The 288,358-nt window shown below is 43.1% G+C and overlaps 2 protein-coding genes across 4 annotated transcripts; one reads left to right on the forward strand and one right to left on the reverse strand.

The window, feature by feature from the left end:
* Window positions 1–1,813: 1,813 nt before the first annotated feature.
* On the reverse strand, window positions 1,814–36,327 carry TMX3 (thioredoxin related transmembrane protein 3). 2 transcript variants are annotated; one of them, XM_045850167.1, is made up of 16 exons: window positions 36,111–36,326; window positions 35,176–35,230; window positions 32,493–32,532; window positions 31,166–31,289; window positions 23,931–23,976; window positions 22,572–22,652; window positions 20,459–20,558; window positions 19,736–19,813; window positions 15,927–15,993; window positions 14,877–14,975; window positions 13,262–13,319; window positions 13,024–13,077; window positions 12,164–12,220; window positions 8,266–8,395; window positions 6,887–6,955; window positions 1,814–5,492 (listed from the first exon to the last, which is right to left on the reverse strand). In XM_045850167.1, exons 1-16 carry the CDS (start codon window positions 36,154–36,156, stop codon window positions 5,217–5,219), a joined length of 1,380 nt encoding a protein of 459 aa, XP_045706123.1. In that variant the 5' UTR covers window positions 36,157–36,326; the 3' UTR covers window positions 1,814–5,216. The 2 variants fall into 2 exon arrangements, with proteins under 2 accessions (XP_045706123.1, XP_045706124.1); XM_045850168.1 differs by lacking the exon at window positions 14,877–14,975 and having other exon boundaries at window positions 36,111–36,327.
* A 40,645-nt stretch (window positions 36,328–76,972) lies between these two features.
* On the forward strand, window positions 76,973–224,367 carry CCDC102B (coiled-coil domain containing 102B). 2 transcript variants are annotated; one of them, XM_045850181.1, is made up of 9 exons: window positions 76,973–77,216; window positions 92,433–92,541; window positions 108,300–108,912; window positions 111,779–111,987; window positions 117,267–117,375; window positions 131,540–131,656; window positions 179,160–179,330; window positions 198,576–198,679; window positions 224,037–224,367. In XM_045850181.1, exons 2-9 carry the CDS (start codon window positions 92,459–92,461, stop codon window positions 224,038–224,040), a joined length of 1,410 nt encoding a protein of 469 aa, XP_045706137.1. In that variant the 5' UTR covers window positions 76,973–77,216; window positions 92,433–92,458; the 3' UTR covers window positions 224,041–224,367. The 2 variants fall into 2 exon arrangements, with proteins under 2 accessions (XP_045706137.1, XP_045706138.1); XM_045850182.1 differs by lacking the exons at window positions 92,433–92,541; window positions 224,037–224,367 and having other exon boundaries at window positions 198,576–198,903.
* Window positions 224,368–288,358: the final 63,991 nt, after the last annotated feature.

Here is a 288,358-nt window from a genome sequence, read left to right on the forward strand (position 1 = left end):
ATTTCCGGGGTGGGGCCTCTGGGCCTCCCGGGGCTCCTTTTGCTGAGCCAGCTCTCCCCTAACCCGGCGCACGCCCCGTCACCCACCGACACGTGGTCCCAGCGGCAGCCGTGCTGAGTGAGTCGGACCCTCCGTACGTCTGAAGAAAGCTGACATGCTCTGTGTTGTCCTGGCCTCTTACCCTCTGAGCCCCGCAGATCCCAAAGATCTAACAGCAACAATGCTATGTCCAAGAACATTCTAGAAGGGAAACTATGACAAACAGAGAAGCAGAAGGCCTGCGACTGAGCGTTTTCAGAAAAAAACTTAGCACCAGGGACGGGGGCCGAGGACCCACACGAGGACCCGGACTAGCACTGCCTCTCACTGCCGTGCCCTCCGCCGCAGCAGCAGCACAGGGGAGACCCCCAGACACACGCTGGGAAGGTAAATCCAAGAAAATAATTCCCACTTTCTCATCCGTTGCTAAAGACGCCCTTCAGTTTATAGGAGATGGGTGCAGGGAAAAGTTGAGGGCTTCTCATTGGTGTCAGAAAGACAGGCAAGACAATCAAACAGTTTTCCTGTCTTCACTCAATATCCACTAATATTCCGAATCTGTCTAAACCACACCTATAACTAACTCAACTGTTCACACACACCAAGCACCTCACTGGATACTTGTATCTGCTTAAGCTTATTCATTTTCATGAAAAGCTCCAAATTCAAAGGACTTTCAGAAATGTTTGCGAACCTAAATATTTGCCATTAAGTGTAATTTCAATGTTAAATAACGTTTTCATTTCCATCCAAAATGTTAAGAACTTTACATTATAGAGCAGCCGAGCAAATTATAACATACTAGGGTTTTACCTTCTTTCTACTCTCGCTTTGGTATAAATTCAAACGGAGAAGAGAAATACATTAACCTGGGTAAACGGATGCCAGAGCGGATTCTGGAGCTGTTCCCATGTGCCACTCACGTTCTGAACATGCCTCGTGTGCTCCTCCCCCAACCTTCATCACCCAGCGAGACAGGGCATCTCCCCGCGTCACAAACAGGGGAGCAGAGAGGCTGTCACCAGCCTCACGCAGGTGGCGCGAGGAAGCAAGGCCTGGGATCCAGGCACAGGGACCTGGCCAGGCGCAGGGACAGGACCGTGGCACTCCCGGGGAATTCCTGCACCGCTGAACAGGCTCCGCCCCCTCGCCGCCGGCGGCCCGTCCTGACCCGCCCCTCGGTGCACCTTCACCAGTTGCGTGGGCACTTTGCGGTCGTTATTCCTGAGCCAGAGCAATTCTCGTTGCGAGACATGCCCACAGTATAACACGCGAAATAGAAAGTTAACACTTAACATCTGTGTGAAGTTTTGTGGGTTTTTTGTTTGTTTGTTTATCACAGGCTCACCCCATTTGAAGCTCATTTATAGAAAACCTTCAGGTGTCAGCCTCGCATTCCTCCATGGCAAGGGGAAAGGGGGGCGTGGCTGAGTCGTGTCCAAAATCGCTACGTGGCAATTGATCAAGGAGTCAAAGCTAATTATTCTAACTTTACATGCTGTAATATTTAAAAGTAATCAGGTTTTAAAAATGCAAAAGGTACCAAACCTACGAATCTCAGGTTCTTGACCATGTGAGGGGACTAGATTAGAATGTTATGTCTCTCCAGTCTGTTCACACTCTAAAACTGTCTCTATAATTACAGACAACTTACAACTTAATAAAAGAGAAAAAGAACGCTTTGTGGAAGATCAGTCTCAGCTGTCCTCTTTGCAGAGAGAATTATTCCTGTCGCAAAAGCACAAAAGATAAACAGCGAAAATAAACAATCACATGTTTTCAATTAATTTATTTTAGAAAAAAACGAAGGTTCACAACGGGTGCCCTAAGGCAGGGTATCAAGATTCAGCTATTAACACAGCTTTCCAAAACCCTTTATAGATTAGTCCACAGTAGAAAATTGTTTGCCCGCTCTCGGACTCACACACATTCAGAAAAAAAAAAATAGGTATTTATAAAAATAAAATGGCAAACTTAACCCCACCAATTAATTGATAGTCTTGAACATTCCGCACTGGTTTACTTGAACAGTGCTGCATCAGAACAGTTGAGTGATTTTCCCCCGTCCTACCTCCGTGTCATAGTGAAGCAATGATGAAAATATTTAAATCACACTTGCACCATCAAAACAAACAAACCCCCCAAACCCTGGAACAAAACACAGCCCCCCAAACAGAACCTCTGCTGTTCAACCCACTCTGTTCAACCTCCACTGAACAGAAACGATAGAGCTAATTGTTTACTCGGACAGACTTCCTTCAACCTGCAGGCATTTGGCTCCTAATGTGACCACTAAATCCAATGCCAGGAAGCAGATTTGTGAAGACAAGGAAAACTCCAGATCTAACCCACCTCTAAGAAGTTTCAGAAGGCAGCAATATTGGCGAAATACTAAAGTGCGCAATACAACAAAGAAGGAGGGTGGCAAAATGCAGTGGGGTGCATAGGCCGAGGTGATGAAAAACACGGACTCTCTCCCTCTGAAACATCTCTGAACATTGTCTGAGCACCAGGCTCAGCAAGAGCGGGCGTGGAGGGTTCTGAGTTTTAGAGATGAGCAGGAGAACTTCATTGCAACTACGAGAGAAGGCGAAGGAGTACAACCTGACCAAGGGTACTCCTTCTCGTGGTACGTGATCACGGTCAGATCCACCTCCGAACTAGGATGAAATCTGTTCTTCCACAAGACTCCTTCACAGATCTACCTTGACTTTGAAGTACTTTTTTCCAGGAATGAAAAGGCATTCCTACTAAGCTCTGACAGCACACTGAAGGGTAAACATAGCAGTGAGTGAAAATTTAAGTGTTTTGTGAGGAGTCTGACAATACCCTGAAGACATGTAACAAGCAAAATATAAATACAAAAAACAAGAAATCAAATTGTTCACTTGCAAACCATCCGCCCACTTTGTTTTCCTAAAAGACACCCGGGTGTGAAGGAGGTGACAGAGACTGAGGCGTCACAACCCTGCACAGACGAGAACACTCAGAAGGCGAGGACCGCTGGACTCGTGTTTGCTGACACACACTGAGTTTCGTTCGGCCTGTTCACCTTGTTTCCTACTGGGCTCCTTCCTCTGATGCCCGAGAAAAGACGAAACGTGCACATGATGGGCATCTGAGAGTGACAGGCAGGGAGCAGAAGCAATGCCCTGCTCCGCCACTTCCTGGGGTTTGACTTCCTTACCAGACTGCGACTCGAGTGGGGCGCCTCGTGCTCACCTCGGCGTCTCAGTGCTGCCCAGCAGGGCCTGACCCCTGGGAGCGTTCGCGTGGACCCCCGAAAGCACCCCTCCTTGCTCAGTGGAGCGGAATCTACTGCAGCAGGATTAACAGCATTTATCTCCCACTTCCATTCAAGAGCATTTCGCTCTAGAACTCCCTGTGACTGCAGATGTGACTCGTTAAAGACAGTCAGGGGTGCTGAACCTAAGAATGAGCCGTTGCCCCATGCTGATTAAGCACAGGACTCAGCGGCAGAGTCGCCAGCAACCCCGCAGGACCGGAGACGCGGTTTCAGTTCAGCTGTGCCCAGCACGGCGTCAGGAATGGCCGGCGGCTGCCCGAGACGACTTCAGTGTCAGGACCACGAATTACTTACTGTTAAAGTGAATGAACATTTTTACTTTTATTTTTTGTTTAAAGATTTTATTTGTTTACTTTTAGAGAGGGGGAGGGAGGGAGAAAGAGAGAGAGAGAGAAGCATCAATGTGTCGTTGCCTCTTGTGCACTCCCCTTACTGGGGACCTGGCCTGCAACCCAGGCCTGTGCCCTGACTGGGAATCGAACCAAGGACCCTTTGGTTTGCAGGCCAGCACTCAATCCACTAAAGCCACACCAGCCAGGGCTGAATGAACATTTTTCAGTGTTTACTAAAATTCTTCATATTGGGTAACTCAACTACTCAATCAATGACTAGTCACCTAAATAAAAGCCACCTAATAAAAATCCCACACTTAGGTAAAACAAAGGCCTTGAAGAGAAGCTCATCTACAATAGGCATATCAAACTATTACTTACAAAGTACCAAGGTTTTGCCTGACTGGGGAGCGAACCCCTGTGTTATTCCACGGACAGAGAAGACGACCGGCCGGAAGGGCAGACGGGGCTGGGGGGGTGCGGGGGCCTGGCTGACCCCTTCCGGCAGCGACCAGGACTCTGCAGGCGGGCTGCCCGTGCCCCTCACCACGCACCAAGAACCCAGCCGTGCCCGTAACCCCACGTGACAGACGCATGACCACACACTGTCCACGTGTCCGTGCGCGTGCACACGCACAGAGGCACGTCAGACAAGTCACCACGAAGCTGTCGTTCCAGAAACATAAGAGACTACGACATACATTACTTTTCACAAAGCAGCAGGGCTGCTGATCAAAGGGTATTTTTAGAAGAGACCGCATGTTAGGAAACAGGGAAATCGAGCGGGCGGCCCCGCCCCAGGGGGCAGGGGTGACAAGGCCCCTCCCCTCCTCAGGTGGCTGCGGGGACGCCGGCCTCTGTGGGCCGGCGTGTGCTCTGAGAGCCGGCTCCAGGTGGGTCTGGTTATGCTGCAGAGATGAAACATCAGACTCTCTTTTGCCACTATATAGGAAAATTCTATAATGCAACTAAGTACAAAATTAAAAAGTAACATTTCCTCTCCTTTAAAAAATAAGAAAATAAGATGGCTATGCTCTATAAAACCAAATGCTTAAAATTTCATAATCTTAATTTGAGCTGTGGAAAAAGGTATTAGTTCTCCTTAAAGTGACTACATTGTAAAGACATAACTTTGTCCATATAAATCTTATCCAAAATATACGAGGATGGTGGTGGGAGGTGGCAGTCTTGCTTTTCTCTGTCAAACACGTAGCTCTCCCTGCCTGAGGGCTCACACGTGCGCCCAGGGACCCCACCGCCGCCGCCGCCCGGCGTTCAGACACGGAGACAGAGCGTGCGCGCGGCCCGCTCCGGGGTGACGTCCCACGTCCCATGGGTGGGCCTCGGCGGGGCGCTCTCCGTGTCCGACAGGCCACTGCTCCCGGCGCCGGCCACCCCCACGTTTACGAAGAACTACTTTACTCCATGCGGCTGATGTTAGCAAAATACAAATACCTCGTCGTCCGCTGTAAAGACCATGATTAAACGTCTGAATTCAATAAATAGACTCTTTACTAATTTGAAACCCTAGCGCGGTCTCAGTCCGTCTTCTTTTCCAGCACGTCCTTGGGCCCCCGCCCGGCGGGCCCCGGCGAGAGCCCGCTCCCCGGCTCCGGCGGCCCCCGGCTCTCCACCGCAGCCGCCTCCCGGCCCTCCGGGCCCCCGAGCTCGCTCTGGGGCGCCTCGTACCGCTCCTCCTCGATGTAATTGCCCTCCGGGTCGGCTATGTAGATGCCGTAGCACATGATGCTGATGACACCCAGAGGCAGGCCGAAGAGGAAGCAGCCCATGAAGGGGGAGCTCTTGAATATCGACTGCGGAGAGAGAACGACAGTCAGTTCCCGCGGGCAGCGTGAGGGGCTGCGACCCCACCGGCCCTGGTCCCCTGCTGCCGCCCGACCACCCCAGGTCCCTGCTTCCACAGTGACCGCCACGTCAAAGACACAGTGCGAGAGAGAAGCTGTGTGTGTGTGTGTGTGTGTGTGTGTGTGTGTGTGTCCATGTGTGTGCACGTGCACCAGCCACTGGCAGGAGACACAGGCACCAAGTGCTGTACGGCCGCGCTAACGATGATTCCCATCCCCACGGGAACCACACAGGGCGCTGCCTGACGGCTCCCCTGGCTGGGGGAGCCTGCTCACCCCACCAGAGGGCTGCCGTTTGCACAGTGAAGGGGCACACACGCTCTCTTCGCGTGCATTTAACGCTTGTTCACGTGTCTGGTCAGCAGTGAGGCCGCCACATCAACTTAGCCACGCCCCTCGATCTGCACACCACCTCAGCCCCCAGGAAAGGAGGGGCCATCTGCCCGGCTAGGCTTTCCCACGGCGGCCCGTGCTGTGGGCTGCGACTCTGACTCTCCAGGGCCATGGGGACAAGCGCAGAGGGCGCACGTCCCCGTGGACTGAGCGGACAGGAGAAAGCTTCCTAAAACCTGGTGTTTGAGGCAGGAACTTAAGAGTGAGGAGGAGCTGGCCGCCCCCGCACGGCGTGAACGCAGGGAGAAGCCCTCGGAGGCTGGAGGCTCGAGGCGGCACCGAAGCCCAAGGGGGACCCGTCGTGGAGGGGCGCGGCGTGGGCCGGAGGCAGGGAAGGGGAGACGGGCAGCCAGCAGAAGGCCGGGCAGCAGCTGGTGAGGTGCCGAGGGCCCGCCCGTGCTGGTGCCCACGGGGAGGGAAGGGGGGTCGCTCACAAGCCGAAGGATGCAAGGAGGAGTGCCACGGGAACCAGTTCTCACCAGCAGTTAGCTGTGGTTCTGAGCACTGCCTCTGGGTGCGATGCCCGGCAACACCCAGGAGGCAGCGAGAGAGGCAGCCAGGAGTTTAAGGAAGGCTCGGGCCCACTCAGGCCGGCCTCTGCTGTCACAGTAGAGAGGCTGCTGAGCACGCTCAGCAAGGAGGGCTCAGGTGCAAGGGCCCGACAGGGGCAGAGTGGTCAGGGGACTGACAGACACCCGAAGTGAGGCTGTGACGTTATGGACCCTGGATTCCACTCACTCATTCACCGTAAGGAAAGGCAGTACCAGAGGAAAAGTTTCCACCTGATGAACATGACTTCTTACCGTAAATACAGACTTCTTGCTACCTTGCAAATCAAGATATTTACCCAACCCTTTCAAATCGCAGATCTTACCTTAGTGAGACACAAAGAACCTGTATACCAACACATCGTCAATTACCAAGAAGTCACACAAACTGTCACGACTTACCACGACAGTCGATTTGGCATCGAACACCATTCTTTTCAATCTCTGCAGAATGCTGTCACCTCCTTGGGCCTTAAATTTGACAGGAAGAGACAATTACATTGTTAATTTAAGTACCATTATTTCATTTTTCTGTCCCATAACCTAAAACTGCTGGCCCAGGGCGGAGGGCGGACTGCACGACGCACCTGAAGAGCCAGCCGGTTTCGCCCTGGCCCACCTTCCGCCGCTCCCTGTGCGAACGCACACTCTCCCCCAGGAGCACGCCTCCCCTGGCTCTCCGCCCCCCGCCGACCACCCCCCACCGCAGTCCAGGCCTGCTCGGTTTCTGAGCTGAACGACACAGCTCAGCGCTGGGCGCTGCAGGGCTACTTGCTGCTGTGCATGGAACGTTCCCCTAAGGACGAAGCTCAAAAAAACCAAAACCAAACAAACAAACAAACAAAAAAAAAAACGCTGAAGGGCGGGCAGAGACAGAAAACTCCCGGGACCACCCATCAGAGCCCTGGCCTCCAGCCCGCCCTGAAGCCTGCCCCGTCCCTGGGTTCCGTAGCGACGCGAGCCAGCGAGACCGCTCTGCTGCTCGACAGTCCGCGCTGGGTGTCACTAGCCTACGAAGAGAAGGGCTCTCGGGCACACACACGTTCCTTTCGCAAACACAGAGTCCCTACTGTGTGATTTCCAAAGCAGAAATCCTTGTTACTCGGGGAGCCAGCTTTCAGAGACAGTCAGTGTAAAGCGGAAGGAAGTGTCACAAAACAACCGACTTCCACGGAGGCACAGACACCCGTGCTTTCTTCCCCACTCCAGCCTGCCGGTGTGCCGCTTCATGAGCCTCTGACATGAGCGGCAACAACATGAAAACGCCACAGTGAGATTTACAGAAAAAAACAGGAAGGTAAAAACTATCGTTCGTTATTTCTGAGAAATATTCCACAGGATCCAGAAGTCTCCACTGTGGCTCCGAATCTCAGTACAAAACTGGGGTCTCGTTCACCGGTTTCCTTGGAAAACCGATCTGAATCCCATCACCCAGCCGTGCCCGGGCCCGAGGACGGTCCGAGAGCCGGGGAAGGCCACTCCCGGACAGCTCTGCGGACCTGAGCACCCTGCACCCGACTCTGATGCCGGCAGCACCTCCCAATCCCTGTGACGACCACACATGCCCCCAAATAACCCATGAGCAGCCTCTGCCGCAGAAGAACCGTCCGGGTGTCAGAGAATGTGGCGCTGTCCGCAAGGTGCGCAAGGCGAGGCACGGAGCCGACGCCCACACCCCTCCCCAGGTGGGGGCCGAGGCTCCCTTCTGGAACCACAGGCAAGAACTGCCTTCCCCTCCCCCGCCGCCTCCCAGCGTCCTCTGAAGTGCACGGACAACTCACCTGCACTGCGCCGTCCAGAACGCTGCGGATGAACTGGACCATGTCCTCGGTGCTCGTCACCTGCCTGTCCAGCAGGAAGTACTGCTGGTTTGAAGTGTTCAGTACAACTACAGTTGGGACTTTCACGTCACTGGAAACGGAGACCAAAGAAATCAAGATGCATGTTAAACACACAGATAACAAGCATTCTGATATTTATATTTTGTGTAACTGTAATTACAAAAAGAGGGAGCTATATTAATAGCTTTGCCTCCTTTTGCCTGCATGAAGAAAATTTCAAGTTTTGCATCAGTTTTAAAAAATAGCTAAACTGAGATTTCGTGAAGAACATTCTAACACATACTACGAGACAGCTGAGCTTTCACATTTACACCGAGGGATAAAAACTGTGATGTGCACAGTGTGAGTCTCCGGGTCGCATCGCTCCTGGCCACAGGCGTGCTCTCGCCCCCGTCACTGCTGGGCATCCACAGCCCCACCCACAGCCCACCGCACAGCCCACGACCGAGTAACGGCACTCGGGGGCCGGGGATCTGAGTGGGAGAGTGTGGTCTCTGCATTCACGCTGCCTGTGTTCACATCGAGGGCTTTCCTGGAATTTGGTGTTCAAGCTTAATGCTTTTTGTTTGCACACTAATAAAAGTGTGGGGACAGCTATCTTGCTATAGAATTAAATGAAAAAAGTCAAGTTTAAGCATGCAGCGCAGTGCCTTGCACGTAACACACGCGTGTACAGTAAGCACCGCTCCAAATTCCGCAAACTCCCACGACCCCACAGGGCAGGGCGGGGCAGGACAGGCGTGGGTTCACAGCTGACCACACAGAAAATAACACAGTAAGTGGTGAATAACAGTAAAATAAAGCCCCGCACATTCACAACCACAAGCCCGCTTCTGCCCACCCCTGTACGTCACCCCCGCCCTCCAGCCACCACGGTAACTATAATGCCACCAACGCGTCACTCCACTGGGACAGTTCACTCTTTCCTCTGGAAGGCAGGCTTTGCACAGTCGTGAAAGGTGTGTAACGCCGTATGTCACCTACACGCCGGTTCACAGTTAGCTGTATGTCTACTGAGAGTGTTACCCAAAAGGAGGAAACTCCACAGTGGACACAGTTGACGGCGCTGGTGACTACCCATCGGTGCCTCTGTCCCCACGCCGCGCCCTTTCCCCAGGGAGGGAAATGCGCCTATCGGACCCTGACCCTGACCCTGGGGCTCGCTCCGGGGAAGGCAGGAGGGGCCAAGCAGCTGTGCCTGCAGAGCCGGGCTCACCTTCCCGTGCTGTGACTGTGCAAGGACAACACGGCCAAGAAACTATCCTCCCAAGGTCAAGGACAATACAGCCGTGTGGAGCAGCCCAGAACCTAAACGGCGTTTGGAGGCACGTCCAGCTGTGCCCGGCCGCTCAGCCGAGCCCGACCAGGGAGAGAGAACACGGGACCCCACTGGAAGCCGCTGGGTGTCCGGGCCCACTGCCCACAGTCACTCACCAGGCAGCGGTAACCTAGCGGGTCAGTGACGTCCACTCACGTGGGAATGGAAGATGACACCTCATTCTGTTTCCTCTTAATTGTAGGCACAGAAACCATTTGCAACATAATTTAATAGACCCAAAATTTGGTAATATACTAGTTTTGAGAAAAATTTAAAAAATATGGTCAATGTTGCAATGTAATGATTTCTATAATATGTATTTGCCATAAGTTAAAAATATTTTAGGCATCAATACCCCTAAAATTCCACTTATCTGCCAATATTAATGTTGCTGAGTTAATAGCTTAGGGAGCAGGAAAGAACTGAAATTGAGAACTGAAGCTCTAACGTACTTGCTGGCATCCGTCGGCACATTATTTAACTCCTCCGAGTTTCTTCTAAGAAATTTGAATTTCCTCACGTACATGAAACGGAGACAGCCCCAGCACTGGGACACCTTACTGAGCTGCTACACAAGTTAGAAAATACACACTGACTGCTCTGTGCAGTGTGGCGCAGCGAAGTGCTCAGTAAGGACTTCTCATTATTATTACATAACCATCACTCCACGCCTTCTCTCTCTTGGAAAAAAGTCAAACCCAAAAATATGAATAAGAAAAAACCCAACCACCGCAAACTAAAAGGGATTGGTGGTAGAAATTGTTCTTGTTCTTTGACCGTAACTGTTGCTCAAAAGTTCGACTATCTCACCACGCACGTTAGAAACAATGTGAAGGAATGTCCATCCACCTCTACATATTCTGAGTATGATCTTGGGTCAAACGGTTGTTCATTGGACCCAACCTGCTTTGGGCTTTTGCAAACACTGTTTAACGGAATCAATATACTGGCTTGCCGAGAAGCTGTTATAATGGTCGTACCAAAGTCCCTGGTGTGTGTGTGTGTGTGTGTAAAATAGCCTATTCCAAATATATTTCTATCACAGAATATCACCCTTTATGAGATTATACAGCACAGCAATTTCTCTCAGGCTTCTACAGTGTCAACCATACTCCTATAGGAGTGATTTTATAGGCAGAGACATGTAAATATTGTTTTTCTCCTTTGTATTGAATATTAAAAACTCATGGCCCAACTTTTCAAGTACCTTTAATAACTGTATAGATTCTTTATTTTATTTTCCTTTGTCTTGTCTTGATTTCTTAATTATATATTATCCTGTACTTTGCATCTCTGGTAAACCCTCTTAAACTGGAGTTAAGAGGGATAATAAGTTGAATGTAAATGAAAATAAAAGGTAAAACTACTTTATGGTTTTAGGCTTGTAACTGAAAATTAACAAATGACCCTTGGAGTTTGTAAGTTCAGTTTTTTATTTCCCCCGTGTTACCTGGAAATCGAAAGACTCTAACTTAGCCCAAGGCACTGCATCGACGAACAAAGGCGTTTGCTACACCCGTGCTCCCGAGCAAAGCCAGAGAGACCCACACACGGCACCGTGCCCCGAGTGGGCCTGGCAGGGCGCCTGTCTGTGGGAGCTTGCCCCCTTCACGCCCGGGGCTACTGTGGCATTCCACCCCGCTCCTAGGCAACCACTCTGCTGCCACCTCTTGGGTTTGCTTTCGAGCTCTGCTGGAAACAGCCCCTCTGCATCCATCCTTCTGCTAACTTCTCCTTCTTTAGAACTTCTCTTAATTAGTGCCTCCTCTGGCGAGCGCTTCCTGAGCCCTTCCACCTTAGTGTGCAACAGGGTGGGGGTGGGAAGCGCTCTGATGTCAGGACCCTCTGACACACAGACCTTCATAGTAATAACCTGCAGTCTTACCCAGTGTACCACAGGCATCTGAAGACAGACTCTAACCTACCAATTTTCTGCATCAACAGTGCCGAACACAGTATATGACATATAGTAAATACTCATTAATTTCCACTGAATTGAGTAGGTTCTTATTTGGAATGTGTTAATTCAGTATAGGTATGGCAAATGATTCCTAATATAAACTTTATGAAGTGACAAATCTGAACTTTACATCATAAATATAATTGATGAAGTTTCCATATTTTGCCTCTGAAGTTATTTTAGTCTGTTAAATTCTTCTAGGATGGCAATTAATTCTTGAATACTAAAAATTTTCTACTTAAAATTCTTCATTAAAACTGAACTCCAGGTAAGGTGTGTATGAAACAAAAACTACAAAATTTATAAGTTTCTGAATATCCTCTTTCAAAATAATATAAATTATTAACTGACTTTGGACACACGTTTTTAGTCGATCAATGTGAAAGCTGTAAAGACAGCTCTAAACACTACAGGGAAACATTTGGTGGGAGAACGGCTGCACCAGCATCCAGCCCATGTCTGCTCTGCTCGGCTCCCGTCCTCCTGTCCGTCCGTCAGACACACAAACTTAAAAAATGGATAGAATTCATCGTGAAATCATTTAACCAGCTAGTACTTACTCCATCAGCAAGGAATTTATATAGTCATTCCCATCCATATGTCCAAACTGAAAATCTCTAGCCAACAACAACCATAGGGAAAAAAAGAGAAAGAGAGCAATATTTAACACAAAAAAGAACTGAGCTTAGTAAGCATGTAAACACTAAACATTTAACATACAAATCACATACAATAATGTAGGAAAGTGCATATTCCTACAGGTTTTTCAGATACAAATACACGTAAGTAAAATTAAATAAATTCTAAGATACTGTTCATATGTATTTAAAAAGGCAGTACGAGCTTTTCTATCTGAAACATGTTTAAGGACAGTACACTCTCTAAAATAGGACCACTCAGAAGATGCTCATTCTGTGTAACAGAAGAAACACAAATACATATCCCTGATACATCATTAGATGATTCAATAAAAAGGGAATAGTAATTAAATAATGTAACATTTGTACTGACCGTCTCTTATGTCAGCAACAAACAGAATGCTCAATTAAGCACATGGCAAAATATCACTTATTTCTGTGTTCCCGGGTCATTCTCTGAGTTCCTGTCCGAGCATCCCGGCCCACCCGGCTTGTGACTGCTCACGCCACCCCATCTCAGTGCAGGAGCAGCACGCGTGCATGCCTTCTCACCGCCAGCCTCCTCCCAAACCCCGTCAAGAGGCAGGCGTGACGCACATTTGCTGATGGGCCACGTCAGCAAACTGCAAGTCCAGACAATTCACACAGAAGTGCAACATGCTGTCGTTCACTTCAGCTGCGGACGCACCTTGGAAAGCAGGAAGCACTGCTACGCTGGCTCACTGCATTACCAAACACAGTTGAACAAAAACAAAGGAACTGTCCAGAGTGCCAGTACCTACCTGTGGAACTGATCTCTGTAATCTCTAGCAACTTCTTGAATGACTGACTTCAATCTGTAGAAGTAACAACACAAGAATATTTCGTTTTTTTTCACCTGACTCACGAGTCATAATTACTCAATTCTAAAATCTATTGCCTACCGCCGCAGGAAAAGACACCATGGTAAGTCTACCTGAAGCCATGCAAAGTCTGAAGTAGGTGATATTTGAAGCTTACAACGATTTCAAGGCACTGTACCTGGTATGTTCCACTGATGCGTTTTTCTCATCAATAACTGCAATAGCCACAAGCTTTCCTGAAATTAAGAATGACATACGTAAATTCAATAACCCTCGTTACACAAACTTGTCAATTATTACCATAGCTGTGAATTGGGAATTAGTAAACATTGCTTCTAGAAGTTAATTTCAACAATCTTACATGTCATTCTCAGGAAAGTAAATCAGTGAGTCAACTCTAAGTAGTAAGTTCCCGCCCAACTGCCATCCTCAAGATGTAAACAATAGTGAATATTTAATTATGTGTATACAAAAACTGTACTTTTTCACACAACCCACAAAACAATTCAGTGGTTTGTCAGAAGCATAAAACATAAGAAATAAGCTGATAAAAGACATTTACCATTAATTACTGTAGCTCTATGATATGTAACGAGAGTGATTTTTATACTGCTATTCCCTTTGGTACCATGAGTCACTACCTGCCAGTAATCACACACAAAATAAGACGGACTGGAAGTCCCTCAGCCCTCCACAGCACACAAGTCACAGTCATCTCCGATGTCCCCTGGGAGGCCAGTGGACCCTCGGTGCGTGTCACGGTCTAGGCCTGGGGGGACGGCGGTGAAGCTCCGGCGCCTGTCGCTGTGTGACTCAACCTCGGTAAATTAGCTTACTTTGGAAACGAGCGCCCATTTCGAAGTGACTGGGAGAGCTGAGTGCAAGTACAGGCACGGAAACGTGGGGACGGTTTCTGGCTCAGAGCAGGTACAGCAATGCAGGATTCGACGGGCCACCTCACAACACCATCCCCACCCCTTGGTGCTCCTCCCCCCCAGCGCCAGGCTGCTCCATGCGTCTCCCATTCTCCACAATCGGGGCCCACTCCTTCACCCCTCGGCTGAAAACGTCAGTTCACGATGAGTTCCTCTCTTGAAACATCATTTCTCCTAAAAAACACTGAGCGTTTAGTTTCCCCATTCTCTAAATTGAAACTGTACTTCCATCCTGTTCACTGTAAAGTTATGAACGGGAACAAATGTGACAATGATAAGCAGGACCTATTTCCCATTTGTAATTCATTATAAATCTACAAAAGGCTCCTTACAACGTCCACGGTTAGCTCCCCAAGCTTTGTGCAGTTTGCGTCTATGAGACCACAAAGTGAGCTCCGCACAGCGTTCACTTCTGCGTCTGCGTACACGGCTGTGCCTGCCGCTTTGGACCACGGGACCGGGAGAATCCAGGCCCGTCTGGGGCCCGTGTTCCCTCACAGGCTGAAGCGGGCTCTGAAGGTGGGTGAGTCCCCCTCGGCCCCTGTTACAAACATCGGCCTCCTGAGGGCGCCTTCCCGGAGGGCTGCTCCTCTCTCTGACCCAGGCTCCCTCCTCTGGGGCCCTCAGCCCCGCCAGCGAGCAGCGGGGCCCCCCTAGCTCAGCGCTGACCCACAGACAAAGGTGTGCGCTCTGGTAACATTCGTGTAAATTCTCACGAGTGAGCACTGGCACGCAGGCCTACAGAGGGAATGAAACTGTTGCATCGAGCCTAAACCTCATGTGCTACAGAATCGGACTTAAGCGACCCATCAAGGAGGAGTCCTGCCGCGCGGCGGAGAGCCGTGTGCATGTTTGTACCCGTGTCTCCCAGTTCATACAGGAGGAAGCCGTCCACAGTCAGGTAGTTCTGAAACCTCTCCCTGTTGATCCAAGCTGACAGGTCGCCATCCTCATACTCTGAAAAACCAAAGCAAGTTGATAATTGTAGTGTAAATGTCTTCGAAATGTTTGTGTGTTCCACTCTAGTAATTATGTATAAAATGCCAGGATCGTAACCTTAACTTCATCAATTCCATTTGCAGGGGCGTGTTTTACACAAACACAGCATATACGAGAGGCCTAAGGCACAGAATGATTCTTCCGAGTTTGCTGCCCTGCCCTGCCTGCCGAGTACCTTTCAGAACTGCGGGAGCAGGTGCTGGATAATGTCAAGGAATTACTGTTCATTTTGTTAGGTGCTATAACAGCATATGGTTGCTTAAACAAAAAAAGTCCACCTTTTAAAGAGCTGGGTATGAAGCACACAATAACGAAATGCAATTGGGTTTTGCTTTTGACACTTCAACAAGGAACGGAGCTCGTTGAAGCAAATGCGGGTAAGAGCTACCTGGGTGACGGGCAGGTACGCGGGGACGTATTACTCTAGGACTATGCTTGCTATCAGTTATGTTGAATACAATAAACACATTTTTAGAACAGACTGACGTTTGCTTCAGGGAGGAGGTGCTGAGGAGCGGCCCTCCCGTCGAGGGGGGAGAGCGGAAGGTGGAAAAGAAAATGCCAGGCGTCACCACTACTAATCATTTATCATTTCTTCACATTTTTGTGTGTCTGAAATGCACTTTTTTAAAACTTAACTTTGGAATATTTTAAAGTAACACATAGAAATTGCATAGGATCCCTCTCTCAAAAAGGAAGATAACCTAACCAAGAAACCCCCCAAAAACCCAAAACAAAGAACACTAACAGGGAAAACTACAGCTGTAGGGTAAGGAAAAGGTGCCAGTCACTGAACCAACTGGCGGGAGCTGCTGCGGCAGTGACGTTTACTCCCCAGTCCGCCAACACGGAGTCCCGGGACAGGCCTGTGCGCTGGAAACTCCCACCCGAGCTGAGCGCGGGACTCACCGTCGTAAACGAAGTGCGTCCCGTCTTTGAAAACGAGCACGGCCGGCAGCTCCTTCAGCGTCACGTACTGCAAAGATCAGGCGTGTCAGCGGTCTTATCACTGAGGACTGTTCAACTGGCAGCTATGATTTCAAAATTATTAAAGGATACCAGAAACACAGAAGAACCTAACAGTGACAAGATTGTCACGAACAGTTACAAAGAGAACACTGGTCCCCCCAGCTCATCCAAGCGCTGCGCGTGGTCTCTCTTTGCACACCCATCTCGCACGTGCCTGCTCCCCGAGTAAGGACTATGGAATAGAATAGGCTCAGAGTTGACAACAGCCCGAGCCGTCCATGGTGAGAAGTAAAGGATAAGAGCACGTGAAGAGGCTGAAAGGCAGGGCCTAGGGTGTCACTGGGCCCCGGTAGGTTCAAGCCCTCCCCTACCACTCCCTGCCGTGCGGGGAGGCCACCCCCTGGCCCAGGGAGTCAGCTCCCTCCGCTGAAGACCGAGCACGCGGACCCCCACCTCCAGGGAGCTAGGGGGTGGATCGGCTAACATACGTGAGAGCAGGCTGAAACTGCCAAGTGCTGTACAAATGGGAACTTATAATGGTAATTAGCAATAAGGGATTCATTCAGAAGGTAGCTGCTTCCTACACGTGTGTTGTAATTATTTCAAAACAGTAAAATTACAGAAGGGAAATCAGTATTAGAGCAAGAGAGATGTAATTTGGGTATTACGTGAGTGTGGTAATACTGAAAGTATCAACAAACAAATAAAGGAATCAGCAGATAACTAATAAAATAACAATAAAAATAAAAACGCCATCCTGCAAAGACTGCAGAGGGGAGAGGGCCTCTATCTCAGGGAGCACTGAAGGGTCCGGCCACGTTACTACCGCAGAGCGAGCGGCAGGGCACCAGGAACACAGCTATTTTAGGGGCGGGGCAGGTGAGGCTCCGCCTCCGAGCTCACCGACGTCCCCGGCTCTGAGTAAGGAAGCCCCCACGGGACCCTGAGCCTCCTCTCCTCTTCCCCCGCGTTCCTGTAAACTCCACTCTTCTGTGACAGTCAACTGTCTGCACGACAATCTTCGCCTTCCATCTGCAAATGTCCCTCAGTCAGAAACTGTCCTAATTCATCTCTGTATCTCTTTACTACACCTGTTGAGGTTTTCATAAATGCCAGTCGTAAAGCCAAGGAAGCCTTGCGTGACCACACATGAAAATTCAAAATTTGGCAAGAACACATAAAATCAGGGGCTTTGTCCTTAGTTGAGAGTCCCTTATGAAAATGAAAACCCTCCTATTATTCTGAAATGACTATTACTCTAGCAGTCTTTTGCAGCCACATACTCAGAAGTAAAAGGGAGATGACAAATACTGATATTTGCAGGAATAATTAAAGAAAGCTAAAAAATAACTGGCTGAGAAGGCTAGTAATAAAAATGACACCTAACAACCAAGAAGTCTGCCCCGAGCAAGCAAGCGCTGCCCGTGTCCACCCCGACCCCGACTCTGGGTCCCGGGGTGTCGGTCTGACTTGAGTGTCACCTGAGGACCAACAGGGAGCGTGTCCCGTGGTGCTGGTCCTGGGAGGCAGCCGGCCCGCCGGCACACCCCCAGGGAAGCTGCTGGAAAGCTCTGCAGGTGCGGGAGCCATGTTGAGTTCCCCTTTCCAATACTAAAAGGTGATCGATCACCCACTGCACTTAGCAGGCAAAAGTCTACTACAAGTTCTAGTTCTAGTCCATTCTAGGCCTTCGTATCGAGTGAAGAGACCCTGAATAGTGGTTCGTAACCTTCTGAGGCATCCGTTTCAGAATGTGATGGCAGTGTGGCCGATCTCCCACCCCGTCCTCCCTCCCCATTGAAAGCAAGCGCACATGCCGCACAGGCTCTGCCGACTGCCCCCGAGACCAGACCAAGTAAACCCCAGGGCGCCTGAGCTAACCAGGGCGTCGGAGCTCCCCAAGGAGCGCAAAACCATTTCAGAGCAGTTATAAGATAAGCCTCCATACACATGTTAGAGGAAGCATGAAACCCATACTCTAGGTAACTCTGTAACCTTCTTCAGACAAAATATTTAAACATTAAACTATGTTAAACAAAACGTACCTGTGTGCAGTATGACATACCTTTGTGAAAAAGCTGTTTAGATTCTCGTAACTTGCACTGATTACAAAGAGAAGCTCCCTCGATCATTTCCCACTCCCCCCTGCAGCTACGGCCGAAGTGCTCGGGGCCCCTTCTCAGCAAACCCGACTGACGAGAAGTCTGCAGTTGAGGCTTCGGGCCCTCACCGGAATCTCTCTCAAACGACACCAGTGAGGCCCTTCCCACGACTCTGAAACCGTTTCTCCTGAACCACCCACCTCCACGTGGACAGACGTGACTGCTTTCCTCTGCACACCCCGATCGCTCTGCGAGATTCTCGCGTGCCGGCCACTCCTACTGACGGGCGGTGACTTCTCACTGTCCTTTGCTGCCTTCCGCCCTGGGCCCTCTCACTGTCTTACAACTTGATGCCAGTGCCTGAGGAGTTTCTTCAGAGAGCCGTAACTCTAGACCCCTGCACCCAGCCGTGCATTCGGTGGCCGTACTTGGGTGTTGAATATGCTGAATCAAATTAGAATAGACAATTCAAAACTGCTGATCACACCCCTCACTCCCTGACTTGTTCCTTCTGCAGTCGCCTCAAGCTCACAAAAACACCACCATCTTTCAGGTTTTGGGTTTGAAACCCAGGTGTTCAAACCAAAAACCTATGAGTCACCCTTGAGTTTTCCTTTTTCCTCCAGATCGGCAAGCTCGAACGCTTCTATTTCCAAAGCACAACAATTCTCCCACTTCGCCCCAATTCTCTTACTCCCCTCCACGCCCAAACTCCCTCGACCACTTCAAGAGTCCAACTGACCTCTGGGTCTGCTCTCACCCGGGGCCAACTCACTCTGCGCTAGCGCAGCCGTGTTCCTCAAGTGAGCCCGAGGCCAGGCCCTGCAGCTGCTCCCGCCGACCCCACGCCTGCCCGGGGCCTGGGGGCCTCCCGGGCCTCTGCCTGCCCGCCTGCCGTTCCTCCCCCTCGCGTTACAACTGCAGCGGCCGACTGCTCTGTTCCTCCAACGCGCAGGGAGTGCCCTCATGCTGGGCACATCCGCCCCCTCTGTTCCCTGTTCCCGGTTCACTCGGGCCACAGGCCTGGCCGTGGCCTCTTCATGTCACCTAAGTCCCCGCTCAAACAAACGTCTTCTTCTCAGACAGACAGACAGTTCTCGACCAACGTATCTGCATGTCCCTGCGATGACCTTGCTCCTCTATTTTTCAGGGCCGTTTCGATGTCCTGTTTACAGCTTTGTTTCCCCAGGACCGCCCTCTCGGTCTGAAGACCTCACCGGCCACACTCAAGTGGAGCCCAGGCCTCCAGCCCGGAGACTGGGGGCCGCCCCAGAGGGTCTGATGACGGGCAGCTGCCCCCAGCTGGGACTTGCACAGTGCCAGGCGCACGGTTGGAGGACAGGAAGTGGCTGGTTCGCTACGGGGACCCGTAAGTAAATCCACTACTTAAAAATCTATTAGGGGTATGAATATCACCTCTCACTACTGCTATGATTTTAAAGAGGAAAAAAAGCACTAATGTAATAATAATAATCCCTAAAAGCTTTCAATCTAGTGATATTTGCTTATTAACAAGAAGCAATCTGGTATCAGTAGAACAGAGTAAATATGTTTACTGCTTCCACACATATCACAATTAATAAACCTTATAGATAAAATCTAGTAATTTGAAAATTAAAGTTATCAAAATCTAATTTTAAATATTACCTCGGGAACCACATCCTCTGAGGCAGAAAAGAAGTATGTATACACAATTAATTCGGAAGCAGCATCTATGTATTTCTCCTGTGAAAACACAAACAAAAAGTGGTACCTTTAAAATCAAAGTTAATTCCTCATTAAACAATCAGGGCAAGGTCAAAGCATTCGCTATGTAGTATCGATACAACTTGCTACCTTAAGTCCCTTTATGTGAAAAGATGAAATAAACTGTTTGTATGGCAAAAGACCACTGTAACTAAGTGCTTTCATACTCCTCCAAATACAGTTCACTACATATAACACAGGTTCGATTCATATTTATCAACGTAACTTCATGACTACAGGAAGAGAAGTGTGTGCATACACATAGATACACACACACATAAATCAATTTAAGACTATCGTCTTTTTGCCTTTAAAACATTTATACTCAAAATGCGGTTTGCAGTCTCAAAGGTTCCAAACGCTAAGACATTTAACCAGATCAGTGGCAGGAGGAACACCAGGGCCGGCGACAGCCGCCCGCTCTCCACTCACCCTTGGTTCAGGGAGGCGCACACACTGGGGAGGACCTGCGAGGCCGCGCCTGCACCATAAAACACTCAGATCGAACTGCAGTGTTTCCAACAAGAGTGAAGTGAGTTTCAGGTCCTGGTGAAGTTTTGCCCATACAGAACGTGAAATTGTCATACATGTGTCTTTTTGGATTAAAAAAAAATCATTTGATACCTTCAGAGGTGACTCTCCGCCTACGTAAACAAAAAACACACGATGTCTTTTCTGCACGTGTTCAAACATTTGCTGACTCGGAAGTGGCCGAACTAGAGCTCTGTTCGAAAAAGACACAAACGAAAAAAAGAACTTGTATTTGAACTAAAGACAGACGACATCAATCCTATTAATATGATAGCCCATTATGTCTCAAGTTACAAAGTTTAAACACTGTATTAACTGCATCTAAGTGTATCACCCAACCCACATAAATAAAACTATACCACACGGCCACTCCTGCTCCCACATACAGCACCCACGTGCAATCCATCAGCCTAACAACTGGGTTGAAAATACATCCCTTCAGAGTGCCAACTTAGCCAATATTTTGAGAGGTGAGAACATTCATTTAGCGTTCTCAGCCAAAACAAAACAATACACATGAGAATTGTCTTTTTTCCCCAAAAGATCATTCACACAAACACACTGTGAAATACTATCCCAGGAGTTTATGATACTATATTAAGAATATTTACAACTTTTGCTGCCCATTTAAATGCTATGTAGTTTTAAAATACCTTATTGAAGTTAAAACCTAAACCTTTCATAAGTATGTTATTTTTTCTCAGGAAAAATAGAATGGAAAATGGCAGTCAGAACAGTGAAAAAGGAGCTCAGAAAGAGAAAACAAAATAGTACAAAGATTTTATTATATAAGCATATTTCAAACCAGCAAGACTGAGAAATAAATTACATCAAAGATTATTAGAAAACATACCACTTACAGATTATTAAAAAATTAAACAAAGAGGCAGTCTTCTTTTAAATGTGACCTACATTATCAGATTTTTGACTCCACCAAATTTGCAAAAAGAAGGAAACCCATTCTGCAAAGGCAAACGTATCTCAGAACGCGCACAACTCCGCAGCGACACTGCGTCACTCCGCTCCGGTTCCTGCTTGACTTGAGTAACTGGGGAGTGACGCAACTCCAGGGCTGACTCCTGCAATTTCACTTGCGGCAGAGTCGCCTCCGGTTACATCAGGAGAAGCCCTTCTTAAGCGTAAGCTAAAGCTCATTAAAAATGGCCAAAGCATAGAGACCAACCTCAATCACGGGGGAATACAGTACCTACTAGCAATCCCCTTACAGAATATAAAATTATCTCAAAATGTATTTATTTGCAAAGCAAACGGAGACAATGGAACATGCTGGGATATGCCATCCAAGTGAAAATACAGAGGCTTTGTAAACTTTAATACATGAAGATCATTCCTAATTCTGTGCCTCGCCCTCAAATAGCTTAAGCCAGATAGCATCAAGCCACCCAACAAATCCACCCCGCTATTTCGATCTCCCTTAAAGCCATTTCAAACCATCGCTGTATCCTGTCAAGCTCAGGAGGAAGTGCCTGTACTTGCAAACTCAATACAGGTTAAGCTAGCTTGATTTTTGTTCTCTGCAAAAACTTGCACAAAATCACTTTAATAATTATGAACACCAACTTTCTTTATACCCCAGCAAGATGTAGACTAAAAAGCAAAATCCCTGCACTCCAACCAACAGAAAATGCTTATGGAAGCACGTGGGTTCCGACAGGCAAAATGTGCAATGACGGAGCACAGCTGGCACACAGCAGTGGGCGGGAGATCGGGGTAAGTGTTCGGCTCCATCTAAAAAGCACTTTCCTTTAGCACAGGCCAAGGCTTCAAAGCCCAGGTCTGTTCACAACAATAATGTTGAGGGGTTTCTCTTAAAACTCTAAAATTAGGTAACAGTAAAAACAAACTGATGCAAACCAGGTAGTGCAACAGCAAAATTACAACAAAATAAAAATTAAGATTCACAAAGTTGTTAGAAGCAATCAAATTTTGAAATGGTGTTAGAAATTGGGGACACGGTCTCCCACGTAGTGCCAAGATTTGACCGTGAGGATGACAAGTCTAAAATCAAGCCACAAACCCCCCGCCCCCTCACAGGATCCCCTTACACATGCCGCACAGCGCTGTATCTTCTCTCATAAATACAGAACAGATTTTATTCAGGCTAAAGCCTTTAATAAGGATCTATAAAAATTTAATTTTCAAATGTCAGTATCACACGGTACGGCCTTTCCCAGTACCAACTTACCCGGACACTCTGTGAGCAAACTCAATGATGTCGTCTTTGGTCCGCGGCCCTCTGTAATTGTATGCCAAGTCCCCCTTTAATCTTAAAGAGAAAGAACAAAGAAAAAGCTCGGATTATTTCAACGGTTTCACTATTTAATGCTAATCACTACTGTTAGATAAAATTGCTGTATATAAGTGCTAAATGCAGAGATTTAGAGGAAACAGTACAACCACATAATACAGAGCAGACGACTGGTGTCAGGGGGTCAGCAACTCAAAATATTAAGAAAAAGACTATATTTTATTAAAATTACATGAAATAATTTGCTCAGTATTTGGTAGTTGCATTGTATCTATGACTTATAAATAACGAATAATCTATACATTCGTGGTCAAGGACCAGTCAAAGCATTATAGTTCTCACTCTTCTCTTTTAAAAGGCAAGTAAAAGGTCAGAAAATTAAACTATTTGGTAATGGCAAAAAAAATTTTAAGCGCTACAACATCATAGTAACTTGATAGATGCTCCAATAATACAGAGTAAAACACATAAAAACACTCTTCTAGAAAGTTAGATAATTTTCTAAAGGTTTACTAATGAATATGTGTCCAACTGAGATTTTTTTTAAAAATTGTGAAAGCAAAGCAGAACATCTGTACGTAAGTAAAGAATGGAAAGGATGGTTGACTCAACACGAGGAAGTAAAGGAGGGTCAGTAAACATTCAAAAAGTGGGGGAAGGTAGGAGGTCAGCACAAAACCCAAGAAATAAAAAATGACTTGATTATAAAAATAAGTGTCAAAATAATTGACCTCCCCACATTATCAAATAAGGATATGGACCAAACTCCCAAGAAAATTCAGTAAAATGATGACTATAAATAATAAGCCCTTGAGAATTATCACACCATTTCTTCCAACTTGCACACTTGACATTAGACTCGATTGACGCCTACAGACCAGAGTGAACACCCGTAAACGGGGTCCTCTGCTTCTTTCACCTCTGAAGACACGCCCATCACTACGATGGCAGAGGGGCACACGCGCCAGGAGGCGGGACGCCCACGACCCGGAGAACAGACGCGGGAGCTCCCCGGGCAGAGGAGGCCGGGACTGGTGACCGGCCGCGGGCACACCTCGCCCTGCACGGAGCCCGCCACAGCCCCACGCGTGCCGCACTCGCCGTCGAGGGCACGTTCATGCCAACTCGGAAAAGCAGGGAGAGGCCGCCCCTCCTCGGGCCGCACACCGCGCCCAGAGAGAGCGGCTGAGCCCACGTCTTCAGTCCTGCCGGGCAGCTACCGGAGCTCAAGGCAATGAAAAGTGAGTAGAGCGAAGTAATGAAAACACACATGTAAACATGTAACACTCAACTTACAGCTTAATTGTTGGATAACCTCGAACTCCAAACTCTGAAGCAATGCCTTGATAAGAAAAAGAATAAATAATTCTAAATTTTTTTTAAAAATGAGGAACTAGGTAATAAATGAACCTTTTTTACTTAAAAATATAGATATATTTATACAAACTTATACAGATATACTGTTTTAAGTCTAAAAGGAATATAGACACACAAAAAGAAATGACATTCTTGTACAAAATACTTAACAAATCTAATTTATAGCCTGCACAAAATATTATGACAACATAAGAAATAAGTGCCAAAGTTTAAAATTTTGCCTCTAAAGTATTTATTTTTAAAAATAATTTTGTTTAAAGAAATATGTATGTATAAACACACGTACAAATAAAGTCTCACTTCTCATTTGACTTCATTTCCAACACAAATATTTCCTTTAAAAAATAAAAAGGCGAGGGGCCCACCCTTCCCTTAATGTTTTCTGAGTCTTAAAAGAACTGCATTTTAATTTCAAAACCATAAGTCACATCTGTAAGATTATTAAATTTCTACAATCAATATATGAACTAAAAGCAACTTCATCCATGGGTTTTAGAAGTTTCTGCTTCTGTAATGACCTAGACTCAGTCCAACTGACAAAAAGATTATTCTGCAATCTTCACATTAAAATGAGATAGTTGCTACAGGGGCATCTTTTTAAGGAAATGAAGAAAGAGTAACAAAAACAAGCAAACAAGAATCAGGACTTCAAGAATTCCAGAAATCACAACAGCAAATGAATGCTATATTACTTTACAGACCCAAGGCAACTGGGACAGTCAAGGAAAAAAAATAAAATATTCTCGCTTTCTAGACTATGTACAACACACTCACACAACTACCCTGGCACACGTCAAGTGCGCCGTCTTTACTGGCACGACCTCCCCACATGTTCTGTTTCCTCCAGCCCTGCAGTGTTTTCTCCGCGCAGCTGGGCGGGGAACCTGACGCTCCGCCCAGGTTCTGGTCCCCAGTCCCTTGGTGATGATGTCAAGCTTTGATTTCAACTCAACCCCACCAACACACAAGAATGACGACAACGCAAATCCCTTCGCCTTCCTCTGTCAGCCCGAGCTTCTCCCTCAAACGTGGGGCAGGGGCATCGGAAAGTGGGTTCCGGGAGAGGCAACACAGACAGCCGGGGGAGCACGGGGGGAACCCGGGTCCTGAACACGCAGGTCCCGCCTCTCGACCGCCATGTGACCTTAGCCCCACCGCCCTCACAACGTCCCTGTGCCCATCTCCCATGCAGGACTCTCTGCCGTCCGTCGAGTATGTTCTAACTGAGGACTGCTGTTCTGGAAACAGCCTTCTTCCAAGTAAACACAGAAATGATTCGGGGGAAATTATGCGGCTCAAGTTCGTTCTTAATGCCCCCCACCCCAGGCTCAGGAGGCAGGCCCTCGTCTCCTCAACCAGAACCCACTAAAAACTGCCTCGGGTGAAGACTAATGTAACCGCTGGGCAGAGGGCACAGCCCACCGGGAACTCCTTATACACGCTGGCGTGAACCTTACTTATACACAAATCCAATTAGAAAGTGACACACGCAATCCCTGAGAAAACGCAGCGGTGGTGTTTCACGGCTGGGTGTGGTCTCCCAGAACAGGCTTCAGAGAGGCGTCCAACCCCTCACCTCATCTCCACGGCCCCGGGTGTGGAGATCCGGAGGACAGTGACGGGTGTCGCCACCCACTCTGCAGCCCCTGGCTCCCTGAACGGACATCAGCCTCCATTCCTGATAGAAGTTCAAGTGCAGCGACTCCTAAAACTGCATACTTAGGTTTCCCAAGAGGAAAATGGGCGGGTAATAAAAAGTGCACAAGCAAAGCACGGGTTACAGGCATGAGAGGACCCAGGTTAGGGTGGCGGCTTCTCCATGTACCCTCCGTGCAGCTCTGCAGAATTCTTCGCTTCTCTGACCGTTGCCCCTCCGAGGACAGTCCTCCCCCCCCACCCCCCATCAGGCTGTGGGTGGGACTCGAGCGTGAGCCCCTGGAGAAAGAGCCCCACGGAGAAGCTGGCACACAGAGACCCGCAGACACCAGTGTGTTTCCTGTCTCTTCTGGACCCTGATCGCAGTGCTGAGTATTTATCTCCGGGTGATTCCATGTACCGATGGCATTCGTAAGAATAAGCACGTGCAGAGTGTCTTATAACTGGCTTTAAGAGACATTTGACTACTTGTTAAGACAATTTTGTGGGGGAAGAAAAAATGTTAATGTTTTTCAAATACTACTACTAATACTTAGGTAGAGTCGGTAACCTTTTCAAGAGCAAGTGTTGGTTAGGTAGCAGGGCTGAGACTGCAACTCAAGTCTGAATTTACATTTTCTTGTTCTTTCTGTTTTCGTTAGAGAATAGTGTGCAATGAAACCGAAGATCGATTCCTTTATAAACTGAAGAACCCATTTGTAACGTGCATCACTTCCCCTCAAGTCTTGTCATTTAAAATGGTCATAAACGGAGGTGAAACATGGTGCCCCTATCTCGCTGCTTTCTCCGTGAAATAACTTGAAGAGACCGAGGTGGGTCATGGTGACCTTGGACTCAGGCCTAATTCTGCCCCCAACTTTGCGGTCTGAAACCACTCACAGTCATTTCACGGCTAACGACCTTCTGCTGCTTCACCTACACAACGGGAGGGAGGAGAAGGAAGGAGCCGAACTCCATCCAAAGTCCCCTTCCGCCTAAGACACGACTCCTCTCGGTACTTGGCATCACCAGGTGTCAGATATCAAAAGGGAACACCACAGTGGCGGTTCTCCGCTGCAGGGAGGGGGTGAGGTCTGGCGACACACTGGGCTGCCACCACGTGGGGGAGCCCCGGTGCTACTGGTGTCGAGTGGGGAGAGGCCGGGGATGCTGCTAAATGTCCCACAATGCACAGGAACACCTTCTGCCCTCAAGGAAAAGATCATCTGGCCCAGAATGTCCACAGTGCCAGGTGTGAGCAGCCCTGAGGTACAGTCACTGCCCAAAGGGGCTTACAATCTGTGAGAAAGGATGCTATTGGCCCAATGGCGCTGCAAGTTCATGCATCGAAGGGAGGTAAAATGCGATTTTTACCTATGTCAGGCTTAAGCTGAGGAACACACAGAATTTCAGTGGATTCATAATAAAAATCAACACATCATTACAGCTAACATCATAGCCACTTTAAACTCTGATCAAGGCACAATTTTAGCACTCAGTTTTGAAGGGATGCACAAAGAGAGAGGCTAAGATATGTATGTGAGTTTACACCGGACACTATTCAACTTTTAAGTGTTACCTGCTTATAGGATTACTAGTTACAACCAGGCACCCGACTGCGAACACACGGGGCAGAGGGAATCGTGGCAGCTCCCGCTTCTCTGGCTCAAGGTCTAGCAGGGGTCCGCGCGCAACTGCAGACGCTCCCACGCACCGCAGCGCCCCCCTCCCCCAACACTGCGGGACTTCCTGCCCTCTATCACTGACCCACCATCCCACCCCGAGCCGCGGTCCTCTAAGGAACTAGTCAGCGAAATGATACCTTACTCTACTTTGTGGTTCTCCAACGTAAGCGTGCAGCCGAATCCCCCAAGTCCACGGACAAACACAGATTCTCAGCACCCCGCCTCGGGGATTTTCGTCCGGTAGCGCTGGCGCGGGCCTCCGGAACCCAAGTCTACGCGAGCGCCCCAAGTGACCCGAATGCGGGTGGCATGCTGACGCAGACGTGGACGGCACCCTGGGAAGCACGGACTCTGAGACCCGAGCAGCAGCCCCGGGCTGGGGGAGGTGCCAGTACCCAGCCGCTCCTTGGTGCCTCGCAGTCAGACACAGGCCGCACCGGCAGCTGGCTCGAAAAGAAAAATTCAATTTCTTCACCTCTGTGACCCCAAGTTTTCCTGAACTGCCTGCACTGCAGCTGCCATGAAGTATTTCCGGAGACTTTAAAAATTGTACGCCAAAAATCTATTTGTGATCTCTAAACAATCATTCTTGAATACCTCAACCTTTTTTAGGTACTAACAAGATAAATTTCTTTTTCTCCATAGCACATAAAACATCTCCTTGATGCTATAATGAAATGAAAAATGCACCCATCACTGACATCAAACACCGAGTAATACCAGACAATTTACTTAGGTTTATTGGTGATCGTCTGTCTCTCCCCACTAGAATGTAAATCCACGGGAGTGGAGACCTCCGTCTGTTTTGCCCACTAACGTATGTACCGCCCATGCCTAGACCACACCTGGGGCACGTCCGGGAACGCGCTGAGCGCTCACCGCCTACCTGCTGAGGGAATGCCGGCTCTACCACGTCCAACACAAGACCGACTTTTCACCACGCTCTGTTCGTGCGCCTGCAGCCGTCCCAGGATGTGGGGGGGGGCAAGCCTCGCCGTGCGGGCTGGGGTGCCGGCTGGGGTGCCGGCCCGGAGGGGGCGGAGGTTTACTAGTCCGCATCGAGGACCACAGGACAGAGGGTGAACAGTTCCAGGCACAGGGCAGTCCTCGGCACACACCAGTCCCCTCCCTCCTCCTAAAGCTGGGCATGTGCTTCAGGTAACGTGGTGGATTTCTGTTTCATGCAATGCAACCGCTGTAGAGGCTGTTTTCTCCCATTAATTCAGCGTAACGTATAACACAATGGTAAGTGTACCAAAAAATAAAGTCTCTAACAGTTATAATATCAGAGGCAAAATGTAAACCTCTTAGTGGGTCATAAATATGAAATGAGTAAATGTCCCACCATAAAGCTACAAACTGTACATGAATTCTTAAGAACTATAAACATATTGTTTTTAGTCACAGCATTCAAAATACTTTCTTCTCCAAGCTACTCAGAAAAGTCTCCGCTATTTTTCTCCAATCATAGTGTGACTTAATAAATACTGAAAACACTAAGGAATTAGATAGTATAAATTTTTGACAGATGTATACTGTTAATTATCACTGTAGCATCACATGAGTAGTTCACCATTGTGATTTTACTGATTTATAGGAACTACGTTTCTTACTGTCTTTATACCCCATGTTCCTCTGCACATTACTTTATCACTCCACTGAGTGACTCCAGGGGCCACAAGAGTGTGGAGTGTTTAAGGTTTTACTGCACTTGTTGGTTTGTCCCTTTCTCCTCTATTAGACTACCAGGGTTTGCTTTGGTCCTTACTCGGTTTCTACAGACCAGAGCAAGGCTCGACGAGCAGCAGCGACTACATGCTGACTGACCGACTGAATGACTATATGCATGAATGTATGAATACGCATGTGCAATCGACATAAAAGCAAAGACACAGTTCATTTACTTTGGGGAACAGCAGGTGAAAGGAGTCATTTCTCAAACTGTGCTTAAAGCTTCTCTCAGGAAACACCAACTCCAGCATGTTATTCCGTCTCTCTCTGCAGCAACCCCTGCCGTGGACCTCCTCCCCTCCCCGAGTTTCAGCAGCTCACTTGTGGCGCTCAGTAATGCCAGCGCTAACACCGTGTCTGCCCTCCAGCTCCCACTCCCAGACATCAACACAGCAAAACATGCACCGCAAATTCAAACCGGCTGCTAACGTGAAAATCGGACAAAATTAAATTTCGTAGTCTTCTCTACATAACCGGCGGTGGTGGAGTTCAGTGACTATGCTAAGAATCCGACACTCTTATTCCCAACTGTTCTTCTTTCTGTCACAGTGCTAACCGATCACGTCTGTGCTCTCCCCCTTGACCGTGTCTGAGACCTCCCACTTCCTCCTCCCGCTTCCTCCTTCCGCCACTGCCGGCACCCAAGTCTGGGCCCCTGGCACCCTCCTCCCAGGTGCATCCACAGTCACCCCGAATCTCCTGCCTCTCGTCTCCACTCTTCTTTCCATCGGGAATGCAACAAATCATTGGCCTTCTCGAAAACGTGTAATGCCTCTTAGTTGACAACCTATAAAATCCAGAACACTCTGTCCCACCGGAGGGGCCCTGAAAACCTGTCATTACCCCTTGGCACCTCCTAACGCACTGGCCATCGCGGTTAGGGTTTTGAATACGAGACAGCAATACAATCCTCCCAATCGAGGGGATCGTCACTCTTCCATGTTCAGGCAAGAAAACTAAAATTAAGCGATTGAGCACTCCCTGACGCCACAAAAAAAACAGGACATCGCAGAGTTGGGATTAAAACGTAGGTCTGTCTTGTTCCAAAACTGCACCTAGAGCACAATGCTGATTTTCTACAACGACTTCCCCTTTCTTCATTAATTGAAGGAAAAGGAAACACGCATTTATTGAACACTATAAGGGGCTTTGCAGATGCTACGTCGTTGAAATCTCCAAGGAGCCCGTGAGAGAGGCGCGACAGTAAAGACCCCCGGTGTGGGCGTGGAGCTGGGTGCCCTGCAGCACCTCCCGGGGCTGCGCGGTGAGGCGGCAGGCCGGGCCAGCGTCGGATTCCGACTCCCTGAAGCCACGCTCTTTCCAAATTTCTGTGATAACTTGTCTTTCTCCCCACCTGACTCCACCTTTTTTGAAATCTTTAAGACAGGCATGGGCAACCTTTTCCTGTAAAGGGTCACGAATGTGGGAGTCTTTGCCGGGGGTGCAGTCTCTGTGACAACTACGCCCTGCGCCACCGGGACGGGAAAGCAGCCACAGGCAGGCCGGCGGGCTCAGTCCCAACGGGGCTCCACTTGCTGGGCCAGGCGGCGGCCAGACTCCGTCCACGGGCTGCGGCTGGCCAACCCCTTCTTGAAGTCTGTTCTCTCGCACGTTCTCCATGAGCTCACCTGCAAGTCTCCGGCTTTGCTCTGACATTCCCTCTCCTGCCAGCACCCTCCCGACCCTCCCCTGCACTCACCCTGACTGAACGCACCCTTCACCTTCCCACCTACGCCCCGGCCACGCCACCGCCGCCGACTCAAACAAGGACTCTCCCGGTTTGCTCCCACCGCAGCACCGGTGGTTGTCAGTGCTCTAACCCCTACGGTTGCCCCGGCCCCTGATTACCTCCAGGGCACTCCAAGCAGAAACAATGGCTTATGCATCCATCGCTAGCAGGCAGTGGGTGCCGTGGTCTGCGTATTACACATGCAATGGTTAATTCATTTAACTCATAAAGCACAGTCTTACATTAAGATACCTTTCATTTTACGTGACCGAAAATACATACGCATTTCTCCCTCCTACCTTGAACACTGGTTTGCATAACTTAAACATTTTCATGAGGAGAACAGTCAAGAAATGAACTGAGCAGATGCTTACCGGAATAGGAAGTAGCATCCATCTTCCCAACTTTAACTGGCGAACCGATGCTTTTCATCTCAACACCAACTTCATTCCAAATCGGTTCCAGCTTTTTACAATGACCACACCATGGCGCATAAAACTTGTTGAAACAAAAACAAAAACAACCACTAATATGCTGTGCTACCATGAATACCAATGTTAATTCTTAAAAAATCTATTTGACAAAGTGATCTGATAATAAACTGTTCTAGACAAAAAAAAATACACAAAACTCTCAATGTAATTTTCAAATTGGTTAACATAGTAACAAACACACACAAAAGCCTAGATAGGTTAACTCCCAACATACACCTCAATGTTGACACTACTTTAGGGTATTTTAAATGACTACTGATACATCTTTAAACTAGATATACAATTTACAGTAAAAGCACCTTAGTTTCCAAGTGGTGTGTCCATGTTATACATAAGATGAGACCACCAAATGCAGAACACATGCTCTGTTTCTACCTAGCTAGTTCTATTGCAAACATTCCAACGCAGCAGGTGCCTTTGCTACTTCAGACGGGACCCCCGGGAAGGACCGGAGACCAGTAAGACACCACTGGCTGGGCAGGGGGGCGGGGCAGGCTGGTTCCACCGAAAACACAGGTCTTCCTTCTCTGCAGTCACAGCCGCCAGGGCGGCACCTGGTGTGAGGGTGAATGGTGTAGCAGACTGCGTGCTGCACTGCCACGAAACAGGATTTATCTTCTCATTAATGCTACACTGTGGACGTGTTCAAGCACAAGAGACAGAGTGTTCCACAGTGGGCCTCGTGCCCACAGCCTGGCCTCGCCAAGTGTCAACTCTGTGCCACCGGTACGCTGTCTCTCCTGCTGCCACTCTACTTTGGGACGGAGGCATGCGAAAACACTCCCAAACACCGCAAGGGCTAATATAGTCCAAACTTGAAGGTGAGGAAAGGAAGGTGACAATGTGACTCTGTTCCCTACTGAGATGAAACATGATGTCGAGTGTCAGATGACTGATCACGGACACCGGCTCCGGGACGACATGACGAAACTGAGAGTGAGAGCTGCAGTCAAGTCACGCCACCCCCCCGAGACAGAGCCCACAGGCTGACCTCACTGAACTTCCCCCAAATCGGGCTCCCTCCCAGGAACATGAAGGCCCTGGGGTTCGCTTTAATATAAAACGCCAACAGCACTCACTACCTAAGAAAACAGAATTGAGCAGTGTACCTAAGAACTAGACATAGGTATGTGGGTGGAGGAGGACAGGAAAATACCACCTGAAATGGCAGGGGTGGTTCCTTCGTACAAAAGAACGACATACTCACATCCACAAGCCAGATGTCATCTTTTCGGCTGTCTTTAAACCTAGAAAACAAAAAACAGGAAGACAAACCTTGGTATGCTTGCACTTCACCACTGAACGGTAGAGGTGGGGTAACCCATGGACGAGTGGAGGAGCGTGGAACGAAGGCTTTCGGTAGGTGTCTAGGCGCAAGTTCCACTCGGCGGCCTCTCTGCCTGCCCACGAAGCACCGAACGGAGCGGCGGAGAGCTGACACCGCGGCGCAGCGGCACCTGGCGGAGCCGGAGGCAGGCCTCAGCGCCTGCCTCTCGGCTGCACTGCCGCCCGCGTTACCGTGGGCACGGCGGGGCGGAGGCTGCCATCCTCGGGCAGCTCCCTGGTCTTCGGCTGCCCGTGGCTGGCATGCAGGAACTTGGATTTCAGCTGACAAACGGTGACTCGCTGGTGTCACGACGAGCAAACAGGGCGGTTTGATAAGAACGGCCGCTTTCCCTGTGGCCCTTTCTGACCCCGCCTGAACAGAAAAGAGGGGCGGGGACCACGGGCCTACTCAGCCCCTGACAGAAGTCCCCACGAGCACAGCCACCCATCGCGCTGGCAGGCAGGGACAGCTCTGGCACCCACAGTGCGGCAGGAGTGGCGAGGCGCCCCGCGGGGGTCTCCCAGCTCCATGAAAGGCCTGGTGAGTGCCCCTCCATCTCTGGGGAACAGCACGGAGGAGCCGCCTCCGGCCCAGTGGGGTCCCGGACGTAGAGACCTCCTGGACGCCCCCACCACCAGGCCTGGCTCAGCGATGGCTCCTCCTGCTCCACTTGAGCGCAGTGGAACTGGGTGTGGCCTCCACCAACAGGAAAGGGACTGTCCTTCACGAAGCACGGAGGAGGACCTTCGCACATGGGCGGCTGGACGCCGTGCGGAAGGCCGTGTGATCATCTGCCCCCCTGTGCTCCCACCCCCGTCTCCTGGCTCCAGCCCCAGCACATAAGCGCCATCCCGTTGTCACTGACTCGTGGGGCCGTGGCTAACGGCTTGGCCACTTGCTGGTGTGGCATGTGAATGGGACCCCTGTGAAGATGAGACACTGGCATGGAGACATGATGCGCATTTCCGTGCCGACACGGACGCTCACCGGAAAGGCCCCTATGCCGACAAAGGGAAATGCAACCAAGGAGCAAACAAGGTTTGTCAGCTCAACGCAGAAACCAACTGTGCTTTGCCCTGGAGCAGGCAGGGGCATGAGTGACAGCCTGCTGGGTGCGCTCAAGGACGGAGAGGCAGACACACCCTGGACCGGGCTGGCATGCACGGACCAGCCCGAACACGCCGTCCTGCCTGTCGGAGCCTGAGGTCGGCAGGCCGGGGCCTTCACAGCGGAGAGGACCGGTCGCACCCCTCGTGATGCGGGGCCAGCCCTGCCAGAGTCAGGGTCCACAGAGCACCCGACTGAGGAAGGCACTAGTTTGGGGTGTCTGTGCCTGCTCATCCCCTTCCTCCTGCCCAGGCAAAGTCACAGCTGTCAGGCCGTTCGAAAGCAGGTCTACAGTGACATTTAACGCGATGACCGCCCTGTGAACAACGGCTCCCCCCAGAATCAGTTTCTGTAAACAATCGACAAGTGTACCCCAGTACCCACTGGCCTGGGTGGTAAAGTGCCCCACGGGGCCCTGTGCCCAAATGACCGGCCGCTGCACCAATGTCACCGTGTGGGGGTCAAACCCATCAAACTGAATGTAGCAACGAAGGCTTGATTCACTTACTGCTATGATGTCAACCAAGAGGCAAAACAAAAACCAAATCAAACCAAAACACAAAAAGAGCACCAGCTCCCCGAGTTCCATTTCCCCAGGTGGAGTGGCATCAGGCAGGGGTCAGGGGGGCCAGCACAGACCGAGGGGTCCCTCTCACTGCTGAGGAGTACTGACCCCAAGGCTTCCGCCTCTGCCTCTCATGGCCGCAAGGGCAGAGGGTGGGCAGGAGTGGGAAGGCACTGAGTCCACGCTGCGGAAAGTGCCTCAGCCAAGCCCCCCGTGAGTAGGTCTCTGCAGAGGTGCCCAGCAAATGCCTGAGGTGCAGCCCCGCAAACCCATAAAGGCAAGTGCGCTGGGTGTGCAGGTGAGCATCCAACTAGGGCTGGCGGGCGTGGGGAGGGCTAGTTTATGACTACAACTCCCGCCAGAGACCGCAGGGCGCTGGCTGCACCAAGTCTGGTGTGGGGAGGGCAGCTGCCCCCTGGAGGCCTGCGGGGGAGGGGGGGATGGCTTGGAATTGCCTGCAAGATCACACATCGGTTTCTGGTTTCCGTCTGGAGCAGGAATCCTCACCTACTACAAGCAAAGCCTTGTGATTAACACTGTGGTGCTACAAAGAACAAAACAACAACAAACACACACACACAAAAACGCATGAACACACACAGTATGTTCCCAAACCCCAGCACTGCTTACAAGAGATTACAGAAGGAAAAACATAACAAATACAGGTAAAATGATAAAATGGAACATAAGTTGAGTTTGCCACAGTTTTTTTTTTTTAAATCTTGTAACAGTGTCTGTCTTTTGAGTACAACCCCATTTTGTACATACATAGCACTGGCAACTAGCCCTAGAATCAGATTAGTTCTATGTAAGTTACATCTCTACTGTTAAAAGATTAAATTCACACAAATACCCAAAAGAAGATACCATTTAAAAAATATGTATACTCACGATTCATCTAAATCTTCTACAAATCCTTTACAGAAAGCCACATCAAGCAAAACAACTGAAAAAAAAAAGACAAAATATAAAATAAGTGCTGATCTATCATTTGACTTGTACTATTTATTGCTCAGTCACCTATCGTGTTTTTGATTTTTTACAACCCACCAAAAACTTCATCATTGAGCCATCCCAGGGCACAAGTGATGCAAAGCATAAATAGTTCATTTGGTTAGTAAATATGTACTCTGCATGCAACCATACTATTACAAACAAGGTAATGCTAGTGAATCAGAGGTTCTTTTCAAATATGCTTTAATTCCCTGCTATTTTTTTCCCCTTTTGAACATTCCATCTTTGGGGAATAGAGACAGGAATCGCGCGCTATGTTTCTTGAAAGCCAATGATCTCCTGGGTATACACTCCAAATGCCATTCCAGATTCTATTAGTTTCCATCCCAAATTTATGGATAGAAAGAACGCTGAGCTCCACCGCTAATCCATACTCGGGAACAGTGTCCGGCATGTCTTGGCAACTCAGTAAAGGCAGCCCAGAAAGAACCAGGGGTGCCGGGGCTCAGAACAGGCCCACGTGGTCCCCGGGACCTGAGCCTGCCCTGCCCCGCCCTGCCCAGCCCAGCCCCGGGCCACCCCTCTCTTCGGCCCCTTCTTGGGAAAGCACAGGGCTCGGAACCTAAAGCCAAAGCACGGGGTGGCTGTGAGCTGGGAAGGTCGCATCCTTCCTGCCTATCATCAGTGCAGCCAGCGCCGCTGGAAAACTTCCTGCCACCGAGCATCAGAACCAAACGGAAGGCAGCCGCGCCCTTCGCGCGAGTGGCACTGGTCTCGGGCAGCCCGCAAGGGGCGCATGGGGCAGCAGCCGCGGTCGGTCGCGGGCATCTATCTCAGCGGCCCGCCTCGCATCGCTACCACCAGGCCTGTACCTAAGGCGCAGAGCCGCAGGACGACCCCACGTGTCCCAGCTGCCATGGTCGCCGCAGGAGAGCTGAAAGCCCAGAGAGAGAGAGAGAGAGAGAGACACCCGAGCAGCCGCCGCCAGCGCTCCCGGAAAAGGAACAGAGCGCGGAAGGGAAGCTTGGCGCGGAGGCCAGGGGCGGGGCAGGCCGGCCTCCGGTAGGCTCCCAGGACCCTGCCGGCCGCCCCCTCCGAGCATGCGCGGAAGTAGGGCGCATGCGCTGGATGGGGGCGCAAGCGCAGTTGTGGCCTCAAAGCGTTTGCGTTCTGGGGGCCCCGGGGAGCGTGGGAATGGAGTGTCCGGTCTCTGCGGGCGGGGCAGAACTGAGTGTGTGGCTTGGGGGCGTTTCCGGGAAGTTCAATTCCCGCTAAATTTGAAAAAAAGGGGTAGATTCCAACGAGGTAGCTTGAGGCTGGACTCGGCCAGGGCATTCCTTCCCTGCGTAGATGCAGTGGGTGATCAAATTCTTAGAGAGGTAGGAGTTGGCAGTGGTTAGGCTCAGAAAGGTTAGGTGGCTGCGGGACCCTCCACATACTATTTCAACGGTGGTTTAGGAATCGTCTTGGAACCATTTTGCAAAATGGGAGAGCTGTCTTTCAGTAAACAGCTGCATTTTTTTGCCCATTAAAGGAGTCCCTGTTAATTTATTTTTGTCTTGAAAACTGAAAAAATGAAATGGATCATTGAATATATTTTTCGATGATTTGTTCCTTTATGTTTTCTTGTAGAAATAAGTAAAGTACTAATGCAAAATATTTAAATGGGTGTTTTTCTACATAACAAAAACGATTTATAAAGCAATAAAGTTTTATATGATGGTTACAGCCCCAAACACTACGTCTAATTCAGATGAGATCAGTTACTGAATGTGTGTTGTGAGAACAGAAATGGATTGCTTATGTCAGCTGATTCACCTTAGGTTCAAAGTAGCAGCAGGCAGAAATCTCATAAACATCGCTATTCCCAGTGACTGGAAGGTTAAATTATAATCTGATTGAAAGTAAGCCCTAGGTTCCCTCCCTTTTGTACACATCGCATGGTATCCAATGCAGACCTTCAGATTCCAATATATTTTTAAGTGAGCATCTGGTTTATTCTACAAACTAAAAATGCATAAATATTTAATCCTCTTCAAAGTTCTCAAATTAGGAAATATAGTTGAGGATCCAGGGGCTCAGGAGGTAATTTACTGAATAGCGAAAAAGGATGGAGTTACTATTGAAACGAAGCCTCAGATTCCAAAGCTGGCTTTCTGTCTGTCCTTCCTTCTTTCCATTCTTATTTTTTGAACATCACTTTTATTTCTGACTTAGGTGAAAGATGAAACACAACAGGTCAGATTGTTCTCAAGCTAAGAACATGGCTTTTTCTTGAAAAATTAACAAATACAGAAAACAACTATAAACTTATATACTAAACCAAGTGAAACACAAGGGTAAACTATATGTCAAAAATGAATGAACGGCCTGAACCTTGCCCTTTCAATAATGATATAATTCAAGTCCCAAACCATCCTAACTCTCCTTCCCATCTCTGAATTTCTATAGCGTCCTTTGTGTGATTCATGGCACACCTCGTTGTACTGTTTATATTGCTTTTATAAAGATAGGCACTGATTAGATCTCAAGCTAGAGAGTGAATCCCCTGAGGAGAGAGACTTCACAGTATCCATTACTACTGTGTAACAGGCACCCAGCACGGTCTAGTTGGCAATTACACTTTGGCCAGCATTTCTCCAATCCAGTTGGAGTGAAAAGCATGATGTATACTGGTGGCAGGATTCAGAGTCGAGGAGAGTAAGATGCAAATTACAAAACAGAGCCAACATGTAATAGGCTGCTGCCCAGAGAAAAGGGCTAATACAGCTTTGATTTGCTAAAAGTAAAACTACAGTATTATTCTCAACAGCACAATAATTAAATGAAAGAAAAAATCCTAAATACACATGCACACACACTTTATTGCAAGCTAAGTTTATATATATTCCAATTGTTAACTGCTATTCTATTTCATGTCATCAAAATTTGTAGATGATAGATGACCCAAACCAGCATGCTGAAGGTGTGATCATTCAGTCAAAAGCAATCTTGACGTTGTGTTCTTGCTCCTTGTGAGGACAATCCTGGAAAACCTGTGCTACCCCTTCCCCCTTCCCGCGCATCATGCCCGAGTTCTGGCCACCCACTGCGGAGAGTCCCTACGAGCCTTCCGAATTCTGCAGGCCGGCAGCAGGTCGGCTGTATCAGCAAGTCTTTCAGACACATTGAAGTGCTCAGTAATGTCACTGAGGTCCTGGGCTCTCGGTTTCAGCTGAGCATCCATGTTTTCTGCTACTTTGGAAGTCCTCTCACACTTCTCATCTACATCGGATAAACAGACCCATTCCGGTTCTTCACAGACTCCTCAAAAGCGGTCAAGAGATCTTCTAGTTCCTTCTGCTGCGCCAGGACAAAATCCAATTCTTCTTCCAGCCGTCTCTGACCCAGTTTCATTTTCTCCACTTCTCCATGTGAAACAGTAGTCTTCTCACCCTTCTCCATTAGTAGGCAGTCCCAGGCATTGGCTTGGGTGGCTTGGTGAAGAAAGTGCATTTCTTGATCCTCTTACTCGAGGTTCCACTTGTTTATCAGACCCTCCAGCTAATGAGAGGTCATCACGGGAGTTATGATCGAATTAACAGTCAAAGTAAAAGGTGTAGAAGCAAACGTCCCAGAACAGCATTATAAATTCCAGGCCATATCAGTGGTTTTCAATGGAAGATAAAGGCACTAGTGGTTGTGTTGGTGGTGGTGCTGGTGGTAGTAAACACTGACAGGGTGGTAATTCACCTGCCCCACGGGATTCTAATCCAAACCCAAAGTTATACCTCCAAGAAGTGCGGCTGAAGTTATTGGGTTGCAAAATGAGAACCGGTAGCAGCAGTGGAGGTGGAAATATTTGATATTGATGTTCACAACCTGGTGTTTGAACTAGTAGTCGTGGCAATAGTAGATAATGGCAACAAATGGTGGTGGCTACTGCTGCTCGCTGGTGAGCTTTCTGTAACTCCACACTGCCTCCCAGGATTTCTTTCTGCCCTAGAATTATTCCCTTTTCCCTGTCTTCTTCAGCCGTCTTCTTCTGGCTAATGGTTCCAATGTTTGCCCAGTCACTTTCCCTGGGAGTTATGCAAGGTACTTTCCAGCTTAATATTTTCCATATCCAACTGGGTACCCCATCTTGCTGCATTTGTCACCTAAGTATCTCTTGTGTCTCAATTATTTTTCCCATCTCCATTTTCCCCAGGTCAGATTCCACTCTTTTTTTGTTGTTTGGATCATTGAAATAATCTCCCAGGTGGGCTCTGAGCCTCTAACTTCACCCTCCTCCAAGTCATCCTGTGCATCAATTGCTAGATTGATGTTTCAGAAATACCAATCAAAACAGGTTTCTTTAGGCATGAATAGAGCTCCCCGGAACACAGAATAAAACCACAGATCTATATGATGCACAGGTTCTCCCTTCACCCATTTTCTCCAACTCCTCCCCCGCAGCTCTGGCCATGAGGGGACAGTTCCCTGCTGGACCCACCGTGCAGTTTTCATCCCCTCTGTACCTTTCACACAAAACAATATTTATCCTAAATTAGACAGAATGTAATTAGCAAAAACATCTATGTTGCCTTTTCTTTTAAAATGGCTTTACTTTTTAAAGAGCTGTTTTAGGTTCACAGCAAAATTGAGAGAAAAGTAAAGATATATACCCCCCCAAAGAAGAAAACTAAACATTTTTTCATTCTCATTCCAGAATTCTCTGTCTTCCACAGCATGTAAAAGAAAATATTTGTTGTAGCATTTACATCACAGCTTCAATTAGCATGTGGAGGACAACAAAATCTACTCTTAATCTAGATATGTGCTTCCCTTTAGCAAAATCACTCAACCACTCGTGGGTATTAAGCTCTTGAGATGTGACTACTGTGATGGAATAACTGAGTATCTACATTTAGTGTCTAGCTTTAATAAACTTCAATGTAAACCTGAAATTTGATTCAGTTATTGGAAAACTTTTAAGTATGGCTGGAAAATCTGGTTATGTTTTAATTTCCAAGATGGTCAATATTGTTAGAGAACACCCATCTTTGAAGAAAAGTCTCTGGCATTCTCAATATATGTTTAGGAATGTACAGAGTTCCTGAGACCAAAGGTTTGTAAACAAATTGGACATGTATCAACCTCTATGTTCAACAAGCAGGGAATGCATATTCTAACTCATGTGGGAAAGGTAAAAGAAAATCATATAGCTAGTATATCATAACATAAATCTCAATAGATTGAAAAAAGTGTGGTATTATCAATATGTTATCTGATCAACAGATAGATAATGGTTAGGTTATCTATAACAAAAGATAAAACTATGCCCAAATTGGGAACTTTAAAAATGCACTTATTAGTAATATCTTTGTAAATAATAATAATTGAAACTAAAATATTCATAGAAGTAAATAAGGAAGAAAATGTGTCTATTAAAATTGCAGGAACAGCAAAATCTGCATTGGAGAAATTGACAGCATTCAGAGAAATTTATAGACATAAGGGCTTTTTTAACTTTAGGACCAAAAAGAATGTTAGCGATCTAAAATTTCTCCTTAAGAAGAGAAATAACAAAGAAAAAAAGGAAGGCATGAAAGATAAACAGGGCCATTCATTTTCTCGTGCCAGAAACTGTGCTCTGTGCTGGGAACATAGCATTGAACACCATAGACCCAGTGCAGTTCCCTTCCCAGAGGGAAAGAAGAGTTCTCACTCATGTGGCATATGTATGCTCAGGCAGCGTTCTAAATGTTTTACACGCACTGACTCATTTAGAGAAAGAGAAGAACAAGATACAAGAGAGAGATTGAAAGATGTCCCAAAGTGTGTCTCTTCATCCAACCGATAATATGGACAAATTTGTGTTAGAGTGAATTCAGAAGTAGAGTGAGAACACGTGAGGGAGGATGAAGGAGTGAGAAAACATCGGAAACATCCAGAAATCAGGACGCTTTCCGAGAGGCAGGCTGAGTCATCCGTCAGGCCCAGAGAGGTGGAAGCCAGTTTCATGTGGGACCAGCTCCAGCACGTCACTCCTGCGCCCACTCCATTCTCCCTCTCTGCACACCTACCCCAGAAGGGTAAAGCCCCAATTGGCTCACTGGGGAAGGCAGAAAGAGAGAAGGTAAATCAGAACCCCCTATCTGAATGCAAGTTTCCAGCCAAAAATAGACTCCAGGAGGGGAACAGGAAAATTTTTCTCTGGGAAAATCTACTTCAGAATTTTGATTAAGGCTAGAACTCTCTGTGCCTATTATCAGATGTGTTTGCAACTTAAAGTTAGTGGGCTTGTCAGAGTTGTCATACAGGGGTGGGGGGAAATCCCACTCTGAAAAACATGTAATAAATCAAGGGAGGACAATCAGTTATATTTTATATTGACACTCTTGCTTATTCAGTATATTAATTGCATTAATAATATTAGGACCAAAAGAAGGGCATAAATATAGACAACAGAGGTTAAAAAGATAACATTATCAGGGCATATGTGAAAAATTAAACAAAATAAAAATGTTCTAAAAGTATAACTTACCAAGATGGGCTCAAGAGCTAGAAAAGCAATATTTGGATAGCCTTTAAAGAAATTGAATCAGAAGTTTGAAATTGTCTCATAAAGAAAATGTGCTATCCAGCTTTTTTCTGAAATAAAAATTGGTTCTAAACTCTTCCAGTGAATAGAAAAATATGAAACACCACCCTGTTTGCTCAATAAGGCTAGTATAAACTTATTAACAAAACCAGAGAAGGCATGCGTGAGAAAGGAATTTTACAGGTTAATACATTCATGAACAAAAGTGGAAAAAATTCCAAATGAAACATTATCAAACCAGATACAGTAATGCATTAAAAAAGACAAAGCTTTTTTTCCAGAAAAGTAGGCATGATTTAACATTAGGGGGGAGATTGATGTAAATTTTCCACAGTAACAGATAAGAGATGAAAGATATGTGATCATTTACATAAATGTGATAAAAGTAGTTGAGATTCAGACTTCCTGCCAAGATGGAAGCATAGGTAGATGCACTGTGCCTCCTTACGCAACCAACAGAAGGACAACAACAAATTTAAAAAAGAAAAACAATCCAGAACTAACAGAAAATTGAATTGTTTGAAGTCAAACAACCAAGGAGTTAAAGAAGAAACACTCACCCAGACTGGTGGGAGGGACAGGAATGGGCAATTGGGCAGAGAGGACAAGGCAGCTGTTGTGGATGGGGCGGTCCCACACTCTCCTGTGGATAAACCGGGAGGAATAACTGGGGAGCGAGATAGACCTGAAACCCAGGGTTCCAGGTGGGGAAATAAGGCCTCAAACCTCTGACTGCCAACACCTGTGAGGGTTGAGGCGGCAGCGGGAGAAACTCCAGCCTCATAGGAGAGTTTGTTGGAGAGACCCACAGGGTTCTAGAACATACACAAACCACTGACCCGGGAGTCAGCACCAGAAGGGCCCAATTTGCTTGTGGGTAGTGGGGGAAGTGACTAAAATCCACCAGAGAAAAGAGCAAGTGGCACTGTTCCCTCTCAGACCCTCCCCCACCTACAGTGTCACAATGCAGCCACATGAGTTGCCCCACTCTGGTGAACACCTAGGACTCTACCTCCTACTCTGTAACCAGTGTGCCGAGACAAAAAAAAATAACCCAAATGAAGGAACAGATGAAAGCTCCAGAACAAATACAACTAAGCAACAAAGAGATAGCCAACCTATCAGATGCACAGTTCAAAACACTGGTAATCAGGATGCTCACAGAAATAGCTGACTATTGTCGAAAAATAGAGGGGAAAATAAAGGCTACCCAAAGTGAAATAAAGCAAAATATACAGGGAACTAGCAGTAATGGGAAGGAAACTGGGACTCAAATAAATGGTTTGGAGCAGAAGGAAGAGAGAAACATTCAACTGGAACAGAATGAAGAAACAAGAATTCAAAAAATGAGGAGAGGCTTAGGAATGTCCAGAACATCTTTAAACATTCCCACATCTGAATCATAGGGGTGCCAGAAGGAGAAGAGAAAGAGCAAGAAACTGAAAACTTATTTGAAAAAATAATGAAGAACTTTCCCAATCTGGCCAAGGAAATAGACTTCCAGGAAGTCCAGGAAGCTCAGAGAATCCCAAAGAAATTGGACCCAAGGAGGAACACAATAAGGCACATCATCATTACATTACCCAAGATTAAAGAGAAGGAGAGAATCTTAAAAGCAGCAAGAGAAAAGGAGACAGTTACCACAAAAGAGTTCCCATAAGACTATCAGCTGATTTCTCAAAAGAAACCTTACAGGCAAGAAGGGGCTGGAAAAAAGTATTCAAACTCATGAAAGGCATGGACCTACAGCCAAGATTGCTCTATGCAGCAAAGCTTTCATTTAGAATGGAAGGGCCGATCAAGTACTTCCTAGATAAGGTCAAGTTAAAGGAGTTCATCATCACCAAACCCTTATTATATGAAACGTTAAAGGGACTTACCTAAGAAAAAGAAGATAGAAAATATGAACAGTAAAATGACAACAAACTTATAGTTATTAACAATTGAACCTAAAAAAAACAAAAACAAAAATGAACTAAACAAACAACTAGAACAGGAACAGAATCACTGAAATGGCGATCACAGGGAGGGTTATCAGCAGAGAAGTGGGAGGGGGAGAGAGGGGGAAAAGGTAGGGTGTTGGGAACTGCCCTGCTTGGTCCCATTAGCTGTAATCCCCCACAAGGCCAAGGCTGAGGGAGGGACCTTCAGACTAAGGAGACAAAGCTTATCTCCCTGGCAGGGGCGCCACTTCTGCTCCTTTTACTTCATCCATTACTGACCCCCGATGCTTGGTTGGTTAGCCAATGACGGATAAGATTCCCCAAGGGGGGAATCAATCTAAGACAGGCATGATCACATGGGAGGCCCCCAAGGAAGGACTTGAGGGGCTACAGCAAAAGGGGGTGATGAACCCTCACCCCTCGGCTATGACAAGGCCTGAGTCCTCATTCTGCCTGCAAGAAGTCTCCTAATCTCTTGGCTGCCTTACTTCCCCTGCCTGACTTAAGCCTGAAACAATGCGGGTGGTGGGTACCGCCCTGTCCTGGAGAGGGCGGGTTCCCAGGGTGATCAGGCCTAAGAAAGAATATGTAAAATCCTGTGAAACCTGCTTTGTTTAGAATGCTCTCAATTAAATAAGGGTCCAAGCAAGAAGTGAGTTTGTTCCTCAAAGTTTTGTCATTCTTTAGCTATCTGACCCTGACTCAAAATAGGTCCTCAGAGTTCTTTGTTATCTATTGTTTGATCCTTACTGCCTGACAATGATTAATGAGCTTTATCTGTATTCTTGGGCAAACGAACCTAATAAAAGCCCATTGAGGAAAAGACTCTTGGCCCTTCTCCTTTGAGAGATTGGCCACCTTTCCTCCCCAAGCAGGTCACGTCTTGGTAGACTTATTCTCATCCGTGGTGGCCGGGGGGTGGGGGGGGGCAGACAGTGGGCAGAGCCCCACCACAGTACAGAGAATAAGCAGCATAGATGGTAGAGAGAAAATCAACAGGAGGAGGTTAAGAATAGTATAGGAAATGTAGGAGCCAAAGAACTTATATGTATGACCCATGGACAGGAACTAAAGGGGGGGAATGTGAGTGGGAGCAGGCATGCAGGGTGGAGGGGAATAAAGGGGGGGAAATGGGACAACTGTAATAGCATAATCAGTAAATGATATTTTTTAAAAAGAAATTGATGCATGTCCACTCCCAATCATAACAGTAAACCAGCAGGAGTAGGACAATTCTTCATCACGGTGTATGAGCAGGTTCATCTCCAGCAGCCCTGGAATTAGCCTGAGCTGTTTTGCTAAACTTCCTACATTTCCCTAAGCTCTGGTCCCAACGCCTGAAATGTGCTGGTTAATAACATTTCCTCTGTAACCGTGGATCCGAGGAGTTTTAGGATGGGTTATAAACGAGCTCATCAGCATTGTTCGTTGGTAAGAGTGAAGCTGATCATTTGAATCTGGCCTTAGTGAGATCTCAGAGAGCCTGCCTGTTCAGGCTGCTCTGTAACAGGGGCAAGACTATGTGACCAGAAAAATATTAAGTCCCAGCCAGATGCTTGGACTCCATAGTTCTGGGGTGTTCTGCGCACATGTAGGTGGTTCCCGATACGAAAGAGTGACTACAGCCACGATCCGCATGGAATACACAGGTAGGAGCTTACACGGGGCCTCCCCAGGCGCCTGCTGCAAGACAGCCTTGGACATGATCCAAATCCCACTTCAATACTGTTGTTACACGGTTTCCTTCTTCTCTAACAAACTGGAGGTTTATATTGCTATTTGGGGCCCTGACAGTCTTCCTCAGCAACTGAACCTTGTTTTAGCGCAATTGGCATTAGAGGGGAGCTTGCTTAGAAGACCTTTGACTTGTGCTTTAATAAAAATATGACTTAGGCATTATTTAGAGAGAAAAGGAATTCTGATAAAGGCGATGAACATGAACTATTACTGATGCAGAGGTGGCGCCTGGGCACCACTTGGTTTGAAGTAGTACAGACCTCGAAATCCATGACCGTTGGGACTTCCCCCTGCAGCATGGACATGACAGAACCTGAATGCAGAAGCCGGTAAGACTGGAAGACAAAAGCGACCTGATGGCAGGTGGGTAAGCCAGTTTCTCCTTGCTACTTTCAACAAAAGAAAAAGTGAGCATTCATAATCTGGTTCCAGTTAAACTTCATCCTCGCTGGCTGGCACATGGGGGTCCCAAGCCAAGGAAATTGCACTAGAACCCTGGGTGGGGTCCACCAAACCCGCGAACCAGACACACTGCGGCTAGTGATTCGAGTGAGACACCATGATGACAGAGCACAGGGGTCGCTGAGGGACTGCCCAGCGACCACGCGGAGGCCCTTGGCAGGCTGTCTCCAGCGTCTCCCCAGGACCCTAGTGAAAACGGCTCATGAGGATTTTGGGCCCAGCGGCAGTGTCTCTGGTTTTGATTGCAAAGGGCGGTTAGTGCGTGCGCTCAGCTCCGAAGCTCCTCCTTCGGCTGCTCTCTCTGCGGGGACACTTCAAGGAGGAGGAGTCCTTGCTGACGGGATGGGAGGAAGGTGGGCGGCATTCTTACTAGGGTGGGGTGACGGCTCTGCCCTTCCCTTGTGACTTATTGTGAATGTCAGTATCTACGGAGGCTGCGGAAGTGCTGCGGCGCCCCGGGGGTCCTGGATGGGCCGGGTGACAATGAACCAGCTCCCTGCGCCCCCCACGCCCACCACCGTGGACACCACCTGCGATTCTGCTCTCAGGCCCTCAAAAGATGTAAACGCGGCTGTTTCGGATCTTTTATCCCAGCTTCCTCCTATGAGACTGCAGGATGATAGAAAGATTAGGGTTGTACAGAAGAAAGGAAATCGAAACAAGGAAAGGGCAAGAATCCGGGACCCAGTGGTGTGGACGGCTTTAGACGGTTAATGCAAAATGGCATTTCCACGGAGGAAATTGGCAGAGTGCCCGACAAAACCTTGGGAGGATGTTGTGAGCAGCCAAGGAGACACGCTGTCTCTTCTGGAACGTCCCAGCACATAAAAACACCAAAGCAGATGTGCTTTGTCCGAGATCAGAGGAGTTTCAGACAGAAAAAAAGCTCTCCTGAGCCTCCAGCGTTGCGTCCCAGCATCCCTACGTTTAACACGAAGGCAACTTACCAAATTTCTACTCTTGGAGCTCAAAACAACAGAAATCTGTTATCTTCTATCCTGAGAATTGAGCCGACCACCGGCAGTCATCGAGGAAAAGCCAGGGTGTAGAAGACGGGGTCTCCCGCACTGGCCCCTGTGGGAGAACCCACCCCCTGCCGGTGCGGGTGAGGGGGGGAGGGGCGGGTAAGAAATGCAGATTTTAGGTGCGCTCCCTGCGCTAGCGCTGCTTGGGCCTGCCAAGGAGCACTTTGGGGGTGATAGCGTTAGTTTGGGGGGAACCAGGAGGTGCTACTCTGAAAAGGAATAGAAACTGAAGTCTTCTTAAAAGTTGAAATACACGATTTTAAAAAGTGTACTTTGGGGATGTCTCCTTTACCTGAGTGCATAATTCGTATGGCTATCATGATTGGCTAAAAACTGCTTCCTCCACTGAGTGAAATGAGAAAAATAACTTGAGATCTGCCCTAAACCCAGTACTGATTAGACAGGAAAAAATGGGAGCTGCTGCAATGAGCGAAGCCACTGGAAATAGTTAACTATAAAATACTGCCAGCGGCCTACGGCAGCGAAAATTACGGCCCCAGTTAAGGACATGCCAGGTGCAGGAGCGCTCCACAATCACGTGACGCTGCCAGCCCCCCTGGGGCGGGGGGGTGCGGCTGATGCTCCCGGAGGCTGACCTTGGGGTTGCAGGGGACTCCACGAGCAGTCGCCCCAATTCTTGCCCAGACCGGTCCACCGCACGGTCTCAACAAGCTGAAGGGGACCGGATTTCTGTGGTTGACCTCACTGTTGCCTTCTTTTCAATATTAGTTGCGAGGGGAGAGTCCACAACAATGCGAGTTCGTGTGGGATGGTTTCCAAAATACGTCGGCCTCAGGGGTGTTTGAACTCCCCTGTGCGTTGTCGCAGTCCACTCAGGCAGGTCCTGGGTAGCAGTGACACAGCCACGCGGTGTTCCAGTGCACTACATCCAAGATACCAGGATTACTTCGGGAACCGAGAATCAGGCTAGAAGCCACTTTACCATGATCATAAATCATGTGGCTGACGGAGGATGGGTTATGATGGCTGAAAAAAATCCAGGACCTTGCACAGAGTATAAAGTTGGGGAGGATCACAGGGCCTGGAGTGTCTCAGGATGTCCTGCAGACCAGGAGCAATAAAATGTTCTTGCTCCCCTCGCTCCCACAGACTGAACAAGAGACCTATTGCCCACTAGGCTAATTTGGGTTTTGGAGAACTCATCCCCTCGTGTGAGGATGCTATTTGGCCCAATCCAAACAAATAACCTGCAAAAGCTTATGTGTCAGCGGAAGCCTGAACAACAAGCCCATATAGCACTACAGAGGCTGAACCCACACTACCCCATTTGCACTATGTTATGTCATGGTTATGGCCTGAATTGTGTCCCCTCAAATTCACCCGTCAAAGATCTGTGTCCTCATGTGATGATATTTGGAGGTGGGGCCTCTGAGCGGCCTCATTCATTTACATCAATGCACACGAAAGAATGACCACCTTCTATGGGGATTATCCTGTTCATAGGGTTGGGAAACACAAGGATACACAAAAAGGAGGAATAACATATAGACATGGTTGATAAGGGAAAACAAAATTGAAGAATTTTCTTTACTATCAGGAACTATGTAAGAAGTTTGTTATTACCATACCAATTAAATACTGCATTGAAAGTTCTGGCTTGAGTAGTAAAAAGAGAAGAAAAAGGAGGGTGTAAAGAGGGGAAGAAAGGAGAACTATCATTAATCACAGATGAGACTATCTATACAGAAAATTTCTTTAAAAGATTCATGCAAATCATTAGCACTAAAAAGTTTTACCAAAGTGGGTAAGCCTAGTAGGTATAAGGTCATTATGCAAAAATTAATTGTATTTTTAAAAAATAGCAATAAAGAGGAAACCTATTTAAAAACTTATGCTTTTAACAAAAATGTTGCCTTGTAATAAACTAAGGGTGTGTGACTCCATATGGATTATCAGCATTATTTAAACAAACTAAAAAAGACATGAAATAAATGGAGAGGTTAAACACGTTAGTGCACAGGAAGGTCAACACCACACAGGTATCTGTCATGTCCTAGCTCAGCCGTAAACTCAGTGACATGTCCCTGAACATCTTAAGTTTTATTGAGGACTTCGATACGGTGATTTAAAAAGTTGTCTAGAAGATCCAGCATCCAAGTACATCCAAGGCATTCATGCAGATAAAAATAAGGTACAAGAACGTATTCTGCTAGATGTGAGCACTCGGAGCCACCGAAATGAGGACGATACAGAGTCGGGATGGGGTAGATGAATCAACCGATGGGGCAGAGCAGGCGGCTGAGACTCGTGAATAAAACCCGGCACGTGACAGAGAAGACATTGGAGTAAAGGGTGTGTCGCAGTGAGACAATACCTATAAGGACAATTATTTGAATCCAAATCTCCATGCCAATGAGAAAAAAAGACAAATGAACAAGCAAATAGTAAAATCTTTAGAGGCCTATATAACGATACCTTTGATACTTTGGCGAAGAATTTCTTCAACATAAAAATGGCGGGTCAAAAGGAAAATACCACTACATTTGTTGACACACGCCACAGAGAAAGTACAGTCAAAAGACAAGCAGCAGAGTGGAGCTGTTGCATGCAACAGACACAGATAATACATACACGGTTCATACAACATACATAGTTAAACAAATCAGTAAGAAAGAGTACAAAGCATGTAACGTAACGATGAGCCAAGTATATGGGATGAACGGGCATTTTGCAGAAAAGGAAGGATTGGACAAAAAATAAAGATGCTGCACTTCATTTCAACGTGTTAAATTCAAAATAAGGCCTCATCAACTTACCATTTGAGTTTTATTGTGTATGAGAGTGTGGAACATTGGGAATACTCACAGTGTTGATGTAAGATTTATGTGTATAAATACAGTCCCCCTAAGTTTCTCTCAGATGTTTTAATACTAAATATAAAATGTAAGATTTAATCTAGATAAATTCCTTGAATATGTATTTTAGATGAGATTCAAGGCCATCATCACAACGGGCCAAATCCTCTTACCCATCATAAAGATACATATACAAAAATGTTAATGCCCTATTTTCTTTTGCATACAAATATCTATATTTACTTCTAAGTTTCCCTAGGGTTGACAGGGGCTCACCTGATGGTAGGAACAAGTAATATTCCTGTTAATTAAGTTATTCACTTCTAGAGAGTTAGACCAGAAGAATAGAATATAAAGAAACCTAGATTCTTGTCTGTGACCCCGATGAAACACTTTGGACCTCATTTTTGGTCATTATGCCAACTTTACATAATTTCAACAGAGGAGCGACTCACACAATAGATCTGTCTGCTTATTGCAATCGGCAGCTTCCCTGGGAAAGGAGGTGATTAGAACAGTTAGAACTGTAAATATCTTCTTCCCTGAACTTTAAAGACTTTTAAATATCTTGTACTCATTTATAATTCTTAACAGCGGACAAATCTTGTTGATTTTAATGACAGCAGACTGATTGTGGATATCACATATCTGATGGGATGTCACATGCGGGAGACCGTCCCTGAGACACAAGTCTTTTAAACGATGCATTAAATATTTACGGGATTCTGTGTCATTCATCGATATGATAAATGGGGCAACGATGCCAGGAGGATGAGCAATAACATCCAGTAGGAATCTAGTTTGCTCTCTTGACCTTCTTTGGTGTATTTAAGTTAATATTTATCTTTTTTGTGTGTCATGGACTCAGTGCAGTAGATTTCACGTATTTTAATGCCGCACAACCGTTATTCCATTTTTGATGCTCATGTTATCACAATCAAATCTTTATAATTAGGTACCTGGGTCCCTCAGATTTGATTTCACTGCACCTTGAATGAAACCTCGGCTTCAGATAAGGAATCTCTGCATTCTCTGATTCCTTCCTTTCACCTCATCCTTCCGAAAAACCCTGGTTCCTTTTCAGAAAATTGATTTCCGAAACTATTATTTGGGCTTTACATTTGCATGATTAGTCAGGTCCCACCTGAGATGCCACGCCTCCAGGCCATTTCAGCAGGCAGAAAGAAAAACAGTTAATTTAATTAAGGATTCTGTATCTATGTACGTACGTACTTGTTAGTTGGAGCACTGCACATCAACGTTAATTCAGGCATATATCATTTGCCAGATTCCTTTGGAGAGAAGCTCTTCGAACAGGCATTTGTACCTCAGACTGAAATGCTGAAATTTCTGAACACTGCTTCCCCTTTCATGAAAGTTAAGAAAATTATATGAGTCAGTGTAGTCCACGCTGATTTTGAAATAAACAAATTTTTTTTTCCAAATAAAATTGTGATTATATCTCATGTCAAAGTACAATAGTTTGTAATTTTCCAGATTTCAGGTTTAGAATCTACTACATATTTCCTGTTTGTCTTTCAGACAAGTATAATTTTTCAGTCCCGACTTTAGTGTTCTAAGGTTGCCCTGAGGAACTTCCTGCATGTTGATATGTGTTCAGGTATTCAGACGATGGAGCTCAGAGAGCGGATGGGTTGTCTGAGAAATAGTTCTGCTTCAGGGCAGGAGCCTTGAACCTCTTTCGTGTGGGCCAGAGTTCATTGGAGGGCAGGCTTTCATGCGAGTACCCTGGGTGTTTCAAGTATTTCTCGCACTTCTAGGGCACACCACACAGAGGGCTCGTGAAACAGTCATCACACCTTGAGGTCTTACTCCCCTAAGTGGGTGTTTGGCCGTTCTTGAGGGCTTTTCCCAGGAATGTCTCCTGGTTCTCTTTCTTCTGTGACTCTCGCCTGACCTCAGGCTCCATGATTTCGTCCACTCAGGGCTGAAGTGTCCCAGTTGTCTCTGAAATGTTTCAGGGCGTCATGGCTCACAGAGGATAGTTTGATGGTTTGGTGCAGGGAGAAATGTTCCTCTTCCCTTCTAGGTTCTTCTGGCTGGTTAATAATTACACAGACACGAGACACACTGGCAAGAGAAAATACCTGAATGTAATTGATAAATGCATGCGAGAATCCCACACACATGAGAGAGACAGAGGCAGGAGTTTCAAATGGGGCGTATGGGGCGTGCTGAGCTCAGGGTGCGGTCAGGCACCTCAGGGCCTCAGGGGAAGGAAGGCCATTTTCAGGCCGGTATGAGGAGCAGATGTTCAGTCATTGGATAATTGTCCTGCCATACAGATAGGCCATAAAAAGTTATTTCTGGCAATAACTCTTATTAGGAGTAAAGCCCCCAATTTAAATTCTTTCGGGGAGAGGTAAACGTGTCTCGTGCACCCACAGGGTTTCAATTGCCCTCAGCTCAAGTCACCCACAGAGCAGCAGATCTTGGGGAGGCCTGTTCTGACCCCCTCGATAAAAGACTGTGAGTTTTGAGTCATTCCTGCCATTCCAGTGACAAGTTACAGAGCAGGGACCATGGTAGTTTTCTGCAATTGGAATGAGGGCAGGACTTCCTTCCGGATCCTTGGACGGAGACGAAAGGAAGACCTAGCCTCGGGACAAAAGGAAGCTGTCCAACTCCTGAGAACGACAGGGAGGTATGAGAGCCAGGAAAAGGTTATGCAGAGGCTACACGGGCTTAGCTCGTGATCCTGGTGTGAACTCAAAGTCTTTCAGAGCTCACACAGCTCAGAACTGGGGTCAGACCTGCCGGGTCCGCTGCAGTCGGAGAAGGGGAGAGAACCAGGTGAGTGTGATGGTGGGACCCCAGGTACAGACCTCCCACGTGGTCTGCCTTTGTCCTGGAAGACAAGCCCACTGACTCAGAATTTAAAATGTCTTGTTACCCTGGCTGGCATAGCTCAGTGGATTGAGCGTGGGCTGCAAACCAAAGCGTCGGAGGTTCAATTCCCAGCCAGGGCACATGCCTGGGTTGCAGGCCATGACCCCCAGCAACCGCACATTGACGTTTCTCTCTCTCTCTATCTCCCTCCCTTTCCTCTCTAAAAATAAATAAATAAAATCTTAAAAAAATAAAAATAAAAATAAATAAATAAAATGCCTTGTTATTAGGAAACACGTGAAAAAAACAATAGAGGAGGGGAAATAAACACCTGTCACGTATGGGTCCCCTAACACAATTACAAACCCCGTTGGGTCCCGTTGAGAATGGTGTTTCCTGTGTGATGAACAGCAGAGCAGACAAAGAAGAGAAGACCTTTGAAGGAGACACTGTAAAAACAGATTACATTGGGGTCGTAATGCTTTTCTAATAAAATATGAAGGATTTGTCATTTTGTTGACTCTCTTGCTCACACTACTGACTACCTGGGGCTGAGTTCTTCTTTTTTCTTTTCTCAAAATTTTTTCATTGTATTTTTCCATTATCATTTAGTCCCCTTAAACCCTTGTCCACAACACCACACTGGTGTTTATGTGCATGAGTCCTTTTTTCCCCAACTCCTCCACTCCCTACCTTCTCCCACCCCACTTAGCTGTCATCCTGTTCTCTATCTCTGAATCTCTATTTTGTTGTTAGTTCAGTTTGTTCATTAGATTCCACACATGAGTGAAGTCATATAGTATTTGTCTTTCTCTGACTGGCTTATTTTATAAGGAACTTATAGAACTCAACATAAAAAAAAACCAAAAAACCCACCAACCCTATTAAAAAATGGGCAAAGGACCTGAACAGACTCTTCTCCAAAGAGGACATACAGATGGCTAATAGACACAAGAAAAGATGCTGAATGTCACTAATCATCAGAGAAATTCAGATTGAAACAATACTGAGATATCATCTCACACCTGTCAGAATGGCCATCACCAATAAATCAACCAACAACAAGTGTTGGCAAGGACGTGGAGAAAGGGGAACACTTTTGCGCTGTTGGTGGGAATGCAGATGGGTGCAGCCACTGGGGAAAGCAGTATGGAAATACCTAAAAACACTAAAAATGGATCTGCCTTTTGACCCAGTGATCCCACTTCTGGGAATATATCTGAAGGAACCCAAAACACTAATTCCAAAGAACATAAGCACCCCTGTGTTCACTGCAGCATTATTTACAATCACCGAGATATGGAAGCACCCAAGTGTCCATCAGTAGATGAGTGGATAAAACAACTACGGGACATTCACACAATGGAATTCTACTCTGCTGTAAAGAAGAAGAAAATTTTGCCCTTTGCAACAGTACGGATGGACCTGGAGAACATTATGCTAAGTGAAATAAGCCAGTCTGGGGCCAAGTTTTTCATAATTGGGTTTTGCCAAATATATTTTCATGCTCTTGAAGCAAAGCAAATTTGCACATGTTGAGCATACCACACCTAAGGCATTTGACATATGTTGCTATAAAACTCATTTATAACAACATCAACTGTTACGAATTGATAACCCGTGTCGATGAGAAAACTGGGGTCTTCTACCCAACCTCCTCTGTAAGTTCAGTTTTTGAAAAGAGACCTGACCCTTGAATGCATGGGTTTACTCCTCCCATTTGATGATGATACTTTCTTAGGAGCTAAGATGGTTTCTGTCTTCCTGGAAGGACTTCAGGCTTGCATTCTGCTGGTTCTAAGAATAGTGACATCTGCAGGAATCATGTGTTTTAGCATCAAAAAGCTAGGCCTGAGCAGCTAAGGAATTTGACCCAAGTCCCTCCTGCCTTTCCCAGGAGAGCTTACCAGTACACAGGCAAATGGAGAAATACCAAAGCTCGTGCTTTATTTATAATAGAGATTTATCACGGGGAGAACCCGGCTCTTTGAGGCAAGATTTTGAATGAGCCAAGAATCTTCTAGAATATCTTTGCAAAGAATCCAGTACTACAAAGAAGCTTAAAAAGTCAGAGAGAAGGCGGTTCACCGAGGTTGCTATAGTAGCGAAAGGAAACCTCTCCTCTGGGAACAGGAGAGAACAGTCACTTGCCCCAGGCTTCAGGGCTCATTAAGAGGCCCATCTGCAAAGACCAACCCTGGAGAAGTGTCTGTTGGTGCATTTGTTGCACGAAGCTGTCGCCTCAGAGGAGAGATTAGCAAACACACCCGGCACCGATGCATATTATTTAAAGTCCAAGCTGCATTTTAAGTCAGCGTGACATGGGATGGCCCCTGGGTGACAGTAACAAGAGATTACCCCCATCGCCTGGCTTAGGGAGAAATGTTGTGCATCACGTGTGTTTAGGCTACAAGTGGACGTCTGTGAATGCCATGGGTTTTAAGGATCACAACTTTAAAGTCTCTGGTTTAAAGTCATGCCTCCTAATTCAGTGTCTTGGAAAGGCGTTGCCCCCAGTGGTTGCCTCCCAGACTTTTATAATGGTCAGGGTTTCCGGACACGTTTTTCAAGCTAGAGATCACCACGGGTTAAGTGCGTGTCCTGGAGGAAACACGTGATCGAATGACGGCCGTTCTTCAGATGTTTTCCACCCCGTTTTCCACCGCGTGGCAGGAGGAAGACAGAGTGTGTGGCCGGCGCAGTGGCCACTCCCTCCTCAGCCTGCGCATGTTTCTGGAACTGAGTTTGCACGGCGTTCACTTCCGGGGACTGCCTCCGGGGTTTGGTGTTCGAGCCCACGCGGCGCTTTCCTGGCGGCAGGCGGCCGTCCTTCCCCGGCCTCTCGCGGCGACATGTGCTGGCGTCCCCTTCACGGGGGTGCGTGAGGGCTCCTCCGTGTAGAAACAGTTCTGAAGTTTGGTATTGCTGGCGTGTATTTTTATGTGTATTTTTACAATAACCATGTATTTTCATTATACCAACATATGTAAAAGGACATTTGCTTGGGTATATCACTTTATATCTCCAATTCTTGTCTTAAATACTTAAAAGCATACTGCTTTTTGTTATCTTGTGTCCATTTTTGTTGTCACGTCTGATGTCCCTCTGATCCTGGTTTCCTTGCCCGTGATCTGATCTAACCATAAGCTTTATAAATTTATACTCTCTGTTATGGATTAATTAAGATAATATCATCTGTATTTTATAGAGAGGTTGCAATAAATCAACATTATAATACAGCTTCATGTTATATGGAGACATTATAATTGATGAGCAATATTATAATATAATTTACTCGTTATGTATTCTACAGTGAGATTGTAATATCATAATCTATGCCTTTTATGATCTACATCTTTGATGTTCTAAAATTCCACTGTGTCATTTCCTGGTGTACAGGCTTTCGTGGGTCCTGTTTGGCATGAAGGCAGATGTGGTGGGGAAATTCAAAAACGCACAGACCCCCGGTCCCCCACTCACACTTCCTACCCCTTGTCCAGCTCAGGGTGCGCCTCACCCTGTAGGTCCGGAGCTTCCCAACGCGGAGACGTGAGATGAAGTATAAACGCACCCATAAGAAACACCTAATACTGTGAGATGTGCATTGCTCACAAAAGCTCTATCCAGACATTTTCATCTGCAAAATATTTTTTTACTTATTTATGTATTTACTTAAGTATAGCTGGCATACAATATTATATTAGTTTCAGGTGTACAATATAGTGATTCAACATTTACATACCTTATGATATGATGCCACAATAAATCTAGTAATCATCTGTCACCATGCAAAATTGTCACAATATTATCCACTAAATTTCGGTTGACAATTGGTTCTAAAGCTTTTACTCCATCCTTAGAACCTTACATTAGAGCGCCATCGTGTGGTACTCTGGGATTATGCAGGCCAGTTTAGGAACAACGTAAAAATCACTTTTCCTATGAGATCAATTCTTCAGTGACCAGATATACTTTTTCTAACAGCTCTTTTATGCCACATACTTACCTTTAATACCAAAAAAACACATTTTATCACTGTATAATAGAGTTAACATTGGGGAAGCATTTTAAGAATTTTAAAAGCACGTGCTTTTGAAATAAGCATCTGGATGAACTTTTCTAAAGGATGTCTTAGGACAAACACTGATCAAAACTGCAGGACTGCCAGTGAATGTCATTTGTGAGAAGGCCTGCAGTTCAAGGTCATTGAAAGTTTGAATCCCAATCACATCCTATGAGTTCCCACATTTTTAATGAAGTATGCATTTTTACTTGCTCATCAAAAGCAATGAAAATTACCTTAGATATTGGATCTAGGAATAGCATCTATAAAACACAAACATCATTCCCCACCTGGAGAGTGAATTAACATCGACTACGAGCTAGTGTAAGACCTGTATGATTTAAATTGTGTTTTTTCTAGCATTCTGATCAAAATCCTTATGTCATTGCACCAGGCATGTCACTTGTCATTGTGACCCAGTGGAATGCATTAAGCAGGCTGTTCTTATGCAGTATTTTCTTGATGCCATAGTTCTATTGTTAGAGATACACTATATTTTCTTCATGTATTTTAATGTGATGATTTACATCATATGTAGTTATTTATAGAGCACTGAAGTCCTACTATGCTGTGGACATTCTGAACCTTAGGATTAGTTTTCTTATGAAATAGGTTAGACAGCCTGGCCTCACCTGTCTCGGAGCTCCTGCCGTGAGTTCTCGGGGAGCCTAGATCCACTGCACGCATCTGGTGGCTTAATGCAGACAGCACACCAGCGTGCATGCCGCAGGTTCCCTGGGGCCAGCTCCTGGGTGTTCCCGAAGCCTAGAAGAGCTTGCCTTCCCTCCATCCTTTTTGTCTAAGGGCCCACACCCTTTGCCCCTAAAAAGAGCCTTGTATGTGTGGGCTCCTTGGAGCAGTGTCCTCCCAGCTATCTGGACTCCTAAGACCTTCGCAGAGGCAGACGGAAGGCTGAGATGGAAACAATGCAACTTCTGAGGCCTGTGGGAGAGCTCTCCTCTGTTCCGGAAGCAATTCCCTATTGTTCTGCAGCTGAAAGTAACTGCAGCCTGTCCAGTGCTTGAGAATCTTTTTTTTCTTTTTTTTTTTAGCAGGCCAAAGAAATTGGGGAGGAATTAATTTCTTTGAACTCTTAACTTACAAGAAATTTTCATTTGGAAATATTATTCCTTGGGAACTTGAAGTCTTCGAACTTGAAAACTTTTAGTATTGGCATTTACTCTTTTACTGGGAGTTTTATTTGTGAGAAACTGTACTCAACATAAGGAACCTTGCTGGGTTGTTGGGATTTTATTCATGGAGTATCTTTGGGCGGTTTATTTATTATGGGAGTGCCTTCCTGGTGTCATTGAGTTTGTTTGACGGGCTTCTGTTAGGCTCTGATGAATGATTTAACTGGACACACTTAGGGTGGGAAATAGAGCAGAGGCCACTTTCAGCCTTGGCGGCAGAGTTGTCTTGGAGATAACATTTTCTTCTTCTTAATTCAAGATCCTTGTGAGACAAAACCAACACTAACAAAAACTGGACCGTGGAGGTTTGACAACATTTCTAAAAGTATGTCGATACTGTTCTCATCACCACTGGGGGTTTAGGCCCGCTCCTCTTGCATCTGGGCCTTTTCGGTGACTTGCTTGTGAAGAATAGGATGCGTCGGAGGGAAGCACATGCACTCTGGGACCAGACCAGGAGAAATGGTACAGCGGGCTCTGTCGGGACACCCGTCTGGGAGCCTTGAGCTGCTGTGTGGGAAGTCTCGCCCCATCAAGGTCTCCAGGCCCCTTGGAAAGAGGGTGCGTAGTGCTCCAGCTGGTGGCACCCGCTGGGGCTCCCTCCAATAGCTTTAGCCACTTAGCGTCACTCACCAGCCGAGTGTTTAAAGAGGCCTGCAGATGATTCTCCACCCATCCAGTTACCCCTCCTCCCCCATGTCAGGTTGCCTCGGGCCGTGCTCCGAAGAAGATGGAGCAGAGAGAAGATGTTCGCACGGTGCCGTTCCGCGAGTATCAGAGATTGTTTGGAGAGACTAGTTACACAGCGACTGGGACCAGAGCCCGGACTCGGAAGTCTCTCCGAGGGAGTGGGAGGTGGCCCTGGGGACGCCTCCTGGCTCGGCTGAAGCAGATGTCCGGACTGACATTCGGTTTCATTCTTCTAGAAGACCAGCTGCGCCACAACAACCCTGTGGGCCGTGGAGCTGGCCCTGTGAGCCAGAGAGCGAGGAGCTGATCGGTGCTGGGGAAGCACCCCGCTCCCCCACTTTTGTTGTCGGGAGGAGAGACTTTCCTTCAACCTCCTGGCCTCTCTGCCTTCTCGGTCTCTCCCCAGGTCGTGGCCGTGGAGGGGCGTCCTTGTGGGAGATTTGGGAAGAAACGGGGTTTGCTCGGTTCAGCTCAGACCCGCCGCTGCTTCCTGGGGGCCGAGCCTGACCCCAGGGAACACACGTCCCAGCTCGGCTGACCTCGTCGCACCCTGCGGAGGCGGGGGGGGCCCAGCTGGTGGATGGAAAACGTGGTGTTCTAGCTGCTTCTGTGACTAGGACTGCAACCAATCTCACCTTCTACTGTGCGCTACCTCCTCCAGCTCACTTGGCTGAAAAATGAAGGTGCTGCGTTCTGCAGGCCGTACGCCTAACCTGGTTTCTGCTGTGTTCAAAACTGGGGGTGGGGGGGTGACAGGGGCCATTGGTTGGGCTCCCTCAAGATGTCAAAACAATTCCTCTGCGTTTCTGTACTTCCTGAAGTCCTGGTATTTCAAGTCACGTGTGTTGCCTCGGATGGGAGAGAGCAGGTCTTTAACGCTTTTACTGAGAGCAAATTAAAAATATATAGAATGTATGGCATCTTGTCCTAATCCTTAACAACAGACTCCGTATGTCTGCTTGCAAACCAGCCACGCAGCCTGTTCCTGCCCTGTTCAGAGCTTCTTTCCAAAGGACCGAACTTTGCATAATTTCTGGGTTCTCAGAGTTAACCTCGCTTCAACTGTTTCTGAACGCAATTCATCACCTACGGTGGAGATAAAACATTTGGAGATGGGTAAAAAAACACTTTAAGTGTTTTCAGCTGGGAATCCTATTCTCATAAAAAGGAAGTTCAAAGGGCTGTCGGGAGATTTATTAACTTTTTTATCAGAAGGCAATCTTGAACAGTGTGGTACCCAAGGTGGTTTTTTGCTGCTTTCCTAACCCAAAGCGCGCCAAGGCCGCGCGCGGGGATGGCTAAGCGCCTAGTCACAGCGGTCCTGGGGAACAGGGACAGCCCAGCATCTCCTCGGACCCGAAGAAAAATACTGTCTTGACACTCCGATCTCTATAGGCGAAATTTTACCTCTGAAACTCTCCAGCTGAGTGTGTGGTTTTATACTACAGTCCTCCAGACATTAGCCCTTGAATTAACTGCATATTTTTTTTCTTCTTGGTTGCACACAATATATATCCTTAGTTGGTTACGAGTATAAGTCAAGGGTAAATGTGCTGAAAAAAAGAATATGCCTCCTATTTGGGAGATTAAGTCATTCAGTGTGCTTAGAGCACAAAGAATTGGAAGAAGGTGGGGGAGGCTGCCATTACAATTACATGAAATGCCAATGACTTTTGCATGGTATTTGATAGATAATGGGGAAACACGTGAGGTTTTTAAGCAAGAAAACAACCTGTTAAGGCCTACGTTATAACTAGGTTACTGAGGAGTAGTAGGTAAATGAATTTGGGGCGGGGAAGTAATGCTTATATGAGAAAAAATGCAACTGGACGCCTACCTCACATCTTAAAAAAAAATCTGGGTAGGTTACAGGCAGGCACAGAAAAAGCCAAAGTGAAAAACTATTAGTAGGTAGATAACCTCTCTGCATGGCAGGGTAGGATTTCTTAAGTAAGACATAAAAATATCCAGCCACAAAAAACTATTGATACATATATTACCGTTAAAAGCCTACCGGATTTTCAGTAGTTAAACATTTGTCAGCACCTGTATTGTCCACTCCAGCAGCCGTAAAAAAACTACTGCGGACTGGGTGGCTTCACCAGGAACTCCCTCTTCATGGTTCTCGATGCTGGCAAGCCCAAGAGAAAGGGGCCGGCTGATCTGGGGTGCAGTGAGCCCCTCTTCCTGGCTGGGGATGGCGGCTGGCTTCTCACTGCCTGCACGTGGTGGAAGGCAGAGAGGGAGCGAGTTCCCTAGTGTCTGTCCTCACAAGAGCCCTAATGGCATCATAAGGCCTGCCCCCTGATGATCGCCACGTAAACGTGATACCTCCCAAGGACTCCGTCTCCAAAGGTTATCCCCTAGGGCGTCGGGGACACAATTTAGTCCACAGCGCACCTTGTTTTCTGTTTCACGGCTCTCTCCTCCTCCTCTGGGAGTCTTCCCCAGGCTACCCAACCGCGCCTGCACTTCTCTCTCAGGCTTCCTTTCCAACGCCCCCCACCGCGTGCGGAGCTGACCCTCCCTGGGGGGCCGGCTCTCAGGCCCGGGTTGCAGGGCGGCACACAGGCGGGTGGGCCAGAGGCCCGGGCTAGTGGGCAGTGAGGCCGTGAGACAGGCAAGTTCTGCTCCGGGAACTGGCAGAAATGGCTGTGGCTGGTCTGCAGGAGCTTGGTCCAGTCCAAGAACGGAGCTGCAGAGGAGGAATGGGCGGGATTATGCTGATCCTTGCAGTACGTCGTAGTAAGTGTTAAGCAGGTTTGTCTTTCTCTAAAGCAAGCGGGGAAACACTGGAAAAGTTTAGGCTGGGGAGCATCATGGTCAAATTTGCATTGTGCGTATTAGCCTGGGGAGCAGACTGGGAAGGGTAGGTAGGGACGGGAGAGGATGCTGGGAGATGGGTGGGTTTAGAGGCTCCGCCTTTGTCCAGGTGAGAAGCGGCGGTGGCTCAGGCTAGGAGGCCGAGAGCAGAGGTCATGGGACCCTAGCCTGGACTTTTAAAAAGAAAATGTTTAAGTCCTGGCTGGCGTAGTTCAGTGGACTGAGTGCAGGCTGGGAACCAAAGTGTCACAGGTTCGATTTCTAGTCAGGGCACATGCCTGGGTTGCAGGCCATGACCCCCAGCAACAGCACATGGATGTTTCTCTCTCTCTCTTTATCTCCCTCCCTTTCCTCTCTAAAAAATAAATAAATAAAATCTTTAAAAAGAAGAAAAAAGAAAATTTTATATTTAATGGAAGGTTTGGCCAGTCGACTACAGGGACACCTCTGAAGACCCATGGAGAGACTGATAATTTCACTAAAAGGCAAGAAATTGCTTATTAAAATTCACGATCTCCTTTTCTTTTGCTTTTCAATCTCTATTAGTTGATTCAGCACAAGGAAAATAATACCTATATTTCTCCATGCCAAGTAGTATCAGTCTGCTACTGTTGCTTAACAAACACAATGTCTCCTTAGCATACCTGTTTGTATCAGCAGGAGGTCAGCTGATCTTGGCTGGGCTCCACTTCGGTTTCTTTAAGAATACAATGCAGCTCTCCTCAGGGTTTGGGCTCAGTCGTAATCCATGGTCATGGTTCTGGGGCCCAAGCTGTGGGTACAGTAGCTAGCAAGGGAAAGCCCTTTTTACCCTAATGAGAGAAACACAAGAAGAAATGCTAGGTCTGTCCAGAAGGTATCCAGCCATGAAATATGAAAAATAGACACAGGTATTGAAGAAGATACAAGATGCAAGGAACACTGTACACAGGGCGACGATGCCTCAGTCTCTTTCAAAGCAGGCACCTTGGGACCTCACACCATTCTCCCAATCACCGTCAGCTGCTCTGTCACATTTTCCTGAATCTCACTGATGGTCTGAAATCTCTTCCCTTTCAAAGGTGATTTTTGTTTTGGGAAAAGCCAGAAGTCTGGGCAATAGGAGGGCTGAGTCACCTGGGTGATCTGATGTTTCACCAAAAAAATTGCGGATGAGACATGATGCATGAGTGGGTGCACATGGTGATGAAGCTGCCAATCACCAGCTGCCCATAGCTGTGGCCTTCTGAGTCATCCAAATAGTTTCCATGGAGGGATGTTCCAGCTTAACACAAAGTTTGAGACAGCTTCATTGCTCTACTCAGTCATCTTGAATGTGACAGCCACACAGTGCACATGCTCACTCAATGGTGTCCGTACCGCCCCCACTGACGAGTACAGTGGAGTCATCATTGCTCACACATGCACATTCCAGTGCACTCTCCTTGGCTGCCAGGTTACGTGAATGTCGTGCAAACCGTTCTCGTTATGTTAACAATGGCTGGACTTTTCCCGGACAGACCTTGGACTTCATCATCCTGAAGACTGAAGCTTAGAAATGACAAACTGTGACTCCTTTCCAAAGTTCAAGGCCAGGTTGAGATGCATCCAACTACTACAGCAGAATAGAGGACTGTGGCCGACAACTCATCCTGTCACAAAAACTAAGCTAGATCATAGCTTGCCCAACAAAATCTGGAAGGGTTTCGACAATTTGTTTTTACCCTAGTTCTCCCCTCACTATTCATTCAAAAGTGGTTCCTTTCTGTGTATGTTGTTCTTCAAGAGATGGTTGATAACATTTTTACAAAGAATTTTGTAAGGTTTTTCTCAAAGGCAAAGTTGTAATAACACTGGAAAGCCAAATATATTTTGATTTATAAGACCCAGACTTTGTAGAAAGTAGGAAGGATTATCTGTGATTTTCAAAAGCTGTTTGAAAAATTGAGGGCCAATCTCAGAGTACTGAGTGTAGAAGAAATAATACCAATGAAATATTTAATATTGTAAAATGCATATTGCTTTACCATGAAAGAAGGAAAAGTTTTAGTCTGTAGATTAGAAGAGGTGGTTTTGTGGGGGCCTAGGCTGGCATCAATGATGTAGATGAGGAAAGTGTCTGAATAGAGAGGTGATAAATTGGGGCAATTAACATAAAGTCTGTTTAAATAACCAATGGCTGAGGAACAGTGTTTAGGCAAGTAGATGGGAAGGCAGCTTTTTAGAATCTGATATTCTCCAGGGTTGGTGTGGTCCCAGCAACCCAGAGTTTCCAAGCCTGTGACAGGGAGAGGAAGTCCTTAGAAGGGACCCGTGTCAGCATGAGAAACCGTAGAAAGTGTGACAAAGTCAGCATAAGCAGCCATGAGGGACGAGTGGCGCCGATAGCGGACACTGCTTCTCAACACCTGCCATTGCCAGGATGTAATATGTCACAGGATGGCAATGCCTGCAGGTAGCTCAGGAATTAGGTGCTCTCCCCTGCACCTCAGGGTGAATGACAACCACACGCCTCCCTGACCTTTTGTTTCCGTGACCTCCGTAATTCCTGTGAAAAGGAAACGGAGAGCGGGGTTTAGAGAGATCTTGAATACATTCTTGAATGCCCGTGTCACACGGGCAAGCTTATAAAGCGGGGTGAGGCACCACTTGCTCGACAGAATGAGGAGGGGCGGGCCCAGGGCAGCAGGAGCTTTGGAGTGACGCAGGTGTGAGGCCCTGAGGACGGTCGGACATCTACCAAGATGATCTCGATTTGCAGCCTGGAAGTGACTGAGTTACCTTGATTTGGGGAAAAATAGAACTTTCTGCCATCAGTGGAAGTAGGGGCCAAAATTGAGGTGGAGTTTAAAAAAGAGGGACATTTACCTTTCTGTACATGTGAATTGTTACTATGAAATATGAATACAAAACACACTTGGAAGTGGGAATTCTCAAGACGCTTAGTTTTAAATGTCTGGTCAGAGTCTCTCAAGGTAAATAGGTCTCTCCTGTTCTGAAACACTTTAGAATTATTGTTTTACCATGTGGTTGCTTGGATTTTTTTTGTCTCGGTTCTGCACATTTCCAAGGTTAGAGATTAATGTAATAAGGGACACAATCAAATGTAACGAGGAGCAGAATCAAATTCTTCCCCCATGATCTCAGCCAAAGACCCGAGAGTTCTCAACCCCAAATCTGAAGGCCTTGGCCCAGCCATCAAAGTCACCGCCCGCCAGAGCCTTCTGTACAATCGAGTAGCATTCAAGGGAAGGAAGACTTATTCCCTCCAGCGGGTTTATTTACTGGAGTCGATTGTGTTTCCAGCACAAGGTGAAATGGAAAGTTGGAAATCAGCCTAAATAGCGGGTCAGCAGCGGCAGCCAAACCAGATAATTAGGACAAAGCTATACTCAGCACCATAGTCTTAGAACTTGTAGAGTACAAATTATCTGCAGCTGTGAATAACGTCTAATATTTAAGCATTGGGTAAAAATGTTACTTTTTGCCCCAAACTGTCTGGTTTGGCTCTCTATACGGTCATTATGGCCAACTTTCCATTTGCTTTGTATTTTACAGGCTCGGGCAAAATTTGGACAGTTAAGTAACTGGATAATTTGTTCTTAATTTTGTAAAATGAAGCTGAACTATTTAATAAGCTGCTTATTATTCATGAAGATACACCATCTCTTGGTACATGATTTAAATAACTAAAACACTAATTTAATGTTTATTTAGAAACTGAGATTTAGAAGTAACTTGTCTAGTCCAAGGAAAGAAGGAACATTCATGCTGGAGTGTAGCCAGATTGGCCTTGATCAGTCTAAACAAACTAATTAAAAGAATAGGTTTAACATTTACTTCATGAGACCTCAGTAGTACACGTTCCCAGAGAGCTCTGTAGTTGAACAGAAATCTTTCTAGAAGAGGGACTGTAAAGGAGATAAAAAGTATATCAAAAGAGAGAGAGAGAGAGGAGGAGAATACCGGGATGAATCTGGAGAAGGGAGTTGAAGCTCTCTGATAAGGGGAAAATGGGCAAAGACACGTTACCGAGTTTTGACTTCTGGGACACGGACTATGAACCGTGGACTCGAAAAAGAATTCCAAAGTGAAGAAAAGGATGGAATCGATGTCAACAAGTACTCAAAAATGTGTCATCATCAGCTGGGAGAACTTCTTCCAAAGTCATGTAACAGATTTTCATTCTTGGACATAATCTGTTTATAACTAAAAAAAAAATGTTGCCAAGATAAAGGAACTGGATTGCGTTTCTCCCTGAAATCCTGAACCTGCCCATTGTGTTCGGTGTGAGCAGATGCCTTCAGCTGTGAATAATTTGCGCTCCAGAGTTACGAGAAGAAGGCAGCACACGTGGTGCTGGCCACGCTGGACGGGAGCCAGGGGGAGAGCGAAGGTTAATTTGATACGCCCCTCTGTTTCCAAGGAGTGACTTGACTTCCCATGTGGGAGGGAGCAGATAAAGTTTACCCCAAATGAATGCTTTTAAAGTTAATCTATATCATCATTTTCCCACGGAGTTTTAATATAAAGGTATCGCCGGGAATTTATAAAAATTTAAATGACTGGAAAACCCTTACTGCGTAGCATCCTGGTAGACATGTATCTTAATGGTCAGTTGATATTCAAGGAGGACTGTTCTCCAGCAGCTTGCCTTAAAATAATGTCCTGTCTTAAAGTTGAATGCAATTTTCACTAATAAAACTCTGTTTTTCATGCATGTAAAAATAAAGCATGTTTACTGGCTGGTAGTAAGGGTGGAGATTTTGAGAGCTGTAAAAACATTATTTTATTTTAAAGATGGTTGTTTGAAAAATAAGCTTGTTGGGTGTTGCCTGGTATTAAATTATCTGAGGAAAAAACTCTAAGGTGGTATAGCTGATTTTCACATCATCGTCATCTTTGTTTTCACGAAATACTCTCTCCTTCAAACATCCATTCTCTTTTTTGAACAACAACAATAAGCCATAGTTATTCTAGTCAAATACCATATTTATGAATTCAGTTGTGATTTTGTTCCTGAGTGAAATTTTGCTTGTGATTAAAGAGGAAAATATGTTTTCAGAAATGTACACAGTTTTAGTTTAAAAAAGGAAACATTAAAACACAACAAAATTCATTTATTTTTTTTAAAGATTTCATTTATTTATTTTTAGAGAGAGGGGAGGGGAGGGAGAAAGAGAGGGAGAAAAACATCAATGGGTGGTTGCCTCTTTCATGCCCCCCCACTGGGGACCTGGCCCACAACCCAGGCCTGTGCCCTGACCGGTAATCAAACCAGTGACCCTTTGGTTCACAGGCTGGCACTCAATCCACTGAGCCACACCAGCCAGGGTAAAAAAACAACAAAATTTAAAATGAGGCAGATGTTTCACTGGCATCTGCCCATTGAAGTTATTATTTTTATTCATGCTTAACTTGTTCCTTTTTAAATTCTGGTTTCTTTGCAAAGGAAATTGCCTTTTAAGACCACTGTTCTGTTTGTCAGGGGTCCTCTTCACTGACAGAGCTCCCGTTCTTCTTAGGCCCCTTTATTTAACAAGGCCAGGATAGGTATCTTTTATGAACGATGCAGTTTTATAACTACTTTCATGTAATCATTTGATATTTATATAAGATATAGGATAAATTGTCCCCAACGCTTCCGCTAACGGTCAGGACTTCCATTTCTGCTGGCGACTCCCATCTGTGCGTCTTGTTGCCCGAACCACAGACCCGGGTTCCTGAAGACGCCGGCAGTGGCCGCATTCGCACCCAGCTGCAGCGCACACAGCCTGCCCAGAATAAATAACATGTCAGCTCGACCAGCAGGAACACGATCACTGATGGTAGTTTCACATGTCTTTAGTTTTCCTGTCTGATGAGGATTCAAATAACTTAGAATCATTCCTCATTGTGCAGTTACACCACTACCTGGATATACATGCAAGTTCAATGGTTTTATTTTATTTTGGAGTTGCACAGATTGATTGCTATTTTTTGATTTAATTTCACATGGTCCCAAGGATGGGTCCACTAGGCAAGGTACACTCGAAGAAGTTCAGCTTCTGTCCTCTTCTCTCCAGCCAATCATTCAAAGATTTGTCACTTAACAAAGTCTTATACGTTATTCTAAACATGTTAATATATACTGATTAGATCACCAATACCACTCATAATCATCACTTATATATTATAGTTTATCCATTTATTTTAATATAGCATTTATAAAATATTTTCTATTTTATGTGTATTATATGTATTGAAATATATGTCTATCTCCATGGGTTGCATGGCAGTATTCATTAAGCCACTGACCAGTAAGTCTCATAATCAAGGTAGCACTTTCTGGCAAGGCAGTGAGAGACAGAGGTCAAGACACCTGCACCTGTGACCTGAAGGAGATAAACACCTTTATGATAATCTGATGTCCTTTGGGCTCTTGAAATAATCGATATTTGCCCTCCACTTAGGTCCCTCCTAGCACATGCCTTGTAATTCCTGACAAATGGTATATATACAATATATACCATTTTTATATCAACTTGATTGCCAAGAACACTTGTTTTTGCCTCTGACTACCTTGGGTTTATAACGGAGAAGCTGCCGCCATCTGGTGAGAGTGGAACCCAGCTTTCATTTGGTAACTCACGATGCGTGGCCATGTTAGAGATGAACAGGGTTATGGGTGTCACTAGCCAGATCTTTTTTTTAGGTAAATAAAAACCAAAAAAAAAAAGATCAAGTTATTGTGATTTGAGAAACTTTTACCAAGTCACTTAACTAATTGCAATATGTTTGATGACTTGTTTTTTTTTTTGCTTTTCATAGGTCTGTGTGATTTTCTGTTGCTTCCCGAGTCAATTTTGATAGCTCGTGCATTTCTAGGAATCCATCCGTTTCATCTAGGTAATCTAATTTTAGGTGTACAGTTATTCATAGTTGTCTTCTATAATCTTCTAAAAATTCTGTAAGGGTTTCAGAATGTCCCTCCTTTCATTTGTATTCTATCAACACTATTCTTGCTTCTTACCCTTCCCGCTCCAATCTAACTCATTGTGTTTATCTTCCAAAGAAGAACTTCCAGTTTTGTTGTTGATGCTGGTATTGTTTTTATATTCTCCCTACTGTTTATCTCTCCTCCAATTTTTCTTGTTTTCGTTCTGCTAGCTTTAAGTTTAGTTTTCTTTATACAGTTCATTGAGGACTAGAATTAGTTCACTGGTTTGAGCCACAAGGATCTACTCTGTTTCAGTGGACGGTTAAGGATTTGTTTGATTGCTGCAAACCTCTGCCTATTTTCCAGATTTCCAGTAGGTGGGTTCTGAGAGTTTTAACACGTTTTCACTGATTCTGAGCTCCAGAGTGGCCCGCTCCACCGTTTTTGCTTCTGCTGTTTGGATCAGAAGCGTTTCACAATCAGTTGGAATGGACGGGCCTGCTGACCGGTACCAACCCTCCCTTTCCCTGTTATAACACGGTCTGAAGAGACCTGGACCAATGGCAGAACAATGGCACCTGCTAACCACACCAGGTGAGGACGAAGTGGCTAGTACGCTGATGGCCTTGCTAAGACACATGCCCTACTAAGGGTGAAGGAAAAACTCTGCCACACCAGTAAAAGTTTCAGGTGTGCAGGATAACACATTCAGAGTAGTGTCTCCATCCTCCCCCGCCATGGTAAAGGAGGCAAACTTTACCTGTTTGTCATCTGCAGTAATTAGCTACCAACGTGATGAACAGCACATAACAAGTTGTCTTCATTACGTATTGTTCACGGGGATTATGCGTCCTTGTGTTTTTAGTCACTCTAAAATACACAGCTACTACTTACATAATACGTATTTTGAAACCAAAACATATTGAAATAGCCAGGAAATTAATAAAGAAGAATGAGTGGGTAGACAGAAAAAAAATGTGGACTTACAGTGTTTTTTGCTGAGCGAAAGATTCTTATCTGTAAAATAATAGTTTTATTGTCTTAGTTGTTTTCCAAAGTGCTCCTTGGGGTCTGGGAGTCCATGGTGACCTCCAAGGGCTGTTAGGAGGAAATGAGGCGTGAGGACCATTTCCAAGCGGGCAGGCGTCCAGCCCCTACCCGAGCCTCATTGGGAGACGTTCCACCATGGATGTACGTGACTTCTGCTAACATTCTTACAAGAGAAGACTCTATTACTTTAAAAACATTTTGAAAGCCAGTGCAACAAATATTTTCCTAGGACAATTCTAACAATATGCTGTCAAAATATTAAAATATAATTATTATTCTGTTATTTTTCAAGTTGCCAAGAATGTTATCTGATCTTGGCCTGGGTAATCACTTGAAAGTAAAGTCCAACATATTCGGTTGTGGGTACTTTAAAAGTTTTAGTAATAACTTGTATTGCCGAGCCCTTGTAGATTATTTTAATTAAAGTAATAATATATGTTAATTTCAAGTTTTAAGATCTCAGAGATATTATAAACAGAATAATAGTCATCGGGGTATTTTTGAGTGTATGTAGAAATCAACAGATATAGAAGATTGTAGCTACAGAAGCTACACTTATTAAAACTATCTCGTGTTAATTTCTATCATTTAAACAGAAAAGGCAAATTTTCATTAGTTTGAATCAACAAGTATAAGACTTCTATTTGAGGAAAAAATTGTGGTTCTGTTCTTAACTAATCTACACAACTATCATCATTGAATTCTTTTGGAAAGATATTTACTAATATTTATAGGCATACCTTTAACATATTTTTAGTTTTGCATTTCTAGCATTTAGATGAAATTATATACATGTATACATATATATACACGCATCAGCAAAATTTCTATTTTTATTGATTTGAGACATTTAAAAATTAATTGTAAAGATCAACATAGTCATCTTTATGACATTTTTTATGTAGAAATAACCAAAATAAAATCTCCTTTCAGGAATATGCATTTAAAAATATGAACCTTGATTTCTTTTTTTTTTTCCTCTTATGCCATATTTTTTCAAAGTCAGTGGAAATTATGCCTAGGTCATGGAAAGTATGCAGAGGTGGGCAAAAGTAGGCTTACAGTTATAATACAAATAAACAACATAATAATTAATAAATACCAATATAAGAATAGACTGTTGCATACTCAACAACTATAAATCTATTTTTGTCAACCCCTGTATAATAAAAATGTCAGTGTCTTCATTTACTTAGCAACGGTACTACTCATTTTATTTTTATTTAAATTAAATGGATTTTTAAATGTCTTTTGCTTTTGCATTAGAGTTTGATATTCTCAGTCATGCTCAGTCTGGACAAGACATGTATGCCTCTCCCACAGTGCAGAGATGCCATTGAACTTCTCATTTCCAGCAGCTTAAAATAAAAGAGAGTTGACTTCATCAATATCATGATTATTTTCTACTGTCTCTAGGAATTTTTTTAATTATTGAACTTCATTGGTTTACTTCAAATTTACTCTGATTTTTAAATATTTATTAAGAGATTTCAAGTCTGGTTAATACTGTGATAATAATACATGTAACTAAACAATTTAAAGGCCAATAGACTACAATGCTTTAAGAATTTATTTTTGATAATTATGATAGATTTGATAGTATTTTAATTAAAGAGTATGTTTCATCATTTATAGAGATCTGATCCTTATCACAGAAGAAACATAATAATTTTCTGTATGCATACATTTTTATTTCCAAACTTTTTCATCAGTGAAGTATATGTTCTAACATGGGTGCCTGGTTAGGGTTAAGAGCAAACCCAGAACTCCTAGAACTTGATTCAGGTTTTCTTTAAAAGGGTAGATTGCGCTATGAAGCATTGCTGTTTTGGTTATTTTTATTTCACTGGGTTCATAGCTGGGGTTTGTTCCCAAAATACAGCAACCCCTCCCAATGTAAGGAAGTGGCATCCTTTTCCTCCACGGTGGTGTAGGCAGTTCTTTTTACCAGAATTCCAAAGGATGGATTCACAAAGATAACAAATTTTGTAAATGGTGCAACTCATGTTATGTGGAAAAATACATTTATAGTCTTAGCAAGTAGTATGTCACTATTGCTGCCCAAAATACTTATTAACATTAATTGGAACAGGATTTCATTGAGGAGGATCCGTTCTGCCTTGAATGGGATTATTTAGCAAGGCTGTCCAGCAAGTTCAGTTTACGGATTCAAGAGATGGGAGATGTTTTCCAAGTCCTGCGAGTGAATTTCATTTTTCTCTATGTGGGCTGTTTTTCCCTTGTTCAGTCAACAAGTGAAATTGTACTTTAATGTAGTTCCTGAGTGGAAAAGTACTTTTCATAGTGAATGTTGAGTTTTGTGTGTGTGTGTGTGTGTGTGTGTGTGTGTGTGTGTGGCCTTGTCTGTTTAGACACATGCGGGGGGAGCTTTTTTGTTCCTGTGTACGCGGTAATCCTGGAGATGAAGTTACTAAGAAAAAATAATTACAACATCCCCAAAACTGAATTAGAAATACGTCCTGTGTTAGGATGGGTTCTCTAATAGTTTTGTTTTTATTCCCTATGCATTTGATGCCTAATGATACAGACTACGTGGGTGATTATTATGTTTGAAATGTGTGAATAGAATGAGTGTGTGTGTGTGTGTGTGTGAGAGAGAGAGAGAGAGAGAGAAAGAAAGAGAGAGAGAGAGACAGAGCACAATATTAAGGAACTTCACGTTCTAGTAAGATAAGCCTTTGAGATGATCTAGTCTAATTTCCTGACTGTATACACAGCGTATGGGGAAATCAGGCTCAGACAGATGCGGTCACTTTTTCCAAGGCCACAGCTGGATGACCGAGCTCATGATGGTTACTGGCAGAGCCAAGCTACGTCTTAGTCACATCTTTCCACTACTCCGTCACTTTAAACAATGGATCTCCACTGATAGCAGTTGTGCCTCTCGGGGGACATTTGGCGATGTCTGGAAACATTCCTGATGCGCACAGCTTGGGTGAGCTACCGGTAACGAGTGGGGCGAGGGCGGGGAGAGGCCGGGGAGGCTGCTGAGCCCCTGACAATGCACAGGACAGAGTTATTCGGTCACAGTGTCAGCAGCGTTGAGTTTGAGAATCCTTCCGAAACATGGATTACATCACACTGTTGCTAACCGAGGAAAGAACAGCGAACCACTGTTCGTTTTGGATCGAAATCCAAAGGCTCAGTCCTTAACCCTAATTATGTAAAATATATCTGGTTATTTAAACAGGTAATATTTGTCTCCAGGCCATTTTCTCCTAAGTAGGTCTTGCCAAGGAAAGTTCCTGAAACATGCAAAGTCTCAGAAAGATAAATTAATTATAATTTCACAAAACCTCACAAGAATATTACCATACACTTACTAAAACATAAGTAATGTGTCCAGTTATTTCTCGCAGGGCTCAGGTGCCGGGTGCAGAACAAGAACACAGCTATGAAGTGACCACTTTGAGAAGTAGCAAAATAAATTACATCATTGCATTCGGTCATGCCTACATTTGCTTAATATTCTTATTTCAAATACAAAAATTTGCTTTCAAATTATTTTGTAGACATTGTAATTAGGTCAACATAGCTACTTTTTAAAATCATTACTACTCATGATAGCTTTCATTTATTTAATGTTAGGGATTATGTTAAGCACTTCATATGCATTTCGTCTTAACCCTTAGAATCTATCTATAGGTTATAACATCATTTTATAAACTAAGGAGGTGAGTTATCTGTGAGAACTCACAACTGATACTTGAACTCCCCTCTGTCTGAAACAAAGATCTCCTCTAAGAGTGCTATATTGTAGATCAGATTTACCTTTCTTAATTTGTCCCTCAACTGACATAATATTAAAAAAACATCGGGTCAGTCTTATGTTACAGCTTAGACATTTCCTTAGAAAATATACATTGTGAAGCCCTGACTAGTGTAGCTCAGTGGATTGAGCATGGGCTGCGAACCAAAGTGTCGCAGGTTCAATTCCCAGCCAGGGTACATGCTTGGGTTGCAGGCCATGACCCCCAGCAACCTCACACTGATGCTTCTCTGTCTCTTTCTATCTCCCTCCCTTCCCTTTCTAAAAATAAATAAATAAAATCTTTAAAAAAAAGAAAGAAAATATACATTGCGTTTGTAAAGGAATTCGGGACCGTGAAATAACAATCCCTGTTTCTAAGAGTGAGAAGGAAGAGGGTTTTTTTTTTTCCTATAGTGCTGCAGTGAGACTCGCATATTGATGTTCTGACTTATGGGGCTGATGCGTGTGGGTAGGCATAAGTTAGTGCAATGAAACATGGCAGCTTCCCAGCTGGACCCTCTTGATTAATGAAGGATGTGTTTGTGAAATCACAGTGTGCTGTGTGATTTTGTGCACACACGTTTCTAATCTGGGGTTGAAAATGACCTAGTGCCTTTGAATCAAAACCAAAATTGGCTTCCTTGCAAGACATATTCAGTTACTGAGACAGTTATATGTTGCTTTAGGATAACTCTACAAATATTTTCAAGCCATTAAAATTGTTTCAATTAATATTTAACAGTGCAACTGAGTCGAATGGTTATTAAGTCCACAGAAAATCTTTTCCATGTAGCTTACTTTGTCAGTATTTCTATTTTTCTTTGCCACTGAGAGGCACATATGTGAGCATGTGATGTTGGTGCTATTCTTTCAATTGATGAAAGTAGAAAAAATTGGGAGTAATTAAAAAATCACCGTACTCAACGTTCTAAAGGTATAACTTCCTAATTTGTTTTCTTCTCTACCCCTTGTCCAGTTCTGAGATACTCTCATAATTTTTGTTTCTTTTAATGCTTTTATAGAATGTCCATTTATACCTTATTCACGTATCCATTAATTTGTTGATTTGTAAAAGAGTCAAAGGCAAATGCAGTATTATGTCACTAAGAAATGCACGGTTTGTTGGGGAAACAGACAGGGAAACAGGTACACAAATCCAGCCTTTAGCTGCAGCCCTAACTCTCCGTGGAAATGGGGAGCAGAGGAGGCGAGCAGAACTTCTGCGGGGTTTTCAATTTCACGGTTCCTTCTGGACTCCCCATTGGGCGATAAGGATCTGGAGTAAAATCAGCTCTGATTACTATTTTTTCCCCATTGCTTCTGCACGTAGAGATGGTTACAAGATCCCAATTCTGTAAACCAGGCCACAGGTTAAACCTGGTGGCTCAACCAGGTCACGTCCCCTTTTCCTCACATCACCGCATGAGGCCGGTCACACCATTCTCAGGGTGGCGTCCCTCTGAACTGGGACCACGCCGTGAGTGGGAGAGTTGCTGTCCCTCTCCAGCTTCCAGCTCTGTCCGGGGAAGGAGGAAGCAGGCTGAAATGGACTGGTTTCTAGATCAGGGAGACGGACCTTGCCAAAACTGCTCATCGGGCTTCTTCCCACTCACGTGTCACCAGCCAAAGGGCACCATGTACCTGTGTGTGTCTGTAATGGAAATCTTGGAACCATAAGCTTTTTTTTTTTTTTAATTGACTGTCTAGTTGCTCCAAACAAAAATAAAAATGTATTGTGGGGAGGAGGGGGAGGAGGAATGATAATGAGTCCGCAAATTACAGAACTCCCAGGGAAGGCTTCATTTGTAGAATGCAACTGGAGCCCACACACACACAGATCAGCCCTGCTCAGTGTGCTTGGCAGCCTGAAGGCGTCCACGGGCCGGCAAAGGAGGAAAATGCCAAGGCTGAATTTCTCTTCCCTTTCCCTCCTGCCTCCATCAGCACTTGTTATGGGACAGGCAGTGGCAGTTGGGAGGGAGAGAACTGAGCATGTGATGGAAATGAAACCAAGAGGAAGTGATACTAGATTGGAAGGAGGCTCGAAAAGGAGTCCAGGATGACTCCCAGGATTTCTCTCTAGTAAACCACAGGACCGGCTGGCACTCTGCAGGCAAACCACAGAGCAAGTCCACAGACGGCTGATGGTTTCAGCTTTATGGATGTTGACGGCAGGCGTGTGGTGTTTTCTGGCGTGCTGATGTGACTCAGGGCGGAAGACGCAGAAGTGGACTGGACTCAAACGTCGATAAAGGGAGTCCTCTGAAAAGACAGAGGGTAACTGAAGCCCCAAGAATGGGCGACGTTGTCCAGAGAGGGAGCAGATTTCCACAAGAACATCCCTGACGTGCACGGAGGGACTGGAGGGAACAGAGACCACGCCAAGGTCGGGGTAGAGACCTGAGCCCGATGGAGGAAGAGCAGGACGGCGTTATGCTAAGAGAGGAGGAGACGAGAAGACTCGGTGTCAGTGGGCTCGTGAACAGCATCGAAGGCCGAGTCCACCACAGGGGAGTGAGGACTGAGAGCAGAGTCGACCAGCTGTAAAAACCCGCCATGTGTGGTCTCAGAGACGGTCACTCTGGTGCACACAAGGGAGGGGACGGCAGGTGAATGCCGCCCTGGGCTGCTGAGACCTCCCTCAGTCATGTGACCGTGAAGGGGAGGAGAGTGGGACCCACAAGGAAAATGACCGAATTGGAAGTGAACTTCACTGGCAGAAGTGAAATTTACTGAAGAACTAATGTGTTTAAAATATCAGGGGAAGCCCTGGCTGGCGTAGCTCAGTGGATTGAGCACAGGCTGCAAACCAAAGTGCTGCAGGTTCGATTCCCAGTCAGGCCACATGCCTGGGTTGCAGGTCATGACCCCCAGCAAACACACATTGTTGTTTCTCTCTCTCTCTCTCTCTCCCTCCCTTCCCTCTCTATTCCCTCTCTAAAAATAAATAAATAAAATCTTAAAAAATATATCAGGGGAACATCCAGACCACAGGCAGAGTTCAGAGAAAGAGGAGAGAGAGTGGTGGTTGAGCATGTTTCCTGGGAAGAGGGGGTGGGGTGTGGGGAGGTGGGGGGTGCAGGGAAGGAAGCCTCGGCAGGTGAGCTGGCCTTCCACAGAACTGTCACCCCCTCCGCCGCATCAGGCAGACAGGGCGCAAAGATGGTGTTAAGTAGAGTTGACAAACATGACTCCGCTGAGAATAGTCCTCCACATTGAGAAGGGAGGAAGACTATAAAATAATCTGAAGACACTAAGTCCCCACTTGGCACAGCGCTCCCATGCTCTTTGTTCATAGGGAACAGAGTGCCGCTGTGGGCTCAGCCCTCTCTTTTCCTTGGGCGTCCTGTGCTGTCCGTTCCCGTGGCCCCCCTTCACTCCACGAGAACGCTTTCTGACGGCTGTGTCATGTCCCCGGGAAGTCACTCTTTTTCTCCTCTGCCCCCCAGGGAAGGGGGCCCGAGAGCTCTCGCAGGGGACCCTGGGGACAGCCGCTCACCGTCCTGCCAACACGACTGAAGCAATAGCTTCTGTCAGACAGCGTGTGTGTCATGATTTGCATCCTCAAATATTTTATTAATTTTTTTTTCTTTTTGGCAGGGGGGCCCTCTAATAAAAATCAGATTAGACCAATGCTATTTCCTTTGGTTCTTGTAATCTTGGCAGACAGACACCTCCTGTTGCGATTATATTGTGTTCTTTCTATCGCCAGTGACCACGATCATTATTAAACATTAGACAAACTTGTGGACGAAGGGGCGGGCGTGTTATTCCTCCTTCATTCACAGAACTCAGTTTCAAGTGGGCTGTGGGGCAGGCGTGGGAGAACCGTCCTCAGTGAGGGAACCCTGGAATGACTTCATTTCGGTCAGCTCTCCGTGATCCACAGAGGGTGTTGTGGTATTGGTTTTGATAAAACTTCACAACCAATGGGGATCTTTTGCAAGTGAGTGTGGAGTGGTCTTAATGCTGAAAATACTCCTGTTGGCCAGCCCCCCAGAGCCATTCAGATGAGGAAGGGATGCAGGAAATTCTGTTGTTTACACGTGTCTGTAACACTGAGCCGCCACAGCAGCCCGCGAGCCCGGAGGGTAAGATGCTTAATAACCTTGTGGTTTTCTATTTAATTTTTATATTTTCCTGCTGGGGCAGAGCGTGCGTTGTTCTCTGAGCAAAAGGAAGGGCAGTTGCTTGTGAGATGCAGAACAAAACTACCGCAGGTCTGGGGAACGGAAGGACCAGGGGTTTCTTCTTAAAGTGGACTTGATTCCTCCCCCTCCCCCTACTTTTCCACTGTTGGTATGATTTATCCCGACAGCTTGTCATACATTTCCTGTATTTAAAAGATAACTGTATACTAAACAAAACTCAGGTAAGAACCTCAACTCTAAATTTAGACAGTAACAGAACATGTTGATATTAAAACCTCGTTGTGTAGTTCCCAGTGGATATGAGTTAATGAGTTTGAAGTAATCTATATTCTTAGAGTAAAAAAAAAATAAAATTGTTATGTAAACCTTCATATGTTATGCTTCATTCACTTCAAGTTATTTTCATTTTGCTAGTCTTCCTGATGAACTGAAGGGAGTATAACAGAAAAGTGTTGTTAACAGAAAAGTATACTTCAAACTTAGGATGAATATTGATTTCTTTATATAAGTTACTTGGGTACTATGGAGGAAACAGGGACATAGAATGCAAGAATGAAATCCTGCTCATACAAAAGGAAATGGATGCTTAACTACATACAAAGTAATTACAGAAATGAATCTCTGGAAACCACTGGGAGCCATTTGTCTATGTTTGCAAAGATAAATTATGAAATGATTATTGAGTTGGTAAGTCCATTATATAGAAATATAAGGAATACATTATTAAAAATATTATTAAAACATATAAGTAACATATGGCATTGAAATATACATGATATTTCTTGATATTCTCATTTATGTCAACACTTATTTTTTATTTTTTAAAATCCTGTGAATATACTTTTGCTAATATTTTTATTGGGAAGGGATATTGTTTTGACATTTGCTTAAATGTCTTGCTGTTAATCACTTTATTGTCAAATATCTTTACTTATACATTAAACAGTCTCAAATTCTGACTTTTATCCATGTTTTACATAAGCATTTGATTAAAAAAATTGAAAAGCTAGTGATACAATCTGTGTACAAGTTTGCGTGATTTTGAAATTCGATTTAAAATACCAGTACGTCTACTTGAATGATATCTCAATATGCTTTATATGAATTGTTTTTTGTCAAAACATTAAAAATAGTTTTCTTGTGAAATAACAGATCTTTTAATGGTCCCCCCCTTTGCATTCTTCCTTTGTTTTCATTGGATTCAGAAATTGCTGGGTCCCTGGAACATGGCTTCTTGGTGCCTCACTATGGGTGTGGCCTTGAAATTTATGAGGGTTTCATCTCACTATTAGATCCACAAGGATAATGACAATCATTCCTTAAAACTGAAAATCAGCTCAGGCCACTTCTAGTCGAAGACGTTTCTTATCTCCTCCACTGGCATTACAAGGTCAATTGGATTCTGCCAAAATGCCAAAACTCCCTTTTAAGCAAGATTTTCGAGGAGCCTTGAAATAAAGTCTGGTTTTCTGTGCTGAGTCACAAGAAATCCGTGGAACTTGGAGAGTTGCTGAGAAGCAAAAACATTCTTTTACCTCGTAGAAGTAGTTGGAGCGCAGGGTCTGCGGCATGAATTAATATAAAGCGGGGAAGGTGTAGGCAGTTCGCCTCATTAAAGCAGAAAAAACACACCTATGTCAGCAGCAGACACTGTGCTCAGTGGAGAGAGTGGGAGAAAGTTGTGGGACATCTAAAAATCCATGCAGAGTCACTTTGCCCCTTTATGTACAGTGGGGCAATTGCACATTTCTGAAGAGACAGAGTCGCTGTTCCCTTTTCTCCTCCTTCTCCTCCTCCATCATCATCCTCCTCCTCCTCCTCCTCCTCCTACCAACACATATGTTTCCTATATGCAAGATGATTTACATATGCATCTCTGATTTTGAAAGCCGTAGAGTAAGATGAGCTTCATTTTACATGTTATCTTCATTTCGCACACGAAGGGATCTGACATCCAGAAATGTCAGATGATTTGTGTGACGCTGCAGACAGAGCAAGGGCCGGGGCCGGGCTTCTGGGCCCTGTCTGTCTGGGTCCAGAGCTATTTCCACGGCGCTGCGCTGGTATCTGAGGAATGTCAGTCTGGCAGGAGTTAAGCGGGATGGTTTGGAATGGGCGTTGGCGTAAGACCGTGCAGGGAGGGGGGGCTGTGAAAACACAGGCCAGAGATCAACCCCAGCATCTGCAAACCCACGGGCATCACAAGTCTCTCAGGAGGTCCACGCTCCTTTGGGGGAAGAAAAAAGGAACTGATACTGAAAATAAGCAGCTTTACACTTACATTGGGGGTCCCATAATCGGCTCTCACGCTTTTTTATTTTCTCGAGTATTGTATTCAAAGAGGTATCTTCTGATTCCTCAGGGGACAGAGCATCACTGATTTCCACTGAGAATATCAGTCATTCACAAGTGAAATGTGGAGGTCACTGGACGTGATGCTGGGAGCACACTGGCTTTTCCCTGTTTCTTTACTTGATATGTGTGGTGTGATGGATGCCTGGTGACCACACCTCCTTACAGTTATGGGAAGACTCAATGTCATCAAGGAAAAGTACCATCCAAAATTTTATTTCCATAAGTGAAGAACATGTAAATTTATTTTTCTTTTTTTTAAAGATTTATTTATTTATTTATAGAGAGGGATGGGAGGGAGAAAGAGAGAGAGAGAGAGAGAGAGAGAGAGAGACATCAATGTGCAGTTGCTGGGGGCTGTGGCCTGCAACCCAGGCATGTGCCCTGGCTGGGAATCGAACCTGCGATACTTTGGTTCGCAGCCCGCACTCAATCCACTGAGCTCCACCAGCCAGGGCTTAAACTTATTTTTCTAATGGATAGTGTCTAGTAGAGTACATTCTTAGTAAAAAGGAATAGAACCTATTTATTAATGCTTTTCCCCCACATATCCAAACCTTAAACATATTAATTTGCTTTTTCTCTAAATAGCAAGAACCAGCATCTGGAATACTATCCAGCTTCTTTTTATATCTTTTTCAATTAAACCACCTCATGTTATAATCATTGGGTTTTGTGACTATTCACTACTTACATATTTATATGCTATCTAAAATGATGTCTTTGCTGTCATTTGAGAAATGTGCTCTCCACTGATGTAAAAGCTTACCGTCCTTTGACCAGGTTTTGCTGGAGTGATGCCTTTTTGCCAGGCCCCCAAATGCATGAAGGTGGTTGACGCGTAAAATCCACCTTTTGAAATTTATCATAACCAAATCGGCAAATGCATTTGTCATTGTAAATCCTTTGATGACTGGCCTCACGCCATTTTATGTTCATGAAACAGGTCTAGGTTGCATTCCAAGATCGTATTTCACAGAGAGCTTTTGTGTGCCCGGTGCTTGTCCCCGGTGTCCCCGGTGTGCTGGCCAGTTGCAGGCGCCCAGGGGTGCCTGACCATGAGCCAGAGACCTTGCCTATGAAAAGGAAAAGTGGATGTTTCACGGGAGGAAGTCAGCCCATCAGAGAGGAGAAGGGTGGTGTTCAAGGCCATTCTACTGAAGTCATAGCTTTGCAGAGGACTATTCATATTAGTACATATTTAAACGTTATCTGAGTGATTTATATTTAATGATGTTTGCTAACAAGTGTGATTATGTGTAGCAAAGATAAGAAGATATTTGATGTTAGACTTCTGAGAGAAGTATTTTCCTTTTTGGTAGCTGAAGTCAGAGATACCCTTAGTACTAAGTACAAAACGTATGACCATTGCAGAACCTACAACTGGTATCTTATCACAATGTCTGTTTTTAATTTGTAAAGTTAAAGTTTCAAAAAGTAGAAGCAAGCCTATCAGTCACTGTCCATTGAGGACATTTTTAGGCTGCCACAACTCTTTAGAAATGTCACAGAAGAAAATATTTCAATGAAGAGAAAAGTCTGAGACAAATTTAGACTAGTTTTCATGTGGAAATGGTTTCAAGAAGTTTTCCTACAACCTTTCATTTCCTCCTTTAGCGACTTTAAGATTATGAAGGCATATGTCAAAAGTTGAATTTACGATGGTCCTGAGAGACTAAATGGCGTTATTACTCAGTGTATATTCATGGATTCCTGTCTTTGCTTTGCTCATCTTCTGGATGAGATGAAAATATAACTTATAAATGAAGAGGGAGAATTAGAAGTTCACGGTGGAATAACGCTTGGTAGGAAAGAGAGGCACACAGGGAAATGTGGAGGGGCCGGGCAGTCAGTCCATGGAGTCTGATGTTGTTCCAGAATGTTCTATCTGTAAGCTGTTCCTGATTAGGAGTAGGGTAAATAGGTGTGTCTAAGGCTTCAGGCACACCTATTTCCATCTTTAGTTCAGAACCTTCTCGTGGGCCTCATCAATGGCGAGACTGATTGGGTCACAGACAGGCTCCGTAGGGTCCCTCTCATCACGTTCTCTGATGCTGTGCACACTTCTCTGGTCTTTTGTCCATGACCTACAAAACGTAGGACTGTGTGGGCTGGAGACACTGGTCGTGGCAACTACAGCATGTTATAATGGATTCTAAAGATGTTGATGCTATGCGGTCGAACGTACACGCTGTCTTCTAAACTTGATTTATGATTACAATAAATTTGACCTAGCAGTGCAGGTGGATGGGAGGGCATTCAGCATGCATGGAGCTAAGGCAGGCACGCTACCTTAGACATAGACTCTTCTTTCCAGACAGCCAGGGCCTACGCCAGCGACGGCCACATTCCGCTTCCGGCTCTTAGCTTTGTCCGCTCACTCGGGGTGGGTGTCAGGGTCCGCTCTGAGCTCTAAGTTGTATTATTTGGCAGCGTGTTCATCTACATAAGTTAACAGAAATGACACATTCCCAAAACCCAGATGTCTATCAGGAATGGTATCAAAAGTTTAAATAATGCCGAGGCCAGCTCCCTCTCCTAACTTCTCAAGTCTCGTGACACCCCTGATTCTCTGGGGGAAAGGATGCACATGGCTTTTTTTCTCTAGTCCCCATCCAGTTTTACACTGTTTCAAAAACATTTGTGGCCAAGCAAGTGTAAATATTTATCTTCTATAGATAGAGATTCACTGTGCATGCGTGTGTGTGTGTGTATAATGTAGGTATATGGAGGAATCCAGTGCCTCGAGTTTTAAAAGTCTACCTTCATCCACTTATGAAAAGCCACCTTCTTTAGAGGAGTCTGACTCATTTAGTAGAAGTTGTCATCCTTGCCCTTTTGGAGGAAAAGACAAGTTCAAAGTCACGGTTTCCTTGCAGGCTTATTCACTCAGCGGTAAATGCTGGCTGTGTCTCAGACACTGTTACAGCAATGGAAATAGAGACACACACACAAAACTAAAAGGCCCTGCTTCCATCAAGCAGAAATCCAGCCAGGGAAGCAACAGAACCCACAAGGTCTACAGGGTGATACCTTTAGTAACGATAAGTGCTTAGAGAAGGAAAAGGCAGGTTAAGAAGGAATGGAGAATGCGTGCCTTTGTCATATAATCAGACAAGTCCCCTCCGTCGAGTCTGAAGGAAGTAAGGAATCTACCACGGGGAGTGTTTGGGGAGACAGTGGTTGGCGGAGGGAATACCTAGTGGCTTACTTAGCATTTGCTACGTTCTCGAGTGAGGACCGCGGTGTCCCTCCGAGGCGGGGCCAGAGGCCGGTGGCTGCCAGGAGCGAGCAAGGCAGAGGCAGGTCTGCGGTGAAATTCCTCCAGCTTCAGTTTCAGGATAATTTTTACTTGAAAGATCCCCCACACCCCAGCTGTTGGAACCTCAGGTTCAGAAACCTTAGAACCTCGTAGGACACAGTCATTCCTTCCACTTTTATCCTGAGTCTGATAGAAAGTGATGCAGCTGTTTTGATCCTAGAAGTGGCATCCTAAGTTCAGTTTTACAAGGATCACTCTGGCCGTGTTATAAAGAATACACTGAAGCCGAAAAAGGCAGAAGCAGGAAGACCATTTCAAGTATAATGGTCCAGGCAAAAGAGGAGTGGTTTTAAAGAAGATACTGGAGATGAAGCTGGCGAGATTATAAATATAGTTCGCCGTCCCCTGCCAGAGCTGATGGAATTTTCCCACGACAGTGATGTGCCGTGTGAAAAAAAGGGAACTCGAGGATGACCTTCAGGCTTGATCCAAGCCACTGGAGAAATGAAACAGCTGTTCGCTGACATAGGGGAGACAGTGGGGGAGGCAGTACAGATGGAGGGGCACTGTTCGAGAATCTGTTTTTGGACATGTGGAATTGGGCTGCCAATGAAGAACTCACGTGGAAATGTTAAACTGGCGGCTGGATACCTGTGTCCGGAGCTGAAGGGAGATCTCCGACAGGAGAACTAGTCAGCAAGCGGGTGCCTTGGAGAGCAAAGGGCTGGGTATGCTCTGCAGTGTCACCTTGGGGAAGAGAGGAGGCGTTAGGGGGTCAGGGCCGGAGGCAGACCCCTAGGTGAGCACGGCAGGAGGAGGACCATGAGTGAGGGGTCTCTCGGGAGCCAGGCGAATGCTTGGTCCTAGGAAGGTGGAAGAGCCAATTACATGAAAGGCTGCTGAGTGGCCGAGAAAGACATTCGCCTTAGCAATGTAGAGGTCAGTGGTTGTCTCTGTAGGCTTGCTTGCATACTGACCGGCGGACTGAGGCCAGAGAGAATGGGATGAGTGAAAACGACTCAACAGTATTCATTATAAAAAGTGCCAGAGCAACGGCATGGCACTGGATGGGGATCCAGACGATTTCTTAAGGGTGAAGGAACTCCATGCAATGTGCCCACCTGCTGATGGGAACAGTGTAGGAGGCAAGCGTACAGTGATTCGGCGGGAGAGAGAGGACAGGCGCCTCCAGAGTCCTGACCGACGTCCGTGTCATTTCGGCGTGACCGCTGCTGCCTCACCTCTCGGATTCACGTGGCCCCGTGTGACAGAATGAACACGCCCTGCTCAGTTAAACTAGAATGGCAGGCATGACTACTTCGATGTGCATTTCCACTGTCAACAGAATGCACTTTTTCCAGCATATATTTGTAAATAATGTTGTTGGCAATCATCCTAATTAGAAGTACAGATAGGAAGTGTCTTTGTGGAGATGGGAATGTTGCCCAAGCACACTGAAAATACTTTTAAAAATCAAACCATGGTTTTATATTTCGGTAAAATATCCATGAAGAAGAAAACTGTTTTTATTTTGCTCTAGAATAGAGCTGTTCAATGGAAATATTATTCAAGCAATATTTATAATCTAAGTTACGTTAAGAAGTTTAAACGTAGATGTGAAATTAGTTTCGATAATAGATTTCACTTAACTCAATTGACTTAAAATGTTATCATTCCAAAATGAATGAGCTACTTACATTTCCCCTTCCTTATGGTGCCTAATTTACACCCACAGGGCCTCTCCTTTCAGGCCACTCTCCTTTCAAGCGCTTGACAGCCCCATCTGGCTAGAGACTAGCATTCCGTGCGGGGCAGGCTGTAACACTCGAGCATAGACAATTACAAAGCATTCTCACAGCAACCACAGATCGTCATTAAGGCTTAGATTCTCTTCTCGTAGTACATGAAGATATGTGTCTGAGTGACCTCCCAAGGAACACATTTACCCCAGGTTCTCCGAGTCTGACTCAGAGGTCCTGGGGCCCACCACACCATTCTGGCGTTACAATAATATATTTATGTTATATTGTCACTGAGAAGTCTGAAAAATGCGAGGACCTGTGGAAGTCACTGGTAGGTACCAGTACACTCTTTCCTTGGTGTAATTTGTGAAAACCTAATTGGTGTGAACCAGACAATGATGGAACCCAGGTCTAGGAATCCACAGGTTTCCTAGCATTTAAAAAAATAATTTAGATGAAAGATACAAAGCTGGGAGAGTGTAGAGAGGGAAAAAGTGAAAAAAAAATAGAGTTTGGAGGAAGATTTAAAACTGTGACATTGTAGGGATGCCTTGGGAAAGAGTTGAAAAGGAAATATTTATACAATCGGGAGGGGGAATAAAAACAAATCACGTTTTCAGAAACGGCCGAGTTCAATCCGGTCTTCCACACTGCAGCTTTCCCTCCACGTGTCTCCCATTATCTATTTTTAGGGACTGGAAAGCCAGATCTTTTGAGAAATATAAACACTGGCTATTCACTTCCTGTTATTTTGACATTTTTAATCCAATTCCTTTCCTTGTTTCTATGAAAGAAATACAACACTGTGCCTGCAAATAAAAACAAACAGATGAAAACTGATTCCAAATCAATTAGCCATTGTGTTAAGGTCTGTGCTTTCAGTTACACTGCTTTTCTCTTTAGTGTTATTTTCTCTTCTGCCAAAGGACCAAGCCCTGATGTAGCAACACTTGAAAAGATTCCTGGAGAAGTTGGGAGACTCTGTTTACACAAATCCCTGACACCTCTTGTCTAAAGCAAAGAGAGTGTGGACGGGGACACTGTCACTGGCGTGTACAATGACTGGTTGTCAGAGCGACATCTAACGTGTACATTCTTGGATGTGTCATGTCTTTTATTCCTTCAGAGTACAACACCTTACAAGTGAAAGTTTCCCAGTGAAATCGAGATTTTGGATATTATCATATGACATAGCTTACGAATTGCACGACCACCATATTCGTTTTTCTGGGGAAGGTATTTTTCTCCAAATGATGTATCTGAAAACTGATTGCTTGTTTTAATTTCATTAAGATTTAAAAAATTAGAAAGAAATCTATGGTTGATACTATTTTAATCTTAGAAGAGTCCATAGAATTATAATGGGCCTATAAATCTAATGCCAGTGACTGAGATGAGAAGTCATCATTTTATATAAACATCAACATAGTGTTTATGTGCTGTTGTTCTGATAATTTGTGGTGGCATATATTACTATTACTATTTCTCTTTATGTTACATAATCTAAGTACGTTCATTTTTGAACAATTCCATTGTTCTTCTTTTGCTTTTCCTATGTTGTTTTGTTTTTCTGAATATTAAAATGTTCCTTAACAAAACAATCGATTTACTATCCTTATAATATTTTAAATGAATATAGTACTATAAATGAATATACTTTTAATTATACTCAAAGTCCGGTTTACGTATTTCTTTCCTATCTTTCCACTGATGTCATGAGAGGTACAACACATTTTCTGAGAGCTATGCCGCTCCTGTTCAGAGGTTGCTAGCCTTGTGATTTCAAAATAAATTAATCACGTCTTTCTGAAAAAACACAATTATGAAACTTGGGTGTGTCCGTAGTCACTAATAATTGTATTTCCTCGACTTTCTCTGCAATTGCATTTTTGAAGACATATGAATTCAAGGACTAAGGCTGACCTGCAGTGCCTTGGAGTGTTCAAGGACTTCAGTGAACCCCGGTGGTTCTGTGCTTTGAACCTGTTGCCACAGCTGGGTGGAGGCAGCTGGTTTCCTGTTTAAAATATTTTGGGGAACTTTCAGAAAGCTTAGTTCGCTCTCAGCCCAGAGTTTCTTCATACACGAGGTAGAGTTGAACATGTGTAAATATTTATATTTGGGAGATTAATCAGGAATACGTGATTAAACTCCCAAAAGCTGGGTTAGTTTGTTTGTGTTATGGTTTTTGCAGTTCTAGTATTTCCAGTTCTTCCAGCTTGTTCAAAATAGTTTGTTTTCATTCTTTTACAACACAATTTTTGCTCCCTCTAACAATGTGAAGACATCTAGATAATCTGCTATGAGTGAACCTTTGGAGAAAAATAATTTAGTATACGTTGGAACGTCTGTGAATCGGATTTCATTTGTAATCAGTATATAAGCTCCATTTAAATCTGTTTATTCACGGATGCACCTTCAACCCCTGCAACTGTGTTCCGATAAATATAAACCTACATCCAAGTCTCAGAAGCTAAGGAGCATTTATCCTTATTGTACTGTAGCGACATGAAGAAATTAGCAGACCTTATGGTACATGCACGTGCATGCTTTTAATAAAATGATCCTCCAAACACATTGTTTTACATGCACTTGTGGGTTTGTGAGTCTCTTATTTTGCCTTTGTTCCACCGTGACTTGTTGCACTGATTTTAAAACTCTAAACTGGATGCAAATAGAAGACAAATGGAAATATATATAGTACTTTAATGATTTTTAAATTGCATGGTTAACCAAACAATGAGGCCACCAGAGTGAGGTGGCTCTAATGCTGCCAACTTATGTACCAGCCCCAAATCCAAGCCTGTACACGGCTCAAGGTCACAGAATCAGAAAGCTAAGGACAGCTAGTCACAGACAACCACCTAGGCTTTTCACCACAGCCAATCAATAACCTTGTTGTATTGCTTCTGCTTTTTCTCTGTGAAAGTCTCTTTTGAGTTCCTTTGAGTAGGGTATACAACCACTTCTGGTTTGGCCCTGTTGAACTTAAATCCGTTTTTTTCAAATAAACTCTTAAAAATTTTGATATGTCTCAGTTTATCTTCGAACACTAAATGTTTATTGCTGCTTGCTTTTGATTATGTGTATTTTGGTTTTTGTAATAATTCTCCAGCCAGTTTTGGAGCTAAAGGAGATATGCAAGAGAGTGTGTTCCTTTGAATAGGATGCATCGTGTACAGAGATGCTGGTTCAAAAAAAATGCAAAAATCTAAGAAACAGAAACCTACTAGGACCAAACATTTGGAAAGAGATGGTGAGCAGTGTTTCTCAGATGGATCTGATTCTTCTCTTAATCTCTGTTTTAAAAGGGAGGTCATTATTTGTAAACCTCAGTGAACTTCCGTAAGTAGATTACCACTGGCATGCATGTAGCCAGCACATGGGGAAGCCTCATTCAGAGGTAGCTGTGCATCACACAGACAACTTCTCTCTGGCTGAAATGCAAATGCAGCAATAAGAACACAAAGCAATTTGTCTTGCCATTGTACAGTGTCATTGGGAAAACCTTTTCCCCATCTTCTTTAGTCTGCGAAACAAAATCTCTATTGATAGTGTGTGTTAGTTTGTACGACTTTTTAACATTGAGCTGACTGGGGTGACGTCGGTTCACAAAGCCATAGGCGCTTCAAGTATGTGACTCAACAAAACATCATCCTCCCACTGCTCGGGGAGTGCCCATCGCCCCAGGCGAAGTCTCTTTCGGTTGCCATTTCCCCCCCATTGCCCACCTCCACCCTCCCCTCACCCCCCTCTCCCTCCGGTAATGCCACACTGTTGTCTGTGTCTATGTGTCGTGTGTACATACATTTTTTTTGCTTAATTCCTTCACCTTCTTTCATCCAGGCCCCCTAAACCCCAGCCCTCTGACTGCTGTCATTCTGTTCTTTATGAGTCTGTTTGGATTTTGTTCATCAGTTTATTTTGTTCATTAGATTCCACATATAAGTAAAATTGTATGGTACTTGTCTTTCTCTGACTGGCTTATGTCACCTAGCATAATACTCCTCAGGTCTATCTGTGCTGTCTTAAAAGGTAAGATTCTATCTTTTTTTGCAACCAAGCAGTATTCTATTGTGCACATGTACCACAGCTTTTTTATCTGCCCATCTACTGATGGGCATTTGGACTATTTCCAGATCTTGGCAATTGTAAATAATGCTGCAATGGATACAGGGGTGCCTGTGTTCTTTCAAAGTAGTGTTTCGGGTTCCTTTGGATGTATTCCCAGAAGTGGGATCCCTGGGTCAAAAGGCAGTTTCATATTAAAAATGCAACTGTTATTACTTTTGAATGCTTCCTGGATGGAAGATATTCTCTGGGTATTTCTAAATTTAGTGAATTTTTTTTAGAGAGGCACTATTTTGAATAATTTTCTTAATTAGGAAGACTAAATATAAAGCCATGTAGAGCTTCCTGGAAATGGTGGAGGAAGGCTTGTTGTGTTAACAGAAAGCAAACTTTAAATAAGGGAGTGATTTAGGTAGGCTGGAAGTGTTAAGAGAGAGGGAGTGTTGAAAGGGATGTCCAAGGGGATTAAGTGGTTGAAAGGAAGATTGAGGCATGATGAGGCTGCAGAGTTGACAGGTGAGGGTGAACTTGGGGTTTCACAAGTGTCAAGGCCAGCGATGTCACTGTCCCAGGCAGGGGAGAAGCTGAGTTAGGGCGTGAGTGGCTGGAGCTGGAGGAGATGCATATTAGACCGAGTGTGAGTTGACTGCATGGAGTGTGTTCGCTCACGTGGGACAATGCTTCAGTCACCAAAGGCAAGGACTTTTAGGTTATCCATATTGGAAATAAATGTAGGATTCTCCTATTGACACTGATGAGGTAATGCTTCCTTGGGGTATAAGGATAAATATACTTGCAGTGTTAGATTCTCATCATTACATGATCAGTGCTTAATCTGTACTTGTTAAACCCTCTACTATTGAAAAGAAGGAGATTGTAAAAGCTGGAGTTCATTGCTGGGTTTACAGAAGGGAAAATCAGCTTCTCATGTTTTCATTAGGACGTTTCAGTCTTTTAATGGGAGATATGTATTTTAATATTTTTTTATTTAAAAATATATTAAAAACCCAAATGATATTAGTATGTCAAGTGGCCTTTGTTCTACTTTAGGAAAAATGTTAAATTTAAAAAATGTATTTCGTGACAATAATTTAAATGTTAACCAAAGCATTTATTTGGGAAGAAATTTTTTTTAGGTCCTTTGAGGTTTATAATCATTTAGAAATCATGGTTCTTTGTGGTCACTGGATTATGGAAGTTATAAAGCAATAGAAAACAGCTTTCATGTGTGGTTCAGTTTAAACACTAGAAAAGTATTTTAAAGAACATAATGAATTTGAATATCCTCTCTATATGTTAGCATTAAATATGTTTAGAATATAAGTTATGTCTTTCAGATGTTGAGTATTAATTGAGTAGGTTGATGTTTTGACTAAGTTCAGAGGAAAAAAGAAATTGACCCTAATGAATATTCAAGAATTTTCTATTTTTAAAAGATGAAACATGCACATGGTGGTTCAAGCTGGTACTTCTGCATTTTCTTCATGGAAGAAGTATTCCTTCTGAAGAATGAACACACAGGAGGAATAGAGTATTATCACCCCAAAGAAGCTGAATTATTCTGATAATCCAGACTACAATCTCAGCCAGCATGAGAAGTGAGACAGTCAGATGTCCCAGCAGAGGGAGCTCGGAGGTGCTGAAAACAAAAAGGGAGGAAGGGACAAGAGGCCAGCGGGCAAGGCTAGGGGAGATGTAGTAAGGACTTTGGACTTAATCCTAAGAGTAATCGGGAAGCAATGGAAAGAGTTGCAGCAGAGACAGAATAACCGCATTAAAAACATAAACATATATCCCCCTAGCTGTTGAGAGGTAAACAACAACGGGAGGGAGGAAGGTGAGAAATCCATTTCTGTAACCTGAGGGTGCAGCGACCCTACTGGACAGAGGGGGCGGAGCCGGAGGAGAGCGAGCACAGCTGAACCCTGAGTAAGCCAGCAGGACGTGGTCGCTGTGTTGGGGGTGGGGGGTGGGGGTGATGCAGGGTGGTGAGCAAGGGGAGTCTAGATTTCTGCTGACACAGGCTGAAAGCACGGTGTTGATTCTTTTCAATGGTGTTGACTTTTAATAATAGGAAAAAATGCAGGAAGGCCCGAGTCGATCTCCTATAAGAGGAAAAATGTGAAGAGCTCTCCCAGAAATCCCCGCGGCAGCAAAACGCTCGCCTTCCGTTACCACATAAATGCGCACGCACACAAATACAGTTTTCATTTCCAACAAGCCTGAGGAGTTCAAATTAATGAAGTCAGAATAATTTGTTATGGCCCAATGGACACACATAAACATAATTGCATGCATATGCATTTTGGAAGTTGTCAACTTTATTTTAATTGGATGGCAACTTTACTTCCCTCTGGATTCATTAATTGAGTGCCTTATAGTCTAGTCACTGTGAGGACAAAGATAAATAAGATATAAGTTCTACCCCCAAGAAGCTCATAGACTGGTGGTGGTAGAAACAAATGTATTAAAACTCTGATGTTGTGCCATAAATCTAGAAAAAAGTAATTAGCCAGAGCACAGGGCCACGGATGAAGGACGAAAAGCCTGATCAGGAAGCACAGTGCCGATCAATCATTTGTCAGCATTATTCACCCCCCGTCCCCATTACACACGCACACACACCCAGGTGTGTGCAAGCACACACACACACACACATTAATACATGGACCTCCATTTTGGTTTCAAATAGTTTCAGCGCCAAACATAAAATCCACTGAACTTGGAAAAAAATAGTAAGTTAGGATTCCAGAAGGTTGTAAACTATAGTTTCTGCACCAACATCTTTTTATAGGTACAAAATCTCTGTCTTTTTGTCTAGACCATGTGCCTCATGCGCTCTCAGTATGGAGCTGATGGCAAGAATAAGTAGAGCAGGTGATGCAGTGAGTTGCCTCTATTTGTAGGGTCTTGGAAGTGTATGTCCTCTTTGGACCGGAACCCAGGAAAACTCTGTCTGAGTTGTTTACTTCAATTCATCATCTCATTCTCCTATAGCTTCAGACAATTAGGAAGTCGGATTATTTATAGTCCCACATCTTATTCTTTGTTTTAAGTGCTTTGCTTTCTAAATTGTATTGATCTCATTTTCCCTTGATTTCATTTGGGCAGATATTTCATTGCCTGATGGAGGGATAGAAAATAGAGTAAATTGTTCCAAGAGCTGATTCTCAGAATACCATTTTCTACCTTCACTGAAGATTTGGTACTAGTAATTAGCAATGTGTGAACACTGGTTTTAAAACATATATTTTAATTTCAGCCACAAGTTCACAATGTACAGAAAGGACATTTTATGTAGTGGAAAGAAATAATAGCTATCATTCATTGAATATCTACATTATGCCTGCATTTATATATATATATATATATATATATATATATATATATATATATATATATATATATATATATAATAGCATTGTGTTCTTAAAGCCAACCCATGAGGAAGGTATTATCACTCCAGGTTTATTGTTAAAACCGAGTCTGGGAAATGTTAACTTCTCCAAGGTCTCACACCTGGTCAGAAGGTAAATCAATCTACCCTCTTCCTATTCCCTTCTCACTTTCTGGAGTAACAAAAGAAATTGCAGAAATTTTCCTGGAAGAGCCATGAGCTATTTTAAGATCAGTAACAAAGACTAAAAAGCAGCAGGAAATAGAGAAAAACCAGTTTGTCTGATATTCATGTATAACAAAATGGAAAAGAAAAATGTTTCTGTATTTCAGTTCACTTCTGGTATGATTAAGAAGTCATGCTTGCCTGTCCTGTTGTTTTACCTTGCGAGAGAAAAAAAAAACCAACTGTGAGTTGTATTCAAGCCAGAACAGTCCCAAGGTAATCGGAGAACACTTATTCCTTTGCTGCTTAGGAAAAATAATCTGTTATTTTCAATTTCCTTTACTGCTAGATTCAATCTGCTGTTATAAAACATTACATGTGATTTTTAAATTTTTAATTCCAGTTTATTATTACTTTTATGAAATGCTTAATTGACATGAAACATCTGTCTGAGAATTTTTTGATTTGTAATGGTATAAATAATCTTTAGGCGTAAAAGAAATTTGAATATGGGCTTGTTTTCTGGATTTTATGCAACAGAACTCAGTGGGAGACTTGGGACTCTGAGGTCAGATCTTTCATACTGCCAAATATTGCTTGAAATTGAAAAGTAGATCTGGCTTTCATAAACATAATGAAGAAGCAGAAGGCAACATTTGAATTTAGCCTCCAAAATATTAGTTACTTTCTTTTGCACATTTTTTTCGTTTTAATTTTAGCATTTGAATAGCAAAATAATGATCTTGATTCCATTCTCATGTGTCCCAGTTCTTTTGAAAATGGAAAAATGTTGAAAGAAGGTGGAGGAAATGGTGGGATTTGGTGTGGCCCCCGCACCCCGTCCCCAAAGTCCAACTATCTTTGTGTTGCTAACGCTCCTTAACTGGAAGCGTTTGGAAGCGTGCTCAGAGAATTTTGTTGACTCTCTATTAAAATTAAACATATTTATAAACGCAAGGAAGACAGCTGCTTATGTTTTCAAGCGAATGACCGTGCGTCCAGGGGAAAACCGGACAACTGGCTACTTTTCAGAAGACTCGTTAGGGGTTCCACATGTCGTTTGTTCGCTGAGACCCATGACTTCATCCCCGTTGGGAGAGGTAGAGTTGACGAAGAAAATTCTGATAACATGAATTAATTGTTTTCATGAGAGTTAACTTTATAAGACCAGGACAGATCGGAAGAATGGGGTCTGAGCAGCCGGGTAACTGAAGTAGGAATCAGCCACAGGGCATCATGTTCCGTTCCCCTGAATCACAGAGACATGATCAGAGGGGAGAAAGGAAACTAAATTTTAAATTATGTATAATAGGTACAGATTTGATCAAAATTTTTACTGGAACTAAGCACAGTACATTTGCTGGGCATTTTGGTATTTTATTGCCCAATTGAAATAGACCAACTAGTAGAAGACCAACTGGTTCACTACCACTAAACAGAAGACACAGGTAACTCATCTTCCCAAGGAACACACCCCCTCCCAATCAGAGCAGACTGCCCTGCAGAGCGTGGAGGACTGTGAACCACAGAGACCGCGTTGTGTGACTCCAGCCCGTGTTACCGTGGTCTCCTCCCCCTCGAGGGACTGGAAGTGCTTACTCACGTATTAATGCTTTGTCCTCGGCCACCAAGCCCAGGCCAGCACCCCCCTCCTCTGCTGCCCCGTGCCCTGTATTTCCGAGACAACACGCGCTAATGTAGTGTGACAGCATCCTCTTTGTCACGCCTGCTGTCCTGCCCGATCTGAAAGCCCGTTGGCGGCCAGATGCCGTGTTTGTAAAGACAGCACCTGGCAGCTGACTGCTCCCTGCTTATCTAGACAACGGCGTCCCGCAGCCACGGCTTTCTGTAAAGGGAGCAAGCAGTGGTTAATCGTGGCTAATGCTTGCTCTTCTGTGTGGAAGTCTTTTCTAAGTGCAAGGTCATGAGACATTTTTCTATTGTTTTGTCTTACACTTTTAGGTCAGTGCTGTATTTGGAGTGACTTTTAAGGTGATGAGGTGTCACAGTTCGTTCCATGTGGAGATATGGTTGAGACAGCACCTTTGCTGAAAAAAGGGAAATATTTCCCCAGACTAACTGGTCACAAATCAGGTAGCGCAAAGGTGTACAGGTCTGTGTTAGGACTCTGTTCTCTGCCATTGGTCTATTGTCTTATGCCAGTAGATCATTGTCTTAATTATTATAGCTTTGTTGTTTTATAACCAATTGTATAATTCCTCTAACGTTGTTCTTCTTGAATGTTTTGTTGTCTAGTTTTGAATCTTGGCATTTCTAAACGAATGCTAAAATCAACCTGTCAATTTCCACAAAGTAAACAAACCTTCTGAGGTTTTGAGTAGAATGACACTGAATCTACAGGTTAAGTTGGGGAAATGTGTCATCTTCACAATTTTGAGTTTTCCAGTATATACACATTGTATATCCCTACATTTATTTAGTCTTTGTTTCAGTAACATTGTACTTTCTGCGACATAAATTTACCCATCTTCTATGACACCTTTAATTATTTTGATGTGTTTGATGCTACTATAAAATGATACTGGTTTTTAAAATTTGATATTTGTTAAGTATTTGTTTCTAGAAGGCAGAAATACACCTGATTGTATATATTGACTCTATATCAAATAAGCTTACTAACTTCACTGTTCGTTCTAATAGTTTGTTGAATGATTTGAAATTTTTACCTTACAAACCACATGATAGGGAAATGAGTACTTTACTTCTTCATTTCTGTTTCTATTTAATTTTCTCTCCACTGGCTAAGACCCCTTCTTTTGAATGATACTGAGCACTAGACGTATTAGCAGGTACTATTCTCATTTCTGATTTGGGGGGAAAAGCAGTCAACAACTCACCATCCAGGATTATTGCTTTCGGCTTTCTTGATGATAACTGTAATCATATCACTTAGTTTTCCTTCTATTCTTGGTTATATAGGTTTTTTTCATCATAAACTGGTGTTGAATTTTATCCATTCATTTTATTTATCTATTGAAACTTTTCTTCATTTTGTTCATAGGTTTATTAAGTGAATTGTGATGATTGATAATCAAATGCTACATCAATTTTGTACACCTAGAATAGACAAAACATTTTTTGTGATACGTTAACCTTTTTGATCACTGGATATTTCCTGGTGATGTTTCTATTCCAGTTTTTGTATCCAGGTTAGTTGAGGATATTTGTCACAAAGTTCTTGTGAGATCTTGATATTGAGATTGTTTTGAACTTATAAAGTGAGTTGGGAGTATGCTTATTCATTTTCTTTTATCTGGAAACGTTTATGAAAACTTTGTATCATTTTCTAGTATGAAACTATTTTCTTGATATATCCTTTTCAAATAATCTTTGGTGGATCTTAATGACTCTTTTGTCTTAAATATCTCTCACTCATCCATTTATTCACTCATTGAATGACCAGTATTTACTTGCTATTTATTACTCGATTGATGAACTTGAAGAACTTGAAGATTTTAATGCTTTTATCTGTTTAAAAATAAGCACTACTGAACCTAAATAAGCACCTGCATTCACAAACAAAAAAGAAAAGATCTAAATAATTAGGAAGCAATTTTCATTTTTCCAAAGGCAAAACACTACCTTGCACTGTAATTGTAAAAGATGGTTTTCAATAAATTAATTAGGATATCAAAAGGTGGAGATGAGCATGCCCTCTGTACTTATCACTGGAGAGGAGATTCATGCGCATTGACTGGCGTGTGGGAGGATATAGCAACTTCAGACCTGTCATTACAGGCAGACACACCCTCTCCTGATGCATCTTAGAAAATGAGCACGTGTGCTGCTCTCATTTCCGATTTTGAGTTGCTGCAGTTAAAGGCACTGGTGGCCTGCCATTTTCTATTTCCTGCTTCTGTTACTTTGCAAAGGGCCAAGCTGTAGGCACAGAAACCCAGGGTAGGTCTCCCCGGTTGGCTTTTGATTTTGCAAATACCAACAGAGACTAAAACATGGATTTTTTTCTGACAAGTCACATTTTTGTGAAGACGGCAGTCTTTGCACTATTAGGAAACTTGGTTGTCAAACTAATAGCAAATATGTGAGGAATAACGAACGAACCGAAGCTGTCCAGTCTCTAGATGCTCAGGCTGTGTGTGGATTTCAGTGAGTTTCAGTGAGTTTCAGGGCAACCAGCAGGACAGGTGGGTTTGCTCACTGGTGTCCGTCACTGTGGTCGCCCGTCTCGTTTGCCTGGTGTGTGCTCGCTTTCTTCCCTTTCCAGTGGGTTACATGATGTTCCTCCAGCCAACTGTTGTCGTGGGTAGCTATCCCTTATTGAGCAATGTTCAAAAAGACCAGCCCGTTTTGGCTATGTCAACATATATCTAATTTAAACAAGAACTATAATATGCCTAATGTTTATTCCCTTGAATACAATATATTTTTAGTACCGTGGGCCCTTTAAACCTTAACAGTATCTGAAGAAACACCATAAAATTGATTGACTCTTCACCCTATGGTTGGCATTTAGATTGAGATTTATTCTTTCCTATGCCCCACATTTTATATCACTTAACTTTCCCATCGGTCCTGATTTTAATTGGTAAATTCCAACGTTTCATTTCTTTTCTTTTTTTTAAAGATTTTATTTATTTTATTTTTAGAGAGGGAAGGGAGGGAGAAAGAAAGAGAAACATCAATGTGTGGTTGCTGGGGGTTATGGCCTGCAACCCAGGCATGTACCCTGACTGGGAATCGAACCTGCAACACTTTGGTTCACAGCCCACGCTCAATCCACTGAGCTATGCCAGCCAGGGCTTCATTTCTTAATTACTTACCTCTGTGTAAGGTTACACTAGATCATGATGGATGACAATGATAACTGATCATGTGAGCACGTGATATTAATAGCCATGCTATGACTTTCTGTCCTGCTGCAGAACCAATGACACCACAAATGTAGTGGCTTAAAGCAGCACTCCCTGTCTCCCCCGTTTCGGAAGGTTGGGGACCAGGTACGGCAGCTCCACGGGGTCCCCTGGCTCCAGGCCTCTCAAAGAGCTGCCTCTGAAGCGCCCCCCACAGGCCTGCAGTGGTCTCTAGGCTCCACTGGGGGGCGCACTCACTTCCAAGTGCCCTCAGCTGTCTAGGGAGCTGCAGTCCCCGCTCCTGGTTCCATCAGAGTGACCAAGTGCGGGGTGGCGAGAGTGCTAGCGAGATGGAAGTCCCATTCTTTCCTCATCTGCTTTTAGTCACTTTTGCAATGTAATCGCTTTGAGGATGATACCAAAAAAAAAAAAAAAAAGGAACCCATCATTGAGAAGGTAATGGATTTGAGCATAAAATTGCCTGATATTTGATGCATAATATTTCAATTTCCTCTGCTTCTAGGCACCCATATGCTATGAAGCACTTACCAGTCAAAAGCTTAATCATTTGGAAAAGATTGCCAAGGTTTAGGTGAGGAAGGATAAGCCAAAGTATGGGAGAATTACTATTTTTAAATATACACCTGATTTTGCATTTTCTCTTGATTTCCCAGGTGTCTTTAGCTTCAGAATTTTTTTTTGGGGGGGGGGAGAAGCCTCTCTACTATCTAATATACAGATTCATTATTATTTATTACAAAGATACATTGTAAAGATTGACATTTTAATTGTAGGGTACAGAGATTTCAAAATAGTAGGAGAGAAGGTTCCATTCACTCAATGTTAGAGTGAAAATCTCATTTGTCTTTGGGGTAGTTGAATTCCCTGTCAAATGTTTTGTGTTACGGAAACTGCAAATGTGTTTTGTTAAATTCTTTACCCTTAAGGTTTAGACTCCAGAGTAATTTAAAGGAAATTCCATCCATATGTTTATAATTTAATATGTTAGGCTGGTTTTTCCTTTTTTTTTTCATATTTGATGTTTAAGAGCTCTCTTGAGCTGCTTCTTTCGGGGATCTTTTGGCAAGGTTAGACTAAGTCTCAAACCAAAAATTTCAGATTGGAATTCAACATCCATCAGCGATTTATAGAGTCTGAACAATACTAATAATACTAATATGTTTTCCCATTTTGTATCTAAATGCCATAAATACAGGGTTGGAGGTTACTCAGTGGCATTGAAGGGCATTAAAAATAATTCTGGTTAGTGTTAACTCAGAGTCAATAAATTTTCTTCTTCTTAAATTGTACTCTATTTTTGGAAAATTGTTAGTGTTCTTAGCCATTCTATACAATTTCTTTATCTTCCTGTTTGCTATTTCCCAAGAGTCACTGTTCGCTGAACCAAGTCCATCAGACATCTTCATTTACTCCATGAGATCTTTCTAAACGTCTAGTCTTTTCCTTCCCAGGCCCCGCTCCTTTCTCTCACAGCGTCAACGGTGCTTAGCAAACACGCACAGCGTGCCTGTAAAAATGTAACCTTAATGTGCGCTTGTGATGACTAAGTTATGGCCTGCAAGGAAATAAACACGTTTTGAGAACTTGATAATCTGTGCACTTCTATTTTTCGAATTTGAAAAAGGCTTTGTAAGCGAGTGACACGAGCCTTGGAAACAATAACGACCCATAGAAATTCGTATCCAAAATACACTGAAAGTAACTTTCACTTCCCCTGAAGTCTTTGTTCGCCCTTGTATACTTGCAGTGCAAAATGGATCAAACAGCGAAGGGATGAGACATGGAGGAATTATTTTGTCCAACTCCGACTGGCCGTCCTGTATATACGCGAACATTTAGTTAGTTCTGTCTGCTAGATAATAATGTTAAAATCATACACACCCAGGCTACAAAACTCTGTGCACTGTGTGTGTGTGTATATGTCTACATATGCATGATGTGCATACGCATAGGTGTGTGTCGTATATATATTTTGAGGTGGCTTGGGAAGGCACTTTGAGGGGGCTGAGACCCAATTCCTTAACTTCCCTCTTTTGAACACATAAGCTAACGGCATGTTCACGGAGGCAGGCTGGGCGCCCGAGAAGACTATCGTGTTCTGAGAGCAGGAACGTGAGAACAGGGCACGGGGTGTGGCCGCCACTACCGCCTTCTTTGCCCAGTCACCCCGGCCTCTTGATTTCTCCTTTACACGGAACATAAGAAGGTAGTGTTGGTTGCTAAACGCCGTAGCCTTCTGGGTGGTTTTGGGGGTTGAAATGATATTCTTCCCCTCGGCCCCCACTCTCCCTACGTCGAAGGGCAGTGAGACCACATGCTTTGTTGTGGGCCTTGGGTCAGGATGCTGGCATTCTTCCCGGACGTTTGTGAAAGGGACAATTTGCTATAGTGGCAGTAGCTCTGACCTTGGAGATGAAAGACCTGAACTCTGCCCCGTTTCTGCCACTTAGCAGATTTTCTGACATTTGTCGAGGCCCCATACATACACACGAAGTAGAATTTCTGAAAGCATCATGCAAAATGTGCATTAAAAGTATCTTTAAGCTAGATACATTATGCAAATGTCAAAAATTATTACATCTGGAGGTTGATGCTTGAAACTGTAGTGTTTTATCCTAGCTTAATTTTTCAATGCCTCTTAAAATTTTAGAAGTCAGAGCAGGGGAACACACTGCAACCCAGGCACATGAGACAAGAAGGCTTCACCCACAAACTAGAATTGGCCTTCACCTAAGGCCAGAATGAGCGTGAACTCTCCAGGGAAGACGAAGGAGGTCAGCACGCCTCCAGCAAGAAGGAAAAGTAAAGGAGGCAGGGGTCCAGGTCAGGGAGGGAGGCTGGTGCCCCACCACGTGACACTGGGCCTTTTTATTCTAACTGCAACAGGGAAGCGTTGATACATTTTAATTAGAGAGTAGGGTAACTATTTAAAAAGGTGCCCTGGCTTGTGTCCCCATCGGTAGAGAAGTGTGTGTCGGCCTTTCAGTCGCAGCGACGCTGAGAGCAGCGCTGGGTGTGACGGGCAGTGACAGGCATAAGAGTTTGCGTGGGCCTCAGAAGGGGTGGGAAGCGCTCACGTCCCGGCCTTTCTGGATCCCGAGCCTCAGACGCTCGATAGCGTTTGACCAGCCAGCAATCTTGTGACCTGGGCCTCGCAAAGACTTGTTCTTCGATCTGGCTTTGTAATTCAAAGGGGTGGATTTTCATCTCTGCCATCGATATCTATGGTCATAGCACTCCACCCTGACGATTCAATTCCCGATCACTCACAGGAAATAAAGCTTAAGGAACGCTGCTGTACATGGATTTGCATGCATATTGCTTCGCTTCAGTAAGAAGGTGAGCGAGGGAAGCGGAGTCGTGGGCAATCGCACGCACGGGCGGAGCTCATGAAACCTGCGTGCACCGCAGCGTTGCCGCTCTCAGCGCTGTGACGTGGGGTACGTTTTAGCCAACTTGGATTATTAGTATAAAGGACATGCTATTGGTGAATGAAACAGACTTTAAGAATAAGGGTGTTTTTTTGTTAAGAAATTTCGTAACTACTTTTCAAAAGTAAACATGACAATCATTTGGGCCGAGTTCTGCAAACTTCATCATTAAGCCAGAGAGAACTTTCCCACCAGCCAGCCGAGCACAGCCCTGTGCAACCCATCACACGGGGGTGAGAAAAGACTCCTCAATCATCCTGACACAGAAGGACCTTCCCTTGCTCAGCACAAAGTGCAACCAGATCGGGGAAGAATTTCTGTCTTAGCCTCAACGCATTCTTCAAGAGCGAGTATGAGTGCGGTCCTTGGCTTCAGAATTTTGCTGAGGAGACACCCAGGGAAATTGGGAGAGTGTGTGGTTTTGTCCACGGAAACCTTGAACCGAAAGTAAATATTGGAAAACGTCGGTGAGTATCTGTCATATTGGAAATGTTGGTTAAGGAATTTCTGTAATTCTAACAAATGAATAGCTTTTACATTTAAAACAACACGGCAAGCAGAACCCTCCTCTCTCTGGTTTGTAGTGGGACCGACACAGGGATTCTGTCACAAGGTAATCTGCTTTCCCTGACAATAATGATAAGTTTTTTAAAGATTTTATTTATTCATTTTTAGAGAGGGGAGGGAAGGAGATAGAGAGAGAGAGAGAGAAACATCAATGTGCGGTTGCAGGGGGTTATGGCCTGCAACCCAGGCATGTACCCTGGCTGGGAATCGAACCTGCGACACTTTGGTTCGCAGCCTGCGCTCAATCCACTGAGCTACGCCAGCCAGGCAATAATGATAATTTTGAGGAGTTGCCTCTGTTCTCTCCTGGGTGTTCTTTTAATTTCTTTTCAAATATCATCTATGGGCAAAGTTACATTGTCCTCTCTATTACTGAAGCTCGATGAAATTGCACAAAATGATATTTACATAAACATGTAAGTTCCAGACTCAGGGTCACCTGTCCGACTCTGCAGGGTGGTGGGACCTTTACACGACCAGCTTTCGTGGTGTTCTTTCCCAAAAAATGTCCACTCTTGACTGTTAGCCACCTGGAAATAGTAGCAAGGTTATTTTATATGAAAACAAGATTTGGACTGTATAGTTCCACCAGAGTGAATACTAATTTTACTTTTGGCTTAAGGTTTCAATGAAAGTGCTGGCTTATTTATTTGGCATTATTAAGTTGGAATAAGATTGCATAAAAAAACTGAGGTAGCTTGTGGTTTTGTTCACTGAAACCTTGAAATAAACATAAAAATTAAGAAATCTGAAGGAATTCACCATGTGTCAGGAGTCCAAATATTGCTAGGTATTAAGTAGCAGAGATTGTATATATTTATATATGTAAATAAATATATATGTTTAGAAAAATGTACTTAAGTTGTGAATGGAAACCTTAGATTAAAATATCCTTATGGCTTAATATTTGTTCACTGGTGAGACATTTGAGGAATATTTTTAACAGGATTTTCTTAAACCTAATGGGCATCTCAAGAACTATGCAAGAGTCATTAAACTATGTTATAGCCTTCAAGAAATTCTTGATCATCTGAACCAAAATTTGTATTTGGCAGGTAAGGCATTATAAAAGCTTCAAGATGACCAGCCTGCCAGGAAACAGCCATTTTATTTTTCCAAGGCTCGTTACAAATTATATATTGGCACTTCATAAAATGGATTGTGGATTGTGGAATTTGGGTCTTTGTTCTTTTATTCATATTCCAGAGAAGTATGACTGATCACTTTCTACCTCTGAATTATAAGGTAGTTGGTCCCCCCCCCATAAAAGCACAGAAAACAATGCTATTGTCTGAGAATGGGATCAACAACATCAGGATATGATTTGGAGATGCTATTCTGAAACAGTTTATTTTAAAAGCAATAGAGTTCATTTTTATCATTGAGCATTGCCTAAGAAAAATGCTGTTTTTCTCAAATAATATTGTACTGAAAACCTAGACTAAAGACAAGACATCACAGTGATTTGAAACAGGGAGGCACAGCTTCGACAATCCAGGTAATAATAGCAAGCAGCAGAAGAAACAGGAAGCAACGGACAGTCAGCTAAAAGGAGGTAGGGCTTCCTTTCTGAACCCCATGCCAGTTCAGCAGACAGAGCCTCTGTATCTCTTCAGGTAACGCACTTTATCATGCAGTAATGACACAGACAGATTTGTTTCTAAACACTTGCCATTGCGCTTGTCTTATACGACAGTGCTTCAGGGAAGTGAAGTATCTGTGCTTTAAATAATTGGCAACATGGATCAACTTATTTTGTATTATGTAGTTGCCCTCCTTGTGCAAGTATTTCCTGCCTCTCTAGGATTCTAAAACCTCATGTGCTCAAGAAGCGCAGACTATAAATATTCATGCAGCTCACCGCGGTGTACGGATTTTTAAATGCAGTACGTGAGCGTGGGCAGAGCCGGAGCTGTATCAAGTGATGGGACAGAGCCACTCACTGGCACTGTTTTACTTAGTTGCTGTCATTGGTTCACCTGTCACCGCCACAACTGCATTGTTCACATTCACTATTTAGAATTTCCTTGTAAGGAAGTCTTAAAACTACATTTTTTTTTTTGCTTTAGATCCATACAGGCTGCATGTATATTTAAACCAATCCTTCGTGCATGCTTGGCAGGCCAGGTTTTCAAATGCAACATATTTAATTTCCCAAATATTGAAAACTGATCCCTCCTTTCTCCTTTTATTAGGGTACATGGTATCACATCTATAATACCCACTTTTCTCTAGTATTGTGATCGGAATCAGTATTAATCTACTTTCTTCTTGCTCGTGGCTTTGATCAATAACACCATTGTGTCTGTGCATAATGCTTCTTTTTTCCAGAGAAACATAGATACCTGTGCTTCTTTGGAAAAAAAATTCTAAACAGCACTTCATGTAGCGTTCATTTCCTGTAGGTGAATGAAAAGCAGTAAGTATACATGATAAAACAAAAATCCCTTTAGACCTTATTTTATTCTTCCCTGATACTGCAATTTTTGCCCAAAATGTTTGTATTTCTGGTCCACTGCACTCTTCGGATAATGCCCAAGACATGGCCTCGGAGAGACGTCTGTAAGTGTGCAGGCGTGTGTCGAATCACAACAGACTACAGCTTTCGAAGACAGTAGGAGTGCATGATTGTTAGATGGACGTATTGCTTTTGGTTGTCGGCGAGGTGCCAGGGTGGCAGAAGCCACGTGTGTTTTCTTCACCATCGCAGAGGAAGCCGAAGGCGGGTTTTCCGCTGAGATGTCGGCCCCTGAGAGATGGAGGGGACTCACGTGTCAGCCCCACCAGCTGCTGCCTGGAGGCAGAGGGGAGAGCGAAGTGGGGGCGTGAAGTGCAGAGAGGGGCATGGCTCCTGTAAGGCAACCAGTGTCACGCCAGGGGTACTGGAGGGGCGTGGTTGGGACCACGATCAGGCACGACAGGTGGCCGAGGCATGGGGCACGGAACAAGCAGAACCACAGAGGAGGCTGGAGGGGCGGACGTGCCTCAGACCCAGCGTCCCTTTAAGGTGCGATGAGGAGACTAGATCCACTCAGAGCACGACGTCAGCTCAGCCACAGAGAGGAAGGAAATCCGCCCCTTTGCAACAGCTGCATGGACCTAGAGAGGACGTCCTCAGCATAGTGAGTGGGCCAGGGAAAGACAAGTACCATGTGATTCCACTCACGTGTGGAGTCTCAAGAAGAAAATAAACAAACAAACGAAACAGAAACAGACTCATAGGTACAGAGAACAGGCTGATGGTTGCCAGAGGGGAGAGGAGTTGAAGCAGGGTGGAAAAGGTGAAGGGGTCGAGAAATACAGACTGGTCGCTGCAGAACAGTCACAGAGACATAAATCACAGCACAGGAAATACAGTCCACAGTAGTCTAATAACTGTATTTGGGGACAGATGGGTACCTGGAATATTGCAGGGACCTCTGTAAAGTACATGACTGTCTGACCACTAGGCTGTATACCTGAAACTAATACAGAACAATAGTGGATGCAAACTGTCATTGAAAAAAAGGGCACTATGATTTGCACTGTGATTTATTGGGAGATATATGAGCATAAAAATAGCCAGAATGGAACTCAGCCAAATATACGTCTGAAATAATCTAAAAGATAATCTCATTAGAGTGAAAATATTTTGAGGCTTTAGATTTTTGGATACAGTGAGGCAGTGGTTCCGGATTCAAGTTTCCTTAATCCCCAAACTTGTAATTGTATGACTGGGGCTGGTTACATTCGGACCCTAAGACCTAGCTTCTCGTTTCATAGGTTGTACTGAATATTTCACTGAATAATATCAGTATGATGTAAAATCGAGACGGTGCCTTTGTAAAAGACATTCAGAACTTTTTTTTGCAAATTTTATCTACTGCGATCATTTTTTTTAATTTTTAAATTTTTATTTAAATTGTTGTTGCAGTACAATTTTCTATCTTTTACTCCCATCCCAACCCACCCACGCAACAGTCCCCTCCTCCCTCCCATTTCCACCCGCCCCTAGTTTTTATCCATGTGTCCTTATACTCGTTCCTGTAAACCCTTCCCCTTTTCCCCTGAAATTCCCCTGAAATTCCCTCTCCTCTCCCCTCTGTACTGCAATCATTTTAAAGCACACTATTTCTCTTTCAAAGGAGAGAAATGGAAAAATTAATTAATACAATATTCCAAGGGGACATATGACGGACTTACATAGACAGCACTGGGGAGAACCAATGCTATCTCACTTTGCCTGACAGACAGACTGGGCAGCCAATTGGCAAGTGTTTCCCCATACTGGTCACAAACACTGAGACAGATGTGTCGTGTGCCTGTCTCCTCTTCCAAATGAGGGTACGAGTCAAAGGCAGGTCATGACATTTGTCCCAGGCCATCTGTTTAGGAAGTGACAGAATTAGAACTTGAACGGATAGAGTCTGGAGCCGGATCTCTTCATTAAGCTCCTCTTTAGTGAGAAATAATATGTTTAGTGATATTACCTTTATATTGTATGCTCATCAAATTTTATTTATTTGGCTATACATTCAAATATCCTTGGCAGAAATCATAGTAGCCTGATTATATGAACATTTTTAATAGCTTCCTTGGGAAAGCTATTCCTTGAGGAGTAATTGATAAAAAAAAATACTGCACATGCTTAATGTACACAATTGGATGAGTTTGGACATAGGCCTGCACCCATGAAAGCAGCACCATGGTCTTGGTAATAAATATGCCAATGACCTTCTAGAGTTTCCTTGCATGCCACTTCCACTTTTTGTGGTGAGAATAATGCAAAAAGCAGAGTAAGAGACCCAAAAGTCGATAGCATTAGAATATTTTTTCAGTCATCAAAGGCTTCATACTCTAATCGCTGACAAATACCTCGCCAGTCATGTGAAATAAACCATAAAGCATATGCCCAAATGTATAGAGAAAACAAATGATTTAATAAACACATGAGGATTAGATATCCCCATCTATGCTTGATAAGAAACACTTCAGAACAGGAAATACTATTCAAGTCCAAGGACTGGATGATTAAACCCAACTCAGTTTTGTTTATTCAGATGTGAAAAAATATATCGTTAATTGGTAGACAAGGTCTCGATGTACCAGAATCTAATTATAGTCTTCAAAACACTAGTGAAACAAAAGTTAATGAGAGATTTTTTAAAGATATTATGATTTCAAGGTACTGATTTATTTATAAAAATGGTGAGGATAAATTTAATTTTAATATGCTGAAATAAGTTTTCCATCTTCATTTTGGAATTTCAACTAAAAGAGGTAATTCATTACATAGTGAATAATGAATATATATGAATATATATGTACATGATATTTGGTGTGTTTTTAATTAAAAGTTCCTTTTGTTCTCTTCTAGTTTAATATTGATCTCGGTTTACTAATTGTCCAAAAAAAGGTGGTCAATTACATGCTCATGCCCTCTGAATCACAGTAAATGAAAGGAACAATTGCTCCACAGCAGCATTAATCAAAATATGCTTGGATATATACCAATCCTAACAAAATAATTGCAACCTTGAATCATACTATTGTAACAAGTATTATGTATTATACTTCCTTCGTAAGCAATCCATATGTAACACATCCATACATATGTAATATGCATTATAGCAAGGAAGGAATGGGTTTGGTGCCCCTACAGAACACTTGTTAAAATGTATTCTTCCCCCCTACAAGTGAAAAGTGCAATGCATTTTATATAGTCATTTTTTTAGTGAATAGAGACTTATTTTGTAAGTCGTTGAAAGAATGAAATTTATTAAGTTGATTAAATGGATGGTTCATAGTCAGTTTATGAACTATTGTAAACTACATAAAAACAAATGAAAAAATGAGAGAAATTTAGTTCATGTAAATAAATTATTATTTACACCAGAAAATCTTATTTGATAATAAAATTGGGTAAGCTTTACAAAGAGCTTTATTAATTTGTAGATTAACCTGCATATTTTAAGCATTTAAAATTCCAATTGCTATATCCTCGACATAGCAATATTGCTATATTGAATAAGTAATGGATGTGCATATTGATAAGGCGTATTTGCATTCCAAATTAACTTGTCTTTTGCTACTTTATGTGGGAAACTGTTTTCTGTTTCTCAATAAAGCTTTGAGGGGGCTCAGACTCTGTCTAGTGTTATTTCTGCTGTGAAGACTTTTCGGTTCTGGAAGGTTCGCTGAGCTCTGAGGGTACCTGCCCACACCCTGGGAGGCTAACACCAACCTGACACATCACATGTACTAAAAAGATTGATGGAATAAATAAATATATGTATTTTTATTATACGTGCTTATCTCATTCTCTGGACTATAAAATCTTTAAGGACAAAGACAACGCGTTATTCAAAATATTTTACTTTTAGAACTTAATATATTATACTCACCACAGCGGGAGTTAATTCATGTATTAGATGTCCTCGTGACTGCAGGCAACAGAGAACTCTGGGATGAGAGCTGACATAAATGTAGTTCAACTTTCTCACTGAGCAAGGAAACCGGAGGGGGGCGCTCTCGGTTCCACGCAGAGCTCAGCGGATAAACTAACTGTTCATCTTTCTGTTCCAGTTTTTGAAAGTCACAGCGTGGCTGTTCCACTCCCCTCTTCCAGAGTCAGGTTTTGTAGACAGCAAATTGTCCCAGGAGGCTTCCCCACACTTCTGATCTGGTCCGGTGGTCTGGCTCCTTGAGACCAGTGAGTGGTCAATGCAATGATGTCATCGTGGGGCATTTAGACCAATCACGTTTCAGCCTCTGCACCCAGGATCCAGGCTTATCCTCCCAGAGATCAATAGATGGTGCTTTTCACCTGAACAAATTGTACTTTTAGTTCTTAGCAGGGGACAAAGGGGCCATCTACGAGTAAATGGACAATACGTGTTACCATAAATGTTACAGGAATAGAATTAGATTTATTTAAATGAATGATTCATGCCACATGCTGTCCACCATGGCATCTTCATATTTTTATTTGGATTTGTTTGGCAGGATTCGGTATGAGCAATTTCTGTTTCTTTGAGGACAAATACAAATGCATAAATTCCTCTCTATTTTTTGTTATGCTGGAAAAGAAAATACTCAATATTGAAAAGATGCAGTGTTTTCTTCCAATTCGGTAAATGTTAAGTCTTGCTTTAGTAACTGCAAGGGAAATTCAAAGTTAATTGTTTTTTTTGTCTTTTCTTAGGCCTGAGAAGATAAATATGAATTTAGATTCCATTCATCGGCTGATCGAGGAAACACAAATCTTCCGGATGCAGCCGTCCTCCGCGAAGACACCTCGGGACTCGGTGGCACCCGCCTCGGCCCCCGGGGGCCCCTGCGATGCCTGCTGGCCGCCCAGCGGGCTCCAGCCCCAGGCCGCTCCCCGCGTCTGGGCTCGCTCCCGCCACGCGGACGAGTGGGACGTCTGCGAGGAGCTGCGCCTGCGGGAACTGGAAGAGGCCAAGGCCAGGGCGGCTCAGATGGAGAAGACCATGCGGTGGTGGTCCGACTGCACCGCCAACTGGAGGGAGAAGTGGAGCAAGGTGCGCGCCGAGCGCAACAGCGCCCGGGAGGAGGGCCGGCAGCTGCGGGTGAAGCTGGAGATGGCCGTGAAAGAACTGAGCGCCCTGAAGAAGAGGCAGAGCTCCCCGGAGGCCTCGGAGGCGCGCGTCCCCCAGGACCAGAAGCGTCCTAGCTTCCTGGCAGTGTCCTGCGCGCAAAGGGACCAATTTCGAGTTGGCCTGAGAACGTGCGAGCCCAGCAGAGAGTGTCTGGTGACGGGAGAATTTCCTAGAAAGGACAACTCCGGTAGTTTGGTAAGGGAAAAACACAGAGGAGTCCGGCGACCATGGGCCTGTCAGAATGCCTTCCATAGGGGACACTGGGTGTGCTGGCCAGAAATACCTAGGTCCCGCAGACCGGGTGGCTGCAGCCACAGAAAGTTCTAGAGGCCAGAAGTCTGAGATCAAGGTGTCAGCAGGGCTGGGTTTTTGTGAGGCCTCTCTTTTTGGCTGATAGGTGGCGGTCTCCTCCCTGCATCTCTGCAGTCTTTTCCCCGCACAGGCCTGTGTGCAAGATTTCTCTTCCTGTAAGAGGACCATCCGTAGGGCGCCCCTCCCCCCCCGCACTTGAACTTCATCACCTTGTAAAAGACCTAGTCCCCAGGTACAGTGCCATTTGGAGGTAGTAGGGATTAGGACTTCAGCATATCCATTTTGAGGGACACCAGCCCATCTTAGTGATCTTACAAGTTTTTCTGTAGCAAAAATGTATCCAGCACTTTTTTAATGTGAAAAAAAATATGTGGAGAGACTTCTCTCCACGTATCCTTGCCACGTCAATAATATAAATTATCCGTATAGTAGTTTGGGCTTCCCCCAAGGTTTGGAACTCTGGACTCACAAGCAATCCCTGTAAAATGGGTCCCACAGACAAATACCTGTAGGGGATTCTTCTCACTACTCACTCTTGGGATTTCTTGGTTTATTTATACTCTTGAAGGGCCTAAACATTCTGCACGAAATAAACATCTTAAAAACCTATATTTAATCTAGCAGTTCATTTATGGACCACTCTTCCCCCTGGTAATTACTATTAACAACCCATGGGCCATACCTTAGGAAATGAAGAATTCGTGTTATCTCTTTCATCATTATCAGTTTATATTATTATCTCTTCCTATGTAATTTCATCTCTAAAAACATGAAACTGCTCTTCCGTGATTCCATCTAAATTTTTAAGCATTTCCCTGATGTATATAAGAACATATGAAAGAACATAAATTTCATTGTAAGTAAAAAATTTGAAAGGATTGCAACATTTTAATTACTTAAGCTTATTAATTCCTCCAGGTTTGTTTTACTTTTTAAAAAAAATGACCAGGCTAAGCTGTTAATCTTAGCTGTGTTGTTGTGTACATCTTTGGGAAAATGTTATGTATTCTCCAAATGTCACTGTATCAGTGCACGTATTTGAATGTCGGGATCGAGATCAGGAAATATAGCCCACATACGTTGCTCTGAACGTACAAATTATTTATTACTACAGCTAATAGACACCACATTTGAGAATGTGAAAGATTCTTTCACACATATTTTGCTGAGAAATTCTCTATATCTTGGGACTTTATTTGGAATATTTTTGTATCGTTAGCGTCAAAAACATCACACATAGTGGGTATGTATTAAAAGTTCATTTATTTAGGGAAAAGATAGTTAAATTCCTTGTGATGGTAGTGAAGTAAGTATTGGCTGTTGAAGTTTTGATTGGTTGTTTTTATTTTGATCAGTTTTTCTGCCAACTCTAAATATACTCATGTATGATAGTCATGGGTTGTCCTATCATAGTTTTTTTCAAGGAAAATAACACATCTTATTGTTTTTTCAAAACAATATACATAATACCCATTAATTTTTGAGAGAATGATGTCATACTAGCAGCCTAAAATTCATATGCTATTTTTAAAGTAAATACTAAAAATGAAATATCATTAAGATTTTATTTGAAGCAAGTTACGCTAGTAACTAGAGGGGAAGGGGGCTTGTAAGGAGAGCCTGTTTTTCAAAGAGGCAGGAGAGTTGCAAATACTTAAATGTGTGTATGTAACAGCAGCAACAAAATAAAAAGGTCAGGAAGTTTAGACTGTTAGTGAGTAATTGTAATTATGAGATTTGCATTAGATGAGGAGAAACTATATAAAATATGTTAATAACATATTTAACAAACACATACCAGGGATGACACGTATGTATATATATGAAAAAATTATATTATATTAACAATACTTATTTTTACTGACATTTCAAAATTTTCTCCTGTGTGCCTTTCTGCTTGTATAATTCCAAAGTATATAATACATTCTATAAGTCTTTGTATGTGTGTGCATATGTATCTATGCACACTCCATAAAAATTTATAAATGAAACCATTTAAAAGAAAAAAAAAGATTTCTATTGAAACTTGGATATTAATTGAGATTTTATGTGAACTTGGCTGTATCTCATTTTAAACCCACAAATCAGAGCAAAGTTAAATTACAGACAAATACCCACAGCACGAGCTGGTGAAGGTTTGGAATTGTGATGTAAGAGTCTGAGGCAGCATTGCTGTTCTGGTCACTGATGCCCATGTATATTAAAACGTCCCATTAAACTCTGTTTGGGATTTAACTAGTGATCTAAAAAAAAATGGTTTCATAAACAAACCTATTAAAACATTCCGAGTTCCTTGAAAATTCTTTCTACTCTGTTCTGCAAAGATGTTTAAAGATGGTCAGCTGGCTTCACTTGGAAACTCTCAAGTGCCTTGTGACAAAATAAACCTTAACGAGAAATTCATAAACTCATTAAATAACTCTCTACAGCTGTTCGAGTTTTTTGCAGGGTTATTTTTAGCTGTGATTAGAAAAAGAAACCCTAACCCAAAAGTTAAAGCAGACGTTTTGAGAAATGTATTTGATTATAATAAGGCAGAAAATAGCAGGGGGAAGGAACACTTGAAGAATGAAAGTTACGGCGTGGTCATGAACACTATTAGAAAATGAAAACAAAGTGAAAATATGAATTTGATCCTGCGTTGTACCATTTATTTCTTTCCAAAACTACGGAAATATTCTTCCTGATCTTTCTGCTGAGAAACTGAAACATGCGGCAGTAATGATTGCTGTGTGTGTTTTCCTTCCAGGAAGAAGGTTTGGTTCTGGACCCGCTAAGACCGGCCAAGGACGTGAAACTCTGTCTGGGCTGCCCCGACTCGTTCAGGAACACTGGCTCGGAAAACGGGGTCCCGGGACCCGGACTGAAGCACCTGCCCTTGCAGAGTGGGGTGCCTGAAATGGCAGCTTTGCGGGTGCATTGGGAGGAGTTCCAAAAAATCTTAAGGAAAGAAAGAGAGTGAGTATGGCGAAGGGTTAGTACAGTCATTGTCTCCCTTAACCAAGTCTGATTTTTGAACTTCTTACGATCCTTGAGTCTAGCAAACTGGCCATTTGACAAAGTCTTTTATGCATGACTCGTTACTGTATTCTAGTAGTTTAAAATGAGTTTGACGTATTATATTCACTTAAAAATAGTTGAAGAGTAATTTATAACTTATTACTTTATATTTTTTTATTATAGCCTGGTTCTCATCATCTCTGGTAGATTCACCTCATTTATATTTGAATTATTCACGTATGTGGTTGAAACAAGCAGTGTGTATCTCTACACCGAGTCAATCAAATGAAAATATACTAATAATCAGCAACAGACAAATCACAGTTTTGTGCGGCATTGACCACAGGAAAAGATGCCTCACTCGTTGACCGTTTCAGCGTAGGGAAAAGGGCAGTGCGGTAGGGACTCAATGCCCTGGGTATTCATTCATCTCGGCTGCCGTATATTCTAGCTGTTTCATCCTCGGTTAGCCAACAGTATGCGGCTCTGTCCTCTGTGAAACTGTGTGGAGGGTGATGCTTATGTTCCGGTTTCCTCCTGTTTGGTACCAGAACGTCCCCAACAGTGGGTATGGAAACAACCATGACCTTGTGTCTGCTCGTGAATCTCGAGCGTGGTTTCCCTAAGTGTGACATCAGACGGGACGGCTCGGGGGCTGGGGGCTGAAGTCTGCCGAAACCTCCCTCCCTGCAATGTGGTGGCCGATCGTAGTTCTCATCTCGGACCACCCCGGCGCTGACACCTGGCGGGGTTGGGGGACCTGTCCTGTCCGCACGGATTCCTGGCTCCCTCACGGCGCAGGGCTCGGTGAACACCCTACAGACAGAGAGAGCTATGTGGTGCTTTCATGACCCTGCCTCAAAAGTCACTCGGCATCACTTTCTGTCATACTTACTGGTGCAGTCTCAAAGGCTGCCGAGTTCAAGGACAAGGGGCACCCTCAATGGCAGAAGGGTCAGAGTCAGGTTATACTAGGATCATGTGGGATGGGGCCACTGTGGCCGTCATCTTTGAGACACAGAATCTGCCACTGTCGTCCTCACAGAATTCTCATGCACATCCAACACAGATAACGTCTGGGAAACTGACAGCTAATCTGAACCACTCTACGTGCTGCTTTTGTTCCCGAGGGAATGTCTATGGGATATTTGATGCATGTTAAAATGTGGTCTTCACATTTGAAAACATGTTTTTTCCATCTCTTTAGCCATAGGACTCTTTCTTAATAAGCAGAATGAAAAAATACCTGGGAGTAATAGAGTAATTAATATCTATATGTATATAGATATATAAAAATGCAGTTATATATTATATAATGGTTTCAGCTTAGATTGAAATAGTGGTAAGTATACATACAAATCTTTCACAAATACTGTATTTTATTCGCCATTCCTTTTCTGTCAACTAGAAGTTTCTTATTACTCCTTCAATATTTATTCATACCACTAACTTCTTTCTTAGATTCTTGGTTTCTACATCGCTATATGAATCGATTGTGATAATTCAAGCATCTTTATATAGAATAAATGCTTATTAGTCTACCATCAACTATAAATTTGTAATAGAGGCAATCAATATTAGTAGCAAAGGGAATAAAGTGGAAGTAAATTTCAGGCCTGTATTAACAACTTTATCTGGAGCTGTAGGTCTCAGGCAAGCTCCAAACTCTGAGTGTGATTTCTTGAAGGATCTGGCCCTTCAGTGGCCCCAGGCTTCTCTCAAACCCACGCACATTACTTCACTGCCGTGATGAAACCGGAGCCCCACAAAACTGCATTTCCAAGTCATAAACTCCCTAAGGTACAGTTTTAATGATACACATGTGTATCTTTACTCTCTCACTCACACTCCTGTGTACACACGTGTGTATTGGACTTCCTCGGAATAAATTAGCAACCTCCATAGAAGTAAACTCTCCAGTTCTCCGTGAGTCCAATATGCCAGCCCTAGACAGGGCAAAGAAAAGGGGACAAGGAGGCCCCGGGTTCCGCTTTGTCTTCTCACTGTCCCCTTCCAGGGGCCACCCCGGGGGTGCCGGGTCTGGGAAGCATCACGAGCATGTCCTCCACAGGAGGCGACTGCCAAACCTCCTCTTCCCATCACGAGAATATTTCCCAAGGATATAGCATATCCTGTTGCTATAAATCTGTCTAATCTGTTAAATTCCTCCTCCCGGAATCTCAGCAAGTGGGAGGCTGCCATTGAGAAGATGTGAACATGGTTTTTCCCGTGTTCCCAGCTGGTGGGAAAATTCTCGTGACGGGGACACGGGAATCAGCCGAGAGGACCGGGAGTCATTTCCACCGGTTGACAGGACGAGGGACGCCTCATTGAACATGCTAAACTTTGTCACATTATTTATACTCACAATGCTGTTCAGGTTTCTGTGTCTTTATCCAGCATCTGAGACTTTGCCAAAGCCTGTGCTTGTGGTGTTGGGTTAGGAGAATCATGGCCGTGACCAATTCCAGGAGCTCTTCCTCCGATGTTTTCTACCAGCAATTTTATAGCTTCAGGCCTTTTGTCCAAGTCTTTCATTTATTTGAGTTGATGTCTGTGTCCTTTTGCCGTTTTTTACTCCCCAGTAACTGTGTCATGTGTAGGCAGTTGTCCACCTAATGAGACAGAGTCCATTGTTCTACATGGACCAAAAAAAACGCTAGTAAGTTTCTACCTCCTCTCCCTTCCAATGAGGGTGCAGACACTGGACCTGGGGGCGGGTATTAGAGGGTAGCCACCTTGTCTGAGGGGTAAAAGCTAATGCTCCAAGGAAGTGAGCGCCCAGAATCCGTCCTGGTGAGGGTCTTATCTCCTGAGGAAGCAGTTAGTAGCCTGTGGTCTGCACTGACACATCCTGTGCCTCCAGTTGTTGGCCCCAATGTCCTGCGGTGCTACCTGTCCCCTCGTGGGGGCCCCAGCGGGTGCCAGTGGGGAGATCTCAGTGGCTTCGTGTTATCTCTGGCTTCCTGGGTCCCGAATTCCTTCTCTGACTCTCCCAGAGAGTCTTTGAGTTATTAATATCCTTTTTCTGCTTAAATGAGTGAATATGAATGTATTTGCTCCTCAGCCACTTAATTGGTACCAGGAGAGACGACCTGTGACAGGCAGGAAAGGTGCCCAGCGGTGGGGTCTTCACAGGACTAGTCGGGCACGAGAGGGAGCTGTGTTCCTGAATGTGTCACCTCCCAGCCCAGGTCTGCGGTCCTCCCCCGTGTCTCCGAGTTTAACGACGTTCTTTAAATACCTCTTTTCTAATTATATGATGGTACATGGCTTTGGCGATTTGCTGAAAGGTGTGAAAATGAAAGAAGCTGAGAGATTCAACTATAACTATTGGGAAGGCAATCAGACACTGGCAAATATGGTGATCGTTGAAAGTACAAGTATACTTACGCAAATTTTTATTATTCGTTGTTTAATAGTTTAAATTTTGGACTGATAGAAAAGTGGATATCTCAATGACAGTATGAGTTCATTATTTTTGTCTTGTAAAAACATATTTACCAGGACTTTATGGAAACACTGATTAGATATTTTACCATGAATACTCATACCATTTATAAATGATTAATATTTATTTCTGGGGATTTTCTGGAATTTTTGTTCCTGAGAAATATTTTATTTAATCTTCTTGTCTCAGTGTCTGGATTTTATACTCAATTATTATGGGATTGTGATAGTTTACAAAGGTTCAAAAGTTTGCATAGGAATATTATCATGCTTTCCACAAAAATTTTGGCTCACCCTGTATCTTTCATATTCTGAAAATATATATTTTAGCAATATAATTGCCATTTTTTGCTTTTTAAAATTTATATCATATTAAAATACTATATTTTTACTAAGTGTTATCATAATTCAGTTTTTTAAAGGAATTTCTGCATAAAATATGCTATATTGTAGGGTAACATTATTTTTTTCTTTGCCTTCTTGTAGTTTAAATAGTATGATGATAGTTTAAATTTAACTGTCTAAATAATCAATTATGAAAATCTTTCCAAAATACAGAATAAATTGATTAGGCCAGAGAATTAAGGGTTTAAAGAGTGCCCTCTGCTGTGTGGATGCGTGTATAGCATCCTTCAGGCTTGCTCGCATGAATAGAGTCACAAAATTATTTTGATGAGGTCATTCTAAAAATACTCAGGTATTACATTGTCATTAATTTTTATGGGTTACCTGTCCTCTCACTTCTCTGTTGGAATTTTACCTTTTAACATAAAAATATAAAATTTTCTTTCAATCAACTAACAATGATCAGTTATTTTACTCAAGATATATATACACAGGAATAAATATATTATATTTAAGTATTACTAGTGTTCCTTAAATAAGGAATGAGAATGGTTATTCATTTTATATACTTTGACAATATTAAATTATTTTTATTTTATGAACTAACTGGATAGGTATGCTAAGTCTAGATATAATCTAGATATAGTTGTATTTTTAGAATGTGTCTATATGTGTATGTAACTAAGATTAAAAGTGTAATAAATATATAGTTTCAAATGTTTTTTTTTAACTGATAACATTCTAGAAGGAATAGCTACCCCAGTAACTTTGATGCCCTTCTTGAGGATTGGCATTTATTCTACAGTAATAATGAATCATTTCGATACTGACATGGGCTCCTAGCTAATGTTATAATTTGATTTATTAAAGTGTAATGTTAAAATCTGGCATTGATTCTTTGACATGTATGATTTTGAACTTGCAAATTTAAAAATCTAGGCTTTCCTCCAATTTTCAAGTCCATTTTTTTTCTATTCTGTTTATAAATAAAATGTCTCAAGATTATTTTAATAAGGTAATTTATTCATGTAGGCTTCAATAGAGAAATGTAATCAATAGCTTTTAATAAAAATTGCTAATGGTTTCTATATGTATTTCCCTTTTTAAAATTTTTTTAATTCTTGAGAAAAAAACACTTTCCTGTTCTACTCCTGTAACTCCAATAAATTAAAATACAGGAGAAAGCAGGCAGAAAGTCAATTATTTCAATACTGGCAAAGCTAAATGAAATATGTTTAACCGACTGTACAGCTAATTGACAGAATAACAAATTAAACCAAGTTGAATTCAATATTTATAATTTTTAATAAACTAAGAAAGGTTTTCTGTCACTACAATGATCATGTATAAACACCGAAAATGAAGAGCACATCTAACTTTGAATGCACTCCTAAAACCATTTTTAAATTGTAAGCCTGTATTGCCTTTAATTCCTTGTTTAGACTGCGTTCGTCTCTGGAAAAAGAAATAGAACGCCTGGAGTCAGCTGTGTCTTTGTGGAAAGGGAAGTACGAAGAGCTGAAGGAGTTGACGCTGAAAAATAGGAAGGAGGTAAGGGCACTCAGGACCTAAAGCAGGAGATGAGACGGAGGGTTCCCTCTGGCCCAGGGGGCAGGAGGCTCCACAGGTGAGAGGGGAGGGAGTTGAAAGTGGAATTTCTCTGCAAGAGGAACGCTGGAACTCACGTGTCGCTAGGGAGTCCGCCCAGCTCAGGCTGTAAGAAATCTAATTCTGAGTAACACATACTTTACATGGTCAACCACAGGACACAGTCAGCCACTCATGTCAGGCCCACGCGAGGGGACTGCTGAAGGTGTCACTATATCGCAACGTCTCTATTAAATAGTTTAACCTCGGTCTTTTATAAAGCAGTCTGAAAATATCAATACATCTCCAGAGTATTTTAGGTTCTTTTCATTTTGGCATTATCGTTATTCAAGATCAGCCACTTGCCTTTATATTTTTCCTTTGCATTTTCAGCAATAAAACGCTGTCACAAATCCTTGGCATTCCAATAATTGTCAATATTCATTATTCAACAATATTGATAGTACATATTCTCTACACTAAGGCATTGTGCTAGGTAACTGTGGGATAGAACAATGAGCCAAGAAAAGAAAAATACTGAGCAAAAAACATGGCAAGCTGAATGCTCTTGAATGGATCGGCATCTGTGGATGCATGTTCATGTACCTGTTTATGTAGATACATACACACACATACACACACGCAAAGCACAAGTAAGCCCACAGCTGTCTAAAAAATAGTTTTCTACAGGAAAAAGAGCTTATACACAACAATCATGATATTCTCCTAGTGCACTCATATGTGTGTTTGCCTGGTATTATAGTGGGCTCTAAATTGTATTGAAAAAGCTAGTTTTGGAGAAATTTAATTAAAAAAACTGGGCTTTAATTTAAAAAGAAATATACACTTACTGTGTGTTGCCACTAGTAGGCAGTGCAGACTTGATAATGTTAGTCTCCTAACTGGTGCTTTTTATACAAGTAATTTAACATTTACATAGCAACTGTTTTTGAAAAAAAAATCATGTTTTTGAGTTGACTTACAAAGTGATATGTATATTTTAAAGTGTTTAATTTTTTTTCTCCAAAGATGCTATTTTGGACATCAGGTGGGAATATGTGTATATTGAATTGCTTAACAAAGCTTCACAGATGAGAAAAAAACAACCAATGTAGTATTTTACAGAATATATATTGATGCCCAAACAGAAATATATATTAATACATAGACTCAGTAGTTCTGTAGTTCTGTGGAAGTTTTGTTCAACTATTTAAACTTGCGAGTGTGTGTTTAGTTAGATGAGCTATGAATTTGAGCAATGAATGAAAGTGATGATGAATGAAAAATGGTTTTATTGGAGATGATCGACAGTTAATTTAAACCGAAGGAAAGAAAAACATTGTTTGAATTATTTATGAGGGTATCATTTTAAATCATCCTTTCCACTTCCCAGAATGGAATTTGTGATATTCTTAGGACCTTATTTAAAGAACTGTGTTATGCACATATATTTAAATTGTTTTATAAAATATTATAAAATTAAAAACCGTTTAAAAACTGAATAAAATGAAAATATTTTAGTCACATACGATTATTTGTATATACTTTAATTGTTTTATAATGGATGATAACAGAATGAGATATTTATAGTGCATTAGAAATACCATTTTAGAGTAATTAAAAGTGTAAAGTATTCAAAGTTCCTGTGCAGTTGACTTACAACCAACCATTGTGTCAACATCCTTCATCAGACTTCGTTTGAGTTCTTTTTACTTCATTTCTCAAAAAATCTGAAAATGGCCTCTACTTTTACTATGGGTCTTCAACAACTGTACAAAAAATTTTGAATACAGTATAATTCTTTTAGGAATGCTGAAATTGTTACAAGCAAAAACATGCCTGGCTAGGAACTGCTGAGGGAAAGATGAGTGATTTTTAGGGCTGGGAACAGATGTGCTCCGTAGACCAAGATTCTCTAACACGTATTCGAAAGTCTGATGTGCCTTAGAGGGGGATAATTCTTAAGTCCCTGATACTTAGAGAAGAGTAAATATAAGAATTTAATTTTTAAAACCTAATATGTGTTTAAAACACAACCCAGATAATGAGTAGTAGAGATCATTACGTTCAAAATGATATTCCCGTGCCGAATTTCATAGTTGTGTTGTTTTCCCTTTGCCAGTCTGCCGGTATTGATTAGGGATTAGATTATGAGTTCCAAGTGCGCTGAAATGATCATTTTAGTGAAATCGGATGATCTAGAAAACCATGTGTTCATGTAAGTGAGGATGATGAATAATTCTTATACCTTGCTTTAACAAGAAGTGACTCTGATGCTTTCCAGAATGAAAGGCATATCCTTTCTCATATGTGGGAAAGAATATTGCTAATATTTAAAAATTGACGTCAAGGCCCTGGCTAGAGTAGCTCAGTGGATTGAGCGTGGGCTGCGAACCAACGTGTCGCAGGTTCGACTCCCATGCCTGGGTTGCAGGCCATGACCCCCAGCAACCGCACATTGATGTCTCTCTCTCTCTCTCTCTCTCTCTCTCTCTTTCTCCCTCCTTCCCTCTTTAAAAAGTGAATAAATAAAATCTTAAAAAAATAAAAGTTGACATCAAGCTGAAAAGTGAGATGTAACTTTTGAATTTTCTTTGAAAAATGTGTGCTTTTACCTGGAATCCTTTTAAGGATTCAATTAAGAAACCTTATTTTTGTGATAACAACCATGTTTCCAGTGGTTTACGATGGACAATGTTGTGTTATGAATGTTTACATTACGTGCTTCAGGGACGCAGGTTTCCTGGGGCCCCATCGTGTACTACTGATAGCCAACACTGCAGCCTCATCTTAACGACACCTTAAAGCAACTTTCCTATTTGGGACAGATAAGGAGGTCAGACTTCTGAGCAACATGTAGCTAAAATTCTGCACGGACACCTTCACTTTGAAAAAGGTTATGTCCTATGGGAGCTGTTCTGCACTGTCAAGAGACTCTTCTTGAAGATACCTGGTGTCTCTCTTCCTCCTCCTCCTCCTCCTCTTCACAAGAGAGGGGTGGGGTGTAGTCACCTTTCAGCGATCCCTTCCCCAGACCCCTTCACCTGGACCCGCAAACCATCCACCTACCTACCGCGAAGGCTGCAGGGAGGCCCTGGGGTCCTATTCCCGCCTCTCAGCGCCTCTCCCCGCCGCCGCCCCCCCCCCCCCCCACTCTGAGTGCCCCTCTCCCTGCGCGCACGAACCTCCAGCTGCACTGGCCGTCATTCATTCCATCAACTGAGCCACCCTTTCCCAATCGGCCAGCCACAGAAACAGGCACTGAGCCCCCATGTGGCGCCATTCCCCCAGGTGACCAGCCAGCTACCTGGGGGCAGGGGGACTACGACGACGGCCCCCATCACGGAAGAGCAGCATGCTGGGAAAGACACTCGCTCTCAACACGGGTTTGCCCTCCCTTCCTTCCCTCCCACGGCCGCCGGGTAGAGCGCTTCATTCACCATTATGGTGGCGTGCCCCGTAGCGCCGCTTCTGTCGGGCCCTCACTTCTGAGCAAGAGAAACGTGGCAACCAGCCTTGTTCATGGAACTCACTGATGACTCGCGTCCCCAGTGTCCTGAGCCACTGACGGGACAGAAGGAAAAGGACTATTGAAGACCAGTAACAGCACCAGCTCGGTAGCACTAGCTTGCAGAGATGGGGCCAGTTTCTCCAGAGCTATATAAATGCTAGAATCAGCACCTGCTATAATGATGCCCTTCTTCCAAAGCTGGGGCTCATGGGTAAATAATCCTGCAACGCAGTTGTGCTGAATTAGCAGAATCCATTAGATTTACCTGCAAAAAAAATTTTTTTAATACGTATGTCCAGCTCTCTTTTTGGAGATTTCGATTTAATTGATTAGGAGTGCTTCTTCTAGAACTGTGCTTTCAGAGGCTCCTTACTTTGAGGTGCTTTGTAAATTGAGATCAGCTTTTCCGAAGCATCAGGTCACTGAGCCTGGGGTCAGGGGAGAGGGTCCATGGAGAGCCCCTGTGCGGTGTGATCGCTCATTTATGTGTCCACTAGAGCGGACTGCACACCAAGTGCCCAGATGCTCGGTCAAACACTATGCTGTGTCTGTTTGTTGGGGTGTTTTGGGGTGAGATTAAGATTCGAATCAGCAGATTGCCCTTTCTAGTGTGTGTGTGGGGGGTCTCGTCTCCCCCATTGAAGGCCAGAATAGAACAAAAAGCCTGGCCCTTGTAGAGGGCCTGGTGAGAGGGGCTTCCTTCCGCCTCACTGTCTTCCAGCTGGGACACCATCTCTTACCTGCCTTTGGACTTGACCTGGAACGTCAGCTCTTCCTGGGCCCCGAACCAGTTGTGCTCAGAATACAACTATCCCAGCAGCTTTTCTGGTTCTCAGGCCATTTAACGTGGATTAGCATTTACACTGCTGGTTCTCCCAGGCTTCTGGTTCCTGGGCTGCAGATCTTGGGAAAGGTCAACCTCCGTAACCACCGGAGTCAGTTCCTTATGGTGAATATCTGTCTGTTTGTCTGTCTGCCCATCCATGCATCCATCTATCCAAGACTTGATCCAGATTCTAGTCTCTGCAAGTCCTGAATTTTTTATACTCAGCACTTTTTCTTCTTTTGTCCGTGTATTATTGGCACTGAAATAGCTATGTGTACTCCTCATTAGTAACATCAGTTATGGCATGAAATACATACTTTACTTTCTTGGCTGCTGTGGCTCAGTTGATTGGAGTGCTGTCCTGTAAACTGAAAGGTTGCAGGTTCGATCCCCAGTTGGGGTGCATATGAAACGGCAACCAACTGATGTTTCTTTCTCTCTCCCCCACTCCATAAAAACAATAAAAAATGTCCTTGGGTAAGGATGAAATACATATATATATTTTCACACTGCTTAGGAGACTGACTTAAAATAATTTTGTTATTCATTGTAGAAAAAAGATGGTGCTAAGAGAAAGGTACTTGATAGTTGGTCATTTCATTTGTCAAGTGACCGAGTCCAGTCCAAGAGGAGAAGGAACACGGTTCCTCCAGGACAGAGGTGGGGCCACAGAGAAGCTAAAAAGTTTAAGGTCCAGGCCCCTGTCTCATGTGGGCCGCTTCCTGGACCTTGGCAGCTGACCTAGCGAGATGCACATGTGACCATATGTTTTGGTGCCATTTGCAAAAGTAAGATAACTGAGACACACTTGTTTAAACCTCTCTTTTCTCTCTGACTTTCTGTCCAGCACCCTGACCCTCACTTGGTTGGACACACAGTAGCTGTGGAAATATTTTGGGCCTTCCAAGTATACATACAGTTTGTATACAGTAGAATGTATTGTTGGATTTGTTTATTATGTATACCTAGCCAGAGTTCTTTCCTCCCAGAAATATATTTGATAATGCACCATGCTTTTAAACAAAATCACATGAGAGATAATTTTTTAGAAGTTATCTAAAATGAGTAGATATTTGTGGGCCACAAAATTCAAACAGTGAATATTCCAAATAGCAGGTAAGTCTGTGTGCTATGCTGTGGGCTTATATATTGCAATTTCATTTAAAAAATAGATAAACTATTATGGAAGGAAGACTAAACTCTCTATAAAAATAATACTAAAACATCACTGTCAAACTACAAGTTGATATACAGTCAAAAATCGGGGGAAAGTTTTAGTTATTTAGAAGTTATTGCTGTTAATTTATGTTATATTTTAGGATTTCATGATATTTTATATTTGAAAGCTTTCTAAAATTTGTAACTTTTTCTCTCCTCATTTGAAATAAGTATTTACTTTCATTGTTAATCTGCTTTTTCATCAAATAGTAGAAAATTCAGGCTCCATTAAACCTGCAGTTTCTCACATTCCTCTGCCTTCCCTTCGCTCGACCTCTGAAATTCCACCAGGCGGCGCTGTTCTGCACGGTACTGACCTGTCTGCATCCACGTAGCTATTTCATCCCTCCCTTATTTCAAGACATTGTTTGCTTTTTATGTCCTCGGCTGGGAGCGATGATCTTGAGGGCAGAGACCCCGTGAGGGCTCTTCCCATGCCCCGGTGTCTGACTTAGTGAGGAGGGGCCAGGAGATACTTGGGCGTGGCCTTAATGAAGATGCCTCATGAATGACATAGGATGAGGGAAGGGAAGTCGCTGGAGGAAAAGACACACTAGTTTGGCCTCTTTTCCATGGGTTGGTCCCCCCACCTTTCCCGCCACCGACTCGACGGTTTTTGCTGATTCTAAGACACTGCATTAGCGACACAAAAAGGCACAAAGTCCCAAAGAAGGAAAGTGGGTTTGTCAGCTGTTTGGGTGCAGGAAGGATTCACACAGCTTGGGCTCCAGTCTCCAGAGATTTCGAGGACACCGTATGCTTGGGGAGAGCAGGACGCAGTCACAGATTCCACGTCACCACGTCGGCGAAGAACTCTGTAGCTGGAGTGCCTCCAAGAATAACTTGTGTACACGAAAAGGAATAGCATCACATGCATTTCATGAACCTTAAACCTTAAGTTTAACTCCTGTTATAATATTAACATTAGAAAGAGAGAGTTTGGGAACTGGGAAAATCTTACATCTACTTTGTATCACAATCTCAATGTTGCTAAGTTACAGAATACAGAGAGAAGTGAGTGAGTGAGCTTTTTGGCTTTCCCTCAAATGAGAGGGGGTAACCAGTAAGACAAATTAAAAGGTAAAACAAACAAACAAACAAAAAACTCATTCGTGCCTTAGACTGTTTAAGAATGCTCCTAAGAGAAGCTCTTTGAGATTTAAAGTTAAATTAGCAAGCATCCTTGCTGTAATTCTTCTGATTAGAATAATCTTTCCTCTTCACATATATTTAACATCAACTAAGATTCATTTCGCACACTGTTCAATTAACCCATTTAAAGAGTACAGTTCGGCGGTTTGTAACATGCTCACAGGGGAGCCCCCATCACTAGGATGAGCCTTAGGACATCTCATCAGTCCACAAAGAAACCCTGTGTCCCCTGGCAGTCACGGCCCGCGTCCCTCCAACCCCACAGCTTGAAGTAATCACTAATCTAATTTAGTACCACAGATCTGCACATGCTGGATTTTGTAGAAACGGAATTTTATGAGTGGCTTCTCCTAATTTATGTGGGGTTTTGAATAGAGTTTGTATGATCTGCCAGTTGCTGCTCAGTAAGGAACATAAAATTATGCTGATTTTTTTTGTGAAAACCTCACTTAGAAAAAAATAATAGGTGCAATTTTGTTTTTACCGTAAGAAAAATATTAATAGTTAGCTGTTTTATGCATGTCTGAAGCAAGAGATAAACATTTTCAAATGTTATTTTCCTTCAATGAATACTTTGGTTTTGATGGAAGCTCAAGCCACCGTCTCATGTTACACAGAGAAAGACTAAGTCAGATAACACAGGAAAACATTGTAATCTCCAGGTATTTGCAGAAACGTAAGATCTTCTTTTCTTACTACCAATGTGGGCACTAATTTTGAACTTGGCAAAGTTAAATAACACGCTTTAACTCTAATCAAATATATTCCAATGTGATTTTTCCTGGTTTTACACTATAGTAACTATGCACAGCTTCAGGCCATATTTAATGAAAGATTAAACTATGCTAATCTTTTAAAAACTCTGTTTATCTAAAAGTAAAAATCTAAAACACATTTTTTCCTTAGAACTTGGATGTTCTATAGTTTCATGGTTTTTGTGAGCTCAAGGACTTCAGGCTGTGTGTGTGTGTGTGTGTGTGTGTGTGTATTTGTGAACTTAGAGAATAATGTTCTGTGAAGTTGAAAGGGCTTAGAAGTCATTAAAATAGTATCACATTAAAAATATCTTGGAGATGCTTCTGCTCACGGAGAAGAAGCCTCGACATTGTTAAGACATCAGTTCTTCCCAACCGGATCTGTAGGTTCAATGCAACGCGTATCAAAATCCCGACAAGGTATTTTGCAGATATTGACAAGGCGACCCTACAGGTCATGCGGAGAGATGAAAGAAGACCAGACTGGCCCACGCAGTGCTGAAGCACAGGAACGCGTCGGAGGACTGATGGCGCCTGACAGGCAGGGTCACTATCAAGCCGCAGCCATGACGACAGGGAGCCGCTGGGGAAGGAGCCGACAACTGCACGAATGACACAGGACGTGAGCCCAGGAACGGACTCCCGCGAGTACCATCCAGTCAACTTGAAACGCAGGAGCAGAGGCCATGCAATGGGGCGAGGGCAGCCTCTTCCACGAATGGCGTGGAACGACTGGACGCCCACCTGCAAAAAGGTGAATTCGGACACAGGCCTGACATCCTCCGCCAAGATTAACCGGGTAGGGAGCCTGGACCTAAACAGAAAGCACTAACACTATGCAGCTCCCAGAAGGTAACACAGCAGAAAACCTAGAGCCCCTCGGGTATGGTGGGGCCGTTTTGACAAACGCCGAGGACACAGTCCGCGAGTGAAACCACCGACACGCCGGCCTTCGCGGAAATCAAAGCCTTCTGCTCTGCTCGGGCTGCGTGGACAAAACCGCAGGGGGGCAGGCCACAGCCTGGGAGAAGGTAGTTGCCAAATGCTTCCTGATAGAGAACTGTCAGCCAAAAATATGAAGACAGCTTAAAACTCAACAAGGAGAACAAAAGCAACCAGGTGCTAAAACGGGACAGAGATCTGAAGAGACACCTCCCCAAAGAAGACACGTGGATGACAGATAAGCGTGATGAAAAGATGCTCCCCATTCTGTTTCATCAGGATGATGCCGATGAAAGCCACAGTGCGACACCCCCCACGAACCTGTTAGAACGAGCGGAATCCGGAACACCGCCAGCCCCACAGGCTGGTGAGGACGCGGGGCCCCAGGGACCCTCCTACACTGCCCGTGGGAGCGCAGCGCGCGGCCGCTCTGGGAGACCGTGCGGTCACTGCAGTTCACCGTCCCGCGCTGTGTGCGGAAGGGCGCTGTGGGGTGGGGGGGGGCTTTCTGTTCCCGGCGGAGCAGCAATCACGTCGGGACGGCGATCAGGTGGGCGAAGGACGCAGTAACTAACCTTACCGTGGCAACCGTTTCCCAGTATGTGCGTGTGTCAAATCATAACCTTGAACACCTTGACCTTACACAGTTATATGTTAATTGCATCTCAATAAGGTGGAAAAACAATACAATACAAACAAAACAAAACAAAACAAAAACCCTCAAGGCCTATTTTATAACTAATGAAAGCAGATTGCTTTTGAGCAATTTGATTTTGCTGTGAGTTGATAGGACATTTGCAATTCGGGTGTGTTAAATTTTCTTGAATGTGTGTGTTTATACTTTCTATTCAATTTTGAAAGAATTTCAGTCATTAGTTTTTCACGTATTTGCCCCGACCCCTTTGCCAGGACTCCAATCACAAGACATTAAGCCACTTGAAGTTGCTCCGCTTTTGCTAATTCACGTCCACTGTGGTCCCCACTGCAGGGGCTAAGATATACGTTTTTTGTTGTGATTTTAGTAACTGAAGTTGTTAGACACGGTTAACTCAAAAGGTAAGGGGGGCAGCTGTGTTTCGAGATTAAAAATGCAACCAAGGAAAGTGACCGATCTCCCTGCTTGTCATTCATCGGGCAGACTTTTCCTATCGGTCCAACAAGTTTGTGTTCAAAGACTAAGACTCTCTCTGAGTCTATGTTATACAGCGTGGTAAACACCCACATAAAGAACTGCACCCCATGGTTTTCTCTTATTAAATGTTTTATTTTATCCACCTGCTAGTTAAGTTTTCGATGAACTATGCATTGAATTTCTCAGACGAATGTTCTCTACGAGTCATAATTAATTCTGTGTTGGTCATTGTGAAATCCTTGTGGGTAAATGGGCGAAGAATACTATTCTTTGGGACTCTACTTGCTTTCCCTTGGCCTTGGATGGACTCTGTGGACAGAAATCAGCTGTCAGGTGAAATATTTAACCTTAGATTGTTGAAGCAAGCACTGAGCCTGTGCCCGCACTTGCACCCAGTTGGGGGCGTTGGTTGTATTATGCAGGGGTGGCATTCAAAATGCCTGTTAAATAATTTTCAGTGGACACAATGGGGATATGTTATTCTTCACATATTTTACCTATAATTTTTTGACTTGATGAACTCCCATACATCTTTATCTGAACCACCACAACCATACAGAAGATAAAATGTCAGCCTTCCATCACTGGGGAGCCAGTGTTAATCAAACTAGTGTTAATCAAACTAGTGGTTTTTAGTATCATATGAATTCATGAAGTGAAACCTATTGGATGTGCTTTAATCTACTGCAGTTATTAATCTGATATTCAAAAGTTGCCATAGAGAGAAGAATCTTCTTTACATTGGCACCTGAGAGTGTTTCAGGCAATCCCAGCAATCTTTTACGGTTTCCTTAGTCTGTGCGATAACAAGACACACCAGGATTGTCCTCTTTTTAGACATCTCATGGCTGGAGGGAGAGTCAGTACTTCTAGGCTGCTTTAGTAGAAAGAACTGGAAAACTCTAAATATGTTGAATCTGCGTTTACACCCTTCTTTGTTTTGGTTTCTGATATCATTTTCATCTTTTATCTTATTACTTTTGGATTTTCAGCATCTGTTTTTCTTTTTACCAATCATTTCTTAAGGCATCATCTTTGCTTTTATTTATTCTTCTGTCCCTTCTAGTTTATGCTGGAATGAATTTTCTTCTCTGTCTAATTCTTTCCTGAGTTCTATAATACTTGTAGGTTTTTATTCTTGGGTGTGCTGCACTTTCACGTTATTTATAATTGAATCACTTTTGTTTGGATCACATTGAAAACTGTGATTTTGTCTTTCTCTCGTGGGCATGTGTCTTTAGAATGTTCTCCCCTGAAGCACATTTTCATTGTCGGCGAGAACTTACTGTGCTCCTCATACTTTCCTCCGTATAACAGCATGATGTGTGATTCGTCTGGCTTCCTCTCCAGTGTCTACCTGGCACTACACGCACTTATTACAATACCGTCGGCTGTATCCTGGGTGCTGCCCTTGACATCCCCGTGGCTGTCCTGTAACAACCAATCTGTACTTCCCAATCCCTTCCCCTTCTGTCACCCAGGCCCCCTACCGCCTGTTCTCTGTGTCCATGAGTCTATTTCTGTTTTTGCATCTGGAGGTTTTTGATTTTGTGATTCTCTGGCCTTCCCTGTTTTCACGGAGACATTTGCAGACATTGGAACATTACCAGCACCCCACCATGCCATGTCCCCACAATCTCCAGAGACAACAGTGATGGTTGTTTGGTTTTTGACTCCAGATTCCCAGCTCCCATGGATGGTTTTCAAAGGCTGATCTGCCTAAGGAAGAGCCTTGCAAGCAAGTTCTCTCTTCCCACGTTACCTGCCACCCACTTCTCACATGAAAGGCATACTTCTCTCGCTCCCTCAGTGCTATTTTCGAACATTTGCAAGACTGGGGGAAACTTAGGCGCACCACACGAAGAGAGATTTTGAAATATTGGTGTTGAGAAACCAGCTAATCAATGAGTCACAAGACCTTTCAGGTGATTTCTACTTTTTTGCATAAATATACTGAAATGGGACCTCATGGATTAGTGTACAGAGAATAAAAATTAATTTTGATATAAGGTCACCATTGAGTTTTGCCATACATTTAGAAAGATATTTAAAAACAACACAAATGATGCCTCTACCATACACATCTTCCATTTTTATCAACGTGTGATCAACTTTTTCAGCGCCTACATTTGAAAATGAATAAATAAAACTAAAGATAGTTCTTCATTCTATCAATAAGTAATTTTACCCATGGATACACAAACTAATTGGAAAAATTGTATCTGTCTATCTCATTAAGAGATGCATTTCCAGCAAATGATTGTTTATATTCAGTAATTACTTATCACAAGGTGTGCCCTCCTGTGTCATGTTTAAGCAAGCATGTACCTGTAAAAGGTAAGATACTTCAATCTGAAGGAAACCGTTTTAGTATTTGAAGCCTTACAATCACAATATATTCATACATATTTTAATTGCATGTTAAAGAGTAAGAGCATTTTCTAGTATAAAAGTATGATACAGTATGAAGATCTGGAGGAGGCATAATAGAAGTAAAAACCCAAGAAATAAAGTTAACAATATAAATTTTTGTATAGATAATGGCGCATTTGACATTTCTATGTCTTTTAATATTGCATATAGTAAAGTGTAATACAACAATTTCTTTTAAAGTGTTAATATCTAAAATTCACCAGAAATTTTGTTTTTGATTCTAAATATACCATCATAAGAGGAACTTTAAAAATGTAAAGAATATATCAGCATGAGGGCAAAACAGTTTAAAGATCATTAACATCAGTTATTTAGTGTTTTTTGGTGTTCTTATTTTTAAAAGGCTGCACCCAAATTTACATTAATTTTAGTTAAGCATTCTCTAGTGTCTCCTACCATTCTTTAAGGCTGAGGGAAGGAGTTAGATAAAGTTTACTTTAAGAATTCTGGCTAAAATTCTTGGAGGTATGGAAATAAAGCATGCCAGAGAAAGAACAGAGTAAGAATAAATCCAATATTTCTGGCCTGATTAAACATAAGGATGGAGCTGGTATTTACTGAGATGGCAAAGACTGGCAGAGAAGCTCTTATTTTACTTTCCAATGTGGTAACGCTTGGATGCCGACAGAGAAGAGAAGGAGGGAGCTGGAACGTGGTCCAGAGTTCAGGGAGGGGAGCGAGGAAGGAGCCGTTTGGAGAGTCTCCGAGCTTCGATCAGCGCTCGGGAGCACGTGTGCACGTGAGCGGTCCACAGGGGAGAGCACGGGGAGCATCCGTCCATTAAGGACGTGCTTAGTATTTCCGCCAACAATAACGTTACGAGTAACGTGATTTTTAAATTCCAAGTAGGTGGTGTACTGTTAGCTGTTAACACTCTCATTCAGTGCATGATTATGCACAAATTATGTAATACGAGCTCTGAAAACATTTACCTCCATGTTTCAGGGGTACCTGTAAGTTTAAACACAATAGCGTATGTGTATGTACCTACGTATTTACATGTTTATCCGATCTCATGGTTCTGCTGAAAACTCCTGATTATGATGACAGCTGTGGGGAACAAATAACGATGCGCACTTATAGGATTTTTCTCCCCTTTCTGTTTATCTTTATAGGCGTGGTGTTTTGGAGAGGTTTTGCATTCACACAATAACGCTGAATGGAAGGTGTGGCCCCCACACATGCAGTGCCCCCCCCCAACCAAGGTCCTCCTCTACCAGGGCACATTGGTCACAACTGTCGAACTACCATGACATTACTTATCACCCAAAGTCCTAGTTTACCTGAAGGTCCACCCTTGCACATTCTGTGGGTCTAGACGCACGTACAATAATGTGCACCCACCACCACCACATCCCACAGGGCAGTTCCGCTGCCCTGAAACCCCTCTGTGGTCCGCCTGTTCGTCTCCTCTTCCCCGGTCCCCGAAAACCACTGAGCTTTTTACTGTCTCCATAGAATCTCACAGTACATATGTAACCTTTTCAGGTTGGCTCCTTCCACTTACTGATAAGCATTAAAATTCCTGCTGTGACTTTTCCTGGCTTTATAGCTCATTTCTTCTTAGCACTGAATATATACTATTCCCCTGCCTGGGGGGCCCACCACTTGTTGACCCTGTTTTTCTGCAGTGGTTTCCGATGGGCGTGTGTTGGCATCCTGTGCGGATGTTCTGCCCGTGTTCGACCAGCTCCCGCATCATGGAGTGCACTTCTTCATCGCCCGTGTTGGTCTCTGTTGCAATCTTTATACTCTCTCTACTGCACGGAAAACAGACATAAGCAGGATTACACAGAGCAGTGTGGGCCTAATATTCAAGACACAAAGCTCCGGATTAATTGCATTAATTTAGAATTTAATTGGTCGGCATCAAGCGTTTGTGAAGGTAACTGAGTTTTGCCCAATTTTCACTTGATGAATTTGGATTTTGGGGATTTGCTGATTCGTTTTCTAACCACTCAGGACTTCCCAACTACATGTAAAAAAGTAAATGATTTAGGCACAACAATTACATGAGCAACCACCAAACCTGCCAGAATCCATCTAAAAAAGACTAGACTAAAACGAAAACTAAAAGCGCAATGAAAGACTAGCATGGATTATCCTGGAAATAGTCTTTGTAGCACCATGTGATTATAGTTTCAACTTTTTTTTTTTAGTTTACCACTCTTCATGGTCAACCTAAAACTGAAATGGCAGAACTATCAGAGGATGGGAAGGAAAGACCAGAACCTCAAGACAGCCAGGAGAGAGTGATCTGTGAGTTACGAGCCGAGGTAAGACGCTGGATAGAGGGTGTGATACTAAAACGTACCCGAACATCACTAAGTGATACGCTATCCCACAAAGTGTAACGGAGGCCCCTGTGGTTACGAGGAAGCACGCTGTGGAGAATCAAAGAAAAGAAATGATTTAAAATGCTGTGGAAGGACGCTGGCCCTTCCTTAGACCTGAGTTTTCTGAATATTTTAAACACAAAATATTTGACTCAAAAACCACCCAGTAGCCAATCCAAGTCTCACTGTGAGTGAACACTATTATGGCAAGTCCAATCAGCTGCCAGATCTGTCAGGTCCGATGACGTAACGACGCATCGCACGTGGTTTCTGGGGCAGTCACCACTGCCGGGGGCGGCCAGCAGCAGGCGGGGCCTCCTCCCCTTTGTTACGGTTCATTCGTGTCTTAGGTGTAACACGTACGACAGTGGAAACGTCCACGTTCCATTCCCACCACCACCAAATCAGTTTTCACAGATTGTAAACTCTGCTTCTCTGCCGTGTTGATAACGAAGGAATTATCATGCTTAGAGTTACGAGGGGGGATTGGATTACTTGCACCTCTTACAAAGTCGCCTTAGTGCATTCAAAGTGGAACATCATAAATCATTTCTTTCGTACCCGGTAATTCTGGAAGACGTCTGGGGTACAAACGTGCGGGAACATTTCAGGAAATGGGGCTCAGTTAGCGAATGTATGGGCTGGCAGGAGAGTGATGGGTGGGAGGTGGTGTCGTCCGTTCCCCAGCCCAGGAGGCCCATACTCACAGCGCATGTGCTTTCTGTCGGGTGAACACAGCTCAGTGGGCAGTGTCCAGATTGTGGAGCCAGAGCTGATGGCTTCGTGCAGGTCAACTCCCTCAGCCTCTCCGAGTCTCAGTGTATGGGTCGAAATGTCAGAAAGAAGAATATTCATAGTTATGGCCCAGGATTTTTTGAAACATTACATGTGGCGAGGAATAGCTGGCTGAGGCAGGGTGCTTGCTGGTGGGAATCAGGAAGGCAGTTCCTGAGAGTGGGCTCTCGCCACCCTGGTGGCCCTGGAGTGCATCTCTGCCTGTCCTGGCCACCTCTTCGAGGGTCAGGTACCAGTCCCAGGGGGGAGGGTGGGCACAGGGAGAGATGCAGGATGGGGAAAGACGCAACTACTGCTGCAAACGACACTTCCCAGCTGCTGCTACATCAAAGAGAAAACGATGACAGCCTCTGTATCTTTTGTTGTCTAAACAGAACGAAACCATCTCGATAGGGACCTCTTTTCTTTGACGCTGAGATTCGGGGAGCACCTTTGGTTAAACATCACACAGCATGGGGCATCAAAACCTACTGAGCCGCCAGAGACCGGAGCAGAGGGAGGTGTGTGTGCCTGTTCATTACACCTCCCCTTGAAAGCCGAGGGCCTGGTGCTCCATCAGCACTTTCAGGACACGCCAGGAGCCACAGCAATACAGGACTTCTGACGTGAAGTGTATGAAGTTTGATTTAATAAAAAGTTCTGAGGCTCATCAGCCAGTTATACGGCCTTGTGTAAGCTACTTCATATCTGTAGAGCTCAGTGGTGTCACTTAAATTAGGATACAAGCATTCTACCCACCTAAGGGCGATCTCCCGTGAGATATTTAAGTGCTGTGATTGAGAGTTTTCTCAAATTCTTAACGAAGCACTAGAAGTTGAAAGTGGCAGAACTATCAGAGGATGGGAAGGAAAGACCAGAATCTCAAGACAGCCAGGAGAGAGTGCCTAGGTTAAGTCTTCACTAGGAGCGCCTAAACGGTATGCTCAATTGAATGAAATTGCAGAAAGAAGGCTTTGCTCAAAAGGAAGGGAATATCGGGACAGATTCTCATAGAAGCAATGAACATGTGTGTGTCTGTGTGTGTTGCACGTGTGAGTACATATGTGTGCATTTAAATTTTAAAGTAGGCTAGAAGCTGCCGCCTTTCCTTGAAAGCACGACAGATAGAAAAACGATTTTGTTGGCATTATTTTTTATTTTTTTACGCTATGTTTCAGTATTAAAATCACAACATTTTTTTTACACATTTTTACCCTCTTTAGCCATCTTGCCCACCGTCCACCCTGCCCCTCGCTGTGAGTTCCCTTCTTTGGATTCCACACGTAAGAGAACTCACCGAGTATTTGTCATCCCTGTTCAGCTTATTCCCCTGAGCACACTTCCTCCTTCAAATCCAGGTTGTTGCACACGGCGAGACTTCATTATTTTTATGACCGAATAATATTCCACTATATATAAAAATATACATTATGGTTTCTTCATTCCTTTATCCCTCCATGCAAATGCAGGTGGTTTGTATGTCTTGGCTATTTTAAACGGTGCTGCAATGAATATGGGCATACGCATATCTGTTTGAGTTCGTGTTTTTGTTTGCTGCAGATAAATACCCAGAAAAGGAATAGCTGGGTCACAGGGTAGCTCTGTATTTAACTTTTTGAAAACCCTCCACACTGTTTTCCACGGTGGCTGCACCGATTTACACTCCCACCGACAGTGCCCAAGGGCCCCCTTACTTCCGCATCCTCACCGACACTTGTTGGCTGTGTTTTTGATGGTGGGCATTCGAACAAGTGTCAGGTGGTTTCTTACTGTTTGCATTCCATGAAGGTTAGTGACGTTGAGTATCTTTTCATGTAACTGTTGGCCATCTGTATGTCCTCTGTGGAAAATGTCTATCCTGATCTTCTGCCCATTTTAGAATCAGATTGTTTTGCTATTGAATTCTGTGTATTCTTTATGTATTTTGCACGTCAACTCCTTGTGAGATACGAGGCATGTGATTATTTTCTCCCATTCAGCAGGTGCCTTTTGATTTTGTTAGTGGCTTCCTGTGCTGTGTAGAGTCTTTTTGATTTGATTTAGTCCTGCTTGTTTATTTTTGCTTTCGCTTTTGGTTTCAGATTCAAATATTCATTGCTAACACCTCTATCACAGAGTTTACTGCCTATGTTTTTTCCTAAGTGTTTGATGGTTTTAGGTTTTGCAAGCAAATCTTTAATCTATTATGAGTTAATTTGGGGGTATGGTGAAGATAATGGTCTGTTTAGTGAAGAGACAGTCTTTTCCCCATTGTCTATTTTTGGCTCCTTTGTTATAAATTAATTGGCCATATAGTTGTGGGCTTATTTCTGAGCTCTCTGTTCTGTTCCACTGATCTATGTGTCTGCTTTTATGTCAGTGCCATACTGTTTTGGTGACTGTAGCCTTGTAGTATAGTTTGAAATTAGGCAACATGATACCTCCAACTTTGTTCTTCTTTAGACTACTTTGGCCATTTTGGGTTTTTATGTGGTTACATGCACATTTTAGGAATGTTTGTTCTATTTCTATGAAAAAGAACGTTAGACTTTTGAAAGGGATTATATCGAATCTGTAGATTATTTTGGGTGGTATGGACATTTTAATAATATTAATCCTTCCAATTCATAAGCATTGCATATGTGTGTCTTTTTCTACTTCTTTGATGTCTTGTGGTTTTCAGTATAGAGGTTTTCACCTCCTTGGTCACATTTATTCTTAGGTATTTTATCCTTTTTGATGCCATTGTACCTGAGATTGTTTTCTTCATTTCTCTTTCTGGTAGTTCATTATTGGTGCCCAGAAACACAACAGATTTTTATGTATTGATTTCGTATCTTGCAACATTACTGAATTCATTTAGTTCTAACAGTTTTGGGTGGAGTCTTACAGGTATTCTATATATCATATATGTACCATAGTTTAATTAAAAGTATAGCCTATTTTTAAAAAATCTCTTAATTTTTATTTTTAGGTAGGTAATCAACATTGCAGTAAGTATGTATATGAACATAAATCTTTGGACATTTAAAAGTTGCTTAGGGTAAATTCCTAGATATGGTATGGCTTGGTCAAGAAAATTTTCATTTTTAAAATCTTTCATACACATTGCCAAATGATCCATTAGAAAAATTGGATCAATTTATAGTGGTACTTGCCTGTAGCATATAAACATTTTATTATTCAATAGGCAACAGTAGATATTATTTTTAATATCTTCCCAGCTGATAGGTAAAAAAACGCCATTTTAAATACATACATTTTCTTGACATAAACTTATAAAGATTCTACTTTGCCCATTTTTATTGATATTGTATTTTTTATATTAGCTACCATTCACTGAAAACTTGTACATGTAGTATTGGGCCACTGAAATATTAGATCTCATTTAGTATTTTGACACTCCTTTATCTATGTATCTGATCCACATTTAAAGGAAACTTAGACTAAGAAATCACCTTGCTCAAGGGTACAGTGTAACCTCAAACGTTATTGAAATCATTTTTCTACCTGTGTCCCTGTTTAGTTTCAGTTTCTCAGGGAGGCACACTCAGGCTCAGCTTGTGCAGCAAGTTGGGCAGTTTACCAAAGGCCATTCCACTAATGAGTTTTAAATCCAGAGACCGAACGCTGCCCCAGCCAGCATGTGACATCGCTGACCTGCCCTGTCGTCGCGGTGCAGGTCTCCTGAGGACCAGACTCCGGAAACGTGGATTTTCAAAGAACAGTGTCTGAACTGAGAAAGAAGTCACATCTGAATATCAGACATCACAGTCCTTTAACCATTGATGATCCCCATGTAGGGCGGACAGCTTTTTAAAACTGTTTGCTACGGACACCTGCCAGTTTGGTAACAGTGTCATTTTCTTTTGGTCTGTATGTTCCATGTGTTTATCGATGGGAGCCATCTCTTCCAGTTGTAGTTTGATGAGGATGTTTCCACTTTGGAAATCAGATTGGTGGAAGAAATGTAAAGTTCAGCCCTGGCAAAAAGGCCCCAGAGTGTTTAAATAATTGATTCTTCTGGTTCATGTGTAATGAGGTGAATTCTCTGAGCACAAAGTCACTTTTTGTTGAATGAATATGTCTCAATATATGCATATATGCATATATGCATATATGCACATATGCATATATACATATACGTAATGGAGACATTCGATCTTTCTCCATGGCTAAGACTCAGGTCCCCTGAACTGGAAGTGAGAAGTGTATTTGGCATGGACGTCAGGAAATCATTCTAAAGCTGGCACCCTTTCTTTCTACGGTCCGGGTGCTACGTGAAAGCAACCCCACGCTCAGGAAACACGCCTTTTACCTTAGTTAGGGCAAGATTTTTGGAATAAACATCTTCCAGGGGAAACCACTTTATCTGGTATTGTTCCCAAAAAATATATCACAAGCATTTTAGTCTCAAATTTTTGAAATTTTGATTTTTTTATTTCATCACTTCGTGCGTGTGGTTTGTTCTTGCCTCCGGAACCCATCCGGCCCCTGGCAGCCTTTTCCTGCCGCACTCTGACCGCGGAGCAGACACGCTTTCCCCCACTCAGCCCAGTGAGTACACGGGGCTCACACCTCGCAGCAACGCTGCAGGTAAAACAGACACAGAGAGACGCTCCACGCTGAAGAGAAGAGGCGTCTCCCGAGGTAACCGGGGCCCCAGAAAGGACGTGCGATGAGTTCCCAGGTTTTCTTCTGGCCGCGCACATCCCAGAGCTGCAGCCGAAGAAACCAGCGGCCTGGAAACTCCCGAGAAGCCCAGAGGGAAACCAGGGCAAAGCAACCCAACCAAAGTCGGCTTGCTCTACTGAAGGGAACATGTAGACAGTAACTGCTGAGTCAGCCTGATATCCCAGAAAAAAACGGCCCCTTCCCTCAGACCCCTGTTCACGAGCTGAGTGGAGAGACTGACTGCCTCCCTTGCCAGACTGCAAAGGACAGGACGTGTCCCATCTCACTGCTGCAGTGGCGGCCGGCCGAGAAGGCAGAGTAGGAGCCGGGGCATTCGTATCTACCAGGAATCCAAGACCGCTGACCTGGTGGGGTCAGTGGAGAGCAGTGAGCAGGGGGACAGCCCTTCCTGCCACCCCCTGTCTGCCCCAGCAAGGCCGGTCTGGGTCACGGTCGGAACTCCCGTCTTTCCCCAGCAGTGACAGGGAGCACCTCGGTCCAGTGTCCATGGGCGTCGAGAGGGGAAGCCGGACTCCTGCACGTCCAGGTGTGTGACTTCCCCTGCCCCTGCCAGAGCAGGGTCAGAGGGAGGCATCGAACTCAGGACGTTCGGACGAGATCCAGACTCTCAGATCACACAATACCCCCGATGCCTGGGACGCAGCTGTTACTCATCACATCAGGAACCAAAACATCTGAAAAGTGGGTGAGAGAGGACGGGCTGCCAGATGCCAGCAACCTAAAGGAGAGTGACGTCTCGGGTGCCTGGCAAGGATTTGAAATGGGCCATCAGAAAAATGCTTGAAGGAATCATCATGAATATGCTTGAAAGAAATTTTAAAAAGTCAAAATTCTCAGTGGAGAAATACAGAATGCAAGGAAGAAACACATGGAAAAGTTAGAACAGAAAAACACAACAATTCAATTTTTAAAAAAAGGAATGGAAGGGCCAGACAAAAGAATCGTTGACTGTAACAGAAGAACAGACGTTATTCAATCCGAGTGACAGAAAAAGTAGTGTCTTTCCCAACGGGCTGGAGGTAGGGGCCCGTGGCCTGACAACTAGGGAGCAAACATTTGTGCTGGTGGGGGCCAGCCCGCAGGAAAGGTGAGAGGGCGCAGGCAGAATCGTACTCAAAGGGAAAAAAAGAACAGGTGAACATTTTCCAAATTTAGGAAGAGGGCCAAGTCTACACTTAGGAAGCTCAGTAAACCTCTACATGTAAAGTCGGAATATTTACATCATGACCCATCCACCCAACTTACGGAAAGTTAAGAGAATAATCTTGACAGCACCAAGGAGGAATTCGCACCCCACCGGGGAAAACACAACAGTCTGAATGACAGAGACTCTCTCATCAGAAGCCAGGGAGGCCCGGAAGAAGTGGCCCCCGAGTGTCCGAATTGTAAAAGAACTGTCACCTCAAGATGCTGTGTCCTTCAGGGCATTCTCGGAGGAAGGGAAGCTAAGGTGATTTGTCTCCAGCAAGTACGCGCAGGCAAAGATGCTCAACGTGTTAGCCATCGGGGAAATGCAAATTAAAACACAGTGAGGTGGAGCCTCGCACCTAACAGAAAGGTGACAGAGGCACCAGTGACAACGGCCACACCACATGGGTGCAGATGTAGAGCTCCTGGCTCAGTCACCTGATGCTGGAGGGACCAGAAGTAGCGGAATCGCTTTGGAAAGACCTGGGCAGCTTTCCAAACAGCAGCAGCGAACGCTGTTCAGTGGAAAATGCCAATCCTAACAGACGGCGCAGTCCATGATTCCATTTCTGTCATATTACTGACATGACAACGTTTCAGAAATGGAGAACAGGTTAGTGGTCGCCAGGGATTCGGGACTGATGGGAGGGGTGGGGCAGGGTGTGGCTGTGGCTATGAAATGGCCACGTGACGGCTCCTTGTCACGATGGGCACAGTCTGCGTTTTGACTGTTACCTTTTTGACATCTAGTTATGGTATGTCACCATTGGGGAAGGCAGGGTAGAGGGTACACGGGGTTTACCGGCAGCATTTCTTGCAACTGCTTAAGATTCAAGTTACCTCAAAATAAAAACTCAACTGAAAAAGTCTAACTCTTTTTCAATATCTATGATAATTTCCACCTTTTCCACATACTCCTCTGAAAAGATGCATCCCTCAATTTATTTCTATTTTTGGGATCCAAGAGACCCAGTCCAAGTTCTCATCCTGCACTACCTCACTCTCTCTCCAGCAAGCACTCACATAGGTCTTCTGAATCTGTGTGATTATCTGCAAAATGGTGTTTAAGTAACAGCTTATCTAAATGATTAATTCCTCTGTGTCTATGCAGCTCTAAACATTTGCATTACATGTTGCGGGCACTCAATTAGAACACTAAGTTTCAATTGCAGTACAATTAGTTTCTCCCTCACCCTTCAAATTTCATTAACATCCCCATATCGGACTGACCAGCCAGAGTTCTCGAGGTCGGTGACCCTGATCGTGACTCTGTTATATCCCACAAAGCCTTCAGATACTTCTTCATGCACGTGTCCATTCTGCAGCTGTAAGCTCTTCTGAGTTTGAAGCTACCGTTGTATAGCAAGAGCAGCCACTGCAGATACTGGCACCGAGTAGGTTTCTGACACATGTTTGATGGGGGCGTGCATCTTTCCTCGCACAGGGGCCATGAGAATATTCTCTGTATCGTTCCCATTTTACTATATTTGCTGCCAACATGAGCATGAGAGAATGCGTCTTTCAAGGTGAACGATCTGACTTCAGAATTAGACCATAAGATCTTCCAAAGGAAGTAGGTTATCCCTCCCATTCCCGATTCACCTAGAATCTTGCGTCCATCCCCACAGGCCTGCACACAGAGGCAAAACTCTGCTGAGTTTAGAACAAAGGCCAGGACAGTCCTGAGCCGCAAAGATCAGGAAGATACATGCTTGTCTGCCTGCCTTTCTGATGCCACTGAGTGCTCCGTCCAACCATGTGCTCTCCTGGCTCCCGCTCAGTGCTGCCTCTCGGGCACTCATTACCTCCGACACTTGGTTAGGCTGGCGATTTTCCACAAAGTACAGAGAAATGCTCTTAAAGCGATTTGTTTCTCTCCCTGATCCTAACTGCATACAACATGATATAAATGGAAGAGATCAAATATGTTTCTGTTTGTTTGTTTCTCCCCTTTGGACTATCTACATTTATTCAGTGTTAAAACGCTGCTTCATAAATGAGGAAAAAAATGGCCTAGGTGGGTAAAATGTTGACTTTAACTAGTATTTATGTAAGCAGCCCTCTTTATTTGACTTACGCAAGATAAAACACTTTTTTACATATTTTTTTCACACCCCCAAATTGTATTGTTGATTGGGATTTAAAGAGGGAACATCTCTTCACCAGCTGAACTCTCTCGGCAAAGCAAGACGACAAAATTAAATGTCCATGCGCTCATTCATTCATTATCTCAGTCAATCATTTGTTCAGCAAATGTTCATCAACACTCCGAGGCACTTGCCACTGGGAGGAGGCAGCGGGAATTCAACAGGGTGATGATAACACAGTGATGGCCGCTGGAGAAAACACCCAAACCCAGACAGTTACACCAGAGTGCCAGGCACTTTGACAGGTGAGGTCGGGAGCTATGCAGGTACGTGGAACAGATGAACAGCAGCCAGGCAGGTACAGCATGAAGGTGGGTAAGAACGGGATGTGAAGGGCAGAGGCTGGTGAGACAGTGGAGTCTGAAGCATTAGCCAGAATAAACGCAAATAAAAGGGTGTTCTGGTCTGCAAAACATTTGGAGCACCCTGTTGATAGGGGAGTGTGTGTAAAACGTTGTTTTAAAAGAAAGGGATATGGACAGTGAAGAAAAAAATTCCTCCTCTCCCCGCCATGCATCTGCAGACACCAGGAGTGACGCTGGTTTGCGGGAATGCTGTGTTCGCTAGAGCAACACGCACCGAGGGGGCGATGCGTTCTCAGACTTTTTAGGTAGGATGGGGAAAAACAGAGACGGCAGGAACACTGTCTTGTTCTGTGTTAAAAAGAAACATATTTTCAAGGTGTTGTCTTAAATCATATAGGCAGTCTTTAATTATGCGAATATTTACACAGTACGTTCTGTGCTAGGATCTAGTGATTCGATGGTGCGCAATATATTGATAGAAATGGGCCTGCCCGCCCTCAGAGAATTGCCTTTAGCGAGGGAGGTAGGATCCATCAAAACCCACACATTTACGTGCATGCTTATGACTGTCTGGGAGCTCCCTAGCAGGTGTGCGTGGGGCCGGGGGAGTTAACCCAGCTGGAAATTTTAGATGAAGAGATTGCTGCGATTCTATTTTCTGTCACAGTTAAATAGTGTCATCTTTGATGAGACGGGCATTGTATCGTTAGAAATCCAGTGTCATCATAATTGAACGTTCTGAGGTTGACGCAATAGTTGTTGATCGGAAGTGATTAAAATTTCGTGTATCTCGTACCTCTTCTTGACTTCACATGTTCTAGGAAAGGGAGTTAGATCGCTGAGATTACTGTGAATGTATCGGAAAGGTTATCTAATTTTAAGTGTTGATGGTTGCAAGCAGGTTAATTTAGAAGCGTGTTAGTGATTCTGCCTTGCTCTAAGACAGAAGGAATTTCAGCATTCTGGAATATTCTGAGACATGGTGGACACAACTCAAGAAACAGCATCGATGAAAAGATATTGGATATGACTAAACCATGAGAGAAAAATAATATTCTGGGGAAAGTGAAGATCGAACTGTCACACGCGGAAATGAATTCTGGTCATTTAGACGAATACAGGTCTAAATAGCCCAATTACCCCGGACTGAAGCCTGCTGCGCGTCCTGCATTCACGGAAACGGATCAATAGCAAGTTGAGCAACGAGTGAAAGCCTGTCATTCTTTACTGTGGGTCATCCAGTGCCTCCAGTAACTGATTTTTTTCCTGAAATAGTTTGTAATTTTGAGATGGAATGAAGTATGGAAACCTTCTTCGCTGGGTTATCCCATCAGGAGTAGCTTTTCCTGGCGGCCAGACCTTCAGAAAAGCTTTCTCGCTGAGTTAGATGGATGACTTAGTTGCATTCTGAGATCTCTCCCTTTAGCCATACCTTTCTCGCTATCTTTTACTGGACAGACAACGGTCTACTGAAGTTGTGTTATGAGTGGGAATAGCAGGGGCAGCATTCATTAAAACTGTTGAATGTTAGTTTGTCTTGGCATCGGCCACCTCTCTTCAGAAATCCCCAGTCATTTTGGGGGTGACCACAAGGCACCTAGTGTTTCCTTGAAGTCCTCAGTGTACCCACGGCCTCCATGGCGGTCCCCTCCAGGTCTTGTCCTCTGTAGGGCGGGGCCTTCTGGCCTTTGACCCCTAAGTTCTGTCCATTTCCTTCAAGATCCTGGTTACTGCTCTCCATGGGGCAACCGGGGACCTTAGTGCATTCATGTTAATGTGCTATGTCCATTTCCATGTCATCCCATTGACTATTACTCTCAATGCTTCAAATTCAAAGCTGCTTTATGCAAACTGTTGGACTAGAGTAGCATTTAACAAGGACGAAAATTTCCAATCAAGAGAAATATTTTGTATTACACGAGAGGCATTTGCTTTAGAGCTTTGCTTTGATCATCCTCAAAATATTTCCCTGAGAAAACATGTTTTCATCTGAACAGAGAGCTGGAAACATGAGCCATCACCCTCCTATTCTTACACTGAAATCTCAGGTTAATACGAACATGACAAGACAGGTAAAGAAGAGACTCATAAGTTTAGATGGTAGAGAGATCTCAGCCGCAGTCGGCAATAGTGTGTGGCCTATGGTAGGTGCCCCATAAATGAGATCTGACTGAATGGAAGGGGGAAAGAGAAAGTACAGATTGTATAGAAAACAGCCTTCTATTGCAACCTTCTATAAGGTTGAAAGAAAAATAAAATCAAAATGGGAAAAGGGCATAATTGTCTATATACCGACCGAATTTTTGGACCATAAGATGCACCTAGGTTTTAGGGGAAGAAAATAGGAAAAAAAATTTTGAAGCAAAAAATGTGGCAAAATATTTAATAATATTTCACCAATGTAAATGTAAACAGAACCCAACAGCAGCATTAGCAACTGTTATCCCTCCCAAATTTGGAGGGGAAAGGTGTGTCTTATAGTCCAAAAATACAGTATTTGTTTGGAGTATGATTTGGGTATGTTCTATATTTGACTGATTGATCATTTCTAAACATCATAGTTTCATATGCACCCTCTAAAACAGATGGTGAGGATAGTATTTTAAGAAGTGACAATATCAAGAAACTGGTGCCCGTCACTTAAATTATAAGATAAGCCAAATTTTCTCATAACAACTCTTTTAGAAGTTGTTAATTAAATACATTTAGTGCCCTCTGAACTTCACATTGAATTCAGGTATTTCTTTAACAGAGTAAGATATTTCTCTTGAATATTATTAGAAATTATTTTGTACTTAAAATACTTCAGCAGTGGAAATGCTGTTAATTAGATAACTTCTATAAAGTTATAAAGTACAAAAAGTATACTTTTATAAAGTATAGAACTTTTCTCATATCTGTGTTTAATTTGGGTAGTCACAGGTGGCTGTAGGAAAAATTATTTTCTAACACTGATGGACCATATGCATTTTTATTTTCACTATTGATCTATCTGTTCAAGTTCAAAACCGTTGTTCTGAAATTCTGAGTCTTATAGCCTGAGGTTATTTTTCTGTGTATTTAGCGAGGATTCAAGAACCTTGGAATAGAGAAGAATTCTCTTTAGTTCACACGTGAGTCTCTGACTTTAGGGTTTCTCTAGTTGTAACAGTCATCACTTTCCTAAAGAAAGAAATAAGGCAGGTGATAAATTAAGACAAATATTCTTCCAAATCATTTCATCAGCCAACAAGAGTGTGTTTAACAAAAAGGGGAGGATGTCCTTTGGAGGTAATCAAGGATAGAAGGAAAAATTGGCCAAGGAGAAATGAAAAAGAAAAGTCACTTAATGTATACATCCTTCCTTGCCTTAACTACGAGCAAGTAGGGTGGGCACACGTCCATTAAAATACACGTCTCAGTTTCCTTTCAGACTGAGGATCTCTAGGTGTTGACAGCTAATGGTTATGAATGCTTCCAGAAACTTCGTAGGTTCTGTGTGACTTGTAAGCCCCTCACATAGTTGATTTCATTTAATCTGCCCATGAACCCTATAAGGGAAACATTGATATATATATATTTCCATATGAGTAAGCACTGTTAGAATTAGAACTCACACCTGACTACTATGAATGCAACCTTACACCATCAAAAGTCAACTATTTCAAATATTTGGTTGTCTATTCTTTTGAACTTAATTTTTCCTTATTATTGGAAACATAACTCTCTATGCCAGCATACTAGGCAAACATATAAAAATCAGGCAAAACTTGCTACATGGTGTGGCTAAATAATGATACAATACATGATTATAGGACCATTCTGTTTTTTCAATCTATTAACCATGAATATTTTAACCACGAATGCCACTCCAACAACTTAAAAATCATCAAACATCCTTAAAAAGGCAGTGAATGCTTGCATTGTGGGAGCTGGTTTCGGATTTCTGCAGTCTAGGAAATTTAAAACCGAGCCTTGTGGGGAAGAATGTAAACAAACAAGATGATTATCTCCACTCAGACACTGTCAATTCATGCCCCGGAGGCAGAGAAACAAAAATGGGAAACACCCCCAGCACCATTTTCTTGCCATCACTTAGTGACAGGTTTCTAAGCAAGTCTCTGATCTGGTTCTCTTCTCCTTAATAACCTCCTCACCGACACTAGCCCCTTTCCGGAAGCTACCATTGACCTTTGCTAAGGTTATCCCACCATCCTGAACACCGTTTGGTATTTTTCCTCGTGCCTCTGGGTCTTCAAAATTTCCATACTTGTTCTACTTTCTCTCTCCTTCTGAGTCAAATCTTGGCCTCCACGAAGGTTTGTCTTTGTCTCCATCCTATACATCAGTCCTAGTTTAGTAGAGGCTATGGCCTTTGGATATACCTCCTTCATTGTGGGTGCCCTGAAGAGAGAGGAAGGGAAGGAGGTCCCTCCTTCTCCCTTCTGTTTGGTTTTGGGGAGCCGGGAGCTGGGCATTGGAGAACCAAGGTCAACATGAGCATATTAGGAAACTCCAAGGAAATTTGTCTGGTTCCAGATGAGAGCCGTTTCAAATTTTTCTTGTAAGTGATTTTAAAGTCTAGTCATAAATAATTATTGGAAACTAAATTTCAAATACTACTCCAGTCTGTACTTTGACCTTTATCAAATCTTTTGGGAAATTCTCTCCTCCACCATAAATGTCTAAGAATTTTTCAGTAAAAAGGTCAGGTGAATTGAAGAATCTCATGTAATCGATTCATAGGCATTGACATTTGTTTTTGAATTTGGACAAATGTTCATGCTGGACTTTGACTCCCCGAGATATTTGTGTAATCGATCCTTCCCACTGCCTCGCACTTGAGAGGTGATAGCCTTCCTCTCCGAGAAAGGAAAACCCTCACCTCCTAAGCACACGGCCTCTGCGGCAATCAAAGCGCAAAACAATGCATCTGCCAAGTATCTCGAAATTTTAACCTTGCCAACCAATTAAAAATACTGAAACATCTCAGAATCATAGTATCATTATCATACTCAGTGGAAAAGCATGTTTTACCTAGATGTTTCAACTGCCTCTGCTAGACTATAAATAAAACTCTGGGAGCACTGGGAGGTGCAGAGAGACACCAGGAAGAATGGCGAGCAGAACCAACCTGACTTTCATCCAGTGGTTCCTGGACATGTCGGGACCTGCCCCATGCCTCGGCCGTCGGTCTAGTGCATATGCCACAAGTTGGGGACAGTGTTCCACTCTGTAGAGTGGGAGTGTCCAAGCCGCTGTCCGTGGGCCGCATGCAGCCCAGGATGGCTATGAATGCGGTCCAACACGAAACTGTAAATTTACTTAAAACATTATGAGAATTTTTTGTGGTTATGTGTCACGATTTACTTAACGTGTGGCTCAAAACAACTCTTCTTCTTCCAGTGTGGCCCGGAGATGCCAAAAGGCTGGACATCTCTGCCAGAGTGTCTTGTTGGGAAAGACAGACATTCTCTAACAAGCCGTTCTCACTGTATCAGCCTAGCTGCTGGCTTGTTACCCGCACGTGGGGGCTGGTGCATCCCTTGGGTGTGCCCATGGCTTAGCTTCTTTGCCGTCCAATATGCCTGAGCTTGTGGGTGACATTTTACAGGAATCCATGATGGTAAACCGCCTTCTCTGTAGACCTTTAGATCATGGTGCTGGCAGAGAAAAGAGGAGACAAACTTGGGCACTTTTTCATTCTAGTGGAAACTGCAAGTGTCCCCTACCAAAAGGGTCGGAGCTTCTTCACACCTTATGGGGACAACTGTCAGGCTAGTCTGAAGGCATCCCCCGATCGGAGAGCTGGCTGGGTGGAGCTTGTCAGTCATTTTCGTTGAGGTTCCCAAGTCATTTCATAACGTCCACCCATGTTCGACATCCATATAATCACCATCGCCTCCGTATTATTTAAGTGCCAAGTTACTGCATAAAATATTTCCTGTCCAACTCCATTCTTCCCCTGCCCTGCATCCTGCCCCACCACCGATGAGGCTCAGGGACCCCATCCCGCGGCCACCGGGGCCATCCTACCGCAGCTGTGCTGCTACCTGAGTCACACCCAGATGGTCTGTCTTCTCAGGGCCATAGTGCTCTTAGCTGTGAGTCTTTCAAGAAAATACATTTCTTTTCATCCTCTCTCCCTTTCAATGCCCTTGCCTGAGTTAATCACAGTGATCAGCTTCTTTTTAAAAATATAATTATCTCTTTAAATTATGTCTTGGCACCCATGCCTGAGCTAATTTTATATTTTGATATGTGGATTTATTTATTTATCTAATTTTCTACTCAGATGCAGAGAACATCACTGTGCAATGGGCCTTCGTTCCTGGCGGATGCCGCTGTGGGTCTCTGCACAGACTGTCTCTTCTTTGTACTCACTCATGAGAAATACTTTATAATAGCATAATACACCATAGGATACTTTGCAACCACGCTACTTAAAAACAATGTAAAACAAGCAATTTCCAATTATTATCCTTATCAGAGGGCAGTAATTGCTTCATATTTTCATCTTACTGCATAGTTCACAAAGCATTTTGAATAACTGATCACAGTTGCTTCTTACAACAACACCACAGATTGAGTGAGTCTGGTGCTTTCATGCTAATTTTGTTCAGAAAGCTAAGTCACGGAAAGACGGTCTTGTCCAGAGTCAGCCAGTGAGAGAGCGACTGGACCGGGGCTGGACTCTGGTAGTTCTTCTGCTCAGGGCAGCTTGTTTCACTGCACAGCTTCGTGCCGGGAATCACTTTGCATTGCGCCGACATCTGCCAAAACATATGGGATCAATGCACACTTCTTATTCTGAGATTCTGTCACCACGACGTTCCTCTTCTGAATAGCTCATTGCTTTACCAAGTGCTCTCCCACCAATTTAATTCATCTTGCTTCTCACGAACCCTGTCAGATCCGATAATGAATCGTCCACATTGGGGAGATGAAGGTACTTGCCTGAGCTCACTGCAAGAATAAATGGTGAGGTCAGAAACAGAATTCAGAGCTCAGGAGTAGAACCTAGAGCTAGAAGACGGAGGCGAGCCAACTTCTCAGGTGAGGGGCCCAGAGGTATTTCTGCACTTGCTGGTGGTCCGTCTGTCCCCATAGCCCCATTCTCCATGGCAGTGCATGCGTGGCCGTGAGTGACCGGTTAACAGATGAGCATGGCTGCGTTCCAGTATGACTTCATCTGGGTCACCGAAATTTGCATTTTATATAACATTAACATGTCCAAAACAGTATTCTCTTTTTTGTTTTTTTCCCCAATTATTGAAAAAAGGACACCAGGGACCAGATTCGTCTCTCTGGCTGGGGTTTGCTGACCTCTAGTCCCTGAAAATCAAATTGGCCGCCCGCTCATGTGAGTTTGACTATGTTTTATAGTAGTCAAACCACAGGATTTATAGCATTTTATTGTATTCATTTGTCTTTAATTGCAGAGATGGCCACACTGCCTGGGAACAGACAGGTAGAGTAAATAAATGAATGAATGAGCGAATGTATGCATGGACGACACCATGTCATCAGAATTGCCCAAGAAATGATCCCATGCCTCTTCCACTGATGAGTGCTCGTCATTTGAGCTGGCAGAATACCATCAGCCTTTCACCTAACAGGTTTATTTGACAAACATTGTTCATAGGAGTAGGGAGAGCATCAAAGGAACCCAGAGGAAAGGTGTACTTCTCTAGGATATGACCTGCTCTCAGGACATTTGTATTGTTCCCCAATTTTCAGACAAGTAGAGTTTTCCTCTGAAAAACTGTGGAAATGGACATATCCACAAACCAAATGCCACATGCCACTTTAAGTCTTCTGTGTTTCACTAGAAAGGTTGCAGGCAGAAAATACGTCGGAATGGGGCCAGCGGGAAATGCTCGAAACAGAAAAACACGGATCAGAGAAAGTAGAAGGCGAAAGGTGCGGGTGAAAGAAGTGGAAGAGCACCTCCAGAGGAAGCTGGATGAAGGGCCAGCTCTCAGGGCCCTGATTTCCGCACATCACAAACTGAACTGCAGGAGGAAAACGAGGGACAGTGCTCCTCGGACACAGGGTCCTCCCTGTGCCCCCTGCCGATGTGTGGATGGAAGCCACCTTCATTCTTACACACCTCCAATCCGAGTATCTCCTCTTGTGCTACCCAATAGCTTGCTCTTTTTCTTACTGAGATGACTTATTAAGTCACGTTCATGCATGTTGACACTGTGACAAATTTTGTATGGTAATGTCAGAATATGACCCAGATGACAGTGTCCACCTTTTCCATAAGAAACAAAAAAGGGAAGTAGGGATGGACCTTTGAGAATTTGATTTCCTGTTAGACTTTTGTCTCAACGTTTCCTAAACTGTTGATCTTGTTTTCCATAAGTCCATAATTATTTCTACGTAAGTTTCAGTAACGATACAATAAGCATTTCTTTGTAGGTATGGTTAAGGACTGGGTCTGAGTTAACGTTTAAATTTAGCTGAAATTCACTCTTCTCTGCTTCCGTTTTAGTGAGCCTCAGAGAAGTTATATTTGAGTCAATTAAATGTGTCAGGGTACAAATAGCCTCCATAGCTTATGACAACCATGTCAAAGCTAGAATTGACTTCAAAACTTGACTTCAGGAAATTTAGGTTGTTTTTGAACTGTTTTGTCCTAAAGCCAATGGACGTAGTTACAGCTGCAGAGGGGATATTTTTTGATAGGCAGCTTTTGGATTTTTAAAATATTCTTTCAGCAGCAGTTGTGAGCTATGCGTGTCGGTGCCAATACTCTGTGAAACACACGCGTCCTATTTCCTTCTCTTCCCTTGGAGTGTCTGTCACACGTTAGTGCGCAAGTGTGTTTTTCAGTCCATGCCTTCAACGGTGAGTTAAAAGTGAGGCAGATAAGTTCATATTATTGAGTTATATAAGTACTTTGTACTCATATGAGCTCTAAAACTAAATGGCCAGAAAAAATAAAACCATATCACTTTCCCTCATTCTTTGTAAGTCTAGGGATTTGTTGCCAATGCAAGATTAAATTGCGTTGGTGTTTCCCGACTTCACAGTGCAAACATCTAAAGTTAAACGTTATAGTTAGTGATCATAATGTTCTATTGTGTGGATTCTGAAACCATCCATTGTGGTGTATTTGCTTCTGGCATATATATATATATATATATATATATATATAATCTGATACATATATAGATAATTTTGGGCAGATTTCTACTTAAGAAAGCACAGAATTATTTCAGTTATGGAACACAAGTTTTGATCACCAAAATATCTGTTTCCCTTTGATTCACTCGAACAGAACAAGCATTTATTTATGTCATGCTCTGTGTTAGTCACTGTTCTAGAATCCTTCCCCCTGCCTGTGATTAAGAGTTTATACGGGAAGACACACCTGTAAATTATTGTCAGTGGTGCACTGTGATGATAGCTAAGAACAAAGTGAGTGGGAATACCGATGAAATAATTCATTCTATCTCATTTTGATGCCTCTCCAGTTCTATCAAAATGTTAGAATAATGGCATATTTCCTATAGGAACCATAAGGGCTGACTGGGGCCTGTCTGCAGGTGGTACGCATATCAGCTGGCCTGTCCCATCCACAAGGTCTCTGCATGCAGACCATGGCTCTTTGGGACCAGTGTAGTTCTTCAGCCTAGAACTAGACTGAACTTGGAGCCTGGAAGATTCTGGAAGGCCTGACAAAACCAATGCATATGTGTGCTCATCAAATAGAGGACTCTCCCTTAAGTGCACGTCTTTCTGATGGCAGAGAGGTAGTATTAGTGATTTTTATCCTCTTTGTTAAGAACTCAGACTAACTCCTTGGACTAAAATAATTACATGCCATGGAATAGCTGCAGGGCCAAAATCCTCATGCCACTGAGATCCCCACACAAGATCCAGACAGTAAAGAGTCAGATGCCCCCAGCTGCCAAAGGAGTCAAAGCTGCATGCAGAACATGCCCACGTCCAGGAGACAGTGGAGGTGTTATAACACAAAGCTAAACTGTAGCTTTAACATTATTTCCACAAAAACTCACCTATATGTACCTAAGTCAGGTGTACAAGTATCATCTAGGAGAAACTTGTATACACAGCAGTACCTTGTCTGTATGTGCATATAAGGACTATCATGAGGGAGACAGTGGAAGTAGGTGCTGGCATGTATAAACACCACTAAGACATGTAAGATATCTCACTTGCTATTTACATCTGATCACATTTAACAAATGTTTGTGGCAGACACAAACCCACCCAGAAATCTCCAAATCATAGAAATCTCCACATCAACACACTTGGTTAATTTCTTGAATTTTGAGAATCTCATTGTTCAATAGAATTTGTATAAATCACTTATACAGGAGGGGAGAACTTTCACATATTGTCGTATTTGCTGGCTTTAGAGTTATAAAAATACATTTCTAAAGAAAGTGCCTTCCGATTTTAAATAACACAATCAGTTGAAAGACTTTTCCTACTTCTCCAAGTGAAAAGCTCTTGGCAAATGTGGTCAGTGTTCTGTTGGGTAAAAACCCGTGAACTAGTCTGTGTGTGTCTCACAAAATGATTTAGATGCTTGTTTTCCTAAATCATTCTGGCACCTGGGTCCCTTCGTTCAGGTCACATAGCGGGTCATGTTCAGAAAGTCACTGCAAGAGAATGGCAGCTGATGTGTCTCGGAAGACGACACATTAATCTGACAGTGGAAAGGCCATCAAGTCAATTCCTAATGAATTTGCTTTCCCGTCAGCAAATGACATTTTATTTAATTCCTAACGTGAACTGCATGAGGAATGCTTCCTTCATACTTCTGATTAAATTTGTCTTGTTCAATTTTTGTTTTTTTAACAGGTAATTCATTTAACAAAAATCAATTTGGGTCCATTTTTAGCTTTAATAGTTGTAAAGGAGGTGTAAATGAAGAAATTTTCAAAATGACATAAAAGAATTTTCAGTTTTTCTTTGGTGTGGGAAGCATGAGTTTTCAGATGTCGTGATCCATCTCACTCCTTATTTCACATGTGTTTGTAACCTATAATTTACAAAGAACAAAAGAAGAATATTAAGATGTAACTTTAGAAGCAGTGTGAGTAATCTCATCTATTATAGGCATAAGAGAATTTATTTAAAATCAGGAAGCATCTACTCTTCCATTTGTCTGTTGATTTATGTAATGTATGTACTGACTACTCGGCTAGTTGGAGCTTGGCTGTAGGTATGAGAAGATAGGCAAATAACAGAAAGGTGTGTAATGCGAGGCTTCAGGTGAACTGAAAGGATTGGGAGAGCAGACTGCATGTGGGCTGGTGAACTCCACGGAACAGGCAGGTACCCAGAAGATAAGGGATGGCCCTGCCCTACCCACTACCTCTATGACCACCCCACCCTAGCTACAAGCCAGTGACAAGGAAGTCACCCATGGGACAGGGCCTTCCCTCCCTACAACTCCTCGTTGCCTCTCTTCCCACCGAAATCAACTCCAATCCCTGGCCTCCCTTGAGTGCATCTCATTTCCAGCATCTATATCTTATCTGGAGCGTTAGAGATGAAGGCAAATACAGATGTTTTTCCTTGCAAGGGAGAGAACTAGGCAGAGTCTGGGACAAATGTTGACAGCCAACCTCCTGCACGTTTCAGACACACACGGTGTAGATGGGGTACTGGGGTGGCAAGACCCGCAGTGGGACAGCTGTCCTCACGGAGCCTGCACACCAAATCATCGGCAAAGGCTCTATGATGGCAGCTCGGCTCAATGGCGAAAATTAGTGGATTCATGTCATTGCTTTCTCCTGGGCCTGAAAGTTCAGATCAAATCAGAAAGATGAAAAGAAAGAGCGACCTGGAAACAGGTCATCTAAGAGCTCTCCATAGCAAGTAAGGGCAAGGGCTCATTGACTGCTCATGAATTTGTCTCTCTTTCAGGAAAGTACATTTCTTGAAAACGACACATTTCCTCATCCTTGCGATCACGTTAAGTGTCTCAGGGGTAGGGACAGCAGTGGCCTTGGCGTACAGATACTTGGAACAAAGCTGTGGGTCTGAGACTCTACAGTCTGTGTCTACCACCTCCCAAGTCCCTGGGTTGGTGAAAGAAGGGTTTGATGACGCTGGTGAGGCCAGCAAGGGGACATGCCCAGCAAAAGTTCACGTGCTGCTGAACGGGGGGACGCACGGAAAAGGAGTCACAATGGGGTCCCTGAATTAACCTACTAACCGCTCCCTAGAAAGGGCTGGCGTTTGTGTCCAGCTGGTGTAGCGAAGGGAATTGCCACGTTCTGACCTTCCCCAGTTGCTTCAGCCTTAGACCCCGTTGTTCCTCTCTGTCCCGATGTATTTGCACTGAAATTAGAGCACCTTCCCAGGTGGTTTTAGAGACTCTGCCCATCAATTTAGATTATTTTGGGCACGCGCTTGTCATCTGGCTTAGTCTCTGTAATTATCAAGCCTGTGTCAGGTCATTATTTTGGAAGTTCTCTGTTAGCATCCTCTGCAAAATACCATATTTTGCTGTGTGTAATGCACACCCACTTTTTAAAAACCTGTCGTATGTAATTATTATATGCATGGTATGTAATCATTATACCCATGTATAATGCACATTCTTATTTTTCCTTAAAAATTTGGGCAAAAAGTGCACATTATACACGGCAAATATGGTACTTGTTGATTACTTATTTACTTAAGAGTGACCACCTTGTTCTCTGTGTCTTCATCTCTTTTTATTCCAAACATTCTGCACTGTAATCAGTGTTTACCTCACCATAGAAACAGTTACTTTTATTGGGAGACAACCTGAAAATAAATGTCCCCCTCAAGTAGAACATGGACAGGGTGGATGACAGCATTTATGTAGGAATATGTAAGAATATGTCCCATCATTTTATTTGCCAGGTGCACACTATGGAAATACATGTATGCACATGTGTTACATTTTCCCTCTTTTACAAATGCAGACATGTACAGCTACATACGCATAAGATATGTATAACAACATTGTAGGCCAAATCTTGATAAATCCAAGATGATAAAGACAATTAGGAAGTTCCTATCTTTTTATCAGAGTAGTGATCTAGTCATCTGAGGTCAGAAAATGTCAAATCGATACATAAACTTCTATTTGATTGTGACGAAACTCAGAAAATTAAATACTTTTGGTGATTCACATATATTGTGGCTTATTAAGCCCCTTGGGTGGTTGTCGTCTGGGGGCCCCTAACACTTAATCACCTGGCTTCTACTTCACATGCATTGATGTTTCTCTAGGGTCACCTGCACCCCAAAGCTCAGGCCACATCCCGTGGGTAGGGTTGGTACCACCTCTCCATCCAGGCTGGTTAAGTGCTCTGTGTGTAGCTAATGAAAACATTCCGGTTTTCTGGAGACACACACTAGTAAGGGCAAGGAACCACACTGGAGACAGTTAAGTATAGAGATGCTTAGACTCTTCAGAGAGATAGTTTCTCATCTGTTAAAGTGAAACTTGAGAAAATATAGATTTGGAGCCATCCAAGGCATCTTCCCACCGCATGGGAGGATGGGAGGGAGCTGAAGCCGGCAGAGGGTCCGGCCCAGGAGGCGCCCCAGGGCTCTGGGCCGGCACGGCCTGCAGAGGCTAGCCTGGGGTCTCCCGTTCTTCGTGTTTAGGACTTCCCTTCTTCATTGAAGAAAATCTGAGTAGAGTCTCCAGTGCATTCCAATAAATCAACACAGTTGTGATAGGAATAGCAAATGTATTCTTTACCAAAAGCAGTTTTGAAAGGAAAATATAGTTTAAGTAAATGAAAAAATAAACTCCGTTTCAAGAAAAGAATGGAATTGATCTCTAGGCCTATTAAGCATTATTAGGGCAGGCGAGTGGCATTTAGCTCTTCCCTATCAAGTGTGAATTGTCCATAAAATAGAAAAGGGAAAGGCATGACCCACCTACATAGGTGCGGCTGACAGTGCACGTGGATTATGGGTAGATACTTTTTTCCAAATCTGTGTTGGAGAAAACTAGTCCCTGATGTATTTTATAGCTTTATTTGTAGGATGTGTTTCATGACATATATTACTTGTAAATATCTTAATATTAAATAACATATTTTTCGGACTATAAGATGCGTCCCCCCCAACCCCGATTTGGGAGGACTAATGGTTGTTAATGCTGCTATTGAGTTCTGTTTACATTTACATTGGTGAAATATTATGTTATTAAATATTTTACCACACTTTTTGCTTCAAAATTTTTTTCCTATTTTCCTCGTCTAAAACCTAGATGCATCTTATAGTCTGAAAAATAGGGTAATTCCTTCAAGCATTAGTTCCCGACACTTAATATACTTAAAATGGTACTGAAACGAGTTCATTCAGCTCGTGTATAAACATTTGGAAGGGACACATACAGGAGAAGAGGGATTGAAAGTTTTCTTGGATTAACCACATTCTTATGAACAGAAATTCAGGCTTCTCTAGGGCAACACCTGAGAGAGAGAAATGAAGTTTTCTTATCTATTTTTAGCCATGCTGAGTTGAAAAACATCGGCTTTCTCACAAACTCTACCAGGCCTACTTCAGTAATTAATTATAAAAAATTGAATACACAGAAGCAGCGTTTTGGTGTCTAGAAAAAGACAGTAGCGATTATGCAGGGATTTATGGAGAATCCCTGTGCGTGCTCCATCCCTACGTCGTACTGTGTTGTGATTCAAAGAAAGGAAAATGGAAAGTCTTTGTTAAATTAAATATAAAATAAAATAAAAACAAAATAAAACCCCCAACCCACACACCACACACTATCTCTGGTCCCCCATTCTGTCCTGTTTTAATAAGAACTCAGGGAATTTGACTCCCGACACAAGTTTGCCAGGTCGCTCACTTCTGCCTGTGAGCACAGCAAGTGTACATTTTATAGCTCTGTAGTAAAATACCACACACTCTCGGCCAGGTATGGGTGATGCTGAAATAATACACAGCAGTCGGCTGCCCTTAACGGAGCACCCAGCACGTCCAGGGCCTCTGGCACGTACGATACAGCCATGCCCGACCGTGTAAAATCCGCGGGAGTATTTCCATCGTTCCCATCTCACAGCTGAAAACCCTGAGTGCCTGTGAGGTTAAGTAGCACACCCCAAGGTAGAGGAGCAGGGTGGCACTGAACAGTGAAGAAAGGCACCTTCCTGTGAGCCGGAATTCAAGGGCAAGACCCGACCTTGGTAACAGAATTGCATTAAGCTGGCTGCCTTGATGGCTCCCGAGAATGATGGCGCACACGCGGCGCCAGCAGCTCCAGCGCGCAGCGTCCTGGGACCGGATTTGCCTGCGTTTGCAGGGAGGTGTTCGGGATAATGAATATCTGCATCCGAGGGGGATACTTTTAATTGACTGACTACGACGAGGGATCTCGGGCTGCAGCAGCGCAGCGTGCCCGTTGTCCCAGAGCCACCTTCACGAAGTGTTCCCTGTGTCCCCTGTTAACCGCTGTAGGTGCCTCGTTACCAAGGAACTCTCCCCGGAGTGAAATTGCTGAACGGGCGTATTTCACTAACGTGAGCCCTACCTTCTGGTGCCGTCTCTGACTCCGCCCCTCTCTCCCTCCTCCCTCTAACACTGAGCAGATCCAGGTCTCCCGACGCACTCCTCACCCTTTCCTTATGCAACCAGAGGTGGCTGGAGCTGTCAATCAAAGTGCAGCATCCAGGTACACTGGACCCACAGCTTTTTACAGTGGAAAGAAAATGTCCATGTGAGAGGAAGCAGGTGGATCAACGGACTACCCCCGCTCCGTTGTCCCCTTACTTTGAGTCCCCTGCCAGCCACAGGCTGCCCATGCTGGTCCTCAATCTGGGGCTCGGGTCAAGCACTGGAGAAACACCCTATTCTCTGACGCCCTACTTATGCCCATAAGTCTGGTGTTTCAGCGAGCAGCCAGAGGCACCCAGAAGGTTCCTTAAAGCACAGATGGCTGGTCCCAACCCCAGATGCGTGGACTGCATTGGCCTGGTGGGGCCTGATAACTTGCATTTCTAGCCAGTCCCCAGGTGATGCCTGTGCTGCTGGTCTGTGGCCACACGCTAGGAGACTCTACCATGTGCTAAGGCGGGCAGAAAGGGAAGCACGGAAAAGTCAGGAATAACAAACGGTCACCCCAGTGACAGTTCTCTGGTGGAGAAGCACCCTGTTCAGCCTTTCCACGTTATCCATATATAGCCTCTCTGAGAGAACCAGGTTATGCCCATCAGTTCTCGACCCTGGCATCAGAGGAATGTCACTGGGAGAGATTATCAAGAAATACTCATATCACTGCCCAGAGAGTCTGATAAAATCAATCTGGCCTGCTGTTTTAATGCCGCCCCATCCCCATCCCATGTCCAGGATGGATTATCGCCGCCAGTGGGGGTGGTTCAGAAGCGGAAGCCCCCCTTTGCAGGCACCCCACAACCACCCTCTCCTTCCTAATTCCTGGGTGCCTTTTCATGGTCTCCTGCTCTAGCCACAGCCCTAAGACCCAAGTTTCTCCAGCTGAGGTGCATGCCACCTTCATTCTGCACCGAGAAAGTGTCTTCCCTAAATGGTGACTTCAAAAGGAGACCCTGCCCCCCGCTCAGGGCTTAGCTAATCTGAGAACATGTAACCGCGCATTATGTCACAATTCCAACCCACCAGTCCCCAAAGCAGAACTTAGGAGAAGGGTATCGTGCCCACACCAAAAAGACAGTTCACGAGCCAGGAGCACTCAAACCAGCAAAAGGAGGCTCAGGTACATACTGCTGTCAAGAGTGAGAGAGTGACTGCTCACTGTCCACAGTGATGGTCGGACTGGAATATTCTTAAAGGACAGGGGGTTGGGTAGTGCCTATCACTTAGCCCTCCTGTCACTTTGGGGAGACAGTGCCAGTTCTGCCTTTGATCTCCAGAGGCACAAGCAAGGTGTGAGCCGGGTCAAATTAGTCTTGCCAAATAAACCGCGTTAAGCTTTGTTTGTATGACTAAATTGGTTTTGTCTGCTCAGGGAGTCTCCGAGGCTAGTCTCTATTTGTTTTTGATTCTGACAATTACCACGCCGCAGCCATCCGCACACCCACAAGCAGGAGCATGGCGAAGGGACCTGCAGGCCGGGAGCTGCAGGGCGCCGGTCTCCGCCCTCCTCTCTCCTCTCTCCGAGCCTCTCCTGCGGTGAGTGTCCTCTCGGTGTCCCGCCCTCATGCGGGTTACTTTTGGGGCCTCGTCACGCCCTCCAGTGGATGAGGGGGCACCCGGTTTTGTTCTCATCTCCCGACGTACTGGGCCCCAAAGCCCCTCCCTCTGGTGACATGGGCACCACGTCCCTGTTCTTGCTTTGTGAGCCCCTCCTATACGGCAGTGCTTTGCTAGGGACACCATCAATGATTGCGCCTTAAATTTATACTGTTTATGTTGGTTACTGGTTCAGATAAGCAGCATGGATTTTTTTCCATGATCGCTTTTTTTATTTTTTCAATTACAGTTCACATTCAGTATTGTTTTGTGTTAGTTTCAGGTGTGCAGCACAGCGGTCAGACAACCGTACACTTCACAAAGTGCTCCCCCATATGATATTCCCAGTACCCACCTGTCACCATCCATAGTTACTATTATATTGTTGACTACATTTTGTATCCTGTGCTTTACATTCCTGTGGCTGTTCTGTCACTACAACAAACTTATGCTTCTCAATCCCTCACCTCTTTCATCCAGCCACCCGACGCCCCGCCCCTCTGGCAATCAGACTGTTTTCTGTATCTATGAGACTGTTTCTGTGTTGTTTGATTTTTAGAAAGTGGAAGGGAGGGAAAAACTGAGCCATATGTGTCTGGAAGATATCGCCCTGGTCCGTAAACATGCCCTACCTACTTGCATGTCCTACCTCGAAGCACACAGGCGAATGATTAAATCAGGGAGCCCATTTGTGGGGACGGGTGTCAGCTCTACCAGTTCGCTTGGTTGGGGTAGTGTATCCCCTCTATGAGAAGTGCGAAGCTTTGTTTTAAAAGATGGGATTGATAAAGCACCAACCTCTTATTAACGCTTTGCTCTTAATAAACAAATCCTTCAAGAAATATTCTGGTTGATTCTACATTAATAAATTAATTTTGGAGTTTTCTTTGATGGGAATAGCATGTTGCCAAAATATTGTTAAAATTACATGAAAAATCAGGATGAAAAGAAAGAAAGCCGAGGTGGATATATTATATTTTCTGCTAACATTTGTTGAGAAAGGAAGTACAGGAATATGTCATGGTCTTTTAAATATCGGGCATTATAACAATAGCTGTATAACAATACCGATTATTTTAAAACATATAAAGGCTACAAAAGTTTCAAAATCTAACCTGGAAAGGTGACTAAGAGAAAGTATAAATACATTTTTAAAAGTCTAAGCTGTTTAAACAAATATGGTTCCATATGTAATTTTTTTGTGCTTCTGCTTTTTAAGATGCCTTTTATTTCTTCAGACCAGCCATGCTGAATGAGACTTTGAGATGAAACACCTATAAGTATTTATAAAACATGCACTGGGGCAAAATAGATTTTAAACTTTCCATTCCTTCTTTGACTTGCTCTTGGTATCTAACAATGTAAATTTAAAGAAACAGTATAACTTTAAAGGTGACAGGAGCTAAGTCAAATATAATGCTCTATTTAGAACAAGTACAATAGACATAATTGATTAATTGAGCTAAAGATAGTAGACGCCTGAGTGGTAGTTCACAGGCGTTAGAGGTCACGGATCCAGCAGGCAGAATGGAAATGTTTCCGTAATGGTTTCCTGTTATTCAGTGTCACCATGTGGGGACTGCCTCTGTGGCACCTGCCAAACAGTCCATGGCGCGGTGTTGGCGGGAGCCCCCAGAGGGGACAGGGCGGAAGCCAGGCTGCAGTGAGACAGGAGCTGGCTGAAGTGGAACAGGAGGGAAAGGGAGACCTGGGAGAGGTCACCTGAAAACGTGGAGATATTGGATTGTGGAATTTACAAACAGAGGAAATAAAATAAAAGTTACGTTGGGTAGAGGAGTGACTTTGTTATTAGATGCATGAGCCCTTTAATTTTTTTTCCAGGAGCACATCTGTCATTGCCTTTTTATTTTTGGACATTTTACTTACTTTTTCATTGTACTTTCCCCACTACCATTTAGTCCCCCCATACCGTCTTCCACTCTCACCCGCCCCCTTCACAATCGGCACACTGGGGCCGAGAACCTTTTTAACGCCGATGAGCACACCAGTAGAGTCGGAAAGTACGGGGCAGAAAAGAGACAGTGACCCGAGTGTCCTGAACACAGATGGACGCGCTGGCTGTGACAGGGCAATGTCGCCTTCCCGTTGCACCTGGGAAGGGCTGGGTGGAAGAGCCCATGTGTGAGGGTGCAGGGATCTTTGTCTGCCAAGGGGAAGACGCATGCTTTCTGGGCGTGTGGACTCTGGGTGGGGGGCAGCAGTGGAGCACTGGAGGGCAAGGGAGCAGTTGGGGGCTGCGTCTGCGCAGGTCGGCCGGGGGAGGGGGACTGTGTGCTCCGTGAGTGGGTTAGGGTTTTAATCAGACAGATTTTAAATCACCACAACCAAATAGTAGTAGTTACAAAGTCACATTTTTTTTCACATGTCTAAATCACATGGAAGGACATTAAAAATGCAATGTCAATTTTTCTGGATTGGAGTGGTTTTATACATTTGAGCAGAAAATGCGGTCCTACAGAGGCCTTTTCCCTCTAAAATTCCCCACAGCTGGGTGTCAAAGCTACGAAACCCTTCACTCCACCCTTCGGTGTTTCATAAAACTAAAAACTTCAGTTTCGACCAAACAGCTGGAAAGGCTGTGGAAAGTTTTCTCCCAGAAAAGGAACAATTTTCTCCTTCTGCCGAGCTTTCCAGCAGGCTGCCTTTTCACTGGTTGTACTTAGAACGTGGCTTTTCTAAGGAAAGTGGCTTTTCTTCCTTTTTGAGGAAGACCCTGCTGGTGGACTCTGGACTTCGGTCTGCCCCGCGCCGGGCAGGGCGCCAGGACGCCCGAGCCCGCGAAACCTTTAAGGTGGTGCAATGTTTAAGTTGGTGCGGCCACTGAAATTTGTCCTTTCATCTTGCTTAAAAATTCCTGGAAGTTAATAGGTCCATTGCATTGACTTAATTGGATCTGAAATTTTCAAATATCAACCATGTCCAGAGTCTCTGAGTATTTGAGAGAATGAGTTTCTGATCATTGATGAAATTTTCTCGGGTCTTATCTTTTTTAGACCATGTAGAGGCTGAGTGTATGGAGCCTAATTTGGTTACTAAAAATGAACAAATTGTTTGTGTGTGTGTGTGTATGTCTGTGTGATAGATCTAGAATCAACAAAGCTATCCTATCTTCCATATTTTATGGTGAAATTTGTTACCATAATGCCCATCCAGCTCTTCAAATCTGAAGACTAAGTGTTGCGTTGTATGTCAGCATCAGTTTTCTGTGTGTGTGTTTTTCACTTTGTTTTTCTTTCATTTTTCCTCTAAAATCAGAAGTTTCATAGGAATGATTTTGGTAATTAAACACCTTGCTGGAAAGGTCTATAAGTAAACATAGGTCAAGACAATCTCTAAGGGACCCAGGCGCTTTGAGGAACAATTCTGTGGTATATAAATATGCAGGATGGACAACTGCATTTTTATAGGCTATTCATTATTACAAGTCTTCTCGGTATACTAGTTAAGGCAAATCTCCCTGACTGACTCCCCTGCTAGTACAATATATGATAAGTTGATGCAGCATTAACAGCAAATATCACAAGGAAAAGATGCAATGAATGGCAGTGTTGTGGGACAGTGACAAGGGGCGACAAGCCGTCATGTCTGTTGCATGAGGTCACGCAGGTGGATTCTGCAGAGGTCGTGTGAACCGGGGCCGAACTGAGGACGTGCTGTGTTCCTCGTGTCACGGGCTCCGGTCTTCTGCTCTGCGTCTGCTGGGAGTAACTGTTTAAACCCAGACGAAGGCATCGTGTGATCGTCCTGCTGCCACTGGCAAGTTGTGTAAATGAAGGGTCTAAAACCTTAGCACCGACAAGAGGGGTTTCCTTTGAAAATCGCCAGGAGTCAGCATTTTGGACGGCTACCTTCATTTCCTATATCCCACAAGTGGCTTTTTGCTGAAATTTAGGCATATTGTATTATTGAAGTCTAGTTAACATGCAATGCCAAGACATTGGTAGAAAACCCAAGATCACCATGACAATTTTGTACACTTAGATACACACTGACATTCATGTTAAATGAACACGTGACTTATTTGAAAAGTTCATTTCGTTTCAACTGCTGGAGAACCCTTCAATTATTCTGATTTTACTTTACCCATCAATAAGTTAGTTATATATACTTCTATAGTGCAGGTACCTTAAAACTAAAAGCAGCCTTTAAATTTGTTGTTGAGACTATCAGTTTGCTTAGTCATAATATAAATTCTTGGTTAGAGATTTGTTTATGCTCATTTTAATCCGATGCCATTTTTGTATACTTGGATAATCAAAGAATCACTTTTATTGAAGTTTGGTTCCTTATGTGACACACGCCAATAAACTGAATTTTTTTCACATTCATGAAAGCCAAAATAGATGAATTGGGAAATCTACCTCCCCTCTCTTCCAATTAAAAAAAACATAAAATTGTCATTATTGACAGAAATTTAACATAACTTTCAGTTGCCTATATATGTGACAAATTAGAACAATTGGAGGAAGACAACAGAGAAATTTAATTGTTGAAAGTAATAAGAATTTATATTACCTAATTAAATATATCAGAGTGTAATTTGTATTCAGGCAACATTCCTTGTGTTCATAATCATTCAATTTAATCTAAAATTTTCAAATAATTATGTTATTTTGCATTATATAATTACATGAAATGTTACATTCATTTTATATTTCAAAACTAATTAATGCAAATGTGAACCTGGAGTCCTCTAAGTTTATTTCATTTTAATAAGCTCCTGTGTTTTTGTGGAAACACCAAAGTGGGCTATTTGGACTGCAGAGTATTTTTACTATGATGCTTTGTACTATGTCTATAGAGTAAAACATATCTGGCTATTGGGTAGCCTATGAAATAATAAACAGTTTTCTAGAGCGACAGCTCCTAGGACAGTGAGGTTAATGAGGGTATTGTGCAGTAATTAAACCCCACTTTGATGCTTGTTTTGGAGAGAGTTCTGTGACTGAATAGATAAACTAATAGCCTGATGACACTGTGGTCAGACTTGATCTTTTAAAGGGAAATATCATCTGTAAATCACTCCTGTATTACCCAGAGATGTTTGATTTTGTGTAGTAAGGACTTTACAGTTTGCTATCGACTTTGCCAACTATTGAATTCTTTAGCTAAGCAAAACATGTCATTACATTTTGTATAAACACATTTTAACCTGGGATTCCACTGCTAGGATTATACCCTAAGAGTCCTGAAACAGCAATTCAGAAGAACCTGTGCACCCCAATGTTTACAGCAACACCATTTACAATAGCCAGGTGGTGGGAGAAACCTAGATGTCCTTAAGTAAATGAATGGATCAAAAAACTGTGGTACATGTACACCATGGAATACTACTACGCAGCAGCAGAGAGAGAGAAGGAGCTCCTACCCTTTTCGACAGCTTGGATGGAACTGGAGAGCATTATACTAACCTAAATAAGCCAGGTTGTGAAAGACAAATACCATATGATCCCACCTATAATTGGAACCTAAACAACAAAACAAACAAGCAAACTAAATAGAACCAGAGACACTGAAATAAAGAACAAACTGACAGTAACCAGAGGGGAGGTGGGAGGGGATAACAGGGGGAAAAGGGGAAAAGGTCATCAAGAAATGTGTATAAAGGACACACGGACAAAGCCAAAGGAGGTAGGATAGAGGGTGGGAGGTGGGGGTGGCTGGGGTGGGGGGAGTGGTGGGGGCAAATGGAGATGACTCTACCTGAACAACAATAAAAAAAAAGGGGGAAAAAAAGACATTCACATCACTTAGGACAGGCTAAACCGCTATAACATATTGGACCCAAAATACATAATGCCTCCATGCCTTGGACTGTATGCTGAGCTCATGCAGACATCATACGGACATCTAACTTGGACCCCGAGACCTTCCCTTCTATTGTTTCATGATTCCTGGGGCACGCGTTCTCACACGGGCACTGTCATCCCAGGCGGTGAAATAGCTTTGATAGTGTGTGGGCGTGAACCCAGCTTTAGGTATTACAACACGTGGTGGTCTGAGGAAAGGCCACAGAGTGTAAACAGATGTACAGTATACTTACGGCATGGGAATGTTGTGGGGAAGGAGGATCAGGGAAAAATAAAAGTATCTAAAATGGTTCCTTCGTGAAGGTATCGACAGGGAAGAGGGCTCCATTAAACCCTAGCCTAGGGCCTCGCTCTTGTTTCTTTGCTTCTGACAGAGAATGTTTGTATAGGAGGGCTTTATGGCTGAGCAGGGAAGTGTCCTGAAATGCTCTCACCCGTAACCGTTTATCTGCGTGGAGTCACAGACTGCTGCCAATGGCAAGGGGCGCAGGGAAATGCAGTCTAGATAGGTGTCCGGGAGAAGACAAAGACATTCTGTTGAATGGCTAGAGATCTTTCCATTCCAGCTCATACGTGTGTACCTGTCACACACGGCCCATTCAGGGAATCTGCCCTGAACTGTTTGCTGAGCTGATGGATGGATAACCTAAAATAACTCAGATCCCAGCTTGGGATCTTGTTGGTGGGTTTTTGACCAATTATGGGGAATTGAGTCTATTTGACTTTTATGAGTATTTCTGTGAGTGTAGTCTAGGCTTTTGCTGTGTGTCTGCTTTCTATGTAATATCTTGACATTTAAATAGGAACTTATATAAAAAGGCGTTATTACTAATCTAGAAACACCTCAAATTTAAAAAATTGCTTTTTTGAACAATTATTTGTATAGACATATAATTTATTTTGAATTGAACAGCCATACTTTACAAAACTCAAACAACAAAAAATTTGATACCCGTATAGTTTTGGGTTGCTCATTTGGAGAAGAGTATAGAGAAAGATACCTGAACTACCTTAAAATGCAATCGATACATATAATTCATTTTGGTGTATTTGTTGGATTAGTATTTTTTATTGAATTTATTGAGGTGATATTAGGTTGCAAAATCATACAGGTTTGAAGTGTACGACTCAGTAATATACCATCAGCCCCCTGCACTGGTGGGCCACCGCCCCAGGCAAAGTCTCTTTCCGGCCCCATTTCCCCTGCTCTCTGCCCACCCCTCCTACCCTCACCTGCCTTCCACCCCCCTTCCCATCTGGCTGTCACTGCACTGTTGTCTGGGTATTACACATGTTTTTTCTTAATCCCTTCACCTTCATAACACAATCTTCTGAGAAAAGTTCTAGAGACTGATGCTATTCTTTAAAAAAAAAACTTAGTTCAGGATTAGATTTGATAAAGTAGGGCTTGGAGAGGAAATAATTAATTCTGTTATAAGAAACAAAAACCTTGGTTGTAGATCTGCCCTCATCACGAATCATGCAGATCATCAAACCACTGTCCCCTTACCCTGCTCACCTTCCGTAGGTGGACCTTTATAATCCCTTCCAGTTCCCGACAAATGATGCAGAAGGCCCCTCTCTTTCTGAATCTCTTTTCTGCTCTTGGATGACAAGAACAGACACTGAGTCTTATTTGGTGAACTGGGCATCCATTTTCAATGTTTGCAGTTGAAAATGCAGTGAAAATCAACCCAATACACTCAATAGAAAGATTCATGGAAGGGAAAATATTGTATCTCCTCTGTGTAATGTGTCTTGATTTTAACTACACTGGACATTAAGCATTTGTATTTTTCTTCTCTCTCAGTGGTGTGTGGACTACTTACAGAGGGGATAAAGTCATTCATCATGCCTCTTACCATAAAACAGACCCCTAAACTTGCTCATTCTGAAAAAGGTTCCTTACTATTTGTTCAAATAACTAGACAGTCATAGTGGAGTGAACTCTATAGGCATGAAATGACTCTGTAGACATAAAATTTAAAAGCCAGAAAGCAATTTCAATTTCCATTGGAGGTGTCCTGATTTTCTGGGAACAATTTTTTTTTGGTACCAAATAATATGAAAGCCAGTAGTATTTCAACATTAAGGGTCTGTACTTCTTACTGACTCACAAACTTTCTGATGTAATCAAAATACATATTGTTAAGTTGATTTTTAACTGACTGTCCTAACTGTTGTATCACTGGGTTGGTATTGTTCATATCTTCGTGCAAACAATTTCGTTGTCACGTCTGAAACTTATTGATGCCTAATTGGGCACTTTTTTCTGACTCAACATTATTTCTACTCTGCAGACCACACGTTCCTATTTACTTATAGCTATTGTAAAGTACAGTTTGAGGAGGAAACGTGGTTTTTTTGTAACTTCATGACATGGATTCATTTAACAATTTGGGGCCCTGGCTGGTGTGGCGCAGTGAATTGAACACTGGCCTGAAAACCAAAGGGTCACTGGTTCGATTCCCAGTCAGGGCACATACCTGGTTTGCAGGCCAGGTCCCCAGTAGGGGGCATGTGAGAGGCAACCACACAATGATGTTTCTCTCCCTCTTTCCTTCCCTTCCCCCCTCTAAAAATAAACAAGCAAATTTGTAAAAAAAAAAAAAAAAGTAAAAAAATAATAATATAAAAATTTGAATACAATAGATAGATGTTTCGAAATATACACAGCAATGAAAGTTGACACTCATTTGACAGTGTACTGAGTACCTGCCATTGAATTAGTGCATGATATAGATCCATTCATCTGATATTAATCATATTAACAACCATGAGATCAGTATTGGCGTCACAGCTCATGAATATAAAATGTGAGGACTAGCAAGGTTAGGAAAATTCTTTGTGGTCACAAAGCTTATCATGAACAAAGGAAAATTTTAAAAGTAATCTGTATTTATCCACCCACATTTGGGATATAGAACCACTAACTTCTTTTCTGTGTGTGGTGATTGCAGGGGTCCGGGGAGGAGGGCATGAGGGGGACAAATGGTCATGGAAAAAATTACAATAAAAAACAACCCAAAACAAACAAATAAAAATACACCAATAACTTCTTATGGTCAATTTAATTTCCCAATTAACTAATGCTCCTAGAAAAGTTAGCCATGTAGTTTATTTGACCTGACTTTGTTTTGCTGGCTGGCAGAGTATTTTATAGTTTGTTGATTTCCTGTAGATAATGGATTGAAACTGTTTTTAATAGTGCTGGTTACTGAAGCATGCTCTGTCGATGGAACCGGAGGTATCCCTCGTAAATGGCGTGGAAGAGCTCCCGCAGAACAGGAGTAAAGCAATTTGTCCTTGTTCGTTCCCAAGGGAGCACAGCCACACTCTTCGTTGCTGTGATAGCATCCTTTAAGGACAGGGCTTTTAAGTGTTGATATTGTAATGGTGGCTTGTTATTGCTGATACCACTGCAATTTTTGATCCGGTATATTACAACGATTGACCTTGCACACTATTGACTTGGGGGAAAAGCATTTTGAAAGATGAGCTTCTCTAAAATCATCAATTTTCGTTCAGCTTCTCAAACATACATGGTGTGTATTCGCTTTCCTATTTTCTTCTTTTCCAATACATTTCTTTGAATTTTTGGTTTAGTGCCTTATTGTGTTTACATATGCTCTGCTGCTCAGCACGCTGTAGATTTTCTGTAGCTTTATTATTTTTCACATTCCAAAATAATAGCAAAAGAAAAATCAGGATATATTGAAGTGGAACCGAAGTTCACCCACAGTTCTACCATAGGCGAAATCAGTCTTAATCTTGTTCTGTGTGCTTTTGGGCCTTTTCCATGCTTTTGCATATAATGATGTCTCATGTGCGCATGCACATTCTCAGAGACCGATGGAGCACAGCCTCTGTTTTCTTCTTGGCAACACATACCCACGTTCATGTCTGCGCATCTGCATCATTATGCTTGATTTACCCACACACACACATATGTATGCTGGGTTGGCGGAAGAGTTCATTTAGTTTGTTCCGTACAACGGCTCTAGTAGTCCTCAGTTTTTAACTTCATTTGAAGCAATTTTGTCAGATTGTATTGAGACAGCTGTCATATCAGCATGCATTTAAAAAAAATCAAAACTAATGAATTTTTGTGCAGTCATTTCAATACTGAAGATGGAAGAAAATATATAACATTTGGGGTATATTATACTTTATTATTTCAAGAAAAGTAAAACCGCAAGTGAAACGCAAAGACAGTTTTGTGCAGTGTATGGAGAAGGTGTTGTGACTGATTGAACATGTCAAAAGTGGTTTGTGAAATTTCTTGGTACTATCAACATTTTGTTCAAATAATTCTTTGCTGTGGGGCTGTCTTATGCACTGGAAGATGTTTAGCAGCACCCCTGACCTCTACCTTCTAGAAGCCAACAGCAGGAGATAACCGACATATTCAAAATATCCACATCAATAAAGTTATTGGTGAAAATGAAAAATGTGTCTTTAATTTTATGGAAAAAAACCATATGGACCCTTTGGCCAACCCAACATATAAACATAAACTGATCTTAGGTCCTTATTTTTAATATCATTTGAAATAACTTTCTGTCATCCTAATCTAAAAACTACAGAACACATATAGCCCAGTACTTTAGGAGAATTCTCTATTTTCATATAATTGATCAAAATCAGGTATTTCTGGTTATAGGAAGCATGGCAACATCACATTCTGGGTGTGCTGGTTCCTGTCTGATGAGCTGATATTTAGCCGAACTCTGGAGTTCTGAGCATGAAATATCTGTCTAACTACTGGAAAATGAAGATTTCCATTTCACACGGGACTGCCCAGTTGCACACCATATCCATGAAAGCTGTGATATTCTGTGACTGCAATCATGCTTCCATGATGTGTTCCTGGATATTATTACCATAACAATTCCCAATGGATGCATCACGGACCTGCAAACATCTTACAAGTAGGAGATGCAGGATTTTTCCGGGAATGGAGAATTGTGTACGTAACGCACGGGTGAGGACAAACATCACAGTTTCATGTAACTGTGGTGTGCAAACGCCTTGACATTAACTCCCAGAACAACTGGAGAGAAGCAGTGAGCATGGGTGTGACATGTTCATGTAGGGAGAAGCATGTATTTCTCCACGAACTTGGGGAAATCTCTTTCCGCAATGCCCTGCAGAAGGAGAGTGGGTGGCCTGTAGTTTCTAGAACAGCTGTCTCATCTAGTTAGTTTCCTGCCCAGTTGTAGAGAGAATAATCAAAGTGAAAAAAGGGTTGAAATGATAGCCTTTGACTGGAACTTGAAGTTTATGTTTGCAGTCTCCCCAGTAACTTACTTACACAGCCCAGAATATAATGGTGGCACATACATTGTAGTGATCTTAGGGAGCTTCTAGTTAACCTGTCACCTTAAAAAGAAGGAAACGGAGGGAAGGGGATGGTCATGGGTTTTCATTTTGTGGCGGATTTAGTAGTTTATTTTTGTTCTGTTACATATTGCTCATCTAAAATTTAAGAAATTAAGTGATATATTTGCTGAAGGGGCTTGCTCTTAAGTAATAAATTCCATTTTCAACATTTCTCCAAGTCTATGTTCTCTATGTTCATGGCTTGAAGTGAAAATTCTAAAAAATGATTTTATTTGTGGAGGTATCAGCTAAAATACACATCACGAAGTGTTTGCCATGAGCTCATGTTTACTGTTGATGCATAAACGCAGGGGAAACTTTTGCCCCTGAGTAAAGTTATTTAGGTTGAAATAAACGTTAGGTGATTAATCTCAATTTTAGACGGTATGAAACTGACCTTGTGTGATTATTGACTAGGGAATGATGACAGCTGTATGTTTCCAGGAATGAAAAAATTCTGGAGAAGAGCTCCAAAATGATGAAATAAATTCCAATGATCCTGATTTTTCTAGCAATTCCAACAAACAGGTCCATGTACAGGCAGGAAATTGCCTTCTAGTGTAACAGAACGGCATTCATCCACTCCTTACTCTTGCATCTGTAAGTGCGTTTGTGCCTTTGGCAAAAACATGCAGTTTCCACGTTGGAAGGAACATTTTCTTTCCACGACGTCGGACCGTGTGAGACACTGCGTGTGGGACACTTCGGCGTCCGTGGGCTGAAGTAACCACAATGTGTTTCACTGTGTAAAAAGGTGGCTTATGAAGCAAGGTTTTTAATAGGAAGTTAGCTGTCATGACATGTCCGTTTTCCCTGGGGGGTGTGTGAGAAGTAATGTTTCATTGTGGGATAGAGACCACACGCATGCAGAAACAACACACGTAAAGGTGAAAAGTAAGGTGTTTCACTCTCACTGCGGTTAAATATGTCCACTTTCGTTGCGGCTTAAATATTTCCTACCAAAACACAAATTAGTGGGAATATAGCATTATTTTAAGAAACTGTGGACAGATTTCCATTAAAATTGTAAACTAAGTGTGTCGATTCAAACCTCAGTACACGAGTGATGAACACAGAGTCTATTGACAGATATGTGCATTGATGAAGTGTCGCATTTTCAGAGACTGTATACGGAAGGTGTGCCGTATCACCAGCAGATGATGTGCCGTATCACCAGCAGATGAAGCCATCTTGGTCCCTCCCCCTCCTTGGTTGGCTGGGGTGCACCCTTCTTCCTCTCCTGCCCACCCTCCGTGTCCTCTCTCACCCCTTGGCACTCTTTATGTGTAATTCTTGAAAACCCGTACTCCATCCTATTCCACTCCCCCGAACGCATCCGTTCACAGTTCACGGACGGATATCTGTGTGTCACAGACATCCTACACATTTCGCTTGTTGTGCTTCTCCGCATTTCTGAATCGTCTGCAGTTACCAACGCCCTTGGAATGCTGACGTCCATGGACAGTTCCTGTCCTTCATCCGGAGCTAAAATCTAGGAATAGTCGCCTCTGTGGCCGTGTCAGCTCTGCACTCCCCCACCTTGCTCCCAGCCCCTCTCCCGCGCAGGGGGCTGCGTCCCGGTCTCCAGGCCGGAGCAGGGGGCTGGAGGGGGCAGGGAGCCTGGGTTCTGGGCGCTGGGGCGGTTGTTCTGGCCACGTGGGCACCGCAATCCTTAGTGGTGCCGCTCCGGTGCCGCTCCTGCTGCCCTAGCGTTCCTCTTCCCTTAGCCTCTGACCTGTCCCCCGGCCCTCTGAGTTCTTCTCCAGCCCTTCCGTAGGGGACTCTTCTCTTGGTTTCTCCTCCCTATCCGACGGGTCCTTCAGGGTGGGGTGAGGGTTTTTTTAATTGGTGAAGCTCAGTTCCTCTCGGCAGGGCCCCCCATGCCTCACCCCACTATCTTGCTGGTTCCACAGGTTCTGGGGTCCAGGCAATTTCCAGGGATGCCTTCCCTCCCTGCTCTGCGGCAACAGGATGCTTTTACCTTTGCTGGTGTGAGTGAGGCACCGGCCTGTCCCCCCACATCCAGGTGACACAGGTGATGTGTGTTCTGCCAAGCCCCCTTGAATTGGCTCCATGTGCGACAGGTAGCTCCCCTGTTTCCCAGAAAGAGGGAAACTCGCAAAGGCTCAAGTCACAGGCCTTTCCAGGGCCTCCTCGTCAAGGTGTGACTCCCCCATCACACGCCGCCTTGGCGGGGACATGCATCACAGTGTGAGCCTCCTCCTGTGTCCCACAATTCTTCCCGTGTAATTTTAAGACAACATCACACTGCAAGGACTAACTATAATTTATTCATAAGGACCATGTTATATAGATTATTTTCGATATTTATTATTGCTATTAGAAGTAATGCAGAATGAGTATTTTTGAACATATACTTTATATAGAGCTTGGTATTTCCCTGGAATAAGTGTCTTATTATAAAATATAGGACAGAATTTAAGAACTGTGGAGACATTTTAGTAAATTTGGTTCTTTACCAAAACGTCCTAAGAATTTCCATTTTCCCTCAGCAATGGACGCTAGTGCTCGTGTCCTTTTTAGCATTTCTTTACCAATATTGCCATTATTTTTTGGATTGTTGTATTTCTCCTCCTGTGAGTTTTCTTTCTTTGTGTATCTTTATCTCAACCTGCAGAGTATTCCCTGTTATTTTTTGGCGAACATTTACTACGGTTTGGTTTCTCTCTGCCTTTCTGACCCCTTCCTTCCTTATCCTCTCCTTGGTTAGGCCTTCTGCTCTTTCTCTTACGTAGGCGAAGAGAGGCATTGTTAGGATACTGGGGCTGTAAACTCAATGCACAAGTCTATTAACTTCATTTAAATTATTTATGTGTCTGTATTATGAGCACAAGCAAGAGCCTTATCGGGAGCGTGGGCTGCGTGCAGAGCCACTTCCACACACAAAGCTGCACGGAGGACTTGGGAAGGTCTGATTTATCCGATGAAATTAAGCAATTTCAACAGAAAAGCATTTTCTCCGCACATTCGTATCTTTGTGCGAGTACAGGGCCCAGAGTGTGGGTAGGAGGAAGGTTGGAAACTTTAGTTATAAAGCATTACTTAGCTAAGTGTGCACGGCTTTGAGGAAAACTGTGTAGGAGTAACACACGCCCCACTGAGAATGAGTCAGCAACTGCTCTCTCTTCCCCACAGGGGCCTGGGAAACAGGAAAGAACTTGTGATTCCATCTACAGTTTTGGTGACTAACCGTTAAGGGTTTAACTTAATATTTGTTTGTTCTCTAGAGACACAGAATGCTGTACAAATGCCGAATTATATTTGTAACTTATACTTGCTGTTTAGCTGTAGGGTTAATAGCAGCATTTGCAATTCTTTAGAAATCTTTCAGTATCACACAGAGTTGGGGTATGTGTTACAAGAGAGTAAATGTGTTGCCTACTGTTGGAGCACTTCACTATTCGCAGGTTTAATTGGTGACTTATGCATGCTATGAAAAGGAGCCTAAAGAAAAATTATTTTTATTTAGCCTAAGCCATAAGGATTAATTGATATCTGTGCCTGAGATACATATGAGATACACTCAGTATATACATATATAAACACATATAGAAAGAGGATGCAACAATAAATATAATATTTCTGATTCGAGTCTGTAATTTTTTTCTGCAGTGTTTCTAGGTACTTTTGAATATCGCTCTAGAGGTATTATCTTTGTCAGTTAGGACATCGCAATCTCGTTATTTTCTTTCTACTTTCCCCTTGACTTGGTTTTCTTACTACAGAGAAAGGACCAGCCATCACCCTGTGTCAGCATCCAACCAAGGCACACAATTCTGGAACACTTTTCTACGGGAGCCGGATGTCCTGGTCCTCTCAGGGTTGGTGGAACCCACCTCAAGCGTTTTCTGAGCCTTGTTCGTGCAACGCTTGAATGCTCATTCGCTCCAATTTTTCTCAGTTTAGTTTCTGATAAAGTATATTTTTCTAAAAATTTCTCCATTTCTTTGATTTCCTACTATATGTTGGCATACTACATAATGTTCTCAAATCATTTATAAATATCTATCTCTTTATCCATTCCTGATAATATTAAATTTTGCCTCCTGTCATTTCTCAAATCAATCTTGTTAGTGTTTTACCCTCTTTTATATGTAATTTTTAAAGGGACATTTGTTCTCTTTATTCCTTCTCTTTTTGTTTATTTTTTTTTTTTAGTTTTGTGTTTCCAGACTTTTAAAGTCTGTTTCACTGTCCACGTTTCATGATATGTAATTTACTTCATTTATTTTCAACCTTCATTTTCTAAATATATCTAATACTCTAAATTAGTGGTCTAGTTGAATCTTGCACAGTGTATATATAGAACTTTAATTTGCAATTTTCATTGTGATTCTCCAACATTAATTTTCAAGAATTTTTAAAGTGTTTTCAAAAAATTGGTTTCTAATTTGGCTGCTTTGTGACTGCAAAATGTTATCTACAATTCACTGAAATTTGTTGAGATAAGTTTGTTGGAATTTAAGACTTTCTTTGTGAGCAAGTGTATCAACAGTGTCATAAATATTCTATTACCTATAATTATGCAGAGTACTTAAAAAAAAGCATGTGCACCTTTTTATTAGCTCTGCTTTGGGGGCTATATGATTATACCCCCACATGTGTATTTTATAATAGATCAAACTACACTTTGCCATTCAAATCCGGTGTAAATGTGTGTGCATGAGTGTGCACACCTATATGTGCATGTGTATGGTGTACATATTCATACACAAATATATGTTAGCTTCCTTTTGGTGTTTGTTGGGCAGAGATCGGCATGTGCCCCTTTAACCCTCTTCCTCTTCTCCCTGGATGCCTAGGTAGAATGCACTCCCAGTCTCCTGTCACTTACAGGTGACCATCTTCCTGAGCTGTGGCCAAAGGAATGTGCGTGGAAGTGACAGCTGCACTTCAGGGCTGGCCATCGCGGGCCTGGACAGTGTTAGTCTGGTGTGTGGATCCAGAGGGCACGGGGTGTGCAAGTCTGGGCCTCAGTATCTGCCTTTTGGGCCTTCATCATAGTTTTTTCACAAGGCTTAGCTGTGTTCTCTACCATGTAATTCTGACCTGCTGGTTAGACTGTTATTGAGGAGTTTTCTCAATAAATCTAAACTTCTACCTAGCTCACCCATTGACTTTTTAATTTCTAGAACTTCAGCTTTTCAAGACATTCTACTTGGGTCTTTTTCAAACCTACTCTTTCTGTTCTCACACTTTGTTTTATTATAATGTATATTCCTAAAGGAATAAAGTAAAATATATATATATAAAATATATATAATAAAGTAAAATAAATAAAGTAAAATATATAAGTATATATTTAAAATATAATATCATCTTTTCATGATACTATGATTCTTTTTATAGCATTTTCAGATGGCAGCTCAAATTCTTGAGGGGCTAATTTTCCCATTGTGTTATTTTACTCCTCTTCACATTGAGTCATTACGTCTTATGGTTTGAAACGTCATTTTTGAGCTGCTGAGTCCAAGTTCAAGACAGGGCAGATGAGTAACAGCTTTGGCTGTCTAGAAGCCATTAGCAACCTGGCAACAACAGTTTTTCTGGAGTCCCTTGAATAAGTAATAAAGAGAGTTTGAAAAGTAATTGCTCATAGGGCACTGGATAAAACGACGACAGAAAATCCCTTTAGAAATTTACTGTGAAGCGGAACAGAGACACGGCTTATAACTCGAATTGGGCGTAGAATCAAAAGAGGCTTCTGTGTGAGGGTTTGTTTTTTTTTTTCCAAGGCAAAGTTCTTGGGTAAGTTGCATGATGAGTGACTTCCTCAGTCTCCTCAAAGCTGTCACGTTTGTCTCGTGTTACCCTCGAGTGTGCCACCATCACCCGTGGGCCTGTGCTCAGTAAGCTCGGTTTCAATTACGTGTCCAGGTGCCTGCACCGAAGTCTTCGTCTCTGAGGGTAGGAGCCGTGACCATTTGGTTCACACTTACCATCAGCATCTTGCAGTGTGACCAGAATGTGTTTTTTCAAATCCCTTTAGCAGGCAGACATGTTTAAGAGTGGAGACGGAGAGTGTGCACTGTTCCCCTATTGATATGGAACGTGCCCTTTGGAAATTGTAGAACAGTAGTACGTAGAATGAAGTTCTATTTACTCAGTAAAGAACTTAAATGTGCATATTCACTGTTTAGCATGTAAGTTCCCTCTGGAGTTTTTCCAGTGTTTCGACGTGTGCAGGCATTAATGGGAGCATAGTGGGGATGGTTTGTTCTTGTGGTAATAACAATAATAATTAGTTCTGTATAGAACAAATATACATGATTTGTTATACACATATGTACTAATATATACATATATTCATGTGCACACAGTTCACTATGTAATACAGCCCTTTGAGACAGGTGCTATTATTTATTATATTTAATATCATAAAAAATTTTTACTATGATGAATATCAACAGGTCTTCTGGGGTGGAATGATGAAATGTGTATTGTGAGACTACAGCCACATTTGTTGCAATCTAGCATAGCCTATCTAGGTAACCTGAAGAAGTATTCTACTAGCCACCTAGCATTATGAATACGCGTCTAAATCAGTGCACAGTCCCAGGGCGCAGCATTAAACACGCATGTGCACACACACAACGACTCACTGCCCTTGAGCAAACTAGGCACAGACATTACTAGTGCACACACACACGCACACGCACATTCACTGTAGTCTCCTCCACAGTACACCAGACTCTTCCTCACTCCTGGTCTCGGCACGTGCTTGTACTTCTTTCTGGAGATACTCCCTCTCAGTCTTCCCTCCCCACATAGTCATTTGCACTGAGCTCTCGAGTTTCAGATTCAACACTCCTTTCTCTTGGAAAGACTGCCATGCTGTTAGCTGCTTTGAATATCTCTTCTCAAGCATACAGAGAACATCTTCCTTCCAAGATGAGAACCTAATTTTTCTGGTGTTATTTTTCTCTGCAAGGAAGCCTATAGGTTGGTTTTATATGTGTATCTTTGGTGCTTATAACAGTACCACGGACCCAGCTGGTCATCTACTAATTTTGTTGAAAAGGAAGAAGGAAGGAAGGGAAGGAGGGGAAGGAGGGGAAGGAGGGAGGGAGAAGAGGGGAAAGGGGGGGAAAGGAAAGGGGACCCAGAGAGAAGGAAGGAAGAAAACCTGGAGCGATGGTACCTTGAAATGGTTGCATAAATAGGTAGAAATAAACAGATTACGTAAAAGATAATTTTAAAATAATACTGTGAATCATTGTTTCCATCTGGGTAATCAAGAAAGCGTCTCAAAAGAAATCAGAGTTGAACTAGTTCCTGAATTATAATTAGAAAAAACTGGACTCACAGAAATAGCACAGAGCCCTTGATGGGATTCCCTGTCTGCCATTTTGTTTCCCTTCGAACACGCATTTAAACTTGCTCGGTTCGTCCCTCCCGGACTTTCATTAAGTCACTTTCAGTTAGCAGAAAGCGATTTGGTTCCGTCAGCGTGCCAGAATCAAAATCACTGAAGCCCCAGTACTTGACGTATCAGCTACAGAATTAATTCTCGGTGGAAAGCAATACCCTCCTTCCAGGAGCTCGGACTGGCGCAGGAGTGCGTAAGCCATACACGGAATTTAGAGCCTGCCTCCAGCCCTTCACACCATCAGACCGTCAGTCTCTTGGAGAAACTACTGTTATCCCATCAAAAATATCTGTATACACACAAAGTGTATGACTATTTTTACATCAAGATACACTATTAATGTGTATACATGCTTGGAAAGGCTTGTGCATTACATTCACTGTCTGTCTGTATTGCTTTAGATGTTTGGACCTACAGAGGGTTACATGCTGACAAATAATCCGAAGTACTATAAGTTTCTACATGTTTAATTTTCATTGAGATTTTCCTCTGCTAAAGTAAAACACAAATATTTCACCTCATTGTTTTTTCTACCCTTCAAATGTATTCAAAGAAGCTTGCTCTCGAAGTCCATGTGGACTCTTTACCTAATTCCCTTTTCAGCGGCAGATTATTAACTCTTTAAAGGAACATCTGTTTGGATGTCTTCCAGCAGGACATCTAGGAGCAGGCCATGGGAAGAACTGAGTCTCAGAGGCAGCATCCCGCATGCGCACGGCACGCTGGTGTGCGCCCCGGATGCCTGCATCCTTTGCTGTCACGTGTGTTCAGGCAGGCACCTGGAGGGAGGGGGTCATCCCGAGAAGAACAGAGACCAAGTGTGCCCCAGCAGGGCCGTAGCTCTGAGAAGCAGGGAAGCCCACCTCCCTCCAGAGAGAAAAATTGGGGGGGGGGGGTTAATGAATTGTTTTAATTTTATTTTTTAATTCTTAAATTTTTAAATTGCAGTTTCCATTCAGTGCTATGTTTCATTACTTTCAGGTGTACACCAGAGTGGCTGGAATGTCATGTGGTTGACAAAGGGGTCCCCGATGTTGCTGGTACCCACCTGGCACCAGACATAGTCATTACAATATGATCAGTTGTAGTCTCCTGTGCTGTGAACATCCCCGTGACTATTCCGTGACCACCAATCTGTACTTTTCTTTTTCTTTTTTTTTACGATTTTATTTATTTTTAGAGAGGGAAGGGAGGGAGAAAGAGAAAGAGAAACATCAATGTGCGGTTGCTGGGGGTCATGGCCTGCAACCCAGGCATGTACTCTGACTGGGAATCGAACCTGAGATGCTTTGGTTCACAGCCTGAGCTCAATCCACTGAGCTACGCCAGCCAGAGCTCCAATCTGTACTTTTCAATCCCTCCACCCTTTTCACCCAGTTCCCGACCCCCGCTCCCCTCTGGCCACCAGCAGTCCCTTCTCCAAGTCTGTGAGTCCACACCGTTTCCCATGGCGGCTGCACAGTCTATACCCCCACCAATGGCCCACGAGGGTTCCCCTTCCTCCACCCCCTCGCCAAGATTTGTTATTTCTGGTCTCTTCGATAAAGACCAGATATCAGGGGATAGCTCATTGCGGTTCTGGTTTGCATTTTTCAGGAAATGAAAGAAATACCCTTGGATTTTCTTCAAGTATCATGGAATGTTCTGAGAATCGAGAGGTTATTCTTTCATAGTTTCAATAAAGAGGTTTTCTACAATGACAGTAAATTGGCGCCGAAAATATTAACTAAAAATGAGAAGCACCATTAGTAAGCTGAGGCCAAGTAATGTAACTGGCTAACTTGTAGCTCGCGTGGTGTCCGTTGTAACGGGACGGACTGAAGAGCCCATCCCAGCAGGACAAAGGCGCTGTTCCTTCACAGGCCCCTGGGCCACGCAGACGTGGTGTCAGGAAGACCACTCCTGCTCCCAGAGCAGCGCCACTGGGGCGGCACCAAAGCTTTTTCTTAGAAAAATTATTATTATTATTTTAACATCAATGGGAGAAATATCAATCAGTTGCCTCTGGTGTATGACCCAACTGGGGATCAAACCAGCAACCTAGGTATGTGCCCTGACCAGGAATTGAACCTGTAACCTTTTGATGTACCAGATAATGCTCCAACCCACAGAGACACCCAGCTAGGGCCTTTCTCTTAGAAAAATTATTAAAAGCAAATAGTCTGTTAACTTTGAATACCTTTGCTGATTTAACACATAAACGCTTCTTGCATTTATTTTTGTTATATTTTATTCTGTAATTATCAATATATGATTTCTCCCTTTGGAAAGCTTATGTAAAATCTAAATTTGCATAACACAGGAAATGGATCATTTACTCAAGAACAGGAAGAGTTAGTTGCATTGTCTTAGCCTCTTTAGCCACCCACAAATACATCGTCTGTTATAGGCCTATAGGTTATAGGCCTATCGTGATGTTTAATTGCAGAAATGCAGAGTTCCAGAGGAAAAGATCCATCACCTGAATTCTTCCTCAAAAGCTTTTCCCCTTTGTCAAAAGGAGGTGCTATTCTTCTGACTTTATCGGGGTCAATGACAAACAATGGCACCCCTGTTTTCTTTTGAAAGGAACTGCCGGACCTTCCCCACGCCTACCCCAAACTCGGCAGACAGTACCAGGCGAAAACAGCAGAGCTGACCCATGCAAGCCACCGGGCGGATCGGAGTGCAGCCGAGGGAAAGAAACTGAAGTTTCAAGTGGAAGAACTGAAAGAGAGACTCAACCAAAAAGAAGATAAGGTACCTCCTAAGTCGCCATATGCTAAATAGCTTCAAAACAAATTGTTTTAGCATATATAAAGCATTTTCTTCTTTGTAACGCAGGGCTTGGATTGGGATAAGTGTCTATGTCTTAAACACGATAATCCATTGAAAATGCAACTGTAAGGAAAGGAGATGTTCCCCAGACAATGTGCCTGTCTTCACGGTGCTGTGTATTGTGTGCGCATGCTCTAGAGCTTCTCTCAGAAGGTTAGAAATAGCCGAAGGAAAACAAATGCATCGCTGAGTTGGGAATCAGTCCAAGTTCATCGTACAGGCAGCGAATGTCGGTCTGCAGCCTGGGAGCACACGGACCAAAGCACGATGGGACATCGTGCCCAGGGACATGTCGTTCTCCAGCAGCCGGCAGAGTCAGCAGGCGGGGACTGTCTGGGACTGTCTGAGACTGTCTGGGACAGTGACTGGTTACAACGTGGGGGTCCCCCGTGGTCCCCTCACATTGATCCGGGGAAACGGTTCAAGTTCTGCCTGCGATTTCCACAGGCACAAAAGCCAGACACGACCTAGAGTTAAGCCGGTCTTACAAAATCAGCTAAATTAGGCTGCTTCTGTGGGACGACCCTGGCCCTGTCTGCCCAGGGAAACGCTAAGGTTGGCCTTCTTTAGTTGTGATTTTCACAATTCAAGTGTGCTGCGGCACGGGTGTGTGTGTGTGTGCATGCGTGTGCTTATGTATGGGCACACTATCGCTGAGGCTTGGGGTTTAAGCTCTCAGCTTATGTATTAGAGAAGTGTTGTGTTTCGTATTTCTCGTGATTATAGAGTACGGTGTACATGATATGTATTTTCTGCTGTGCTCTCGCGTGTGTAAGAGAACAGAGCCGTCTTGTGTTGTTAGTGAAGTCAACCCGCCAACGGTTTGTGGGAAATCTAAGAGGCCTCAGTGCGATGTCCTCCAAGCACAGGTACCACAGACAGGTGACTTCAGCTACGGTTACAAACAGGAAAAGGTCTTGTTGAACATAACACGGCCCCAACTGTCCATGTGGTTGTAAGTCCCCACACGTTAGCTGTTACTTCGGGTGGTGGTCTAGTCCCTGCCCCTGCTCCTGGGGCCAGACAAGCATACGGACCACTCCAGCAACTCCCTGCTTAGAAAATCTCTTTCATGATGATGCCAAACTATTAGAAATTAAAAGAAAAAACGAGTTACGATTTCAAGGGGCAATTAAATAACAGAACACATTCCACGTTTGCAGGGTTAATTTCTAACCAAAATTATTCCAGTCAAACTAGATTTTTCTTCCCCAATAATGTTACAGGAAAACAGGGTAATTTGCCCGGCGAGGCCCATACATTGTTCTCTGGCCCTATGAGCACTGACTTCGGGTGGGCATTTCCTCCTCGGTGTGGCTCCTTTATGAAGACATACATGTCTTTTGTAAATGTGTGCGTGGATAGTGAGCCGAAGACCAGCAGGTCAGAACAGGAGTCTGGGAGGAAGGTTTGGGAGAATGGGTCTAGGTTTTGGCATTATCATCATGCCACTTATTCCTGTGAATGGTTTTAAAATGCAAGGATTTATTGCACATGGTGATAAAGAAACATCTGCGTTAGTCAATATAGGCTTTAAAAATTGCTTGGGATCGAGCCAGTGGCAAGAAAATGATAAAATTTTGTAGGGTTCAAGGGTTAATGAAGCATTAGTTTCCAAGCAGCTGAGTCAGCAGTCTGATCATGTAATTTTTTTAAATGGCTGGGATCTTAAAGAATCTATTTGCACCTCCCTCCAGCTGAATTATTCTTCTTCCCAAATCATCAGACCGGGCTCGGCCATGTGGCCAGTGCCTTGTGAGCTGAAGCTGTGTGTACCACTTACCATCTTGGGCTTGGAGGGCACATCCGGGACTCTGCTGTGTATCTTTTCCAAAAGTTGACTAGTGTGCACATTAAAACAACAAAAAGATTTTAAATTATATGAGACTGGCTCCAGCGCCAGAAGTAGAGGCTGAGAAAACTTACTGGAGGCTAGAATGATGGCCACCAATTTGCTGGTTTTGAGATGTTTGGTCCATTACATTCAATAGCTTCCTGTGCTACCTTGGAAGACAGACAACGTACCGATGAGCATGTGGTTTTTAGGTGATTGGGTATGCATCTGGCATTTCCTGCTTGCTCTGGGTGCATTGGACCAGAATCTAAAGAAGAGATGAACTCAGACAAGTATTCCTGACCTTTCCAAGTGATTCGTAGGGTGATACAGAAGTTTAAGTAGTTCTCTGACTTCCAGGGTCTGATTTTTCACTTTCAAATGGTAAAATATCAAACTAAGAATGCCTCTGAACATAAAGGTCAATTAAAGTTGAGGTTTCTGGCAAGGACCTGGTCACTGGGGTGGCCACTGAGCCTGTTTTTAAAACTCTGCGTCTGCTGAGGTCTTTCGCCCGAAGTTCTGTCAGATGGGCCCAAGGCGCCAGGGATCAGAACGTGAGATGAGATAGAGCCCTTCCCAGAACATGCCATAAGTCCAAGGGCACTGCAAGCAGCTTGGTGACAGGGGGATGGCTCCCCAAGAACTGCAGATATGACTGTTGACCTGTGGAATGGACTGGAATCAAATAGAAAAATCTGTGAAAGAGACACTGGCAAATTTGGGCGAAAGTGATGCTGGGATAAAAATGACTGATTTCTCAAGGTCTGAAAGAGTCTTCCGTTCCTCCAAACCTCCATGGGCAGGGACCTGTGACCACGAGGATGTGCTGACAATACCGTGTGCGCGTGAGTGTGTGAGCTCTAGTATCTGCAGCCCGTCTGTGCGGGAGGAACCGAGTCCCAAGCGCGGACGGTGGGCGTGGTCCCGTGGCTACACTGGCAAACAAGACCTGTGCTGCTTTCCAGCAGCATCTTTCAGAACTCCGTTCCCTAGGGAGCAGCATCTGGATAGGCCTCATATGTGAAGCCTAGAAACAGAGGCGTGGAAACATACATTCAACACACAAACTGTTTTGACGTTCTTCACCGTTACGTCCCGCCAGTTCATCACCACCAGGGATGACGGACCCGCAGCGCTGCCGGCCACGTGGGGTCCGTGATCTGGACCATCTGGTGGGCGCAGTCAGCTCTGGAGCTTTCCTCTGAGAGATGAGGGTCGTCCCTGTTGTGGGTGGCTGGGCATGAAACTTGCTTCATGAGATAGGGTTTGCATTAGATAGTGTCAGCGTTTCCACAGTTTGATTTACTGTCAGGGAGCAAAGAAAATTCTGCCGAGCTTGTTAATTTCATAGTAGCGAATCCTTCCAATGGCTGTTAGTTGAAATTAACGTTTAATCACAACTTGCAAATACAAGGTTTCTAACTCCCTCAAGTCAACAGATTTTTGGATAAATGAACACGAGATATTAATCCTCTATACTGCAGAAAGAATCGATATTTTGGGCCCATAAGAAAACCCAGGGTCTGGTTAAAGAAACAAATTAAAACATTTCTTTTTTTGGATGAGTTGCTTTTCTTTTAGTTGATGTATATTTGTTAGCAGTTAAACATTCTTTTCTCATCATTTCATTGAAGTCTTTCTGGGAATGTATATTACATTATATAATGTAATTTAATAGGGACCAAATTACCATAATACAGGACCCATTACATAAATATCCACATTAACATACCAAAATAACTGACCACTTCACTAAATATGGTGGACAAAACAGTCTAGTGAATAATATGATAAGGCAACAAGCAAAGTTGTTGGGGGCAGAACAGATACAAACTGAACTCGTAAGTTTGTCTCTAGCATGTCAGAAACAAGGAGTATAACAGAAACCATTCCTAAGACACGTGGGTGCTCTGCACCCCAGAACTACATAGTCTATCAGGTTTCAGGAAGGCTACGGGGCAAAATGAGATAAGGCTTACTAAGGAATCTTTTAAATTCTGTAAAGCAATATTACATCGCATAAGAAGGAAAAAGAAAGGGGAAAAAATTAAACATCGTATCACTCAGTACACTTCAAACCCTAGGCACTCGTATCCACGCTGCAGTCACTGTTTGCAAATAATAGACCTGACTGTGTCACTTACCAAGGCCAGCTTTCCTGTGGCTATGGAGTTTCTCAGTTGGCATTTCAAGGCCTGGCAAAATATCTGTTTCCTTGGATATAAGTTTATGTACTCAATTAATCTTCCCTTATTGAAAGTCATTTGGATTTTCTTTCCCCAACATAACTCTGCCATGAGTACTTTTACGTGTAGGCCAATTTTCCCATTGGAAAAGAAAAGCTTTGTAAGTGGAACTCGTTGATTAACAGATACGAGTATAATGTGGATCTTCATATATGCGGGGTTGCTCACTTTCCACGCTTCTGAATGACAGGTCGGGCTGTGGAAATGTTGACGCCATCAAACGCAAACCCTAACCACATCTTCATGGATGCAAGAGTGCCTTAAGCATCAAATTATTTATTAACAAAATCACACCATTTGCTGAGCTGCTCATTGGATTTACTTTCAATTTCAGGTTTTTCCTTTTGCTGAATTGTTTTCCCTTGGTGTAATTCAATACTGACTCTTGACCTCTCTCTGTTATTTAGTAGCAGCTCCCATAAATGAGAGCACTTTCCAAGGAGTCAGTGTTCTGTGTTATGAGGGATGTAAGTCAGGGGTTAGGTAGGGCCCAGCCTGGAGAGGCCTGTAATTCCCGCACCCTGCCACGGCACGCAGTCAGTGCCAAAGGAAAATCTGTGGCAAGGAGAAGAGCCACCCACCTTGAAGATGATGTTCACGCTCTGCATAATTCATGGATTTCTTCCTCAGACTAACACATATTGAGCTTGGTACAGAGCGCCACCCTACATAAATGATTAGAGAGATAGAAAAAACGTATTCCCAGTATAGGGGTTAAAGTCTAATGCAATGATTTTTTTTTACCTTACTGCACAATGGAAACAAACACTTTGGAAGACTTTAAAAATACTACTATTCAAGTCGCACCTCCAGACTCTGAGTCAGCTGTTACGTGGGCGGGGCCGTGCATGAGTGTTTTTTAAAAGCTTCTCCAGTGATTCTAATGTCTAGTCCAATGTCAGACCCACTGGTCTAACGAGCAACACCTGCGCCCACCGAGTCTCAGATTCATAACCTCGGTCCCCCGTGAAGCCACGTGTGCATGACAAGAGATGGTACTGGCAGGGCGTGACTACAGTGGCTAGCTGTGGGGAAGAGGCTCTTACTCCACTGTACTTGGGATCTGTTAGACTTGAAATACAAAAATAATAATAATAATATAATAACTTTTCTACACTGGATAGAAATTCAAGAGATGAAAACCCACGTAAGCAGGTAGAAAGAATAGGATACCACTGAGCATTATAAGTTCACACAACAGTGTTTTGCTAAATGCAAGGTCAGCGTGGCTCTACACTCAGCGATTATCACCTTGTTCTTCCAGTTTATTCAATTCTGGCCTCACAGTTTAGTGCCTTCTGGTGTCAAAAAGGTGCATCTTTTCAGAAGTCTGATATCATTAACAAGGAGGAATGTGAGAGACACTTTGTTTAAACCCACAGGACGTTAATTAGCCACATGAGCAGCTGATTTTTAAATAAGTCTTTATCTGGAAGGACACAGAAATCCTTTGTTAGATCAAAATATATTTTGGTAAAATCTCATGAATTTACACCCTGCTAATTTTGAGACTGTGAGGATGGCAATAGACTGAAATTCACATTTATCTATGAAAAACATGTGGTAAGTGTTTCAGGTAAGATTCAAAAGAAATAACAAAGAGACAGGCTGGCTACTGGTTCACATGGGGACACAGGCATTAGACCACAGACCCAGGACACGGATGGGACTGGAAAAACCAGGTCGTAGTATTCAACATGGATTACTTCCCCACCTCTACGTCAGACGTGAAAATATACTTGGGTTCTCTCCAAGAAGAGGCTTCTGGTGTAGCAGGCGATATTCAAACATAAATCTATGCGGTGATATGTAACTAAATGTCAAGATGGTGGTCTTCACAGGGTTCCCAGACGAAACTGATTATGTTTGTTGTTTTTTTTTTTGACTTCCACCACTTCGAGGTATTCGCAGTCATGTGTCTGTCTGAACGCTTTCATGTCCGGCACCCAGCAGATGGAGTGGACGGGCAGGGACCAGCCGTAGCGGTGGCAGCATTCAGACGTCTCTCCCGTGAGGACGCCACGGGGACAGGGGTGTGAGCTGGAGTCCAGAGACCCAGTGTTTATGTATTTCTAATCTAAATCACCCTAGTAATTTCATCCCACTGTGCACGGGTGTCTTGAAGGTTACCCTGTCCGGCAGTCCTTCCACACGACCTTGCTTCCTTCACGTTACCCGCCACCAACGCCCTTCCCCACGCCCCACCCCCTGTCCAGCACGACTGCTTGCTTTGGACTAGGCACGAAGGATGGTTTTGGTTTGTTATGTCTTCTCAGCTGAGACCTGTAGGAGTTGTGTGCGTAGGAAACATAGCCAGAGACAGGGTCTGAGGAGAACCAAGAAGGTTTAGGCCACAATCGTTTGTTAGCTTTTCCTCTCCCAGCTTCCAGCTTTGCTTTCTCTGTACACGTGAAAATCCTCTCTGGATTGCTTTTGCTTGGCAAAAGCAGTGTGAATGCGGGTCTTCGGTGTTGGAATCGCCCCGGGGACGCACACCCATCACAGCACAGAAGCCGATCCATCCCAAAGGCGGAGGGCCGCCACAGGAGGTCTTGTTACGTTCCAGTTAAAGGTGAGATCGTATGGTCACAAGAAAAAAGCAAATAAAATATAGCCAGAGGCATTGAAATTAGGAACAATCTAACAATAGCCAGAGGGGAGGGGGGAGGGGCAGTGGGGGGAAGGGTCTTCAGGAACCACTATGAAGGACGCAGGGACAAAACCAAGGGGAGGGTGGAAGCAAGGGAGGGAGGTGGGTTTGGCTGGGGTTGGGGGGAGTGGTGCAGGGAAAATGCAGACAACTGTACTTGAACAACAACAAAATAATTAAAAAGAAAAAAGGAAGTCTTGGGAAGCAGTGGGTACTCTGCTTTATGCTGTTTCGGATTATGAAAGGTTTCATGGGACCACTCCACTTGCAATAGTGGGGCGAACCTGGGTGTGTGTGTGTGTGTGTGTGTGTGTGTGTGTGCGCACACACATAGAGTTAAATATATTATATATAATGTTTAAAATAAGCCAACTTCCTTTAATCACACATTCCATTGCCGCTGCTACCAAATCCTACTCCCTCCTTTCACACCAAACAGCATTGAAAGATTTGTATTTAATTCTTATCTTCACAGCCTTCATTCTCTCTCTGACCAGTGATATGCTGGCCACGCCCTCTGCCCCAAAAGAAAACTCGCCAAAATCACAAATGTTCTCCATACTTTCAGGACCAGCGGTCAATGCTCGGTCTTTGCCTGCCTCAACAAATGATAATAATTTGACACAGTCACTTTGTTCTGTTCTTAAAGTGATTCACCCACCAGGCTTCTAGAAAAATCAGCATTTCTTGGGTTTCATCTTCTTCTGCACTGCTGACCTCCACCTGGCTGGTTTCTCTTCCCGTCTCCGATTCTACACGTGCGAGCCCCCAGGGTCGCCCTCCACCTACCAGTGCTGGGTGACGCATGTCCCAAAGGTGGTGTCTTCTGCCTCCTGCCTCTAGAAGCCACCCATCTGCTGATGACTCTCAGGTTCCTACCTTTAAACCTGCTCCTCTGCTTAGTCCGTTGCTCAGGCAGAAGAGCTGAGTCACTTTTGACTTCTCTCTCCATCCCCAACTCCATATAAAGTCAACCCTCACACCCTTTAAGTCTGTATCCCTAGTGTATCTCATACATGACCACTTCATTCCAACCTTCAACACACCATCTTTTGTCTGTTCCACACCAGCGCGGGATGTTACTAACAGGAGGGACCTGGGTGGGGGTGAGAGGGGACACCCAGGGGGTGTGAGAGCTCTTTACTTTCCTCTCCGTGTTTCTGTGAACCTAAACTGCTCTAGAAAATACCTAAAGCAAAACCAAAGGAAACTAAGCAAACGACTAGAACAGGAACAGAACCACAGAAATGGAGATCGCATGGAGGGCTAGCAGCAGGGGGGTGGGAGGAGGAGAGAGGGGAAAGGTACAGAGAATAAGTAGCATAGACGGTAGGGAGAAAATAGACAGGGGGAGGGTAAGAACAGTATGGGAAATGTAGAAGCCAAAGAATTTATATGTATGACACATGGACATGAACTACAGAGGGGGAATGTGGGTGGGAGAGGGTGTACAGGGTGGAGGGGAGTGAAGGGGGGAAATGGGACAACTGTAATAGCATAATCAATAAAATATATTAAAAATAAAAAAAAGAAAATAGTCTATCAGAAGTCCCTTAAATTTCTACATGCTATAAGTCCATTAAATCTGTAGTCAATTAAAAATCTCTGTTATAGCATTTAATTTCATTATCTGTACAACCAAACTGCATTTACTTTTGCATAGTAAGTATACAAAATTAAATACTTTATAGCATAGTGTCTGTTAGAAGAAGATGGTCTTCTATTAAAAAAAAACATGTCAACTTAAAGGAAAAGCACTCCGAAGGTGAGCTATAATTGCGTTCCCACGTTTAGGCATATGGTTAGCAGGGCTGTCCGATGAGGGAATAACGGGTGGCCCATCACGAATGCAGTTTTTCACAAAGTCCCCTGAACAACAGAGAGTGAACAAGTGGCTCTACATAATACAGTGTTTCTTTGATGTGTACAGCTTCTTTTTTTAAAATTAGAATGGCCTTTGTATTCTGTAGATGTTCGTGGTTAATGTAAAATAGTTTAGGATGTTCACAGTTAAGTGAGTTTAAACGTACCCAAATTGAGGAAAAACCAGAACTCCCAGGAGTGCCGCGACCTTTGCCCTATCACGGACACGGAGCCAGTCCTGGGCTGGCCTCTCTGCGTGGGGAGCACTCACCGGATGGCCGGGGTGTGAAGGGGAAAATCCAAGTGTTGTTTCAAAGAAAGGCAGGGACTACCCTGTCGGAAGGCCAGTAGGATAAGTGAGTTTTTCCAATTCCTTCCCTCGTGATGCATTTATATGTGTTTAAGGCTGTTTCATTGGCTTTCGTGCACTCACTGTCTAATAGTTCTTGCTCAGGAGGCTAATTGTGCTGGACCTGGTGCAGTGTTAGAGGAAGGACTCTCTGGGACTCCCCACAGTTAGTGTTACAGGACCTGGACAGCAGCACTGCAAGCTGGAACCTGTCCTGCAGCACATGTCGTGTGGCCACCTGAAAGGGAGCCCCTCAGTCCCTGCCGGGCTGGGTGACGTCCCTTCCACCTCAGTGTCCCTTACATGCAAGGAGCTATGGGTCAGATATGTGATGATATCTCTGTACAGTTTCTAGAAACCTCCAGGCAAATGCAGAGCAAGCCGATCCGGCTAGGCGCTCATCCAGCATGCAACGTGTCCTACTGCTGAAACGTTCGTTAAACCAGCACATCAACATCCAGAGAAACTTTCTACAGGCCTGTGAGGTCAAAATTACTTTCAGAATAATTGTAAGATTTTTGTTTTTGCCATTTCACTGCATTGACTTCGTATTAATATACAAAACATGGCAGATAAAGTGTCCAGTGGGTTCCAGTGATTCCGAGGTTAGGCAGCAATAATGTTCACAGAGGATGCAAAGAAATATTGTTAAATTTTGGAATCTGAACTCTTGCTCTGCTGAGAGAATGCTTACTACCGTCTCATTAGTGTTTATATGTACAGAATGAGGACTGGATCTCTGATTTCTGCTTTAAGGAACGTACTTTAAGTATCGGTTTTCTGTCTTCATCTCACGAGCACTAATGAGTCTCCTTTGGCCATTCTGATATCCCTAATGCTGCGGCCAGAAGCGAGGTATCGGAGTTAAATTAAACTAAAAGTGTGCCAGCTTCACTCTGCTTTCTCTCTAGTGGGAGAAATGTTTTCTTTATATTTCAATACTGCATAAATTCTGTAAATCATGACATTTCCATTTACTGTTCTCCCGTTATTTACAGTAACTTAACTTGATGATAAGGAAAAACTTAGGTTGATCATAAATTTATTTTTTACAATATTTTAAACACATCCTAGTGTACTAGTTAGCCCTGTTTTTCTCTTATATTAAGCAATTCAGCTACTGCTATAAATGCTGGTTATTTCTGATAATAGTAATCAAAATTATTCAGAGGAAATTAATCCAAGTTTCTTGGTGGAGAGCTATCTGGAAAGGTAATGGCTAACGGGGGCCAGCTCACACAGTAACTATGAAAACTATAGTAGACAAATGCAGGAATTTGGAACTCAGACGTTTAAGCATAATTCAGCAAGAAATGAGGGACCTATTTTTAGAAACACTGTATTTTGGGAATCCTTTCTGTTTCTTCGAATCGACCATAAGAATGTGGCCAGTAACCATCTTGCAAGTTACATAGGCAAAAGTTCATCCACTACTAGTGTGTATCTTCTCTTTAAATGGAAAAGTATATATTTTATTATAAGATTTTTTATTGGAACCTTATTCAGTAAAAGATGGATTTAGTTTGTTTTGTCTGTATTCTCTCAGGAAAGAAATCCATCGAAGTGCTTATAGGTGCCTGGGAACCAAAGATCTTCATTCACGAGGGAGAAGGTACAGGATGACTAATGTCCCTGCGTATGTTTTGTGATTATGGGACATTGTAGCCCAGAAAGATACTTGTACTGTAGAGGGAAACATTTCTTTGGTTGTCATGTATCATCCCTTTTATCAGTATTGTCCATTTTAGAGACTCAGGGCCTCTCTTCTCAATCCTCTGTGGGAAATGAAGCACAGTTTTTTAGTTTGTAAGTCAGTGAAAAGTTATCACCATTTTTCCCTTCACATAATTTGTGCTTCTTACTGTATTGCTTCTTACATTCTGCTTATGTGTAAAACACCCTTTTCTGTTTCTTGTATACTGACTCTTCACATGAATTTTATTTTGAAAGAAAATTATTTATTTAAAAAAAATCCCTCTTCCTAACTTGCGATATCTAATTGTTGTTTAAAGAACAACTTGAGCCTTACTTGTAATAAATTAACCAAGAGTATGTACTGGTTTGTAAAGATTCCATTCTTGCCTAATTTGCTTTTTTGGGGGGATGCCGGTCACGTGGCCCTTCACTGGACTGTCGCTTCTGCAGACGGCCCCCGCTGCGCCAGGCACTGTCCTGGTAACTGCGTGAACCGCTCGAGCACAGAGCGCTGAGTGAGACTTTCCAAACCACGTGCTAGTCAGTAAATGAGAGTCGTTATTTTACCGAATTCTCTTGTTCATCGTGTTTAAATTCCTTTCAGAGAATTTTTAATTTTTAATCCCACTTCAGTGTGCTGGGTTTTTTTTCCCCCCCTGCACTTTCTTTCCTTTCTCTTTGTTTAAAATAATGAAAAGTAACTGGATTTTTATACCGATGCAACAGGAACTGGAGATGAAGCCTGGCGGTTCGCGACATGTGGTCACAGACAGAAATTTGGGACAGGAATGGCAGTTGCACTGCTTCCACGGGGTTTCACGGAGCTGGAATCCATTCCAGTATCCGAAGGCAAAGAGGCACGCGGCCCAGTGCTCTCTCCCCCAGAGCTTCCTTCTGAAGGCAGACATCTGTTGTATGTTAATTGAGTAACATAAAAGAGAGAAGGAAGGGTGGTTTGTTCCCTGGGTACCTTATTATTTCTCCAGTTTTTCAGAGAGGAAAGTGGGAAACGTGTATGTCATATGATGATCAAATACAAGTGCGGTTGTCATGGAAATTAATATTATTTGACAACGCTTTGTCTTCCTCTGATGGTAGACGACAATTGTTATTCTCCACACACACCCTTTAGCGTATTACTCAGGTTAATGCAACTTGAAGTCGGTCTTAAGATCCACATCAAAACCCTTGTGAGACACTGTTTACAAGTTAAACACCCTGAACTTTTTGTCACACATCTTGATGAGAATATTCTACTCGTAGAAAGAGATGCCCTGTAGCTGTCTTCCCTTTGGAGGAAATTAACACCAATTAAGTGTTCCTTATCAAGATGCCACACCATGAACAGTTGTAATACTGCTGCCCCATGTGATCCGATGGAATCTTTGAGTATTCTCTCAGCTACAAATTTGCCACATAATACCCATAACATCAGAGCGTTGATTCTGCAGTTGCTATGGCACCCTGAACAAATTCTCAGCATTAGTCCCTCAGGGCACAAATTAAGAGCTGCCAGCATTGTAGGATGTCAAGTGTTTCGCTTCCTCTGGTCAGGAGGCTGGTTTGTTATTGAAAAGGAAAAGGCTCTTGAGCTGGAATAAGCTGTTTAATAGAATGCGTTGTTATCCATCATTTAAGATTTTCTAGGTTAATACCTTTTAAACTAATGCCAATATTTTTTAGACTTATTAAGGCATTGTTGTCCATTTAGCCATCCATGTCTTTAAAAGTATTTAGAAGTTCACTATAGAGAGAAAGCAATGAAATATTCTAGATTCAAGTGATGTAATTGTTTAAGGCAACATTCATAAGAACTTTGGAATCACTGGATATATCCACTTGACTTAATTCTAGGGTATCTACAAAAGAATCGATTTTTATTTGGCTTAATATATACATGAAAGCGATGGAAATGCCTGCCACATTTACTTTTATTATTAACATCTTTATTGAGATCTAATTCACCTATCATACAATTCACTCATTTAAAGTGTTCAAGTTAATTCTGTGGTTTTCAGTAAAATAACAGAATTGTGCAATAATCACTAAAATTCAATTTGGAAACATTTTCACAGTCCCCAAAAGAAACTACATGTCTTTTAGTGGTCATCCCCCATTCTCCCTTTACCCTCAGCACTTGACAAGTACCGCTTCCTGTGTCTATGGAGCTACCTACTGTGGACATCTCATAGAAATGGGGTCGTAGATTATCTGGTCTTTTGTGACTGGCTTCTTGTACTTAGTATCAGGTTTTCATGGCCCATCCATATTGTGGTATGGAACAACACTTCCTTCTTTTTATAGCCAAATTATATACCACTGAACGGATATGCCACAGTTTTTCTTCATTCTTCAGCCTGTTGGTATTTGCGTTGTTTTCACTTTTTGACTGTTGTGAATAATGCTGAATAAATTTTTGTATAGATGTATGATTTCAAGGGCCACTAAACTGTTGTCTAAAGTGGCTACAACGTCTTAGAATCTCACAAGCAATGTCTGAAGGTTCTGGTTTGCCCACATTCTCACCGAGACTTGTTGGTGTTCACCTTGTCATGATATCGTCATTGTGGGGTGAAGTGATCTCACATTGTGGTTTTAATTTTATTTTCCCAATGACTTACGGTGTTGATCGTGTTTTCATGTATCATTGGCCATTTTTATATTTTCTTAAAAAATATATATGTAGATCCTTTGCCCATTTTTCACTGGGGTATTTGTTTTATTTTTTTTTTTTAATTTCTGAGTTGTCTTTTGTATATTCTACCTACAAACCCCTCCTCAGATACATGATTTACAAGTATTTTTTCTCATTACATACACTGTCTTTTCAGCTTTTTGACAGCTGTATTTGGAGCATAAAATTTAAATTAGACTTCATCTAAATTATTAATTTTTGTCATTGTTTGTTGTTTTGGTATCGTGTATAAAAAACATTGCCTAATTCAATGCCACGAGGATTTACTTCTGTGTTTTCCTCTAAGAGTTTTACAGCTTTAGCTCTTATATTTAGGTCTGTGCCCCATTTTGAGTTGGTTTTTAATAAATGAGGTGTGAGGCAGGCACTCAACCTCAATCTTTTGCGTTTGGATATCTAGTTGTCCCAAGGTTTTTTATTCAGAAGATTATCCTTTTCTTACTGGAATACATTGGCACCCATGCCAAAATCCTGTTGCCCATCAAGGTAATAGTTTCTTTCTGGACTCTGGACACAGTTTTATTCCATTGACCTAAATATTTATTCTTCTGCCAGTAAAGCATCGCCTTGAATTCCACAGATTTATAGTAAGCATTAAAATTAGGATGTGTCAGGTCTCCAAATGTGTTTTTTCTAATTCTTTTATTCTCGTTTTCATACTTTTTTCCTTTTGGCTAAGAGAGTTGAGCTCTACCACAGATTCACCCGCGTGTGTTCACAAACAGAAAGCGACACTAACACCAAAGCACAGCCCCTGGGAAAGTTATTCTGGTTTTAGGTTACTAAGGCGACGGGAAACACTTTGGGAAAACAATTGGTTCATGTCATTGGGAATGTAATTTTCATCATTCCATTCACTGTAAGGAATAGAACCTAAAGCAAACTGCCTTTGTTTCCAAAATATATATAGTTTTCCCAAAATGGGAATCTCTCAAATCTGAACCTGTGTTATTCCATATAGAATTACCCACTTTAATCAATTCACTTGTAAGCCAATGTTTTGCGCTTTTGCACTAAAGAATGCAATGCACTGTTTGAGTTATTCAGCTGAGGTATAGTCACATTATTTTCATTAACCCTATATCTACAACAATTGCATTGCTACCTTAGCTCATAGAAAAGTTACAGTTTATACACCTCAAAGGTCAATGAATTATCAGCAATACAGGTATTCAGTGCTAGCTTCTTTAACATTTCTTAAACATTTTAACAACTGTCCAGTGGGCAATGATGCTACTTACTTTAGATGGAAAATAGTCAATAGAAATTTAGCAGCCAGTTTCACGAAATCTTGAAGTTCAAGGATATATTTGAGGCCTGTATGGAAACTAATAAATAAGTTTAGTAAATCACACTCACCATGACAGGTTACAAGACCACAGGGTATTTTATATTCTGTTGAAATAAAATCACATTTTAATTTTTAATACCTTAGTAATAATTACTTGGAATTGTTGAATTTAACTCATCCAAGTATTTCTATGTAGGTAGGAAATAAGATGTCATCATTAAAGACATAATTATTACAACATTGAAAAATACATATAATCCTAGCCCTGGCTGGCGTAGCTCAGTGGATTGAGTGTGGGCTGTGAACCAAAGTGTCACAGGTTCGATTCCCAGTCAGGGCACACGCCTGGGTTGCAGGCCACGGCCCCCAGTGACCACACATTGATGTTTCTCTCTCTCTCTCTCTTTCTCCCTCCCTCCCCTCTCTAAAAATAAATAAATAAAATCTTTAAAAAAAGAATGTAGGAAAATAAAATATTAAAAAAATACATATAATCCTGTAACACAAACTATATACTTAGCAAATTCCTCAAAAAGCTACCATTTCCCATCTCCGAGAAATGTCCGTAAGGGGTTCTGGTTGACTCTGCGGACTTTTTTCCAGGGGAAGAGCACATCGCGGTGCAATCCTTGATAAGTCTAGAATATTTCAGTTCCAATGATAAATCTCTGTCCGAAGGTTCGTCTTCATTATCCGAAGTGGACGAGTCGCCGCGCCCCTCCTCTCTCACAAGGGCTCTGCGTGGCGTGGGTCGGGCTTAGGGGCTTTGTGAGCAGGAAGCGCACCTGGATTCGTGCCATCGCCCCTCATTAGCTTAATTACGCTGCAAGCTGGACCGGTGATAAAGACACCGACTGCGGGTGCCCTGAGGCGGAATCGGAGCAGACGGGCCAGAAGGACTTGCCAGAACGCCCGGCGCTGGCCATGGCACCTCAGTTTCTGGGACAGAAATCGGTCCTGGCCAGTTGCTCATGGAAAGATACATGAAAACCGATTATCAACGGTTTCCGGTTCGATTTATGATACAAATCATACCCTGCTGTTTGCCGCAACTCACATGCTTTTCTAGTCTTTTCTATGTTTCATTTTTTTTTTCTTATTTGTTTGATGATAGAAAAATATTTATCAGGAATCGCAGCTTCTTTTTAGCTGAAGTCATTGCCTCCACGCCACCAAGTCTTAAGACTTTGGCTGGGACCTTGTTATATTGCCACCTTGATCAGACGATAAGATATAGTTTCAATATATTTTTCTAGAATCATAAATTTTTGGCAGTCCACTCAGATTCTAGCCAGACTGCCTGGGGCCTTACCAGAGCAGTAACAGGAACAAAGCAATTATTCTGTACTCCCTGTAAATACTGAACTGGTTTTATCTGGCATATAAATGTTGCAGGGTGCTACTGATACAGAGCTTTAAAAATTACGCCCTCCTTCCTCGGCCAAAAAATTTTAACACAGTGGAAGGACATCTGTTGCTTTAGCCTATCCAGCATCCATTTTTTCTTTTTGTTAAAAACATGCAAACACTATTGCAAGCACCTGAAATCCACAGATGAATAAAATGTTTATCCCTTAAGCATGGAACTTGCATTGCAGTGGAGAAAGACCGGGACAGCTCATATATAAACCACACAACTGTTAGCAAATGCATCAGTGGTCTTGCTTTGGGGGCAGATCCCAGTATTAAATATGGTATTTGGCCTCAGATGTGAGTAAGTACATAAAAGATGTGGAAGAAAATGAGTCACTGAGATATCTGGGGAGAGCTACAGCCAAAAAATGGCTACCATAATTTAGCCGGACAAGCAGAGAAAGCTGAGTGGCAGGTAGGATGGCGCACCCAAGGAAAATGCCATCCTCCAGGCCGGGGTCACTGCACGGACTTCTACCCGCAGTGCGTCCCAAGGGCCAGTGGCAGCAGCACCCCGGAGGAGCCTGGTGACCTCAAATGCTCTTGAGCTCCCCAGGGACCCACCAAACCATCATCCGTACCTTGGGAAGTTTTTAAAGCACTTAAACTTTGCTTAAAATAAGTTTCAAAGTACACTTATCTTTCATTGTAAAGTGTATAAAAGCTTGGCGTAGATTTAGAAAATATCAGTGTCTAAAAAGCTCAGCCAGTATTTGGGTATTATTTTTTAAAATCATTTTACATAAGAAATGTTATGTGGTACTCGCAATGTTGTAAGGAATTTTTTAAAACTCAAATGACATCAAGTAGCATTATGAAAGCTAAATAAACATTTTAAGGTCTGCAGAATGTTCTATCAGACTGGTGCACTGTACTTAAATATAATCCTTTCAGTAACCATTAAGGTCAATTTGACTTTTTCATGATTATACTAAAAGAAATTATACAAGAGCTTGTAGGTGTTTCTGATATTATTTTTTCAGACATTTCAATACATAAGGAATTAAAAAACATCAATGTTAAGACTTTTGGTATACATCCCCAAGATACATTGCCAAATTTATATTCTCTAATTACTCCACTTTTGAGTATAATAGAGTTTTATTTATTACAGTGTTGTACTCTATTCAAACTCTAATGTTTTTTATGTAGTTAGAACACAGTATTCCTTAAATATGTACCAGTACCTGTCTGTGAGTAAGCGCTTCAAGGAGTTATCATATACCCCACAGTTGTGTCTATATATTGAAGCCCAAAATGATAGCATAGAAGCCAAAAATTTATAAATTGAAGAAAAATGGTAAAAATACCACTATTCATAAATATCATTTAGGAACTCCCCTTGGAACTGACACTGTGATGCCAAATAAGAGTGTGTTTTTTTCCAAGTAGATATTTAGGAAAGAAGATAAAATGCAAAATAATAGGAGTTTCCAGAATAATATTGTCAAACATTACTAGCCTATTACTTTATTGTTTTAATTTCTATCTTGATCATATATAAGGAAATTAAAATATTTCTTAAAATTTATCTTTAATGAGGCATAAATGTTGCATACTCTGACTCCCCCAAATAATAAAAATATCAAGGGTATATCCAAGAAGCAAAAATTCATATACTAAGCATACTGAAATTTCATAAGACCTTTTATGTAATGTATAGGATATGATTGCACTCTAATCAATCCTTTGGTAACATTAGTAAAATAGCATTCTACTGATTTGAATAATTTCGGGTAACACAATGATTAAAATGAAACATGAGCCTAATTCATTAACAATGTATGTTACATGAACAAATGCAAAAACATAACTAGAGAAATGCATAAGCTTCCCAATGCGAAGTGGGAACAAAGAAAAGTGAGGTCTGCAGAGACCCGCACAGGTCTGATGAGGGTGAATGAACGTTGAAACTAGGAAAGCAAACTTGGACACTGTGAATAAAAGTAATCTAGTAGTTGCATATGAACATGGGAATTGCAGCTGTCAACAAAATATGAGTATTACTAAAATGTTTGTTTGAAATTCAGGAATAAATGAATAGTTGGGTGTTAATTTTGACATACTTGAACAAAGTGTTTATGCCACACCACAAACAATCGATGACAGGGTTTATAGAAAGGTGTTACTTCTCGTGTGGATGAAGAAAAATTGTGTTTTTTTCCTCCCTGAAAAATAATAGCACCTACCTAACTTTATATGTTCTTCCTCATGCTTAAAGTGATATAAGTTGGAAAACACTGCCCCAGAGATCAGGGGATTGAAGTCAGTTTTCATCTGTAGCAAGAGTTTGACTTTTTGCACAATAAGAACAATTTTATTACCCTTACGATTGTGTTAGATACTAAAATTAGGTTTATTCTACCGTAGTGCCATAGGACAGCAAGCTACTTGGAGAGGCAAGAATTTTGTCTTGAGGCTTGAAATTTGCAAACTTCTGTCAATTTCCATAAGATTTTGAAATATTCGATTGGATGAATCCAGTGGCTAGAAATAATTGTGAGGAAGAGAAGACAGGAAAACTATCTAATCCTAACCCATTAAACCTCCACGCCGGCTAAGAAGAAAATACTTTGGGAACTTAATTAGAACACTTAAAAAATATTAGCATTAATGATTAAATTGGAGGACACAGTAAAGATATTTTTTTTTTCCTGGGGAGGGCAGTTCACAGCCAAGACCTCAGCGTGTGCAGAGTAAGCCACCGTGCATGCTTAAGTTTGCATTTCCAGAAACGTGATGTTGTGTGTGAACCAGAGCTGACAGAGCACCTTGCAGACAGGCACCCGCCATTCCAACTCTCAAGGCTTGTGACAGTCCCCAAATCTTGGGGATAATGAGCTCAGGGTCGCGGACTGCGACTCAGGCGGAGGGGCAGGGCTGAAACGGGGGAAGAGTGCCTGGAGAGAGAAGATGCTGTCGAACATTCCAGAGTCCATGCAGATGCTCATTTTATTAGCGAATTTGTGCATGACTTCTATTGTGAAAAAACAAATGAATATTCCCATGTATTCATGCACAGACATAAAAGAAACTTGTGCATAAGAATGTACCATGCAAAAAACAGGCCTTGTTTTTAAAAGGATTTTCAGTCATTTTAAGTCAAGCATTTCCTCCTTTGTTTTCAGCTCAATGATGCCCTGAATCAGATACGTAAGCTCCAGAGGTCGCTGGATGACCAGAAAGAAGCAAATGAAAACTTGGAAACTGAACTCAGGCACTTACAAAACCGGTAATAACTTCACACACACACACACACACACACACACACACACACACACACACAAATTGTTCAATTCAAGATTGGGACATTAGACAAGGAAATCTTGGTATTGTGTTTCATATTTTTCTTAAATATCAGCATTATTATTTTCATTAACTAGAACTATTAATGAAAGAAGCTTCTAATTCTTACTATTTTTTGCCTGGTAGATGTTATATGGTAAATAAATTTGAATATTTAAAAGCAACTTTGGTTCTAAAAGGTGATTTTCTTTTTCTTTTTTTTTTAAGATTTTATTTATTTATTTATTTTTAGAGAGGGAAGGGAGGGAGAAAGAGAGAGAAACATCAATCTGTGATTGCTGGGGGTCATGGCCTGCAACTCAGGCATGTACACTGACTGGGAATCAAACCTGCAACACTTTGGTTCGCAGCCTGCGCTCAATCCACTGAGCTACTCCAGCCAGGCCTGATTTTCTCTTTCAAAAAAAATATTTTATTGTTTATGCTATTACAGTCATCCCAACTTTCCCCCTTTGCCCCCCGCCACCCAGCCTGCCCCCCACTTCCACAGTCAATCCCCACACCACTGTCCAAGTCCGTGGGTCCTTCATATATATTTCTGACTGATCCCTTCACTGTCTCTGAATCAGCCCCTGCCCCCCACTCTAACAGCTGTCCGTTTGTTCCAGGATTCGGTGCCTCTGGTTCTCTTTTGCTCATTAGTTTCTTTTGTTCATCCATTCCTCTCATAAGCAAGATCATATGGCATATACCTGAAAAACCCCAAAACACCAATTCTAAAGAATCATGCACCCCCATGTTCACGGCAGCGCTATTTACAATAGCCAAGATTTGGAAGCAGCCTAAGTACCCATGAGTAAATGAGTGGATGAAAAAAAAAAGCAGCACATTTATACAAGGAGATACTCTGCAGCAAAAAGAGAGAAGGAACCCTGCTCGGTGCAGCAGCATGGGTGGGACTGCAGACTATCGTGCTAAGTGGAACAGTAACAGGTGCAGAGTTTCTGAAAGGTGGGAGGAGCTTCCAGAACGCATCTCACATAAAGGAGGAAGAATGATAATGCATGCGACACAAAGTAAGTTGCAAGCCACACAATTTGTTGGGTGTTTGATGAAAGAAGCAGCGTATTAAATCAAAGTAACGGTTTATTCACTGATAGGCATGGGAAGATGTCTTTCTTATGTATGTGGTAGGGGTGACATATTGTGTGAAAAATGTTTCCACCCAAGAGAGGTGACAATGAATGTGGTATAATTCTCGCTACAAAGCAAAAGTGGGCAGAGGTGTCAATGTGATTTGCACTATAAGGACAAGGTGAGACAGCACTCTAATTTATACAAATATTCTCAGAAACATAATTGATTGCCTGTGATTGAAGCTAAGAAAAAGCAACAGGCGCCTCTAGGAAACTAAAAGGGCTTTTGCTTTTTTCCGGGTGGACATTTGGCAGTAAAATCACGGGAAGAGCCCACAACACTGGAAAGTATTATTTGGGTATAAATCAGGCTGAAATAGAGCAGCAATTTTCTTCTGAGTTGAATGAACAAAGCCAAGTATAAAACTGTACTTAGAGGGATATTTCCTTAACACCTTTTGATATACTATAGTACAGTGCCTCATATTTCAGTTTTTAAGATAAAGAAATTAACATTAAAAAGATGCTAACATAAACTTACATACTTACTTCCAAGCGAAGCCACCTTGTAAAATTTCATTCAGTTAAAATATGTCTGGCTTTCCTCACCTCCCTATTAATTAGTGGGAAAATGAAAACTTACCAATGGAAGAGTGAATGAAGCTTACTTTTACACAGTCAATTAGCTTGTGTCTTTCTGCAAGGCTTCGTCATTCACTGAGCCTTTCCGACTGCCCCGTGTCTTCCTCTAAGTTGGAAGGAGGTCTGACTAGCGGGGATCCAAGGATGGGAGGCAGGGAGGCAGGGAGGCAGGGAGGCACAGGGGCCGGCCACCTGCCGGCCTCACCCTGGCCCCTGAGGGTGCGCTACCGAGAGTGTTTGCTAGTCTGCGTGGTCATGGCTGTCCCATGTCCCAGTGATGAAGTAAGAACTCCCTTCGTTTGGGTTAACACTCCTCTTGCCAGACTGGTCCCATCTTGACCGTCCCCCATGTAGCCTCTACTGTCTCCCACCCCCTCCCTGACAAACCACCTGGCTGAGGATGGACCCAGCTGGAAGCTTCGTGTGGACCCTCAGAGGGGCTCTCATCCCAGCCACGAACGAGCACCGAACGCAGCTCTGAGAGCTCGCTGCACCTCCCTCTGCCTGACCACGCTCCTCTGCCTTTCTGCATCCGGGCCACGCACTGATGTGGGGCAGCGAGAGGCACCTTCCCCCCAAGATCCCAGACACAGGCGGAAAACAGGAGTCTCCCTGCGCCCCGTCCTCAGCGCCTGACTTACCTGCTGTAGCAGTTCCTTCCACGCAGCCCATCTCCAGACCAAAGCACATATGGGGGAAATGAACAACTCTTCTAGACAGTTTACTCCTCCCACCATCCCAGAGCCGAAAAGAAGTGGCTGTTCATTTTCTCACTGTGTCACCTCCTACATACACCATGTCTACTCTGGAGCTGGGCAACTGTGATAGGCAGACAGGGAAGTTCCCTCTGTGATCTCAGTACAGACTCTTGTTGTAGGGACCACCTACAAGGCCACTATTTACCCCTGGTGCTTCCATACTTTGACTCATTTCATCCTCATAAGACGTATGTGCTGGGACCTGTGGTTTTCCGAACCCTAACGAGGGAATCGAGGCACAGTGGGCTAGGCAGGCAGGATTGTAGAAGAAAAGCACTAGAAGAGGGCTAAGCCTCACTCAGGAATGGATTTGCTTAGTGGACCTTTGGTTTAGACAGATCATGGTTGAAGACTGTTCTTGGCTTCAGTGATTTCCCTACCAAATGTTGGAAACAAAAACCATCATTTTTAGTTATATCTTGCTGTGTAGCAAATTATGCCAAATATTAGTGGCCAAAAGACTTATGATCCTTGCTCTTCAAGATCCTGTGGGTTGACTGTGCTCAAAAAGTTGGTCCTCCCGTTGTGTGTGACACTGGAATTGGCTCGGTCGCTCTTGAGCTTGCATTCACCTTGGAGTTTGGTGCTGAGATGGGGGAGATGCTCTCACTCAGATGTCCGTGTCCTGGGGCTTTTTCTCCACGTAGTTGGTTTCCTGTCACTGAGTAGTGCAGCCTGTGCTTCCAACATGGTAGCTGGTTCCCAAAAGGGTAAAGTGGATTTTTGCTTTCGCCTCTGGGTCCCAGCTTGCCCTCTTAGGCATCCTTCCTTCAAAATAACTGGTCACACACCAGAGCCAGACAAAAACACCACAAACAAGAGAATCATAGGCCAATGTCCCTGATGAACATAGACATAGGAATCCTAAACAAAACATTAGCAAACTGAATTCAGCAATACACGATAAAGATCATGAATTATGATCAAGTGTGCCTGATTCCTGGGATGCCAGGCTGGTTTGGTGTATGAAAATCAACTAACATGCCACACCACATAAACAAAACGTAGGACAAAAAAAAACACGATCATACCAACAGATGAGAAAAAGTGTTTGACAAAATCCAACATCCGTTATGACAAAAAAAACAACCCCTCTCACCAAAGTGGGAGAGAAGATACACACCTCAACATAGTAAAGGCTACATATGACAAACCCACAGCTAACAGTCAGTAGTGAAAAGCTGAAAACGTTCTTTTACGATCAGGAATAAAACAAGGATATCCACTTTTGCCACAACAAGCAACCAACATGGTATTGGAAATCCTAGCCAAAGAAATCGGATAAGAAAAAGAAATAAAAGGCATCCAAATCGGAAAGGAATGAGTTAAACTATCATCATTTGCAGATGACAGATACTATACAGAATCTTAAAGATGCCACCAAAAAACCATTAGACCTGATAAATGAATTCAGTGGTGTATCGGCATGCGAAATCAGTATTTAGATATCAGTTGCATTTTAGACACCAATTTCAAACTATCAGAAAGTGAAATTAAGAAAACAGAACCATGTATAGTTACATGAAAAAGAATAAAGTACCTAGGAATGGATTTAACCAAGAGGTAAAATACCTGTACTCTGAAAACTATTAAGACATTGAAGAAAGAAACTAAGAACATTCAAATACATGAAAGGACATACCACACTTGTAGGTAGGAGGAATTAACATCATTAAAATGTCCATACTACAAAAGGCGATCTACAGATTCAATGCAATCCCTATCGAGATACTAATAACATTTTTCACAGAAATAGAATAATTAAACCTAATATTTGTGTGGAACTGCAAAAGATCCTGAATAGCCAAGCAATATTGTGAAAAATCAAAAGTTGGAAGTGTCGCACTACCTGATGTTGAATTACACTATTGATACAAGGTTGTCATGAGCAAAACAGCATGGTACTGGAATTAAAAACAGACACATAAATCAATGGAACAGAATGGAGAGCCCACAGATAAACCCTCGCCTATGTGGTCAATTAACCTATGACAAAGGAGGCAAGAGCATACAATGGGGTAAAGACAGTCTATTCAATAAATGGCACTGGGAAAACTGGATACATGGCAAAAACATGAAAAGGCCGCTTTGTTACCCATATACAAGAATAAACTCAAAATGGATTAAAGACTAAAATGTAAGACCTGAAACCATAAAATTCCTAGAAGAAAACACGGGCAGTAGACTCTTGGAGCTCACTCTTAATAGTATTTTTGGGTATATCCCCACAGGCCAGGGAAACAAAAGTAAAAGAAAATAAATGGGACTATGTCAAACTAAAGCTTTTGCTCAGTGAAGGAATCCAACAAAACACAAAGACAGCCCACTGAATGGAAGGAGATATTCGCCAATGATACATCCGGTAAGGGGTTAATCTTCAAAGTATATAAGGAAATGACCCAACTTAACACCAAAAAACAAACAATATGATTTAAAAATGGACAGAGGACCCGAACAGACATTTCTCCAAGGAGGACCTGCAGATGGCCACCAGACATATGAAACGATGCTCAACACCACTAATTGTCAGAGAACGTAAGCACAGTTGGTATTGAACAACCTAAAAAAACAAGATTCGTGGGAGGGAAATTTAAATATATTTTATTGCCGTGCCACAGATGCATGTAAAATGTAAGGGAATATGTACAGAAAATAGTTTGCCACTGGTGATTGTCATGTTTTTAATGATGCCTCTCTTACGACTTGACTCTTGCAGAGATGAATAAAAACAGATGCAGAGAGGAGCTGGTAGACAGTTGACTTTGAACCGGGCTCTTGACAACGTGGTCGTGGGCCCAGTTCCAGGAGGAGCTGTTGGTACACGGACTTCAGAGACGAGTGCAGAGCTAATAGGTGCCTCGTGCACATTTCACTGCAAAACGCAAAGGCCTTCGGTGCCCGGGCCTGGCCTCGGCCTGTGCCCAGCTCACTTCTAGGAACAAGAATGTGATTGGAATGGGAAACAAAGTAAGCTCCAGAGCATTCTCGCCTTGGCTGGTGTGCAGCCCCTCCCGCTGTGTGAGAACTCTGGGGCACATTACACCAGACGGAGTACAAAGCTGGAGAATGGTTGTTTCAGATTTCAATGCATTTTTATCTGTTAACATGATCCATTTCTAAATCATTGCCTATTTTAATTTACATCTAAAATTTTCTCTGCACTCATTTTTTCCCTTTGTACTTCTTCTATTTCTCAGTAAATTAATTCCAAAGGAACAATGATATGTGATTGTTCCTAATTGGACTTTCCTAATGAAACTAATTGGGACTGGGTTCTTATTTTGGTACAGCTCCACCATCTTGGAATTTCCATTTTCCACCATTCCTAAATTCTTTGCCTTTATCTTTTACGCTTAATTACTTAGTCTATCACCCCTAGATGAATAAAATGACATTATTCACAGTAAAAATTTTAGTCCTTCTATTTTTTTTTAAGATTTTATTTATTTTTAGAGAGGGAAGGGAGGGAGATAGAGAGAGAGAGAAACATCAATATGCGGTTGCTGGGGGTTATGGCCTGCAACCCAGGAATGTACCCTGGCTGGGAATCGAACCTGGGACACTTTGGTTCCCAGCCCACACTCAATCCACTGAGCTACGCCAGCCAGGGCTTGTCCTTCTATTTTTAATTCAAGCTTTTTCTTTTTCTGCTATAAGAATGATCATCTTTATGTTCCATGGATACAATATTTTCAAGTCTCTGAAAATAACAGGTAACTATTTACTTTTATTCTGTTTTTTTCCCCTTTGTTTCTCCCCAATTACAATGCTCTTCTTCGTTGGTTCCAATGTTCATTCGCTATCCTCACTCTTCTAGCTTCACCCAGGATTGGCAGACGCCCTTGGTGCCTCTCTGCTTCAGCCGTCCTCAGCTTGCTTTATTTCTGGGCCACGTGGCGTTTTCTAGTGGCCCTGTGGGAGACTTTTTTTCTTTTCAGAAGCCTTGGCTCCCGAGCACCTCAGAATTCACCTGTGTTTTGAGAGAGCTGGCCTTCGAGTCTTGAATTTGTCACTCCAGTCCCTCGCGATCCCTGGAAGCCCATCTCATTCCCTCCCAGCCCCGCCCAGCGGTGGCTTTGCGCCCCTCGCCCAGCCCAGCCATGGAGAACCGCTGTCCCCTGCAGGAGAAGAAGGAGAGGTGCCCAGTGCTCACGAGCTCCCACCCACAAGGCTCCCTCGTCTCTGCAGTCCCGCTGCATCTAGTTCTGCGGCACCCGAGCATGTCAGATGCCTCCAGAACTCGGATTTTGCGATTCAACCATTTATTTTCTAGTTGTCGTTGGCAGTAGCCTTGGCCTGGGGTGATCTATTTTCTCTTATTTGCAGCAGAATTCCCAGGAATTAAATTTAAACTCAGATGATGTCACCTTTTTTTTCTTTTTTTAGTTACAAAATCCAGTTTTCGTATTCTGACTTCATCCTCACAGGATTCTTCTGTCTACCCATCTGAGTAGTACTGTGGAACATCGTTTTGGCTATGATTTTTCTGGGCCCCCTCAGTAGCCATTCATTCGACGGTACTGGTCCCTCGGCTGCGGAAAGCCAGATGGTTGTGGCACAGTCAGCAGCGTCTGCTCCAACGGAGTGCTGCGCTGGAGATGCTGGGAAATTCCCACGTTGGTGAGTTGCCGGGAGACAGCACCCCGCCTTCAGTCCCTGTCTCCTCAAGTTCTCTCTCCCTCCACCACGGAGACCCCAAGACCAGCAAACCACAAATGCCTTTCAATTCGCTAGGCCCTCGGGGTTAGAAGGGCGTTTCTGGAATAAACGCCACAGGGAGGCACCTGCGGTTTCCGTGGAGGCCTGCGTAAGGGGCTGAGCTAGGACGGGCAATGGGGAACCGAAGTGCCCCCCAGGGCAGGTCGGCATCTCTGCCCACAGCATCTGCCCTGAGCATCACCGTGCCGTCACCCCCCAGTGTGCACTCCCACGGGTCTGGGAGAAATCGAAACACGAGAAGCACCCCCTGGGAGCTGCCCACGTGTGCCCACAAAGCTGTAAGAATCGCTACGGAGACGGGGTCCGAGAAGGAGAGCAGATGCGGGTGGGGGGGGGGTGGTGAGGGACGGGCAGCGGTCAGGAGGAGGCATGTTCAGAGTGCCCTCTCCCGTTTTCCCGGATGCATGCCTGGGTCTTTTCTGTACGGAATACAAATGGGTGTTGCTTTTGAGTCAATGAGAGTTTTGTCTTTTAGAAAAGGGTATAAAATATTTACAGAAAATGTCATGAATAAATCAGTGAGCTTCCTCATCCTTGCCTGTGCGTGTTGGCTGCAGTCTGCTCTCCAGCCTCCTGCCGGCTCCTGCTTCCACGGCTCCTCCTCTCCCCCGGGTTTGGGGGCTCCATTCGGGTTTTGTTCCCACCACGAGTCACTGCGGTTATTCTGTGAAATCTTGGAATACAGTTCCATTTTAAATGGCCCCCGGATGAAGACTTGCTCATTTTTCTATTTGCTTCTGTTCTTGCCGCCCTGGTAGAAACACACAAGTGAAAATATAGAAGCTGGAGACAAAAATGCATAGTTTTATTTAGTTTTATTTTACCATGACTTTGTTGACAGCTGTTAAAGCTTTGGATGTAAATCAATGATGAATGTTATTGATGTTCACAAATGGTCAGCCCATACCACAGTTTCCAAATTCTTTTTTTTTTAAGATTTTATTTATTTATTTTTAGAGAGGGAATGGAGGGAGATAGAGATAGAGAGAGAGAGAGAGAGAGAAACATCAATGTGTGGTTGCTGGGGGTCATGGCCTGCAACCCAGGCATGTACCCTGACTGGGAATCGAACCTGCGACACTTTGGTCCGCAGCCCACGCTCAACCCACTGAGTTACACCAGCCAGGAGTCTCCAAATTCTTGAATTCCTAAATTGGTGTCCCTGTTCAGGGGATGGAAGTCTATTTGTATGTCAGTGTATCTTGGGGACAGTTCCTTGAGTACTTTTCTTTATGCTTTCCATCCAGTTAATGGTCATAATATCATATACATTTAAACTTCTAATAAGGATCACAGTCAAGTTCATATTTATTCATTTGTACAGTGGGGATTAGACCCAGATTCGTACTTTTTAGACCATTCCTCTCTTAAAGTTGTTTTTGGTGGAAAGGAAACATCCTAATGTAAGTATGTCGTTACCTTTAACGTAATTGTAAAGAGTTCATTTGGATTGTATGTTTAAGTGTTCAAGTTACAGCCGAGGAAAACTTCAGATGCAGTGTTATTTGCTACTTGTTTTTCTTTTCTGGGTTTCCCTTCCTCCTGGTTATCGTCAGTTGTTCCTTCAGCAATGCCACTATACGTTGGCCCCGTCTTTTTCCCCGCATTATTTTCTCTCCAGACATCTTGAACATTTAGGGTTTTCGCCCTCTGAATTATGAGAGAGCTTTTCAAGTCTGCTGAAGTTTCATTGCTGTTAGCAACCTTGCTAGGACAACCTCAAAACTTCTTTTAGTGTTTGGATTTACCTTTCTCTTATCTCTGATATTAGCCATTATCTAATCATAGTCTCTGCGTCTAGTGCTTCACATTTCCATCTTAAAGGCCACTTCCCGTCGCATCCTGTGGGGGGGGATGCCTAACAGAGTTAAACACACACTCACCTTCAAAACCTAAATTTCCTTGGCACGTTTACTCTATTCTGACTTCCTTTCCCTTTCTCATATTTTCCTTCAATCAAATGTCCTTGCTGTTCATTTTCTTCTGGTGACTGTTTTGTCGATTTAAATTTTCATATATGAGGAGACATATATTCAGGTCAAATTACCTACATTTTAATACATTCATTTTGCAAAACTTTTTGCAGAATTCATAACTTGTGGTCCCAGTGGAATAGAGAAAACATGACGAGCTCAAAATGATAACCGAAATGGCAGTTACCTTGACGATGTAGATGGTGAGTCATAGGGACGAGGGATAAGAATAAAATTTGTTCCAGCTGTTGACTTTCAAGCAATGGGAACTGTAGCAATTTGGCAGTTAGTCATATTTGAAATGCTCTGACACCTTCCTATTAAAATACCTATCACACATCGCAAAATCTTAAAGCGTTTCCGCGGCACCGGGAAACAGTCATGCTGAGACCATCTGGTGTGGAGAGGGCCTGGCGCTTCTGTCCGGAAGCCTCAGGACCTGCCTGCCCGGCCCCAGCGCCCCAGCGCCCCAGCACCCCAGCACCCCAGCACCCCAGCACCGCCTGGAGCTCTGGCTTCCCTTGTTCCCGGTTCTGCCCCACCGCCCTCCCTACTTGGCCTGCTTTCTACCCGACTTCAGTTTCTCTCCGCCCTGTATTTCAGACGCGTGTGCATTTTGTAGATAGCTCTTAAATGGCCCAAGGGGTGGTTTTCACTCTCCCCCTTTGCTCTCTATCATTTTTCTGCCAAATTCTCCCCTCTTCTGCCAACAGGAACTCTTGGCAAGGAAAAAAAACAAAACACAAGAATATGAGCTACTTCAGAAGATAGGGCACAAATAGTTGACTTCATTCCATGCGTGTTAAAGGGTTTCTGCTTGGCCCTGATTGTGGTGTGCTTTATACCACCGTTTCTATACTGTTTACTGTAATCCAGGTTTGGTACTTCGAGTCTCATCTAACCAAAAATGTGTAACGTTATGCAAAGTTGGTTAACTGCTAACACGTTTCTTCGGTGTTTCATGCTCTAGACTTGTGATGTAGTAGCTCTAGGTCATTTAAATGTTACTTGGGATTTAATAGAATACATTGGCAATACTGAATGATTGATAACAAAACAGTGAAGCAAATTATCTTAAGTATAAGTACAGAAAATGTGTTTAATATGCAGAATATTCTCTCACTCCTAAGATTGTCCTTGTGGCTTATACAGCAAGTTAGATCAGCAGGGTTGTATTACTAAAGAATATTAAGAGTTCTCTTGAAAGGAGCTGACCCATTCTCTATTCTCCTCAATTTCCAGCTTTGAAAATTACATTTTCAAACAGTGCTGGGTAACAGAAATACAATGTGATCCAGGTATAAGCCATGTAAAAAAAGAAAACAGAAGTTGATAAAATTAACTGTAATAATATATAGTACCCTTAGCCCAACGTATCTGACACATCACCATTATAAGTATGCAATAAATATAAAAATGAGATAAACAAATAAGTGAACAGATATTCCATGCTCATGATTTACAAAAAATAATATCGTTAAAATGTTCACATGACCCAAAGCAAGCACTGATTCAATGCAACTCCTGTCAAAATTCCAATGGCATTTTTCACAGAAATGGAAAGAAAAACATAAAATCCTTATGAAATTACTAAGGGCTCTGAATAGCCAACAGACCTGGAGACTACATACTCCCTGATTTCACACTATTTATTATAAAGCTATTGTCATCAAAACATTATTGTATTGGCATAAAAAATACATATGGATTAATGGAACAGGGTAGAGAGCCTTGAAATAAACCTACGCATATAGGGTCAATCAATTTACTACAAAGGAGCCAAGAATATGTAATAAGGAAAAGACAGTCTCTTCAATACATCGTGTTGGGAAAACTGTACATGATAAAGAATGAAAAGAGATGACTAAAATGAGCTCAAAACAGTTGAAAGATTTGAATGTAATTCCTAAAACCGTAAGATGCTGAGAAGAGAACACAGGTGCAAGTGTCTAGGCATTGGTCTTGATGCTGATTTTTTGAACCTGACCTCCAAAGCAAAGGCACAATGGGAAAAATAAACAGGTTGGACCACATCAAAGTAAAAAGCTTCTGCACAGCAAAAAACACCATCAGCAAAAGAAAAGCCAACCAACTGAAAGGGAGCAGCTGCTTGCAAATCGAGTATCTGATAAGGAGTTTATACTGAAGATATAGAAAGTAAACTTACAAACTCAATAGCCCGAAACCCCCAAACAATCCAATTTAAAAATAGGCAGAAGATCTGAACAGTTTTCCAAGGAGACACACCAGTGGCCAACAGGAACATGAAAAGATGCTGAACATCACTAGTCATCAGGAAATGGAAATGAAAACCAAATGAGCTATCATCTCACGCGAGTTAGAATGTTTGTTACCAAGAGGACAAGACACAACAAATGTCGGCGAGGATGCAGAGAAAAGGGAGCCCACGCTGTTGGCGAGAACGTGAGTCGTGCAGCCACTGTGGAACACAGTGTGGAGAAGCCTCAAAACTGGGAAGCAGCACCACCCCTTGACCCAGCGATCGCACTTCTGGGGATTCATCCAAAGGGAACAAAAACATTAATTAGAGAAGATACCTGCCACCCGGTGTTCATTGCAGGACTGCTGACAATAGCCAAGACATGGAAAACCACAGCATCTACTGATGGAATGGACAAAGAAGATGTGATATATATATATATATATCTCCACATCAAATACAGTCTTCCCAGTTGTAATGATATAGATGAACTCTAAGAATACTGTGCTATGTGAAATACATCACAGGAAACAAATACCATGTGATCTCACTTACCTGTGGCGTCTTAAAGAAACAAGCATGAGCTCATGGGTCCGGAGGACAGATGGCTGGTTGCTAGAGGCGGGGTGGTTGGTGAAGGGCGAGCAAAATGCAGGAAGGAGGTCAAAAGGCACCAGCCTTTGGTTAAAAGCCCTTGGTGCCGAAGTGCGGCACGGCCACTAGAGTTAACAATACTGCATGGCATGTTTGAAAGTTGCTAAGAGGACATCTTAAATGTCCTCATCACAAGAAAAATAAATTTTTGTTAACTATGTATGGTGACAAGTGTCAATGAGATTTACTGTGGTGATTGTAGTATCTGCAAATACTGAATCATTATGCTGTGCACCTGAAGCTAATACAATGTTATGTGTCAATTATACCTGAATGGAAGTGAAGTATTTTTTTAAAGTTTGTGTTCATTTTGCACGTAAAGTGGCACAGCCCTGTCGGGAGCAGACACATCACTGTAGCTCAGCAGCCACTGGCGGCTCCTGGCCACCGTCCTGGCCAGTGTGGAGCAGGCTGCGAGGCATGGAGGACTTCAATTCCTTCCTTCTGCAACTAGTAATAAACATGGGAGGAAAAGCAAGATTGCTTCTAATGCTAACTCCATGTTTTCCATATACACTTACCTATTTAAGTAGATTATTGTAAAAAAAAAAACAGAAGCAAAATTTGAAGCCAATGTCTGTTCTAGAAAAACTGAATTGACTAAGTGGTTTTCTGTCATATTATACTCCAGGCATCTGTAATAAGACAATGAGCACATTTTAAAATCACACGTATGATTTTGGTCTGTCCAGAAGGTGTCTAGCCATGCAATATGAAATGTAGAGACATTTACTGAAGAAGATACAAGATATAAGCAACATTGTCCTATTGTCCAACGCCTCAGTCCCCACCAAAGCAGGCACCTGGGGACCTCACACAGTTCTCCCAGTCTCTATCAGCTGCCCTGCCGTATTTTCCTGAATCTCATCAACAGTCTGAAATCTCTTTTTTTTTACCAATTTTTAAAATTTTATTGTTGTTCAAGTACAGTTGTCTGCATTTCCCCCCCACCATTCCCCCCTGCCACAGTCATCCCCACCTCCCTCCCCTGATTCCATGCCCCACCTTGTTTTGTCCATGTGTCCCTTATGGTTGTTCCTGATAACCCTTCCCCACTCCCCCCCCCGTTACCCCCTCCCACCTCTCCTCTGGTTACTGTCAGATTGTTCTTAGAAATCACTTTGCTTTCAAAGGTGATTTTAGTTTTGGGAAAAGCCAGAAGTCACAGGGCACCAAATCTGGGCTGTAGCGGGGCTGAGTCACCTGGGTGATTTGATGTTTCACCAAAAAACAATGCATGAGACATGATGCATGAGTGGGCACATTGTCATGATGAAGCTGCCAGTCACCAGTTGCCCATGGCCGTGGCCTTCAGAATCATCTGAGTAGTTCCTGAAGAGGAATGTCCAAGCTTAATGCAAAATTTGGTGCAGATTCAGTGCTCCACTCACTCATTTTGAATGAGACAGCCACACAGTACACGTGTTCACTCAGTGGTGTCTCCCACCCCCACTGATGAGTACAGTGCAGTTGTCACTGTTCATGTATGCATGTTCCAGGCCATTTCTCCTTGGCTGCCAAGTTACATCAATGTCATGCAAACCTATCAACAATGGCTGGGCTTTTTGCAGACAGACCTCATGTGTGTATGTGTGTGTATGTATATGAATATAAGTTATGACCCTTTGAAATAATTTTATTTTATCTTCTTTTATATATGGAAGGCTCTACTGAGGGGATCTCAGTTTAATTTCAATTTCAGTTCTAGCAGTTGCTACATTATTTGATCTTAGACAAATTACTTCATTTTAAAAACCGTAATACTACCGAGTGTATGGTTGTTATGGAGATTGGAATAATATATCTGTAAAACCTGGCATAATCCCTGGCCTTTACATTATAATTAACATAATAAAAAGCTCCTCTTAAATTGCAAAACCTTTAATAAATGAATAATAGAATATATCGAGATGAAATTTGACAGATGGCTCAGTGACATAAGGGAGTCTCTGGGGAAAATATAGCAAAGGAAGTCATGGAAATTACTTATCATTGACTAAGTGTTGAGCCAGTGAAGTAATGTCTTCACACATATTAACTTTTATTATCTTCACAATAAATCTTAAAAAACTTATAGCTGCTTAGAAATAATTTATCAGAGGCATTATTTGTGCTTCCTTCTTTTTATATTTTTGTGGAATGGAAGTCTCTGGGCCAATAATTATTGGACAGATGGGAATATATCTTTTGATATCATGTTATAGTTTGTCCCTTTTCCTGTGGACAGTGCATTTCACCAATATTAAATGTGTATTGCTAAGATATAAAGTGAAAACACATTTTCCCTGTTGAACTGTTCTACAACTCAGCTGACCTCTGCCTTACTTAAGAACCAGAGGGGTGCGAGACAGAGCCCCACACTCCGACAATCTGATCATCTGCGTTTGGGGTGACATTGGTTGATAAGATTATATAACTTCCAGGTATACGATTCTATAACACATCATCTGCATATTGCACTGTATGCGCACCGCCCAAAGTCTGGTCTCCTTCCATCACCATATACGTTCCTTCACTATTATTATTTGGCTTTCTCTGGACGACTTAGCGATGATCAATTTTTACCCCAAGATGCAAATTAAAAATATCCACCATGTTCTCCCATGCTTTGTCCTTAGTGCTTCCCTCTGAAATTTTAACATGTAAACTAATTATCTGATTACTTATATTTATATTGAAAAATATCAGTCATAACAGCATTCTGTTTTATTGTTACCAGGGACTTTCTGGAACGTCTCTTTTCTGAATAAAATAAGTATACTGTGTGGAAAAGGAAGTTATTCATGTCAGTAGCATTTACAGTACATTGTTTACAAATCTTAAATGCAGAATTCCTGTTTAAGTTTGAGTTACTCACATTTAATTGTACTTCCCCTTTTATCAGTTTCTTGTACACCCTTCAAATTTTATAACATTTATATATTATAACCCAATTTGGTAAGTTAAACTATGCATCATCAATTTTAGAAAAACCTTGATATTTCTGATTTGCAAGAAAATATGTAATCTTTTGTGGATTAGTATCACTGGTACAAATCTCTTAAAAATCTGCATAATTCAGTGGATTCTTAAAGCCATTAGAGACATTTGTGGAATAGTATAATCTGAAAATTTGTATCTGTACAAAGCATATTACTATCAATCTTTATTTTTTAATTCTTAAAGCTACACACATACATATTTCATAGAACAAACTATTCCTAAAGGGTCTGTTGAGATAAACAGCATTTCCTATCATTGGCATATTATTTGCTTCTTTTGGTCTTTTTGGCCAACCTTTGACATGGTGTCCATGCCCACTGCTTGCTTTATCGGTTGGTTTCCCACTACAATATATGATTTAATTCCCTCCTACTTCACCAGACATTCCCATGACATTTTACTCCCTGAACACCACACCCTCCTCTCAATACAGTTTTGCTGACAATTTGGTTATTTCAATGTCCGGAGTTTACATTAATGTGACTATATATGTAAGTCAGCCTTGAGCCTGTGCTCGGCTACGCCTGTTTTCCTTCCCTGCACATCTGCAGTTTCTGATCTTGCTTTTTCATTTGTGCTGTTCCTCCTGCAGTGAGACCAGAGTTCTCCGTCTGGCTCTCCTCACATGTCTCCATGCAGCAGTTTGAAAAATTCCTCCCTGTGAGAAACCCAGGGTCGCGGGTCTCTCAGTTCACGTGCTTTCCTTCTCTTCAAGCTCACATCCTTCCTAGTCTGATGCTTTCAAATGTGTTTTTATACATTTCTTCCCATTTGGATCATCATTTACAGTGGTTGGATAAGTCCTAGACCAAGCTATCTTGTATTGTTGAGAAACTATTAAGTTTTTGACATTCTATTTCAGCCACTCCCTAATGCATCAGGAAATTCAATGAAATCTCCTTTTAGCTTGACACCTCCCCTCCTGCTCCTCTTCTGGTCTGGATGACCATTATTCCCAAGCCCCCCCTGCCCCCCACCCCCGCCCCGATCCTTCCTTTCCGCTCCTGCCGTCAGTTCCGGAACACAGCCCACATTAAAGAGGTGTTGTAGAAACACAATTTATATTATGTCACTCTCCAGGTGAAAACTTTTTAATAGCTTCCCATTAAACTTAGAATAAATATTTGAACTGCTTACAATGACCTATAAAACTCGCAATGATGTCAGCCTACTGAATGGTTTTCTGTGCTTGTCTCTGCTCCTCCTTTATGCCTCAGCAGCGCTGATTTTTTTTTAATTTCTTGCAACTGCCATGCTCTACCCATAGCTCTCTTTCAGCACCATCTGTCTTTCACAGCCATGACATTATGTTCATCGTTCTTCCCTGACTTTTCTCTTGTTTCGGGTGACAGTGTGAATGTTATTTCCTTCGTGGGCATTCCCTGATCGCATGGAACTCGAGGCTAAATCTCACAGTACCTGACCCCTTCATTCATGACACATACTGAGTTAAAACCTCCTATGCATTACACAAACGCATATACAGGCACATGCTTCTAACATCCATGTGTCTTCCCACACGTTAACATGATGGGGACACGGCTCATGTCCTTGTTTTATTTACTGTTCTGTGCCCAGCGCTCCTACATCACGTGTGGTGATGCAGTGGGTGTGGAAAAGTCATTGAATTTATGAAGAAATAAAGGAGTTTTCAACATCAACCTTGGGAAGCTTGAGAGAGAATGAAAATTTTCAAAGAACCTTAGAGAACTAGACCTGGAGGAAACCATTACGATGAACAACCTAATCATATCATTATACTAATCCTTCTGATAAACATTACCTGCACTTTTTTAAATCATTCCTGGGTGAGGAAACCCACTATATCATAAAGAATTCTATTCTATTTCAGATACTTCCTGTTATCCCTCTCACAATGGATTGTTTTCATTATAATCTTATAGCAATAATTCTCACTTTTCCAAAATAATTCTGAAAACAATGATACATGTTTTCTTTCGGTTCGTGATTTCTTCTGAAATGAAACCAAAGATACAATTTAAAATAAAATTATTCTTACATTTAATTGAATGTTAGAGAATGACATTTCATTTTGAAATGCTTTTTCACCACTAGAATTCTTTAAGCTATACAGGATGGGACAAAAGCAGGCTTATAGTTGTGAGTATGTAAAACATAGAGTTTATTCTTGGATAATTATTTATTAATTATTGTATTATTTTCCATCTGAACAACTGTAAACCTCTTTTGCTCCACCCTGAATATTGGATTGATTTCTCCATTCCTGTGCACACTGACTCATATTTGAAGGCACTACAAATAAGAAAATTCGATTTTCAGCCCAGTGAAAATAATATACATCAAAAACAAATTTATGTACAGTCTTCTATTTTAGTTAATATTAAGAAAAAATAAATATCAATAGTCTTCATTTTCCTTTTATTACCTTATTATCAAAAAGGAAATGAGAATCTTTAGCTGTTTATATATGCAGTAGAGTAAATACAGTAACTGCTTTGTATGAGAAGATTCATGTGTAACATGGAAAATCCAGTTACCCACGTTAGCTCTGTGTGAGGGGGGAGTTAGGAACACATCTATATTTTATCTCATATATTGTAATATGAGCAAATGAGAAAATATATTTAAAAGCATTTCAAAATTTTAAACTGAAGTGCTCTAATACTGCCTGCTATACTCATAAATAATTTTAAAGAACTGGTATATATTTTTTCAAATAAATAAAAGGAAACAACACTCACAGACACTTGCTTGTTCTTATGTGCATAAAGCAATTTGCAAAATTGCATTTCATTGTTGCGATTCTTTGGTCCCTATTTCTGAATCATTCTGATCACCAGTTTTCTTTGGCATGGAGCAGTTTGCTTACACAATGACCCTCTTTCTCATAGGTATTCTTTGGGACTATATTAGATGCCTCTAAAAATTGCATTAAGTTTTATGGGTCACTCACACCCTGAAATGAGTTATTATTTCAGCACAATAAGTTACATTTTCCAAATTGCAGCCCATAGAGCATCGTTAATCTAGGGAAATGGAAGTGTTGGGCGGTGTAATTACACATCTGATCCTTTTAAGGTTCTGGCTGAATGAAAATATAAACTGAATGTGATATAATGGCATTTTAGACATGGTAGTGAAGTCTAATAGGATAAATCATTTTTACATTCACATATAAAATGGTTGCTGACATAAGAATATGTAAGCAATCTTTGTCAAGATTCTGCTGTAAGATGATGCATTGATTATCCTTTCTCGGCTCTAAACATAGCTATAAGAAATAAGACCTATCTTTTTGCTACTGATGGACTCATTTTAATCTGAGCCCCTTTCCTAAGCTAAAATAAAAGCATACACCTAGATTGATAGAAGCAAACTAGGGATTGTCGTTACTCAGGTATGTCAACCTATGATGTCACTTATGTTGCAGCTCAGATTTGAGAGCAGTTGTTCTTACCTTACAAATCTAAGACCTATTTTTCAAAAGTTATTTAGAAACACAGAAAAGGTTCACATGCAAATAAAACTCCATTGGCCAGAGGAAGCAACACAGAAACACAAAACAACAGTGTCGACGCAGCCAGACATTTGCCTGACTCTGGATGTACAAGTGGGCTAGGGGACTGGGAGTGTGACTCAGGGTGACAGGGAAAATCTCCCCTCCTAAAGCAGAGGGGAGGGAGGGAGGACACACGTTCAGAACAACCACAGAATCCCCCCAAATTTCTCATCAAATCACAAGCTTGTTATCAAAATTGATCAAGAAGGAAGAAAAGACACACCCAAGTAACTCCAAAAAAGTTAGTATCAGAATATAAGTATAATTATGGTTGACATTTATAAAATGTAGTTAAAGATTATGGAAAACTTCAACCCGTTAAATTATAAATTTAGATATTTGAAATTTTCCAGAAAATAATTTTCAGTACTCCATAAAAAATAAAAAAGAAACCCAATAGAGTAATTATTATTAAATACCTTACTCAGGAATCAAATTCCTTTTTTCTCCTTGAAAAAAATAAACCAAGTTTTATAGCAGAGTTTTACAGCTGAGTTTTATCAAGGCCTTAAGAAACAGATTTTTAAAAGACATACCTCAGACAAAGGTTTGATCTCCAAAATACATAAAGAACTCACATGACTCTACACCAGGAAGACAAACAATCCAATTAAAAAATGGACAAAAGACCTGAACAGACACTTCTCCAAGGAAGATATACAGAGGGCCCAGAGACACACGAAAGGGTGCTCAGCATCACTAATCATCGGTGAAATGCAAATAAAAACCGCAGTGAGATACCACTTCACAGCAGTCGGAAGGGCCATCATAAAGAAATCAACAAACAACAAGTGCTGGGGAAGATGTGGAAAAATGGGGACCCTAGTGCACTGTCGGTGGCGATGCAGACTGGTGCAGCCACTGTGGAAAACAGCGTGGAATTTCCTTAATAAACTATGATGGGACTGCCTTTTGATCCAGCAAACTCACTGCTGGGATTATACCCGAAGAATCCTGAAACACCAATTCAAAAGAATCGATGTACCCCAATGTTCATAGCAGCACAGTTTACAATAGCCAAGTGCTGGAGACAGCCTAAATGCCATCAGTAAATGAGTGGATCAAAAATATATGGTACATTTACACAATGGAATACTACTCAGCAGAAAGAAAGAAGGAGCTCCTACCCTTTGTGACAGCATGGATGGAACTGGAGACTACTATGCTAAGTGAAATAAGTCAGGCGATGAAACACAAATACCGTATGATCTCACCTATAAGTGGAACCTAATCAACAAAACAAACAAATAAGCAAAATAGAACCAGAAACTTAAAGATAAAGAAAAAACTGACAGTGACCAGAGGGCATGGGGGAGGAAGATAAGGGGGGACAAAGGGGGGAGGGGCAAGTCAAGGAACAAGTATAAGTGACCCACGGACAAGGACAACGGGGAAGGGAGGATTGAATGTGGGCGGAGGACAGGGCAGGGGAGAGCAATGGGGAAAAAGGAGGGACAACTATAACTGAACGCCAATAAACACATTGCAAAAAAAAAAAGAGAAATTGCTGAAAGGTTCAAGCAATTTGAGTAACCCCCCCCAAAAAAAGTTTGAGAGAAGTCCAAAAGAACACATTTCCTAACACATTTTATGAGATAGTAAATTACTAAAACATCAACTTAATGAAAACAGTATAAGTAGACATTCACTCGTTTCTGATTATAGGGGGAAAATCCTAGATGATAATCTCGCAAATGGGATCTAGAAGTGTACATTCCTCAAGGCTATATGGTGTGTATTCTCAAGATCAAGAAAGCTTCTCTATCAGAAAAAAATGTATTAATTTATTTCACTACTGCAATTGAGGAGAAGTCATAGGATTGTTACATAAAAAGAACAGAAAAATTTTAAAATATTAATCCTCACCTCTGATTCGAACTAGGAACCTAGAACTGCATTTATCAATTTGGAATTTCCAATCAAAACTCATCAAATATCGTGGGTCACCACCCTTGCCTTGGTACTTTCTTAGTTTTTTTTCATACAAATTCTGGACACCTATATCCAGCACTGCCCTCCACACTCAGGATCCCATAGAAGACTTTCCTCTTTAAAACAAAGTTTTTCTGTTTTGCTCTCATATGGTGTTCCCCATCTTATCTGGAACCTGGATTTTGCCATCAAATTCATTTATCTTTTTATCTTTCCATAGATTTTCTAACTTTCCACAGGAGTTTTCAATGCTGTCTACCAAATACAGTTAAGTCCTAGAAAGAATTGTAAAATCCAAGCTTAGCTAAACTGATACTGCCTTCTCTTAAAACCCTAATTTCTTCTTTAACTTGCCTTCTTGCAAATCTCTTGGATTGAATATTCTTTAGTTACTCATTACTGTCCAGTTCCTCAGCTACCACTGGCATTAACTGAATAACCACTCCTCTCGTGCGCACTGTGTCCTGAGCAGTAGTTTTAGCAGCATCGTCTTTTAACACAGCATTGTATGTTAAGCATATGTGTGTAACTCAATCCATCTGTTCTTAACTACTCTGCATAAAGTTTTCAGTTCTCATTATAAAAACACTATTTGCTCATTCCAGAACAACTGGGGAAATGGGAGAACATGTAAAATAAAACACAGAAGTTATCTAAAAGTCAGAAACACTGATAGCATTTTGCTCAGTTTTATGGTTTTGTGAACATGAGTGTGTGTGCATGGGTCATTTTATGTGCGCACAATGTGCGTTTGTATTTTGATGGTCATAATAGCTAAGAAACGAGTAATGTTTACTCTGTTATGCACTTCAATTTTTTTCTAAGTAGATATGCACTCATCTAATCCCAGATCAACCTGATATATACCTTTCCCCTTGCACAAAGGGAGGAACTGAAGAAAGGAGAGGTTAGGTAATTGGTTCATTATGCAGCGACATGCGTATGTGGAGTTCACATTTAGGCAGCCTGACTCCAGGGTCCACACTCACCACGTCTGCTCTGTACAACCTTTCTCTGGACACACAGACACACTCGCACGGTCTCATACATATGCAAAATAGACACCTATATTTTTTTCTGATTTTATTTTTATTTTTAGAGAGAGGGCAAAGGTGGGAGAAAGAGAGGGAGAGAAACATCAATGTGTGGTTGCTTCTTGCACATTCCCTGCTGAGGACCCGGCCCGCAACCCAGACATGTGCCCTGAGTGGGAATCGAATCTGCAACCCTTTGTTCACAGGCGAGCACTCAATCCGTTCAGCCACAGTGGCCAAGGCAGAGACCTACATGCTAAATACATGACTATGACTATATTTATAACCACAAGCATGATGTCTAGGCAGATTTGAGCCTGCTTTTCCACTCAAATTATATACTGGGTATTTTGCTATTTAAAACATTCTTAAAATACCATTTTAATGACTTCATAATATTCTAAGGTATGAATATACTACTATTTGAAGCTATTCCCCATTGTTAAACATTTTTGTGCTTTCAAATATTTAAATATTGTAAATATTATTACAATAAACATCTCTGCATACAAGTTTATCTTCTTATTTCTCATTCTTAATGTAAGAGACACTCCTGAAAAATAGAAACTCTGAATCGGAGGGTAAAGAAGCTAATAATTTGTGGCATGGGTTATCAACAGAGTCTCACAAAAAAAGGCATCTTACTTTCCACCACTAGGAGGGCATCAACCTTAGTTCTCACGTGCGGCATTCACTAAATAAGCAGGTTTACACTCAGCACGTACCCTGACGCAGCCACTGTGCTCTGCCTGGGGACAAGTTAGACCGACAGACACACATAGGCCAACTGGAGTGTCAGGACCCTGCGTAAACAGTACTGGGGTGGTTGGAGCTACTGGATGGGTGAGATTGTTTGTAATAATAAGTAGACTGTCATGGCTGAGAACTCTAGTTGGACCAGGACAGCCCAAGAGCTCCGAACTATTCCAAAGGGCTTCTAAAACTCCCGTCTAAGGATCTTCGTTCGGAAATAGTGAAACTTCCATTCACATGAATAATCTGGTAAATGCAGACTGCTCACTCAGACAACCCTAGTCTGACGGCCAGTTTTGTTTTCCTCTGTGAATCACCTGGCTTCGTGGAAGGCCCAGCCTCAAGGGCACAGATGGTATTCAACCTCTCTTACCTCCTGTATAGTTTATTTCTTCCCTCTCATCTTCTTGCTCTGTGCTCAGGTTCTTGCTCACATATTCTACTGCTTTTCAAACTTTTCGGTGCCCTGGACAGTCTGTGTGCTCGTGGGCTATGGAAATGGTCATCGAAGGGAGGTGGCCCAGGACAAGCAGCACTGGACACTCACCTCATTTTCGTGGCTGACAGCATTCTGAATTCCATCAGTCACTGCTTCTGGGCCAACTGGATGGGAGGACTGATGATACACTTACGTAATCCTGAATTAATTTTTCTTATGGGAAATTATGCAATTTCAGGAGACCTACACATTTTTACTGAAATAATTATGTTCAAATCCCCTGAACATGGTTACATAATTCAAGAGAAGCAGAACATTCATTGCAGGACTAGTAAAATGTTCACCGCAAAATTTTTTTGGATGAGTGATTTTTTTACTTAATATGCTTCTTTTTTCTGTAAAGGGAAATAGGGTGTTTATGTTCCAAATTACGAAGTCAAGAAAATATCCCTGATACTTATATCCTATGCTGGAAAGCATGAATATGTTTTATCTATTTCCTCAACCATATGATCGCAGTTACACATTCTGACAGCTTTTTATTACAGGTTAGATAATCTGCTCAATGTGCTTGAATTTCTTCAGAAGACGAGTACCCATCTTTAAGGAAATTAGTTGGTGTCATGACTGAAACTACAGAAATTCTTTTTCAGGGAGGCAGAGCACGAGAGAGAGAAAGAGAGAGAGAACACACACACACACACACACACACACACACACACACACTGCCGGAGTCTTCTGGACCAAACCAGAGGAAACAAGCCTATGGATACCCGGTTAGAACACGGGGTCTCATTGTTAACGCTTATAACCTCCTTCCACAACCAGAATCAGTTGTGTTACTACTGAGCCCTTTTCCAGTTAGATTTTCTTGTTTTATTTTTTTAAGATTTTATTTATTTATTTTTTAGGGAGGGAAGGGAGAGAGGAAGAGGGAGAGAGAGAAACATCAATGTGTGGTTGCTGGGGGTCATGGCCTGCAACCCAGGCATGTGCCCTGACTGGGAATCAAACCTGCAACACTTTGGTTCACAGCCCATGCTCAATCCACCGAGCTATGCCAGCCAGAGCCAGTTAGATTTTCTTTGTCTAAAATATATAACTTTAACATCAGAAATACTGAAACATTTTTCCATTTCTTATATCAAAAGGTACTGTTTACCTAGAGTGTAAATTTTTAAAAGAAATCTAGTGTCGATATGGATAGATTTATATTTAATCTAAGAATTAGTAAAGAAAAAGATGAAAATGGATAAACATTAGTAACACTTAAATATATCATTTTCCTTTTCCTTGATTTTTGTTTCAATCTTGGTGGAGGGGGCATCCACCAGCAGGAATGACATCCCATCTCACCTTCCTTCTGCTTTCGTTCCTGAAAGTACGGTCAGTCCCACTGCGATCACTGCAGGCGGAGTGGCTCGTAAACAACAACAAAAATATCTCCTTGTCGCAGCTCTGGAGGCTGGACCCCCGAGACCCAGATGCCAGCGTGCTCGGGGGGGTGGGTGGGGGGACCTCTTCCAATGGCAGACTTCTCTTTGCATCTTTTTATGGTGAAAGGGCCTGAGGCCATCTGCTGGGTCTCTTGTAAGGGCGATCATCCCAAATTCGGGAGTTCTACCCTGGGGGCCTGATCACCTGCTGGGGGCCCCGCCTTCTAACGCTATCACATCGGGCACGGGGTCCTCCTCTGAGTCTTTAGAGACACAAGGAGGCCGTGACAAAGTCCTCCCTGAATTTCTGCCATCCTCGTCCTGCTATCTCACTTCGCAGCACCAGGATGAAACTGAGAGATACCTCGAAGTCTGCACAATGCCATTCAAGGTTTAAGTTTTAAGCAGAACCATTGTTGAGGTTCAAAATAGACGCCCTGTGCAAGAGCAGAGCCCCAGCGAGTCCTGACACGACTTCCCATGCAGGTAGCATTCTTCCAGCAATGCGCCGGGCCCGCACCCATGTTCCCTTAGTTTTACTCCTGTGTTTGTGATTAAAAAACAAAAACAAGTTCCACTGGTCTCTTTGTACATACCAGGAAGACTCTATTTTGCTCTGACATGTGGTTTTAGAGAGAGCCAAAATCCAAAGTTGGGTTTATCTACACACCATATAATGATGAATTCGTAGATTCCGCGATGTCCCTCGGGTTGTTTGTGTGAGATTCCCAGTTGGGAAATATCTACACGGGGATAGTGGCTGTTCCCATGAGCACGTACACCCTAGCTACATGCAGCAGGGGTGTCGCAGGCTGCACGTGGCCCAGGATGGCTAGGAACTTGGCCCAACCCCAAATCATAAGTTTATTTAAAGCATGATGAGATCTTTTTTTGTTTCCGTTAGGGTTTGCGAATTTATTACGTGGCCCAAGACAGCTCTTCTTCTTCCAACGTGGCCTAGAGATGCCAAAAGTTTGGACACCCCTGTAGCTGCAGCGAAGTTCAATTTTTCTTTTGACTCACGAAGGCCATGAAGGGAAGAAATGGCATGTCCATCTCCATGATTACTAATACGTTGGCTGCTCAAGTTCATTAGTGATCGTTCTCCTTTCTCTTGTTTTAGGTGAGGACAGTGGCTAGGAGACCGCCCGTGTGTGAAGCGTGAAAGTGGAAGAGAAAAGCTTACACAGTGTTCCATTCGTGACTGTCGCCCTTGCTGCTATTGTCGGCCCAACGGGATTGCTACCTGACCAACCTCTCACGTGTAGATCACGAATGTCAAATAGTGTTATTTTTCTCTATAAAGAGATTCTCGTCTTCCCAGATTATCAAAGCATTTATGTGAAGTTATGATGAATTGCATTCTGAGTTTTTTATCTGTGTGCTTAATGATTTCTATTACTGTCTCAATAATTAACTTTATTGTTATTTTTGCATCTCATTTTCTCTACTATTTCTATGTCATTTAATTATTTTAATCACCTTATTCTGCTTGGGAAAGCAGATATTTTGTTCCTGTGGCATGTCACATTTATAAAATAGTTACCTGATTTTAACCTGTTCTTACATTGTTTTAAAAACAGAATGGGGTGGAGTGCGTTTGGCTGTGTGCACGTGTATTTACATTTACAGTTATGCAATGGATAATCATGGCTTCCAGTTCCCTGAGTTCCCACTGGATCACGTGAGGCTGAACTGGGCGGAGCCAGGGATGTTTCTGGAAGCTGTCTCCACCTACTTATGTCAAATATACACAGAAAGCTCTGTATGCTTTTGATATTCTACTACAAAGGCTCACAAAAGTTTTATTTATATGGCGAGGCTTACAGAGCTTCTCAGTAGGAATTAGCCTGAAGACAGAGCTTGTCCTCTGTGTACTCTTCACCCCTGCAGTAGGTGTGACATTCCTGTGCAGTGAGGTAACGTGATCATGGAGCAATGTGCTTGGCATTGATTTTTTTTTAAATAACCACCTTTACTTCACTCCTTCTGCGCGCTGCCCTCGGTACTTGGTGGGATTCATGGGATGAGGTTACGGCTGATATTATGGAGACAAACAAAAGTCCATGCGTGTTCTGGAAGCTGTCAGGTCACAGACGGGTAGAACCCCGTGGGCTCAGCTATCAAGCCCGTGTCTCCGTGATCCTGCAGACACGCTCCATCCACTCCATTGAGGTGCAGCCCTGGGCAGGGCAGGGCGCGCAGGTGCACGGGCAGCCCTGGGCAGGGCAGGGCGCGCAGGTGCTTCCACAGTCGAAGGACAATAGTGGGAGGTCTGATGCTCCATTTTATTTTCACGAGGGGTGCCCCTGGGATCATGTACCACTGAATTAAGGAAACCTACTTTTGACTTCGAATATTTTGAAATAATTGCAAATATCTTGTCATAGAACGTACCCTCAATTAGAAGCAGACTTGGGTTTTTACTTAAGACTGCGTTTTATGGTTTGCTATTACACCTAAAAAATTTACAATTAATATTTAAACCCACAAAATTCATTACAAACAACTATATGCCAATCAATACACTGGACAATCTGGAAAAATGGATAAATTCCTAGAAACATACAATCTTCCAAAACTAAATCAGGAAGAATCAGAGAAACTGGACAGATTACAAATAGTGAAATTGAAGCAGTGATTTAAAAACTCCCAACAAACAAATGTAATGGATCAAACTGTTTCACAGATGAATTTTACCAAACATTCAAAGAAGAACTAATACTCACCCTCCTAAATATATTCCAGAAATTCAGGAGGAGGGAAAACTCTGAAATCAACAGCGTTCATAGAGTCTTTCAACGCTGAAACTGCATGATGATTTCCCGGCTTCAAATTTTACCCGTTACAATATACATAGCCCAGACTTCATTTCTACGATTGGTGATTTTAATAAATGGCATTTTATCATGCTACATACTTTGGTGTTTCATATTAACATACCAAACTTTATTGTTTAAATTTCATATTCCTTATCATTTTACATATGATCAGTTTAAAAGCATACACTTTTAACAAAGGAAGTTACATCAAATAAAGGGAGCTTTTTAAAAATATAACTTAGCAAAAAATATGAAATGGTATATTCCGTTTACATTTAGCTGATACAAATCCTCTCCACCCTATGGCAAAGAATGACCTGTTATTTTCAATACCAACATGAAATCCCTGTTAATGTTATCGACGTCTTCCCACACATTAAAAAGAAAACCCTGGACTGTAAATAGATACATTTAATAACTTAAAAAATTTCAGAAACAAAGATTATTTTTACTTGTCTCATAACAGTATGACATCTCCTCTACTAAACCGAGGACATGAAGTCTGGGTAGCTTTGGAAGCCCAGCATATCTGGTCTATGTCGTACAAGATGTGTGATTTTGAACAGTTAATCTTAACCTCCACTTCCATATCTATAACATGGATATCCTATCTACTACCTCAGGTTATTTTGACAGTAAAAGACTTTTTTAAAATATACAAAATTCTGCATATTGCTACGACACTGAAGAAACACAGCAGATTTTAGTTTACCGTGGATTACTGAGGGTAAGTACCACTCATGTCTCAGCCCAAAGCTGGTAGAGATAATTGAAACATTTTATGGAGTTATGACAGACAGTGATTTTTATGGTTTAAACATTTAGAACATGCCTATATAAATACATTTTAAAGCATTCAGGATCTCTTACTGAACTTAATTCTATATTTATAAGACAGTATTTCTATTTTAAAATCAACCATCTATAATGAGCTAGCCAAATCATTATCACACACGTGCAGGTTTAGCTTTTAATTCTACAAATGGAGGAACTTACACAGGGAGGTAATTAAAATAAAACAGAAGTCTTACATGACTTATATGACCCAAATATGTGTACGGCTTCTATATTTGCAAAAGAATCATTGTAGGCAATGCAAGACAGCAAGGAGTTAAAATCTAATTTGTGTGACATGCTGTCCCCAGCTCATTGACCTATTGACCATAATATAGGTCATATTATGACCTATTCTAGCTTCCCACCGCAGAAAACCCAGAAGTATGTACAAAACAAAATCATTTCAGTTTGCCAGGTGCAATCTTGCTGAATCAGCCTTGGTATTAAGCCAGCTTTTACTGTGTCTCACTGAGGGAATAAATCCCTGAGTAAAATGTTAGTAATGTTTAAAGGGAAATAGCAGCCTTAATCCAAATTGGAAAGCTGAGAGATTTTGCCACAAAGAGAAATGGGAACTTTAAATAACCACACACCTTCAAAGTTATAGGGTCATTTTTAACCCCACGAGATTATTCTGGGCTTACTATACGCTGACAACAGAAAAATAAATAAAACACGTTTTTTGCAGAGGAAGTGTTCAGGAAAAACTACCTATCGAAGGTGATGGCTGGTTAATGGTTCAGGGACGTGGACAGGGAGGCGGGGGTGGGGGGGTGATCTCTAGGTAAGCAAGGCGTCGGAGAGAGAGGAAGTGCATCAGTCTGTGGGAGAGACGGCAGACCACGTGGATTCACGGACGGCTCTCAGACTGAGAAGTCACACAGGGCACACTCTTTGACTATTTGACCAGTAAGTTTCCTCATCTACAAAATGAGGTTAATAACAGTTTTTAGCGTTGCCATCAATTAAGTAAAAGCAAAGACTGTAAAAATGATCTTGAATTTTCGATGCTATTATCGCATGTGCCTTCATCTCAGGCAATGCCATACTTTTGAGTAAACAGACTTAGTGGATTAAAGTATTAGTAGGAAACTTGGTGCCCTGTGTTTTACCCATCAACATATTTATTCCCTGGATAACTATTTTTAAGAAGAAGAAATGTAACGGAGTAAGTCTGACCTGGGTTTGAGTCCTGAAACTCCCTTTGCTTGGGTGACTTGGAGAAATAACCTAAAACTTCATTAAGCTTCAGATTCTTCATCCTGAACACGGGGGACAGTTTGGCCCATTGTAGCTCTTGTTGTTAAGATTTAAGGAGTGTATTATCGGAGTGCATAGCCAGCAGACACGCATGGATCCTGTCCCCATGCTGGCTGTGAGCACTGGCACCTGACTCCCACGTGCACGACGTAAAGAATGAAGTCAGCTGATCAGAAAGATGTGGAAATAGGCTGACTGGAATCCCTGCACTCTAGACACTTCTTCGAAGTCTTCCAGGAGTTTGGTTGATTGTACAGGAGACACACAGATGTGTAAGTTTTGGTCACGGAGCAGCAGCTCAGCCATAAGACAGAAGGAGAAGAGACACCACAGAGAGAGGCAGATGATTGCGTGTCAAGCGTATGGAATGGATGTTACAGGAATTCCAAGACAGGACACTCTGTGTGGAAGGGCTGGATTCAGAATGCATGTGGACAGGAGGTAAGCTTGGGCTGCACACTTCAGCATCAAAAAGTGTTGGTTAGATCAAAGGATGGGACCACTGGCAAAGACATGAGGAGAGAGTGCACACCGCATGACAAGGGGGACAGAAGATAGTTTCAGGGTGGTATTGAAGAGATAGTAGGATGTGCTTTGAAATGGACAGAAAATTGAAGGCAAGTAGTGGAGGTCATAGGTCACTCTGCTTCTAAGTTTGGGCTGGGCATCCATCCCTCCAGAGGTTTCTGGGAGGGAAGGAGGGACACTGCCTCCAAAAACGAGCAGGCTGGAACGGATCCAGTTTGATCCACCCTAGTTCTCAAAGACTAGAGTGCCCATCATCAGCTCTGGAGCTGCACCTAACCCCTTCCAGATTCCGGGCTCTTCTGAGCAAGTTTCCAAGGTGTCCTTTTGGGTCACGCCTGAAGCTACTTCCGGTTTGTTCACCCTGGAAGCTGCCTGGCTGTAAAAATACATCCCTATTATCTCTCTTACAAAGTGAAAAGATTCTACCAATCTGACATTGGATTCCAAAAGAAAGCATAAATTAAACAAGTTTTGAAATAAAATGTATCTCGAATCAGTGTTTAGAAATAGTTATTCATCTATTTTTCATGGCTTGAGAAAATGGTACTAATTTCAAGTGTACAACATTTATTAAGCCATTCCTCCATTTTGTTGACCCTGTCAAAAGATTCAGTATGACCAGATTTGTTTTTCATGCTCTGGCCCATGGAGAGAAAAAAAAACAGAACTTGGTGAAGCCATGCCCTCAGCTTTTTTTTTTTTGTTTTTAATTGAATGGGATGGAGAAAAAGAAAGATGGCTACAAGGTCTGTCCCAAAGAAACAATTCATAAGTCACTTTACTAATCTGATTCTAAAGAGGCAGGGAGACACCAAGGCGCATGAGAAGAGGGACCACGTCCCCTCGTGTATCCCCCTGTTCTAGCGATACGCATGATGCTGGCCCATAGGCAGCCGCAATGCACGGAGGATGCCGTGCGACCGGAGGAGAAGTTCGTTTCAAACTGATCTCTGAAGGGGCAGTGTCTCTAGGGAGCTGGGAGATGTCCGTCAGAAGGATCAGGTTATATTTCCTTCTTTACAGAAAAACAAAAACAAAACAAAACGAAACAAAACAAAGGAAGAACCATGCTGAACAGGGCCCAAGAAGTTCTCCTCTGACTGTATTGTTACAATGTGTTGATAAAGGAGGAAGCTCATCCTTACAGAGATGAACTGATCACCTAAATTCATGAGATAATTTCTAGTTTGGGCTCAGAAGGGTGCCCGTGGCAGAGGAAGCCCTCTGAACTAGTACCTTAGAAGCATCGTTCTGCAGAGCTAGGGGACCAGACTCGGGTTTCCATCAAAGTCGGCGTCTGTCCATTCATCGTGCCGCCTCCCCTGTCCAGAATCCAAACACGGTGATATCATTGAGCCAAAAATGCTCTGGGCTCAGGACTTCAGAATGAAGTATTGAATTTATGAAGCCAATAAAAGTTGTTTTCACCTTGCAATGTTCCAGCTAGCCTGTTTCCTTGCTAGGAACGGTGAGAACAAATTCCCTCTCTCACACACACACACACACACACACACACACTCACACTCACACACACAGAGTAAGTATCTCACCGCTGTCAGGTGAACCGTTCGGACGGACTCACCAGGCCTAGGCCGACATGACTGTGGGTCTGTATCCCACACAGCGTCTGGGCTTGTGTCTGTTCAGTTCCCTCAAGCCCTTTGGCACCAGGGGACAAAAGAGAATGTATTGAGTTCTTTCCTTTTTAAACAAAACTAAAGTGGGAGTTTGTTATTCTAAAATAATATGTACTATTGCATAGTCGTGGCACCTTTCTGTTAAAAGCGTCCACGCATATTTTTCCCACGACGTCCTTCAAATGGGCCATCCTCGTGGACTGCCTTTTCTGCAGTTAAATACGTGTCCAGCCGAGACTCAGAGAGTCTCGTTATCACCACACAATCACGTTTGGTTAACAAGCTGGGTGCCTTTTCTGTTCACACAGGGCGGCTTTGTAAAAGTCCTTGCACTGGTGTGGTTTATTCAAAGTGACAAAGGAAACATTAAAATTGGAATACAATTTCCTTTATCTGCTCTTATCTAAATGGGGACGGCGTCTGCAACTGGGCATTAACTCACCTGGAGAAGAGGAAGTGAAAACACTGTTATTCCTACAGAGTGACCTTTCTGAGGCCTGTTTACTCGGCTCAGAATGGTAACTTGGCTCAGACCTGCTGTGTGAAATGTACGGAGCTGGAAATGAATAGAAAATTCTAGTTTTGAACATATAAACGTGTACAATCTCCCTCTTTCCTTTACTTTTATCACTTAATATTTGAATTGAAATGTTGCCAGGGCTTTTTCTGCACCTTTTCACAATGTCTGAAATACGTATTATCTGTTCTTCCAAATGGAGCCAATGATAAAAAAAAGGAAATGGATAAAATTAAATTTTTAATATACATACACACAAAATCTTCTTTAAAAAACATCTGTGAACTGTCAAATTTTATTAGAGTCAGTAACTCACTTAAAGATTAAAATAAATAGATGGCACTAAGAAAATAAATTATAGATACAGTTAACTCAACATCTCACAATAATGTGCATACATTAAAAAATGAACGTGATATGCCACAAAATATTTCTAAGAAATATAAATTAACAGTTAACTAAATAGGTAAACAATTAAACTAAATTAAAGCTATGCTTTGATATCCTGCTCAATATTTTATAATTAACGTGGGATCCTGCAAACTTGGATACAAGTGCTAATCAGCTCAAAAAACATTTATTGGACATTTATCAGGAAGCATCTGGATTATCAGTAACTCATAATATAACTCATTCATTCATTCTCCTGTAACTATTCATCACAGGACTATAGTAAGTCAAGAACTTTTCTAGATATAAAGGAATAAACAGTGTACAAATAGTGACACATTGGGGACTCATAGCCTAGTGGAAGAAAACTGTGTACATGAACTTACACTTTCAGTAAAATGTGACAGAAGTCCACACAGAAGACGGTGGCCTGGAACTGTACGTTTCTGGTTACATACAGGCTGTTTGTATGTACACCATACCTCTCCCATTGCTAAGCTCTCTCTCCGTGCCCGGGTCTGTACGAACTGCTCAGTTACAGAGAGTATCCCTTCCCAGAGATTTAATTATACAAAGTCATTATCGTGTTGTAAGAATCACCATATACGTGGGCATAAGCTGAATCAAGGAATGAAGTAAAATATTAAGGAATTTCACTTTATCCTTTGTATTTAAATAACTTCTATCTTATGTAAATCTAGTTAAAATAAATCAAAAGCCAGTAATGGGAGGTCATAAATAATTCACATATGGGTACAACTTGGCAGAAGATATAATCAAAGATGTTAGCATTTTTCCTCCCTGAAGATTTTATTTCCTTTGTTACAATATCTCCTCTTTTTAAAGATGTTTTCTCATAGTAGATACTTTATCTTTTGCTGTGTCGCATGTCTACTGATATTCAAACTCATGTAAAATCAAATCACATTGCTCAAAGTTTCATTTTAGTTTAAACAATGTTATTATCACATTTAATATAACATGATTTTTGACAAACAAAACATGTTTAATGTTATGGAACCTGTTATATATATATATATATATATATATTGCAAGCATTGTATATATATTACAATATATATATATGTATATTATTTAGTGGGTGGCCACTAAATAATCTGGGTTTGTTTTGCTTTTTGCTCAATTGTATATTTCCAGTATCTAGCAAATACGTTTTTTTCCTATATGGACTTTTATAAAAGTGAAAATAGCATACTGCTCTGATCTTGGTTACACAGCCCCTACCATGTAGCAGAAAACAGTTCAGAATATTCCTCTATTATTCTGTTTGCGTGTGTGTGTAAAGCAGTTGAGGAAATCTCTGTGATGAGAACATTCTGGGTAATTGTTTAAATGCTCAGAATTCATTGCTGAACACAGAAGCTCTTTGCCTTGATTCCACAGAGAAAACTACCTCTATGAGTGCCTTTTCCTACTGCAGATCCCCCAATTCCTGTAAGGTTCTTCGGTCTGTGTCCGTAGCTACCCATGGAACACTGTGGGAAGGCACAAAAAATCTGATTGGCTACAACAAGTGTAGTATCTCCCATCACATGACATCGCTCAATGGCAGGGCGGGAATGCCAGGCTCCACGGCCCCGAGTTCACAGCTCAGCTGTGGATAGCACATGTCCAGCCGTGTCTGGGCAGCGGTCCCCATAGATAAACTCCACAGGCCACGGGTCCTCGGGGGACGCTGTGACACGGAACAGTATCCCCAGCCTTATAAAGCTTATTTATGATCTAGTCTGATCAGTAAAACGTAGCACTTTTTAGCAAGTTTTAAAAAATGGTAAGAAGTGAGATGGCAAATGGTTACAGGCGGATGGACTCAGAAAAGGATCAATAAAAAATGCACGATTTAACTGGAGTGAAACGAGAGCGAACCTTGGGTGAGTGGACTGGAGTGAGGAAGCTGGCCCATGTTCACCTATTTTTATTTTATTTTATTTTTTATTTATTTTTGAAAGATTTTATTTATTTTTAGAGAGGGAAGGGAGGGAGAGACAGAGAGAGAAACATCAGTGTGCGGATGCTGGGGGTCATGGCCTGCAACCCAGGCATGTACCCTGAACTGGGACTCGAACCTGCGACACTTTGGTTGGCAGCCCGTGCTCCATCCACTGAGCTACGCCAGCCAGGGCTCAGCTGTTTTTATTATGAAACCGTGGGCACCATTCTTACATGTGGTTTGGATGGCACCTCGTAGCTGATTTTCAAAGAAGGCCTAGTGGTCACCACAAAGCTTAGTTAAGGAGCAGCTATACGAGATGCATGGTGACACTGAAGGTTGCATAATTAAAATAAAAAACCTCTCCTTCCTTTGATATGCATACGTTTTACTTGGTATTTTCTAATTTAAGAGGATCAATTAAACATAATGAATACTTCTGTCAAAAAAACTTGTCATAGAAGAGTCACACTGTGTACGGCCTGATGGTTTTATTGGGATAAATATGTAGAAGCTTGTCTGTTTATGAATAAATTGTCTGCTCCAGCAGGAAGTCTGGGGTGACTGAGACGTGTAAGAGCTGAGCTGGCTTGCTTTTGACGAGATGGGATGTGAGTTCACACAACGAATGACCTTGTTGGATCTAGAATGATCTGCCTGGTTTTCTCTGAACATTGAATACTTACTTTACAAGGATGCTTACCTTTGGAATGAAAAGTATTAGAAACATAGTTATTACTGAAACTTTATGCTGAATTTTTTTCTTATAAAATTCAATTCATTAGAGATTATGATTTTATTTCTTTTCAACTGCCTGAAAAGCTGATATTTTTATTTCTATGTTGCATAAAAATTTGGAATTTCTAAATGTGATACTGGTGTGGTTTTTGTCTCTTGACTGGACCTTAACTGATACATAGAGTCAAAAACTGTTATCTCTGTAACAGCTGATCTCGATGATTTTTTATAACTTACAACAGGGCCCTTGAAGTGAATCTCTACAGTGTCAAGTTACAACATCTAAATTATTTATGGGCCTATTTCAAAATAAAGACTATATTCTAGTGTGCGCATTATGTCAGTTCTACTTACTACTGTTGCTAAGCAAAATAAAGTCTAGAGGTATCACGAAGGTACCTGCTTAAAACTTGTTCTCAGCAAAATATGGACCATCTAAAATGTCGTGATGTAGGTTCCATGTAAGATAGGACACATATACGATCCTTTTGACACGCTGAAATAAGCACCACACTCAGTCTCTGCAGCAGCTGCGCACTGGGCATGGAGTCCCTATGTTGAGGAGGGACCAGCCTCCGTCTGTGGACCGCGGTTTGGATAGCACGGAAATCCAAGGTGAGCTCTTCCCTGAGGACCTCAGACGCCCTTGCCTCATTCTCCCCAAGGCTCTCTTTCCGTGACTCTTGCGAAGCCTCTGACGACATCATTCACTGCTTGTGGACCCCTGGCTTTGATAGGTTTCATTCTTTTTTAATCTTCAAAATATTTTCTGTAAGGAGCATACATTTTTTTTTCTCTAAAAGCATCCCCTACTTGTCAGCTGCTGCTCTATCCCTTTTTCCCCGGCTGCCGAACACAGCGCGTGGCATCCCCGGGCACGCTCTGTCGGGACGCATGCGCGGGCCAGTGGTCGTCACCCCGCAGAATGCCCTGGTTTGTCCCCGCTCTGCTCTGCCCCACTTTGAACGAGCACTGCCGGGTTTGATCAGACCTGCGGCCGACACCGCAAAGGAAGCTGCCCCAGCCCACTCCGCGCTGCCCTCCCATGGTCACGAGCGGGGGCGGCGGGGGGGGGGGTGTTTTGGGTAATCAGATTACTGTTTACTCCCCAAGGAGGAACAGAGCCATCACCGCCCACCTTTGAAAGCGTGGCTATGAATTCACACAGCACCTGCCATCTGTTCCTTTCGTGGGGTCAGTAGAGGTCACTTCTGGAATTTAACTGCTTCCTCTCATCTCACCGAATGGTATGTAAGACCATCTAATAATAGCCCTGGCTGGTGTAGCTCAGTGGATGGAGCCCGGGCTGCGAACCAAAGTGTCGCAGGTTCGATTCCCAGCCAGGGCACAAGCCTGGGTTGCAGGCCATGACCCCCAGCAACCGCACATTGATGTTTCTCTCTCTCTCTCTATCTCCCTCCCTTCTCTCTCTAAAAAAACAAAATCTTTAAAAACATCTAATAATCATCATCAAGCAAGACAGTTGCTGTTACTGCATTTGTGTGCCTGTCTGCTAAGTGCTGAAATCCTGGAGGTCTGGAAGCAATGCCAGCCTCACTAACAACCCAGCAGAGGGGACACGAGGGCTGGGGTGGGGGGCAGCGGTCCCCATCTGGACCTCTCTCTACACCCACCCAGAGGAACTGGAGCCTTAGGAAAAAGTCCAACCTCTGCCTCCGCTCTCCTGTGTCTACTCAGCTCACGTTAGAGTACAGGGGTGTTTAAATAATCCATGGTACGCACTGATGGAATTTACAAGTTCAAATTGAGAAGGTACGGCATTTATTTTTATCTTTCATGAACTTATTTTTTTAGTCAACAAAACAGTTTTCTTGGTGTACAAACTGGGCCTATGAACCGAAAAAGCATGCATTTTAGTCAGAGAACACTGCTGGCTTGGGCTTAGCTGGTAAAGAGTTTTTCTTTGAAATGCTTTGTGTGCTTTGACTTTCAACCCAGTGATTCCACCCTTCTGTTCTTGGGAACAGACAGCGCCCCCGTTGTGGCTGCGATCTGCCTCGACTGCAGGCTCGGAGATCCGTGCAGTGCCAGAGCACCCTCCTTTCTCCACCTGCCCTTCGGTCCCAAAGTCCTGGGTCCCGGGAGACGGCCCCGCCCGGTGGGTCGTCTGAAGTGGGTTTTTCCTGCCGCACCCAGTCTTGCTCCGAAGGACTTTCTCTGTGACTCGACCTACAGCAAAGCCATTTATTTTGTTTTTCCCGTAATTACCAAATTCTACTTCTTTTAGAGACAGCCCTGATCAGTCTAGCCCAGATGGTCCTCGAATATCTTCTGATTTCATGTACGAAATCACATTTTAATAACGACAGATACGTCTATAAAGTTAGAAAAGTCGTCTAAACAGTATACAGCACACACGGACAGAGTCCACACATTCGAACTGAGAAGACGAAGTGTTCATTTATTTTTATCTGCTTTATCGTGAAGAGAGTAAGAGACCAGCGGAAAAGCTGGGCGAGGGAGGAAGTGCTAGAATTCTGTGAATCGGCCTTTTTAATAACTCGTGTCTGAAGGCAGCTGCTTGTCAATTTATATTCTTGAAGATTCGCATCATTGGAACATCGCTTAGAGTTTCGCCAGGTGCACAAAACCCCCTCAAGACTAATCAATGAAAAGTGCATGAATGCCGTTTAATTTATCCACCACCATGTGGCCTCGCTGGGGGAGGAGGGCAGGAGGGGACCGCTCGGTCCAGACGCGTGGGCATCGCCATCGCAGTGGGGTCGTCTGAAATACCGCATGGCGGTGAAGTTATACCGCTGTTCGATAGTTTCAGATGCGGGCTGTAACGTGTTACATGCCATGAAATTTCCCTTCTCGGAGTGCAAATAGGATATTAAATAACAGAAAATCAGTATTTTTGTGTGTTTATCCATTTAAGTTCATTATGCTTCGGGAGGCGGGTAGAGTTGTGTTCTGTTGCCCGTTTGTCCTGCTTGGTGTCCCTGAGCTTCTGGGAGCTAAGGGCGGGTGTCTGACACTAATTTGGGGAAATCCTCCGTCACTATTGTTTCATATCTCTCTTCTTTTTCTTTCTGCTCCCTCTGCTAGACGCGCACACGACGTATTTTGTGGTTATCCCCTAGTCCTTGGATACTCCCTCGTGTCGTCCTCCTCGGTCTCTGTTCTCTTCATTTTCTGGTTTTCGGGACCTCATCTGATGTCATCCCTAGCGGAGAGATGCCTGCCTCAGTGGTGTCCAGTCTACGAACCAACGCATCAAAGTCATTCTTCTTTTCCGCTACAGGTTTCTTCCTAAAATCTCTAGCATCTTGGTTTTTTCTTTGCATTCTCATTCTTTCTTCCCACATCGCCCCTTGTTCTTATACACTCGCCACGTTATGCATTAGAGCCCACGCTATATTAATCACGGTTATTTTAAATTCCTGGTCTGATCATTCCAACATGCTGACCGTGCCTGTTTCCGAGGCTTGTTCTCTCTCTCTCTTCAAGTTGTGTTTGTTCTTTCGCTCTTGCTTGTTCCTTTTTTTCCTTGACAGCCAGAGATGCTGTATTGGTAAAACACTGGTCAAAGGAACTGGGCGCTGTAACTAGGCCTTCAGATAATGCGGTGAAGGGGGCAGGGGCGGGGCGTCCTGAGATTTGCTCCCCATCTTCAGTGAGCCCGAGCCTCTGCACCGTGAGACTTGTAAGTGTTCCCCAGCTCGTTTGTGCTCCCCTGAGGTGGGAGGTGGTGGCTTGAGCGAGCTGGGATGCGTCACAGTCTTTCCCGAGGTCACTTAGCGTCTGCTTACCAGTTTCTACCAAGGCCAGACTGGTGGCGCCTTTGTTCCTTCCACTGCTGAAGGTCCAATGGGGTTTCCTCCTGGAACGTTTGCTGTGGGAATCTAGGCAAGCTCCCGGAGGAAACTCTCACGGTACTGTGGGAAGGGAGCCTCCCGCGCCTGGGGTCTGCAGGAGGCTGTCACCCTCGGAGGGCTGTGCACGGAGCCCCCACCCCGAGTGCACCGACTCTAGTTCAGGTTTCCCTGCCCCCGGCGGGCACTGTTGCCAGGAAGTTTCCACTCTTTCTTCGATCTTGGGGGTGGTGGGTTGACCTGCGGTCTCCTTTTTCTTGCAGACCCGAGGAGAGCTGTTGGCTTTTCCGTCCGTGCAGATTGTACTGCTTAGGATGCAGCGCCAGCACGCAGACCCTCCCACGAGGAACCAGGAATCAAAGTCTTCCGCTCGATTTTTCATTTTTCATGTTTAATCTTTAATGAAGACTTGTTTATTGAATTTTTTATCATGAAAACTCTTCCGGTCTTCATTATGGGTGGCGACGCACAGAAGCCAAGACTGAGATAGGAGCGCTAAGAAGGAAGTGAGAGCGGGTGTGAGAGGCAAGAACGATCTCCGAACCACCTGACCTGCACCCCCTTTTACGAGAGAGTGTTCATCTTTTTTTTAACTCCAACTTTTTTTTTAAAGATTTTAGTTATTTATTTTTAGAGAGGGAAGGGAGGGAGGAAGAGAGAGAGAGAGAAACATCCATGTGCGGTTGCTGGGGGTCATGGCCTGCAACCCAGGCATGTGTCCTGACTGGGAATCGAAACTGCGACACTGTGGTTCGCAGCCCATGATCAATCCACTGAGCTATGCCAGCCAGGGCCTGAGTGTTCATCTTTATCAAGCCTCCACCCCTGATTTTTTTTCATTCTGGCTTATTTAAAATTAAAATACAAGGATCGCAACTAACATTTGAGATTGTTCTAATTTTGCCAAATGACATAGAACGAGCCCACCTTTTTGTCATTACTGAAGAATTTCAGTTCCCTGCTTCAACAATGAAGCCCTGCCTTCCTCCTGAGCACAGGGAACACCCCCTCTCTTACCAAAAATCTCTGTGACTCACCCCCTTGCTCCGCCAGCTGCACTAAGCCCGAGGTGCCTCTCTGGGTCTCCTGCTTTCTCTGGATGCTTTACCAAGCAGTGCGGTCCATTCCAGGAAATGACAAGGCCTGCAAGATGCAGTTCCCAAAGGCTGCCCTTTCCTCTGAAAACCCGTGCATCCTGAAGAGCCATTTGTGTAGCGGAGAAGCGTTTCCCGACGCCCTCAAGTTCGTTCTGCTGGCTTTGCCTCCAGTGCAGTAGTGGAACAGAGTAGTTTGCAGTGCTGTGCTCAGTTTTCACAGAGCAAAATGGGAATGACGAACAGGACGTATCCACTCTTAAATTCTCTGTTATTGTAATTGAACAAAAAAGCACTTTTTGTGATTTTCTTATTCCTGCAGATATGTTGGACTGATATACAGGGGTTCATGGTGTCCTCTGCATTCTCAGTGGTGAAGTTCAGGGCATCCATCCATCGTGTGGCTTTTCCCGTGTGGCTAAGACACACCCGGGTCTGTGTAGTGCCCAACGGGCAGAGCCGACCTGCATCAGCGCAGTAAAACCCGAGGGCTCTCGTAGCTCTGCTGCACGACCGCAGCGTGAGCCATGAGACGGTACCATAGATACCCGTGTGAGTTACATGTAAGAACACGTGCCTCCACATAGAGAGTTGTCAGGCTTCATCAAACATTTCTTTTATTCCTCTTCTTGACAGCTGATTCAAAGTTGTGAATGCCTTCATGTGGATGTGCGTTTATACATATGCATAGATACATTATACATAACGTATTTTTAATATGTATTTACCTTCAGGGTATATTACGTCAGCTTATATTTGCAGGTGGGTTAGTGTTTCTGTCAGGGAAACTCTTGTGGCAAAATTAAACATAAGTAAACACGTCGTTTAGAAAATAGGTGAGTTGGTGAATGTTTGGAAGTAGATATATATGTATGTAAACATATGAAATATATAATATAGTCATATGAGAATATGAATATTGTACTAGATAGGTAACTATAACTATAAATATAGATAAAATATGCTTAAATAGATAAAACAGATGGGCAATTACCCAAGGAGAGTAGTTCAAGTGCATGAGGAGTATGTATACGTGGGGACAGGGGCCCCCAGCAAGGTCTCGGTGCAGGGCTTGGGTTCCAAATGATGCCCCAGAAAAAAGCTGGTTACTAAGGATGAAGATAGTTACTAAATTCTATCTTGGAGCCTGTGTCCCAGTCTGCAAAGTGAGAGAGACTGGCTTTCTCTGGAGTCTGGAGACTTCTAAATAGTCTTCTTTTTGATATACCTATGACCTTCAAGAAACAGCATACATACAAAAGCAAAAACAAGGAAACATGTGATGTCTCAATCAGATTTGGAGCTAAGGATGTCTTAGTTGGGACAGCCAACTAAACTGCGAATGTGAGTGTACACCAAGATGTTAATCAGGAACCTGCTATAACTGCTCACAAAGTGAATCTTCACTGCACATGTGGAACTCAGACTCGGTCAGTTCACATTCGCCACACAGCGCACTGGATGACAGCGCATCCCACGCCCACCTCCACCTCTTCTGAGGACGTGTCCGCTCTTACATTCCCTGTTATTGCAATTGAACAAAAGAGCACTCTTTGTGATTTTCTTCTTCCTGCAGATATGTTGGATTGATATACAAAATCTCTGAAACTTAACTTAATCTGACCTGCTTTTCAGGGGATCAGCTTTATACTTCTTTATATCTTTCATAGAATAGGTCCTTGGCAAAGATGAGCCAATAAAAACAAGAATGCCTTTCAATCAGTGACATCAACATGATAGGGAATGTGGATGGTCTGAAAGTTATGTGATCAAATGTGAGTATTTGGATAAGAAGTAACCCTATCCAGACATGTGAAAAATGGTTTCCTAATTCAGAGAGAGAACACTATCATTCTCCCAACTCTATGTCCTCACTTTCCATAATAAGAAGCAATTTTTAAAAAGATTTTATTAATTTATTTTTAGAGAGATGGGAAGGGGAGGAGAGGGGGAGAGAAACATCAGTGTGTGGTTGCTTCTCACGCACCCCCAACTGGGGACCTGGCCTGCAACCCAGGCATGTGCCCTGACTGGGAATCGAACCAGCAACTCTTTGGTTCCCAGGCCCATGCTCAGTCTACTGCACTACACCAGCCAGGGCTATAATAAGGAATATTTTTAGAGCAATGAAACAAAGGCCTGGGTATCTTCAGCATCATCACTGAGGTGCCCTGAGCCTGATGGACTGATCACAAGGACAGAAGAGGTGCCCACGACTTCAGGGAGCCTTTGGGGCAGATGGCGAGCTGAGGCGTGGCAGTGACGTGTCCCAGCTGGGGTCACGGTGTGATCGTTTTCAGCGCAATCAGGCACTTTTGGGTTTCCTAGCTGAAAGGGACCTCAGAGGCCATTTGTTCCTCATCATTTAAGGTGTATCAACAAGAAACCAAGCCCCACAGACATTAAATGCCCTGTGCAAATTTCAAGCATCTTGTGGGATTGCCACTTCCCCTAAGTTGGCCTCGAGTGGCCTTTGTCTCTTAATCATCAACCTTACGAGTCATCTCACTTCTCATCAAGAACACAACACAGCTGACAAGTGTGCATAGGAGACCTTTTCCCATCACACCTCTGTTCAGTAGCCTAGCTCAACTCCGACAGAGATAGAACACCCTGGATGAAGAGGACGACTCACCTCTTCAAGACTTAGAGACGGAACATTGCAGAACGTGCCATAAACCGGTGATCACATTAAGAGATGGCTTTCCAAAATCGTACTTGACAAATACACAGAAAAGCAAAAAATAGGATGCAAAAATCATTCATGAATTCCACACATTAAAAAAAAGACAGTTGTGTGAAGTCAGGAGTGAAAGCCTCCCCAGCATCTCAGGCCCGTCTCGGGGTGGAATCTCGCTGCCATGTCACCAGGGGAAAGGGGCTCTAACCATTCTGTGTCTCCCGTGTGTGGTTCTGCTGTTCTGTTTCAACAACATGATTATGGAACTAAGGAGCTCAGAAAAGAGAGCGAGTCAAAAATGCAATGACCAAATCGAGCATTTTGAGGGATGCTTGCCTGCATCCGTCTTAGAAGTGACCCTGTGAAATTAAACCCAATGAAAATTACATTGTCTCCAGCTTCAATCTCACGTTCTTGCACCTGTGAGTATGAACAGATGTGTGTGTGCACATGTGTGTGTGGAGGGGTAAACAGATGGAATTAAGGAAGAAGACAGATCCTACTTTTTACTTACAGGCTGGTATTCTTATTTTTTTGATGTATACCTTCATGTAAATGAACCTAGAAGTCACATTCAATTTCCTATTAAGGTTTTCTACCTCGGTTTGATGTTTCCACTTCAGCGTTGAATTTTTCCTTCCATGCAGTTGTGCTAACCTGAGTGACCATGTAGCTCTAACAATCCCCAAACTTTTTACAGGACAAAGGAGAAGCATTAGGAAAGGCTACATCATTTCTGATGGGCACTGATTTTATTCTTGTACTCTGTTAATGTATCATTGATAATGCAACCTTTCCTTTGGAGAGTTATGAGAACCAGGTCACTGTTCGTGGCTTTAAGCAAGCTTTCAAAGTTGTGCCAATGAGGGAAAAACTTAATGCAAATCAAAAATAATTAATTTGCACTGTAAATTTTTCTGTTCGTCCATAGGCGAGGTGTGAGAATTCTCTGAAAGCTGTGAAATTACGTTTCTGCTTTGTTATAGTGCTCCTGAAAAGCGCAAAATAATAAATCTCATCCAGTGGAAGGGATACTGGCTTTTCAACCTTGCTTGAGGTCCTTCATTTCTTTTTTTTGATAAAATTGTTCTGTCAAACCTAGGTATGTTGTTGCCAAGATTCACAGAGGCAAAAGCAGGGACAGTGTCTGAATTTGGCTTTTACTCCGAGGGAAATGAAAAGCTACCGTGGCAGGGCTTTGAGCAGAGCAGTGATGGGACAACCTGTTTTAGAAGCACTGGTCCGTCTGAGAACAGAGAAAAGAAAACGCAGAAGCAGGGGTGTCCTTGCCAGGAGCCAATTGTCACAAGGCAGGGCAGAGAGTGTGTGGTGGCATTCAGAACAGGAAGTGGCATCATGCTAATTTATATTATACATACTTATACATATGTAATACATTCTTATACATGTTATATATACTAACATAATGGGATTATAACTAAAACAGAAATTATGGATTACAGGTAGCATTCCTGATTGTTTTTTAGACATTTAAGGGTTTTATTGAGCCTGACCATATTATATTTATATATGTTGACCTAATAAAATGAATTACAGAATTCCAAGAGCATACATTATTCTGAAATACCCTACAGCTTTAAATTAAGAAAAAAATTATTCGCTGCTATGGAGTGAACCAATCTTTCATCACCCAATAGAAAATTGAAGTGCTTAATATAATTTCAGCTTGTTATGCAGTTATAGAACTGTTTTATTTTAATACTTTGGTCTGTCTAGGAGAACAATATTTCTTGACATTTTTCTGCCCATTGCAAAATTTTAACATACCCCAAACTATTATGCAATAGGGGAAAAAGCTACCATTACGCTATTCCAAAAATGCTAAATTCTTCCTTTGAAGAAGGTGTGACTGATCTATTTAAAATACTGGAGAGTAAAATGTCAGGCAAATTAGGGTACAGGCTGCACTAGTCCAGTTCTATAAAATTCTATGAATTAAAAGCTGATCTATGGCAAGGGAAGCACGGGCGTGAGTGGGTGCCTTGGGGTGGTGCTGGGAGGAAGGGGCATGAGGATACTTTTTGGGGTGCTGATATGTTTACTAAATTGAAAGCTATGATGATTGGATAAGCATAGATTATGATGCAACATATTAAGTTGTACCATTAAATATGTGCATGGTAGCATGTCAACTACACCTTCACAAAGATGCTAAAGAACTAGTATAGTTGCATTCACACGTTGCTCTGGAGCAGAGGTATCGGGACACGTCCATTTCACTGAAAGCCAGCACACCTCAAGCTCCAGAGATTTCTAAAACGGCCCCCATTGTCCTGTGTGGGGCCGTCGGTACTTGTTCGTGCCTTTTATGTTAGTTTTATGAAACCCTTTTGGGGATATCAGCATGAAAATTAGTACACATTCATGGAGACAAATGCTTTTGAAGGGAAAAATTTTCAAGGGTAATAAACTTAGGCTATTAGAGAATAATGTGTGTTGTGTTCCTCACAGCACAGTTCTGAAGAACATGCGGGGCCCGTGGACAAAGCCCAAGGGGGGAAGGATGGCGGGTGGGAGGTGGGGGTGGGTGGGGTGGGGGAAGTGGGGGTGGGAAAACAGAGACAACTGTTCTTGCACAACAATAAGAAAAATGCAAAAAATAAAATTAAATTAAAAATAAAGCATTAAAACTTGTACTAAAACCTTTTTAAAATGCTGAGACCCGTCAAACAAAAACACAAATTCTCCCACTGAGAAACAATCCTTTTAAACACAAGGGGAAAACCATTGTGTGTGCGTGCGTGCGTGTGCATGTGTGTTCACAGACACAGGCAGATGATAGAGAAGAACGCATGTGCCCGGAGGTATTGAAAATTGGGAAGCCCTTCTACTCCATCAACACGGCCACTCACCTCTACTGACGAGTCCCCCCTTACTCCCCGCCCGGGTCCTGCTGTGACTTAAGATCCTTGCTGTGGGCGGAATGTATCCACACGATGTGTGTGTGAATGTTGTACTAAGTTTACACAGTGTTCCATGTCCAATATAGTTTAATAAAAAATACAGAATTGTTTCTAAATCTAAAACTCACGTAAGAATAATGCAACATAAGTGGACGTGCAGATGCATGGTTGGCCACTGTGTCTGTACACAGACACCCTTTCGGCAAAACTGACCCGAGCTGCCCAGGTTGGTGACACTGAATTCAGAATCTCAGAGGACAGGTCCCACATTAGCAAGAACACATCAGCGGAAAGTGTTTGACACTTGCCTCATAATCTGTATTTAAATAAGCACTCCTTTTCTTGCTAGTAACATTGGTATAGTAGAATTTCACTTTGAGGGTATACGATGCTCTTCTTAATGAATTGCCTGAAGGCATTAATTTATTTATCTAAGTTCTTATCTATTATCAAGGTACTAACTGATGTTGTGACTCCCTTTAAATGGCAAAAATGCCGATGTAGCTACATTTAAGTTTTGTTATTTTGTTTCACTTGCAATGCATTTGCAATTTTGGAATTTTTCCACTTCCATCTTCCAAGATATTCCTGCCCATTTTGTCTGAGATACAAATGAACCCAACAATTCCAGCCCACGCACACGACGAGTGACCAGGACACAGAAGGACGCCATTGTTTCCTGAATGCCACCTGCAGTTAAGATCACCTGCTGTGTAAGACAGGAGACAAAGGTGAAGTCTGGGCTGTTTAAAGATGACTCAAAGGCGCGCCTGACTTCGGACACAAACCCTTACTGCCCAGGTTAGCCAACTCCGCCTCCTTTCTATGGGAGTGCTCACCAAAGGTCAGGAGAAGCTTCAGGCCACTTTGCAGGCCACACATGAATTTAGGGGCATATATTTTGAAAGGCAAGAAATGTGAAGTCAGAAAGTTAGGAGGTCCACCTGCGAGGGGGACTTCTGAATACACCGCCTCTAATTTCTGTGCAGGCCGGCAGGACACGAGGGGCAGAGAGGCCTCCGCTCCCCTTCACGTGTGTTAGTTTGGGACGACCCCGCCCTTCGGCACAAGTCCTGTTAGGAGGGAGGGGCAGCCATGCACTGCCCTCCCTGTGGGAGACCTGATCACAGCCTTCGCTCGCAGAATAAGGAGCCTCTGTCTCTTATTGTCTCTTATCTCAAGAAGGTTGTCGGTCAGTGGTTGGGTGAGGTGGGGATGGATTGTGATGTGGGGGCATGGAAGTGTGGAGCAAAAGAGAAAAAAAAAAAAGGAAAAATTAACAGGCAGAGACCGAGATGCTTGCTGGGGAGGAAGGGGTGGGGAGGTAGACAAGGGTATAGAGGGGCTAAATGGTGATGCTGGGCAGAGACTTGACTTGGAGTGAACACACGATGCCCTGAAGCCATTTTGCTGAAGAGATTTCGAGAGAAAACCAGGTAAAGAGTGATGCTCAAACCACCGGCTTCCAGCTGTGGGTCTTCCCAGCACCATCTCTCCAATACGACCACGTGAAGGAGGAGGAGCCTTCAGAAGAGGCCACGCCTTCGTCTCCACGGCTACCAAGAAGGCCCCAGACACGGTGAGTTAGAGACAGTCCACCCATCGGTGTCTACTTCGAATTTCTAACCAATGGGATGTGGCCAAAATAAAGGGTTGATTCAGGCACTAATTTGGGAGTAATTTGCTTTGTAGCCGCTGCAACTCGGCGGACTAGCTGGAGCCAGAATCCCACGCTTTAGTGACAGGGAGTCCGTCAGGACATGTTACCTGATGTCACTGGGCTGGTCGTTCCACAGCACTGACACGTGCAAGTCATCACGCTGCACACACCTTCAGCTTGCACAAAGTTACACCTCAACTACACCTCAGTGAAGCTGGAAGAGTGTCTATAGATAAGTAAAACCATACTTTCTGGGGGGAGGAAAGGCTGTCACATGACCAAAGTCATTCATTATCAACCACGCAGCCCCTTGGGAGGTTGCTAGACCCTCCTCGCATCACAAAGGAGACTTCTACATGCTTTATAGACACATAATGTCATTTGTCATCTTAGGAGATCTTGCAGTCCCTTATTTAAACACAGGGCTTACTTGCTAACATATCACTTTCTGACTTTTTCTGCCCAAGTTTGTTTAACTGCTCATTAGAATTAATACTAAAAATGGAAAGTTTTTATTGCCTAGGCCAGTGCTTCCTTGGAGTAAGGGAAAAAGTATTCCAGATTTACGTGGAAATCATTTTGACAGGTTTTTTCCTCTATTGAGAAGTGGAAAAATGATGTGGCAATACAGATCAAATAAAATGCTCACAACGTGTACTAATTTATTTTTAAGAAGCACCGATTTTGTTAACATTGAGTAAAAATATTTCAGCTGTAAACAACAGATGCTCGGATTTCTATGTGCAGACACACACCGCAGGTAGCAGCAGTCATCCAGGTTGAAGTCTGAACACTGCTGATAAAAAGTATCAAATATACTTAGCATTACACAACATTCTTTTCTAAACTGACTTAAAGGAAATATCTCTTCAATTCATTTGAAACTGACAGTCATGAACTATCTAAAATTCACTTTGTTAATCATCTTCCTTGCCAGACATTTTATGAAAGATAGCAATAGATGCCCAGTTGGAACAATTTGAGCTTTATCTGCTTCTTCCCTGTACTTGCTTTTATAATATATTCCCCAGACTCCCCAACCCACAAAGAGGAGCTGAGAGAAGGAAATCGAAGAGGAAAAGGTCTTGGAACACTGGCAAAGCAGATAACCAGCCTCCCAGAAACTAAGGCTTTGACTTCCCCAACCCAAAATATGTTACACATAAAAAAACTTGAACTAACCAATGCACAGGAATAACTTCTGTCTATTTGGTAACATGTTGTTGACTAAGAATTTTACATCAGAATTCTGTTTTATAGTATTTGCTCCTATAATTCCACGGAAACACCAAGATCATCATTCTTTTAGGGTTGTTCTTTTCTGCTTCAGTATTTTGCAGCTAATAAATATCATTATTTCTCCTTCCTCCAAAATAGACTTTAAAGCGTACTGCCTCTCAAATAATCCCAATCATTTTTCAAATTTCTGCACGTTGAATCTTGCGGAAGAAACCGAGTTACGGCATTTGGAGACCATAAAACCACTCCCAGAATGTGCTAGCCACGTCTGGACACTGAGTTGAATTTTTGTTCCTACGCTTTTGCCAAATGCGCTTTTCCGTAGGGATCCTTTCTGCACCGTGCACGCAGCCCGTTCATGGAAGTTTCACCGGACCCACGCAACGACTGCCCCGCCCCTCGGTCCTGCAGAGGCAAGTGGCAGACACAGGCGGCGCCGGTGCAGTCCGAGGCGGCGCCCGGGGGCCCTCGCCCCCTCGTGGCTGCTCCGGGGCATTATCTCAGGACGGGGCTGAGGGACCCAGAAGCGCCTTTTCGAGGACAGCTCCTGGGCCTCCTCACCCCCTCGGCTACCAGCTGGGCGCCCAAAGAGCTCGGACAAGCGTCCTGCTGATTTCTCCCCAAATACCTGGTCCAGGTGTCGGAGGCACAGAGGGCACCTCTCCAAAGGACCGTCGGAAAAGCTTTAGCCAAGCAGCCCGTACATTCCAATTAGACACACGGGACCTGGGATGTGGGTGTATTTGGGGAGGGGCTTCCTTTGGGGACTTGCAGGCGGCAATCGCCTTCCAAATGAACCCCATGACCACGCCACTGCTCTAGTGAAACTCCGTATCATCAAAGACTAGCCACTTGTGACGCCGGGAAAGCCAGCAAAGCGTAACACACACCGATGAATAAATAAGCTAATGTATGAAAAGCAAGCGAGCAGGTGAGCGAAGGCCACTGTTTCAGAAGTGCCAGCCGATGGGATGTGAAACACTTAGTCAGAGACCAAGGTTTGGCTCTCCGTTCCCGGCGTGCTGCTTGGACAAACAACAATCTCACTGCCTCCGGGCTCCTCATGAGAAAAGAAACATAAGAAAGAACCAAATCCACATGTGCGTTATGGACATTAAACGGGCACTTCCACGTTAAATGGCACCACACCGAATCGCTGGTATAACGACCTATAATACGCCCTTTGTTCCACACCGGATGGACGGTCACCAGACGGCCCTAAGATCCTGAGCTCCCAGGGGTCCCCCGACGGAAACCCATCCCCCAAACTGGGAGGCTACCTCCCCATTACTGGCCTGCAGGTGCTGAACCCAAGAGGTCATTTCAGGTTTTCAAATGAGGAGTGCCACGAATAAGTGGACTTCAGTCTTGTCAAAACGGAGCAGCTGCCCCACCGCCCTACAGGAGTCGCACTTGACTGCGATGAGCTCCAAGGTCACAAACACCCCCGAGGTGGGGGGACCGAGTACCCGCGCTGACTCCCCGGCGACTCCCCGGGAAAGGGTGGCCGTTCATGTTGGTGGTATTTTATGCACACCGTCAAGTCTACCGGATAAAAGAGAACTACCTACGGGCGTTTGCCAGACCTGCTGTGATCCCAGCTGTGCCTTCTTAAAAAATTAGCAACATTAGCTTATTATGCGTACAATCCCCCTTAATAGGCCATGAAACCTAGATCTAACTTCCGTGCTTCATACTATGTCTTCTGTACCAACTTACTGCATTGTTTATAGTTTGTAACAAAATGAGGAAACATCGCTATACGGTTACATTTACTCACGTTTCCACAGTGCCTCTACGAAACTAGGACTGTGGATCCTTTTCTTCGGTTATCTATTGGCTGGAGGAGAGCCAGGCATGTGCTGTGACTGGGAATCGAACTGGCGATCCTTTGGTTCACAGCCCGTGTTCAGTCCACTGAGCCACACCAGCCAGGGCAACATTATTTTTAAATAAAGATGAATATCCCAAGATTGATATTGAAAGAAAACAAATGATCTTCTGAAGCTACATTATTGATGGTTGATGAGTCTAAAATTTCTAGACTTAGGTTTTCATGACTAAATTCTACTCTTACCCCCATAACTAAACATTTCTAAAGCAATCAGAAGAGTCCTGAATCATATACAGACACACACACACACACACACACACACACACACGTTTGTATACAATTAAAACAGACACTATGCTAAAAGATTATAGAGGTTTAACAGTGAGTGGTACCATCCAGGATGATTATTACTTATACCATTTGCATTTCTGAAGTTACATTTTGCAGTGAAGACCACTGTAACTAAATAAAATAATAAGAGCACTTTATCTTTTGAAACATATATTTGATTCTTGATTTATTTTTATTAATATCCACATAATGAAATATCCAAAATCCAACACAGCTCGCATAGCATTTCATTTGGTTAAAGGTTAAAATATGAAATTCATAAAGAAATAGATGCTGATTTTATTCAACTAAGGGTATCTTCAGCATTTAAAAAATTTTAAATGAGAAATATGTTAATGTGCCTGTTTTATAATCAACTTAATTATTGAAATCTCATCGAAGTCTTTGCAAAAATCTTTTGCAATATAGCCTGATACAATAATCACTTCACTGGACAAAGGTGAAAAGGGTAATAAGAAAAGATGAATTTTTAACATATATTATAAAAGAACCTCAAACTGCAACTTATTTGAAATTGAATAGCTGATTAATGTGTCTTAAAACTGAAACATAAACAAGGAATTCATGAAAACTTGTGAGTCTCCTAACCATTATGTATCCCTTAGATTTTGATAAAATAATATAAAAACATAGCCAAGAATATCAAAGACTTCAGTTTGCCATTCATATGTATCAATGATCTAAACAACAATCTACAATCTGAACTCAGAAGCACATTATGAAACAAATGCTGTTTGGATAGTTAATAAGCATCTACTATCATTGAGAAATAAATTCCATGACATCATAAATATGAAACATCAGGGACAATCAGAGGGTGTCGTGCAATGAGCTGACGCCTACTTTCAGGCCCCTGGGTGCTACACTTCTTCCCAAACTCCACGGTGGGCTGGGAGTGTCTGGTTTGCCAGTGGGAGAGGCAGGAAGGTGAGGGTCGTGGAGTTCCCTTGCTCATAACTGCTGTTGAGGGCTGGCTACCCCTGGGAAGATGGGGAACAAATATTCAAATGGTTGAAGAAGACAAGACAGATTATTAAAAAACTCCCAGCTACCGAAAGACAGGCTGTTCTATCTTGAGCTCTGGGAAGGGTTTTAACGCCAGATGGAGTGTCAAAACGCATAACCCAGGAATGAAGGGAAAGACTCCACGAAGGCAGGGCGGGCAGACTAGGGGAGCTGGTGACATTCAGCCACAGATTCAGGCAGGGGGTGGATCACAAGTCCAACTGCCCTAAAATAAGCCTCCGGGGAGATGCTGGTAACAAAGACCATCTGACACTTATTACATAAACAGATACATCCATCCATCCCAACCCACACACAAACAACTTTCTCTTTCTTCTGAAGTGGAAGATCTTTTCTAAGAGATGAATGTAGTAAGAGAGAACATGTCATGAATCTCAAAGAGAAAAATTGAAAAAAAAATGTGAAGGAGCGCCATCTGGTACTTAATAGAGATGCACATTCCCGCTGCATGCTTCTGCATCTGGACCAGCCACGCAGCCGAGGGCCAGCTGCCGCGCCAAGGACAACGCGGGGCACGTGGCCTTGTGGTGCCCTAGTGGCACCTCCGGGCCTGTGGGTGTTAAGGGGGTTGTGATTATTTTTGAATGATTTTGTGTCCTTTAGAGATTCTAACAGATGATGGTGCAAAAAAAGGGTAAATGCTACTTGGCATGTCTGTCCCTGCAACTGTGACCCAAACAGTAAACCCACGTGAACCAGCATTTCCACAGAGGCCATTCCGTCCCTGCCATGAGACGCACCAGGAGCTATGCAAGCACATGCCTGGCCCTGGGCTGCATGCTGTCTCGTCTAGCAGCAGCTTGTTGCCACTCAAACAGCCTGTAAGGGTTTACTTGATGGCCTCGACTCCTTCATGGTACCCATGCAGACTTGACCAGATTGCTTATTGAGACGGAATGGGTTCTTTTCCAAATCTGCTTTACAAAACAGATAAGTGTGTGTCAGTATTGCTGTTCTGTTTTATGTATCAATCTATCTATCTATGTAAGTGCGTGGTGGGGGGGTACGTATGCCAACTTGCCAACACTGACCTACTAAATAGTCAAGGTTGCCCTGAATGCACAGTTTGCAGTTACTGGGCTGCCTTGCTAGGGCAGGGCCTGGATTTTAATTTTTATTCAATTTATTTAAACTGAAAAAAAATGTTCACCCATTTCTCCCAACCCTCACTGCCCACCTCTTGCCACCATTAATCCGATTTCTGTATCTATGAGATTTTTTTAATCAAAATATTATTCTGCCCTGGCTGGTGTAGCTCAGTGGATTGAGCACGGGCTGCAAACCAAAGTGTCGCAGGTTCGATTCCCAGTCAGGGCACATGCCTGGGTTGCAGGCCACAGCCCCCAGCAACCACACATTGATGTTTCTCTCTCTCTCTTTCTCCCTCCCTTCCCTCTCTGAAAATAAATAAACAAAATCTTAATATATATATACATATATACATATATACATATATATACATATATACATATATATACATATATACATATATATATACATACATATATATATATGTATGTATATATATATAATCCTAGAAATTTCTGTCAACACTGTTATCTTCCTTTTGCTTCTGCATGTATTAGAAGTTTCAGGCTAAGGAAATCTTTTGTTACCATTACACTTTTAATTGGGCAAATGCCATAAATATTACAGATGAAAACAAAGGAAAAAGGCACAGCGTAACAAATCAGTGCCGAGAATGCTATGATCACGTGACCCGAGCGAAGCATTCAATACAGTCCCCGTTCCCAACGACAGCCTGCCCCTCCTGAACACAGCGACTAAAGGACGATCCCTTTCCTAAATCTCTAGAGGTGACTCGCTTGCTTTTGCTTCTATTTTTATCACCGAAGTATGTATCGCTGACCATTCGTTTTGCCTGCTTTGAACTTTGTGCAAACATGAAACAACTATACATGGTCCTCTGAGTGTTTCTTCTGTTCAGCGCCTCTCTGAGACTGATCCAGGGCTGGGTGTAGCTATAGGTCTTTCACGGATCTTGCTATGCAGCGCACGAGTCCATGGGTGTATGTATCACAATGTGTCCATGGGTCCTACGCCTGACACGGTTTGCTCTGTCCCCAGTCTGGGCTTCTGGACACCACTGGGCTGCGAGAGCCCTCGTGTGGGCTCCTTGGTGGGTGGGCACACACCTCTGTTGGGATGCGGGTGAGCCCAGGGTCAGCAGCACAGACACACTCACCCCGGGAAAGAAGGCAGAACAGTCCTCCAGCTCCCAGGATTCTGCTCCTGCCCAGAGCCCGGCAGCCTTTTCCCTGTGAGACCATGTGTGTTTCTGAGGCTCTCTCATTGTGGTGTGTTCTGGTTCCCCAGTTTACTAATGGGATTGAGTACACTTTGATATATTCATTGGGCCTTTTATTATTTTTTAAATGCAATTTCAAGTCTTTTGCCTATTTCGCTAATGTGTCCTATCACTCTCTTATGGGTATGTGGGCTTTTAAAAATAGACTGCTAATTGCAAACACACACCCCTACTCTGCCGCTTGATTTTTGCCTCTTTAAGTTTTGGTGGAGGGAGGTTTTAGCTCTGCTATTATAAATGTTATCATTCTCTTTTGTTATGGTGGTACGCTTTTATTCTCTTGAGATTCCTTTCCTAATCCAAGGGCATGAAAGTCCTTTCTTACATTGTCTTTTAAGAACTTTATTGTTTGTTTCTCATTCCAACGTAGTCCTGGGATTCCACTGGAATTTAAACTTGGATGTGGTATAAAGCAAAGGTCAAGAGTTATCTTCCCAGAAAAAGAAGCAACTGAAATAGCACAATGTATTGAAAAGAAGATGTCTTTTGTCATAGCTCTTCAGTGCCATCTGGGTCACAAGTGTCTGTCCACACCACCCCACCCCCCACCTGGTTCTGGGACCTGTGCTATTTGGGCTGACTTGCTCTTTCTCACACGCCCACCGTTCATCATGAACATGAGCTTTGCTTCAGGCTTACAGATTTCCTTTGGAAGTCGCCTTCTACTGAAAGGCAGCTCTAAATTCTACCAGGAATGATGATTGGATTTGGTCAAACGCCTTTTCTACATATACTGCGGTGTTAATGATGTCTCTTCTTTAACCTCTTAGTATAGGAAACTGCTTTGATTACTATTAGGATGGTAAGCCAACCTTCTCTGCTTAGAACAAGCCCAGCTTGTTATGATGTGTTCTTTTTACATCCCATTGAAACTAATTTCTAAAATATTAGCTTTCATACTTTGCTATTATTTCAAACTTACAGATAACTTAGTAAAAGGAACTCTGTTATATGCATTAACAAAATTCATAAATTATTTCTATCTTAATCATTATTCTCTCTATATATACATAAATACAAATGTATAATATATACATATGAAATGTTTTTGGCATCAGATGTGGAGTAATTTGGAAGCATCATGCCTCTCTATTCATATAAATTGCTATGTGTTGACAAGATTAAAAAGTGACCATGAAAGACAGTATTGAAACCATTTGTGGAATTTACATATGGACTTTGGATTTCATAGTAACTGTGTTAGTGGTACATTTCCTGACATTGATAACGCACTATGGTCGTGGCCAAGAACATTCTTGTTCTTGTGAGATGCACTTTCTCTGCCATGACCCTGGTCACGGCTCCTGGCTCAGGGCCCACCTCCCCTCCACGTCTGCCACTGTCTCCGTCGCTTCCTGTTTCCTGAGCTGGCACGCCGTTCTCCAGCGCTTCTTGGTGAGTGCTGCTATTTTGGGGATTACAGTACAGTTACTTATAAAGGGTCCCCCAAATTTAAAGATAATTCTTAAGTTATTCATTTTTGACAGAGATACGTCAAAAATGGTATTGGGTCTGTCTTAGCACATAGAAGCTGGAGGGACAGATGTCAGTGTGTCACGATATTTGGTTGTGACAAGGTCAACCATTGGTCAAGCTTTTGTCTGTAAGGTTTTTTCATTTTTAAATTACTCTTTTAACATTTTAAATAGTAATTTTAATTAATATTTTAAAATGTTAACCCCCAAAATTACCCCCTTGTCCATCCAGCTTGAAGAGAGTTTCACTCACGAGGATTCCGGGCATAGTTTTATGAATGAAGGATCCTCTGTTCTGGGTGGTTCTGACAACCCATTGTTAAGTCCCACAATGAAGAAATGGTCCCCAAATTCAAGAACTGGGGACTTTACATTGAAATCTAGACTACAGATTAAAACGAACTTTGGTGAAACACTTTGTAAAAGACTTGATAACATAATGCACTGTGTAACAACTAAAATGATAAAGCTTCTCTTTTTATCATTTCCAAAATATATTCTTTTCTATAACCATTGGCATATCATAGAAATTTTTGCTTCTTTTCTTCAGTGGAAAAGGTTTTTCTTTTTATTCTAAACATTTTTCTCTCAGTTGTTTCACTCAGCTTTACCATTAAGTGGAAATTTCTGGAGTTTTGTAGGTGAGCTAAAACTATTTTTAATTCACAAAGGAGTCGAATGAGAGATAATTATACCTTACTTGGAAAATGCCTAATCTAGGCAAGTTATTTCTCATGTGGTGTATTTCTATTCCTGGGTTGAAGTACATGTTCAGATGCCTACGGATGAGGCTGGGGACACTGTGAGTTTCAGGGACACACCCTGGGAGTCAGAAATGACATATCACATCATTTCTCTGCTGAGAGGTAGGATATCAGAGAAAAAGGGATATTGTTATCGGGACTGACAACGAACACACGTGTTCAAGTTTACACCTGGCAATTAGTCATTATGAAATAAAGATCTTTTCTATATATATATATATATCAGGCAACAATTTCATCCGCACATGTCATCAGACCCAGCCATTGCAAATGAGAAGCTGATAGGAAAATTAGTATTTGACATACCTTTGAGTAGCTCCATGCATTGCCCGTGGTCCGAGGTGCCTTGCGCAGGCTCCACCCCAGGATGAAAGGGCCGGAACGAACAGGCAGCATCTCCGGCCCCTCGGGCGAGAGCAGCACCAGCCGCAGGAGAGCGGTGCTCCGGGGCCGCCTGCCCAGTGTGGAAGGCGACAGACCTCAGTGGGCCAGCCACCAGCGTGGTGGGAAGATGCAAGGTCTCCCCCCAAACTGGCTGTGCTCATTGGCACCGAAGGTGAACTGGGAACACTCACATCAAAGGCACGGCCAGAACACTGTTATTGTGTCCCTCTGGGAGAAAAGTGAGGGAAGAGTAGGAGGGAAGGACCACCCAGAGCGAAGGCATCCTGAACAAACAATGGCTGACAGAGGGGAAAGCATCACTTTAGGAAAGAAGTTATTTCCCCTGTGAAGTACTTAGAAACAGCAGTCAGAAAGCACCTCATGTCGGTACAAAAAGTGAAATAAAATCTGTACTTTGCATGTACCCACAGAACTGGACCTGTAGGTGAGGGCCACGCATTTGAACTTGCTACCCAGTGAGAACTGGAGAAGGTGATGCTGGCATCAGCAGGTGGGGCGGCAAGGGACACGCAAGGGACCCACGCATCCCATTTATTGCTTAGCAACCCCATATACGGTACTTCCTGTGCTGCAAGAACTAGTGCTTCAGGTGCTTTGCAAATATGAACTCATGCATCTACAGAGCAAACCGGTGAGCCAGCTACCATCATCTTGCCTGTTTTACAGATGGGGAAACTGAGGCACGGAGCTATAATGTGCTCCCCAAGATCACGCCGTTGGTAAGTCACTGAGGCGGGACTGGAAATCAGGCACCCTAACTTCGGCCACAGGACTGCCTCAGAGTCACTTGAGAGAATATGCCAGGTTACTGCTTTGCTTGCTCTTTGAAGAATAAAAGAAGAAGGAGGAAAACCTCATGGGGAAAATTTTTCACTAATTTTTCTGGCTTCGTTATCACACACACCCACACACAGCGAGCCTATTCACTCCCGAGGTTTGCACAGCTGGCACGTAACAAAGCTGGGGTGTGTACCCGGTGAGTTAGGGTGCTCCTCATGAAGCAGACTCACCATTTCATGGCTTTGTCTTAAAAGACCAACTACTCCACAGAGGGCACTGCTATCTTACAATATGGAAAGGATTTCTGAAGAAAAAAACGGTTAAGTACTCATTAAATTCACTCCAAGCAGAGGCAAGGCTGCCCATAAACACTGAAAGTTATAAATACATCATTTGCAAATAATAGATGTGAGTTGGGCACTATAACACTAGCACCCTGAATCTAGCTGTATATTGAAATAATGCAGCTTGAACACAGAGGACTTATTCAAAAGACACATGGAAAGTTCCATTTGAAAATAGAGTACACTGAAAACCAAGGGAAAAGCTTTTAATCATCTCAACAGATGCTCCTATCTCCATAAAACTGTTAAACCTCACAGGACTAGGGCAGAACTCTCATGGCCAGATAAAGACGTCCACTTGTCCAAGAATTTTCAACAAAACATACATATTTTCTACCAACCAATATACAAACCTACACAACCTCAGGCAGAAACACAAAAAGGTGTTTTATAGATGAAACCACAGAAACGGCCCACTTACACGTTCACGCAAACGTCCAACCTCGCCAGCAACCAAGAGCAATACAAACTAACATCCTGTGTAGACACTATTTCTCGACAACCAGCTTGACAAATATTTTAAATCGAACCATATAACATCGCGGGGGAGATACAGAACCACAGAAACACTCACCCAGCGCAGCTGGAGATGCAACAGGGAACAGCACCGCTTCGGACAACGCGTTCCGCGCCCTCGGAAGGGTTGAACCAGCCCCGAGCTGCATGGCTCCCGCACGGGAGCTCGTGGGGGCCAGTTGGAGACCTGGCTCCTCCCTCCGCCCGCCTGCCCTAATTGACAGGCGGGGGCAGCTGCGCGCGGAGTTTCGGCAGCTCCCCGCGTGGCTCTGAAGTGCAGCGATGGTGGGGGACCGCAGCCTCTCTCTGTAACGGGGGACCGATGCCACAGAGCGCGGAACTTCGAGAAAGTCTTGTGCGTGTGTCCTGGGACAATTATGGGAAAGTCATGACAAGGGTAAGGACAGCAAAATACTGAAGATGGAATGGATAAATCACAGTGGAATATTCCACAAAACAGAAAAAAAATCAGTGAAAGAAAACCTCATGCGTTAATAGCATGGACACTCAGAAGCATAACGGTGAGAGGCAGAAATACGTCTGAGAAGATAAATGTAGCATTTCCCCGTTATCTGGGGTCTCAGACACACAACGCTGGAGCTGTAATCAAGGATGCTTAATTGGATAACGGAGAAGATACAAGATGCAGGGAGTCATGGGTGCAGTCTTTGAGGTGGTGGTTGATTCGCGAAGGAGGGGACATAGTGGTGGTGATGGGGGAGAATCCTGGACGCTGTACCACATGGTCTATGTCGTGGTGGAAAGCACACAGCTGTTTATTTTATTGTTGCTCTTTGCCTCTACCTCATGTATTACACACTTTTGAACATTAGTCATATTTCATACTAATTTTTAAATAAGTTACTGTAGCGACTTGAAACAGGAGGGTGGATAATAGATTGTGTGCCTGAGATCCCCACCACTCAGGAGTGAGAGGAGACTGAATGGGTGGGGGTCAAGGGTGGATACAAATAAAGGCTCGGATACTATTGCAGCAGTCTCCGTGAGGGAACGTGTAGTTCTGGCAAGGCCAATGACAGCCTAGGAGATGGGTTGGGGAGGTACAGAGGATTCCGAAAGTGGAGCAGATGGGTGTAGCGGGGAGGGGTTGGGAGGAAGAGAGAAAAGTTCAAGGCAGCACACAGGTTTCTATGTTGAATTATATGATGGACACCAGTGCCCTTGACCGTGGTAGAAGCCATGCAGATGAAGTAAAGACTTTCCCCTGGACGTGCCAAGGTCCTGCTCCCTGCGGTGACCCCGTTCCCTGCAACGTGACCCTTCTGCCTGTGTGAAGGTGTGGAAACGGCAGATGCCAGGGCTGCATCTCGGGAGAAAGGACTGAGTCAGGTGCATCCTTGAGGTCCTCAGTAGTGAGACATTCAACGTATTTGTGGCCAAAGGAGAACTGCCACAGGACAGTGTAGAGTGAGAAGACAAATTCTGGGGAGGCTAATACAGAAGCAGCCCGGGCAGGGAAAGACCACTCACAAGGCCCGCTACAGGCTCCAAAGGGAGCCAGCCCAGGGTCGCGTCTCAACGGGCAAGAAACACGAAGGCGGCCTGTGTCGCCGGAAGTCACTTTACTTATTAAACATTAAGTTGGTTTAACAAAATTAAGATCTAGGTGATCCTTAGACTGACACAAGTCAATGGTTGAAAAAAGAAGTATTTTATTACGATTCTTTTAAATAAAGAACCCTGTCACGGGCAATTTAAAATGAAAATCTATAAAGTCACTTTATCAGTGTGTGAAAACTAAGCATCACCTGTTTATTTACTAGTCAAGAATTTTAAGGGAATGAGAAAACATATTAATTGCATAGAACTTGATAAAGCCTCTAAATTCAAGTTCAGGTATCAACAGACATGTCGAACTTCACAATATTTCCATGGTACACTTAAAATTAATTGTAGAATTTTATAGAAAGCCCTACGATTTCAACATATCGGGTCTGCCACTGATACTGTGGAGTGGTAAATGGCACAGGACCAGTAGGTTTCCCTGCAAACAATAACCCCCAAATACTGGGAAGTGAGGACACGGCAGGCTGAAGCATAAGAGTGAATCAGTGACCATCACAAACTGAACCATCCCCCACAGTGATAATACTATTTTATGGTAGATATTCCTTCTTTAAAAATTAAATAATTTGTGTCACATGAAGATAATCCAATTTTATAGATAGGACTAATGAGGCTCATGTGACTTAAATACCTTTTTGAAGGTCACTGACCTCTAAATGTCCATTTAGAACATTCCATGATGGTCTAACTGTAGTTTCATAACAAAGTCAAACAAAATAATGGTGTTCTGGGAGCACGACTGGCTCAAATGTTTTTAAAATATAAAATTCCACTGCTTTCATAATTTTAATCTATTGCCCTCAACTCAGTATTCCTTCTTGTATACAGACTGATTTCTTAGAAAAATAATGTGTGCAGCTTATCCAAAAGCTGTCTGCCATATTATTCATACAACGAGAATGAAGTCTCTTGTGTAATATTTTGTATTATTCATTCATGATATTAGAGCTCACTCCTGTACAAACAATGATGAATCATGGACTTCAATTTTGAAACAATATTAATCATTAATGGAATTTGAATCTGTCTTCTCTGTGAACATGCTCACATTCTACAAGATGAAAATGTTACCAAGGCAAAAATAAGCTAAAAAAAATCTAATAGTTTAGGAATATAACATGTGTTCTTTATTATTTAGAAATTATATCAGGCTTCAATTTAGTTTGTAAATAACAGAGCCCTACCTCCCGATGTAGCCGGAATCTTCTTCCGTAATCTTTTCCCCCCCTCTTCTGGGCTCTAGAAGTAACGCTGGCCTCATCAGGAGTCGTCCTGGGTCAACATCGCTTCAGGCCTGTGTTTCTTTGACAGTGGTCATGCCACTGCGAGCCACCGAAGTCCACATGCCCTCCCTCCTCCACCTCATTATCATCGTTCCTACCTGACAATTGTTACGTTCACTCCTCTGCGTCCAACTCAAACACGCAGCCTTCCCTGGAACACCTTTTTCAGACGTTCACGGCCCGCGATTCTGCTTGAATCCAACTCTTTGCTCTCTACTTTTAAATGAACAGAAGACATTCAAATTTGGCATCGGGTGCATTAAATTAATAACCAAATACCACTAGGGAACCGAAAGAATGACTGCGTTAAAAAGAAAGGACACACGTATCAACTGGGGTAGGGGTAACTGAAACTTTAAATCGCTCAACCCATTTTGGGAAGCTGTCAGCAGTGTCTATACTGAACATGCACTAATGCGTAGCCTATGTCCCAGCAGTTGTATTCCTGCTTGTATATGTACAGAAATACCTATATCCAAAAGGTACACATGAATGAGAAGGTTATAAAGCAAGAGCTAGAACAGGACAATTACCAATTCCTGCCTAGGTAGAGTGGATAAATACATTTTTGTGTAGTCATAAAATAGAGTAACAATAAAAGTGAAACAAAAAACCCCACTCCAAACAACAGGATATCACAAGATGCATTCCATTGAAGATGACCACTTTGAGGCAGGACACATGTGTGAATAATATATACAAAATTCAAAAACCAGCAAAATCCATCTCTGGGGTTAGAAACCTGGACAGCGGGCACCTTCGCAGAGGACGAACGTGACCACTGGGAGGAGTCGGGGGCGGTCTAGGGCACTGAAAACACTCCAGTCCTTGATCCAGCTGGTGTTCTGGGGTTCCAGCTCTTTGAGCTGCACAGCCCTTGTGTCTGCCCTTGTGTCTATATATATCACCCTTCTAAGAAGAGATTATTAAAATGTGAAGCTAAAAAGTGCTTGGCATTCTGTATCTCAGAGGAATACATAGTAGGATTGTCTCCAGAGTTCATACAGAGAGCGCTTTGTTAATTCTTTTAAGTCAGCTAACTAGAAAAGACACTCATTTTAATGGTATAATTAAGTCAACGGTACAGAGGGGAAAAGCTGTAGCTTCTGTATGGAGGCCTCTATGTTTTCAAAAACATTTTCCATGTCAACGTTGTGGGAGCTGTTTTGAAACACCAGCCAGCACAGTCGTTACAGTGGGAAAAACATGGATGCAATACTCAGACACATTTCACTGAATGTCTATATACTCACTCTTAGTGATAATGAAGTGAGCTTTGGTTAAGTGGAATTTGATTTTTTAGAATGCTAATTTTTATCCTAAGAATGGAGTTGACCTGTTGATATTTAATCTATATGTTTACTTTCCTTGGATAAGGCAAAGTCCCTGACTTCAGTATGGGTACTATTCATACGTGTCTTCTGTGAGTCTGAGAAGAGGGTATATTACTGTGAAATCATGAAACTACCATAAACAGAATGAAAACAGTTCTGGACGTAAGTGTTAACAATGCCACCGCGCAGGGCTGCATGAGGTTGGAGCCACTTACGGCACTTTACATTGTCAGGAACTAGAGATTCGGAAAGAAGAATGGCCCAGGTTTTATTTCCCTTGAATAATGAAGCTACCAATTTTTAATACAATTTCAGTATGAAAAATATTAGCAACAAACTGTCATGAAGCCTTCTACAAATTCTAGGAGTGGAATGCAGAGTGTAGGGAGATAGATGGAAAGATAGATGGATAGTTGGATAGATAGATAGTGTTTAGAGAATTACTTCTACTCTGATAGCCTGTCTTGTCACTTGAAATGCAGGGTTTGCCCTGAGGTGGAGATTTCCCTCAATTTTATACACGTAAAAATTCCTCCATGAGGAATGGTGTAAGTTTTACACGATTAAGTAACTGAAACATTGAAAATCTAGTCTCAGTTACAGATATCTTTTGTTGGCATGTTTTGTTTTCTTCTTTTAGCTTTTTAAAAATTAAATTTATTGGGGTGACCTTGGTTAATAAAATTATATCAGTGCCAAGTGCACAATTCTATGATACATCATCTGTATATTGCATTGCCTGCTCACCACCCGATCTGTTTTCTAATTGAAACCTAAGCCACCACACTATGCATATTAACAATGCCTTTATCTTGACGCTAAATTTATATTTATCCTTAGGAATTTTGGATTTTTAATAAGCAACTTCAAAATTTTATTTTTCTGAACTTCTTTCTAATGATGTGTATGCCATCCTCAAAACCGGCCAGTGCACAACCGTGTACATGCAGCATAGAGCAGTATTATTTAACTCTTGCAGTCTGGTTGCAAGGAAGTCGGTGCACTAGGTTGTGTTAGCTGCCTAACGCCTGAATGTCAGCTTGCTGTTAAGTGTCTGGTCTTCCTGAGTCACACCGGCTGCAGATGCACAGCAGAGAGGAGCCCTGTTACCTGTTTACTCACAAGAGAACAATGGTGTTGTGTTCTATTGCTGCATAACAAATTACCACAAACTTGGCATCTTCTAAAAAAATGTATTATCTCACAGTCCTGGAGGTCAGAAGTTCAAAGGGTCACAGTAGACTTAGAACCTTTCTTTCCAGAAGCTTTAGAGGGAATCTTTTTCTTTGCCGTTTCTAACTTCTAGAAGCTTCTAACAGGCTGTTCACCTTCATCTTCAAGACAGTAATGTAGCATTGGCGTGGTCCTGCTTCTCTCCTCATTTCTCTGACCACAGCTGCGAAAGACTCTCTGCTTTTCAAAGATTCACTTGATTCTATTTGGCCTACCCAGATAATCCGGAATAACCTCTATATAACAGTCTTTAACATTGATCTCACCAGCAAAGTTCCTTTGGCTGGTCAGGTAAGATAGTCCCAAGTTACAGAGACTAGTGTGTAGGCATCTTTGGGGTTGGGACCATTATTCTGCTGTCCACAGCAGGAAAGCACTTTAATGTCTTATTCTACAAGACTGGTCAGAGTATTTTTGAAGACGAAACAATTCATTATGCAAATACTCTCATATATTCACTTGAAGGCAGTATCTAGGGACTCAAACCGCAAGGGACCAAAGATGATGGCCAGTCCTCTCTCAACTCGGCATGCAGAGAGCAGGAAACATCACCTGTGTTATGGTCTGGTGGGAAGGCGAGACCCGGAGGGTCTCCATTGTGAGCACACACTCACTGGCTGTGATGGGTGCTGTTTGCCATTCATCACGTAACCTCCTTTCCCAGATCAGATATTTCATATCAGAGAGACTCATGACGGGAGGGTTTTCCACATTCTGTTATGAGCTGTAGCTCCTCCTCTCTCCCTCTCTCTAACCCCCACAGGTGTCCCGGATGCAGCATGTAATCTACACACCACAGTCAGACTTGCTGGTGCCCAGGAACCGGGTTCCCAGGGACCGGGTTCCCAGCAGGGGCCCCCGGCCGGCATGCCAACTTCGGCGCCCTCAGGTGTTTCCCGAAACCTGAGGTGAATGTGGTTCTGCGGCTCTTTGTCCCTTGCTTACTGGTCCCCCCACTTTCTGAGCATGGTTTCCCAGCTTCCTGCTGATTTTGTGAGCATCTTGATATGTTCAACATAAATTCCATCTTCTATTATAGCCAAAATAAGAATTAAATATTTACAACCAGGAATGCGGGGCTGAATCTATTTATTCTTACCCTGTCCAAGGAAGTAAATAAGTTGGCAGGAAAATATAAGACATAAATCTACTAACATATTTTAGCCAATGTTGCATATAGATTCTATGATGCAAATAACCAAAACTCTAGTGGAGATATTTTTCTATAATATAGAATGAGAATTGAAAAATAGCTAGGATTTCACAATGCAATATACAGATGATGTATTATGGAATTGTACACTTGAAAACTATGTAATTTTATTAACCAATATCACCCCAATAAATTCCGTAAAATTAAAAAACAGAAAAGTAGCTGTGATTTAGAGGTCATGTATGCATGATTTTTTAAAAGGCAAAATCACAAGCTTAGATATTACAACGCTTTCCATCACGGTGTCTTTAATCAAAAGAAAGTATGTGTGCTGGCTTTATTTTTAAATCTGTTAATGAAAGCAAGTCCATTTGAAAGTCAGATTGCTACAGTTTAGGCAGCCAGAGAATGGACTCACCGGTAAGACTGATGATTTTCCTAGCACAGCGTAGCCTGACACATTCTCTTGCTGAGGATGGCATTTAAACAACAGCGTTTTCAAGTATCGTTCTGGAAGGGATCACGGAATGGTGCTGTTTTGTTCACTTGCTGCGAACAAGGCTTTGAACTTTGCCCTGCCTCGTCCTCTTCCACGCTCCCACACAGCTGGCTGTCTCAGCCCACGGGGCGCCGGCTCCAAGCCGAGGACTTCCATCTCCCGTGGCACCAGGACTCTTACTCTAAACAACGGTTTTAGAGCAGAAATGGTGAAGGGGGATGAGGTGGGAGAATACCATGTGTGGAACTATAAAATACGGCAAGTTTGGAAAACAAAACGTCGTTTGGGTGTTTACGCTGTCAGTGTGGATGAGAAACCCGTCGAAGAGCCGTCGACACTGGTCACATCAGAGCAGCAGGGGCGTCTTCCTCGGGCTTTGAGGGGCCGCCGGAAGGTTGCAGGCAAGCAACGGAAGGGCAGTGTCTGAGCCCAAATCTGGTGCTGCCGCTTCTGGGCACCAACAGACAAAGATGCTGAAAGGGTCCAGACGTGCAAACGTAGAGAGGGGTCCAATCACGGAGAGTTCCGTGAAGAGAATGGCTGTTTAACATGGGGGTGGACGGCAGCTCGAGCAAGGAGATGAGCACAGGCAACAGGGACAAGCAGAAGCAGGCTGAGTTAACAACATACACAGGGAAGCTGGCTCTGGCCAGGTAGCTCAGTTGGTTGGAGTCTCGTCCCCGTACACCAAGCTTGCAGGGTTCAATTCCCGGTCAGGGCACATACAGGAATCAACCACTGAATGCATAAATAAGTAAAACAACAAATCCATTTCCCTCTCTCTCTCTTTTCCTCTCTTTTTCTCTCTCTCCCTTCCTCTTTCTAAAAATCAATACACAAAAATCAAACTTAAAAAGTTATAAGGGAGTTAGTATTTACAACCAGAATTGAATAGATAATAATCCAGAATATTTGCAATAACCATGCAAATATTAGAATCCAACGTTAGAAGAAGCATACTATTTTAAAGGGTAGGAAGGAAGCAACTGACCGTGTCACGAGCAATAGCACTGATAGAAGCTGGCTTGCTGTGGATAAGTTTCCCCATTAATGTTTGATCATTAACCCATTTAAAAGTGGGTCATTTTTGGCATCACAGTACAAGGACTCTCAAGCTGTCAGCCACCGTTTAATTGAAAGCGAATTTCATTAGACCAAACATCCAACCAGACGGTTGCTGTTGTCTGAATCGAAATGCACAATGAGGAGAGTAACCTGAATAGGAAAAAAACAAACAAACAACAAACCAATTTTCCTATGTTATCAGTTTAATGACGTGAGAGTGTCATTAAGGATCCTCTTATTTTTGAGAAGTCTCGGAAAACTTAGAATGCCCCAAATTTCTCTTTGGAGAGCAAACCACAGCAGATCAGTTTGTTGTGTGGTCCCCATGCCTAATGGAGACAGTTATTTATGTCTCTCTCTTATTAGAAACCAGACTGCAGCGTGCTCACGCACACTGAGCACTTCAAATGCTTGTGGGTGACTAGCATTTCAGCAGGGCTATCCTTCGCTGCCTCTCTCTGCTGAGAGTATTCCTTAGTGGGTGTTTAGGACTGAAGCTTCTACCAATGAATTCCATCCCAGTATTGCTAGGTAATCCTGGTCGCGGAGGTCATGAATGAAAGGGGTTCTCATCTGCATGTCAGAGGGGACATGGACGGACATCTGATCGGATGTAATACCTTCCTCGACTTACGGACTGAGCTGCCCCAATAGATCTGTGCTCCTTAAAACCAGACTTCCTCTCCACTTCTGCCCAACAGCTCACGATGGTGGCAGTTGACCCTACGTCACCTCTTGTCAGACAAGATTAAGGCAACGCACCCCCTGTTGGAGTCGGACTAAACAGTGAAGCAAAGGTGTACTTTCCAAAGGCTTAGGGTCACTCTTGTTGAGTATTCATCTTAGTGGAAGAGTGAATACTCTGAGGTTCAGAAAACGTGTCACCCAATATTCCAATATTGATGATGTATCTAATGACCAGGCCTTGTCAAGCAGAAACGATGGTTCACATGCAAACTTATGCCCTTTATCACTTGAGGTTTCCATGTTGTTATGCCATTACCTCTAGAGAAATGTACCTTCCAGCTATATTATTTAAATTAAGTTTGGGGGTTATAAAAGGTCCTTTTCTGCTCTGGCTGGCATAGCTCAGTGGATTGAGCGCAGGCTGCGAACCAAAGCATCGCAGGTTTGATTCCCAGTCAGGGCACATGCTTGGGTTGCAGGCCACGACCCACAGCAATCGCACATTGATGTTTCTCTCTCTCCCCCCCCACTTCCCTCTCTAAAAATAAAGAAATAAAAATCTTTTAAAAATTGTAAAAAAAAAGGTCCTTTTCTTATTGTTTCTTGATTAAACCAGAATTCAGATGTTTTTTTAATTGCGCCACCATTTCTTACTAAATACTTATGAGCAAAAATGTGCTTGTATACTTTTGCTTTTAACCATTGCTCTGTATTTCTTTAAAAATAAAACAAAAAATTCTGTATGCCTTCAATGAAAGGGCTGTAGAAACTAGATGCTACCTGTTATTGCCGATTTTCTCTCCTACCATCCAACTCAGTCTGAACAAAGTCTGTGTTTAGGTAAGATGAATATAAATGGTCTTCCTTTGGTTTGACTTGTCACTGGGGGAGAAAAGAACCCTCCATTTTCAACAGATATGCAAAAGGGTATATCATTAGGTAAGATACCTGATATAATGAGACAATATGCTGCTGATAAGTAGGCAATTTCCTTGTCAAAAAACGTCTACTTCTGTAAAATATCCAGAGTTTTATTTCATAATTAAATAGCATGCCAATGCTCACACTAAGAAGAGGGAAGAGGCGATTTCACAGCAAGGAAGACGGGCGGCATGTCTGAGCACCAATTAAGAGAGGAAGCAGGTGAGCCGGGGAGATAGCGGAGCCAGGTGGGAGGGAGGGTGAGTGGCACCCAGCCCACATCGCACATTTCCATCCCACAACCAGCGTGGCAACTGTCGTCTGTCGCGCCCCAGTTACTGAACACCCAATAAGGATTTTGGCTCTACATTGGGATGCAGAAGGATGCAAAGAAGGCCTGCTTACCTTTTTCCAAACAGCATTACATTTGTCAGCATGCGGACCTGACGTGCAAGTCAGCGATTTCTTCAAATGAAAAAAAAAAAAGATTCTGCAAGTCAGCCCACGTCAGAAATGCCAACCCCAGCCCCCGATCCAAGGCTGCAGCCTCAGGCAGGGCAGGTCTGCCAAGCGGACAGATGCTATTCCTGGACGTCCCTCCTCCTTCCGCGGAGCAGCGCCAGAGCCTTCTCCATCACCCAGTGCTGACAAATAACGGCAATGCTGTTTGTAGTTCGCACGAGTATTTAAATCAAGGAGATGTGTACAAGAGACATATGCAAGGTTATGCACACGTGTGCTCAAAGCCTGCACATGCATAATAAAAATATGAGGCCTCTCCAATTTTCCTGTATTTCACACAGGCGAGCTCGTTTGATCGACTGTGTCGATAAAACACATTGTCACACCATCTTCCCCTCATGTCCTTAGAGAGCAGGCTTCTTGGGCGCTTATTGAGTGACCTATAGATGGAGAGATTGATTTCTGTTTCTTCACATCATTTCCAGGACTGTGTATCTTGAAACGTATTACAAGTCATGGGTAACGTCAGCAGGGTGTGTGTGCTCTAAATGGAGACACCTCTGGTGTCGATTTTCCAATGTTTTCTCCACCGACAGATTCTGAAGGATTTCTCATTATTCCCTTATCAAGAGGCTAATGGGAGAGACAGAAAAATATTTAGCTCCCCCAAATGCTTCTACATGTCCGTGTACAATGTCTGTGTTGATGGCAGGGGAAAGCACTGGAATTGTGCTTGGTCACACCCAGAAGTTCAGAGCACCAACTGCAGTGTAGACGGAATAATGTATGTATGTGTATACGCACACACTTGTGTGTACAGCTGTTCATGGTAACATGGAAAATAAAAAATTCAATGAAAATATCAATATAAGTGAATTATTTGGCAAACAGAAACAAATTATCAAGTGAAAAGGGCAATAAATTAAAACAGTTGTTTCTGGGAAAGTCAGAAGTGGAAGTGGAATTGGAAGGCTAAAGCCAGGGGCAGCTATGAAATATGAGAACATAAAATATATTTTAAAATTCAGTTAAAGGTAGGGAGAAAAATAAATGGCCACCAAATGAAGATAGTTAAAGAAATGACTATATATCTGTAAAATGCACAACCATCAACAATGAACGAAGTCCATGTAGATTGTTCTGAAATTTAAACATCTCCCAGATACGTCATGAAGTCAAAAAAATGGTAATAGATGTTATGCATATTCTAGACCTGAGGACAAGAGCAGTGAACAAAAGAGTCTGAATTCTCCAAAAAAGTCCTTGCATATTAGCGAGGGATGGCATAAAACATACACTCACGACATGCAATGCTTCCAGTGGGAATCAGTTCCACAGAGAAAAACCAGCCACTCCGAGGGGTACAGGGTGTGTGAGGCTGTGGGCGCTGCTGCCAGCGTTTCTCTCTTCTTTCTCTGTGCTAATCGCGCTTAGAGTGTCTTAGCTCAGGCCGCCTTGCCGAAGTACCGTAGTCTGAGTGTTTTAAACATCAGAAATGTATGTTTGCACAGTGTTGGATCCTGGAAGGATGGGGGCGCCGTTCAAAGGGAAGCCACGGTTTATTTATGACCTGATCTCGGAAGAGGCACACTGTCATTCATGCTACCTCTACTTAATAAAAGTAAGTCACTAATTATACCATACATTTAAAGACGGAAAAATTAAGCTCCACGTCTTGAAGGGGAAAGTATCTAAGAATTTGTTAATAAAAACCACGAGCAAGAGTAAATTATTTTGAACTTTTTTTTTTAAAGATTTTATTTGTTTAATTTTAGACAAAGGGGAAGGGCGGGAGAAAGAGGGAAAGAAACACTGATGTGAGAGAGAAACAGTGATCAGCTGCCCCTTGCATGCGCCCTGACTGGGGACTGAACCCCTAATCCAGGCTTGTGCCCTGACCAGGAATCAAACAGGTGATCTCCCACTTTGCAGGACTGTGCCGAACCGACTGAGCCACACAGGTCAGGGCTGAACTCACTTCTTACTTAGATTACCAAAAAGAGTGTACAGTGTACCAGAAACCAGTATACAGGGCATCTAGTTTTCATGAATGTTAAAATGTATAAAGTTATCTGTAATATGTAAGTTGAGGATGGTATAGGAGAGGGTATATGGCCTTTACAAGTAAGAATACCTGAAATTGAATCTCGGCTCTTCCACTTAGTAAATGTAACGATGGGCAACTTATTTAGTTGTTGGGTTTTTTTTAAATCCTCAGTGTAGGACATATTTTTATTGCTGAGAGAGAGACAAGGATGGGGGGAGAAAGGAATTTCTTTGAGATACATGGATGATGAGTACCCCAAGAACACTGGCCAGGACTTGGGGCATATCATTTTTATCCAAAGTTTCCAGTTGGCTGGTCTCCTTTTCACCCCCTAACTCTGTGCTTCTCTGCAGATGAGGAAGGGGGACGCTCAGTGCTGTGTGCTTGGGGTTTTGTTGCCTTGGAAGCTGACCTTTGACACCTGGAAGTAAATGTCCATACCGGCACCAGCAATTGATCGGTGCCAGTTAAAATATTAATGAGGTGCAAACTAAAGCTTCTATAAAGAGTTTTAGGACACTATGTGGCACCGTTGTTAACTGTTTTAATGAAACACTACCAACTATGATTTGTGTTGAATTATAGAAAACATGGACTCCAGTCTTTTAGGGACTGGTACTATATAATTTACTCTGAAAATCAGAGTAAAAATGTATTAAAAATGTATTACTATGAAATATGCATACCTTCTAACAAGTCTAATAGATTTTTAAAAATTTAATGGTTTTAGGATACCTATTTTCTATTTTTATAAATTAAAATAGCCTTATATATTTAAATTTTTAACTAAATGTAGTTATTCTTTCTTTTCCAGGACATTTTTTGGGCACCCATTACATGTTTCGTCACTCCCCAAACAATGGAAATGAAAAGTGAACGCTCTGGAAAAACTCACAGCCTAGAAGGAAAGACAAACAGACAAAAGGTAGGTGCGTGTCCTTTGTCTACACGGCGCAGGCACGCACACGCATCAGTGCAGAAGAGGACATGAAAACGAGCCAAGAGCCAGCTCTGGAGACAGTACAGTTTGCGGTTATGAAATGTTTGACCCTGGCAGCACAGAGTAAACACGGCTTCATTTAGGAACTGGTCTACACAGCACGAGGACACTGCTCGGTGCCCACGGGTGCGCCTGGACCCCAGGACGCTCTGAACACAGAGGTGCCTGGTGAATGAACAAAAACCACCACCACAAACAGAAAAGGAGGCTGACCCCGGAGGTCGGTCACGATGCCTGACGCAATGTGCGTTTCCTGGGCAGCCCTGGGGGCTGGCGGAGTTCCCTGCTGATGGGAGAACGCTCCCCGGACTGCACACAGCGCCACACGGTGGTCTCTTCCACAGCGATCTTAGAACCTGGGCTCAAGGATCTGAGAGCTGGGGCGGGGAAATCTCCCTTGAAAAGTATCCCAAGTCTGAGCCATTTGAGAGAGAGATGGGGAGTCAGTCGCACAATAATTATGGAGAATGTAAATCCATTCAGCTAAAAAACTCTCCTACGAGTTTAATAGGATTGTCTTTGGTGATCTGCCGCCTCCATGAAATGACAGTGGCAAGGGGCATGCGTAGGGAACATGAAATGACACTCCGTCAGCCTAAATTCGCTGGAGGCATGAGCTGATTTTTAACTGTACAGACAGTAAATAACAACCTCCTCGGCAGGAGGAAATTTTGCAAAGGGCAGATATACAAAAACATGTGTGGTTGGAAGCATTTGGCTGAAACGTAATTCTCATTCAAATAGTATTCCATTATCTTTTCTATTTTTTAAAAAAATTTAAAAGATTTATTTATTTATTTTTAGAGAGGGAAGGGAGGGAGAAAGAGAGAGAGAACCATCAGTGTGCGGTTGCTGGGGGCCGTGGCCTGCAACCCAGGCATGTGCCCTGGCTGGGAATCAAACCTGCGATGTTTTGGTTTGCAGCCCACGCTCAATCCACTGAGCTACGCCAGCCAGGCTTTTTAAAAAAAAATTTTAAAGACTTTATTTCTTTTTAGAGAGAGGGGAAGGGAGGGAGAAAGAGTGGGAGAGAAACATCAATGCGTGGTTGCCTCTCACATGCTCCCCACTGGGGACTTGGCCCACAACCCAGACATGTGCCCTGACTGGGAATCGAACTGCTGACCCTTTGGTTCCCAGGCCAGTACCCAATCCACTGAGCCACACCAGCCAGGGCCACATGGTATTTCATTCTTTAAGCATGAGTGTGCCTTCCTATTTAACAGGCTTACTGGAGAGCTTTTTTGGTGTAGTCTACAGTCTGGTATTCGGCCTGTTATTCACATATACCCTCCATCTTTTCGTGTAGAAAAATGACAAAGATCTCAGTTCGAAGCTAAGGACCAAAAGCACCTGTGAGGATCGCACGGAAGCAGAGAACGGAGAGGAAGAGTCGCCCAGAGTCGGCCCGTGGGACACCCGCGGGCCTGAGCGTGCAGTTCTCGGCGGTGAGAGCCGACCCAGGTGTCTGAGCGGAGCCGCCCGCAGTAACGGAAGGCGGCGCACAAACGGATACCGATCCTCGGGGAATGCACGAGGCATTGTCACGCTCAGTGGTAGATAAACATGTTATGTTCATCCTCCAAGTGTGACACACAGTTCATGTGAAAGCTTTTTTCTTACCTCTTAATTTTAACCTAGCATCCCTTTTTATTTTATTTTATTTTTTCCTTTTTTAAATTTTATTTTAATTGTTGTTGAAGTACAATTTTCTTTTACTCCCATCCCAGCCCACCCCTCCAGCCCTCCCTACCTCCCTCCCATTTCCATCCCCCCCTAGTTTTTGTCCATGTGTCCTTTATACTTGTTCCTGTAAACCCTTCCCCTTTTCCCCTGAAATTCCCTCCCCTCTCCCCTCTGAACACTGTCAGACTATTTCAGTGTCTTTGGTTATATTTTGCTTGTTTCTTTATTTTGTTGTTTAGGTCCCTGTTAAAGGTGAGATCATATGGCCCGCTGCAGGGTTTATTTTCCTTTTTTTAAAGTGGCAAAAGTGAAATGTGCTATTTCAGAGATAAATAACTGGATTTTAAAAATGTGTGCCTCAGGTAAAAGCAACCCTTCGGTCTTCTGTTCACTTCCCCCAAAATGTTGGTGGGATACAGGCTTGTCCCTGTAACTGTCTACTCTGTCGCACCCCTTCCAACGCTGCATGGCAGTTATGGGTGAACAGAAAAATCCTCCCAATATTTCAACCAAGACAGTGAAATAAGCTTAGATCCACCTAACAATCAGTGTTGGCAATGCCAAGCGTGGGTAACGGGGGTCTTCTGAGAAGACGAGGCACGAGGTTTGGCCGGCACAGACGATCGATGACCCCACCACCGGCTTCTGCTGAAACCGCCATCCCTTTTCTCCTCCTCCTCATGCAAGATGCAGTTCCCTCGTTGCCTGCGCTTGTGCTTCTAGTCGTTTTGAATCTCTGGATCAGCTGGCATTTTTGCCACCGGGTCTGTGGGCTCCCTTATTTTACTAACTAATATGTCTGCTTCTTCATAGTAAAGAGATAAATATTCACAAACCCATTTCAGGGCAAATGATTCTTTCCATCGACAGCTTTTGCAAGCACAAGACTTTCTTAAAGGGACAGCTGTACTTGTAAGTCTTTAAGGCTAATTAAATCTTCCCCTCAGTTGCTGAGTTCAGTGAAGGCTTATCCCCACTCATTCAGCAAAAACCTGGTGACTGCCTTCCTCTGCACCAGCACCAGGTATCAGGGCCTCCAGCAGGCCGGAAAATAGCACTTCTCTTCCTTTGTTCTGAACACATTAAGAAATAAAAAGATCCGCATGGGGCGGCTAATGCATCAGCTCTAGAACTTACAAAGGCTCCGTGGGAGGCCGGTTGAGTGGGCGGCCAAAAGACCGTCAGGTGGCCCCCCCGCCCCCGTGAGTCACTCCTCCACTGACGAGTGGCACCGGGGGACACGTCACAGGAGCAAAATGTCCAGTTCCTGGGATCAGTATCACATTTGCTTAGTGCCAGAGCTGACAGAGACAGTGCCTGTCCACCTCTTGTCCAGCGCTTAGTGCCTTTTTGTCCTTTAGGAAACAATGTTTCCTTCTTCCCCACACCTTCTTCCAGAATTTTAGCAAAGGTTTCTCCTTCAATCCAGGAGGTAGGGGTTTTTTTGCGGGGGGCATAAGGCAGGGCAGAAATAGCCTGCATGCCCTGCACCCCGGTCTCTGTCAGACTTCCTGTCCACGATGAAACTATTCAGGGACCTGAGTTCCTCTCCCTAGAACGTCACCTGCTTCCGCCCGCTCACATCAAAGCTGCCGGGGTCGGCTCTCTGAGCCTCAAGTCTGTTCAAGGTCAGAATTTTCCATCCCTTGTCCTCATACCACGATGCCAATTCCAATGACTAATGTGGGCTGCCCCCCTGCTCCCCGCTGCAGGCCCAGTGCCCGGAGCTGGGCTGCAGTGCGGGGGGCTCTCCCTGGACACAGGCAACCCAGTGAGGGTCCTTCTGGTCTCCAGTCGTCCCTCCCATGGGTTCGTCACCAGGGCCAGTCTCTCAGGCCCCCTCTTACCTGTTCCCTCCTCTCTTTTCCCAGAACCCTCTTCTGTCTGCAGTCTCTCTGCCCTAACCTCAGCACAGCATGCCCACACCCTGCCCACCCTAGCCACTTCCCAAGACTCCTGAAAAGTGTCCTTTGATTTCCACCTGTAACAAAGGACCCCCACAGAAATTCCCACCACATGTAATTACAGCACTTCCCTCCCTGGCCTTGCATTTTACGAATCACTGTCTCCCACAGAAGTGTTTGACAGCCTGAAAAGCAGAGACGGCGGCATTCATCTCTGCATGTCAACGGCCAGCGCAATTCTTGGCATGAAATCATTTTTCACATTAAGGCTTTCAGGGGTTGTTATTAAGCGTGATGAAAGAACGGCCTCCGCAGGACTCCTCCGTGGCTGTGGCCGCCGGCGCCTTTGTCCCTCACCCCCTTCCCGGGAGGGCTTGGCGTGAGAGCGCGTTCTCCCTTTTCAGGTAACAACCACCCTCGTTAATGACAGGGCGATCATTCGTTTTCTTAATGGAGCTTTACAGTTGACTTAGTCCATTGACGGGCCTCTCTTTTGTGCTTCTGGAGGAGAGAAGTTGCCCAGGTGTTCCAGCATGAACTCACGCCCAGGATTTTCCTTCTCTTTGTTTCCCTCCCAGCCGCTGTGACCATGGACCTGCCTGGACTTCAGTGTCCTTGACTGTGCAGCAAAGACATGAACCGACACCTCTGAGAGCCCATTCAAATATACTATTCTAGTCTAAAAAATGAAGGTAGAGTACATTGTCAGTGCCTTATAATAGCTATGTGCGATTATGAATTCACGCACAATTTCCTGGTGGGTTTATACGAAATATTCTCTAACGGCAAAAAACATTCTGGAGAAATTGTGTCAAAGCAGCTGGGGGAATCCAATTACTGGCTTATTGTCCACTTATTTTCTTTCCATTCCTACGTTCTGTCACTCTAATCTGGTGAATCACTTTGTTTGCACAGAAAATACAAATAAATTGTGATTCATAAGATAATTTTTATTGGTAGACTAGCCACATCAATAGCGTGTCTAAGTAATTTCTCTTGCCTACAAGGACAATGCCTCATCTCTTTCCCAACAATCGCACCTGTCTGAAGACAACTTGAGCTTTGCCTACTCTATGCAGCAGTGATAAAAAAATACATAAAGCCAGCTGTGGGTATTTGTGAACATTCCCACTTAGTATGCTCTGGATTTCTCCCGAAAATGGCACTTCTTTGTTAGGAGCAGAATTACGCCTCATTATGTGACCTTATTTGAGACTATTTTATTAAATGTGGCATGAGAGATAAAATATGAAGTGGAACGCACATGATTTCTAACTGCCTTCCAACAATAGCAGCAGGGAGCGCTTAAGTAATTCCATTTTCAAAGCCCACGACAGCAGAAGTAAGCCTTCAATTCTCCTTCACTACGGGCAACTCTACACAGGCACACTGACATCTCTTATTAGTTTCATCGTTGTAGGTTTTCTCTTCCAGTTTACAGAATTTTACTCTCCTCTAAGCATGCACGGGGCTCTGAATGTCTCTGCTTTGTTGAAAACATTGCCTTTGTACCTTGTTTATGAGAATAACATTGCACTGTTTTTGAATACACGTAGGACTCTTCTGAGTTTTAAATAAGGATTATACGTTGGATTAAATATTAATACACACCGAATGTATTATGGAATCACAGATGCGCATTACTCACTAATTTGTCATTGTTACTCAGGGCCACATACTCAGTTTATGTCCTAAAGCAGGTTGGGTAGACTTGGAGATGTTCAAAGAATCTGTGTAGCGTCCATGGCTCTTCTTGTTGGAAAGCCTAAGGAACTTTGACAGATAACAGAATACATGTCTTTCAGGGAGAAGGCAGAAATGATTTAAAATAAAACGGAACTGGAGTCCCTCTGTGAAAGGTCTAATTGGATGCAAATGTCTCTAATTAGTAGCTTTGCCTCTCTTGCCCAGAGAGCCTTCTGCTATCTCTGCTTATTTTAATTCATCGTGTTTTTTTGTTTTTAATTATGATTTTCTGCAAGGATAAAAATAGAAAGATTAATATAGCAAAAACCCATAAGTGATTACCCAGATCTAACAACTATAATGTGTATCATATATTTCCCATCTGTTATAAAAATCTTCACAGATATAAAGCAGAAATTTTATTCCCACTCCCCTGCCATCATTCGGCAGAGAAGCTGAGTGAATGTGTTTCTCTCTATTCCCAGTTATGTGTACACGTATACACACATATCTATTTACAGATATGTGTGTCTATAAACAATATATAGTCACTTATTTGTACATAAGTAATATAGCACTGTTTTGCAACATGTGTTTTCCTTTCTGATCCTAAAGCTTCCAAAGGCACGTGATACACAAAACAAGGCACACACATTTTATCTTCATAATATATTCTCTTCTGTGTCATTGCCAAATGAATAATGGATTTTATGTAACTTACTAGTGGGGAGATAGTAAATTTTTTCTGAAGCAAATGATAAACCATTTCTTTCTGTGGCTACAGTAAAGGTCATTTCTCTTCCAAACGTCTGTTAGTTTTGCCTCCTAAACAAATAAAAAGCAGTGAGAGTGTTCGGCCTGTAACAGACCCAACCTGAGATCCAGCAAATGAGAACTCCACCACTGCTCCGCAGGACCACACAGGTCCTCATGCCTCTTCCTGGCACAGGACTGTCTTTAGAGATTTATGGTATTTTTTTTCTTCATTTGTATTGTTGACACTATTCCAGATGTCCCCGTTCCCCCACCTTTGCCACCTCCACCCAGCCCCCACTGCCTTCCCTCTGGCCGTCTCCACCCTGCGGCTGTGATCTACGGGCTACGTGTACTGTTCTCTGTTACAAGCAGTTGCTCCACTCCACCCATCTTACACGGGCAAAGGGTTTTAATAAAATGCAAGGAAAAGGAAAAGGTAATAGCTTTCTCTAAGATTAGCATCCCCCCCGATGAGAAATTGTTTAGGAACTGCACCCTGGACAGTTCAGAGAGATGCACAGAAGAGAATTAGAGCTAAGACGTATTCAACATGTCAAATAACTGGTGTTTAAAGCTATAAAATGTAAAAGTGTAAAGTGTAGATAACTGATTTGAAAATTATATGTATTTGATCATTCAAATCTTAAACATATAATGAGTACAGGATCAATTAAAAGTACCAGTTTTGTCCAATTCTACTTTTTGCACGTTTTTTTGTCTACCAGCACGTAGCATGCTGAGAAAAATGACCAGAACGGTGTCCACAAGGCAGCTATTTATGGGCCCCTTCCATTGACACATGCTACTTATGTTCATACTTAAAAGAAAAGATAATCATTTTGAGGATTAATGCTATGTGTCAACTTGACCGGGCTGCGGGATGCCCAGGGAGCCGGTAACAGTATTTCTGAGTGTGTCGCCGAGGGTGTTGACAGAACAGATGAGCACTGGGATCAGTAAACTGAGTCAAGAGGATCCGCCTGCAATGAGGTGGGTGGGCGTCATCCGATCAGTCGAGGGCCCGACTAGAAGAACGAGATAGAGAAGGGGTTTGAATTCTTTCTGCCTCCTCTTCGCCTGGGTGTCCACTCTCACCTGCCCTCAGACACCAGAGCTCCTGGTTCTCAGGCCATTGGGCTCGGGCTGAATTACAGCGCTGGCTTTCCAGTTCTCCGGCTTACAGATGGGGCGTCACAGAGCTGCTCGTCCGCATCGTCACAGGGGCCAATTCCTATCGTAAATCTCATATACACACACACACACACACACACACACACACACACACACACACGATATCCTATGGGTCTGTTTCGCCGACACAGACTGCACCATTGACATTGTGAATGATACACGATAGAGCCTCGGATCATGGTATTTCTTCCAAAAGAAACGCTTCTCAACGTATTTAAAAACTATTAGCCTGCAGTTAACTCATGCAATTTTCATTAACTTTACTGAAATCATCATTAGCTTCCACTTTTACATGTTTGGTATTTCGACTGTTTTAGATTTGTTGCATTGACTTTGACTTTATAAAACGATGCGTTAAAATATCATTTGTCCTGACAGCTGGAGTCACGGGCACCCCCTTGCGCTCCGCACCCCAAACGAGCACCTTTCTTGCACCCCTTCTCAGACGGGGAGGTGCCCGCTTCTGGCCTCATCGTCAGTGCTGTGCGCCAGGACGCCAGACACGAACGCCCTGCCAGGCTGGTTCTGTTGATGCCAAATGGCTTCCATCCCAAGACCCCAGAGATCGAATGTTCCAAACAGGGGCCGAACCTCCGCTCGGACCTAGATTCCCGCAGCTGCCACACCCTCCGCCTCTGTCACGGGCACGCACGCCCGCGCGCAGTCTCAGAGGCGCTGCTGTTTTCCCCGCAGACAGAGGGGCAGCTAGTTCATACGTGGGGCCAAAATTATTGACGTTTTCTTCTTGTCGGCGAACACACTCAGGACCTTTTGTGACCTCACAGAAAATAACTACTGCCTTCATTCTAATTTCTTTCCTCAACCGTTTGTTTAAATGGAAAATACTTTTTTTTTAATTGGCTCGTGACAAAAAAACCTACTCCAAGCAAGTATATCTGCCTGTTTCTAGTGTTCTCAACAAATAATGCAAGAAACCCTGAGGTTACTTAGAGTTATCACTTCTTAAATTAAATCTTAACAATTCTCATGTGTTCACTTTTTAAAGATTAGTTGCAATAATATGGCATTGACTGCCATTTCCTCTATTCGACCATTTCCTGGTGTTCCCCACAACTGTAATTCCCACTATTTAAAGTGTTATGTATATGGAACTAACAGTAAAACTGGTTAAGAAAAAACTGCTTACATGTTAATATATACATTAATTATTTCACTAATTTATTCATTGCTCAATCTATTATTGATGCACTCATATAATAGTCTTTGCATCTAACTCTTTTACAAAATTTTTCCTCCCTGCTACTAGAGCAGTGCAAATCTGGCCACTAGCAAACTGCCAGAAGGAATCACTTCCCATCTACTTCTTATATTATTTGTCACTTAGGACAAAGGACACCTCTGGACTTCTAAGTCCTTGGATTAAACTTTGAAATAACAGAATCAATTTTTACGTTTCTATAGAAAATTAAGTGAGAAAATGACCTAAGTGAAAATACTGGATACACAGTGAGTGGTGAGTAAAGGTTTCTTTTCTTCTGCCTTTATGTACCAGATAACTCTCCTCCATTTGCAAATTTGCCGGTGTGTTTATTGACTTACTGTAATTCTCCCTCCGTCTGTACTTGTGCTATCCCGAGAGTATTTAGATTGATAAATCTGTCTTTTGAAACCTGTGGGTAAGGTGTCATTGCTATAGAGTAATTTTCGACCTTCCTAATGTAGCCAGGTTAATTACTAGTTAATGAAAACCATCTATTTTGACTATATAAGGTGCTCAGCAGGAACCTTCCACATAATTAATAGTGGCATGTTTTATGAACCTCATCTGGCATTTTGCACCCCATTCAAGGCAATTTCAGAGACTCAAATTCACAATATGCATGGTTATGTCTTTGCCAACCATGGTAGCAATTCATGGTAAAGGATATTTTATTAATAAACAGTACATGGTTATTACTCAAAGCGATTTCAGTTTCCTCATAGATAATAAAAATAAAGTGAAGAATGTTTCTTTGTCTCAAGAGTAGATATGAAAGTCTTTCTTTAAAAATTAAACCATATTCCAGCCCTCAATGGTAGTCCTCTCAACACTTTAAAAATTAATATTTAACTACTGATCTAATTATTTTCCAAATGAACATATAAAACATGAATGAAATGAAAAAAATGTTCTAATCCACTTTTGCAAAATTAGATAGTCAGTAAAGATCTGTCTGGTTATGATGGTTAAAAGAATTACACCAAAAGAGCTTCCACAGAAGATAATTAAAAACTGTATTTAATGATAATTTTTTATGAGTTTTAAAATGGTAGGTAAAGGAATACTCATCCTTTAAATGAAACTAAACACTAGGAAGTCAGTTAAAATACAAGTTTTCTTTGAAAACATTTCAACCTTTAATCACAGGAAAACACAACTCTGTAATTCCACTTTGTTAAAATTTCACAAATCAGAGAATCAGTACAATGGATAAGTGAAATATTTTAAACACTCTAAAACCCTTAACAACCAGGAAACTTTACTGATGGTTACCTATTCATATTTTTTAAAAATATTTTATTTACTTATTTTTAGAGAGGGAAGGGAGGAAGAAAGAGAGAGAGAGAGGGAGAGAAACATCAATGTGAGGTTGCTGGGGGCCGTGGCCTGCAACCCAGACATGTACCCTGACTGGGAATCGAACCTGCGACACTTTAGTTCTCAGCCTGTGCTCAATCCACTGAGCTACGCCAGCCAGGTTTACCTATTCATATTAATTTCTACTTTTTATCATCTCAGGTCAACTAATTTTTGGTAAGGACGATTAAAGAGGAAAAATGTCAGGTTTGAGAAATTTTAATAAATATATCATTTCTGAAATAACAGAAATTTCAAGTAGTCGCATTCACCTTCCTATAATCATTACAATATCTTGAAAAAGGCTAATGTTTAATCCTATCATCACCTGTCCCATATTTATCAATCAGCTTGGAGAGAGGAAAACCAGATCATTCGAGCATGAGGCAGAAAGTGTTAAGGAGAACAGGCCTTGGTGTGCAGATGCAGTGGCAACCGTCTTAAGGAGATAAATTCAGCAAGAATTGAGAAAATCAAACTCGATCTCCCTCAGTGTTTTGATTAACTATGGTTCTGTCTTGTCAATGTGCTGTAGCAATGTGGGACCGCACCTGAGCTGCAGGATAGGGCACGAAATCACTTTCTTTGCCTGCTTTCATTTCCACGCACTTCAGGTGACATGACTTACGGGGCCTTCCTGAGAGGAGGCGAATTCTTACAGAAAACACTGATAAAACCAGAAACTCTTGGCAAGGATGAAATGGAAGTGGAACAGGGAGGAGGGAGGGATTGAACACAAGCTAGGATTTTGTTATCGTAACTGACACATTCCTCTTAACCCCTGTCTGGACCTTCGCACTTGCTTCAGGATAAAACTATGTGGTGCAGGGTTGCAATAAGATGGTTCATACTAGAGTCAAAAAATAACACATTGCTGGAAAATTCACTCTATGGAAACGGCTTACTCGGACTGTACCCTCCACATAAACATTCATCTTCACATATTTGTGGGGCAAGGCCTAAAACGTAGGGTCAGTGTTGCATGTCATCATCCAGTAAAATCAGGAGGGCTTCCGATGTCACACTGCAGGGTCCCGTCCCCATTCTGCCCCCAGGATGAGGTCCCCCATCAAACAATCCTCCTTATCAAATGCAGCAGGTACAGCTCCTGCTTCTTCCTCTTCTCATTAATCTGCGATACAGCGAATTGCATTTGTTGGTGGTAACGCAGTCCTTGTGTGAGCCCGAGGGGGTCATGATGAATTATGATGACCCCCTCGCACGTTGTTCATTTACTATCTAACATTTTGCCCAGGGTGTTTGTAAGAATGCTCTTAAATTGTACTGGCTTTGGGATTTTCCCTTGTTTTGCTGTCCTGGTTAAGTTTTGTTTTAAGAAGGAGCTGAATGACCTCATAAAATATTTAGAGGAATTTTTACTCTTTGCTTTTATCCTAAACCTGTAACGTTTATACATGATTGGGATTACTTCTCAGGCAGATATCTGACAGAATTCACCAGTGAATCCAGATGTGTGGGGAGTTCTTTATGTGGAAAGTTGGTTGACTGTTCATTGAATCTGACTTTAGTTAAAATTCAGATTTCCCTTTTCCCCTTTCATAACTTTTGCTAATATTTTACCAGCGACTTAGAGTTTTATATAAGTTTTGCTACCTGTTGCCATAAAGTAACTCAGACTATGCTCTTGAAAACTTGCCTGTCATCTGATTCTTCTCGCTCTAGTGAGTCTCTTGGGTTGCTCATGCCTCGTCTCCTTGCGCGTAACTTTTTAACTGAGTTGCAAACATCGCCAAAGAAAAACTGTAGAAAGACGTTGTTAGGGCCCAAGCTATGCCCCACTCCACATCAAAGGCCAGCAACCCTGGCCATGCTGAATCAACTTTGTCTACACAACCATCGAGAAGATTCTAAACTGAATTTAAGTCTTTGAGCCATGTATATCCCCATTACACCTGTCGTCTTTAGACAAATTATTACCAGCCACAGTTCCAACCATTTTAACATTTCCTGCTTACGCCTAGGTATGCCATGTACTTAAATTTTTATTCCTCTTGTCCCATGGATGTTCAGATGAATTCTCTTTCACATGGCTTTTCTTTATCTCCAATAACATTTTCTTATTGTTTTACACACAATTTTGTTTGATATTAGTATAACTCACTCTAGTTTTCTATGGTTTTTTGTTTGAATATTTGTCCATCATTTTACTTCCAATCTACTTATATTTTGAAATCCACAGTGTGTTTCCTGTAGATAGTATATAATCAGATATTGTTTATTGTAACCATATTGACAAACTCTGCCTTTTGATTGGATTGTGTAATTTGTTCACACTTAATGTTACTCTCTATACAGTTGGATTTATGGCTTGCAGGCTTAGTTTGTGTTTTGTATATCCCTCTTGTCCTCTGTGTTTGCATTAAGTGAATATTTACAAGTTTAACATTTTAATTTCTTAATAAGTAAGAATCATAAATAAAAAAGGATAAGGAGAAGAAGAGAAAGAAGGATGAGGAGGAAAAAATTCTACACTCCAGCTACAGAGATGTTTTGTTTTCCAGTTAATTTTGTTCCTTATTTTAACTCTGATTACCCAGTTTGTCTTTTTAGGTCTAAAGGATTCAACATGAATATATTTTATATATTTTATCCTTAAAATGGTCAAATGAATCATACACCCAAAGTAAGTGGCAGTCAATCAAATTGAGTCAATTAATTTGAAAACCCTAGAATTGTTGAAAAACAGAGTTTTGTTGGCTCCAAGTTTTCTAAGGAATAAGCCAAAGCAGGCTCATGAAGGAATATTCTGGAAGAGTTGATGCTGAGTATGTTTCGACTTGTGTAAGAAGGGAGCCCAGCACAGTTGATCCAGAACCAGCAAAATCAAACAGCTTGTCGGATGTGTCCACTGTTTCCGCAGGACCAGCAGTGGGGATTGGCATTTGTCTCCCGGCGCCTGTTCTGGTCTCTCAGAGACACAGTTGATCTGAGGGCACCACCGCGTTGCCTCATTGACGCTATTGCACTTTTTCTTAGATAATTAATGCTTTCAAATTTAAACAAACTTTTAAATGCAAATATTTTCAAATTTTCACACTTATTTAAATTGAAGTGTGTTTCAAATTCCCGATAACATGCATCACAGCTTTGATGTAACAGTAAAAATAAATATTATATTTGAGAGAATATATTTTAAAATGTGTAAAAAATCTGAGATATAGACAGTTGTTAGATTTTGTATTTCTCATGTTCTTTCAAGGCAAGGTTTTCAAATAAACTGCAATCATGGTATAACTGGAGTACCAAAGATTAAAAAATAAAACCAAATGTTCACAAATAACGAACTGATTCTTGCTTGGTTTAATGTTATTGCATACATTAGTATCTTTTTTTGAGATTTTGAATTTATATTTCTTTTTTTTAAGATTTTATGTATTTACTTTGTTGATAGAGAGAGGGGAAGGGAGGGGAAAAGAGAGGGGGAGAAGAGCAATGTGCAAGAGATACATCAATTGGTTGCCTCTTGCACAAAAATCTTAAAAACTGACATTATAGTGAATTGGTCTTAAGGTTGTTTCTAATTAATTTAGTCTCCTGTGAAAGAACATAAATGAAACATAATTCAACTTCTAGTTTATGTTATTTGTTTATTTTTAATTTATTTATTTTTATTTAAAATATTTTATCTTTTTTATTTATTTATTTTTTTATTTTATTTATTTATTTTTTTAGAGAGGGAAGGGAGGGAGATAGAGACAGAGAGAAAGAGACATCAATGTGAGGTTGCTGGGGGTTATGGCCTGCAACCCAGGCATGTACCCTGGCTGGGAATCGAACCTGCGTGCGACACTTCTTTTTCATTTATTCTTTAGAGAGAGAGGGAAAGGAGGAAGAGAGGAAGAGAAATATTGATGTGAGAGAGAAACATCCATCGGCTGCCTCTCACACGCCCCCAACCAGGGACCCAGCCTGCCGCCCAGGCATATGTCCTGACCGGAATCGAACCGGCAACGTTTTGGTCCACAGGTCACACCACCTAGGGCTCAATTTCTATTTTAACCTTCTTAGCTTACTGTTTTAATTCAAAGGCTGAGTGAAAATACATGGAAATGAATTAAATATCCTTTTAGATTTTTAACTAAACATTGACTCTCACCTGGTACTTCCTCACTGACATTAAAACAGATTATCCAAACAAAATGAACATAAAATTCTGTATCTTCATTGGTTTTATCAGTTATACTCCTTCCCAGGTCGTTAACTTCTTCCACAGTTTTTAATACTAAATTACCTTGATCAAGTGATGATTAAATTTTTCTATGGTACTTCTGAAAGCTATGAGACTGACTTTTATTCAGGATCACATCATCATTTATCAGACTATTTTCCTGAGCATCTGTTCCAGCGAATACACATGCACACACATACAGACACAAAACTGAAAGTGCCTAGGGATCCTTAGGGTCCTGCAGAGATCCTTAGAGACAACATTTCCTGCAGAGATCCTTAGAGACAAACACTTGTCATTAATGAAAATGGGGAGATATTTTCTACTAAAATAACTATAAGTAAATTTCAAAATAAACAGGCTACAACAGTAGTCCCAAGATATAATCTAAGTACAATGTGAATAAACACCAACCTGTTGGGAACTGCCCTGCCTGGTTTCAGAAGCTGTAACCCCCATGGCTAAGGCTGAGTGAGCAACTTTTGGACCATAAGCCACTAAGGAGACAAAGCTTATCTCCCTGGCAGGGGTGCCGCCTCTGCCTCTTTTACTTCACCCTGCCTGGCCCCCAATGCTTGGTGGGTTAGTCAATGATGGGTAAGATTCCTCAAGGGAGAGACAACCTAAGACAGGCACAATCACAGGGGGCCCCAGGGAAGGACTTGGGGGGCTATAGCAAAAGGGGGTGATGAACCCTCACCCCTTGGCTTTGACATAGCCTGAGTCCTCATTCTGTCTGCGAGAAGTCTCCTAATCTCCTGGCTGCCTTACTTCCCCTGCCTGACTTAAGCCTGAAACAATGCCAGTGGTGGGTGCAGCCCTGTGCTGGAAAGGGTGGGTTCCCCAGGTGATCAGGCCTAAGAAAGAATATGTAAAACCCTGTGAAACCCGCTTTGTTTAGAATGCTGTCAATTAAATGATAACAGTCCAAGCAGGAAGTGAGTTTGTTCCCCACAGTTTTATGACCTTTTAGCTACCTGACCCTGATTCAAAATAGGCCCTCAGAATTCTTTGTATGTTATCTATTATTTGATCCTTACTGCCTGCTAATGATTAGTGAGCTTTACGTATACACCCTGTATTTCTATGTAAATTGAATCCAATAAAAGCTAGTCAAGGCAAAGGTCGGGGCGCTCTCCTCTTGAGAGGGTGGCCGAGGTGCTCCGAGGCTTGCTCTCCCCTTGAGACAGAAGTCTCACCATCCCTTTTCCTCCACAGGACTTGGTAGTCCGTGTGAATTTATTTCATCTCATCCATAACGCCATGGACAGTGCAGGCCAGTGTCCGAGTCACCAACCCACAATCCCAAAATCTGTAAGAAATTTACACTAAAAGGAAGGCACATGATTTAAATGATTTCACCCAGAATGTATACAACAGCATACTTAAGGTCTGTTTTGTATGACTCCATTTATAGCACAATATTAAAATTCTTTGTACCTTCCCGATTTTTGACTTAGAGACCTAGGGTCTTTAACTACTAAAAATGGGATAATCAGTTCCCTGAAGGAGACTATCTGTGAAGTAGCCAATAATGCTAAATGCCTTTCACGCTCTCTTTGTCGCCATTGTTCTCAAAATTTTACAATATTAATTATAATCAGCAATTCCCCACAGACAAAATTAAAAGGCCAGATGAATAAAAGTGGTGCATTTATTATTTTGAAAGTTTTCCCCCACTTGTTGTCACACTCTAAGAGACTGAGAATGTGGGACGGTTTGAGCAGGGGGAGGGGAAGCCCAGCAGCATAATAAATTCTGTGGTATGTGGTGATGTCTAGGATCACAGGAATCTTACAAGGTTAGAAAAGAATTTCATAAGCAAGACGTAAGCATTACTCACCATGAGGGGGAGATGATGCATGGAAGTGCATTCAGATGAACCACCTCTTCACAAAAGATTTTGCTAAGAGATTAAAAGGACAGACCACAGGGCAGAAGATATTTTCCATACATAGGCCTAATGAAGACTTGTCAAGATCTTCCAGAAATCATAAGTATTAGCTTTCCAGGCAAGCTAATAAAACCATGGGCAAATGACTTACACATGGCTTTCATAAAAGAAGATATTTAAATAGTGATGGTAGCATGAGAATAGTTGCTAAAATGCATTAGTCATGTACTAAATCTAAATATTTTTATTCCCTATGACTGTAAATTGATGCTTAGGTACACAGTCAAAAGAAACCAAACATATATATCCAAAGTTATATATGACTCAGATGTCCACCAACAGAAAAAAATGATAAATAATAAAGCCTATTATCTTTGTCAGCATAGGACATTGTAACAACAATAGTATGGATTGAATGGCTTAATCAACAGAACACAGATCTAGAAGCAAAAAGTTCAAGGTTAAGGTCTGGTGAGAACCCTCTTCCTGGTTCACAAACCACCATTTTCTAGCTGTAGCCTCATGATTGGTAGGAAAACAGGTCTCAAGTTATCAATTCCTTATAAAGCTGCCAGTTCCACGGTGGGGGCTCCATCCCTAGGTCCTCACTCACACCACTTACCCCCAAAAGTCCCCCCTCCAAATATCATCACTGTATAGATCAGGGCTTCAACACGAGAACGTTCAGGGCCACAAACATTCAGTCCATAGCAGGCATACACATACAAGGGAATTTAATACTGTAATGAGAATACATGAAGGGCACCTACATACAACACCTCACTACTGTAACTTTGAGCAAAAGAAGCCAGATATACGGATATATAGGGAAATATCCCATGTATATAAAGTTCAAAATAGGCAAGATTTATCCATTACATTATTAGTGAACTATTTTCCATCAGGGTGATTAGTGACAAGAAAGGGCAGAAAGAGAGGCTTCTGGGATTTACTGTTGTTCTTGTTTTTATTCCCTTGTTACATGGATGGGTCTCTTTACTCTGAAAGTTCTTGAAGCTTCACACCTATAATCTGGACAAATTGTAAGGGTTTGTTACACTAAAGATGACTTTTAGATACTTAAGGAAGGAAGCCAAGAAAAAATATGGTCCCTGTCAAAGAGAAGCGGCCTTGGTCAAGCTTACCAACGACGTGATATTGGACTAGAAACTGAACCTTTACAAAGGTCAGAAAGTGCTCCCTCAGCAGACTCAGGGAAAGAGGGTTATTGTCTGTTGACAGACAATAGTGTCAACATAAGTCAATTTCTCAAGCGTTGAAAACAAAAAAATACTAACATGGGCTTCCAGGTGAAAAAAACACTGCACAATAAGTGAACATGAATGATTATCTCTAAGAATTCAAGGCAAGTTCCTCTAAAAATCATGCTCTGAAAAATCAAGAAGAAAATTTCAGGAAGTTATTTGGAATCCTTGAAAAAGTACGCAAGGATGGACTCTCTTTATAGTTAGTGAAGAAACCCAGTGAGCAGAGATTGAGATGAAAAGCGTGGATTGAAAGGATTGAAATAAAAAGCAATGGGGTGAGATAAGAAAATATCGAGAAAAAAAAACCCTGAAAGTTCAACATGCAGAATTAAAGTTCAACTGATAGTTATAATTTTATTAAAAATTGAGTCAACCCTGTGGAGGATGAAATTTATTACAAACAGAGGAGCAAGAACAAACCGATGCAACTGATGAGAAAGTAATAAATATTAAAGTCAGGGACCAAAATGCCAACATATATATAATTTATGTTCCCAACGGAATGACTAGATCAAATAAAGCAAAGCAGTCTCAGACAGGGCTGCACCAAAGGTCCATGAGAAAGAAAGCCATCTTAAGCAGAATGAAAGGATGACCCTTTATTGATTAAAATTAGATAGAAAAGTTGCATTTCAAGATAGCATCAATAATTATGATTTGTGTATATGAGTTTGAAATAATCCTGTAAACATTCTGTTAGATGTACTATTCATCAAAATTGCGAAGGCAGCTTTGCTATACTGGTTTCAAAGATCTCTATGCAAAACTAAATGCTAGAAGTCAGCAGATCTATGCATTCTGTATTTGTACAGGAAAATATTATGGATGAAGAAGATACAGCTTTGGCAAATTCATCTATATTGGTGACAAAGAGACACTCTCAGATACAACAGTAAAAAAAAGTGGAATACACATATCATCTCATAGGGGAAAAATTATTAAAACTTACTACCAGCAGTGAGGAAAAAGGCAATATTAATCATCAAAATAGGGAAATTACTGTAAAAGAACTAATATTGAGCAAAAAACACACAAAATATTTTTTAAAAACTGAATGTTATAAACTTAGTCTTGAAAATAAC

This window comes from Phyllostomus hastatus, unplaced genomic scaffold, assembly GCF_019186645.2.
Source record: "Phyllostomus hastatus isolate PE091 unplaced genomic scaffold, TTU_PhHast_1.1 phas_contig_80, whole genome shotgun sequence".
NCBI lineage: Eukaryota > Metazoa > Chordata > Mammalia > Chiroptera > Phyllostomidae > Phyllostomus > Phyllostomus hastatus.

Bases quoted from the DNA above. Each gene is read 5' to 3' on its own strand.
- TMX3 (XM_045850167.1), bottom strand. From the start codon at position 36,156: ATGGCAGCTGGGACACGTGGGGTCGTCCTGCGGCTCTGCGCCTTAG. The intron at 15,994-19,735 runs GTAATATTTAAA...TGATCTTTGCAG, and splicing joins CAGAGGATGTGGTTCCCGAG to TACGTGACGCTGAAGGAGCT. The intron at 13,320-14,876 runs GTACAAACATGC...TCTTAATTTCAG, and splicing joins GTATGAACTGGGAGACACGG to GAAAGCTTGTGGCTATTGCA.
- CCDC102B (XM_045850181.1), top strand. From the start codon at position 92,459: ATGCTTGCCTGTCCTGTTGTTTTACCTTGCGAGAGAAAAAAAAAACCA. The intron at 108,913-111,778 runs GTAAGGGAAAAA...TTTTCCTTCCAG, and splicing joins AGGACAACTCCGGTAGTTTG to GAAGAAGGTTTGGTTCTGGA. The intron at 111,988-117,266 runs GTGAGTATGGCG...TTCCTTGTTTAG, and splicing joins ATCTTAAGGAAAGAAAGAGA to ACTGCGTTCGTCTCTGGAAA.